We start from the raw sequence: 243,245 nt of genomic DNA on the forward strand, positions 1-243,245 counted from the left end.
TTAATTTCTGCAATATGTTATACAGTCATACCTCGGGTTACAGATGCTTCAGGTTGCGTTTTTTCAGGTTACGGACCCGCTGAAACCCGGAAGTACCGGAACAGGTTACTTCTGGGTTTTGGGGGTCGTGCATGCACAGAAGCGCCAAATTGCAACCCGCGCATGCGCAGGCCCGCCGCTGCAGGTTGCGAACGCGCATCCCGTATGGATCACATTCGCAACCCAAGCGTCCACTGTACACAGAACAGCCTCTGTAGACGGTTCAGAACTTTAACTGGTGCAGAATTCAGTGGCCAGGTTGTTCACCAGAGATTGCGTGCACACATTACACCGATCCTGGCCCAACTGTACTGGCTGCCAATTAGTTTCCAGACCCAATTCAAAGTGTGGGTTTTTACCTACAAAGCCTGAAACAGCTCAGAACCGCAATACTTCAAGGACCCCCTCTCTCCATTTGAACCTACCGGGACCTGAGATTATCATCCAAGGCCCTTCTTCACTTTGTCCACAAGAGGTCCAGGAGGTGGCAACATGAGAACGAGTCTTTTCTGCAGTGGCTCCCTGTTGGTGTAATGCACTCCCCAGGAAGGCTCAGCTGGCGCCTTCATTAGATGAAAACTTTCTTTTTTTAACCAGGCATTTGGCTGGTTAACATCCAACGCCCTTTGAAATGTGTTGACAGGATTATTGGTTTGTTTTTGTTTTTGTTTTTATTATGTATTTTGTCTTTTGTATATTGTTGGCAGGAGCTGGGACAGAGCAATGGGAGCTCACAACCATTCAGCGGATTTGAATCGCTGACCTTCCAATCAGCAAGCCCAAGAGACTCAGTGGTTTAGACCACAGCGCCACCCGCGTCCCTCTTACTGTAAGACCAGAGATGGAACCATAACTTGGAACCAGATACATGCTACTGCTTTCAAGATGTCATGGGCCGTATTATGGAAAAAGAGATAGCTTGGATAGATATGCAGTTGTTTCCAATGAAATTATGACTGAAAGGCTCTGAAAAATACAGTCATTGAAACTTATGTTATGTTCATACATGCTGGATACTTATAATTTTAGATTCACAATAGAAATGGGTACTCTTCAGAGGGAGTGTAACCCCATCAAGAGCAGACAACCTTGGTACCCTGACTAAGCATAATATGCCGATCACTTTAAGCCTGCAAAGTGATATATGAACAACTTAACTACAAATAAATTCATCTATATTCTTTATACATGATACGGAACATCACAAATTAGATACATTTATTATGTGAAGTGTATATCCCTCATAGGATGAAAATTGATACGCTATATATAAAAATTACATGAATATCTATACTAACACAATATGTATGTTGGCCCTTTGTATATTTCATATAGCTCTATCAATTATAACAACTGCCTGTTAAAGTACCAAAGCAGTTCACTGAGAATTTTACAATCGACTTTATGAACATTCAATATTCAACAGCAAAGCTTTGTTGTCAAAAACTAACAATCTCCTATTATGACAGATGCACTTGGAATTCCCTTCAAGGGTTATAGGTAAAAAAGTAAAGGACCCCTGGACAGTTAAGTCCAGTCAAAGGCAACTATGGGGTGCAGCACTCATCTCACTTTCAGGCCGAAGGAGCTGGCATTTGTCCACGGACAGCTTTCTGGGTCATGTGGCCAGCATGACTAAACTGCTTCTGGTGCAACGGAACACCATGATGGAAACCAAAGCGGATGGAAACGCTGTTTACCTTCCCGCTGCAGCCGTTCCTATTTATCTACTTGCACTGGTGTGCTTTTGAACTGCTAGGTTGGCAGCAGCTGGGACAGAGCAACAGGAGCTCACCCCGACGCAGGGATTCGAACCACTGACCTTCTGATCGGCAAGCCCAAGAGGCTCAATGGTTTCAACCACAGCGCCACCCACATCCTGCATCAAGGATTGTAACTACAGTTGCTCCCATGTTACCTGGGTGCCTTAATTCAACTGTATTTCTCAAGTTTCAAACTCTGAATATACTTGCTTTGGTGGATTCACTTCCTTAACTCTATTGGGGAGGGGGCTACCAAGAAACTGTTGTTTTTTTTAAGCTATCTAGATAGCAAGGAGCATATGCAATAAAGGCCACCCTTCTCACCTGTTTGGTTATCTCCATGTTTTCTCAGGTGCTCTTCAGGAACTCTTCCTGCCCCTCCTGAGGGAGAGCAGCAGTTAGCAAGGTTAGAGTTTCTCAAGATGTACTACAGCACTAGAATTTAAGATACTACAGCACCAATTTAAGATAGTTAGCCCACTTTAGAGAGTATAAAACTAATTATTGGTATTAATTTCCAACATATTTGGGTATCATAGGTCTCTTTTCATTCTGGGAAAGATTTGAATTCCAGAATTCATTCCATCTGTTAAAACTGCAAAAGGCAGCAGACTGGGAATTCCCCATTTTAAGTGCTTTGGTGCACTGGGGTTTGAGGTACCTAACCATGCCACTGCTGCTCCCACACCAAGATTGTATCAAATACTCTCTGCTTCTCAGTGAAAAATATGATGTAGAATATGCTATTCAAGACCTTTTCTTTCAAGCCTTTAATACAAATATGGAAACTACCACCAAAAGCAAGTAGACCCAGTTGCTGCTGTTTGATGAAACAAATATGCCTCCAAATATCAAAACAGCATTTTAAAAGATAGGTAACAGTTCAAATAATGAGAAGCAACAATAAAAAGGCACCCCACTGGACAAATTGCAGTAAAAAAGAGAATCTTTCAGAATTCATCTGTCTCTCCTTTTGGTAAAATGCTTACGCAACTCCGGAGCTTTTTGAAAAGGGTACGGTAACAATTGACAAATAAGTAGGAAAAGCTGGAGTACCTGGCAAGGCAAACTTGCTTCGGTAAAGCTTGCTCCTACAAGGTTCAGTATTGCCCTCAAATTATTACACTGGACACAGAGGTTGCCTAGAAAGGTTTTGTACTAGCCCTCAGCCAAGGTTTTAAAAGGTTTGTCTGAGATTGCATGTAATATGTCAGTTTAGCAATGGTCTTCTGGCAACCTCTATACCAAATCCAGCCTATGAAGCAATTTTATTTGGTCACCTTTTCATATTTTGATCAAGGTTTGGTAAACCATTTGCCTAGTTTCACTCATATAAAAAACAAAAACAAAACTAGAATTCAAGGTAAGATAGCATATACTCCTTTTGAGTGGTGTAATGTACACAGCTGTGCCAACTGTATGCCCTTGTAATAGTGAAGCCCTTGCTGGTAGATAGCACTAATTTTAATCTACAGCCAGACCACCCACGAGTATGTCAGCATATGGCAAAATATTACTTTCAACTCCAGAACTATCTGAAGACACAGATTCTATGGTTTGCTTGGTGTCTTCCAACTTTACTCCCTCAGTCATAAAATCCTAATGTGCCCACTTCCTAATGTGCCCACTTCCAGAAAGATATACTGTACTGTATATGATAGAACCAGTAGATCTAATCTCAACAGTTATTGCTTATTTGCTTAAATAACATGAGGCTTAGTCATAATACTGTATACACAGATGGTCTGAAAATGTGGTTTTCACTGCCATAAACACTATCAGAATAACCTGATCAGAATTCAAATATTACTGGAATATGTAATAGTATGCACACATCCCTTTTGCCATTTTAAGAACTGGGTATCAGAAAGACACAAAACTTTAGGTTTTATATTTATGAAGTTGTTACTTACCTGTGATAGGAATCAGCTTCCATTGCATTTCAGTTGATTCAACGTTGTATGAGCTGGAATGCTGTCTATGATAAGTATGTTCAATGGGTGTGCTAGGACATGGGCTACCACCTTCAAAGCTACTTACACTTCCAGTGCTTGTTTCCTAAACAAACACATAGTAGTCTCAATTGATAATTCTAACATGTTACCTTTTAGCCATTTCAATGTAAAAATATTTTAAGCGTCTCTATGAAAACAATTTTGCCTTTACATCAAAGCACTTGCTGTTTAACTACATTTAAAAAACATCCCCACAGCCCAATGCATGTTTACTCAGAAATCCCAGCATTTAACAAAGCTTATTCTTTAGGAAGCATTTGTCCCTAAAACAACTTAAGGAACAGTCAACCCCTTGAAATCCAGTTTAGTTAATGACAAATTCAGATTTCACACCAGTTAGATAGAACAAATTAATGTAACTCGTCTCTATTATCAACCAATATAGATCTAGATTATATTACATGTGAACAGTTGTGAACTTCCAGAACCCCTTTCTTCATGAAAGCAAAATAAAACTTCTGAAATAAAGGGAAAAGGCAAAAAGGCAAAAGAGACCAGAAAGACTGTTGCCATTACTGAAAACAAAAAAGTAGCAAAATTGAATCATAAATGCATACATTAAAAAAATGTAAACAAGCAAAACAAATAAATACGCAGATACTATGGTTGAAGGACCTTTAAAACTGGCCCATCAATAAGGTGTAATCAGTTACCATCTTTCTTTACTTAAAACTTGTAAATGGCTCATTGAGTTGGGTTATTGCTTAGTGGGTTTTATTATCACCCCTATTGTTTAAAATTGTTTTTAACTGCTTAACTCGAATGTTTTAAATTTGAGGTTTTGTTGCTTTTTAATTGAAGACGTGGGATGTGCCTGGGAAGAAAAGAGCTGAGGAGAGCCAATCACAGTGGCTCAGGGTAGGGGGAGGTAAAGTGTAGGAGATTAAGTTGACCGGGTAAGAGGCACACGGCATAGGCAGTTAGTGACTGTTGTGTGCCAAACCCCCTCTTTTAACCTGGGAAAGTGCAGTTGTCCTATCAGCCAGCCCTTGGGTCCGCGACTGCTGTTGCTGAATGCCAGGCCTCCCTCACTCAGTGGATTTCCAGGTGGTTCTGGAGGATTCCCAGATTATATGACTGGCATTCCTGTCAAAGCACTGGCTGACCTCTGGAACAACTGAATGGCTCAGGCTGTTGATATGAGCACCATCCCCTGCTTCATAGAGCCTGTTTGGCTCCTTGGAATACTCCAAAGCTTGGAGCGATCAAACAAGCTGGGAGATGGCTTAAACGTAAGAGAAAAACATGGGTTGAATGTAATCGAACACTGGTGAGGGCTCATAATAAAGCCTACCTAGGAGCAGTGAAGTCAGCAAAGGCGGCACACTTTGCTGCCTCCATCGCAACCTCACTGTGCCATTTGGTAGCTTTTCCAGGTAGCGTGGGGCCTCTTACAGTCTGGCCTGGAGGTGGTGGAACAGACAGTGGCTTGCTGTGACTTTGTTTGCACAGCATTTTGAGGACAAAATCACTTGCATCCACCAGGATCTTGACTCTATTACAGCAGATGAATCTCAAGGGGTTTCCAGAGCACTATCTAGTTCTCTTCTGTTGGATGAGTTTCAGTTAGTAAAGCTTGAGGACGTGGACAAGGTGCTTGGATTGATAAGGGTGACCAATTGCACTTTGAACACTCTTCCTTCTTGGCTGATAAAAACTAGCAGGGAAGTGATTAATGCCTCCTTGTAAGAGGGAGTGGAGTCCTGCTTGCTTGAAGGAGGTAGTGGTAAAACCACTCCTCAAGAAACCCTCTCTGGGTTCAGAAAATCTAAGTAACTACTGGCCAGCTGCCAATCTCCCCTTCTTGGACAAGGTTCTTGAGCAGGTGGCTGTGTACCAGGATCCAGGTGCTCTGGGAGGAAACCGATTTTCTAGATCCATTTCAATTGGGGTTTAAGCCCAGTTTTGGCACAGAAACTGTTTTGGTCACCTTGTATGATGATCTCTGTCAGGAGAGAGACAGGGGAAATGTGTTCCTCTTCTTAACTTCTCAGCGGCCTTCAATACCACTGACCATGACATCCTTCCCATAGTTGCTGTTCTGGTTAGGGGTAGGTGCCACTACTTTGTGTTGGTTCTGGTCCTTGGATGGTCGTTTCCAGAGGGTGATGTTTGGGGAATGCTTTTCAGCTCCAGAATGCTTCAATGCAGGATTCCTCAGGGCTCAATTTTATCCCCTGTGCTGTTTAACATCCATATGAAACCACCGAGTATCTGGAGTATGTTATCAGCACTATAAAAACTCTACTTCTCCTTTACATCTGCAGGTGTAGTAGTTGGTGTGCTGGATTGTTGTCTTGCCTCAGTAATGGACTGGATAAGAGTGAACAAACTGAAACTCAATCCCGATAAGACTGAAGTGGGTGGTTCCTTAGACTGGATGTATGGGAGCTTGCCTGCTCTTGATGGGGTTATACAGTCATACTTTGGGTTACAGCCGCTTCAGGTTGTGTTTTTTCGGGTTACGGACCGCCAAAACCCGGAAGTACTGGAACAGGTTACTTCCGGGTTTCAGCGGTCATGCATGTGCCCAAGCACTAAATCGCGCTTTGCGCATGCGCCAAATCGCAACCCATAAGTGCGCAGACGTGGCGCTGCGAGTTGCGAATGTGCATCCCGCACAGATCACGTTCACAACCCGAGCGTCCGCTGTACTTCCTCTGAAGGAGTGGGTACGTAGCTTAGGGGACTTTTGGATCCTTTGCTGCTATAGCCCTTCTGTAAGTCAACCTGTGTATGAAAGAGTAGGATAATTCCCTTCTAAGCTCTGCTTACTTATGAACCCAACCACCCCATACATGGGGACTCTCCTTCTCTTCCCTTTGCTGCCATAGCCAAACATCTCTGCCAAGAAGTCTATCTTCTTTCCCTTCCAGATTCCTAACCCAGCATGAAAAGTGTTATTATGGTCCTCAATAGTAGAGTCTGATGACATTTCCCACCAGAATGGGGAAGGAAATTTTATTAAACTTGTCACTGAGATCAAATTCCCTTCTCCATAAAAAAAGAACAGAGTGTGGGATAAATCCAGCCTCATATAACCAAGATGCTCAGTCTAATTAAAACATGAAGGGGTTAAAACCATAGCTGTTCTGCTAGGTTTGGTAAGTCATACCTGCTCACTTTGGGAGGAAGGGTAATCAAAACCTTTGTTGTCTCTTTTTCCACCATGTGAAATCGACCAGTAAGGATGTCCAAGCTGGGTGCTCCAAGCTTAGACTGTGTGACTTCAGCAAGCCACCTTTGTGTTTCTATACAAATAATTTCAAAACATTTACCAATTTTGAAACTAAGTTTAACTGCCTGTATTTTCTTGCTAATCTATGGAAAAGCACATGAAGCTGACCTTTGAAGAGTTTGTAGGTAATTCCTTTTTAACTTACCAAATATGTGGTCTTTTTCAATGCCAAGGGAAGTGGGAAACTTTGGGAACAACTTAGAAAGGATTATTTTAAAGGTCTATTTCCACACTTTATTTTGCTGCATGTTTTGTAATTGTAAATCTCTGATGGGGCTTAATCACCAAAGAGTGCTTGCTCCAAAACTGGATCTAGGCATCCAGGGAATTCTCATTTTACATACTATTTAACCAAATTACTAAAATCCCACACATATCAGCAAAAGAGTCACAGGGAGCATACATCTAGAATATTACTTATGCTGAATAGGGAAGGGGAGAGAACACACAGCATCTAGGTTGATGATTATTCTTCAGTCTCCAGTTAAAGCTGTTACTGCTTTTCCACCTCAAAGTATAAATTCAATGGACACAAATGCAGCTGTTCATTACAGCAGAACTTCTTCATGGCAAACTACCCTCAACCTTATACCATTCTTATTTCCTACCCCGCCCCCTGCTCCCACCACTACTATAATTCAGAACTGCATGAATAAGAGAATTTAGCATTGGTCTTGTTCAATCTACCCCTTTACTTTTCACTGTTTCAGGAGTTGGGCCACTGTAACAGTCAAACTGGAGATCCAGAAGCCACAAACACAAATGCTAAAAAGAACCCCTATTTTATATACACCAAATGCATACACTGAAATTTTAGAAGCAGTTTCTAATATTCTTAAAGAGATTCTTACTTTTAAATGTTGGGCATGATCAATGTCTACTTCACTAGCCGAAACATCAGAAGAATAAGGCAAGCATGATGCATTCACTTCCAACTTTGGGCTTTGAACATTTTCAACATGTGAAGCATTAAGAAAGTTCTTGATCTGTGGCAGAATTGAGTCGTATTCAACCTGTTGCTCTGAATAGCTTTCTGCTGAATCTTGCTTATTAATTATTGCTGAAATCCGCTTTAGGAAACCATATACGTCAGTACTGGGAGTATTAGCAACATTTTGCTGCCTCAAATCTGTATCATGTCCACCAAGGTCATGTATAATTGAAAGAAGCGATTCTGTTGCTCTGCCCCCTAGAAACCAAAGAAGGGGAATTGGGGAAAACATGAAGTTATGCTAAAAGTTATTTGCCATCCTTTAGTTAATTGACATAGCCAATACAAATAAATTAGTATTATTATTACAATTTATAAAATTTATAAACTGCTTGCTCAAAGAAAATGTATCTACAAGTAGTACACAGGTTCAATTCTATATAGAACAGGACTAAAATATGCAAAGCAATTAAAAAGAAGTATACATAAAACCCAAGACAGGAGTGCCTGGCGTGCTCTGGTCCATGGGGTCACGAAGAGTTGGACACGACTAAACGACTAAACAACAATACATAAAAACATTAATAAAACATTAATGCAAATGTAATGAAATCATGTGTCTGGATAGACCAGCTGAAACTAACAGTATAGTGAAGGTGCCTGCCTAATTTCAATACGCAGGCAGTTCCAGAGCACAGCCGCAGCCACACTAAAAGAACAACGTTTTCATAGACCAAAAGTACCTTACGAAAGCTCTTACCTTCATGCTGACAAATGTTTTCTGAGGACTCACTAGTTTTAAAATGTTTCTGTGGGCTCTCTATCTTAATTTGCAGTCTGCTTTCATTTCTGTTGTCTTCCGTGTCAGAGTCTCTATCTACATTTTTCTTGATAAACTGAATTAAGTTAAGCAACTTGTTGATACTTTCTGGATCATAATCCCCAGAGTCACCAGATTTTCTCTTGGCAACTACAGTTTCACATTTAGAACCATTTCTTTTCATAGCTTTTCTCTTTCTGTAGTCAGATTCCTCCTCTGTGGCTTCATAATCTGAAATAGGACTAAACTGCTGAGGCTTCCGATTTCCATCCATAATTTTTTTTGCTTTAGAAACAGACATCTGGTAGGTTTCTGAACCAAAAATGTAGTTGCGTAAGGCGCTTTCAATATTGGATTTGTTTTTTGGTGCAGGGTATAGGTGCTTTTTCTCATCCAAGATTGTGCTATAATTATATAAAATGAACTCTTTATTAAATTTACTGTTTCGCTTCAGATAGTCATTTATATGCTTTTCCACCGCAATATTTAAGTCTACTTTAGTGTCTTTACGAGAATGAATATAAGCATAATGTAGCGACTGAATAAATCTTGTAAATTCCGGCATGACCACATGGGCTTCTTGCGTTAATAACGTATTTGCACTTTTCTGTTCATTTTTTAGAACTGTGTTCAAAATAAAAGCAGAAAGACAATTGCAAGAGAGAAAAATCAGTCATTTAAGCAAGCAACACAACTATTAATACATATTTTAACTTATATCTCTCCCCCCCCCGAGGAGTTTAAAATAGTATATACAGTTCTCCTGCACCACTTTATCTTCAAAACTTGAGATAGATTAAACTGAATGATAGTGACAGACACAAGGTCTTGTAGTCCACTTCATGGCTGAGTAAAGGATCTGAACATTGCCCCCCCAAGGCCTAGCCATTAAACCACACTCACTTGGGGTTAAAAAGCAAATTCCAATTATATTATAAGACAGCAATTTGCATTAGCAGAGGACTATTAGAAATAATTTTTCTTCCCATATTTGTATCTAAGAATATCTCATGCTTTTGAGTATAACTTTTATGAGCTATCAGTTGTCTTCTTACAGCATTTCTAATGGCCAAGGGTGATGCAATTTGTAGTGACGCGACATATTTAGAGCTACAGGTTCCCTGCCTCTGTGAGTAAGCCAATGGTGAGTATGTATCAACTCTAAATGATTCTAAACAGGAAAATTCCATACAAGCTTTATGTAGTGCTTTTAATGATTATTTGTAATGTGTTGTATTGTCGTGGCAACCATATCCACCTTCCCAGCAATGAAAGCATCCTGCTCTTATCTAATGGACTATTCAAATTCCAGAAGCCACCTTCCTTCTCAGACTATCAGAAGTTCCTCCAACTTTTTTATTTAGTTTCTGCGCTTTTAGGCTGCCCAACAAAATGTTCTCTGGGTGGCTTACAACAAATAATTATTCTGTCTTCCATGCTTGGTATGTCATTGTATCTCTATACATCTGTTGTTTCAAGCACCTGAATACTCTTAGCCCCCTTCTGCTTCCACTTTCTAACACCGTATAATTCATAGGTAATTTGCTCTGTACTCTTCCTTGCTACCACAAACAGACAAGGAGCAATAAAGCATCAGCATTGCTCTATGGCAAGGTTCTCTGTATTCTACTAACATAGCTTAAGATGTGCTGCTTACCTGTAACAGTAGATCTTCAGGTGATCACTGGAGTAGGCACACATACAGGTTTTGTGCCTTTCCAGAGCTAATTTCAGATCTATAGCACTAAAGCTGCTGCTGCCACCGCGGGAGCAATAGAAGGCGATACATTTCTTGAGGCTGATCCACTGCCCCTGTGGAACCTGCCACCTGAGACAGTCGCCTCACCTTGCCTCATGAATGGGCCAGCCCTGCTATTACTGCATCAATAGTATTATAGCTAGAAACCTTTTAAGTAGAGATCTTTACCAGAACAATTAACTTGTACCGAACCTACTGACTTTATTTTTAAATAGAGAATTGTTTTTATTTTTGCATTTTTATATATGGAATTATTTTTAAAGGTTTTTACACTTTTCTTATTATATGGTTGCAGTGGGACTTAACACATTTAACAATTAATAAACTGGTACATTAAAGATTAAAACTTACCTGAAGTCACAACACCTCTAGGATTCCGAAATAGAAACAATGCCTGCAGAATGTGAGGCTTTCTGTTGTCTGAATTAAGAAAAAAAAGGCACACCGTAAAATAATGAAGCTGCTAATTAAAAGAAACAAATCGGAATTGCTGAAGAAGAAACAACTTGCATACCATATGGGGAAGCCATTTGATAAGAAGAAAGCAGCAAGAGGTATCCCCTGTCTATAAGTGGTTTTACAATAACCTGAAAAAAGAAGTTTACACAATTCACACAACATAAAAATGATGCCCCTAATTCTAAATGATGCATATTAAATTTGGAACACCCACTCTTGCATCCACGTCCAGCTTGAAGGCTTCCCACAGGCATCTCGTCAGCCATGTGGGAACAGGATGCTGAACGAGATGGGCCGTTGGCCTGATCCAACAAGCTCTTCTTAAATTCTTAAAGTGTGGAGCAAGACAGCAGGCACTTGTAAGCTCATGATGCATTTTCATAAAATATGAACTGACCAAATCATTCTCAGAACCTCTCTCAGTGGAATAACTATGCACACAGTAAAGTTATGAAAAGATGCTCTACTCACTAGTTTGTCTGTCTCTAGCTTTTGAAGTAAACCTTCCAAATTACTTCCTGTTCTAGTCTTTTCCACAACTTCATACAGACTGCAATACATTCCATTCCTGTACTCTGAAAATGTAAAAAGAAAAGCATCTATTAGCCCCTTCTGCCAAGAGACAAAGCAAGCAAATATCTGTCTGTATTGGCTTGGATTTTTAGTAACATAAGTGGAAGCTACCGTATATACTCGTGTATAATCTGACTTATTTTTTTATGCTGAAAAAGCCCCCCCTCGGCCTATAATTGAGTGAGGGTCCCACCCAAGCGAGCGGCGGAGGCTGTTGTCGGCGGAGGAGGAGGAACGAGCAGCCAGCCCGAAAGCAGCCCTTTCAGGCTGCTTGTTCTTCCTCCGCCGCTGCCGCCACCAGCCTTTGCCTCTTGGCAGCACCCTAGGTAGGCAGAGGGATGGGAGCGGCTGGGGGGGGGAGAGAAGCCCCCTCTGCCGTGTGTGCACATGCGCGCGCACACAAACGCACTCAGGCCCACCAGGAGGTTTGTGGTGTGGTGGACTGGCTTATACTTGAGTCAATACGTTTTCCCAGTTTTTTTGTGGTAAAATGAGGTGCCTCAGCTTATATTCGGGTCGGCTTATACTCAAGTATATACGGTATTTGGAATTCAGATCCCCTCCTTCCTTTGCACTCCCCAAAATACCTCTCAACTGGTAAGGTGATCCTTCTGAACAGCATAGGACTGCTATAGATTAAGCCAACTGCCCAAGTTAAACAAAACTGCATTGTATGAACTCTGTATGTTTGCACAAGGCAGCCCTGCATGATATGGGGGCAATCCCCTCCCAGTACCCCCACACACATTGTTTAGGAGGATCCCAGACTGCTCAGAGAGGGTTGGAGGGGATCATATGGGGGTGGGATGGGAAAGTCCTCTTGCATGTTATCTTCCTTCTGCTTGAACTACATAGGATCCAAGCCATTATATATTATTTAAACATACATGTCCAAACTGGTTTTCTATTTTAAAATAGTTCACGAAAGATGTAACAACGAGTAACAAAAACAACAGATAACTATAAAGTTTACTCCAAAATAAAGTTTTTTCTCATGTACATTAAAAAAAAATCAGTAAAAGAGCATACAAAACCACAAACCACTAAAATTATTTGTTAGGAAAAAGTTTCACCTGCAATCAAAATAAAAGAAATTTTGGTGTCATTCTCAAGCTGTTCAGAGATGGCATTCTATATTCAATGCATCACTCACAAGAGGGCATTCCATAAACAAGAGGTCCTTCTCCCAGACACCATTAACGCAATCTCTACTATGTAGAGATTGTGGCATAGATACCTAGAAGAGGGTCTCTGGATACTAATATGAAGGCCTGGGGGGAAAGCTAGAAAAAAATTGGGGCAGGGACACTTTCCCCCACCCCCACCCCCCCAAAAAAAAACCTTTCTTGCTTTTTTGCCAAAGGAAACCCTGGAAATATTGGGGAAGTTTGGATGATGAAATATTTTCTTTTAGAATGATTGTTAAACACCTTATTTAAGTCTTCATATATTTACACCCCCAAAATGATTTCTAAAACCTATGTTAACAGGAAGATTTTTCTGTAGGGCCATGTATAGTATGTATAGTAGCAAATCTTCACAAATCTCATCTTCACAATGAGGGCAAGCATGTCCTGTTGTACACTAAGTAAAACTCTCAGATAGAATAAGAAGATGCATTTCTGACTCTTGGCGGGTACTGCCACTGTTACAAGAGAAGGAAGAAGAATTCAGTGCCTTATTTGCTTGTGGGCTTCCTCTTGTTGGCATATTTGGTAGATTTGTTTCTATGCTTTTGACTAAGCCTCAAAGGACTTAAGAGAAAGTACAGTTTTTAGAAGTCCATAATAAATATGAAGTAGAAACGCCTCACAAAATTGTGGCAAGGCTCCCTAAAGAAAGCATACAGGTTTATCACTGTGCCTTGTATATATAGTTGTGCCTCACTTTACCTTATTGAGCCTAAAGTGCCTAATTCTAAAAAGCCAATCCTGTGCCTTTCTCTTAGCCTTATTGCTGTGTTAGCAGAAACATATATGCATTTAGCTGCATTTGCAATTTGCAAGGAAGACATCCATCATAGTCATGAGATGGTCTGAGACGGTCATCATAACCCCATGTTCAGTGAAACAGGATGTCCAAGTTGGGTGCTTTCCACATAGGACACAGGATGTCTGATAACAGGAGGGGTTTGGGGGGGCTTTGTCTGCCAAATGGGGATTTTTGCATTGCTCGCTGATAATAGTATATGAGTAATTACTAATATAATGAGCAATTATATGTAAAGCAGAAGCAATCTTTATATGGACATAGGAGGATATAGGAAGGGTGGTGTCCAAGCTTATTGATTTAATTTTGCTGCAGTTTATGAATATGTAATGCCTAAAGCTATCTGGAAAAAGGTATATAAGCCCAGAGCACAAATGATCAGGGTCCAGTCCTTGGGAGAGAACTCCACTGGACCTATAGCTGTCAGCAATAAATTTTACTTTCTATTTCTCCAATTGCTGCGTCTGTGGTCTTTGATCACACAATGAACTGGTATCTAGGTAACCTTTGCAACAAAATGAGACTAATTAAATTTCATGTAGTATTCATGGAGACTTCATTTCTTCTCCACACACACTGTTTTTTCTCTGCTTTTTTTTTTACAAAAATGAGCACTGTATGTCTGCTTCACACTGTGGCTGGAGAAGACACAATCATTCTCAGCATACATATTCATACATATAATGATGGTTTCTTCTGGTTTTACTGGTTTCTGCCTACTACTCATAAACTGGCAAAATGAAACAAGTAAGTTCCTTACACTTCATCTGTTTGTAACTCAATTTACAATTAAAATGCAAATTCAGCTTATAATTGTCTGAATGAGCTGTACTTTTAATACACCAAACTATACAGAATGCAAACCAAGTTATACAAAGCACATTTTATGTTCCTAAAGTAACAACAAAGTAACCTTTGATCTATGAAGGGCACTAAGAAAAGAGTTGGTGTTAAATATGTTCAGATGGTGTTATATACGTTCAAGCAAGTGTACTCAAATCAACAGTCTGCCTGCTGTATTCTGAGCTACTTAAAATTTATGAACCACCTTCAAACGCAGCGCTACAAGCAACACACTGCAGTAATCTAACCTGGATGTTACAAAAGCGCTGATAACTGCTTACAAGTAAAGGTTGGATCCAACAAAAAACAAAGCTGTATACAAGTGTAACCTAATCAAAAGTGAGCAAGACACAACTTTACACATCCGCTTAACCACCCACTAACAGTATATCCCATCTTGTCTAGATTGAGTTTCAGTATTAGCCCTCATCTACTCCATTAGACCCAAGGCACCAATTCAGCACTTCCACTGTCTTTGTGGATTTTGATGCTGAGGAGAAATAGAACAGGGTGCCACAAGGATACTAATGGCAACTGGCTGCGAACAACATCTGTCAGCAGATTCACAAAGACATTAAACAGCATGAAGATCATCTCCACCATCATTATCCGAAATATATATACCAGGAAGGAGCAGAACCAGCTCAAAATGGTGCCTCCCACGGACATTCCAGATGGACAATCCAAAAGCATAATTCAGAAGCATACTGTGACTGATGGTACTGAAGGAGCAAAAACCAAGAAATCCAGAATAACCAACAAGTCATACTCTCCTGTAGCTGTCACTTTGGTACCAGGGTGACCAACGCAGTTTCAATGACAAAACTGGTCCTGTATCCAGATTCAAAGAGGTCTTAAATACTCCGTTTCATCCAATAATCCCAAGATATTTGCTCCCAAAAGAGAGATTTGTGACCAGTCATAGTCAACTTGGGCTAAAACAGATTCTTAAGGAGTGCCTGCACAGCTGCATCCTCTAGGCAGATTTGACACAATGAGGCATGAATTATCTTCTGAACTGACCCAATCATCCATCAGAAGTTATCAACTGCAACAGGCACTGGTTGAGCAGAAACATGGCGGGCCTTATCCCATCAAAAACATTGGCAATATCTGGATGAATTTCAGGAATTGCAGCCTAAGATGCGGACAGACTTAGACTCTTACTTTCGTTACTTCTACAGCAGCTGTGGCATTCAACCCTCAAGTTGGATCAGATGTGAATGATAGCTCAGTCGGTAGAGCATGGGACTCTTAATGTCAGGATTGTAGGTTCTAGCCCCACACTGGGCAAAAGATTCCTGCGTTGCAAGGGGGTGGACTAGATGAATCTTGTGGTCCCTTCCAACCCTACAATTGTATGATTCTATGAATTCCAGCCAAGTGATTAGTAAATGCAACAGTGAGCTGTTAAGGGTTCTCTGATCTTCCTGCAAGCCCATAGAGAGACTCAGTACTACTTGAAATGGTTCTCTTGAACAATACTGTGTTGATGCAGTAGTGATGGTAATGTATTGCATCTTTGCCACCATCAATGCCACGGAGTGAACTCTAAAATGAGCTCTAGCCTTTGTTCAGTTGGGTGTATTCGCCACTTGTTTTCTAACAATCTACCCTACTGCTTTATCACCCTATGTTTGCCAGTGACTTGAGCAACAAAAAGTATGCAGAAAGACATCCATTAGGGACAATACTTATCTGGATAAATAATGTTTTCCTTTAATTAGAAGAGACTTTACCTTCCCGTTCTCCTGAATATATTTCTTTCTGCAACACACGTGGAAAGACGTGCTTTAAGTGTTCAATGTTCATAACCATGTCAACATCGAGCTTTTCAGGTCTAAAGATGAAAGAATAAAGAAATCTGAGGGGTTTTTTTATCTCAGCAGCAATTGGTCACATTTTTAGCTAAGGTTATAATTCTTACATCATTTTTTGAAGTAGTGTTGGAAGTGTGCATAGAAACACACTTTTTAGCAACAAAAAATCTGGCCACATCATTCATAGAACTGAAGTGTTCCCAGACCTTCAAGATCTGACATAATCTAGGCTAATAAATGAGGATTTCAGGTCTGTGTTTCAAAGTTTAATACTTACAGTTTGCAGGGAAGCAAAGGACGCATTTCTGATTTCAAAGCAGCATGGCATACAAGCGTCCCTCTGTTTAAAAGCTGCCCTTTCCATAAGGTGTAGCTTGCCTTATCTATGTGAAAAAAAGAATAATGTACTTTGTAATACTTCTTATAAAAATGGTGCTTTGAAGATATGAATTAAAATGGGATTCATTTATACCCAAAAACTTGTATTAGGAGATGGCTTTGCAGACATGATCAGAGAAGTTAAATTTTCTTGAGTAAGTTTCTTTTTAGATGTGGCAGAAGGATTTTCAAGTGTCCCTTCTCCAAAGTAATGATATGAAAAGTTAAAAGTGTCATTGGTAACATTAAGAAACTGACAGCTCAGCCTTGCATTTAATAACTCATCTGGTAACCATAAGCAACCTAGAATTTCATCCCAGCAAGTGAGTGGGCAGGAAGGGGAAGTGTTTCTATGTTTGCCACAGAGGAGAGAAAGCTCCTTCCTCCAGGCTAGTATGGAAATTCAGGAAACTACCCTTCTACTGGCCTTCTACCAAATGGGCTGGCAGAGGAGGAACACAGTTGAGGGGCTTATACAGAAAGGCTTCCTTTCCTCCGTGGCTTATATAGAAACTCAGAACTTTTGTAGACTTATTTACAAAGCTGGGAAAGTAATGGACTTCAAGAAGAGAAATCACTATTTCTGCATGTGACAACTCCCAGTCTAATATGGAATTTTATAGGTTCCCCTAAAATACCACAGCGGATTCCAGAACTGATGAACATTATATAGTCAAATCACACTGCTTGGGTGTCAGTGGATGAAAATAATGAAGATGAGAAATGTTATTTACCATAAAATTCCAATCCATTAGATGAAAGTATACCTCATCAAAGAGTATCAGTTGGGCTCTACTCCCATATGCCAAAGAGCAATAAAAAAGTTTTTTTTAAAAAAATGACCCTAGCATCAGTAGCATGCAGCAAACAGCATGGTGGCTGAGAACTACCTAATTGCTTAAAGGGGGGGGGTGATGTGAATAGTAAACTGAACAAAATAAAGATTGACAAGGTCATCCCCCTTTCCTTGCTATCTAATCCAAGCTCATGCCATGGTGTATGCAGGTTTAACTACTCTCCTTCCACTTAATGGAATGGCATCCAAGGTGCTTAAGAACAGTAGCTTTCCTGATTGGATTCTCTTTGTGGGAGAAGCCTAAGAGGATTTTCTACCTAAAGGCAGCTTTTCTTGAAGATGTCAACCTTCTTGTACTTTGTAAAAATATCCTTCAAAGTTCAGGTGTCTGTCTCGCAAATATCCACCAACATGTGCTATCTTTCACTGCTGCTGCCACAGTAGACTGGTCCAACCATGGTTTGGTTGACAAGACTGCTCCTCAGAGTTCCCTTGCATGCTGCAATTCACTTCCTGGTTCATTGTAACTGTAGCTTGCCATGACATCCGAATTGAGCAGTTCATATACACCACAAATCAGAACTGTACACCATAGCTTAACCACTGTGACTCTTCTCAGAAGTTTAGGATGCAGAATGAGCTTTATATTCTTCCCAGAGGTGGACTTTCATCAGAACTTCATGCACTAAATCACATACACAGCTGTCAAGGTACTTAGTTCTGAGGTATTTGGGTCTCCATCCAGCTTACATTTCTTTCTTTTTGGACTCCTGTTTATGAGCTGTTACTGACTGACAATGAGGCTCCCACTCAAAACAGACCGACATTTGTTATGAGGAGAGCCTTTTTTGAACCTGCAGTGGTCTGTCCTCCAAAGAGATGCTGCTAGATCCAAATACTTCTGGGCTGTTCTGACCTTCAATAAGGTCCTAAAATGGAAGAACCCACTGGAGTGGCCTGGAATGCTTTCAGACTCCGGTCATCAGGTACAAAGGAGGAACACGTATTCTGCTTCATTCATATTCTTCATTCTTGCTCATTGCAAGGCATTTTGCTCTTCTTGATCAATCCTGCTTCCACTGGAGGACCAAACAATTAGGACACTGAATGGAAAACAGACCTACATTTCAGGTCATAGTAATCTCACTACACCATAAATGGACACCTAGATTCCTCCTGACGGCATGCGCTGCCAAGGCTTAGGCGTCTAGCTACACGGGGTGGTATTCAACTACCGTGTCTTGTCAGTGCAAGGAGTTCCGCTTGTGTCCCTGTGCACATCCCACACACTCTCCAAATCTGCTTCAGATGGTTGGGGCAACCCCTAGATCAGGTTTAGGGAGAAGGCAGGGGGAACATTCCATTGCACAATACATCTTTGCATTGACAGAACAAGAGACGTAGTGCTTTGTTGGATTCCACCCATGGTTTCTCATGAGTTAGCTAGCAATGCTGCTTTGAGCACTCATGTTTTGGGCATCTTGCAACTCCTAGAAAGCCCAGAATATACCACTTTGCCCATAGGATAAAAGACCTGGAAAACAGTGAATGCTGAAAATGCTCTTAGTTCCCATATCAAGGCCAATAAAGAAACAAATCCTTTGGAATGGATGGCTCAGCAGTCAAGTGCTTAACAGGGGCCCTTTGACACCACCCAAGTACCGCCTGAAAGCAAAGGAACTCTAAAATACAGACCAAATGTAAGCTGACATTTGGCTCTGTTTTCTAATTTTCATCAAATCCAGGTGAGGTGGATGCTTTCCTAAAGGAGCCACTGAGATTAGAGCTACACTGGATGAATAAAAAAAAAAACTAAACCCAATCCAGGTAGAACACAATAAATGCTAGTAGAGGACTCAGTGGATCAGTTAGCCTGAGAAACACTAATATTTGAAAAGGATCACATACTTAGGAGCAGATTTATAAGCTGTGAGTGTTTCTAGACCCATTAACATTGCTCCTAGATTCTCAGATTGAAGATGGGGCTAGAAGGAAATTCTAAGAATGTCAGTTGGTCCAGCTTTGTCACTACAAGAAGCATGAATGCTTTTGGTGAGCTCCAAAGTAACCTACAGCTACAATCTCTATTATGGCCTGATGAAGAAGACTGGAAATACAGCTGGTAGAGAATACTACTCAACTGTTAACAGGTATGTGCAGGTAAGAACACATTACACCAAGTCTAGACACATCTGCATTGCTTACACTTTGTTCCCAAGCTTAATTTTAGGTCCCAGATTTTTTAGTTAAAGCCCTATACAAATCTAGGTCCCAGGGATCTCAGGGACTACTTTCTACTCAAGCTCCCCAGAGCCTTAAAATCTACCCAAAAGGCCCTGCTACAGTTTCCTTCCTTTAGATAGACAAGATTGTCATCTACCAGGGCCTGGCAATTGCACAGGAGTTGTGGAATGTATATATATGATCTTTCCTTATTTTCATTCACAGACAGGTGGAGACACTATTATGTCAGGCATTTTGAGATTAGTAGAGACTTCTTACCATTTTTAAACTGTTTTATTCAATTGTATTATTTGTTTTTATTTGTATTTTCACATTATTGTGAACTGCCTGTTTAAGCAACAGCAAAAACTAAGTGCACTTACTCAATAGAGAAAATCCACTCCTTTAGGAGTAAGGTTATAATTTAGTATATCTGCTAAGATATTTTGGTGGGGGGGGGTAGGGAAAGGCCATTAAACAGGAAGCTCTCATGTGATACATGTTAAAATTCCAGCAAGTGACCAACACTTTAAATTAAAAGCATATTAGCTAATGCAGTTTGTGCCACAGAGGGTTAAGGGCTAAGCTATAAGTAGTGACTGGAAAATATTATTCCTAGAAGGTGATCAATAGGACAAGTGCAGCATTTGGGAGCTGAACTGGCAGCTCATGAGATTATTCTTGGTTGGGCTGTATAAGATCCAAAAGCTGCTTAGGCAGCCAAACTGCAAAGGATGGAGTCTTAAAAGAACAGAAGGAAAGGGCCTTTTGGAGGAACTCCAAGTCTCCAGAAATTAGAATCCACTAGTAGACAAAAGCTGGAGGAGGCAAGCTACTTTGAGCATTTCAGACTCCATGAAATAACAGAAATATAAAGTACAGCTACCCTTGAGGGCAGACCAGCCTGGTATATCAGCTCTCTTTAAGCAGTAATTGGGAATCTCAGACCCAATTCCATTTCAGCAAGATGTATAGTAATGCTGTTGCAGAACACCTCTATAAAGGTATAGCTGAAGATATCACCTATAAAAGCACATGTGGAATAGTCAATATGATCTACTTTCTTGATCTACTATCTGCAGTTATTAGTATAAGGATACAGCTACAAGCTTTATGGTAAGAAGATTTTTATTCTATTTACCGTATAAGAATTACACACCTCAAAAAGGCACCCACCCCAAAAAGAGAGACTTCTACCAAGCAGGCTGGTGGAGGCAGAATGGAACACTTCCTTCTCTGCCCTCCATGCATTTGTTGAAGAAGAGACTTTCCTCCATGGCTAACACAAAAATCCAACTGGTCAACAGAAGAGAAATGGAACAATCTAGCTCTCCTCCATCACCATGCTCACTTGCCTCCATGGAATTCCTGGTCACCTATGACTATCAGGTAAGTTGTTAAATACAAGGCTGAGTTAGGTAGAAGTTATTGATACTAAAAGGAAGACAGTAGTTCATTTCATGAAGGCACTGTTTTGATTTTTAGTTTTCCATTACCCTAACAATACTCTATTTCAGTTTACTACTCAACATTTTCTTGTTTCACCATTTCTAACCTTACAATATTAGAAAAACCCCACAAAAGAGAACATTTTACAAATTATTTACATATATAAACACACAGCTGAGTTATGCAAATAAGCAAATTGATGCAGATAACTTAATCTGCATAAATTATTCTAATTTATTTACCAAATAATTTCATTTTTTTCAAAGCTAGGCATGTAACAGCCATGTTTGCACATAACAACAAAGTCAGGTTTCTGGCTTATTGTGATACATAGCATTAGTGAGACATATTCTGCTGCCCACTACCCAACTGCTGCTGCTTCACTTCTCCCCTGGTGCAAGCAAGATACAAACCGGGAAGCTTTGATTCCCCATTACATGCAAACAAGGTATTGTAATGTGCTGCTCCTTATCAAGACACAGGAACAAGTCAAACTTCATTGTTGTGGCTTGTTAGGGAGAAATTCACCAGGATCCCGTGTTCTGACTTAAGTGGAAGACAAGGCTTTCTGGCTTATTTATTCCACTTATTCCAAGAGAGAAGCTAAGCGGGAGCAATTGATACTCTTATATAGCTTGTTCACACTAAACTACTATAAAGCCAGAAACCTTGATGCTCAAGGTGTTACTTGTGGTCAACCCATGTGCTTTGAATTAGCCTCAAAGCAACACATCTTCTAGCACATCTAGGGACTTATATAAATCAAGACAGTTCTATTTAATAATTGAATTCTTACCAGTGCTTTTATCCACATTAGAAATCTTTGTTCTACAAGCAAAATACACACAGTTAAAATCAAAAAGCAGAAGTAGTGCTTTCCCTCACATCTAGTTTCCACCTTTATGTTCTTGAACATAGAACAGCCATGGGCCAAATACTTCTTTATCTACATTTTCTCTCTCTCTCTGGCTTTTAAAGCCAAGTGATTTTGGAGAAGGCATATATGTACACAATTTACATATCTGTTGCAGAATATAGGATTCTTGACAGTGCGATGTTACCCAGCTTGGACACAAAAGTCTCAGTTCTCCAGAACTGCAAAGCCACCATAGGGCAGAAATGCCCTGAAAGGATCCCGTGAGACCTTTTACCTGATACTACTGGCCTGCACAAGATAACACATCAATACGCCAGCAGTTTCAAAATATTAGATTGGTTCCTAGTAGACTGATCTTGATTAAAAGAAAGTTACACCACAAATTGATCCAAGCTCCCAACAGAAAACATGCTTCTGGTATTTTCAGGTCCTCTGGCAAGCGTGGCAAGCAACAAGCTTTCCTACCAACTTTTAAGCTGTGGAGGTGCTTCAAAGTACAACTGCTAGTATGATCCCCTCCACAAGTCCAAAGTTGGGAGGAAAGTGGGGAGCAATTGGCTGCTATGTGGCCAAGGCATCTGGAAAATCTTGATCAGGGCCAAACCAGCAAACTCCCCCTTTCCTGCTTCAGGACAATACAGTGGTGCCTCGCAATACGAAAAGAATCCGTTCCATGAGTCTCTTCGTCTTGCGTTTTTTTCCTCTTGCGAAGCAAGCCCATTAGCGGCTTAGCGCTATTAGCGGCTTAGTGGTCTTAGCGGATCAGCTGATAAGCGGCTTAGCTGTTAAGCGGCTTAGCGGATCAGCCAATAAGCGGTTTAGCGGATCAGCTGATAAGCGGCTTAGTGGATCAGCTGATAAGCGGCTTAGTGGATCAGCTGATAAGCGGCTTAGCGGATCAGCTGATAAGCGGCTTAGGGGCTTGGGAAAAAAGGGGGGGAGGAAAAAAACCCCGCAGGAACTCGCAAGACATTTTCGTCTTGCAAAGCAAGCCCACAGGAAATTCGTTTTGCGAAGCACCTCCAAAACGGAAAACCCTTTCGTCTAGCGGGTTTTCCGTCTTGCGAGGCATTCGTCTTGCGGGGCACCACTGTAAAGGACAGTAGGGGCTTCCTGGCTGCTGCTTCATGGCATCACTTTGAGCCCGGCTTCTTGACAATTACTGAAGCCAGCACACTTCCCACTGTCCTCTTGCAGACAAAGTAGGTGGGGAAGACTTATTCACCTGGGTCACTTTGCAGAGCATCAGATGAAATTGCAATGCTCTCTGCCTTTCAAACAGGTAACAGAGTGATTTCTTTGCTTTTGGGTGGAGGCGGTACCATCAAGTTGGTAGGAAGAACCTGGCAACTTATGTTTGGCTAGCAAGGCCTCCAAAAACTGGAGACCTCTAGATTTCCCCTACATTTATGTCATTATAAGCCTACTAGCATTTGCTGCCCAGTTATTTTTATGTAGTAGTTGTCACAATTCATAAGCCACACTTCAACTCGTATTCCATTTGTAACCTCAACTACAGTGCTACATTCTCATCACAACACAATTTTTAAAATAGCCAGTCACCTGCTTGCTATCGCAAGTAGCTACTCCAGTCAAAGCAGTTTAACAGTTCCTTAATATTTCACCAACTGCTTCTGACATTGAAGCCTTCTAACAATTTAACTGAACTACAGCAAGAGAACAAACCCTAATATATGGAAACTGTGTAAAACATCAATTAAGAATCTGTAGAGTCCACTGGACTTAGGCTGAAATAGAGGGCCTTGGCCAAATCTGCCCAGCGTTAAACGGTAATTTATAAGATTGTGATCTCTCTCATAGGGATGTTGGCAAAACACACTAATACTTTACAGTTTGAATCATAGACTTAGGTACTGCAGCTCACATAACTTGCCGTTTTCTAAGCCAAATAGACCCCACCAAGTTCTCAAAAAAACCTTCCAGAGGATACCAAGATTGGGATTGTCAGCCGCCTGACAAAGTACAGCACATGGCCACTCAGCTTTGCTTCACTTGGAGCAACAGTGGATAAACCAATTCAAACCAGAGGTCACGTTGACCAATGTCTTGGTGGTTGCATGCCAAAATGTGGGAGGCCAAAGTGTGAAAGTGGGAATGGTGAGGACTGCAGTTCTCAAGGAGTCACAAATAGTTTTAGACTGGTTAGTGTTCTAGAAGCTTATGTTTATTTTTTTCCACTCTCTGGTCTGCTACACTTTATGAAAATAACTTTTCAAGGAGTGTTTTAACTTGCTGGAATCTTGATGTTTGTTTTGCTTAACCCAACACACATTATTATTTACTTTCTTCCTTAAAAAGAAATGGCTTCCATTATTTTTGCACGAAAAGCTGTGCTCTCACCACTGTTAAGTGGGGACAAAATCTGCACCTTCATGACACAAAGTTCATCGGCATCTAAGCCAAGTCACCTCAGCAATAATGAACTGCAATCCCTTTATACTTTCTCACAGAAGTGAATGAGATGCATGGACTTGCTGGTGGCAGGGCAATTGTGAAGGAGTCCCTGGGGCTATTCTGTTTCCATAGACATACAGAATTCATTACTATGAAGCAGCATTTCAGTGCTTAAAGCCAAGCATGACCAAGAGGCATACTAACACGTGAAATTGCCTAGAAACTTTATTTTACCTGTAACAAAATAAGCACGAAATAAGCAAGCAAGTACTATTCTTATGTAACAGATTAGACACCAAGGCCAATATTTGAACCTAGGCACATGCATGTGCCACACTAGAAATCTCAAAAGGAACAAGATTGCTGCAGCCTCATGTTACATATAATATACTCAAGTGATTACTGAAATGCCAATTATTTGAAGCCCATTTACCCCCCCAAAAGGAAATTCACTTACAAATTGAAATCTGATGATCAAACTGTTAAAAATGAAATATGTGTCTACAGAATAGACATTATGGATGAAAGGGTGTTAAAAAAATATAGACCAGACCAATCATAAGTTAACATCCCATCGTATCTGCAAGAGACCAGCTCTGATTTTTCCTCTCCCTGCCTTGTTTCTACTCAGGCTGTAAGAACTAACAGGTAATTTTTAGAACTGGTGCCTGACTTGGCTTGTTTTTCTCTTCCCTTTTATCCGTTCTCCTTTTGTGTCATGTATTTTAGGTTGTAAGCCTGAGAACAAGGACTATTTTACTATCAAGCTCTTTACAGCTGACAAGCAGGATAAAAATACTACACTTTTTAAAAAAATAAAAAAACACCATTTGTACAGCTTGAGTAAGACACTACCATTTCCAATTCTTCATCAAAAGCTGCAACCATGTATCAAGACCAGCAAGTAGTAACAAAACGAAAATGTATACACTTTTAAGCATTAAAGCCTTTCACATTAGATACTACTTTTTAAGAAATGTGTGAAAACCCTTCTTACCTTGCTTGTGGCAAATACTTTAGTACCTTTTCATCACTGTGAGAAAATGATACAACAGCATATGGACACACATGCCTTGGTCTTGGTCTTGGTCTGATCTCATCAAAGTAATATTCATAGAAATAATACTGGAAACAAATTCAAAAGAAACTCAAGTTTGCATATTACTAATGCTAAGAGATGCTTCCTGAATTTATTTTATAGTAGATTTCAAACTCTTCATTTGAACTTTGTAATTAAACTAGTATAACGCTAGTAAATGCTGAAACTTATTAGCACCATGAACAAATTATTATAGTTGTGATTAAAACTCAACTTTCAAGACAAATCTCTACAAAACAAATTCAAAATGTTAGACAGCATTCGACCTGTAACAACCTGCATACTGGAAAGGATTATACTGGAGTTGTTTCATAAGAACTACAAACCTGACAGCAAGCACATAAATATTTGTATGCAGCTATGTTCGTACACCTGTCATTCTCTTACCTGTGTGAGCTCATATGCTCTGTAACGTAGGAAGGAACGGATTTTGTCTGCATTCTTCAAAACATGGCATTCATGCTTTGGTGTAGGGTCTAATCCACTTTTAACAGTTGAGTCAACTGATTTCACTGCTAGGTTACTGTATACTGCCTTCATTTTTCCCTAAAAGAGTCAGAAAAATCTCCATCAGGAAAATATAATGCACACAGCAAACATAAGAAGTCATACCATTTTATATTCAATGAATTCACATATAAAGCAGACAAATATTTATTGTTCACTCACTCCAGCTACTCTAAATGCTGGCAGTCTTTTGAAATATATGCAATTGCCATTAACTCCATCAACAAACCTGACAAACTTTTCAGTTCTGAAAATGACTTTTGCAACTGTTAGCAAATTTTAAAAATTTAAATACTGCAACATAAGGAGTGGCTCTGATTGATACAGAAAAATGCTCTATTTGAATTGCTTCATGTCGGGAAATTGCTGTATTAAGAAACATATTATTACATTTTATTTATTTCGTAAGATTTTTTCACTTGCCCACACTATAAGATCCCAGAGCAGGATACAGGAATAGAAAATACAAACATAAGCACAAATAAAACGATTACAATTATAAAATACATCCTTGGGAATGATTTAAGAAAGGGGCATACAATGTTAATGAACTGTGAGTGAATTGAAAAACAGCTTAAACTTACTTTTATTACTTTAAAAATAATAATATCACCCACTGCTTTAGCCTCCAGAGGATTGGCTTGCAATAAATCAGCATACCTAGAAAGATATACACCTGGAGAATGTGAAGAGAACAAATGTCAAGGTAAGGTTCAACATTTATGGTGTTTCCTAGTGATGCACAAGAGAATGCCTATTACTATAAAATGTATTTTCCAGATCTTATTTTAACTTTCCATTAAACTACTGAAACCATTTCTATCTGAAAGGACAAAACTAATGCACATCAAACAGACGTGCAAATATTTAACCATCTCTGATGATATATAACCTTAAAAAAGATTGAGAATTCTGTGTGGTCTACTGTTACAGCAAACACAAGGATAACCAAAAAGTAATCTTTATATTTTAGAAGCCCAACAAGAGTTTTAAAATTATATCTTCCTATATACATAGAAATGTAATGTTGTCATGTTGCCAAAAGGTGGCCACACCAGCTCTAGCATAACGAACAGCAGCCAGGTGAGAGAGTAAGTAGCCTTGCGAAGTACCTGCCCCCTTCTTTAAAAGAGATTGGGACAACCTCTAGGGGTGATAGACAAGGGGGAGGTCTAAGGATTTTACAATCCATAGCTGTAATAGAAAAAAAATAATGAAACAAAGTTGTACATCTTAAAAATTAAAATAATATTGGTTATTATAGGTTTTTCAGAAGGTGCAGACTTGTTTTAATATTTGAATTTGAAGTTATGAAAATTGGCTATCAGGAATAAAAGAAAAGAATTTACAGTCAGTAGAACATTAAATGCTGACATGTAAGGAAATAAGACCTAGCAAGAAAAATATTCCAAAAAATTAAAAATTGAGTATTATATACAAATATGAGTACATAAAATTAGGCTTAAATTATTTTAAAAATAATTATTCATTTCAGAAATATTTAAAATATTAGACATTTTAAAATGGTCTTGTTTCATTAATTTTTTCTATTACAGCTATGGATTGTAGGAAAGTTGCACAAAATGGCTGCCCAGTAAAACGTAAAATTTTCGTTACAAGGAATAAAAAAACCATAAATTTCATTCTTTGGCGAGAAAGAGCATGTCTTTGCAATAATTTTCAACATCAAAAACATTTGTTTACATCATGACCACACGCTGTAAATTCAGGTTTTCTAAACCTAGTTTTTCCACCAAAAAAAATTATAAAAAAAATTAGGCATTTATAAACTCTTTTGAGTGCTGGTGTATTTTTTCTGAAATCCTCATCATTTTATTGAGTCCTGTGTAAAATTTCAAGGAGAACTGATCATTGGTTATGGAGAGAAAAAACAAAATGTACACAAGGACATCGTGTGCTGAGGGTCTCAAGAGGGACAGACAACGCAGATTTAATGAAATTTTGAAGTGCTATAAAATTAAAACCGTTTGAGATAGAGGGGAAAAAATTAAGGGGGTTTCTTTCAACCATAAGGGAAGGGTGTACAGCAGGTTTCATCAAAATCTGAGATAGTGGCTGACAAAACTCTTGTTTGCATTGATTTGATGTGGAATGACCCTTATATTTATATTGAGATACTGGCTTGGATCTAGAGTTCCCAAGTGCCAATCTCTACATATGAGCTGTCCCCACTCATCAAAGCAGGAAACTATTTTTGCCCATTCCTTCAGTCCACTGTACTTCCTGAAGGGCTGGAGGACACTCCAAAACAGTGTGCAAAACTGCAGCATAGTTGTTGGGAGTTGAAGCTGGTGTGTACAGATTGAGGTCTGCTTGAATCAAAACTTTCCCCTTCACCCTGCTCTAGGGATTCTCCTCATACTCAAGAACAGATTTAGAGGGTACAAGGAGCATGTGGGACGAAGTTTTTTGTTGCACAGGTAGATCTCATTCCTTGTAAACAACTTTGTTGAATCCTGACCCATGAATCAACACTCATCTGAATCTCTCTACTATTCTTTAAGGCATACATTCCATGAAAATGAAAAATGCTATTTACCTAGGGAAGGGTTGCCAAGAACTGTTATCTTGGAATGGCCCACCTGCAAGCCATTTTCACATATGTTTTGCACCTAAAAATAAGCATTTAGTTAGCAATATTAGAGCACAGACTTGGCAATAAATATCAACAATCTTGTTCAAACTTCAATTAAATGCTAATCTTACTCTGTGCATTTTGATGGTGATGCTTCTGACACTGATTAGATTTGTGCAATGGCACATAATGTTCACAAACATTAAGTTTGTGCAATGGCACATAATGTTCACAAACATTCCAAATGCTCAGTGAGCAAAGGTATCAGGGCTTTCACTGTTTGCTGACAACCTCTGGATTGCGAAGTGCATAACAAAAAACCCTTATCCTGCTCTAAGATAGGAGTGGGATTTGTCTTCATCTTGCATAGAATCCCTCACCCTAGATCCAAACTTGGACACGGAGAGGGGAGCAGAGGATTGTTTCTGATCTCATGCTGTATTTCAAAGGTCAGTAAAGCGGTAAGACTCAAACTCTAGAAACCACATTTTTGGACTCTGATGATAGCAGGCAAATCTTTAACATACTAAAACAACAGAAGTTGTTAATAACACAGTTTTAAAAGTGGCATCCAGGTCAATTTAATTAGTAGCCAACAGTATAGTTTCCACAACAAAAACCTGTTGTACAACTAAAATATTTAGAAGAAAAAGCAGACAACTTTAAACTATATATAATTATACCTCTTCAATTATATATTTATACCTCCACCCACTATTTATAACACACACATATTTCCAAAATGTTATCTACATAATTACCTGACAATTATAGTATCAAAGCACTAAAGTTTAATTTAAATTCCACATCATAGAAGAATATTAAATAAATACATCTTTAAAATCTTTAGTGTTAACATTGTTAAAAAAATATTATATTATTCTCCACAGGGGAACATTTCTATGTTTGTCAATGTCATTAAAAAATTCATAAAATCACTAGAGCCAATTATTTCAGAAACTCTCCTATATTTTGTTAGCCTTCTCTTCCTTGTACAAACTTTTGTGAGTTTAATCATTTCTGCAACCTTCCATATCTTTTCCAGCCACTCTTGCCACAGGTGGAGAACTATTCATCCATTTCTGTGCCATCTGTGTTATTATCAAGCTTCACTCTCACTATTTTTTATCCTACCAAAATTGTCCTAAGATGGAAATGAACATTTTGATGAATCAATCAAGATATTTACAATCATTATACACCTTTAGGCATGAGGCAAAAATGTTCCTCTTTAACCATGCCTTTGGTTGACTGACATCCAATGGCCTTTAAAAATATGTTGGGGAAGGGAGGATTATGGGGTCATTTTTCTTTTAGTTTTTATTATTTTTGTTTTTAATATTGTGATTCTATCTTGTGAACTGCCCAGAAACCTGCAGGTATAGGGTGGTATACCAATGTAATAAATAATAGCAATAACAGTAATTTCACTCTCTCTATATGTAAACACACACACACAGAAATGCATACACACCACTTTACTTGGAAGGACTTTATCATTCAATCGTTCCACCAAATATCATACTATCATCTTTTGCTCTAAAGTATTAATCTTAACTATCCATATTCCACCCTCTCTAAAATGGTAATTTCCACTGCATAATCATCATTTAATTCATAGCCAAGCACAGCTTTCAAATACTCAGGTTTAGCTTACTCACTCTGCACACCACACTAGTCAACTATTTCTAGTAGCATTTTCCTATTATGAAGTAAACTAAAAATAACCTTCTACCATACTGTTCAATTGGTTGTACAGTCAATTGCTGGGAAACAATCAGCAGTATGACTTCTCAGGGGTAATCAATCTAGAACCTAAATCTAGGCAGCCTATTATGTGCATTTCACAATTCAACAGAAGCATAATAGCGTCAGCTGGAAGGTTTCCCCCACAAAATATGGGTTGTATCCAAGTAAGTCTCCCTGTCAGACTATGGAATTTCCCCTTCTTTTCCTCCCACTGCACACAGCCTCAGTCCTGTTCTGGGGATTCTCCAAACCCTCCAAAACATATCCTTGCCAGGAGACAGGGCACGTGCAGGGAGAGAAAAGAGGAGAAGTTCCATTGAGCAAGCAGACATCCTTGCATTATTAGGACAGTTGCACACTCTGTCTCCCTCAGCATCATTATGCTTCAATAGTTATTTTAAAGAAATAAAAAATCTTACCATGTCACGGTCAACCTTTAGAAATGCAAATGTTTCCTCTAGCTCTTTTTCTGATCTGCCATCCTGCTTCAATTCCCTTCGTTTCTCTATGAACTTTAAAAGACAAAATTCTAATAGCAACAGAAACTAGCATACATTATAATTTAATGACTTTGTATGATCTGTGATTTCAAAAATCTGAATTCTACAGAAAGGTAAACAAATTAACCAGAAAAGTCAAAATGTGAACTAAATACTGAATGCAGTCTATATATAAACTGTTTATTTATACATGGTAGAATGACAAGAGGCTGTGCAAAATACAGTAGGCAACCACAGATGTAACAGACATTAGGCTCACAAGTGTAAAGAAAACAGCTTGGATCCAAAGACTGCATGAGCACAAAGCCACTCATGCAACAGTTATATATTCTTATATAAATTTGTATGTTTTATCAATGTAAACTGCTTTGAAACTCTTTTAAAAGTCAAAAGGCAGGATCATAAATAAATTAAATATGTCTCTCCCCTTCTTGTCCCTCCCTCCCACAAAAGCTTCTTTGCAACTTAACTGAGTTTTGTTCGTATTAATATGAACACGTTTTTGTGTACTTCAGGTACTATTTCATGTATGAATATTTAGTACTCACCTCTTTTTCCAACAGTTCACTATGAACCAAACTGGCTTTTTTGTAGGTGAAATTGTCCTTTGAATGGTTTTCCATATATGATGAATGCAAAATGTTCACAATCTCTTGAAATTCACGAGATCCTGCTGTTACTGGCTGAAAAAGAGCTACAGAGAAAGAAAACAAGTATCTCAAAATCTGTGTGTCTTGCAATTAAATGCTACTGTGTTACTGCAGGCAATCGTCATTTTGCAAGGGGGTTCTGTTCCAGATCCCTGCATGTGTCAGCAAAGCACGCATAAGCCCACTCAGACCCACCCCTTTTCATGACATCTTTATGATGTTTTGGGACTACTTCCAGATTTGGCCACATGCACATGTGTGTGATTGCGTGTCATTCGGACACGCCCAAACTAGGAGTTGACTGTAGTTCATTTTATGAAACCATGCACATCTAAGAGTGGACAATTCTCTGTCAGAGTCTTTAAAGGTACAGAAAAGCATTAGAGCATAGGGCAGAGATAAAATCAAACAAATTCCTTTTTCTTTTGCACAGGATAAAGGTGCAAATTTAATAAGAAATTTTAGTTGCTCATTTTTTTAGAAGTTCCATTTTCCCAGGTCTAAATGGGTAGTTTGCATTGCCTACAGCTTTTCTTGAAAGACCACTTACAGAATACTTAACATTTCGTAAGTAGAATGCATTAACCATAGTAGAAGTTTCACATTCAGTGATAAACCTATAACATGAAAAACCTCTACCCAATTTTCAGCATTTGCCTCCTTTTCCAGTATCCCTCCATACTCCAATCCACATTATTCTTCCAAGGGCTGGGGAGGAAAAGACTGAAAGCTGAGAACTTATAAATTAAGGATTTCTTAGTCTTCCAACCACTATTTCTTAAGAGAATTTAAAACTTTGGGTGAAGATACCTGAATTAAAGGCACACATTTTTATTTTTTTTTTGCTCAGGAGTCTCTATTCCAGATGTTTTGAGACTACAATTCCCACCATCCCCGACCACTGGTCCTGTTAGCTAGGGATGATGGGAATTGTAGTCCCAAATATCTGCCCATGGGATTTGCAGATGGGCACTTGGAAGAACCCGCACTCATGTCCTGCTTGTGGGTTTTCCACAGATACCTGGTTGGTCACTGTGAGAACAGGATGTTGGATTAGATGGACCACTGGCCTGATTCATTTTGGTTCACCATGCACAGTACTGAGTTAACCAGGGCTTGTAGTTAAGCTATCTCCTCACCAACATCAAATTGTAGCCAGTGTTTGTTTTTGCCTACAGCCTGTACTTAATAAGCAGAGAACATAACCATGAGTCCCAGTTTGAATGATCTACTAAACCAAACTTTGGCTTAACTGAGTGTGGTGGAGCAATAAAAAGGATGTGGAGAAGAAAAGTGCCACATGATTATTATTTGGGGGGCGGGGAGGGCAGGATTGCTGAACGGGGAAATGACAAAAATGGCTTTCTTGACAATTCCACTAGCAGAAGCCTTACCACAGTTTGGATGCCTTGTTGGCTGCAACCCATTAGGAACTTGTAGCAGAAAGTGATGTGCTGGCTTTTATTTAAAACCAGAGTCTTTTTTTAAAAAAATTCAATCTTCGCTGAAACTGACTCCTTACAAAGGGAAGACAGGCACAATAGCAATGTAATGGAGCTTAGTGACTTTTTATATGGTTTTGATCTATATGAATGAATACAGAAAATAATGTGCCGTATGCACCAGAAAGACAACACACAGACCAGGAGTTACAGACCAGGTCTCAAGAAATGCAGACTACAACCAAGCAGAAAGAATAGGACCTGAATAGCAGATATAGAATTCTCCTGGATTCCATCAGGACTCTCCTACTTTTCAGTTCACCTATGTTTTATGCAAGAACCTTGCTTGTTATATTTCAGTTGGCCATATGAACCTTATTAGTACATAAGAAGCTTCCTTATACCAAGTCAAGCTCTTTGTTCATCTAACCCAGTATCATACGGCCTAGGACCCTCATACCTACGGGACCGCCTCTCCTGGTATGTCCCACAGAGAAATTTACAGTCTGCAAATAAAAACATCCTAAAGATCCCAGGCCACAGAGAGGTTAGGCTGGCCTCAACTAGAGCCAGGGCTTTCTCGGCCGGGGCTCCAATCTGGTGGAACGCTCTGTCACAAGAGACTAGGGCCCTGCGGGACCTGACATCTTTCCGCAGGGCCTGCAAGACAGAGCTGTTCCACCAGGCCTTTGGTCAGGGCGCAGCCTGACCCCCTCCTCTGGCAATCTGCACAGAATTTTGCTTGATGGTTGCCATTAATTTGATTTTAATTTTATAATGAATGTTTTTAGAATGTTGAACTATTTTGATTGTTGTTAGCCGCCCTGAGCCCAGCTTCGGCTGGGGAGGGCGGGATATAAATAAAATGTATTATTATTATTATTATTATTATTATTATTATTATTATTATTATTATTATTTGCTACTGACTAGCAGAACTGCTGTGCCTCAAAGCTACCTGACCCCCCCCCCCCGCCCAAAATACAACAACTTGTAAATTGAACCTGGAACTTTCTGCATACAAAGAAAAGTGCTCCATCACTGGGACGAATAGACTTCTGCTACAGTAGTTTCTATACTGAGACCAAGAGTTTTACTTTATCTGCAAGGTATGATAATACTATTCAAACCTTTTTATTTCCTTCACAGACAGTATTGCTAAGCTAGTTCCCAAACCTAGAAAAATTGCTGCAACCTCTTGACAAATCCTTCCTGCACATAGAATACTGCTAGAAGTGTATTAATAATTTGATTTCCTTAAAGTAGACAGCACAGAACTGCTAAAAGAGTTCCAACCGGGGGGGGGGGAGGAAATAGTTTTAAGTACCAAGTACTGGAAGATCTCAACCTCAGATTTGACCAAGAAATTTGAGATAGCACTTCTGAAAGAGTGGTCAATATATGAAACTTGGTAAAGGGTAATTATGTTAAAATGGTCTAATGTGTCAACTTTCAGATTAAGAAGGACCTCATATTTCAACTCTTTCATGGTCTGCTCTCTAGTTCATTCCTCGAGGGGGGAGATCTCTTTCAATTAGTGGTAAGAAAGTCTCCATGGAATTATGACTCGCCACAAATAATCTCGGGAAAAGGCTAATTACATAATCCTTCTATTAGTTCCTTCATTGCTTTGCTCTTTTTGAGTCAAATGTTTTCTACAATTCTCTGGACAGTATGGTTACCACAATATCATGTTCCACCTCTTGTTTATTAAGCCTATGCTGCTGTCTAAGACGACACCCAGAGCAGGAATTTCTTTTATTTTTCAGGTTAAATTAAGATTTTAAATTCTATCTTAATTAAGTTTGTGGAACACCATGGCTTCCAGTAGGTATATCAATATTGTGTTCACACATGATCAGGACTGAAATAACTGCACCTTATACACAGTAACTCTTCAGGTATCATGGACAGAAGAGCATAAGAGCGCTCAAGAGATCATTCAGAATTACTGGAGCAATGCAAAACAATCGAAATGATTTGCAAGAGGTTCCTTAAGAATTGTAACTGCACTAGGAAGTTCCAAAATGAGCAATAAATTCATGAGTAAATTTAGACAGAATTTACCATTGTGAGGCATGGAGTCAGTGTAGGACCATGGAGGCCAAAGTTCAAATTTCCACTGAGCTATGAAGTTCACTAGGTGACCATAGGCCATTCACTGTCTCAGCCTGCATCTCTTCTAACTTAACATTTTTGGTTCACACTGTATTCTAGAAATGCTCATAAGAACATCGGACACTGTTCACTGTCTTGGGTCTATGTAGTATTCTTTTGACCACAAGTTTAGACAAACCTAGGCCATGTGCCATCAAATAATTAGGAAAGTTATTCAACCTTCTAGGACTCCTGAGTCTTCTTCAACTGCAGACTATAGCTGTAACCTTCAGGAATGGGCCAAACCAACCTACCTTGAACTTCTTGTTACAAAATATGTTTTATTTTGCATTGCTCAAGTTAAACTCTTCTTGAAGGATGGAAAGTGTGAAGTACACTAATGGCAGCCTCTTGAAAAAGATTAAAGATTAAAAGAATGAGAGCATTTTTGAAGGAAATGATCCAAAGGAGGTTCATTAAGGAAAAGCTAGGTGAAGAGAAACAAAAAGGAAGCATTTTTGCCACAAAAGGCAAACGTTAAGATGCTGCATATTGTATACATAAGATCAGTCGAACCAAGGGGACTAGAGAAGCAGCAACAGCGCTACTTCGCCAGGGCGCGAGATGCTGGCATCCACTTCCCTCCTACAACGCGGGGGCGGTATACACGGCTTTCATCAGGGGCGGAAAAAGAGAACTTCGGTGAAGTGAGCGCCCCCCAAGGCGGCCTACCCCGCAGGAGGGATGATGCTCCTCTCTCCTCTGCTGCAGAGCGCGCAAAAGTCGGCGAGCCATTTTCCCGCACGCCCTTCCAGAGAACCATCTTCTCTGCGAGTTGGCGCGGATGATGCCCACAGCCCCCCCTTCGGCCAAAAAAACCCACCACACCTGTATCCAGCCTCTTCTAAAGCGGCCATCTCAAAACAAAACGAGTTGGGGGTTTTTTTTGGGGGGGGTATTTGTTTTCCAAACGCCTCTCTCTCCCCCCCATCCCCACCCCCCAGCTTCGGAAGGGGAAAATAAGGTTCTCCCATCCGTGCCAACCACCTTAAGCGCGGCTGCGAGAGGCTCCTCGCATTCAGCTGTGTGGCGAATGTGGCTACGTGGAGCGAGAAGCGGGAGAAGGGAGGAATTGGGGCTGAAGGGAGGGTTGCGGGGGGAGGGATGCGAGGGAACCACCTTTCTTTTCTTTGCTCTTCCTGGGGATCTGAAAGTTTTTCTTAAGGGGCATGTTGTCTTCGGGGGCTCTGAGGAGCCCATCGCTATACTGGGGCTGCTGCTCAGGGGCCTCGGGGCCGCTGCCCTTGCGGTGGTCCCCGCGCGGGGATCCCCTGCCCTCGCCGGCGGCCCCGAACGGCGGTTCCTCGTCGCTCCTGCTCCTCTCAGGGCGGCCGCCATTTTGTGTGGAGTTCTCCGCGTCGGCGGCTGCAGCTCGGTTCTCCCCGCCGGAGAGGCCGCTGCTGTTCTCCGCCCGCTGAGGCTGCTCTGGCACTCGCTCGCCGCCGCCGCTCATGGCCGCGGCCTCCGCCATGAAGCCGCCCGCACCGCTACACCGCGCTGGCGATCTTTGTCCCGCCAATGAGCCGCCCCTTCCTCAAAGCCATGCACGACTCCGCCGCCACTGCCGCCGCCCCCTCCCATACAAAGCACGGACACTCCTCCTTCCTCTCTCCCTCCCCTTCGTTCTAACATGGCGGTGGGGCGTCAGGAAAGAGGAGGAGCTTGTTCCCCTTCACTTGCAGCCAACCGGTGCACAGCGCCGCCGCTTATAAATGCGCGAGGGCCCGCCCTTGGGCTTGCTGCGAAAATGGCCGAAGGGCCTCCAGGAGTGCGTTGAGATGGAGCCCTCAGGCGTCTTTCGAGGCGCCCTTGCCTCAGCATTACATTCTGTAAGGTGCACAAGCAAAAACATGTATTCAATTTCTTCCCTTTCCCTCCTCTTACCAGCCGGAATATGGTGGCCTGGCCTTCCTTGGTGAGGAAGAACGGCGCCTTTTCCAGGGCTCCATGCTTTTAAAAGCAAGACTGCACCGCGCACAAAGTTGTCTTCCTCGCTATCCTGCACAGGACGGGACTCCCGCCGTCTTGCCCACTACTGTCGGATATGAAGCATCTTTCAATGAAGTTTTGCTTTTCTGTGCTTATTATTAAGAACTGTAACAGGAAATGTTGGTTGCATTTCGTTTTTTACTTCCACACAGCCCTTTTCCTGCAGAAGGGAAAAGGAAACGGGATATGCTCTTGCTCTGCTGGTTCAGCTCCCTAGCCTAGGGTAAAACATGTTTTCTCTTCAAGCAAATTGCTACAAACATAAAGCTTATAAAAATGCTCAGGAAAATCTGCTGCATTGCTTACAAAATGTCTCAAAAGTAGTTGTCCTCACACTTTTAGAATATGCCTCCCTTTGTATTTTTCCCCCATATAAAACTCAGTATTTCTTGAAATAATTATGGTAGGAGAATGGAATCAAAACATCCTAAAAACATAGCTTCAAATTTATATTTTTACAAATCAAGATGCACTGTTGAAAATATTTTAAAGATTTTTTTTTAATGTTTTGAGCTCTGATCCCCTGTCCCAGCAGACTTTTAGATACTACATATCTTACTTCGCAAAACATTGATTCAGAGTGCATTTTTTGTTCATTTCCACTTACTGAATTTCTAGTTCACAACATGCCTAAAGGTAATTATAATTACACTGCTCCCTCAGCACCTCTCCTGGCCCCAAACCAACAGTTAGGCCGGATGGTTGAAGGCAGGAGTCTTGTATGAAGGCAGGAGTCTTGTATGAAGTCCCTTGCACTTTTTACCCTAGTGAAGCTTTGTGTAACTTTATCCAAATCAGCTCGAGATTTCAAAGGGATTAGATTGTGCCTGCACCTTTGGACAATCAAAACGTAGTTGAACTGGTTATCATGCAAGACCTAAATCAAGAAGAAACAGCAATAGTATGTATCTCTGTGGGATCTCATTCCCTAACTCTTCAGAGAGGAAAATATATTTTTATGAACTTGCAGTTTGATGGCCACATAACTACCTTCCCCTTGCATTGCTTATCTGCCTTGGATAAAGGAATTAATGCCAGCTACTGTAGCCAAAAGTTGTTTCTAATAGATTTAATTGTGTACCATTCAGTTACTAAAAGTACAAAAGCCCTGTCAGGAAATAAAAAAAGACTGCTCTTCTGACACTATCATGACATGACATGGGAGAAATGAAAACATGTACTGTACACAGAAAATGATAAGAGCAACAGGGTAGAGTGATATTAACCTCCTATGGAATGTTTCATTTTATTTGCTAGCAGAATACCCTGCTATAAAAATGCACAAATTATACTGCAGACTCCTGACTGAGAAGATATACAGCATGTTTGGCCCAGCATAATTGATGGGATATGGTGGAAAGCAATGAACAGTTCAACCGTCCTCTGCATTTGTACTCATGAGAAGCTCATCTTCAGAGATACCTGACAGCTTTCTGATAGCATTCACATGTTACTATGCTGGTACTGTTTCGCAGAACCAGTTAAGAGATGAAAGGAAGGAGGTTGGCTGATTGATTGATTGATTGATTGAATTTAATTTATATACTACCCTATACCCAGAGGTCTCAGAGTGGTTCACAGGCTTGGCAAAGAAGAGTAACCTGCTGGCCTCCAATTCCTATCAGCCCTTTACAGCATAGTCAGTGATCAGGATGATAGTGTGATAGGAATTTGGAGGTCTTAGATATATGGAAATGTTCATAAATGTACTAACCAAGAATGTACATAGATCAGCACAGGAAGACCAACCTGGAACCATTTTGATTCCTAAACTGAGCAAATGTTTTCTCTGCAAGGTCAAAGTGGGAAACCTCCCCATTGTCTCTTTCCTCACAAATCCTGTCTTAAGGGCACATTTAAGATATGAATAGGGTGTGAGCCTGTGGCATGGCCCAGGAACTAAGTATTTATCATTACAAAAGACTGGCCAGGCTACCCAGGAAATCCAATCAAGTAACCTGCCAGACAGGAGACAGGAGAAAAACAACATTCAAACTTTCTGTTTTAGACCGCCTTTTTGTGATGTAGGTATGATGTATCTGAGGGGTGGTCTTAGGTTACACCCCTTCTGTGCTGTATGTATGATGTTTCTGGGGTGGTCTTGATCTACAGGGTGGCAATTTCAAAAGTCTTTATAAGGTCTTGCATGCCATTTTTCTGGGTTCCTTCCCTCTCCTGCAGGTGAGGGGAGCACCCTGTTGCAACAGATCAATAAAGATCAAGCTTACTAGCTGCTTTGCTTCTCAATATTCTCTGGTTGGCCTCTGTTATCTTCTCCTACCAATAGGGAACCTATGTAAGGACTCCATATGGGCTCTTGGATACCCTATAAGGGAAAAGGGCAATTTTTGTTTACAACAATAGGAGTTGTTTCAAGTACATCTTGTATTCTAATGTGAAGGAATGAACAGCTGAGAATACATGAAAGGAGTTAGGCTAGGCAGAGCAGTATCGTTGAATTTAACTTAGGGTTATATATTAATCATAGCTGATTAAGAATAGATTTTTGTTGTAGACAGGTAAAGAACAGAATAATTAATCAGAAATTAATTAAATCAGGCATTGAAGGATGGCAATGCCTGATCACATATTATAATGAGAAGGTTGAGGTAGGCTAGTCAAAAGAGCAGGGGGGCTAGTCTGACTGGCTGTAATTTTTATGGGAAAGTTGTTGGTTGTTTAAATATCATGTATGCCATCTTTGAAATGTATAAGAAACATTGCTTTGGATGTGGTTCTTTGCAGCCTCCTCCTTATTTTTTTCTTTGTCAATTGTTTTTATTGCCTTTCCATAATTTTTAACAAATTGTCACCAAATTAATGCAAATTCAATACAAATCTAAAAGCTGACTTCCCACCAACCCCAGATGTACCTTCTATTTTACTCCCTCCCTTGTTGCTCCCAATCAAATAACTTTTCCAACTATCATTTCAAAATACATTCATCCCTTCTCTCTACACATCACCTGTTCAATTACCAATTTCTGCTATGGCTTTTATACATTGTTATAACCTGTCCTCAAAATAACTGAGTAGAGTAAATCCTCTTTTATCTATAATAGTCATTCATCAATTTTCAAACATTTCCTTCTGATACATCTTGAGTAACACTTTGCCTAAGAAAAACAGATCTTGCTTCCTCCCATACAACATACACACATTCCTCCCTAACATTGCCTTGAGCATTGCTGTCTGACATCTGGCCCCTGTAATCAACAACTCAGCCACACTGGTGCATGCAGAGGGTGAAAATGAAACCCCTAGAATTTCTTGTAAAAATATATAATATACCCCCCAAAAAACACTACAATCTCCCACCCTTCACATTTTGCCAAATTTAATCCTCAATTTTACATACAACCATCTTATTAATAAACAAGCACAATCCATATCTATTCTTTTCTGTCTGAAAGTCTCAGAAGCCTTCAAGATTGTGTGCACTGTGGTCCATCCCGTCCCTTTCACTGTTCTTATTTCCAGCTTCAGGGGGGTAGGCTGATGTACCATAATCTCAACAAAATCCATATCTCCTCTCCTTCCTCCCCCCCTAAACTAATAAATCTTCCTGCAGTCCATCCTGCCAATCCACAGTTCCATTTCATCCAGCTCCACAGACTATTCTCTTCTGAGTGCTTAACATACAGTCAATCCAGTTGTTACCAATCTTTTCTTATTTACTATTTTTATTTCACAATACAAAGTTCCAAGGGGTGGTCAAAATCCCTCAAAAGTCCCTCAAGCTTGTTACGCTCCATCTTCTTTTAGGCAAAGTCCTTAGTTATGAAATAAATCCATTGTGAAGAGGTATCTTTAAAGTTCGCTGTTCCTGAAAACTTTGCATTCCATTGCTTAGGGGAGAATAGATAACACAGATCCCAGGGGAAAACACGACTTAAAATATTGCTTCCCCTCCGCTCCTTCCACCATTCCAGCAAAGCAGAAATTAGCGTCTTTCATTCTTTCCAAACCTTTCCACACATATGATTTTCTCCTTCAGCATAAATCAGGATCTTTTCAGGGGGTGCCTTTCCACTTGTGAATTATGTCCGAATTCAAAGGTATTCCACAGCTTACCAAGGGCTGTCCTTCGACAGAGTCATTGAGCTCAGCACCCTACTCACAAACCAAATAAAAGGCATTAATGGATGACCGCGGGTTGTGCCCTTTCGATACCCTCAAAAGGTATGGGGAGACATGACCCTTACCCCCCATTAATCTCCATCTGGAACCCCTCTTGGGCACCGAAGCATCCGAGAGGATGACTTGCCAGGTTTGCTGCAAAACAGGAAGTTTTATTTTTGAGGCTGTTCCTATGTGTATTTGTATTTCAATAAAGGCCTAGCTTTCTACTTGGAGACTGCATCCTTTTCTTTTTGGATTTCTGGGAGGGATACCTCCAGTCTTTTAAATTTCTCCAGCAAAAACATAGCATGTTGAGTCGCTCTCCTTGTAGCCACCGCTCTGATCCTACCCATATGGGTGTGAAGAGAACCACCTGTCTTGTCAAAGGCATGGGAGTTCTTTTTCTGGGATTCAAAAACAGCAGAAGACACACAAGTGGTTGAGAAGTCTTAGGATTTATTAGACAGCAGGCAGATTATACAAAAGAATATACCATACCAAGCTAGCAACACCTCTGTACAGCTGCTGGGAGCTCCAAAAATACAGCAGCGGGGTGGACCCCTCTGTGGCCACCAAGTGACAAGGCCTGCAGGTCTGTGCCCTTGTGTCTGAACCCTGGGGGCTTTTATAGACTTAATTGCCTGTTGCACAATGTGAAATTTGACTATATTGCCTACATCTGGGGTGGACCATGTGATTGGGGCTAGAGCTGCCAACAATAAGCCTCCAAGGTCATTGATCATAGGATCCTTCTCATGTAGTTGTTGTCTCTTGCAGGTGTTTAGGCTGGGTTCCTCCCAAGATGGTACAGCCATACACTATCTCTTGTAAAATTGTAGGTTGGCAAGTGAACAAGGTACACGAGTTTGCAAAATTAAGCTCTTTAACAAAAAACATAAGTTAACCGCTGCCCAAAAGAGCAGTGAAGGCCTTATATGGGTGGCATGGAGGACCAATTGTGACAGGCCACTAGGCCTCCTCGATATACAATATGTCTTCCAGTGTGTTTCCCACACACCACCAAAACTCCAAAACATGGTTAGAAAACAACCCAGAATTTGGGTTGTTGTGACATTAACCCAGGCTCTTGATTTGTTTCCATCAAATCATGTGTAGTAAACCCAAAACCAACTTTTGCTTCGGCTTGTAGGCTGTAGAGAAACAAACCAGAAGCCTGACTTATTGTTTCACAATAATCCAGACTTTGACTTTGTTCTTCTCCCACCTGACATATGAGTGGGGAAGCAGCAAAGCAAATGCCCACATTAAACCATAGTTTATTTTAAACTGTGGTTTAATGTTGTGTCCAGGAAAAGGCCAGGTGTGGATTCCATCCTGCATTACTGTTTGCAATAATTGAACTGGAGATGGCAATGGTTCTAAATTAAAATGACATTTAGACTTGTGGATGTGGTAGCATGGCAACAATTTTAAGTCAACAGGGCAGCAAAGAAACTGATCAAACATTTCTAAAACAAACTCATTGGTACATGTATTGACCCAACTCTGCACACCATTAGTTGCTCAGAATGCATCCAAAATGAAGAACCATAATATTTAAATTATAGTAATGTGAGTACATTAAATGGGAAATAGAACAATATTAGAGATACATCTCCAACCTGTTCATTGCATTTTCCGTAGGAAGATGATATTACAGCAGAGAAATCATTTGGCTTCACAGCTTTGAGAGACAAGCTAATAATTATTATTACTTACTAGTTAGAAATCTGAGGGGAGTCAATAATGCTTAAATAGGATAATCAGAGTTTATAGCACTAATTGACATACAAAACCATCTCTAGACATATTCATTACAGAAAGTGTGGTTCAATTATCTAGGACTGTGGCAATTTATGTTTTGGCTAATTAAGCTTTCTCCATGAGAATTTGACTCCAGCTTTCTTGGGAAGGTAGTCTAGAAATTACCTCTAAGGACTAAAGTAGATATAATGCCAGCAGTTCCATGTGCTGGATCTGTCCCAGTCACTTAGAAAGCAGGGGGTGTCAAGCAAAGGGTACCCACAGATGAGGAGTGCAGAACCTGCTTACTGTCATGCAGCTTCTCTCTCAGCTAAACCCTCTTCTGTTTCTGGAAATTGAGGATAAGATGTTCTGTGTTCCTCATCTGCATACTCCTTTTTTTCTGTCACATAATTGGCATTACTTTCTGTGGTGTAATAATCATCAAGATCAAGGGCTTCATAAATAAATGGTTTTATTTTTGTCTGGAAGCTTGCAAGTTGCCAGACACTGGCAAACTACATAAGGGTGCTGCTGCTGATGATGATGATGATGATTCCCTGTACATTTGACTGGGTCGCCCCAGTTATTATTATACCCTGTACATCATATATGCCTGGGATACATGATGTAGGGCTCACCTCGTTAGTACTGTAAGGTCTTGTGGCAAGGCAGTATAAAATGTAGCCACAGTACCTTTCAGCAGGAGTCTTACCACCCCACATTTCTGGAGTCCAGCCATCAACTGACACTAATGAACCAGCTTAAAATAATTGTAAAGTTTATTTTACAAAAGAAAAGCAGCATGTGGAAATATGTTGGTTCTTACACATAATTACAGTCATACCTCATGTTACGTTTGCTTCAGGTTGCGCGTTTTCAGGTTGCGTCCCGTGGTGACCCGGAAGTACCAGAAAGGGTTACTTCCAGGTTTCACCGCTCGCGCATGTGCAGATGCGCAAAATGACATCACGTGCATGCGCAGAAGCGGCAAATCGCGACACGTGCAGACGTGGGTTGCGTTCTGCTCATGTTGCAAACGGGCCTCCAGAACGGATCCCGTTCGCAACCAAAGGTACCACTGTATATCTTTCTAGCTTGCTAGAAAGGGTCAACCCCAACAGTACCTCAGAGTGTCCAGATAGTCTGGGTCCAGCTCTAACACCATCTTCAGTTCTTCCTTCTCCCCCCAAAGTGGCTTGCTGGTCCATTTAGAACCACAGCTTATTATCTACAGTACTTTGACCCTGCCTGTCTCCAGTAGGGGGAAATCATCCCTAACAAGAATGTCATCCACCCCACCGGGCAAATACTTCTTCACACTGCACATAGTTAAACTACGATATTCACAATCACAAGATACAGTGATGGTGACCAACTTGGGCGGCTTAAAAAAGCGATTAGCATTTTCCCCATGGGTTACTCTGTACGTGGTTATTAGTCACAAATTGTATGTCTTCTAACTGCTTACCTTCCCAAATGAGACAAAGTATGCATCTGCATACCAGTTGATAGGGATCACGTGTTAGAGAGTGTGGTTTCACATGTTTTGCTTGTGCTCTCCTTTCATAGGCATCTGGTTGGCCACAGTGAGAACAGAATGTTGGACACTATAGGCTTTTCAATGTACCGGTATTCTAATAACATTTTCTTCGTAGTTACATTTTACTTTTTCCCAGTTACATATTTCACTGTAAAATGGATACTTCAAATATTTGAGGGAGTGTGTGTGTAGAAAATCAGTGTAAAATGGATCTTTAGATTTTAATCATTGTGTATAGTTCAATTTGAACAGTAGTAGAATAAGCTACTAGTTTACATTAATATGTAACCCCGAAATTTTTGATTCCCTCCAGACTGATAGCAAATTTTTGTGCTTGTTTTGTGCCATTAAACATTCGGGGTAACATGTTAATAGTTGTCGTACAGTGGTACATTGGGTTACAAACACCTCGGGTTACAAACAGACTCGGGTTACAGACTCTGTTAACCCGGAAGTAGTACCTCGGGTTAAGAACTTTGCCCCAGGATGAGAACAGAAATTGCGTGCTGGTGGCGCAGCAGCAGTAGGAGGCCCCATTAGCTAAAGTGGTACCTCAGGTTAAGAATGGTTTCAGGTTAAGAATGGACCTCCGGAATGAATTAAGTTTGTAACCAGAGGTACCACTGTACTGGAGATCACTTACATTTTACCCAGCAGATGGCAGTAACAGTCTAACAACATCACTGTGTTCTCTACTGTGCTACTTTTAACAAAAAAAACCCCACATCATCTTGCCAGCTACTGAGGCTTATGCCAACAGAATTTCCTAGCACCATTCTTATACCCCATACTTTAACAGCTATTCTCCATGCCATGGAAGTAAGTGCTTGTGAAAGGTTATCTCAGTTTGCAAGTGAGTTTACTATTGTGTACAGGTGGCTACTGCTTAAGGAAAAAATGTTTTAACAGGCCCATGCCCCTCCAGCTCATTAAACTAGTGCCATGGTTCTTTGGGTCCTGGCATGTGTGATTTAAGGCCCCAGTTTATGAAGTCTTCATAGACTTTTGCTCTTCACCTTCTGGTTCAGGTATAGGCTGTGCTTCAAAGTGCCCTTTAATTAGTGTTTTTATACCCTGCTTTTCTATAAATGCTACATCCTGGAGCTGAGAATAAGGAAGCAGGCAAGAAGATGGCTTGAGCGCAGGTGAAGGAAATGCAACTCACAGTGAAACGCAACTTGTAGTGAATGCAATCAGACATTGCTATGTGCTGATGTTCAAGCCTATGGCGATGGAGGCCATTGTGTCCTTAAAAGGTAAAGGTAAAGGGACCCCTGACCATTAGGTCCAGTCGTGACCGACTCTGGGGTTGCGGCACTCATCTCGTTTTATTGGCTGAGGGAGCCGGCGTACAGCTTCCAGGTCATGTGGCCAGCATGACTAAGCCGCTTCTGGCGAACCAGAGCAGCACACGGAAACACCGTTTACCTTCCCACCGGAGCGGTACCTATTTATCTACTTGCACTTTGATGTGCTTTCGAACTGCTAGGTTGGCAGGAGCTGGGACCGAGCAATGGGAGCTCACCCCATCGCAGGGATTCGAACTGCCGACCTTCTGATCGGCAAGTCCTAGGCTCTGTGGTTTAACCCACAGCGCCACCCACATCCCTCTATTGTGTCCTTAGTTAGCTGTAAAGCAGACTTGTCCCAGGTAGCCACTGGCTTATTACATGCTGGTCCTAGAAAGGGAATAGAGCCATATAAGGCCCCTGTGACACATTTGCAAGGCATGTATCTGCCAGGATTTGGACTCTACCCTTGAAGCAGGAGATTGTGTCCAGGTGTCCAGAATATCTTAATTGTCCAGGCCCTATCAGAAAAGGTACATTCTTAGCTAATGCAATTCAAAACGCTGGATTTAACCTATAAGAACTTTTGCAGCTCAGGAGCCCAATATATTTTGGGTCGTCTCACCCAATATGAACCTACCTGGACCCTTGGGTCTTCATCAAGTTCTTCTCAGGGTGCTTTCTCTGAGGTTTGGAGTGTGGCAATAAGAGAGAGAGCATTTTCCATTGTGGCTCCCCATCTGTGGTATTCTCTCTCCAATGAGGCAGACCCCCCAAGTGTCCCTATTTTTCAGGGACATCCCTGATTTAGAGAAGCCATCCCGGTTTCTGATTTGATCCCGGAATGTCCTGTGTTTCCTTAAAATGTCCCAATTGTCATTGGAGAAATGTTGGAGGGTATGGAGTTATCCAACCCCCAAGCTGTCTGAAGGCAATCCTGTATAGGGAAGTTGTTTTAATGCTTATTGTTTTATTATGCTTTTGTATATGTTGTAAACTGCTTCGACTGATGGGGCAACCCAATAAGATGTGTGGGGTATAACAAGTCAAATTATCATTATAGAATGAGACGTCCCTATTTTCATTGGAAAAATGTTGGGGAGTACGAAGAGGTCCACATTATCTGGAGTAGATGGAATAAAGGGGCTTCACCAAGACCACAAGCAATATAAGGCAAGGGTTTGTTCTCAGCCCCAAGCTGTTAAATTAGCTGGTTGATTCCACATTCCCTAATGCGACAAAACACTCATTGTAGGGAAGGTGAGTTAAGTTAAATTCCTTCACAGATTCCACTCAGATAAATTCCAGTTCAACTGAATTATTCCCCAAATACTTTTCCCCCACACAGATGTTCTCATCCCTCAAAAAAGCACTTTAAACAGTTCTGATACCCTCTTTTATAAGTTGGTGGGGCCTAGTATTTTAACAGATTTCTCTTTGTAGGCTTTGAACAGCATGTATATGATAATAAAAATACTTTTAAAAATGTATGCTATTCATGGCATCACCAATGTGGTGGCGATGGGCACCACAGCAATCTCAGGTACATCCTTGGCACCCACAATGTTACCCTGCTCCCCCCATTTTTATTTTTCAGGTTTTTGTTGTTATTTGCCTGTGGTTTTCTTTGTGGGTTTGTCTAATTTTTAGTCTTTTTTGGGGGGTATGTGTTTTTTTTGGGGGGGAGGGGTTCTTGGAATCACCAGTTTTTCTTCAGTGGTCCCCATGGCGCTTTCTTAGATTTTTCAAACTGCACTGAGATCCAAAACGGTCGGGGAACCAGGCTGTGCTGCTACACTGAAAACTAAAAGGAAAGTGTTATAAAGTAATCCAGAGGAGCACATTTAGGGTGTCATAAGTCTTTAAATCCGTATTTCTGGTCTATCTAATTAAAGAGCAAGACCTCGCCGTGCACTAAAGCTGAAGAATACCGCACAAAGTATTTCTAATAGGAATACAATATGCATTGCTTTCTACTGGTAACTTTTCACATTACATCTGATACAGATAACTTATATTTTTTAAAATATATATATAGTTTGAAAAAGTCTATTCAATTTATTTGTATCTTAGTAACTTGCTATATTTGTTTTGATTACTAAAAGTATCCTCAGTTTAGCTATAAATGAATGTAAATATTGCTGAAAACAGATGTAAGAAATCACAGAAAGTTTTTAAAGTGAGGTTATCTAGCTTTGCATATTAAGCAACAATATATTTAAAAAATAGATAGTTCAGTGTAATTTATTTGAAATGCTTTGAGAACAGTGTAAGGCTATTATGCAAAAAAAGAGATTTAATCAAGACAGCAATTATTTTTAAGAAATGAAGACATTACACGGTATCTCCAACATTTTGGCAAGTATTTGTCATTTCAGTAGTTCACATCCTAATATACTTTCTACTTACTTCTATTTTGAAAAATACTTCCACTTACTCTGGATTGGCTAATACTCAACTTCCAAAATGAAGCAATTAAAATAAATTACAAGCCTGAAGTAGAAAACAACATATTTAAAACCTATACATACAGAAATATGTTCTATAGAGTAAAATTGACCATAATTTTGTTTGAAAAAATATAGGTATTAACCTGCTTTCTTATCGATTATCTCAGCACGATTCCTCTAACACAGCAGAACATATTTACAAATTAAAATTGACATCTTATTTACTCTTACAGATTTTCTGTAAACATGTAAAATGTCTGAAGTATGTATTTTGGCAATATCAATGCTTCTGCAGTGCTGAGGTTAGACTCTACACTGTGCAGAAAATGGAAATAGTGGTATCAGAGAACATTTCAGTGCACTAGGTTGCAAATTTCAGGACCCTTCTTTAGAAAGGGTCAAATTCAGCATTACAGTACTGTTCAACTTACATTTGAAATTAGAGTTTGATTCATAAGTAGAAATTTTATTGACATTTTACCTACTTTAAGGGTGCCAAGCTAGTTAAATGTAATTTTCAGACCAATAGGTTGAAAGAGTGGGTCAAACACTTTTTGAGGTGTGAGTTTCTAGAAATGCAGTAATAGTGAATGCTGTGTGCAGATGTCTTTAGAAACAAATATGCAGTGTGTGTGAGTGAGTGTGTGTGTGTGTGTGTGTGTGTGTGTGTGTGTGTTTGTAGCTGACTCCTGAATAAGCAAAATTCCTTTGGTCTGTTGCATCAGAAAAATGATTGCAAACCATAGTTATAAAATTAGAGTCACTCCTTACTTTAATCATAATTAAGCCAGAACAAAAAAATTCCTTCCAGTAGCACCTTAAAGACCAACTAAGTTACTTCTTGGTATCTGAAGAAGTGTGCATGCACACGAAAGCTCATACCAAGAACTAACTTAGTTGGTCTTTAAGGTGCTACTGGAATTTTTTTGTTTTGACTATGGCAGACCAACACGGCTACCTATCTGTAACCATAATTAAGCCAGAACACACCCAAATAACATGGAGGTTTATTCTCTGAACAGAGCCAATGAGAAATCGACATTTTTATTAGCATGTGGTGTAGTCCCAGTCCTAACTTTCTGTAAGCCTGTTACAGAAGTCTGGGGAGCCCACCTGGGCTTTGTTCTCAATTCTGACCTTGAGGATGACACTGAACAGGTTCCCCATACAGGTCTTTTAATAGAAGTGTCTGTATCTGTGACTCACATAAGAGAGCAGGCAGTGGATACTGGAGAAAAAATTGGGACGACAGAAGAAAGGCTTATTTTTGTAGACATCACAAAATGGCTATTAGGGCAGTATAACATTAGATACAGCTAAAATGTTAATATTTTAGAAGCACCATTTTGCATACAAGCTGCCTGGCTGTGCACATAGAAAGGGCTACATAAAACAAAACACAGCAATTTAAACAAAGTATTTTGATGTTTCAGCTTCTTTACTCTTTTAATGCTTTATTCTAAATGGGACAGTAGGTAAACTACCATCCAATTATCAGAAAACACCGTCATATAAACTGGAATTTTCATCTGAAGATTCAGTACTGGCACACAACTTACTTTCAAATGACCTTTTAGCTTGCATCTGTGAACTGAGAAAATACGTATTTTGCACTGGCCATAACTGTTAAATTAAGATGATGAAAGTCACCAATCAATGAGACTCTTAGTTTTAGTCTTTCAAGCTTTTTTGAAACCTACACACATCATTCACAAACAATTTCTGGATGTGATAGCTTTAAAATGCTTTGTTCATGTCCTTGTGTGTGGTTGCCTTGTGAGAGGTCAAAATAGGGCACTTTATAAAACAGAGATTCTTGGTATGTAATATGCATAAAAACAGTAGCTTAGAGGTCATATCTACCAGCAAGACATTGGAAATAATTGGTCAAGTAACCTCTCTCAGCCACAGAGACAGAATTATCACAGGATTATAGTTGCCATATCAAATTACGCACACCAGCAGTTACAGTACTATGGTTGAAAGGTACAAATATAATAGAGACTGAGTTGACATTGTGACAAAATTATTAAAAAGTGCTTTTTGTTCCATATGTGGAATGCAAATACTGTACAGGTAAGACACAGAAGACCACTATGCGGTTGTTGTCAGACATTACTTTCTATCTCTTTATCAGTCTGCCAAGGGTATGTCTGCTCCATGTGGTCACAGTCAATGCTGATTTCACTGATGTCCATACTACAGTCAGACCCACTGTCTGATTGGTCCATTTGCTCAAGCTTAGATTCCTGCCGGGGTATTCTGTTCCTGCTTGATGATGTACTCGATGATGTTAGTAAGGGGTCTTCGGAATCAAGTGTCCGGACTTCGCTTGATGCGCAAGAGACTGATTCTTTGGCTTGACGGATACAGTTGAGCCACTGCTGTTTGTTGAAGGTGTCATTTGCTTGCAGTGAGTGAGACTGGCTTTGAGATCCCTTTCTGAAGCTGACTCTAAAGAAGTTTTTAACTGAAATAAATGAGCCACATTAGTATATTCAATGCTTCTTGGAAGAGGACATTGTGTGTGTGTGGGGGGGGTGGTGGTTAATAGAAATACTTCTACATTAATGATATACCAGAAGAGCGTACAACTTGGATCCCACTAAGAGAAATGCAGCCCACCATCCATGTATGAAGTCTCCCACAAGATTCCTTCCACACAGTTTAGAAATTCCATGGAAGCAGAAGCAAAAGGAAATACAGCCATATCTTCTGTTGTGTTAGGTTCATGTGCATCTTTTAGGCTTGCGAATGCTGCAAACCCTGAAGTGTATACTTCCGGGATTCACCGCGCGCATGTGCGCAGAAGCGTTCTGCGCACTTTGCACATGCACAGAAGCACTCTATCATGCCATGCGCATGCACAGAAGTGGCGATGTAGTTACGGACTTTTCAGGGTGTGAACGGCACCCCAGAAGGGATCGAGTCTGTAACTAGAGGTACCATGGTAGTGTTTCAAGCCATGGGTGGACTACTATACAAAGTTTATGAGCTGGGCAGTCCCGCTTAAGAGAAAACATGTTTTGTGCTTTCTTCAGCTTGTTTTACTACAGACTCGACCTCTTTCCCCACCATTTTATTTTATTCTAACGAATGTCACACACAAAAATTCAGCAATGCTAACCATCCGTGGCAATCAGCAGCAGCCAGTCAGATGATGTAATGATTATAAGTACAAGCAACCACTTGTACTTATATCACAAAGAGGGGAATGACATTTGTGAGAATCATGCCACTGGTCTTCATGGTATTTTGTCAGTATCTGGGAATATGCACATTGCTGTCCTTGTTAATTGAGTGCTGCTGGACATGGTCATGGGGGGCTGTCCTTTCTTCCAATAGTGATGGCAGCCATTTACTCTTGCAAAACTCTTTCACCAACTCTCACTGGTGACGAATTTAGAGGAGTGCAACTGGTTTGTCCAAACTGGGCACTGAGCAGAGAGGGTGCCACAGAGGACACTTCAGCAATGACGAGCAACAAAAGGCAAGAGGTGGCAGTGGTGGGAGGTGCCAAATTCTGGTGTTGCACAGGGAGCCGCCAAAAATTTTAACGCTCAAAGTCTGTCACCACTGGTGAGAACAGATTGGAGCAGTAGGTTCTTAGCATTATCATTTAAAACCAACTCCTGCAAGAGTATCCAACGGAAAATATGAAGGTATCTTTTATCTTTCCTGTCATGTTTTGCTTTTGTAAGCTGACATACTACTTTTTGAAAATCTTGTTTCTTCTTTTTTTAAAAGCGAAAAATTAGTTTGCCTTTTTTATATGAATGAGACATGCTGGCTTATCCTTCCAGAAAAGATCTTGGAAGGATACTGTGGTGCATGACTATATTTCAATATTTTATAAAAGAGATATAATATAATGGATTCTTACTTCTCTCATTGTTGCTAAACGCACCACGTATGGATCCACCCAATCGCACCTCTCCATCTTGCAAGTCTTCTAGCACAAGATCCTTCACAGGGATGGGTTGCCGATACAATTGGTAACAGAGTTGTTCATTCTGTGTAACAGCTCGAGTAATTACCAGTACTTCTTGGAAGAGAAATACATGCAATTTCTGACAAAAAATAAAAAATAAAAAAAATTGTGAGTTGTCACTCATACATTATTTGCTTATCACTTCTCAAGGTTTTTTTTTATAAAAAAAAAACACCTAGCATCTAGTTAAATAATACTACCAAAGATGGGTGGAAATGGTCCAATGGCATGGTCTGAAGGCACATGATGCAACCACCCTGCTGAAGGTAAGGAGGTTTGAGTCTAGGCCACTGACTGTATGGGAATCCCACCAGGGAATTGGATATATGCTGTCTTAAGTTCCATGATGGAAGAAAGAACTAGCATATTTAAATCTTACCTAACAACAACAACAACAGTGTGCAAGGATGGCGTCTTACAAGCACTCTGAGAAATGTGTTCCACAGTTATGGCACAAATATGACAATGGTGTTAAAATTAGATAAAGATCAGTTTCTCTCTTACCCACAATGAGGAAGAGCTATTCTATTTTCCATCCTTATTCTAACCCCTGTTAAGGCTGCTTTATTTATTTTTTTACCCTAAATAAAAACCAGTTAGCATCTCTTTCTCACTTCTGAGACTTGATAATATTTCCCCTTGACAGTCATCCAAAAGCAAACCATTGCAACCTTACATTTAAAAAGAAGCAGTTCACTCTGATTATAAAAGAGAACAGTACTTAAGAAAGAGGTAAAACAATATTTTGTGTGTCCTAAAAATTCCTTACCGCTCCCCGGTTGTTCTTTAGTTCACCATGACAGCACACAACACGTGAATCATCTATCAAGGAGTCCTTTTGGCCTTCATCGAGATAGATTAGCCTCTCTTTGTAATACTGGCATTCAGATTCACCCGTCTTTTTGTTGATTTCTGCCACTATTCCTTGGACAATATTAATCTGGGGAGGGGGGGGATTGGTTACAAATAAGTCATAAATTGCCAAGCCAATTTTGAAAGCATTTCTTAATAGGTTTATAGCTGGAAAAACAAAATGGGTGGATGGACTTCTGTAATGAGCAAAAAGAGGCCATGTGAGTGTTTGGTACTTCAATATGGCGTTTCCATTTTAAGCATCAATCTGGCTCCAATGCATGTACAGGAATTCTATAAGCAAGAACATCTTCATTATGTCCTGTGAGCAGCTGTATGCTACATATATGTGAGAGGAAATCTGTCATGCAAACAGAACTCCTTTATTCAATTAATCTAAATAAAGAGTTTAAATCCCCATCGTTCCTTTCTGCTTACATATATACAGCAGGGCTTTGTATTTTGTATTCCTAGATAACTGCTACTTTTTTGCATGTTACAGAGCCCAAGCAGTTTAACAGTTTATACTCTCTCAAGTTTAAACAGCAATTTAGGATGCAGTATGTAATAGGAATGCGTTCTAAAATCTGAAGGCCAATGATGTGAAGTTTCTTCCTACAATTTCCTTGAATTAGAAAAAATATTAAACCTATTTTCCCCAAGCTTCTTGTTAAACTGAAGCTTTTTTTAAAAAAACAAAGTAAAACAGTTTTACAGGCTTTCTGAAAGATGCTCAAATTCAGGCTTCACCACATTTTCAAGAAGGAGCTCCAAATTTGTGTGGGAATAATGAGAACAGCTGTCTTGTGCCCTTGCTATTTGAACATGACAGATGAGTGGTACTGTTAAAACAATAATTTTTGGTGAATTTTGGAAAATTTAGGGGGGAAAGCTGCATTATGTCCATACTAGGCAACTAAAAGCCACAAAACATGTAAGGCTTTGGATATCACCAATGATTGCATGCAACAATATATTAAGCTATCAGCCTTGCATCAGGGAAGTGGCTACAGGGAGAAAGCAAATGACCCAGGATGTCCAAAGATGCAACCAGTACTTCCAGTAGCAGTTTGCATGAGTGTAATGGCACAAGTTGCAACTGGCACACTCACACAAATCACATCTAGCAAAGGAATGGCAGAATCCATATACACACCAGGGCAGTGGATACTTCCTCTGCAAAGTACATTCCAAGGACCACTTGAGCTACTCAGTGTAAAGCAATTTTAAAATACCCGAAGCCTAAAAAGTCACAGAAATCTAACAAGGGAAATATACACACATCTTTCTGAGAGAAGGTATGTGAATCTACTTCTAATGATTTGCCCTTTAGATAAGGTATTAATTAGTTTAAACACATACAGCTTCTTCGATGTGCTGTTGGTCTGGATGATCATTTGGCGTGTGTCGCAGAATCTCTCTAAGCAGCAGTGGGTACTTCACTAGACGGCTTCTTGGGATATCAAGGAAATTCCACAGGTCCAGTTTACGGCTGAAAGGTGACTCTAGACAACGCTGTAAGAAGTCTTGAACCCGATGATCCTGCTTCTTCTGGTCCAGCAAAGTTTTGGCAGCTACCTGGTTGCTACAGTAGCTATCATAGGAATTTAGACAAGGCAACTAAAGGAAAAATAAATATTTGGAATTATTATTATTATTATTATTATTATTATTATTATTATTATTATTATTATTACCCCACTCATCTGACTGAAAATAAAATTGATGATAAGTGCTACTACCAGACAATACTGGTTGGAAGCCTAATTTTGTCACTTATTACCATCTAGCAGTGAAATGTCACTGGGAATATTTCTTAGAAACTTACAATCCAATAAGCAGGTGTTTAGAATGAGTGCAACATCTGTTGAGCCAGTAAGACACAAAAATTCCATGTGGCATACTGGTATTACCTGCTAAGATGTTACACTTTGCCTAGGAACACCATATTGCCAGATGCACTCATTTATTTATGCTCCACTCTTTGAGAAAGTCCTACACAAAGCAGCTTATAATATTTTAAAATGCAAATCTGTTCCACGGAACCTTTAAAAACACATAGGCAGCACCAAGAGATGATAGCAGTCTCTGCAGGAATTGCATTCCATCACTGTGAAGTCGCTGCCCGGAAGGCCCTATTATGCATTCTTGCTAGTCTGGGGGAGAGCTATGATGCAGGCTCTCCAACTGATAGTAGCAATGGGTGGTTTCTACTATTGTATCAATACAGCCAACTCTTTTACGAAACAGATCACACCCTCTGATATTTGGATGAAGGGTGCTATATAAATTCAATAAATAAGAATAAACATATGGAAACTTTTACTGTTTGCCAATATGGGAATCTGGCTGTGGCATTCACAAAGTGAGTTGAAACTTGTCCAGTAGCAGCTGGCATGGTGGTTCACAACTGCTGTCCTGCCACTAGCATTGTACAGTTTATCTGGATAGGGGTCTGTCAGGACAACATAGAGGCCAGGTCAGGACTGTGCAGATGCGCTGGGGGAGCCAATCTGGTTCTTGTGCTGGTGCATCTGCGAAGCTCCAACTTCAACACTGTCCTGCCTCAGCCATATGCAGGTAAGCAGTAGTGGTGCAGGTATCAGGAGGGCAGCTGCATGGCTCTGCCCCACCACACTGGCCACTACTGATCTTGACTCCTACGTAACACAGAGTTAGTCCTCATACCCTTACCCTTCCTGCAGTGTTACTGCTTGGTACTAGTTCTCAGATCAAACATGGCTTAGATTAAAAATGAGGAAGCATATAAAAAGAAAACAAAATTAACCATTTGTGAAAGTTTTCCATACCCAGCCCACAAGGATGTGACCAACACAGTCTGTAGATCCATCAGGCTTCCTAATTTCTTTTAGCCGTCTAAGAAGATCTGATGTAAATACATGAAAAACATGAAAAGCTTAATTGGGGTGGGGTGGGGTCAGCTTGTAAAAGAATACTGAGGACTCTTCTATAGTAAAGTTCAACCTTGTCAAGTACTGTTTGAGAGCCTTTCACTGCTTTTGACCATCTGCCTGTTTATCACTATTTGCTTATAAAACTCCTGTCAAATGATGCAACACCCCTATTTTCACAAAGCCGTGAGCTATCCCATGAGAAAAAGGCTATGCACAAACTTGGGTGATACACCCTGCTTGTGTTCCTCTTTCAGTGCCAAACTATACAAGGCACGGGAGAACTGGGATTAGTTTCCCCCACATTTCTATTTTTAACAAAGAGGAACCGAGAACTCTGGTTTTGACGGAAGCAGTAGTGCTACAGAAAAGGAGAGGGTGTAACCATTCCTCACCACAACTGCTTTCCCAACCAAAATCCCACCCAAAGAAGCTGCTGGTAGGCTCACCTAGGGGGAAATACAGCTACCTGTATCATGCTGGTATTTATCCCCCATCCAGGGGGAGGAAAAATTAGGTCAGGACCTAAATTTTCATACAGACATGAATGCGTCAACCCTCTTCCCCAGCACAGGTGCTCCAAATCTGAATCAGAGCCCTTCCTTGTAATTGCTTTCAACTAAAAACAGTAATTTCAGGAGACTCAATGAATAGTTATATCTCATCTGTCTAGAAACATATGAATACCATCTGCTATCTACACACACACACACACACACACACACTCATGATTATACAAATCTTATTAAGAAGTTGAAATGCACAAATATTTACAATATGCCTCTTGAAAAACTATATTGGGTTGAAAAGTCCCTGTCCCCCCCAGCATTTAGACATCTACTTCCATCTATTTTTTTGTGACTTAACTTCTGCTGGGAACATTCAACTCTCGTAATGAAACTTTAACCGTGTAAATATAATTTCTGATAGCACCCAAACCGATTCCCAGATGTGTGTCAGTACTGACAATGAAAGTTGGAAACTGTGGAGTCAACAGACAGGAATGACAACTAATGACACTAATGCTTCTGTAGTGAAGGTAAAATAAAAAGTGCCCATTCCAATGTACATTTTTCCTCCATAGATAAATTTTGTAGAGGTTTTTTTCCAGTCTGCAGCCCAATATAATTCAACTGTTCCTCAAACAATGCTCCTCAAACTTATTTGGCTCTTAGCAACTGCATATAGAATAGAAAGAATTATACCTTCATGCAAAGGAATTAAAGAGTCCAGTGTCCCAAATATTTGGTTTAATTCTTGCTCTGACATTATGGAAAGTTTAAGCATTGGGTCATGGTAAGCCTGCACAAAGATAGAAAAATCATTTAATAAATACATATTTGAAATTCCATTATTGGTGATAGCATTTAAACTCTGGCTCTTGTGCCTTAAAGTTTTTATATATTTGAATTAATCTGTACACACAGATCATAGAAACTGCCTGTGAACAAATTCAATAGAGGCACACAATAATTAAGGGTATATAATACCTTCTTTGCTAACTTCAGGTCTTCTATCAAGTCTTCTTCTCCTTGTGAAAGTTCAAAAATTGCCTATAACAGAAGATATAACCTTGATAAATTTGCAGTTTCAAAATTTCTCAAATAACATTTTAAAACTATGGATAAATGGCAAGTCCTAATTGCCAAAGTGCCAAATGGGGTTGGGTGTAAACTCAATTAAGTTAGCATTTAAACCCAAATCATTCAAATTTGCACTTCCGGGGGGGTGGGGACACAACATAGCCACCCACTGAAATTTGTGCACATCTTAATTTTACAATACAGTTATCCAACCAGGCAATGTTTACAAAATATTATGCATATTAACATACAAAAATGCACTATATTTGGAGAAAGTGATTGCAAAATTCTGTGATTAATAAAAACTGCATGCAAAATTTCATTTATTAGTAAAAATCCACCCTAAATTGCTGAAGAATTTTTATGAGTTTTTAAAAAGAAATTTGCAAATTGCTGAAATGCAGAGAACTGAATTAAAATAATTAGAGACAGAGAAATGAAATTGTCAGATTCTTCCATTCCTAACTGTCAAAGCAAGAGAAGCTAAAAAATGAGACCAAGCTTTAAGTCTATTAAAATACTGTCCTTTATTTAATATCCTTCCCTTTGTGATGAAACTCATCCCTAAAATAATGGTGGAGAGCCTACTGGCGAAAGGTGGCATACAAAACTCAAACTCATAAATACAGTGGTATCTCTGGTTACAGACGCTTCAGGTTACAGACACTTCAGGTTACAGACTCTGCTAACCCAGAAATAGTACCTCGGGTTAAGAACAGAAAACGCGCAGCGGCGCTGCAGCGGGACCCCATTAGCTAAAGTGGTACCTCAGGTTAAAAACAGTTTCAGGTTAAGAACGAATTAAGTTCTTAACCCGAGGTACCACTGTAAATGGTGTTCCCAGGCAGACTCCAATCAGACACATACCAGACTGGCTTAGCTTCGGCAGACTGCTAAATCATGTGCCTTCAGACTATGCCCTGGGGCCTTTTAATAAAGGGTACTTGTATGATTCAGCATCCTATGCTAAGCTAGAACGGAATGCCATGCGATGCTGTGCATGGCATTTCCTCCATTTCTAAAATATTTTATTATGAATACTTTTTCCCCCAATGAAGATGTGAAGACAGTTAGCCCTACTTCCCTCAGCTTGAAAGAGCCAGTTATTAGCTTCTGCCTTGTCTCGCTTCAGGAATGCAAGAATGCATTGTGTTGTCTTCGAAGGCTGTGATGGCTGCTTTTAAAGCCTGGAGTGATTGCAAGGAGTGATTGTGCATTTCAGTGTTTTCATGTGTGCAAAGGAGATGGGTGGCGGCTAGTTCTGCCAAGGAGGGGAAAATGGGACTAAAAAGAAGTTTATACACAAACACGTGTATCTTCACTTGCATTCCTTAATGCCATTTCAGGCAAGTCCAAGGAGAATATAAGTAAGCAAACCTCTTGCCGCTTGATTTCTTTGGATGTCAGCACCTGATTGACACAAACATCAAAGGTCTCACTCCAAAGTTTACTGTCTCTTCGCTTGGTGCTAGCAGGGGGTACATTTCTAGTCCAGGGTCTTGAGGCAAGCAGATCTGGCCGACTGTCACTGCGAAAACTGATGGAACGCTGTGAAAAATAAAAATAAAATAGTTATTGCTTTGCTAGGGTTGATGGGAAGGTTAATTGTCATGTTGATGACAAAGTAAAACCGCTGTTTATTCACACAACACTGTTTAATATTTTGGAATGAGAACTGACGCAGCTGCATCAAAAAGGAGGAGTTAAGAGTTGTCTCCCATACTAGTTCTGCTCAAAAGAGATCCATTAAAAGTAATGGATTCAAGTTAGTAATGTCTATTGATTTCAATGGGTCTATTCTAAGTAGCAGTAGCACTGGAGACAACCTTGTATAAGAGAAATTGTTATCGAACAGAAATCAAACACTTGCCTTTACTTAAAGTGAAAATTATTAATAAAGTGCTTTTCATTACTTCCATATAGATGAGCAATATGCAAAAATAAATGCTTTACAAACAATTCCAGAAATAAGACATGTTGCATTCCTTGTGTTGAACCCTACTTAATTAATTAAAAAATCGGTTTTACCTGAAGCGTCTGACCAAATCGTTTCAAAGGAGTTGCTCGAACAGGAGGAATTAAACTTGCTAGTGATGTCACTCTAGAAAGAGGCCTGACCCGCTTATTACTGGGCTCCTGTAAATTTTAGACAAAATACTTACGTGTTAGAATCATAAAGCCAACACTGATTTCATAATACAAGTATAGAAGTTTCAATGTATTCCAGTCCCCAATGGGGGACCCTTTCAGGACTCCAATTAGCTTGTAGTATTGTTTAATTCTCGCAGAAGGTTTCAGGTGGGGATAAAGCAAAACCACCATCCCGAATACTTTCCACAGTGTGCCATATAGTGCTAACGGGTGCAAGTCCAAGTTTGGCTGTCAGCTTTTGGCCCCCAGGATGATTTAGAAAGGATAACACACAAATACAAAATTCAAGTACCCAAAAAAAAACAATCTTACAAAAATTTAAGATGAACAACCTTAATACAGTATTTCAAAAATTATTAAAAGCCAAATGCATTTATGTTCCTGCCCAAACGACAAAGAGCAGTCCCCAAAAAGATGTCAGAGAGAGCAAGATTAAATCTGAGCATGTTGTTGTTATTATCATTTCCGCTTTTCCATTTAAAACATGTAAAGTGTTACTGGTAGGAAGGCAATCAGACATGAAATTAAAACAAAAATGCTAAAGACAGCAGCAAGCAACAGATCAAAACAGAGAGAAGCCCAGAGGATCACCCTTGGGAGGGAATTCTACTATTTTGATGTCTCTGCCCAAAAAATTCCCCCCTCTCTCATGCTCACCTATCTGATCTGATGTAAAGACAAAACTTAGCAGGGTCTCAGCAGCCTATCTCAAAGGTTGTGCAGGTTCATGGTGGACTAGGTGATTTCTGAAGATTGCTATAAACTGTGGAGAGAGGTAAAAAACTGTCTGTTTTCCTTTACTATCTCCTGAGCTCTCCCCATATAGCACAGGGAAGGGGCTAACTGCATGCTGCACCTCTCTACCAGCCTTAACAGACACCTCCTGGGGTTCAATCCGTCGGGCTCTTGTGCTGACTAATACTTCCCCTATGACATTCCACCCCCAGCATCCTCAGCACTTCATGGGTCAACTGCCCTTGACAATTTCTGGAAGACGCTAAGCAAAAGATCTCATTAGGCCATTTGGGGATAAAAAAGTCCCCCACAACTCTTTTCTCATACCCCAAGTATGCAGAAATCACTACCTTCGTATGGTATTAGTAAGACTCGGCATAAGTACAACCAATTCTCATGTTTACAATTAAGATTATTTTGCTCAATGCACACAGCTGGCAAACATATGAAATATCAAAAGTACAAGAAGAAAAGGTTTTGGAGAGAGAAAGGATGCACAACAGACATATGTAACTTCACACACCTTAGGGTTGAATCCTGTGCATGTTTACTCTGAAGTAAGTCCCATTGTGTTCAATTGGGCTTATTCTCAGGTAAGTGTGCATGCAATTGAATTGCACTGTTAAAACATTCATGCAAATATATTTACCGGTAATCACTTTCCTGTCTCATCTTGCAATGCAAAAGGTTCAGCAGCTATGCTTGTTATCATGACCTTGCCACTGAAAGGCATAGATACAGTTTCAAAACAGAAGTCTTTAGCCTCAAATATTTCTTCCAGCTAAGAGTCAAATCATTATGCATTTCTGTGTTACCAGTTCTCCAGCAAGCAAAAATTAGAGAGTTTAATATTACAGTATTTGCGAAGGTCATTTGTACATTTGATTGTATGTATATCTCTCAAATTTATTACGCAATTATAAAACATCCACTATGTATTTAAAGAACTGAGTTTTTAACAAAACTCAGTAAGCATCTATCATCAAAGAGCAATTTAAGAACCAAGATATACAATTAACAACTCACTATTTAACCCCTTTTGTGTCAAGAAGCTCTGAAGGATTAATACTCTTGTTTCTGCACACACACAAATGTAAACAAAGGTATAAGAAGCAGGAAAAGCTATAGCAGTAAATATTTTTTGAAGTTTACGATTACCCTTGCTTTCCTAATCTCCATCCGACATTGAAGAGATCGTGGGCAGCACATGTAGAAGGCAAGACTTGACAGAAAAACCCAAATCTTCCAGGTGATGTGAAACCCATCAAAAATCACATTTCAGGAACATCCTAAGTCCATTCACCTCTCTTTTTCAGCCATGATCATGAAGTTTGCTTAAGCATCATATAATTCTAGTTTCGTAGAAAAAACAGTGGTGTAATAAACCAGGTCTGACTACAATCTTCCACATGCTAGCCATTCATATTAGCAATCATTTCTGGGGTTAGGGGTGGGGGGGGGGGAAGGAAATCAGAGCATTAGCAACTTCATTAATACTGATTAGAAATATCACTTCCATCAGCACAGCTACGGAGAGGAGAACTGGAAGCCAGCCACATATTTATTTCTCCACAAATAAAGCTGAAATCCAACAATATTCCTTAAAGCTTGGAAGAAATATATTTTAAAACCCCACACAAATAACTGATTCATCCACTTGGCAGTCCTGGTTGCAAACAAAAAATGCAGTCTGCCCTCAAATCTTCAGCAGAGGTGCATTCTGTATCCTTCGCCTTCATCAGCAGTCCCTTGGCTCAGCTTTTTTGTTAAGTACATTTATTTTTATGCCACTGCAGCACCACTGGAATACTGAACACACCAGAAAAGACATTCAGCATTCACTGTGATTCTCCTCTCAATGGCGCCTCAGCCATCAGCTGTTTCTTATTTAGCATGCCAGTGATGCTGTGCCAGAACAGAGAGACGCTTCACATCAATCACACTGCACTGCAGTCCCGGTGGGATAGAGCTATGCTACAGTGCACAGAGTTAAAAACACCCTACCTGGTTATATATTCCCTTTAGTTTCAATGGCTCTAGAATATAACAATATTTTTAAAAAACCTATACAGCTTGTTTCCACAATTAGATGTAGAAGTTGCTTGAGAGTTGCTGTCCTTAGACTACAATTGCTGGCAAAGTAAATGAGGAGTTCCAGGATGCTATAGTCACACACCCTTATTTCTCCTCATAAACAGTAAACGTCACTGAACGAACAACCTGCTCTTGTCCTTGAATAAAAGACGGAAACACGTGATATTGCAGGACACACTGACTTTCAGTGCTTCCCAAACTTTTGATTTGCCATGCACACATTGTGCCTTTGAGATGTTCACCCAGACCCTTGAGAGCTTCTTAGCCATAAGATAGCTTTCATGCAGCTGGGGGAAAGATAAAAACGACCCAATTATCTGAGCAGAGCAGGATCCCTTTGGCTTTTCTCACGGGATTGGCATTCCTGCTGCTGGCACATTGCCAGTTTTGGGACTGGGCTCTGGGAGTGTGGCTGAGTCAATCAATGCTTCTCCCAGCTGTATAGGGGCAATCACTCATAAATCAGCATCTCCCACACAGTTAGGAGAACGTCTAAAGAGCATTCAAATCAATAGGCTTAGAGTCAAGATAGGATATTATTAGGATAGAAAAACCATGTAAGCTGACTTTACTGGCTTTGACATCTGCACAGGAAGAAGGAGAAATGCATGTTCAGTCCCCCTTCTCTAGCAGCTATGGAACCAGATACCTTCAGAAAGGAAGATCTTTATTTCTCTAATGCAAGTGCTACATAGACTACAAAACTGAAATCTCTGCTGCTGCCTGGTTTTTGGAGGAGGCGCACAGAGGCAACTGAGCAGTCTGCTATCTGGGCAATATTGCACTGAATGAGAGATAGGGTCAGTATTTAGTTCGTTGTTTGTTAAAATAGCTTCATATCAATTAGAGTCCTTGAGTTGCTCTTAATTAGTCTCTAGCCAAGGTGTGAACACCTTTGCTTAAGGTAAAGACATACCTGTCGTGTCAACGCTCCCTGATGTGTACACAAACAGAAACCAAATTGATACTAATGAAGCCATTAGTGGTGATGTGAACAGCTGGGGGGAAAGTGCTATGAAATACTAGGTGGGGACCGTTTCACTGCACTCTAAGGTGATATTGTGAACACACAGGGTAGGCTCCCTATGCAGTTTAGAACCTTGGAGTCTACATAGAAAATATCCCTCCAACTTGAGAGCAATCTGGCTATGACATCTGTCACCTGATTGATCACCAGGGTTGAGGTCATGCGCTTTAATATTTTTAGATCTTTTATTGTAATTTTATTGATACATGATAAATTATGAATTACAATTTTGATATAAGCCACACTGGGAACGTTTTGGCCGTGGAAAGCGGCACATAAAACTTTGAAATAAACAAATACATTCCAACTGACCTCTATTTTTTTGCTCTAAGCAAGGAAACTACCACTATCAGCTTTGGAGCAAGCCGGAATTTTAAATTAGGCTAACCTATATTAAACTGATACATTATTAACTTAACCCAGCGAGAGCCTGCAAACGACAGGTCAGTCTGCTGATCAATAAAATGATTTTCTTGCATTCTCTGCATCACAGAATCCGCAAGCTGGGTAATTTGTGACTGAAATTAACAAATTCTAGTCTTGAAGAAACCTTTCATTAGAAAACTCTGCAATCAATCACAAAGGCTACTTCTGTATTAGGGTTTTTTGATAGCCATGCAGACTGATTCCCAGATTAGTTCCAGATACAAAAAGGGTGCTGCTAGTGAGGCCTGGAGTTGCTCATACATTGCAGAGCAAATGGTGAGTGCTGTCAGCTTTAACAATACAACTGAGCTTTTTGGGTGGGCTGGTGGGCTTATCCCACCCTTGGAAGATGGTCCAAACTATCAGTGGCCGGCTCCCCACCCCCCACCCTGGACCATCAAAACACCTGTTAAGGTCCTTTACTCACTGCTGTGTACTCTGGCCTGGAACCACTATGCTATACCAACTCTCCAGAAACGGAATGTATAAAGTAACTGGAAATATAGCAAATAAAGACAGTCACAGAAGAAGCAACAACAGCTAGCCCATGTATTTCATCACACTCCAAGAACCAAAAGTGTATCAACAATAAATAAAAGTTTGGTTGCATTTTTTTGAAGAGAAGATTGCAAGATTATTTACAGGGCAATGTAGCACTAATTAGGGCTAGAATGATATGTTCTGGAAAACAAATTAGTCTGCACTTAACACTGTAACAGAATACTCTACAAGGTGAAAGAGTATACTGTATAGTCTTAGTTTCAAATACAATCTGCCGGCCTCACAAATAAAACAAAACAGAACCATTTTGTTTCAGACACCTTATTCCTGGCACAGTTTCTATGCTCATTTACTTTCAAAGTTTCTAGTTTGGTCAACACTGTATTGGTATGTCAACATTTGTGATGGCAGAAAGCCTAAAAAAATATTATTTGTGTTAGTCTGCTACTGATTAAATTGGCACTAGATAAAATGGTTATAATAAAATAACCTCAAGTACTGAGCTTTAGTAGAAAACCACATTAGGAAAAAGCCTCACTCAACCTCCATTCCACAGGAAGTTATCAATATTTAGAACTAGACAGAGCTTTGCTATTTCTTTTAATTATGCAGGTTGGGAGGGGGTAATTTTGGAAATGTAACATGCGGGTGCAGTCTTAAAGAAACTTCATTGGGAGTAAATCTGAAATCTGAATTCACTGGAAGGTACTTCTAAATAAATACACATAGAAGCTGGTTACAAATAAAATATTTTGAACTCAGAAACGTCTCTGCCCCGAGTTGAAAATAATCTATTGAACAATGTCAAGCTAGCAAGGGTCAATATTTAGTTTAGACACACCCCAGGAAAACTGAGCCACTGATTTTGAAGGCTGTACTCCTGAAGGCTCTTTGGGTTACAAAAGCATCCTTCGTATATCTGCTTGTAGAAGTACCTTTTCTGTGGGATCAACAGGGTTATCTCCGTTTTTCAAAAAAATCATAAGTGGCCATTCTAGTATTGGTTGAATAACTGCAGTCTAGGGAAATAAGCACTCCTGGATAGTGCCTTTTATTTCATTGGTACACTCTGCATGAGGGACGTGGATGGCGCTGTGGGTTAAACCACAGAGCCTAGGACTTGCCGATCAGAAGGTCGGCGGTTCAAATCCCCGCAATGGGGTGAGCTCCCATTGTCCGGTCCCAGCTCCTGCCAACCTAGCAGTTCAAAAGCACATCAAAGTGCAAGTAGATAAATAGGTACCGCTCCAGCGGGAAGGTAAACGGTGTTTCTGTGTGCTGCTCTGGTTCGCCAGAAGTGGCATAGTCATGCTGGCCACATGACCCGGAAGCTGTACGCCGGCTCCCTCGGCCAATAAAGCGAGATGAGCGCCACAACCTCAGAATCAGTCACGACTGGACCTAATGGTCAGGGGTCCCTTTACCATTACACTCTGCATACTGGCATGGTGATGATCACCTTTGCTATAATTAGTATTAGTATATACAATATAATTAGTATTCAGTATAGAGAATTGGGTGCTGTTCATATTCCTGGAATGACCTGGGCATGACCTCAGATAATGAGCAAGAGTATGTGGCTAAAACACCTTTAGATTCCTGCCAGCATTGCTAATTCAAGCTCTTAATCAGTACATGTGGTTAATCTAAAATGCCAACCAGAGCTTTAAGCTGCACAGCACAGCAGAAATATCACAGAAATGTCAGCATCATTAGGCTGAACAGCATTATTTTATTTATTTATAAGATTTCTTACTTGCCCTACACCATAAGGGTCCAGGACAGGTTACAACAATATAACAATATATTAAAGTCAGTTAAAACAATTTACATCAAGAGAGTAGGTTGGATCCCAAAATTCAATTTAAAAATACAATAGTAAAATGAAAAAGTACTTTGCAACCAGAGTACGAATGAATTTTGACAAATATATTAATGTCTTCATTGAAATAATTTGGAGGGTAACATGCTTCAATTTTAGTTCTATTGTATATTATTTACTTAAAACACTTTTACACCACCCTTCATGCTATTCACTGCACATTCCATTCAACAGTACAGCTGATAGGGCTGTACAGATATTAGCCTGAATAAAATCTCTTTGTTATTTTCAAGTAAGAATAATCATTGTCTTTTGGGATCAGAGCCTCACTGTGGGCAGAGCAGAGGCAGTGATAGAGCTGCTGAATCCAAACCTAGCCCATTTCCCAGAGAGGTGCCCACAATTCACTCCTCTGAAGTGCCAGTGGCAACAGGGGAGAGGGGTTCTTGAATCCCACTTTTGAAATGCTCTTTACCAATATAGGAGTTGTGGGAGAGAAAATAGATCACTGTCACCCACATGTGTGGGGTAAATAACAACAACAACAAAATGGCTGGATATATGGATATAGGTTGTTAGACCTTTTTATCCTGCTTAGTTGCATACAGAACTCACCTTTTTCTACCACTCTTGCAATGAACAAGCCATACACTGTTAAGTAAATTTTAAAATGTTGTACTTACAAAATGTTCCAAAGGTCAGATTCATGCATTTATTCAAGCAGCAGCAAGGAAAACGCAGAATACTCTTGGGTAAAGAATACAGAAAGATAGCTTCAAACACGTACTATACTCTAAACTTGGAGCTTCCTTAGGCATTTCTTCCTTGGTCAGTTACATGACACAGAAAAAGGGAACAGGAAGAGAAGGCTTCACTTCTTCCCTCATGGAAAAGATGGGATGTGACCTAGCCAAGTTTAGGAACAGAACTCTCTTGTCTTAACCCCTCCCATGCACTAACTAGCACTCATGCATAGTTATGTTTCACTGCAATTTCCCACAGGAACAACAAACATTTCTTTTATCATTCTGAAATCAAGACAGATCTTGATTCATTTCAGTTGAAGTTCAGTTGATTTTTATCATTTTAAAAAAGTGTGAGTGTGTGTGTGTGTGTGAGAGAGAGAGAGAGAGAGAGAGAGAGAGAGAGAGATTAACTGTTCCTACTTGCAACACTGTTATAATGTTGTTTTTATATTCTTGTAAGTTTCTCTGAATATTATTTGTAATAGAAAAGCGACCTAGAAGCATTTAAAATTAGGTTTTAAATAAATAAATCCAATATTTTGCATTCTCTCTCACACATACTCTTCTTTTTTAAAGGGCTGCAGGAACATGTAGTTTAAACAAAATAATTCAGTTGTTTTAAAACTGTTATGGGTGGGATGGTAGGTGGAATGCATCACACATTCCAAGCACTGTCCAGCTGGTACCTACGATAGTCGCACCAAAACACACAAACTGCAACAAAATCCATTCTGGTTTACAGACATTATGCCCTTTACAAGCTACATTGTACTATGCTCACAAAGTGCTTAAAGGGAAAAGGATACAGATTAGGGTAAACAGGGATAAATCTAGCCCTCTGTGAGGCAGGTAAACAGGATACATAAGAGTTTCCTCGCCAGAAATTCATTTCATGTATTGCAACTAAACAGTTTCAGAAGGGCAAAAAAGAAGTGTGTGTGTACTGAAGGCAATGAGTTTTATGGTACTGATCCCCAGTTATTAAAAGGCTGTTCAAAAACACACCCCATCACCTATATAATTTTAGGAAAATTCCTTCCTGCATCTCAAGTCGCCTCAGAATATCTGCTATTGAGTCTTGATACAACAGGGTGAAGAGTAGATAAATAAGCACAGAGGAGACAAGGAAAGAAACAGGAGGAGAAGCTATAAATATTTCTTTTCTTTTCCTTTTCCTTCCTTTTCAAGAGATGCATGTTTGAAATATTAATTTTCAGTGAACAATGCTGATAAATAAACCTTTTAACAACAACATTGTTTATTGCTTCATGTGTATGTAGCTTTGACTTAAAAATGAAACTATTCAGCTGCCGCACATGAAATGACTTTCTGGGAAGGAAACTCTTTCTCATGTATCCTGTTTACCTGCTTCTCAGAGGGCTAGGTTTATCCATGTTTACCCAAACCTGCATCCTTTTCTCTTCAAGTACTTCATGAGCAAATGACAATGCAACATAAAAAGGGCCCAATGTATGTAAACCAGCGGCTCCTATATGAAGTCACCACATCAAGCAGCTTGCTAAAAATACTTTCAGAGAATCTCAGAGATACAGACTCCTCAGGAAGGAGAGCGTTCATCACTTCCGGATCCTTCACAGCTAGCTTGTCAAAGCACTCTGCACCTATAACTCCTTTAGGCTCACTTTGTTCTGTCCAGAAACCCTCCCAGCCCAGCTTCCATATGCTCTATTGGAGTAATGTTGTCTCAGTCTGCTTCACACTTGGAATCATTTAGCAAGCAGGAACACAGTGAGACGTACCAAAATTGTGAGATGGATCAGTGACAACAGGCCCCTTGTCCAGAGGCCAGAATGTATCTCTCAACTTTGCAGTGGTAGTGATGCTATGCAACTAGAGGCTGTCTATAACAGCTAGCCAGGAAAGTAAAGGCAGCTCTATCCAAAGTCCCTGCAGTCTCTGGTAGCTAGCTCTGAGAGGTCAGAGTGAAGAAACCTCTCACTGAGACAACTTCACCGGAAACAAGAGACATTTGGCTGGATTCAGCTCAGTACAGTGGTACCTCGGGTTAAGAACTTAATTCGTTCTGGAGGTCCGTTCTTAACCTGAAGCACCACTTTAGCTAATGGGGCCTCCTGCTGCCGCTGCTGCATGATTTCTGTTCTCATCCTGAAGCCAAGTTCTTAACCCGAGGTACTATTTCTGTGTTAGCAGAGTCTGTAACCTGAAGCGTCTGTAACCTTAGGTACCACTGTAATTGAGCTGGCGGGAGTCATTGCAATGAGTCCCACTAGCTTGACAGGGCTTCCCCCACTTCTTTGCCTTGAGCTCCTCAGTAGGCTTTGGATGGTTGTAAGACTCCCAAGAAGAGTACATGGAAGGGAGTAGCGGGGAGAATGTTCCATCAGGCAAGCAGAACTGCTTACGCTGATGCAGCAATCTCCTTAAAGTGCTGCTTTGAATTCCACCCGGTGATAGTCACCAACGTGGCTGGTTTTAAAAGAAGATTACACAAATTCATGGAGTATAGGGGTATTATGCTATTATTTATTTATTTATTAAAAACAAAACAAAACTCAAAGTGGTTTACAAAAAGATAAAAAATAGGAATCATGAAAAATTACAGCCATACTCTAACATACAAAACAGATTTAAGTTACCTCAGCTTTCTAAGCATGTGGGTAGGCTTGTCTAAACAAGAATGTTTTTAGCAGGCACCAAAAAGAGTGCAGTGAAGGTGCCTGCTTGATCTCAACAGACAGGAAGTTCCAAAGTGTAGATGCTGCCACACTAAATGATTGAGTTCTTACAAATGCAAAACAGGTATTATGTGGCACCTGTAGTAGTGCCAATTCTGCCAATTGAAGTGGTCAAGTGGGCATGTGTGGGGTAAGGCAATCTCATAAGTAAACTGGTCCCAAGTTGTTAACCCTGATAACTACGTGCTACCTCCCCTGTCAGAGGCAATGCCTCTGAATACCAGTTGCTGAAAACTGAAGGGAGGGAGGGTACTGTTGCACTCAGGCCCTGGCTGTCTGTTTTCCATAGTCATCTGGTTGGCCACTGTGAAAACAGGATGCTGAACTGGATGGGCTACTGGCCAGATGCAGCAGGTTCTTCTTACACGTGCAACTTAATAATTCTCAAACAGTATTTGAAAACTATTAGTCAGCTTGTATGTATCTTAGAGTTTTCTCTCTCTCATGTTTATTGTGGTATCTATTCTCAGATTACCATTTAGACAACTTCACACAACTACCACTAAAAGGTAAAACAGCAGCTCCCCTTAAGAGCATAAGAGCTGGAGCAGGCCAAGAGTCCATCTTTTCTAGCATCCTGTTCTTGCAGTGGCCAACCTGGTGCATATGGGCAGTATGGTGTAGTGTTTAGAGGGAAGCTCAGTGGGTGGCCTTGGGTCAGTCACCTTATTTCAGCTCACAGGATGGTTGTGAGGATGAAATGGGGAGGATGGAGAACCATGTTAACCACCTTAAGCTTCTTGTAGGGAAAGCCTGATAGAAACATTATAATAAATAAATCAAGACCACTTTGTTTACCTACATATGCATATCAATCCTTACTTAAAACAGGGTACTGTCAATAAGAGAAATATGTGAATTTGTTACTTTTAGTAGTACTTGGCCTCACTTGACTCCAATGATTGCCACTCCCTTAGGGCACAACACAGAATTATGGCTTACTAACATTATGAAACTAGATTATAATGCATCAAGTGGCTCTGTTTTTTAGTCTTTATCCCATTACATCATACAGTTCAAAGTTCTTAGTTTTTGCTGGATTAGCCAAAGCTAGAAATTGCTTTGTCCCATTTATTAGCTGGCAGCTTTTTACCACTACTTTGTCTGGTTTCTGTCTAGCAAAAGCAGCAATAATTTTGTAGTAGCTACTGCATAGATACTATTGGCACTACACAAAGAAACAGCCTTTTCTAGAACTTCAGATAAAGTTACTAACTAAATTAATAGCATTATATATGAAAAAGTTGCATGTCTGATTTCATCATTTGAAGATTGGTTTCCTGATTTCCAACAAATTACATGTGGTGTTTCCAGAAAAAAAGGAATGGATTTGCCAGTTTCTGAACACAAATATTGCCCCACATAATTTCTGGGCACATGGAAGAAAATCATAAACAACAAAATTGCCAACTGAAAATACTATGTTAAAAAATGACAGATCTGTTCCACGCAGATAGAAAGTCTAAAGAAGAAATGCATCTCTACTATATAACAAATGTCAGGCTCAAATGTCCTGCTGTCTGCACAACCAGTACAGGTTGCAGTCAGAGATAAAGGCTAACCCAAGTTGTGCAGCACCACAGCAGACTGGAGGCTGTACTGAAACTCGCAGTCCAATCTTCAGTACAGTGACCTAAGAGTCAGGTGACCTAAGCAGCCTATACGGTCTTATCTGGCCTTTATATAACTGCCCGCTCTGGCTGGCCTCCTCAGACAATGTAACTTGTCACTGCATGCTGGCTGAACTGCTAATGGGCTGAATTCCTGCCTTGAGCCCTGTTAGTTCTGGTTCGGAGGAACTAACTACCTGCCTGTCTGCAAGCCCTGACACTAGTAATTGCTCCCCCAACAGAACTTCCATTCTAGACCTCAGTTAATATAATAAAATATTATGTGGAGAATTATCATGCTAGTCGTCTTTTTATTTTCTCTCTCCTCCATTTTTAAATGCATCACACATTCCACAGACCAGGCTATGTCGAGAAGAGCCTCTCCCACTTTCCCCAGTAAGCCCCATCTACACATCATGTAACACCACATAAGTGGAAACCTAGGAAGAAGTAAGGACTGTGGGTTGTAGACAATGAAATCAATGGGCTCATGGAATGACTTCCACTCATGCAACAAACCCCACCTTCTCCTCCACCTGCATGCACCCTCAAATCTGCTCTAAATTCCCACTCTCTGGAGCAGATTTGGAGATAGTGGTGGAGAGGAAGAGAGGAAAGGAAAGGGAAGATCTACTGTCTGAGTAGAACTTGTTCTGCAAGCACAATTACTTCATGGGACACAACCCTGCATATGCTTGGCTTTGCCATACCAACATTCACCAAAAGCTCCACCAGGTTGAGTTTGTTATCTACAGCATCCATTCCACCAGGAGGGAAGGCTAGGACACTGCTGGGCTTCTCCACCTGCTCTGCTGAAAGATGAGCTCCAACAGGCTTCACCCACCCTCAGCTGTCATCTACAGAAGCCTTTTCAAGCAACAGAAGAGGGAGAGGAATGAGGCTGTAGGGGCTTCTCTACCCACTTTGCTATAATACCAGCAAATTTTGACACTGCCTCACCTTGAGATCTTTCAACTTCAGCTGGTTGTTAGAAGAATTCTGCAACTAAGAAACAGTGCTTAAATTTGCTCCCCCCTCCTATTTTTATTTTGTGTTGTGTCTTTGAGATTGTAAGCATGAGGGCAGGTGTTCTCTTATTACTGACATTTATAAACAAACTACAGCTTTCACACCACTCAATATATACACAAATACCTTGTAATAAAGTAAGTTTTTTTAAAAAAAGAATAATCCTGGTATTTACAAATATACACTCCATAGTACAAATTTGTATGAAGAAAGTAACATTTTTTCTTCCTTTTGTAAAATAATTTGATAACAAGATTCAAGAGAGGAATGAGCATATTAACTCCCAGTTTTGTTTTGTGTTTAAATACAAAGAGAATAACACCAAGCCTTTTACTTTACCAGTATTTGTTCAGTTAAGAAACTTGGTGCATATTACTAGCTGACAATGATCCCGGCCAGTTTCAGCTGCCTAAAGCTCACAAAGCAGCAAAGGGTTTTCAAGCTCAAGGATTGCTGATACTCAAAGCTGCTTTGATTAACCATCTAATATCACAAAATCATAGGTGAATGCACCCTCTGAGTGTAAGGTGAACTATACTGGTCTTAATGTCCCTATTAGCAACTTATTAGACAATATACGCATACCCTCCTGCTTCTCAAGAGTTCTGTTTTTAAAATAGCATTTTACTCCATGTTTTTCTATTTGCTTCTCTGCTGTGAAAAGATTTTCCGCTGTTGTGAAGAACTACTCAACTGGTCTTTTATCACTTCTACAGATTAGCAGAGCACTTTCTTCATCATCATAAATGTTTGTGTTTATATAACACTAAAACACATAAATCAGAGCTGCAGAGCTAATCTGCTAAAATAAATTTATTATCATAATCTGAATGAAATACTTTGATTATTACTATTCCATAATTTATGTTCTGGGAGGGGGGAATCAACTCTTACAGCTGATTTAAACAACCCATATAAAACCTTTTTTATACATCTCCAAGAAAGTAAATTGTGGAAACTTATTATATCATACAACTGCATACCTAAGACAGTTCAACAACACCTATTAAGATGAACTTCAAGTGCAAAGGATTGTGTGAAAGAGACAAGGGTGGCAAAATTCCTACAGTATTTGTTTACTAAACATTACATTTTTTCAAAAGGGTCTGCTATTTTTGTGATTTCTGGGCAGACAATGCAACTCTCTTGGTAGTTAAATCTCACTGATAACAATAGGCATATTTCTGAGTAAATATAGCTTTGACTAGGCAGCTAGTAAATTTTATATAGTTAACGGAAATAGCTAATGCTAAAATGCCCCATCACCACAAAAAGCATAGTCATGATGACCTAAATAGTCTCTGAAATAAATATTCATCAATTCATTAACTAGTTAGGATAGGTGATAGATCATAGATAGATAGTCCTTCACAGAAACTCTATTAAAAGGAGTCCAATTTTCTTTATAAAAAACAGAAAAGACCTCACATGGGTTCTAAATATTTTGTGTATTTGGTAAAGAGTTCAATTAAAGCAGTCAGTAACAGCCTCTGCCTGTTGACCACTTGTTCCTGATTCTATTTGTGAACCTGTGAAAATGAAAGTGTTTCAAATAGTCTTACTTAACAAATAAGCATTGAGAACCTAAAGGACTGTACCTGTGAATGCCAATGATTTATTTGAGCATGAAATCTGTTTTCCTATGAAATGCACAATCAACCTTAAAAGAAAACACTAATATATGCATTTCAGTGCATATCTCTCAATTACTTATTCCAGAAATGAATCTTATTTTTATCAAAGCACAGTGCTTTTTTCTATTTAAAAATGTTTAGGGGTACTCTCATTTTGACTCAAGGAAATCACCATTTTATAGTTCAAATCCAGAAAAATAAATATGTACAGTAAATGGACAAAAGTACAAAGATTCACAAAATGTTTAAGGGTATGTGTACCCCTGCGTACCCCCTTGAAACAAGCACCGTCAAAGCATATTCTGCTATCAAATTTATGCTGCTGTAGAGTATAAGCAAAGTTGTGCAGATCCTCTATGTGCAAAATGTGAGAGATCAGTACCGGAGATTCCAAGTTGTTATTCTGCCCCAGGTAAAACAGATTCTTTCAACTAGAAGAAAAACTGCAGTAAAGGCTCTCAAATATCTACCAATCATACCTCTGTTTCTCTTGTTGAGATGCTCGCTGTCTGTACTTCCAGTCCACAGTTTGCTCTTTTGACTGTGAGATAAAATGGATAATCCTTTGCCACCATTGTGGCTGAAGGAGCAGCAGTTTCGGATGTCACAGCTGATTCTGTTGGTCTACCAGCTATGACAGCAAAAGCAAGTCTTCCCTCTGCAGCGTCGTCTCTGGCACGCAGCTGCTGGGGAAATCAAAGTGTGCTCCTGCTGCTGCGCTAGGCTTCTGATAGCATTATCTAAGGCAGCTCTTGTGCTCCACTGAAACAGGAAGCAGAAAAGCTTTTGAGTATGTCAAGCAAGTGTAACTGAATATTGCTCATTACTGAGACCCGCCCACTGACAACAGGATGGGAGGAGGGTGGGCAAGATCAGTACAGACCAGAGGAACACAGCAAATGACTGAAAACTCACTTCAGAAACCAATGGGGAAACATCTGACTAAAGCTCGGGGTACTATTTTCAAAAGGGTGGAAGCAGGAAACAGTGTTCACAGTTCTTGCCTTTCCAAAAAAGTGCTCTTTGATTGCTGGCTCCTTGTCAGCAAAACTGGAAGATGCATTTGACATTGCCACATGAAAGAAAACCACACTTTTTAGCATTTTGCTTAGCTAGCTATATGAATCCGTCCCACATCCTTCATCACTACTGTGGCCTCCTTGCAAATTTTATGCTGGGGAGTTAATATTCCTTTTAAAGAAACATTCAGATATGGGTTTCCCCCACCTGAAATAGTATAATTCTATAAAAGCTGCACCAATTGCCTTTTGAGCACACAGTTCATCTTTTGTATATTAAGAGTGTAAGATGTGGATGATATTTATGAGTGTGTAGAGATATTAAACTTCATTACTTTTATGCCCGTTAAGAAACATCATTGTCTGAAGTGTACTTAACAAATTTGTGCTTTTCTAGAAAAAGCAGGTAAATGCTAACCTTTACTAAGTGCTTTGCTTTGAACTGTTATTATTAGTTTGCCTTTTTCAGCTCCTCCTAAGGGTGTAAGAAACAGGTTTTCCAAAATAGGGAAAAGAAGAATAAGTGTTGTGATGCCCTCTTAATGAAAGAGAAATAAGAGAACTTGACAACAGTAAGTGTCTGTGGTACAGAAAAAAGGAAACCGTGACTCAGAAGAAACAGAAAAAGGAAGGTTAATATTTAAAAATCACTTCCAGGGGAAGACAAATGCAACTTTCCATATATTACTTAATTAGAAAAACTGTCAGTGGTGCAAACATTTTAAAATCAGAACCAAATAACTGTTATAAAACTACATCTTTATGTTGCTTTTGCAGGCTCAAAAATAGTAGCTCCCCTTGAAACATTGTTTATTTTATTTATAAAAACATTATAAGTAACTATTCATTTTAAAAATCCCTATCACACCCTGGAAACAGTGTCAACTGGCTGGCTAAACCAAGTGAGGGTAGCTGATGGGTCTCCAGCCCTCAGGGAGTTAGAGACTTCCCCTGCATGTGACAACAGTCTCCACAGGATTGAGCCGACAAGATCAATAGTGGGTCAAATGGTCAAGATCTCAATCCTCTGCACGTGCTGTAGAGGGAAGTGAGGGGCAGATGGGGCTCATCAACCTGGGAAGGTAGCCCATCTAGGAGAAGGAAAACTGATTCTAAACATCCATTGCCTTGTGTGACATCTTCGGGAGAATAAAGTGCTAAGGAGTAAACCCTACACAAGACTAGAATAGAGTCCCTAAGATGGTTGGATAGCGTCTTGTATGCCTTTTTCCTTCAACTTCTGCATCCAAGCTGGTGCCAAACGTATTGCTCTGCTTTTCTTTGGATCACATCAGCGAGGCCGGTGTGTGTGGGGTTGTCATCTGGTTGGCCCACAGTGCCCAGGCTTGTGCCCTAGGAAAGCCACTTCAGTGCTGCTAATGCATCGGTTTGATTTTACCCCCCGAGGTCCCCTGAGAAACATAGCCACAGGCTACAGCCCTAAACAAACTTCCTAACAATTCAGTCCCACTAAACTAGGTGAGATTTACTTCCAAGATTTGCTGTTTAGGATCAGGCAGCACATGTTCAGTCACATAGCTCTTTCACTGGACAAATGTTTTGGGAAGCCAAAATCCATTGAGCTCAACTGCCTGCGCCAAATGAATTAAACACACTACAGACCAGAGAAAGGTCAGAGAGTGCTTATTTATCAGGTTTTGTAGCTCAAACCATAATCATGTCACCACATCAAGAGAGCGCCAAAATAACTTCTGACTTCTGAGAAACCCCCTTACGGGGAAAAAAACCCATGATGATTTCCCATCTCACTGCAAATATTCAAGTATTCCAAGCCATTACAAATTTCAAAAGAACTGAAGAGATTATAGAGATAGATACACCAAGTTTATGAATGAACCCACGCACCCCATTCAACGTTACTGAAAGTGCAATTATTTCTTTCCAAAGAACAGCACAGGCAGCCTGGGTCACAATCTGTTCACTTATACAAAATGGGTTATATAAAGTTCTGCACATTCTAACTAAAATGACCCCTCAATGCCATGGCAAAGGAGACCATTATAAGACTCCAGTGACCTATATGTTTCACTCCACCTTTTAGGGAGTGACACACGAGGGTATATGATAAAGGCAGTGAATTATAAGGTATATGTCAAATACATATTTGACATACATACATATATTTGACATATATACATATTTGACATACATACATATTTGCTGCCAAGGAGTGTGGTGGAGTCTCCTTCTTTGGAGGTCTTTAAGCAGAGGCTTGACAACCATATGTCAGGAGTGCTCTGATGGTGTTTCCTGCTTGGCAGGGGGTTGGACTCGAAGGCCCTTGTGGTCTCTTCCAACTCTATGATTCTATGATTCTATAATTCTATACATTTCGTGCAACAAAGAAAAATGGCAATGGACTAAACAACCTCATAACAAAATCTGAACAATTCAATAAAGACAGATTGCTGGGCTCCAGCCATGCTGGGCACAGGTCATGTTCCTAACCCTACTCATCTTGCAAAAATATGCCAAGGTAGGTATCTTTTTATTAATATAACAGAGTTAATAAAGCAATTCTGAAGGGAAAATAAGAAACTCCCTGTCTATAGATACCAGACAGACACCTTCACTTTACTCTTTTCAGTGCTTGCTTAATACATTTTTGTTTAGATAAGCTTATCCAGACACGTAGATACTGGTGTATTTCACTTTCTTTCACTGTTAATTTTGATTACTTCTAAATGTTTTCAGAGATTTTTATTGATAATTTCAGTATTTCCTGCAAATTCCTTAGAGGTATTTCTACCATCAAGTGGTGTATACATTTTGTTAACCAATTAATAAAGTAATACAAGTTCTACATTCAGAATTAATTTTTAGAGTAATACTTCTCCCTATCCAGAAAAATCTTTAACAGTACAGGATGAACAGAGTGATTTGGCAAAAAAACCCCACCATTTCAGTAAGACCAGGATTTTCAGGGAATCACAGAATATGTAGTACCCATTAAACAAACACAGGATATCCTATACTTAAAGCACCTCAAACATCTGCCCAGTGCCCCCTTTGCTCCCACATAGTTTTTGTAAATCTGCAAGGAAGGAAAATCTACACTTTCTCTGGACAGCTTATACCACCACTAAACTGCTTTTCTAGGTTTAAAAAAATCCTAACATAAAATCCTGGGCCTACCACCTTATAGCTCAAAACTCTTTCTTTCCTATGCAGTGCTACCTCGGGTAACATACGCTTCAGGTTACAGACACTTCAGGTTACAGACTCTGCTAACCCAGAAATAGTACCTCGGGATAAGAACTTTGCTTCAGGATGAGAACAGAAATCGTGTTCCGGTGGCGCAGCAGCAGCGGGAGACCCCATTAGCTAAAGTGGTGCTTCAGGTTAAGAATAGTGTCAGGTTAAGAATGGACCTCCAGAACGAATTACCGGTAAGTACTTAACCCGAGGTACCACTGTATTGAGCAGGCAGAGTATTCACCACTGTCTATTTTCTAACAGACATCTTTTTAGAAGAGAGCATTAAGCAAATCCCTTCTTAATTGGCCGAAATCTATAGACCTAACATTACCTGTCACTCATATTTAAAACTTTATTCTTAACCATTTCTGATTTGTTGGAAGAACCCAAATGCCCTGAGCTGGACCCAGTTGGATTTATTGCCCCGCCCATTTTGCTTTAAAATATTACTGTTCTCTGTGGCATGCAGGTGATTTCCTCCTTCCACCCCCGGTTCTGTTCTTATTTTACTCCTCCTCCCTTGAAGCCTAACAGCCAGGGTCTTCTAGCATGTCTGACTGTACAGCAATATAGACAGAATAGTATTTATTTATTTATTACATCAATATCCTCCATTTTACCTTCACAGCAGCCTTCTGGGATAGGTTAGACTGAGAGACAGTGACTGGCCCAACGACAACCAGTGACCTTCATGGCTAATCTGAAATTTGAATCCTGGTCTCCTGGCTCAGTTGTTCCCTTATTGAGCATAGATCCTTTCATAGTTTCCATAACCCCATAGTTGCTATGGTATTTCAGGGGAATGCAAACATGAGTAGCAGGAGGTGGAAAGGAACTGTACCCTACTGACATATTACGCTACATTCTGTAAAGAATGCATAGGTTTATACTTCATTGCCCTTTGTAATTGAAATTCACATGCTATATATATTTTCATTTGAAGATGCATTGTGAAATAACTTCCTTCTGGAGACTTACTTCTGTGTTTAGCATAAAGACAATACAGAACTGCTGGACCACACACAGTCTTGGATATTGTTTTAGGGTTGCCATATGTTGCAAAAACTGTTTTGTTTTGCAATTTTGCCAAAAAAGCTCCCCAACTTTTTTGTACCAACAAAAATTAGCATAAGACTACCTAATTGCAGTTATTTCAGGTTTGGCCTCCTTCATCTCACTGCTATAATGATTGATAACCCACTGAAAACATACGGTAATAGGCAACTTGAGGCTTCCCTTCCCACTTAACACTACAGCAATACAAACTACACTAAATGATGGTCCTTCTACATGGTGGTCCTTCACTAAGGAACTCAAAAGGTGTGGTGGGACAAGGCCAAATAGTCCCTTTAGAAGTAACCTTTTTAGTAAATAATTATCTACACAATATACTTTTTATTTGGAAATTGTTTTTTGCAAACTTTAATTCCAAAGTAAATTCCCAACCCAGTATTAAAATTTCCCCAAAGAGCACTTTCAAAAAAGAACTTTTTGAAAATTAACTGTACCCAACCAACTCAGCCGTTCATCATGTTTTATTCCAGATCATGACAACCAATTTTGGAACAATATGTAACAAAAACCACTTTCTAATGAGTCAGATTCATGTTGTTTCTGATCAAAAACTGATTTGCAAAAGAATCCTAAAGTGTATCAAGCAAAGCAATTTCCCAGCACTGGTAATTAGTATTTTGAGAAGAAAACAGAGGCACTACTGCTAAGCTACTACCTCTTCCTAAAACCCACAGCTATTCCCTGTATTTATACTAAAAACTATGTATAAATATACAGATTAAGTATCTGTGGACAAGCAAACAGTGTGAGCTGGCATCATTTTCCAAAAGCAGGTGTATATCACACCCATGACTGCATCTTGCCAGCTAGATGCAGAAACCTCACAACTTCTTCCTCTCTCATTGGCATCACAAGCCTCCCACAAGCAGGTGGGGTGTCCAGTAGCTAGTAGTCACCAACTATTAGCCACCAGCCATCAAAAGCAGTCAAGCTGAATGGAAATCTGGAGCAATAGTCATCTCCTGACTTTGCTTGGCCATAATGTTACTTATGGGTTGAATGAGATCCAGCTGCTCAGCTCTACCCCAGAGGACCTGCTGCCTAGCAACTGCATGCAAGGGAAGATCTCTTCCACCATCAGCTGAGCAAGTTCCAGCTGTTCAGCCCTACTCCCATGGATTTGGTGGGAGCTGCTGCTTTGTATGGTACCAGGAAAGGACAAGAATAATCCTGGTTCCATAGGGACACCATGCAATTAATCTTCCTCTACTAGATTAGGAAGTGATTTTATTTTAAGAATCTTTCATAAGCTGCTTTAACAGCCTCACAAAATTATAAGGTGGGATATAAGTATTTGAAATGCATACATACATATAAGATACTTGTCATATATAATTTAAAATATAATTTAAAATCAAAATGAATTAGCAAATGCAGACATTTAAAGATCTCAACTACAAGCTAGAAAAAGGAAATGAAAGGAGAACACCAACCTCCATATTGAGATATCCTATTGTGGTTCCATACATAGTATACTGAGAAATTCTTCCAACTTTGTTTTGGGGCACTCATTTTCATTGTGGATCAATAGCTTTCCAAAAGTTGGTTTCTTTATTGCCAAAATTGACCCTGTTAGCATAAAGCCCAGGTTAACATGTCATTCAAAACCTTGGCTTAGGGCCCTTACTGGGAAACCCAGCCAGATGGGGGAAGGTATAAATAAATTATTATTATTATTATTATTATTATTACTACTACTACTACTCTTATTAACTGAGGGTGCATTTTGCAACAAGTTATTGACACAGTAATAGTGAATTAGTGGTGGATTTATTCTGCTTTACTTTGTTCTGTGACCCCATAATATTCTGCTGAAATCATTCCCCCAAGTCCAGAGAACCCTGAATACAACAACAGGTTGCACTCCATCTCCTGCCCCAACTGATCAAAGCATAAGACACTGATATAATGAACTGTAATTGCAACAGACTATCACAATGCATATTTTGTTCTGGAAAGTGATTACAATAGGAACCAAGTGGCATACATTATGAAAATATATTGGTGTTTAATTGTGTAGGTGCTGTGGACCTCATGGTATCTGAATCTGCAAATCATTCATCTGTTTTTCTGATGTTACTGAAACAAAGAATACAAATAATTCATGTACCTAATGGTGAATCACATTTACATACCTAATGGCTCGGGATATAGCTATGTTTAATAATCTGCAAATTTTGTCAGGAAGATTGGAAATAGTTGTTTCTATAAAGCGTTGTCTACACAGTAAAATTACCATACAAATTAGGAGCCAGATTCCCACGCCAACTATAAGGGTCCCTCTAGCAAGCCGACTACAGCTGCCCAATGACCTATGCTGTAAAAAGAGCCAGGGGGTTGATCTTTTCCTACATCTTTTCCCCTCCACTAATGACATGATTGGCACCCCAGATGAGGTAGGCTCCAGGACAAATAGAGCAATACGTCTTTCCTTCAGAACTCAAGCAAGAGCCAATCAAGAAGAACTTCATGCACAGAGGAATTGCCCTTAGAGGTAGGACAGCTGGTCCGTCATGGTGTCTTGAGGCAGAAGGGTCTGCTGTAGCTCTGGTGATGCATCTAGTGGGAGCCAATACAGCTGTCGGGTTGTTGGGTTACAGACTCCGCTAACCCGGAAGTAGTACCTCAGGTTAAGAACTTTACCTCAGGATGAGAACAGAAATTGTGCACCGCTGGTACGGCAGCGGCAGGAGGCCCTATTAGCTAAAGTGGTACGTCAGGTTAAGAACAGTTTCAGGTTAAGAACAGACCTCTGAAGCGAATTAAGTTCGTAACCAGAGGTACCACTGTACTTACCTTGTGGATATAACAGGAACTATTTGTCTGTAATCTGGCAGCTTTAATTCACTCTGGAGAGGCAGACTTAATCTGCCTCTGTCAAAGGGTGGAGGGGGCAATCTCTAGTTTACCCCTAAGAATAAATGGGGAACACAGAGCTTCATTTTATTCAGAACAGCTTGGAATCTGAATTACAAATTGAAGCAGACAGAAAAGAGAGTGACTTAGAAACTATCAGAATTTTAAAAACACACATACAGAGATACAGATACAAATAAATAAATAAATAAATAAATAAATAAATAAATAAATAAATAAATATATGATGCATGACGTTTATGGCTATTGCATTTTATTCCATTCCTCCAGGTTCAACAGATCATCCAATTCATCTTGCATAATTTCTTGGGTCTCTTCTTTATCAATATTGCCTCTTAACTTGATGTTATCTATATTCCCCACACCCTGCCAATACTCTTCTACTCCACACTATCTTAAGAGCAATTTCTGAAAAGCTCCACCGTCTTACTCTTATTTTCAGTCATTACAAAATGGGAACAAACAGCTAATCTGTCACAACTTTTTACTAAAAGGAATGGAAATTTTTCTAATAAAAGCAGATGGAGAGTGCCCCATTTCAAAAGTACTGCCTGAGGCAAGATCAAGTCCAGTCTGCTATGCAGTGAAAGGGAAAGCCCCTTTTCAAAGAACATCCAAGGAAAAAGAAGTTCAAAAGGAGCAGAAAGAATTTTAAAAGCTTGTTTTCTTGTTTAGAAATTCATTTCTAAATAGTAGAAGCTAGGTACTCCCAAGCACTGGTGCTCACACTTTCTTTGAGAGCCAGTGTGGTGTAGTGGTTAAGAGCGGTAGTCTCTAATCTGGGGAACCGGGTTCGCGTCTCCGCTCCTCCACATGCAGCTGCTGGGTGACCTTGGGCCAGTCACACTTCTGTGAAGTCTCTCAGCCCCACTCACCTCACAGAGTGTTTGTTGTGGGGGAGGAAGGGAAAGGAGAATGTTAGCCGCTTTGAGACTCCTTAAAGGGAGTGAAAGGCGGGATATCAAATCCAAACTCTTCTTCTTCTTCTTCTATATTCTATATATAAAATCAAGTGCTAACAACAGAAGTCACAGTAAAGAGGTGGTAGGAACTTATTTGCTGGCTACTTTATGGAAATTACTCATCTCTTCCTTTTGTTTTCCTCTTCCTCTTCCTAGCCAAAGGAAACATCAATCCCCTGGATCATGTTTTAATTACATTAAAATTCATTACCTCATTCCACTATGTAACTGGTAAGAATGTAAGAATAGCCCTGCAGGATCCAGCCAATGACCCATCCAGTTCAATATCCTGTTCTTACAGTAACCAACCAGATGCCATACAATCATTTCGGTTCTTCTTTTCCAAACCTTTTCTAACTCTACAGTAGAATTTCTGAGATTCAGCAAGCAAAACTGAATGCAGTATTAAAACTACAGCTTCAACAAAAGATTTGTATAATGGCATGATGATACTTGGCAGTTCTTTTTTCAATCCCTTTCCCTTTTTCACAGCTACTGCACATTCCACACTTTATTATTTATTTCTAACATTCTTATTGGTTTTCTGTCCATATTTGAAAGTTCAAAGCAGAAAGTTATTGCATGCATAAATTAAGAGGGGGATGCAGCATGTAACCATCTAGGCATGTAATGCTACTTGCATCAGGGGAGGAGCAAGCAAGAGTAACTAGGCTATATGCATTAGCACATTGTTTGTGTACCCTATTGTACCCTATGACTTTTAACAATAATTTTATAGTTGGTTGATTTTTTTATTTGTTTTGTTTTAGAGCTTGTGGGCTGGATTTAACTACCCCATTCCATTAGCTGAAGCTGGCATGAGGACTCTTGTCAGTGCAATGGGCTCCCCCCCCCTTCTCCCTATGTACCTCCTCTAGATATACTCTGGAGGGTCAGGAGAACCACCAGAACACTGCTGGGGGTGGGGGCAGGGGTGGGAGAGACAGACAATGGTGTCTTATTCTGTTTTTATCTTCTATCTCATTTCACTGGCTTTATGCTGTGAAGAAGTCTATAAATATGTTAAATAAAAATAATATTGTGATTTTTGCTTTCTCATCTTCCTTCCCTAGTCGTTTTCTCCTCATTTATTCTTTTATTGTATCCTCAGTTTTATCTCTTATTCCTCTCTCTCCTATGTTCCTCAAGTACGGACCACACTCATGACATACCACTTGTCCCTTTACAACACTGCACAAAATTTGGCCCTTCCTTGCTCTCCTTAATTCCTCACACCAAGTCCTTCTCAGCTCCTAGATCCAAGTCCATTTCCTTGTCCTTACATTGAGCCTTCCAAGAACTTGGGTTCCCTTTCCTCTCTTTTACATTTAAGTTTATTATATCCAGATACAATGCTGCCCATGACTTTTATGCCACCAAGCTCATCTATCCAAAGATCTGTTCCCTGAAATTATGCCCACCTAAGAATTAGAGGCAATTCTAATTCTAGGAAAGGTGGCAGTGCTATCCATAATCTCCACTTTCCATTCTGTGGTTGGTTTCTGAAAAAAGCCTCTGTTCTTTGGGCTGAATAAATGGATCTTGGAAAGGGATTCTTGTTGCAACTACAGTACTAACTAAATTAACATTAATTGCTTCTTTTTTGTCATATCAGCGAAACCATGCTAAAAAAGAAGAAGACAGTACTACATGTTAAACCACAGATACGCCCTGACAATTATGTCAATTTTAGTTCAGTTCTCTGATGACAGTAGAGTTTGGCAGAAGAAAACAAATGCAAAACTGCATCAATGAAGCTTTCCCTCCTTGATAAATATGCAAGAATTATTATTGGTTTTGTCCAGTAGTTAACATACAATGGGGAGAAATAAAGAGGACTTTGTATAGTCTTGATCTATTTTCATATTTTCATGTGGATAATATGGTTCATGTTAAGTACTGAATTATCTGGCAGGCCTGACTCTGAAAAAGGAGAAACAAAACAAAACAAATAAAAATGAGAAAATTCCTTCTAGTAGCACCTTAGAGACCAAGTTATTGGTATGAGCTTTTGTGTGCATGCACCCTTCTTTTATTTTGTTTCGACTACGGCAGACCAACACGGCTACCTACCAGTAACTTTGAAAAAGGAGGTTATGTACAAAATTGATTAAAGCATTCTTGTTTCCATAAAAAATAAAAAGGTATTCCCTGTTTTTTGAATATACTAGATATTAGCTTCATGAAATGTTTACAAATGTCATATGCTTACATCGTACTGTATATCTAACCTTGCTGTTCCTTGAGTCAAACATTCCGCTCCTTAAAAGGCCAGGGATACATCTTTGTGCTCTTGTTGGGCTGTTTTGTTTAGTTTTTTTAAAAACAAACCTCTCAGGAAGAATACATTGGTTTAACACAGACACATGCAAAACAGTTCCTTCCTCCTCAAGCAGTTAAAACTGGCCTCAATTACAAAGTAGGAAATAACGAGAAGTTCCTGAAGGATAAGGAAAATGTGGCCTTTAGATTTAATTCAAAGGTGTTGCTTCTTCCTTTTGAATATAATTGTGTATATTTTATCTCCCCAAACTGGAAATTTAGGAATAGAAGAACTAATATCAGCATACACTATTCTCTCATTTCTTTTCGTATTTATTTAAATCGAAAATATCTAAGGTCAATAAAACCTTATCATAAATACAATAAAGTCTTACACAGTTTTTTCAGGCAAGATCCATTGGCTGACAAATACACAATTTTATCTAACCCCCAGCATTGTTGAGTATAGTAAAGTAATCAGTTGAAATGAGATGTAGTGGTAGAGGCTAAGTTGCTCTGCCAACACAATCATGAAGGAATCTAAAATTGTTCCTCCAGACCATTTGCAATCCCCATGTCTCCCTAAGGATACAAGACACCATGATAACAAGTATCTGCTATCTGCAGCTTTGCTATCTGTACCTGATGCATAGCCAGGATTCCTGTCTGTGCATTCTGTCCCAACACCTTGTGCAATAGTTGCTTGGAAAGATAGGAAATTTGGGGAGAAAATGAGTGACATAGAAAGGAAAAGGATAAAGCACTCCCATCCCTGTGACACACACACTTGTCTGCCCACTGTTTATTTCAGTCCAAGCAACTGATTTAAAACAACACAATGGAAATTTATGCATAACTCTGTAAAAGACGTGGCTTGGCTTTAAGTCTCCACTTGACACAAAGGGTTGCAGTACCCCACCGCCGGCGCCATGAAGCTGGTGAATAACCCACTGGGCTACTGCCACCTGGAATTTTGGGCTCATAGGGGATGTGGGCCTGAATGCTCAAGGAAACCAAACAGTATTGCTAACAGCCATCACAATCTCAACCCCAGCCCTCCACACCCACAGGACACGGGGTCTGGTAATCATTACATCAGCCTTGTCTGGATCAGATTCAATCAGTTTGCCTGTGTCCTTGGGTGTAGCATCAGTCATCCAGGCCGATAAAGTCTTGCAGGTCTAGGCTCTTTTAGTCTCATATTTATTTTCAATAGCTTGCCTAAAGCCATCTGATTCATGTGTCCATTCCAAGCAGCCTCAGCTGGGATCACTCGCTCTACAGAGTCAACATTTCAGCTAGTAATTCAACTGGAATGTCAGGGTCATGAATCCAGTCAGACCTACATACCCAGTGACTCATCGGAGAAGCCTCAACCTCTGCTGCTTTCCCCCTTGATCTGCTTTTAAAAGTCTGCACAAATTGCCTTCTGTTATAAAGTACTTGGCATGTACCTGCCATATTTTAAAGAATTATTACCTCCCTCATGCCAGACATCTCTGTCTTGTGCACCACATCATAGCTCTGTCAGCTCAGCAAACGTTTTGTTGAAAAAGACCATATTAGAATATCTTTGGGAAGGCAAGCCAGAAATGAAGCCATTTGTGTTCAGGATGCTGGTTTGATTTAATAACATTCTTCCATGCAAAGGTCTGTACAGAAATGTCTTGTTTCTTAATTATGCACTAACAGTCAAACACAGTCACACACATTGTGTGGATGGAGACTGAAAATGGAGAATGTGCACTTCCCTAAAATGAGGAAGGCAAGAAAGCAGCCAGCAATGTCAATATTCACCGATCTAAGCAAAATAGGCCTCTTAGAGTAGAACACAGACCCAACAGCAGCTTGGGAGCTGGACCCAACAAAACTATGAAAGAAATCTGCATGGGAGCAAAGTTGCACATCGGTGCCAAGTTAGTGCTGATCACTAACTACCTTCCTCCCAAAAGAACCAACCTTTCTTTGGGAGTGCAATATAAATTTAATTTAAATAAAACAATAAATATTTCAATGACAGACTGCTACCAGGCAGTCCCCCCTCTTCAATCCTAGCAGGTGGCCTGGGGCATGTAACTGCTCAGCAAGGCTCCCTAGTTGACTCCAAAATAGGGGAAGTGGTTGAACTGCCGGCATTTGGACCACGCAAGGTCAACCAAGTGCCAGCCAAAGCAATACAGTCAGAGAACCTACTTTAGACTAAGGAACCATTCTTTCAAGTTCTCCACTGTGGGGCAAATATCAGCACTACCTGTGATTCCTATACTGTATTCATCATCTTAACCACATTCAGTACAGTAGTTGAATCCATCCAGGTCGCTTGTGTCAGGCAAGTGTGGCAATGACTCCATATTCTGCTAGTTTGGACACTGGCCTTTCACATAGGTCCCCCACCTCAGGACAAGTATAGCCAACAGGATGACCTCCAGATGTTGCTGAAGTCCAACTCTGCCAAGCACAGAGGTCATTTAAAGGGTTAAGTTAAACCACCATATGCTTGAGAGGTTTTGACTGAACTTGATGCTGGACCTTCACTAAATGCTAAGGTGTATCTGTTTCCCTTATTTTTACCAAGGATTTTGCTCCCAGTTGAGCTTTTCAAGAGTCGCTTTACAAATGGATTTTGTATGCATTAGGATACCAGAAATCACTTCATTTAAAGATTAAGAAATCACTTTGGCACTGGAATCAATTAATACAGCACATTAATTCTCACTGATGAGTGATCTGGAGTGCTGATTGATGAAGGTATCTAGTTTTATTTACAAATTCCTGTGATAAAATAAAGTGAAGCATGTGTACACACAATGTGTTTATATTAGATGCATATTTTATCAGTTCTACTTCTATACACGAGTAAATCATACTAGTTATATATTATTTAGGGTATACAAAAACATATTCAATGCACATTGCCTCATGGGTATTAATAGAGTGCAATATTATATGTATCAACCTATATAATTATGATTCTATCATGCCGTAAAGTACAATAGAACCTTGGGTTGCGAATGTGATCCGTGTGGGAGGCACGTTCGCAACCCACAGCGTTCGCAATCCACAGTCTGCGCACGCACGAGTCACAATTCAACACTTTTGCGCATGAGCAAAGCGCCAAAACCTGAAAGTAACCCATTCCGGTACTTCAGGGTTCGGCATGGTGTGCAACCCAAAAACATGTAACCTGAAGTGTCTGTAACCTGAGGTACCGCTGTATAAGAATAAACGTGCTGCATGTCAGAAAGAAGACTAATTCATACTTAAGACTGCAGGGCTAGAAACCTAAGTGCAATTTTTAAAAACCTGGAATGGCTACCCTGCAATTGAATGTGTAGTCATTTGTTGCAGAAGCTTTCTTTTATTGTGTAAAGTGGTTCCTTCTTAGATTGGCTGTTTCATGACGGGCAGGAAAGATGACAATCAAACTGCCTTTAATCCTACATATGCCAGTTTAAATGCTGCACCTCTAATAAATCAGCTTAAATAACCCACCTATCTACAGGTGAGATGTGGTGAGTGGCAACTGGAGAGGTTTTTCAGTGGTGCCCTCTCGTCTCTGAAATGCCCCACCAAAAAGGGTTGTCTGGCATCTACATGCATGTCATTAAGGAGCAAGGTCATGGCCAGCCCAGCCATAAGGAGCTGAGGGGCAGCAGATCCCCTGTGCTTGTCGGCCACCACCTCCTCCTCCACTGTGTGCCCACCTGCTGCTGCTTGTCATGCACCTGTCACTGCCAGGTGGGCAGCAGAGGAGGAGGAAGTGGCCTCTAGCGGCCAAATGTTCTGGGCCAGCCCCATGCAAGGTGAAGATGCTTTTATTTCTCTAGTCTTTTGAAGAATTTATAGAATTCTTAGTTTTCTTTTGTACTTTTAAAAGCAGCTGAGATAACAGTTGCTGTTTCATGTGTTGGTGTCTGCTTCTTGTGGTTTAGTTTCAGTAGTTCTTATATTTTATTTATGTTGCGTTTCACACTGTTAGCTGCTCTAGCAAATTCTAGAGGCTGAATATGTGTGATCTATAAATATTGTATTTGTGTTTGTTACTTAAATTTGGAGAGGGAACCTAATACAGAGATGAAGACTGGAAGGAGTATCTTGGCATCGAACCACAAATCTGTCTAGGAGACACCTTCTAAGACTGGTATGAAAATTCTGCTCAGAAATAAACACACTGCATTAATACATTGCCAAGCAGGCGGCAGATCACACAAACTAAAATAGCAACACAGTTCAGCGCACAGCTGGAGAAGAGATGTGCAGGAGGGAAATACACTGCTCGATGGTGTAGTCATACAAAGGTAACAAATGAGACCCATTTACAGGAAAAGGAAGTTGCCTCTATTATAACCACTTGTTTTTTAAAGGAATTGTTGTTTTTAATTCAACCTGCTTCACACTCAGGATAAACCCTGCAAAATATATTTAATAAGCAGTAGCCATAACAGTCTTCCCTAATCTGATTCTTTCCAGATTGAACTACAATTCCCAGTAGCCATCGGCTGCAAGAACATATTGATTTAGACTATATAAATTACTAGATTCTGTCAGAGAAATCTCAGCCCTCATAGTAGTCAGGGAGCATGCATAAATTAGGATACATCTTGTCAGGAGCTGCTGGGGTTCATTTGATGCTGCCTCCCGGTTGGTCCTTCAGATTGGACTACTGGTGCTGGCCTACAGCTCCTGGCTGACCTGAGAATACTGTCTCTGGCCCAGTGCAGCATAAACTTCTGCATGAGTGCTAAGAAACCTCATTCTATGAGTTGTATCCAACTAAGTTATGTACAGAATGGACCCATTGAAATAAATGGATTTATGTAATCCATTCGTTGATTTCAATGGATCTACTTTGCAAATGATTTACTTGGATAAAAAAAAATCGTTTTAAAAACAGTTTGGGTAGTGGGTAAGGACTGGGATGGCAACATGCACCACAGCAACCTTCGAAAAAGTTCTTTAAAATGCACGTATCTAAGGGCAACATCTTATAGTATGCTTTGCATTCCAGTATAAAAACACAAACACAAAATGCATATTTTAAAATAATAAGAATAACAACTCAAAATAATTAATTTTAAAGTTAAAATGAGAGAGAATATTTAAGGAATGGAATTATAAACCTAATAAGCAAGCAAATTACAGCTTGCATATTACTGACTTCTTTCTATATATTCCTCTCTCATCACTTGCAACAAGGATTTTATAAAAGCAAATCACCAAATGTGATGATGCATATGCTCTGTCCTACGTTATTGTCTATAGCATTATCATGCAGGAAGCTGTTCTAATTTCTTAGCATTCAACTCTAAAATAAGCCACATGTCATATTTTCTTCAAACAAAAGCAGAAAAGTAGCAAAAAAGAGAAGACCAGTCATCTTAAATTTCTGACTTAACCCTTAAATAGCAAGTAGAGCAGAAGAAAAGTTATATCTGGTACAATTGTTTCATGCCAGTAAACAATAAAAGGAAAATCAGATCTTTCATTACCAGTTAATCAGAGTGTTACATAATGCCCCTGCAGCCACATGTGTAACCAACAAGGTTAAAAAGCTGAGATCCTGTTACATAGGGCCATCTGAAGAAGGAATTAAACTTTTTACAAAGTCAGTCATCTTTATACTTTGGGCACATATATGTTTAGACCAAGTACCCTGGGAATGCTCCATTCTCAACATCTTCTAAATCAGGTAGTCAATAATTTAGTAACTTCTTTTTAATGTCATGTTGGAAGCATATTCATTTCTTAATCATCAGATAATTTAACACTGCAACTTTCATTTTCTGCATAGATTCAAGAAAGCACATTAATAAAATGAACTGTGTGCCCAAGAAGTGCAAAACAGTCAGTTTAATTTAGTAGAAGATTCCTGATAACCAATGTTTGTCTAGCAAGAAGACCATTAAAAATAAAAGGGGGGGGGCAAGGATGTTAATCGGTAGAGTTTGACTAGGGAACTGGAAAATCATCCTGTTCCAATTACTCTTACAACTATAGAACTAATACTTCAAATTATAGCAGCGTTTACAAATACTGGTTTGATAACCAGTGGTTACTAGTTGTTCTCTAGTGTTCATATTGTTGTGCACACCCCAGTTTCCAAGCAGTGAGAGGTTTTAGGGGTGCCAAAGCATACATTTGGTTCCCCTAGAATAATGGCAGAATGGAGACTGTGATGTCTTTAAGAGCCTAAGAAGAGCCGGCTGGATTAGGCCAATGGCCAATCTAGTCCAACATCTTTTTCTCACAGTAGCTGAACAGTTGCCTGAGGAAAGCCCACAAGAAGGTTGCCAGAAACTGGTACAGTGGTACCTCGGGTTAGACGCTTCAGGTTACAGACTCCACTTACCCAGAAATAGTACCTTGTGTTAAGAACTTTGCTTCAGGATGAGAACAGAAATCGCATGGCGGCGGTGCAGCAGCAGCGGGAGGCCCCATTAGCTAAAGTGGTACCTCAGGTTAAGAACAGTTTCAGGTTAAAAACGAACGAATTAAGTTCTTAACCCAAGGTACCACTGTATTCTGAAGTATTGCTGCCCCCAACTGTGGAGGCAGAGCATATAGCCATTGATAGCCCTCTCAGTCGTGAATTTGTCTAATCCTCTTTTAAAGCCATCTAATAATAATAATAATAATAATAATAATAATAATAATAATAATAATAATAATAATAATAGTTTATACCCCGCCCCATCTGGCTGGGTGTCCCCAGCCACTCTGGGCGGCTTCCAACAAAACACTAAAATACAATAACCTATTATAAACATTAAAAGCTTCCCTAAACAGGGCTGCCTTCAGATGTCTTCTAAAGGTTTGGTAGTTATTTTTCTCTTTGACATCTGGTGGGAGGGCGTTCCACAGGTGGGTGCCACTACTGAGAAGGCCCTCTGTCTGGTTCCCTGTAACTTGGCTTCTCGCAGCGAGGGAACCGCTAGAAGGCCCTTGGCGCTGGACCTCAGTGTCCGGGCAGAACGATTGAGGTGGAGATGCTCCTTCAGGTATATTGGACCGAGGCCATTTAGGGCTTTAGGTTGATGGCCATCATTGTTTCCTGTGGGAGTGAGTTCCATAGTTTAGTGTTGTGTGAAGTAAACATGTTTGGGACTGAGCTACCAGCCTTACAGTAGGTACAGTCTACAGACCAAATGTTCTGTATAAAATAATTTGTGGTACTATATCTGGTCATGAATAACACACTATTGTACAACGAATTCAGTAAGCACCCATGAGGCACGTAGGCAAGAAAAATAACAGGAAGTATTAAAACAGAAGCCCATCAAAGCAGATCTAATAGAATAAATTCTGCTATGTCTATTGCCACAGGTAATACTGTTTACAGAGTTCAGTTCTGATGACTAAGGATTAACAGATCTAATTTAGACAATGGGAAGCTACACAGCTAAGCAGAGGTTATAGGCTGGGAGAAGAAAAACAGGCAGAAGGGGAAAATAGCTGTTGAATTATTTACTGGTATTCTTGCTCTTTGGTTGAAAGATTATTTTCTGCTTGTTTTGTGACAAGCAATCACTTGCAGCATTAGCTGGATATTAGAAACTGATGCCTGCCTACCTGAGCTTCCTTTCCAGGCACAAATGATTCCTTTAGTTGGTCATGCTTTGCGTTTAACACATTTTCTGCACATAACATACTGGTATTTATCTATCTGAAGAAGTGTCTCCACCCCCATCACTCTGCCTGGACACTGAGGTCCAGTGCCAAGGGCCTTCTGGTCGTTTCCTCACTGCAAGGTTACAGGGAACCAGGCAGAGGGCCTTCTCAGCAGTGGCGCCTGCCCTGTGGAATACCCTCCCATCAGATGTCAAACAGATAAACAACTATTTGACTTTTAGAAGACATCTGAAGACAGCCTTGTTTCAGGGAAGTTTTTAATGTTTGATGTTTTATTGTGTTTTTAATATTTTGTTGGAAGCCCCCAAAGTGGCTGGGGAGGCCTGGCTAGATGAGCGGGGTATAAGTAAGAAATTTGTTATTGTTATTATCTACTTCTAAAGCACTTCCAGATCCAAGTCCTCTGAATACTTAAAATTAGTGGCAGGTCCTGTCCACTGGCTTACAGCTCAAACAGGCAAAGACTGATAGGGACAGGACACAACAGAAAGGGAAATAAACAGGAAGGCAAAAATAATTATCAGGTAAAAACTAGGGCAAGAAAGTATATCTCAATTTGTTGAGTTGATAGATATAATTCTACTATCCATAGCTGAAGCCTGTGCTAGCTATATGGCAGTGCAGAAGAGTGCTTCCAGGGGTAGCACCCCAGCTTTTGAACTCTCTCCTTTCTGAGATGTGGCAGGAGCCCATTCTTTTAACCTTTCAATGCCAGTTGAAGACCTGGTTATTCACCAGGTCTTTGGTGCACTCTACTGGATTATCTTCCGCAGCCTTCATCATGCTCCCAACTGGTGGGATGTCCTCTTCTTCCCCTTTTCCATTCCTCCAAAGCATCACAGAGGAAGGAGTCAATAGTACATTTCTATTCCACAATGAACATACCGGCAATTCAATAGCTGTGCTGAACAGTTTCTGGAGAGACAGGGTACAGATGAGCAGAATATTCTCTCTTTTTTTTTAACAAAACTGTTCATAGAAGGGCTACAACCCAATTAAGACATTGCAATAGATCACATAAACTTTAAGTGATCCATTGATTAAATCTGCATATGGGTGAAAACAATACTTTGGAAACAAAAAGTGCACTTCCTTTGTTTTTAATGATGTACACATGTCATAGCAGATACCACTTAAGAAGAGGCACCTGTGTGAGAGAAAAGGGGGAATAAATATGGCATTTACCGTAGTTGTTATCAGCCACTTTTGCAGGCACTTGCATGTTAATAATGTGCTGCCCAATTAATCATGAACACTTAAAGTTTAAAAAATTGATTAATCTAACTGAACAACCAAACATTAAAGCCTTAGTTTCTAGTCAAAAGGTTACTGGGGGGAAAGAGTGGAGAACAACTAAGACTTGTTTCTGAGCAACTATGCATAGTATCAGACCCTTGAACTGGTTCCCTGCTTTGATCCTGCTTACAGCTGATGGCAAAACAGCAACTTCTCAGCAGTTTTAAAAGATCCTATTCTGCAAGTCACTATTTCCTCTCTAAAATCATTCCTTGCTCAAGCTTAAAGTGACAGAGCTACATACTTACATGTGATCCTGATGCAGCAGGCAAACTAGATAAGTGTATCAGTGATGAACACTATTGTCACCTACATGTTCTCCGTAGAAAGGGCTTACCAACTTTCATGGTGGTTGTAGATTCAGATCCTCCATACTTCAAAGGGGCCAGCTGCTATTATTCTAAGCAGGTTTATGTATCTTATTGATCTAATCCTCCACATTCAATATTATAATTTATATGCCAAATGGGTACCATTGCCTATTGGTACCATTTCTTCTTTTCTGTTACCATTAAAATTTCTCAAAATTTCCTCTTCTGTAGTCAATTGTTTTGTTACAGAAAATTGTTTTGTTACACACAGGGCATCATCTGTAATAGTCTGTGTCAGCAGGAGTTCAATAGCATCTGGTGTATTAGTAAACTATAAAGACTAAGAAAACATGAAATAGCGGAGACCGCATCATGCGGACAGTATGTTTTTTAGCTTTCATCCTTTCATCAGGGATAAAATCTATATAGTACATCATTTCCTAAACTATCCATATCAGCTGAGGCAGTTCCTGGAAGGATGTCTTTAGACATGGTGCAGGCAATTACCAAGATGTTTTGATCAACTTAGTAGAAATGCTTTGCAGATTGTACCACTCAAAACACAGTGGCTCTGATCCAGGCCTGTTTGGGAGATGTCAGTAGATGTGTCCATCAAATTCAGCGAATACAGTACCAAAATGCAGATCTGCACCAGTTACATACAGGGGTACCTCGGGTTACATACACTTCAGGTTACATACGCTTCAGGTTACAGATTCCACTAACCCAGAAATATTACCTCGGGTTAAGAACTTTGCTTCAGGATAGGAACAGAAATCGTGCTCCGGCGGCGTGGCAGCAGCAGGAGGCCCAATTAGCTATAGTGGTGCTTCAGGTTAAGAACATTTTCATGGCTAAGAACAGACCTCAAGAACGAATTAAGTTCTTAACCCGAGGTACCACTGTATACCTTCCTTACTGCATAAAGACAACTGAGCCTCAACACAATTACGATAGACCCTTAGTTGTACTCTTATAATAGAGCAAATACACAGCCACTGCTCTGCAAATTAAGAGACTAAACAGATTGTCTGTGTGTAACAGCTGCACTTCTGATTTGTTGATGATGAAGTATATTACCTGCCCTTTACCATCAGGTCCCAGGGCAGGTTGCAGCAATTTGAAATTCACTATTAAAAACAGTTAAAACTGTAAGAATAACACTGGGGCCTAATCTGAACAGTAGAGTGCTTGGTATCTGGTGGGTGGGGCCTGTGTGTTCTGCTCCAGAATCAGCCCCTCTCTTCAGTGTATGTTCAGTTAAGAATGTCAAGTAAAAGGGACCAACTGCCTCTTCTTGCTTCAGACTCTCCTCATGATGTTGCTGTATTGTATTTATCTTCTCTCAGACATTATGTTCTTTTCTTACAGTTTTCTCAGTTTATTATTAAAGCTTGTTTCCATTTACGTGAGCCACTTGTTTTTCTCAAAGAGAAGAAAACTCTGCTGGAAAATGGTGGGATATCCTAAACTTGGGTGAGTGAGGGGATATTCCCAGTTTGCCAGAAGGATAGATTTTGTTAATCACCTCCCACCTCCACAACAAAAACAGATTACAGCTACAAGACTATGGAGGGCCCTGAAAATATGAGGTGGGACTAGCAAGAGGGCCCCCTCAGCTGATTTTAACACAGGTGAGGGTTTGGAGAGAAGGGGATATCTGGAGCCAACATTATTTAGAGCTTGACAACTTTAAAATTAAATAATTGACAACTTTAAAATAATCCAAACCTCAACTCCAGCACATATCACATTTTAGCTTCTCCCTGTTTACTCTCTTGATGAAACAGTCACTCTACAATGATTTCCAGCAACATGACACCACTGGTTTGCATGAAATGGTAAGCTAAAATATGGCTTACTGGGAATATGCAACTTGTGGACTCCCAGAAATGAGTTCACAGCCATAGCTCAGTGCGGGGAAGAGCAAAGCCAATGTTTAGTTCATCAGGTTTTCTGAACCCAGAATCATGGTTAAGCTCTCTCCTTATTAATCTCAGCTTAACCACAAGCCTGTGTTCAGATGTCACACTAAGCCATGCATGGGGTACCTTTGCCTCACAAGCCTAATTATGCACATTGTGGGTCCCAATTTGGGCTATGGCTTTTGCCAAACCAAAACCACCTGCCCCATGCAGGTGAAGATACAAGTGCCAACGCATAGTTGGAAGCCTGAAAGTGTGCTCCTGGCTGTAGCAAGGAAGGCTTGCTGTACTGCCAGTCAGCTAACAGGTGATGGCTGCAAGGTTGCTGGAATCAGCTACTGAGTTCAACATGGAGTTTGAAATTTGTGCTGATCAGCTAAACTGGGCTTGGATTTTCCAAACAGTGGCCAGATCCAATTCCCCACTCCTATGCTAAACTGAAGCATGGCATAGCTTAACATGACAGCCAAAAAAGATACAAAAAAGCAGCTTCAGCTCCTCTCTGGGAGCCTGCACCTTCATATGGTCCTGGTTAAGTCATAGTTTGGGCTTACAGTGTCATGTGAACCATATCTGAAGTAGACCACTGGATGAAGGATGTTACAAAATCACGTACTATGAAAAATGGTTCAGAGATTAAACATCAGATTTTTAATCTCTTAACCTGCTTTTCTGTGCCATCATATATTAAAGAGTTAAATTTCTGTAAACATTAGACAATATTATATTTTTGCAAAACTAGTTGCCATCAAAATAGCTTTTGAGATGTTTACCTTTCTCCCATTTTAGTCACCAAATCTGCCATTACAGTCCCAAAAGCTAACACACAATTACATTACTATCTCTCTGAATAATTTAAATTCAAAATTAAGAGCATATCAGTTGTCTTATAAAAGAAAAACTGCAGTTAATAACATTGAGGCGGATTGTCCATAGAATAATTACAAACAGATTAGATATGTTGACTTTATTATCAAATCTGATTCTACATACATATTGGCCTACTCTGACAAAAAACAGTGACACATACATAATTCATGAATAGAATATATATATTAACCAAGGTTTAAGTACACTCTACTACTAAGGTGTAACAGTATTAAATTTAAATCAAACTAAAAAAGGCTGCAACAATATTTTTAATTATCTCAAGTCCATAATTGGTGAAGAAGCTAATCCCTTCTGATCTTTCTAATATAAGATTGCCATAACTTGACACAAGTTTTTATTACGCTTAATTAGTTCAGAATTTTTAGCAATATTGACTTTCACACACAAGCACCAAGTTCAAATTCAGTTGTTAAAGCTATCAAAATCCATGGAGAATACAAACTCTGAACCATACCATGCGTGAAATGCATGTGAACTAGAATGATTACATATTCAGAATTCATAATAAGAAAACTAATAAAACTTCTAATTAGACTAACATCACCTTACCAGATCATAATAAAACCTTAAAGGCGTTGACGGCACAGAGTCTGCTACAACATAATAGTCATTTATGTTCCAGTCCTAAATCTTGTGGCGCCGTAAATATATGCGTAGTGTAGAGTTTGTCAGCAGACAACAACATTACACAGTCACTGAAGACAGATACCATCAGAAAATCACTGGTCATCAGGACAGATCAAAGCATCAGGCTACTGCTGCGGAGGTACACTTTGCCTGTTTTACAGCACCTGAGTTTTATTCTTAATACTTGTTTTAACGAGACAGCATCATATCTCCCAAGGTGATTTCTGACACATTCAAGTAAGAAGCCATCAATTCAAGTGCATATCTCAAGGTCTCAAATAAAACTTGCCAAATGAGCTAAAGACCACAATTCCGATCAATTGTATTTGTGATGGGACGATGAGCTGCTTGTGCGTAAAATGCAAGTCCCTCAGAGTTTGATCAGGCTTTCAAACCTCTGCCTGTGACGGAGCCCCTCCAGCATGGCTGCGTCAATCACTAGTAGAATCCGAAAGTGGCTGCTTTCGGAAACGTTTCCAACATAAAAGCTCCTTAACGGAAACACGTCGTCTGGCCTCTCGGCGTGACAGTTTCCGTCGAGGTGTGGGTGTCCCTATAGGAGGTCCTGAGACCTCCCCACTGGTTTCGCTTGAAGCGTCTCTGAGCCATCCCTCCGACTCACTTTCCCTTGGAGTTCTTGCTCGCCCTCTACTGGTTCCCTCTTCCGCTGCTACTGCTCTCTCACCCTCAGTGAGCCTTTGCGCCTCCGGCGCTTTAGATGTCAGTTCCCTGACATCCACCTCCCCTCCAGGGCCCCCTTCACCCCCTCCCGTCTCCTCTCCTACTGGCGGTGAGGAGGTAAAACCCTTGAAAGAACCTCCCTCATCTTCCGACGTCGCAAACACTTCCTTCCACTTGTTGCTGTTCCTACTCTCTAGGTACTCTTCGTCATCAGAGTCCACTCCCTCTTCCAACTCCGACTCCGCGAACCCTTCCATTTCCTCTTCCTCATCGGTGGTGCCGAAATACTCCCTCCTAAACCTTGCTATCGGCTGAGGTTTCCTCGGGAACCTTTGATGGAACGTTTCTGTTAAAACCTCGTCATTGACTTCCTGCGCACTTACCCAGGTGTTTTCTGACTCCGGTTCCCCTTCCCACGCCACTAAATACTCCACCTGATTTCCCTTCCACCTGGAATCGAGGATTTCCGCTACATGGTTGCGGCGTTCCCTCTCTTCCAAGGCTGGTCCCCTGACGTGCTCCCCTTCACCTCCTCCCCTGTATGGTGACAGTAACGACCTGTGGAACACTGGGTGCAATTTCATGTGATTGGGTAATCGGAGTTTGAAAGCTACCGGGTTGACCTGCTGAATCACCTCAAAGGGTCCCAATCTTCTGGGCCTCAGTTTCTTACAACCCCCTTTGAACGGCAACCCTTGGGTTGACAACCACACTTGATCCCCCACCCTTATGGTTTCACCTTCCCTTCTGTTCTTGTCTGCCTGCTTCTTATATTGTGCCTTAGCCCTTTCTAAGTTGAGCTGGAGCTGCTGATGGATGGCTTCCATCTCTTCTACAAAATGTTCAGCCGCTGGGACGCTCCATCTCTCCCCTCCTTCCCCTGGAAATGCCCTGGGGTGACACCCGTAATTAGCCAAAAAGGGACTCATCCCTGTGGACACATTCTCCGCATTATTGTAGGCAAATTCTGCCAACGCCAACTTTTCGACCCAATCGTTCTCTCTGTCATTGAAATAACACCTAAGATATTGTTGAAGAATGCCATTTGCCCTTTCCGCCTGCCCGTTGGTTTCAGGGTGCCGGGCAGTTGAAAAATTGACTTCCACGTGTAACAAGCTCATGAGCTTCCTCCAGAACCTGGAAGTAAATTGTTTGCCTCGATCTGAGATCACCCTCGAGGGAGCCCCGTGCAACCTAAAGATATGTTCCACAAACAACTTCGCCGTTTCTTCCGCTGTGACTGCATGTGAGCATGCTACAAAGTGGCACATCTTAGTTAACAGGTCTACTACTACCATGATGGCTGTTTTCCCCTTGGACCTTGGCAGATCCGTCATAAAATCTATTGATATCGCTTCCCAAGGCCGTTCTGGTGTGGGTAAAGGTTCTAATAACCCTGCCGGCGCCCTTCTTTCCCCTTTGGCTCGCTGACATTGGTCACACCCTCTTACATACTCCCTTACATCTTCCCTCACCTTAGGCCACCAAAATTCCCTGGTAACCAACCACATGGTCTTGTGTTGCCCAAAATGTCCCGCCGTGGGGCTATCATGCAACTGCTTGAGTACTCTCCCCCTCAATTCACCTTCGGGTATATACAGTGCCCCTTTGTAATACAATGCCCCATTTCTTTCCTCAAAACCTCCGGGGCTCTCGCCCTCCCCCCTGAGACCTCTGAGCTTATCCTGGGCATATTCATCATTTTCCGTTTCCTCCACCAGTTCTCGTTGCCCCACCATCGCCGCCCCACACACCCAGCGGTCCTCCGGGATGACATGTCTCTCTTCGATCACCCCCTCCCCTTCCCAATATTCTGGTTTGCGTGAGAGCGCGTCCGCCCTGACGTTTTCTGGGCCTGGCACATAACAAATCTCAAAGTTAAATTTGGAGAATTCCTGTGCCCATCTCACTTGTCGTTGGTTGAGCACTCGAGCTGTTCTCCAATACTCTAAATTTTTGTGGTCGGTGCACACTTGCACCTTGTGTTGTGCCCCAATTAATAAATGTCTCCACCTCCGGAATGCTTCGTGAATGGCAAGTAGTTCCCTGTCATACACCGTGTAATTCCTCTCGGACTTATTCAGCTTCCGCGAGAAGAAGGCACACGGTCTCCACTCCGACGCACTCCTCCCCGGTTGAAGAAGGACCGCCCCTACCGCCCGGTCGGATGCATCTGTTTCCACTCTCATGGGTTTTCGTAAATCCACATGCAGAAGTTGTTCTTCCGAGGCGAAAGCCCTTTTCAGTTCTTCAAAGGCTCGATCCGCCTCTGCCGTCCAAACAAATTTCTTCTTGCTGCTGAGACAGTCGGTGATGGGCGCCGTCAAGTGGGCAAAGTTCTTGATGAACTTCCGATAAAAGTTCCCAAATCCCAAGAATCTTTGCACGTCCTTCTTGGTCTTCGGTGTCTTCCATTCCAGTACCGCTTGGACCTTGCCTGGATCCATGGCCAATCCCTTGTCTGACAAGCGGTACCCCAGGAATTCCACCTCCTTGGTATGAAACTGGCACTTCTCCAGTTTCACCCACAGCTGGTTGGCTTGCAGCCTGCCCAACACTTCTCGAACGTCCCTCACATGCTGTTCCTCATTTTCCGAATACACCAACACGTCGTCTAAAAAGGCCACACAATTCTTGTAGAGCAAAGGTCCCAGAACGTGGTTTATAAAAGCTTGAAAACACGCGGAGCCCCCTTGTAGACCGAAGGGCATAACGAGGTATTCAAAGGCTCCCAACGGGGTAAACATGGTGGTCTTCCATTCATCTCCCTTCCTTATGCGTATCAAATTGTACGCCCCCCGCAGGTCCAGTTTTGTAAAAATCTTTCCCTTCCTTACTCTGGTCAAAATGTCATCAATTCGGGGCATAGGGAAAGCCAGGGGCTCCGACACTGCATTGAGGGCCCTGAAGTCACACACCAGTCTCGGTTTGTCTGTGTTCTTTTTGTCCACAAAGAACACTGGGCTGCCCCCCACCGCTCGGGACTCTCTGATGAAACCTCGCTTCAAGTTTTTGTCAATGAACTCCCTCAGCTCCTGCATCTCCCTGTCTGACATGGCGTACAGCTTGCCTACTGGGAGTTGGGCCCCTGGGAGTAGGTTGATTTGACAGTCAAAGGGTCTATGCGGTGGCAGTTTGTCTGCTTCCCTTTCGCTGAATACGTTGCTCAGATCTGCGTATTGCGGGGGCACCTTCCCTTTGTCCATCACTTCCATCCCCGCTAGGGTGACTCTGTCTCCTCCCGAAACCTTCCCCTCCTTGCAGTGTTCTAGGCAATGCGCTGACCCAAAGGAGACCACCCTCTGATGCCAGCCCACTAGCGGATCGTGTAGCGCCAGCCAGCTCATCCCCAAAATGATGGGCGCTCCTCCCAGGATGGCCACATTAAACGCTATCTGTTCGGTGTGCCTTGCCACTCTCATTATCATCGGGACAGTCTGTTGGCTAACTTCTCCCCCCAACAGCTCTCTGCCGTCAATCGTAGTCACCTGCAAGGGGTTACTTAAAGGGATAGTCTGTATCTGGTGCTCAGCTGCAAACTCCTTACTCATGAAATTACAGGAGCTGCCTGAATCCAAAAGCGCCTTGACCTTTAGTGGGTGTCCGTTTGGCAGTTCTAGTAACACCTCTATCACTAAAGCGGGTCTGGGGGGTTCTGGCATGGGCACTTTCATTGCTCTTTGGCCTGGCTGCTGTGCCCCAACGGTGGCAGCCAGGCGTTGGCTTTTACTTGCTCCTTGCCTTCCTCTTCCTTTCCCCCAACAGCTCCTGCCATCCCTTGCCATTCCTTTCTTTGTGGGCAAACTCTGGCAAAGTGCCCTGGCTGTTGGCAGAGATAACATCTCTTGGCGCTCTTTCCCTCCTTTTTCCGCCCTTCACTGGGATTTGAAACTGCGCGCGCCCGCGCTGTTCCAACTTCCATCGGCTCTGCCGGCGGGAAAGGTGGCTCTGGAATGTCTGGAATGCGGAACTCCCTCCAACGGTCTCCTTTCCCTTCCCGCTTTTCCATAGCCCTCGCCTCCTGGCGCGCTCCTATGGCCAGCGCAGATTTGGTTAACTGGTCCATAGACTCCGCCCTGGGGCCCCGGGAAAGCTCATCTTTGACGGTTGAAGAAAGCCCCTCTTCGAAAAGCATTTGGATGGGCTCCGCCGATAGGTCCCACCCCAATTTGTGAATCAACATGGTAAATTCAGTCCAGTACTCACGGACAGATCTGCTTCCTTGCTGGCAAGCCATTAACTGCCTTCGCACCACCCCCTGCTCAATATCGCTGGAAAACATCAGGTCCATGGCACGAAAAAACTTCCTCGTGTCCTTTAAGATCTCATTATTCGCTGCCATCAGGGGTCTAACCCAATCTTTCGCCCCGGATTCGAGATGGCCAATCACATACGCCACTCGCGATTCCTCATCGGGGAAGTCATCAAACTGCAAGTTTAGAGCGTATTGCATCTCTGTTCTAAAGGCATGATAGTTCCTGGGATCCCCCCCGAATTTCTGCACCAATCCTGGCACCTTTCTGGCGAGCGGGGTGGTTTTCTCCTTTCCCTTTTCTGCATCCTGAGCCCTCCTCTCCTCAAGCCTCGCCGTTTGCAGCGCCAACTGGATCTCCAACGCCCTGTACCTTTCTTCCAGGCTTGGACCTCCTCCAGCTGCTCCTGCTTCCCCGGTTCCGGCTGGATTGCTCATGATGCTTCTCCCTGCACAAGCTGGCTTTCGGAGACTTTCGGATTGCTGTGATGGGACGATGAGCTGCTTGTGCGTAAAATGCAAGTCCCTCAGAGTTTGATCAGGCTTTCAAACCTCTGCCTGTGACGGAGCCCCTCCAGCATGGCTGCGTCAATCACTAGTAGAATCCGAAAGTGGCTGCTTTCGGAAACGTTTCCAACATAAAAGCTCCTTAACGGAAACACGTCGTCTGGCCTCTCGGCGTGACAGTTTCCGTCGAGGTGTGGGTGTCCCTATAGGAGGTCCTGAGACCTCCCCACTGGTTTCGCTTGAAGCGTCTCTGAGCCATCCCTCCGACTCACTTTCCCTTGGAGTTCTTGCTCGCCCTCTACTGGTTCCCTCTTCCGCTGCTACTGCTCTCTCACCCTCAGTGAGCCTTTGCGCCTCCGGCGCTTTAGATGTCAGTTCCCTGACAGTATTAATAAAAAAAAAGACATTCTACACAAAACCATTGATGTCTTTATGCCAAGTATCTCTATTGTTCTGAACCAGCAGAAACATAAGAAAAGCTTCAGCACTTCCTGTGAAAGATGGACAGGAAACTATCCCTTCATGACAGACTATTATGAAAAAAGTAGACAGTCTGGCACAGCTAAGATGTATTGTATGGTACAATACTATTTTTATACATGGACATGAAGTGTGGACAGATATATATACTAACTGGAAATGGGTGAAATATGGTGCTATTCACTGTATGGATAAAGCTATAAAGATGTTAATAATGCCATATTTTAAAAGCAAAATCTTTCTTTACCGGACTAATGTATTCAATATTTCAGTTTATCTTCCTCTTTGATAGAATGGCTGCAATGTAAACCAAGGATTTTAAAGTTTGCGGCTCTAGCCTACTAGATGTTAAACCACACAAGCAACTTTAGGAAGAATGAAATGAAAGCTAAACTACTCAGACAAATGTTATGTAAGCAATTCTAGCTTAACTGTTAGCCAATGATCTATAAAAACTAGAGTAAGGAAGGTGGATGCTAATAACCAATCTGTCTACCCTTTATTTAGCCTTGAATAAAATCCAAAATGGTTCATTAATTGTTATATATGGATTTTCATACCCCGTCAACAAAATGCTTAGTTTATTTATTTAGCTAGTTGTACCAGCCTATGCCTCAGATCTATAACCTAAGTAGGCTGCAATCCTAAACATGTCTACTCAGAAGTAAGCCCAACTGAGGTCAATGGGACTTACTTCTTAATAAGTGACATTAGGATTGCAGAATTAAGAAAATTTAGTTCCATTGAAGAACATGGAACCAAATAATTTTAGCTTAACAGGATAGTGGTCTGAACCAAAACATCACATTTTGCAGAGTTATAATAGTTGTCTTCTGGTCCCACCAGTGCTGTGTAGACAGGCTTTATGCTCATACATGTCCTCCCCCACTTTCCTCACATGTGCTAGTTCCTTCCCAATTTAGCTGCACAGAAACAACCAGTAATGTTACCCCTGACCTAACATGTTTTAGGATCTATGTAGCCATTATAATACAAAACAATTCAAACACATTTCAGTTAACTGTTTAATTACTGAAAACAGTTGCTATAAACTACACATCCACTTGCCATCTAGGAATTATGTTCTGAGCGGTACAGACCGCTGTAGAGAGCTGACGGGGAAGTGCTGTTATCAGCATCAAACAGATGCTAACAACAAGAAGCTAAAATTGTTTAAGCAAGTAACAACTGACAACCCTTTCTACACACACGTGCACATACAAGTTTTTCTAGCATATGTGCCGAACATGAAGAGGTAGGTATGGAGGAGAAAATGCGACAAGCATTAATGATCAATTTCTCAGTTCTTTAATTAGCCCATCATTAATCTCACTATGGTGGACACAGCAGTGTTACTGGAAACAGGGCAGCTGAGTTTCTCTTATTAAAATGGCATTATGTTTATGAAAGGATTAAACTGAAGTGTCCTCATCTCCCGGTCATGTATTCAGTGACATCTGGGAAGTGTGCATTACAGAAAGAGAACACACATTTATTATGCTGCAAAGTGTGGCTTATAAATTTGTATACATATTGTATATAAGATGGGTATACACTTACTAATGACTGTGTTTAATGATAAGATTAAAAACAGTTAAATTAAATCTTAAGTATTCAAAAGGCTGTTTCAAGGGAACCATACGAAGGTCTCTGAATGCATCACACATGATGGATGCACCAATACAGAAGTTTGTTTTTTAATTAGAGAATAAATTACGTACATACATATATAAAGACTAAAGATAGAGACATTATGTTTTGGTTTTTTTAAAAAATTATTTTTATTAACAGACCAATCAAATCACATTAATTCCAAATTACAAAGCCAAATTTTAAATTTTTGTTGGGGGTAGCCATATTTCAAGTTCCAAAAGGGATCCAATCATCTTGTTGCTGCTGCTTTGATGTCCACAAATCTGTCCAAATGATGTTCACAATTCTAACCAATCCTTCCTTGTTGTTTTCCACTTCTCTTCTTGTTGTTTTCATATATTTTTCCTTTTTCTTTGTGACCTCTGATAGTCTCCACAAGCGAGTTGAAACCAATTGTAGTCCTGTGTGGGTTTTTCCATTCAACCAAGGGTCATATTCAGACGGGTGCCGCTTTTCATCACTTCCATAAATAAACACACTCTTGCCGTCTACTCGTTAATCTTCACAGGTCTGTCACTCCCTTTCTCAGTCTTCTGAGGAGGTTCTGACAGAAATCCCATATAAAAACAGATCCATAGCTTCCTCCTCCTCAGTCATCAGTCTTTCGACAGAACCTGCCAACATGGCAATTCCCTTTTTATTGCTGTGCCATTCCAAAAGCCCTTATTCTTTTCCGGATCTCCATACGCCAAACTTTTGGTTGATAATTCATTTTCACACAGTTTTTAATCGTCCCGCTTAGGTCAGTTATGTGATGGTTCTTTTTGGGGAGGGGTTCTTGGGTAATCACACAGAAGAAAATAAAAAAGTCCCCCCCCATCCAGTCCCATTCCGACATACCAGCCCTTTGATGTTCTTCTTCATGATGAATTCCTGTTAAATCCAACCCGTCGCTCTTACTTCACAGAGGTCACTTCAATTAGCAGTCTTAACTCCCGTTCTTCACTTGAAATATGTGCATTTGTTTCTTCTCTAATTGTTTAATTCGAGCTCCTTCAGCCAGTTCGTGCGATCAGAGACAGCGTCTGGGAGAGCCGGCTCCCATGGGGGCTGTGTGCCTAGTGCCTTCACCCCCTTCTTTCGAACTCGGGGGTGATTTATGGCAACCGCAGGCAAGGCAGTGTTTCCCCATTCCCTGGGGTAAACAAGGGAGGCTGCATACTCCCATATCAGCCTCTTAATTACCCCGTGTGAGCCAGAGAGGTGGTATTGTCGACCATCTTCCAATGCGCCCCTGGTGGCCCCCCAAAGATAGAAACATTATGATCCTTTATAGCAGCCTTCCCCAGTTTGGTGCCATCCATATATTCTGGACTACAGCAGATACCACTGGATGTATTATGTCCGAATCAGTCCATAGTATTAAAAGTGCCACTTTTAATATAAGTCTTCATTAGGGATTCAAGAAAGGTATTAGGATGGAATTAGTTTCCAAGTGCATTTTACAACACCAGTATAACTCATAATCAAGTAAAGTCATCAGCCCTAATGAGCATGGTCTGATCTGGGCTTTTCTTAAATTTGATTTTGTTCTGGCTTGGCACTCTGAGCAGTAGCTGTAATTTCTCAAAATGCCACCAGACCTACCATCACTTGGGAAATCTGAAAGGCATAATCACCCAGCATTGCTCTGAGCACTGCCACTGCAGTTAGGTGAACTGACCAAGGACCACTGACAAAAGGAGTAGACCCATCCCAAGGACACTTTGCTTAGGGTCTCCATTAACCTGGAGTTGGCTTCAATTAAAACAAGCACACACAGCAGGAAGAAAATTAAAAGGTCACAAAGGTTTACAGATTCTGCCGGAACAGAAGGCCTGCATCTTGCTGCTGGAAAGTACATGGAACATGTTCAATTTTCAACCAAAGCAGGTAGGCATCAGAGGAAGGCAGGCACATTTTTTTAGAGCAGTAATACTGCTTTGGAAGCACCCTTATTGCATTAAGTGTAATGTTAGAAGGCATCTTGGTGATGATCCAGTCCACCTCCTGCTCATGGCAAAATGCATTCCTGATAGGTGGTTTGTCAAGTAAATGTTTCCAGTGAAAGAGAGTCTACCCCTCACCCAAAGCCATCATGTTCCACTGCTGAACAGATTTTACATTAGAATATTTATCCTAACATTCAGCTGAAATCTGCTTCACTGTAATTTCCACCTACAGGTTCTGGTCTTGCCCTCTTAATAAATAAGGAAAAAGTTTGCTCCATCTTCTGTCTGACAGCCCCTTCAGGTATTTGAAGATTGCTACTATATCTTCCTTTACTCTTCTCCAGGCTAAACACGCCCAGCTTTTCAAGTATTCATTGTAAGACTTGGTTTCCAAATCCCTCACTATCCCAGTCTGCCTCTTCTGAGTTTGGATGCTATGCCCAGCGATATTTAAAAGACACCTGAAAGTAAATACTGCTGAGGTCCTCATCCTGTCTGGGTAGAAGGAAAGGCAGAGTGTGCACATCCAAGGCTCACGCAGGTTTATTCCAGCTCATATACATCATTCTTAGCCATGGTTTAAGTTTATTGTTTATACATTTGAGAACATTGTTAATCTGCCCTTCATCAACACACAATCCTTAAATAGGGTAATAGTAAAATAAATTTAAAACATTAAGAGCAATTTCACTGAATTCAAATCACGAGGCATATAAAAACCAACACACACAGCAGCAACCAATTAACAACAATTGAAACAAAATCAAATAAAAAGACACTTTCTATTCAACAAATACATGTGCAAACAATTGTATTTTCAGCTGGCAATGCAGCTTGGTGGTTTAACATGAACATGTGAACATGACCACTGGATGTATTATGTCCGAATCAGTCCATAGTATTAAAAGTGCCACTTTTAATATAAGTCTTCATTAGGGATTCAAGAAAGGTATTAGGATGGAATTAGTTTCCAAGTGCATTTTACAACACCAGTGTAACTCATAATCAAGTAAAGTCACAGCACAGGAATATATTTCTGCATGGCTTGATGTTTTGGGGTTGCATGCAGAAATTTAAGCTGTAATATTAATTTATCAGCAGGAGTTCATGCAACAATGTTCTATTCCACTTGCACTATCTTCCTGGACCTAAAACTTGTTTCCTTCAATTACACATGCTTCAAAAATAGTAAGTTTTAAGTTTGTCAGCAATATTTCAACATGCAGAGCAGACGGTATTTTTATGACAGAAGCAAACAGTTTGGCCCCCAAATAGTCAATGTTATTCCACTCTAGAAAACCACACTGGACACATTACATTTCAGAAAAGAATTACTCACACTTGAGTCAAAGCTGCAGACACTGATTACATCTTCGCTCTGGGCGCTCTGCTTGCGTTTCTTCTATTAAAGAAAAAGAAAAAGAAGGGCTCATATCTTAGCAAAAGACCAGCAAACAAAATATTTCTTACATGTTTATTTTTCAACTTATATCATTATAATACAACTAAAACATTTTTCAAGTGTTTACATGGCCACAGTATCATATGAGAGTTGGACTGCATACCCAGCAGTCTAGACACCTGAAGTTTCAGGGTGACCGTGTAACAACCTTTGTTTTTTCAACAGATGCTGAATGAATGAATGCATAGTGGCAGCCCCCTGGCACCTTACCCTCTTTGAGTGAATGCCAACCAGCCAGCAGAGCATTTAGCTACTGCTAACTGAAGCACTGCTGTCGGGAATGGGCATGAAATCAACTCACACAAGGTCACCAACACAACAATCCCAAAGATACCTACACATAAATGGGAAAGGCCAACTTTGTACTGCACGCAGATAGCTAATACAGGGTTTCTCCAGCATAACCTGAAACTCCAGCACCAGAAACAAACATTCTACATCAAAAACATTTAGCCCTGAATGTACTTTTTAAAGGCTATCCAGAAGTGGTTTTTTTAAAAAAAACTGAAATCCTCACTGATAAGCACAGCTTCTTTGAGGTTTGTTTCTTTCAAAGAGACAACTCCAGGCACAGGTACATTTGTATACAACTTATCAAGCTGTCACAATTGGCAACTTAAATACTTCCTGGTAGAAAAGATATGCAGAAGATAGTCTATAGTGTAGACTAGAAAGCTCTCTCTTTCATGAAAATGTTAACTGTTGCCTGTCCTTAAAAGATACCATTTCACATATAACACTGGAAAGGGTGAAAGCACAGGGGACATTCTAGAAAATTTGAGTTTGGGGCTTAGAAATAATAATAAAGTATGTATGAAAAGCAAATGGCAAACCTGAAATGACATTACAGGATGGGGGTCAGGGTATGCTTCCTATCCTGCTGTGTTTGAAGATAGGTAGAAGCTATTCACTAATTCACTCTTCTCACCTTTTTAATCACATTGCCCTGCATCTCTTGCATGCATACACTTCTACATATGTGTCCTCCAACCTCAATAACACAAAGTCAAAAGCACCTCTTATATTTGTACATTTCCATGTAATTCTTTTCCACACATCTCTGGAAAACCTGGAAAGAGCTACCAAAAGCGTAGCCCAGAGAAAAAAGGTTGAGAAGCACTGCTCTAACTAAATAAATCAAAAAGTAAATTCAACCTGTAATTATTGATTGAACAAATTAACCTTTTAACATACCAAACATTAAAATTTAATGGCATACCAACTTACACATAATGCATTCTCACACTGGGCATACCTTTTTGCTAAAAGATTAGACAAAAACATGCCCCTGCCCTGATTGGCTTTTTGGGCAAGGCCTGCTCAAAACGGAGGCCCCAGCATGTTTGGAGCTCCCATAGTTGCGTTGGGAGATGGCTGCCTCCCAGGACCAGCCGCAGAGTGCGGGAAGTGCCACCCTACCGGAGCCCCAGGTGAGCAGATATTCTCGCACTGGGCATCTTATACAACTACAGTATACCTTTTCACTTAAAGATTAGGCCCATTTAATGCAAATCACATTTTAATTGGTCATTTCAAATTGCAAAAAACGAACAGGTCACTTGCGGAATGAAAACACTCACATATATTTTATGTGTGGCATCTTACCCATTCACAAACAATACCACTGTTAGCCACTAAAATAAGTTAATATGAATTTTAGAACATTAATTCCATTTATTTTTTCTTTACTTCATTTGTCATTAAAAGGAGAATTATAACTTTGCCCTACCAAGAGAAATATTGGTAGAAAAGATGTTTTCCAAATGGAAAATCACAGCCTACTTATTAGATTGCTGTGGCAGGTAAGTAAACCCATGAGATTAGTCTATTTTTGAAAGAACCACTAATCCTAGGCTATTGTATCAAGTAATCAAATTTCCCATTTGGCATCTGTGATTTTTATTTCAAAGCAGAAACCTGAGTAAGACATTAATAATAAAAGGCAGGACATTTTTAAATCTTGCACCAAGGTTCAACCTGCTTACAATTCCACAAAGAAAACTGGCATCAAGTTGTGTAACAGGAGATCACATCAACTGCTGTGGCTTATTTCAGAAAACTCTTTTTAATAGGCTTCATTTTGCTACCTATTGCAGGGAAAGACACATTACCGGTAATAGTTCTTTAAGTAACCTTGCAAATGATAAGAAGGTTAATCTATTCCTGACAGTTTTATATCCAATTTACATTGGATCTCAAATAGCAGAATGAGAACCACAGGTGTGAGGTCCGTTGAGCTTGTGTTCTACAAGTACCACACTTTATACCAAATACACCAATTTAGCTAACTATATAACTGTGGATAATTATAACCTGTGAAAATAGAGAGTTAAAAAAGAATGAACAGAAGCAGGGATTGGAGCAGATTGCTCTGTCCTGTCAATTCAGTGGATGTGTTTTGATGTATTACAAGTGGTATATTCAGTTCCACTGTGAAACTGAGGATGACTTCATGTCAGCTTTTCTGTTCGAGGTGGACTTTGGCATCTACATCCAAACATTATGTTACTTTCAACAAATGTGGCATTGTAGCTGAACGTATGCTTAATTTCAGTGTATAATTTTATGCAGCACATTGTGCCAGGAAACTGGTGCCAAACTATTGTCTTGTCTTTATGCTTTAGGAGGCCCCAGTTGCTTTTTGTTCATGTTGGCAAGCTTGCCATGGCAGTAGGGAACAAAGTCTCCTGTTACCTTTGTTGCTACCATAGAACAGAGTAAGGGCCTCAAAATATCACAAGACTAAGAACTGGGAGATTCTGCTGTTGTTGTTTTGCACTTTGTTGAATAGAGACACACAGATGTGCACAAATATTCTAATGCACATCTGTGCAGAAGGATACATCAAAATAACTAGCTTGCTTTCAGGCAGTGCTAATTATTTCAGTGCTAGTTTACATATATACATCAGCTCTCATACCGAATACTTTGACCCCACCTTTTACCATTTGTTGGTTTTTTTCTATCCATCTGTACATACAGCCACTCTTGCAAGAGGCAAGGTTTTCTTAACAGGAGTGATGGTTCTTGGAAACTTTACTTCTTTAACACAGTTCTTGCTCTGCCTCACAAACTGTGCTTACAGCAAACAGAATTCTATTTCTACAGACTATAGAGAAAAGGAAGGAGTAGAAACCCCACTTTCTTTCTTTCTTTCTTTTTTTTTAAAAATATTTTTTTTATTAAGGATTTTCTTGTTTTACAGAAGTGTAGTGCCTCGTATTTTTTTCTTCTTCTTCCATGTAACGAACCCCACTTGCTTTCACTTTTCATAATATTCAGTGGGAGATACATAAAAATATATCCCCTTAGACCTTTCCCTGTATCACTGCCAAACCATTCCCCTTAAAGAACAATACTATACAGTTTCAACACCTGCCAACTGAGGATAACACTCCATGCATCTGATAAAGTGGGCTCTGGTCCCTGAAATCTCATGCCAAAACATATTTGGTAAGTCTTATGGCATATTCAAGAGTCTTTTATGACAAGAGATGTATAGGTGAGTGAACTTGCATGATTGGAGGATAGGTAATACCATTTAGCCTGTGATTAGCTTGGTAAAAGAGTGGAAGGGAAGAGTCCTCTGCTTTGAGCCTATTTACCATTCTATAATTCAGTCTACATCACAGGAAACTCAACTGTCTTTATGACAGAGGTTTGCATTTCCTCTCTGAGTGTTATGCATAAATCCTCTTTCATCAGTAGCTTTAAACCGGTGATAATGATAACCTAGACTTCCTTTTCCAATGTCTCATTTTAATTCTTGTAACTAAAGCCCCACTCTTTAATATAATTACTGTAGATATCTCTTTCTCATCTCCAGTTAAGATAACTGGTAAGAAGAGTAACTCTTCTGCAGCAAGACATTACTACCCTTGTTGATCTTTGATTTGATAAGAAAATTTAGTGGCTCTGTAATGAGTATTTATCAGGCAGGAATTATGCAAAAACTTACAAAAACATGATTTATTCACACACACACTGAAATAATAAGCACTTCATATAAAGTTATTTTGATATAATGTTTGATCTACATATAATATAATAGCTGGTCACCTGAACAATAGGCTGTTGATCCCATTTCTACAGTGGCAGTATAGCCTCCCCTCTGCCATGAACCTCCTGGAATACAAGGATATCATGCGGTTGGAATATAGAGCACCCTCATTAATGCCTGCTTGAACCATTATTTTTCATTTAAAATCTTTCTGTACCAACAGAAAAACTGGTACTAAGCCCATGACCTGTTGGAGTTTGGTAACTATATTGCAGTAGTGTGCAAAAAGTAATAGTATGGTAAGATTGCTGGTTGAAGGGATAAAAGAAACTTAAGGTGTATTACTCATAGCAAACAGAGCCAGTCTAAGTATAGGTTTTGCATTTAGCCAAGTTGGAGCCAAGAAGTCAACACTAGGACATGCTAGCTCATACTAATACTGAACTTGGAGAAGAAGTAGGAAGGAAGTAAAGTCAGAGATCTATGGCAGGTGTTGGGGAAAAGATGTTTAGGGTTCCATCTGCCAGCCTCCTTAGGTGTGACCTAGCTCAGAGTCTGTCAGGTATAACCCCTGGATTACATAAACACAGTTTTCTAGTGTTCACTACAGAAAGGCAGGAAAAATCAATACTTCTGCAATACTAACAGCATGCAGATGGCAAAGATTATTCAGTTTTGGAATGACAAGAATAAGCACTTGTTTTAAGATGCATTGAATGTTTTCTAAAAAGGAAATATATACATTTTGACAATAAATAAATCACTGATTCATCATGAAAAGGACTCATGCAAATATAGCCATTTGTTGTTATGGATCAATGTTTTAGAAATTGCTTTAATCTTCAGTTTAGTACTAAATCTTAACGAATTAACTAACAAGTTTCACTTTACTAACTACTGACATATGTTCAGTTACAGATAGGTAGCCGTGTTGGTCTGCCATAGTCAAAACAAAAAAAAAATCCTTCCAGTAGCACCTTAAAGACCAACTAAGTTAGTTCTTGGTATGAGCTTTCGTGTGCATGCACACTTCTTCAGATACACTGAAACAGAAGTTTCCAGACCCTTCTATATAGTGAGAAGGTGGGGAGGGGTATTACTCAGAAGGGTGGTGGGAATGGGTGATTGGCAGATAATCACCCATTCCCACCACCCTTCTGAGTAATACCCCTCCCCACCTTCTCACTATATAGAAGGGTCTGGAAACTTCTGTTTCAGTGTATCTGAAGAAGTGTGCATGCACACGAAAGCTCATACCAAGAACTAACTTAGTTGGTCTTTAAGGTGCTACTGGAAGGGAAAAAAATTTTGTACTGACATATGGTTCACTTTCATAGAACATTTAAACTATTCTGGGAGAGGTTTGAGGAACTTTTCTGACTATTTTTGTAACTGAATACTCTATGACAGTAAGTAATCTAAGACTTTCTTTCTCTTGTTGTCAGCAAGACATTTATAGCAGTAAAGCCACAAAATTAGTAAACACTGTTTCTTTTAAAGACAGAAAATCTAATACTAAGCAACCATTGACAGCATTTTAATTTCTTGAATGGCTTTATCTATGATTTCTATAATCTCTAAGAGGAGACATACTATATTTTCATACTATTCTGAAATCTAAGCTTAAGAATCTATGACTAATGTCTTTATGACAAAAACTTAACCATTGTATAATATGAGTGCTGTAATAAACTTTCCATAATAAGTTATCAGGAAACTTGCCTCTAAAAAGAAGTTTACTCAGAAACATCAGGAATTTGAAAAAAGTAGCTAGCCAGTTTAGCTGTTAGGAACGCAAGTAAAAACAAGTGAAAATTTCATTTGATTTATGTATTTAGATTTAACTTTTAACTGGCTTTTCAGCCCATGGAAGCCAAAGTGGCTTCCAAACAGAACATAAATAAGACAACAATTTCTAAAAACTGCAGTCAGAATAATTATGTTTAAAAATTTAACTCATATAATTAAGGGCAGCAACAGCTCACTATGATCAATCAACTCCATAAGCACAAAAAGGAAGCTATTTAGTAACCACCTCAAAAATCGATGGCCTGTCAGTCTCATTAGGAAGGGTTAAGAACTTAACAGAGGGTGTGGTGAACAACAGCATGTTATTATTCAAATAGATGTTTCACATGTATTGTACTTGCATATAATGAGAGACAAAAAAATAATAATACTTGACACATTATGGACTGGCAACACTGTCAGGGACTACACAATGTGACCTCATTGTTGTTACCTTAAATTTTTTTATTATCATCCAGTTAATGAAAGCACACTGTGACTCTGCGGAGGGCTGCAGTAGCTGAAGCACCACAGGAGTAAAAATTGTCCTCTGTGTTAACTACTGTGGATCCTACTTTTAACAAGTCTGGCTCTATTTTTATGAAAAAATATATATACTTTTTTAATTAAAAAAGGCACCACACAAAACATTCAACAAAAGACACCCCCCCCCCGAACTTACCTGAGGATGCACAAAAAAGCAGCACCAGCCCATGAGGTACTGTACGCATACACCACATCTACACTTCACAGGTGCACAATTCACAGTGTAACCTTCACAGCCATCTGTACCTCGCACCAAGGCCCCACATTTCCCCTTTAGTTTCTTTCAGCAGCAACTCCATGACAGGAAGTGGCGATGAGCCACTTGTTAGAAGTGAAAGATTGAGAGATGCACAGCTATCTATATCTTGCAAGTTTTTCATTTGCTGTATTTGCTTAACATATCTGACTATACCAAGTGACTTCAGAAAAGCAGTAGCTAATGAAATTCTGGCAAGAAACTGCCTGCATCTTTTTTCTTTCTCACAGAAAACATAGGCAATTGCTGCCCCTGCCTCTAATTGTAACACACTCCTAAAAAGAGACTCAACAAGACATTCTAAACTGACTCATAACACTCTGCCCAAATGTTCCATTTCTGGAAACAACCTAAGTAGAAGCTAGTCTCAGTGGAATCTTCATGACAGCTCTTTTAAATTGTTCATGTTCTCATTAAAATCATTTTCGTTAACCTTTTTGTGTTTTGAATATCCACAACTGCCAGTATCAATTAAATAGGCAACTCAGCTTTTTAAAAGTCAAGTTTTCCTGGAAACATTTAGTTTCTTTATGCGATTTCCTGGTAGTGAGTGATTTCCTGCATGCATTTAATCCTGGTTTCAAACTCTTTTTACGAGCTGATTAAATGTAAACAGAGAAAAGAGTAAAAGATCATATTTTGTATCCTTCACCAACTACCATTAAACATTTAAATATTAGCATATTTGAATTTTTGCTAGCTGAGTAACCAGCAATGTATTCCTAGTGTTCTCAAATGTTTAGATGCTGGTGTTTTTCCTCAGAATAGTAGCATGGGTGGGAGGTTACATTCATCTTCCACACCTGCTCTGATTTATTTAACTATCAGCCCCCTAGCTGATCCTATTTGCATTGCAAAAAGCCTACATGTTAAATGCAAAGATTAAATTAAATGTTACAGACGCTTCAGGTTACAGACTCCGCTAACCCATAAATGGTACCTCAGATTAAGAACTTTGCTTCAGGATGAGAACAGAAACCGCGGCGCAACGGCGCGGCAGCAGCAGGAGGCCCCATTAGCTAAAGTGGTACCTCAGGTTAAGAACAGTTTCAGGTTAAGAACGGACCTCCAGAACAAATTAAGTTCTTAACCCGAGGTACCACTGTACTCCACAGCTCATGCCTCTTTAGGTACAGCCTTTCAACAATTATTCTTCCCCAGTTATCTAATCCTTTCTTTTTCTTTTTTTGAAAAACTCATGATGCCCAACAATCATTTGTCATAAAGTGACTAGGTGATGCTCTAGAGAAGTGTTTGCTTTAACAAAAGTGGCAAGTTTGCCTAAAGTAAAGCCCACAGAGAAAGAGCATGGCCTAAACTGAACCAACTCTGTAGTCCTATGCCCACTTATATTTGAGTTGGCCCCACTGAATTCAGTAGAATTTACTTCTGAGCAGACATATATAGGATTGTGTTCTAAATTAAACAGAACTATCTGCTGTATAGAGAAGACATATTTCACATTTTATTTTTCTGCTCAGAGCCCTATCTAATACTCTGATGCCCTCCACCATGCAGAACATCACTATGGATGCATCGGTGTGGCAAAAGTAATATCTGAGTTGGTTACTCTGCTGAGGGGTGCCATTTCCTGGTTACAATTTGTTCAAGAAAAGCAGGCAAAAAATAAGCTGGTACATTCATGTGAACTTCTGCTAGGAAGCAGCATGAATCCATGTGGCCATGCTTGGTCAGGCATTTCTTCCTTCACATGGGTCTTCTATAAAGTCAGAGTGGTAGGCTTAGAGCCTTATAATATACTGCCATAGGGCTTTCCAAGCATCACACAGGTAGATGCAACATCAGGAAATATGTCCACATAACAACAACACCCTTCCCTTCAAACCATCTTTATTCTAGAATATGTCGGAATGGTTTCGGATTGTGTCCCAGATTTCAGAATTAGCAGCTGCTAACATAGTGACTGCATTCACATTCATGCTGAAGCCACATGAAGAGCCACAGTGAACTTCAGTCTCACATATTTTGTGTACTTTAATTGTACTTTAATTGTGGATATTTATATTTTCGTGGGTTTGTGAAACTTGGTTTTTGTATTTCTGTAAATCACTTAGAAACCTATTTTGGCATTAAGTGTATATAAATTAGTAAATAATAATAATCCTCAATATGCCACCCTGAGCTCCTTGGAGGAAGGGTGGAACATAAATGTGTTAAATAAAACGAATAGCTGGATCAAATAACTGAGAGGTGCTGTGACGTTGTAAGAAACAACACACACTTGCAAGATCAGGAGCTCCAACATGGTGCATTAGAATGTGCATCACATAGAAAAATTCCAGGACTCCTCTGCATTGTTCAGTTGTGTACAGGATAAACCTGAAGTTTTAAAAAGTGTTTAAAAAGTCACTAACCCCAAATTGCCCTGATAGGTTTTGAAGCACATGTCCTTCAATCACAGATTGATCTGAACATCCAGTGTGCTACAAATTGTAAACAAAAAGGGTGGGGGCAGTGGCAGGGAGGAGGCATAAAACTTACTGCCCATTTCTCAGTGAGTAGAACTGAAAAGAGGTCAAGTTCATCTGTTGCTCACAAAGAACCGGCAACAGGACAACACAGCAACACCCTGTCCCAGACTATAATTAACAATGGGAAATCTGTAATGTAACAGCATGGGCACTTCATTTCAGAGGGTGGGTAACAACTCAATTTATCTTTTGTATCACATGCTGCTTGTAAATTTTAGTATCTTTTGTTTGCAGGACAGCAGGGAGGTGACAGGTTTATAGCAATGCTGAGCATTTTTACTTTTTACAACAAGCCACACCTATGAGCAGTCTAGTTGAAATGTTTTAAAGGTATCCAATGAATATTAATAGGATATTTTAGAAGCATTGCTTAACTTTGTTTTAATCTGCCTTATCTTCAGAAGACTGTGCTGGTTGGTAGCTACACTTAAGAACAGTAAGTTAAAACCCATCACAAAGGTAATGTACTGTATCAAGCATCCAAGTTGTTTATCCCCCCACTATTAAGACCTGTACAGTATAGTAATAGACACTATTCTGTAATAGAATATACTATACAGTAGAATATACTATACAGTATGCAATAACAGAAAACTTTCCATGTCTTACAGTAAATGCAGGTTTGTTTGTTTTTCATTTTTAAGAAACCATGGGGTCACTCAGAGGAGAAGATGGTGAAATGCAAACAGGGGACACAGAAAGGGCTGAACTCCTCAATGCCTTCTTTGCCTCAGTCTTCTCTGGTAAAGAAAACAATGCCCGACCTGAAGAATTTGGAGCAAATGATTCAGCAGAGGAAACACAGCCCAGAATAACTAAGGAGATAGTACAAGAATACTTGGCTAGTCTAGATGTATTCAAGTCTCCAGGGCCAGATGAACTGCATCCAAGAGTATTAAAAGAACTGGCAGATGTGATCTCAGAACCACTAGCAGTCATCTTTGAGAATTCCTGGAGAACAGGCTAAGTCCCGGCAGACTGGAGGAGGGCAAATGTTGTCCCTATTTTCAAAAAGGAGAAAAGAGAGGACCCAAATAATTACCGCCCAGTCAGTCTGACATCAATACCAGGGAAGATTCTGGAGCAGATCATTAAGCAAACAGTCTGTGAGCGCCTAGAAAGGAATGCTGTGATCACCAATAGTCAGCATGGATTTCTGAAAAATAAGTCATGTCAAACGAACCTGATCTCGTTTTTTGACAGAATTACAAGCCTGGTAGATGAAGGGAACGCAGTGGATGTAGCCTACCTTGATTTCAGCAAGGCATTTGACAAGGTGCCCCATGATATTCTTGTAAAGAAGCTGGTAAAATGCGGTCTTGACTATGCTACCACTCAGTGGATTTGTAACTGGCTGACTGACCGAACCCAAAGGGCGCTCATCAATGGTTCCTCTTCATCCTGGAGAAGAGTGACTAGTGGGGTGCCACAGGGTTCTGTCTTGGGCCCGGTCTTATTCAACATCTTTATCAACGACTTGGATGATGGACTCAAGGGCATCCTGATCAAATTTGCAGATGACACCAAACTGGGAGGGGTGGCTAACACCCCAGAGGACAGGATCACACTTCAAAATGACCTTGACAGATTAGAGAACTGGGCCAAAACAAACAAGATGAATTTTAACAGGGAGAAATGTAAAGTATTGCACTTGGGCAAAAAAAATGAGAGGCACAAATACAAGATGGGTGACACCTGGCTTGAGAGCAGTACATGTGAAAAGGATCTAGGAGTCTTGGTTGACCACAAACTTGACATGAGCCAACAGTGTGACGCAGCAGCTAAAAAAGCCAATGCAATTCTGGGCTGCATCAATAGGAGTATAGCATCTAGATCAAGGGAAGTAATAGTGCCACTGTATTCTGCTCTGGTCAGACCTCACCTGGAGTACTGTGTCCAGTTCTGGGCACCACAGTTCAAGAAGGACACTGACAAACTGGAACGTGTCCAGAGGAGGGCAACCAAAATGGTCAAAGGCCTGGAAACGATGCCTTATGAGGAACGGCTAAGGGAGCTGGGCATGTTTAGCCTGGAGAAGACGAGGTTAAGGGGTGATATGATAGCCATGTTCAAATATATAAAAGGATGTCACATAGAGGAGGGAGAAAGGTTGTTTTCTGCTGCTCCAGAGAAGCGGACACGGAGCAATGGTTCCAAACTACAAGAAAGAAGATTCCACCTAAACATTAGGAAGAACTTCCTGACAGTAAGAGAGTGGAATTTGCTGCCAAGGAGCGTGGTGGAGTCTCCTTCTTTGGAGGTCTTTAAGCAGAGGCTTGACAACCATATGTCAGGAGTGCTCTGATGGTGTTTCCTGCTTGGCAGGGGGTTGGACTCGATGGCCCTTCCAACTCTATGATTCTATGATTCTAAGAAAAATAAAATACTTCACACTTATATAGTGTTCAAATGTTCCTACATTTTCTCAGTAAGTCCTACCACACAGCCCTTTAAAAGTTATATGTAGTATCCTCATATTGCAAATGAGAGATTGAGAAAATAACATAGTGGTTTGCCTCGGTTACTGAGTACATACACGGCTGACAGGATATTTGAAAAGAGGATTGTTAGCCAACAACTTACTGCCATACCCCAGAATGGGTGGGAGGATTAATTGATCATTAACTCTAGAACTATCTAAGGGATGGCTACACCCTGGATACACAATTTTTAGCCTTCTGTCTGAAAAGGTTTTTAAAATAATCAATTGAAATCCCATTAATCATTAAACTCATCTCATGTAAAAGGCAGACAGAAATTGTGCTCTTAAAATTTTAAATTCAAAAACATATATACCATTGGAAATTGCACTCAAACCTAGCTAGTTTTTAATGTGTAGCCCAGGAATGGGGAACCTGTGGCCCTCCAGATGTTGTAAAATTCCAACTTCTAGCAGTCCAAGCCAGAAAGCACCAAAGTCAGGGATGATATGAGTGTTGAGAGTCCAACAGTATCTGTTTGCTGACAATTCTGTAAAGTCTGCAGTATCTGAAATTTTTTTTAATTAGCACCTAAGCTTGAAGTTCATAAGAGGAGTCACTGAAAAGCAATCTTGTTTTTGCTTGCTATGAAAGCTATCCTAAATACCATCTTTGTACCTGTCAATACTTTCTACTACTGCTTTCTTCTTTGTTAAGAGAGAGAGAGAGCTATAACTGTACATTACCAGTATACCTCTGAACAACAACTGCTGGGGAATGGGGGTGGGAGATGGATACTGCAGCTGGCCGCTATGGGATAAGAATGCTGGACTAGATTGGCCTTTGATCTAATCCATGAGGAGTCTCTTTATCTTCTTAATAGTGTGGTGTACAGAAACATTAGTCTTGCTCCTTTCTTTAGTACATCCAATCAGATGGCCCTCATCCACACAGGGCTCAACATCTCTTCATAGAAAAAAAAAGATCTGCTATCTCTGAACTAAATAACACTTTGTAGACAGAACCTAAAACACACACATGAAATGCTATAACCTACAATATCCACATTTATACTCTGGAGTTACTGGCCATAGCAGGAGCACATTGTAACATAGAACAGTGATGGCACGTCTGTATATTCCTGTTAACAGTAGGAAGAACTTCCAGAAGCTAAGAGCTTTCAACAGTGGAATAGATGGCCTTGGAAGGTGGAAGGGCTCTTTTCCTTGGAGGTGTTTAAATAAAGGTTGCATGGCCATCTGCCAAGGATTCTTTAGCTGTGATTCCTGCATTGCAGAGGGTTGGACTAAATTAACCTTGGGGAAAGTGGAAGTACTGCCAGTGGAATCCCCAGCAGTGGCAGCCCAAGGAAAGCCCCCAAACAGGGCACTGGAGGACAGGGAAGAAGCTGAGCTGTCAGGATCCTGACCTGACCCCACTACCAGCCTGGAGCTGCGATAGCACTTTATCCCCTGCAGCTTCTTACTTGAGCCATATGAGGGGCAGGGCTGTGGATACAGAAGCGACCCTGCTGCTCCATTATGCCTCACTGCTTCCCAGACAGGCTTTGGAATATCCTGTCAGGTATTAAAAGCAGGCTGAATAAAGAAAGCTTTTAAAGACACATTGCAGTGCTTAAGGCGGGGTTAGTATGATAATTTTGCAATGATTCTGTGACCAGGGGCGTACTAAGTGGGGGGTGGAGGGGGAGAACTGCCCCAGGTGCCACTTGGGGAGGTGACAAGATGGCCCCTGCCTCCCCCCAGCTGTAGAGCGGCCGAGGGTGTGTGCAGTCAGTATGTACATGCGCATCCCGTACAGACGCCGTGCAACCGGCAGCCCGTATGGACGGCCATACGAACAGGATGCCGCGCATGCACAGTCTGAATGGATGCCGTGCATGCGTCACCAGGCGGTTCGCCCTGCCCCTTGGAATCCCGCCCCGGGTGCCAGAGAGGGTTCCTCTGCCACTGTCTGTGACATCTACTTGAGTCCTGCATTTGGACTATTTAATAAAGAGGTTTCTGACAGAATTGTGTCAAACGGTTCACAATAACTTGGCAGTTGCAAATGGTTTGGATTAATTAATTACAACATTTTTGTTTAAATAAAAATGTACGCATGATTAATCAAGAAGCAGAATTTATTTCGTTTAGCTATTGAATTCTGCTTAAGAGTGGGTTTCTGTTTAATTTTTATATGCTGATATTATTATTCTATACTATTCTAATGATTGTTGAATGTTACTTTATTTGATGTAGATTGCTTATTTTAAAGCTATGTTTTATTATCACATTTTGGAATTGCATTAGATTGTTATAAGGTGTACATTCTTTGTTTCTTCAGCTTGTAAACCACCTTGAGTATTGTAAGACAGAAAGACGGTATACAAATTAAAAGTGATGATACTTTGTGAAACACCGTGCACGTTGATGTCACTGTGTAAATCCATCAACCTAAAAAACAACAACAAACTAACAAACAAACAAGAAATATTGCAAGAAAACATAAGATTTCCCTAAAATAAGCAGCAAAGTCTTTCCGAAAACTGCATTTAACATAATCAATGTAATAATTTGGGGGGGGGGGAGTTGCTTAGCTGTCACTTTTTTATTATGGGCAACACTGAATTTAACAGAGATTAACAATATACTGCATTATGTATAGTACACACACAGATAGATTAACCAGTGTTTTTGAATTTTGTCTGGAATTGGCTACGACCATCTGTTAAACAAACACCACACAATGAGTTTCTGATAGCATCTCTTTCTTCTTGCCAAAATAAACTCTCTTGTTCCAGCAGAAATCAATCTTTTGATTGTAGTTAACAATAGTTCCAGTGGTCTGTTCGTATAAACAAAACCAGTAATGTGTAAAAACATTTAGGATCCTTCCACAGAATGCATGCAGCTCACATGAAGGACAAAATTACTAACGGCAAAAGACAGTGTTAAGTGTCACCCATGTGCTACAACCAACCTGACAAACACCCTGCAAATGTGATTTAGGTTGATATGCAAGCTGAGGAGCTTTAGGATTTGGCAGACATCATCTCACCAGCATGCACTGAGCTGCACCTCTGCTATTAAAAATATGCCAGTATAAAATCATTGCTATGCCAATGGAATACTACACAACCACAGAGAGGCCAAAATGAAGCAGCACCAAGAGGCAGATCAGGGGAGAGAAGTGTACTTATGCCATACCCTATGGCTCCCTCAGACCTGGCTCTCTGCTGTTATGCCAAATAAATAAATCATGACCCATCTCCTACTGCTTAGGATCCAACTTATCAGCTTTGAAGTTATAGCTTATTAATGGAGGATATATATAGGTACATTAAGGCTTATTCAAATATTATTTTTTTCAGATAAAGCAGTTTCTGCAGGAGACATATGTGGCTGTTTAGGTTGAGCAAAGTATTTTACGAACCATACTCACGGGTAATGGGGAAGGACCCCTGGACAGTTAAGTCCAGTCAAATTCAACTATGAGGTGGGGTGCTCATCTCCGCTTTCAGGCTAAGGGAGCTGGTGTTTGTCCGCAGACAGCTTTTAGAGCAGCCAGCACGACTAAACCATGGAAACACCGTTTACTTTCCTGCCATAGTGGTACCTATTTATCTACTTGCGCTGGTATGTTTGCGAACTGCTAGGTTGGCAGGAGCTGGGACAAAGCAACCCCGGCGCGCTGACCTTACAGTCAGCAAGCCCAAGAGGCTTGGTGGTTTAGACACAGTGCCACCAGCCAGTCATCCACACATTGATAAATGTAGGACTTTTTTGTGTAAATACTATCTTAGAGTGGGGACTTCAACAACATTTAGGAAGTAAACTATCTAAAAATAAATTTGTTTAACAAATCAATGGGAATCCAAAGTTGGCCTTCAGCTCATGCAGATTTTTTTTGTCAATAACCTGGTAAAATTATTACTCCTTCAACAGAGGTGGCCACATCTGCAACTTAAATAAATGCTTCTGCAAAACAGCCCAAAACACTAGAAAGGAAATGAAAGAGGAGGAGGATATAAAATAAAACCCAGCTTCAATAAAGTACATCCAGTCTTCAGCGAACTGCAAAAATACAAACCAATTAAAATCTTGCAAGTTTTGATTTTTTTTTTTAAACTTACTTAAATGTCATTAATACTTATAATTAAAGATCCAGCCACATTAGCTTGTGAATGGTTTCAGGGTGGACACAGAAGTTAGAGCTACTGGTCTACAAGAATCTACTGTACTTGAGTACTGTAGTTGCTATTGTTTCCCCCCTGTTATTATGTTATTTATTTTGTGTTTTCATTTTGTATTTATATATTATAAACCGCAATGTGACCTTCAGATGAAGGGCCATACATAAATTAAATAAGTAATAGTTACTATTTTAATCCACCTGATATTATCATCTACCTCACATTTATCCAATTGGCTAAGCAAAACATCTTGGGTCACTTTATCACAGGGTTTAGTGAAATCAAGAAATAATTTTTCTGCAACATTCACACAATTCGCTACTAAACTATTAATCTGATACAAAAATAGAAGCAAAGCATCTTTGGAGGGGGACCCCAGAAAGTGGGGACCCCAGAAAAACAACTCCAGGCTGAAGAGGTTAAACTGACCGGATCATCCTACATTGTCACTAGCCGACACTAACATCAATACATTCAAGACAGGAAATATCTATTGCAAAAATAAACTGCAATATTTTTAAAAATCTCTTAACAGTAGTACCTTTTCCTAAATCTAGGGAATAAAGGTAGAATAGATGTTCAAAGGTGAAGCAATCTTCAAATATCTCTCTTTGTGACAGATTAAATAACTAAAAACAAGTATCAATTCATCTAATGCTTCACATATGGCGAAAATCCAATGATGGCGTACTCAAGGTGTTTTGAAATCCGTAAAGTGAAAAAATGGCTAAATGTTTGAATCCAACATAGCATGAACTTTCTGCCAGTGCAAGTATTTCTGCCACCCCCTGGGGTCACTGTCCTAGGGATAACTCCTGTAACAAAGGGCACTGGTCACTTGCCCCTCTATCATGGCTGAGCAGGCCAGGGACGTAGCTCTCAAGTTACTCAAATCTGCAGGATAAAGTTTAGGATTTCTACCAGGAGGGTGGAAGAACCCTGTGACAGTTTACAGCTGAAATGACTCATCTTCCTTTGCCCTATCCTCCATCCAGATGGGCAAAAGGTTTTACGAGAGTTCAGTGACATACCAACCAGGCAAAAGTACTTGGGTTGCAAAGAGTTCTGAGGGTCAGATAGAGAAGACCACATCTAGCCCCTGGGCCTGGGGCTACAACACACCATAAAAAGACTTGTTGTTTTGTTACTAAAGTGCAGTGAGCAAACTCCTTGTGCTGTCACCAGTAAAAACTAACCTCTTTTACTTTCTTTAAACAAGTAAGAACTTGACTCATTTAATAGTCCAGTTTATTTTAGTTGTCCTCACTTTACCCATACCTACGGGATCTTTAATCAATTCTCTGCAGCTGGATGAAGGATTTATGAATTTCCATAAAACAGAAAGAGAATAATGAGTACAAAAAACTAAAAGGAATGTTGGTGCCAAATGTGGTAGAACTGTTGACAGAAAGTTGGCTCTCAGGTTATTACCCAGATCTCACTACACCAAGTCAAATCCAAGCAGGTGAGCTGCATTACTGATGAATGGTTTTTTGTTTTGTTCCAAACTTTTCCTAAGGAGTCAGGAACATTTCAAAATGATGGGTTCTATGGTGTTTGTGCACAAACAGAATGGACTTCCATCCTCACAACAGAATTTCCCCTTCCTCTCTTCACCCCTGCAGCCAAACGTGCTCCGAAAATCTGTTCTGAAGAACTAGGAAAATTTCCAGAGCAGATTGAGGGGGCCGCACGGAGGAGGAGAGGAAGGGAAGGGGAAATCCCACTGTGTAAACAGAAGTCTACTTGCACAATGTTGGATTTTGCCCAATCTAGGGAATTGGAAATTACAACACAACCACTCTGCAGTATATCACTGCAGAAATAATATTTCTTTTGTAGCATATCCATACAGAGGGTTTAGATGATCATATCTTTTGCTTCAAAGGTATGATCAACCCTTTTGCCTGCAGACACACCCTCTGTTCACATAAGAGAGTAAACAAGCTGAGCAACCATGGTTAGCCAGGTTATTAAACCAACTTTAAACCATGGTTTAATATCTTGGCTTGTTCCAAAGCTGTTAACCATAGCTTCATAGCTTGACTGCTAGCTTATACAAGGAGAGTTATGAAGGGCCTGTGGATAAAAGGCGTTTTTATATCTCTGCTTCATAAGGCAGGCAACTGAAAATCAGGTTTATTACAAAAAAAAAAATTCTTAAAGACAATCAGAATCTTTAGCATGCAAAAAAATATGGCTTTGTAGAAACATTTTAAAAGGTTGACAATTTAATTCTGTAGAAAAAGCATATTCTGGTACTTTCAAAATTGCATACAGCATTACACAATAAACAGCAAACACCTGGCATGAATATATTGAATGCTAAAGTAGTCCTTTACTAACATTTTATCTTTGGGCAACATATCTCAATGGGGCATATAAATTGTCAATTGTATTTTGCTTTGTTAGATGTGTTTAGGTGTCATTCAACACCTGTGGAATAAAAAAAAGCATAGATGAATATTTCTTTATTTTATTTAACAAGGTTTATGCGGTGATTAATCATCAAAACTTCTAAGCAGTTTACATACAATATTATAAAATATATGTTAAAAATATAGATAAAATCAAATGATAAAAACAAGTTGACCTAATAATTTTAAAATATGAGTAAAAGCAGCAACTATAAAAATATACAGAATAAAATAAAATTACATATTAAAATACGTCTAATCAAAATTAGATGTCTGGGTGCTCATACCAAAACAAGAATGGTTTTAGCAGGCACGGAAAACAATACAGCAAAGGTGCCTGTCAAATGTCAATGGGCAGAGTTCCAGAGTATGTCCTACCACACCGAAGGATCATTTCCTTGCAAGTGTGGAAAAAACATTATGTAGCACTTGTAAAAATGCCAGTTCCTCAGATCAAAGGGGTCAAGTGGACATATTTTGAGTGAAGCAATGCTTCCAAATAAAGTGGTCCCAAACTGTTGGGGGCTTTTTATACTAATAGTAAAACCTTGAATTTGGTCTGGCAACAAACTGGCAACCCTTGCAGATATTTTAACACCCCTGTCAGCTGTGATCCAGTAGCACTCTGCACTAATGGCAGTTTCCAGATCCAGAACAAGGAAAGCCCCACATAGAGTGTGTAGCAGTAATCCAATCTTGAAATCACCAGTGCCTAAACTACTGTGGACAAATTATCCCAGTCTGAAGTTGACAGAAGACACTCCTAGCCACTGAGGCTAGCTGGGCTTCCAGCAATGAAGCTGGATATAGAAGCATCCCCAGCCTGTGTTCCTACTCCTTCAAGATGCATTCCTACCCAGGACAGGCAATTGGCCAATTTCATGGATATGGGAACCACTGACAGCACCTCTGTCTTGCCAGGATTCAGCTGAAGCTTACTTGCCACTATCTATACCCTGGTCCAGGGCATAGCACAACCTCTCCCAATTCAGATGTTACGGACATCGCCTAATGAACACTCCCAACAGCTTCATATAGATATCAAATAATGTCTGGCATAAAATAGGACATCTCCCAATGCTGCTCTCTGGATTCTGCCACAAGGACAGGAACTGATGTAGCATAGTTTCCCCAATTCTCTTCCCATGGAACCAGTCAATGAGATACCATGGCCAATGGTATTGAAAGCTGCAAGGAGACAGAGAAGCAGGAGCAAAGTTGCATCCTATTGTCCTGCTCTCAATAAAGGTCATTCATCAAAGTGACCAAGTCAAGCTAGGACCCTGATTGGAATGGGTCTAGATAATTCATGTAGACCAAGAATGCCTACAGAAGATGATAAATTCCTTTATTCTCTGATAATTTGTTAACATTAAAAAAAATCTGCCAGTGTAAATATAACCTCTTATGAAAGTGCCATACAGTACACAATAATTTATTGGCTCCCTGACAAAAGTACAAGTTAAGCAATTGTTTCTGAAGTTGTATCTTCAGGGGCATTTAAAGGTCTGACTCTGCATAATATTGATTACTTCATTATACCTCAGTTTGCATTGTAAATTACACTCTGGTGGGTGGAAATAAGAGTGTAAGAAAGGAAAATACAAACACAAATCAATCATCTAAAACAAAATCCCTTACCCCTCTGAAATTCCAGCCTTTGGTGGAAGTAAACAAGGAAAAGTTGTTCTGCTGCTGCTGTTTAGGCCTGCAAGGTGAAACAAAAGAAAGCATTTGTTTCCTGCATTTTTAGCTGTCAAGAGTCCCTTATCAAAATGGACTGGAGAACACCACCTCAGTGCTTTTTCCCAGGCATGATTTGCAATGGAACAGTAAACCTTGGTTTAGCATTATAAGAATGAGTATATCAAAAGCTTCCACTTCTGTTTTAGAGTAGCTGCAGCATCCTGTGTCATCCAAATCAGGTCAAAGTGTGGTTAAGATTAACCTCAATTAGTTGAAACAAGCCAAGTTCAGGTGGGTGGGGTAGAAATAAAATAAATTAAAAATTATTATTATTAACTACGGTTTGAAGTTGGATTGTTTTAACTAACCATATTTATGATTGATCACATTTGTACAGAATCAGACAACACATTAATCTGTAGGTAATCTAAAGCAGAAAGGGATTTGTTTGCTTGCTTGCCACCCACTTGACTGGGTTGCCCCAGCCTCTCTGGGCGGCTCCCAACAAAAATAGTAAAAACACGATAAAACATCAAACATTAAAAACTTCCCTGAACGGGGCTGCCTTCAAATGTCTTTTAAAAATCACATAGCTGTTTATCTGTTTGACATCTGAGGGCGTTCCACAGGGAGGGTATAACTACCAAAAAGGTCCTCTGCATGGTTCCCTGTAACCTCAACTCTCATAATGAAGGAATCACCAGAAGGCCCTCGGAGCTAGATCTCAGTGTCTGGGCTGGATGGAGGTGGAAACGTTCCAAACTCTTTCTCGCAGCCACATTGAAGAAGGAAGGGTATGTGTGCAAGTCAGAGGCTCTCCAAAGCTCACTGAACAATGGTTTAGCAACAGAACCAGTCCTCTCTTACATGAACTCTTTTCGTCTCCTATTACCTTCTTTTAACTAAATGTACTTCTGAGATATTTCCTTTTCATTACGGTAAAATGGTTTAATATGAATGTGTAGGCTACCAATGGCTGCTAGCCATGATGGCTATGTTCTATCTCCACTGTATACCTCTGAATACCAGTGGTTTAAAATTGCAAGAATTCTACTTCGAAGAAATTAAATACAGTCGTCTTTTGGTTTTCAAACAGCTTAGTTCTCAAACGTTTTGGCTCCCGAATGCTGCAAACCCGGAAGTGACTGCTCCGGTTTGTGAACTATTTTTGGAAGCCAAATGTCCGACAGGGCTTTCAGGGCTTCCGATTGGCTACAGGAGCTTCCTTCAGCCAATCAGAAGCCACGCTTTGGTTTCCAAACATTTCTGTTCGACTTCCAAGGTATGACTGTACTTGGAGGATGGAATGGAAAGGAAACAGGCCATCTGGGCCCTTCACATATGAAATTGAGCTGTGCATTCTTCCAAACATCTGAGTCAAAAGCTTGGAGTTTTTCAGTGGGACATGTAATTGTTTATAAGTTATCTTCACGAACTAATTAAGCCTGAAAAAAATATGCAAGCTACGTTTTCTAGGCTGTATGGAAATAGCCAGAGATATATTTCTAGAGATCAGTCTTACTACTCTGATTTCTATTTTTGCCAGTTTTAACACACTACATTTCCTTTGATGTTTCAGTCAGAGCAAACCACTTCACTGATCATGAGATGGTTGTCTTCTGCTGTTACTGTGTTTGCACTGTCTAAACCGCCTTCACAGGAAATGGAAACAATCTTAACACCACATTGACAGACCACAATTACTAATTAACAAAGTGTTGAAGCCTGTGAAATCAACCTGTGTCCCACTGGGCTGGAGGGGCGGGGGCAGGGAATGATTAACTTATTGTGGTCTATAACATGTGGAGGAAAAAGAAACACTTATACTTGGGGGGCTTGTTTTCCTACTACAGCCAATTCTCTTGTTATCAGCATGAATCAAGAGGACACAACTCCAATTAACTTCTAGAATTACCAGCATCTAGCACTCCTTTTCCTTAGACAACTCCCAAGAGCCGACCATGTACTTTTGCAATGTAAACTTGACCTAAAACAACCTGTCAAACTTTCTTTTAATTTGGCACATTCTGTAAAGAAAATAATCAAATTTACTCTTTTAGGAAACAGATAAAAAAGGATCTGAACAAATACATACTTTGACCACACTTCTGGTTTATTTATTGTCATAATTCTGGCATTCATATTAGTGTATATTGTGCAATTATGGGCACATGCAGACTTGGTAACCTAGTCAAGTGCTCATCTAGTGAGAGCACCCCGAAAGGTACGATTTGTTGGCTAGTTTAGGAACACACTAGAGTCATCTCATAGTTTCCAAATGACTATGAGTCAAACTGATCTTGTAGTTTGCAACACCTTGCACTTGGGTATGTGGAGGAGGGAAGAATTACACATCATTTAGATCTACTATCTAAAAGCAATTTAAGTGCTTCCATTCAAGAGAGATAGAACAATCATATTTCCAAGAATGTCAATTTCATAGAATTATGTGGATTTTATTTTGTTTTGAAGCAAGAAACATGATATTGAGGTTTTACGGGGGGGGGGGATAAAGTCCAACTGAATTATTTTAATCAGTGGATGGGTACACAGGTGGGGGTGGGCATGGAAATCATAATCAGTACACTCTGTATTCTTGAGTCACCCTGGATTTGAAGTGACTCATAGTTATTAGTAGCACGCACACACACAAAAAAGATAAATACAGTATCTAATGGGATACTGAGAAGATCAAATCCATCCGGCAGGCAATCAGACCCTGGCGGCGCAGGAAGGGGTGGGTGGTGGGTGCCGGCTGCCCCGGGTGTCATCACTGAGGGAGGTGACCACGGGCCTGGCCAGCAGCGCGGCCAAGCCACACGTCTCTCCTGGGGAGTGACGCGGTGGCTCGGGCACCTGCAGGCTCCATGCTGCCCTAAACAGCAATGTGGGGCTTGCGGACTCCGTGGAGGTTCCATGCAATGTGCTCTGCATTGGCTTTCCCCACCCCTGAGTGCAGGGCATTTGCGCAACCCCGGACAGCTATGCTGCTGTCAGGCCCAGGGACTTCCTGACCTTGATCATCCTTCAACGGCATACACTCATATTCTGATTATCCAATCCATAAAAGGTAGCTCTGTTTTACCAAGGTTAACCACGAATACCAGGAATGAATCTCCCCTCTGACTTAAACTCAGCCTCCTTCTGAAACTGACATTGATTCAGGGCTCAGTCTTGTACCAACTGGGAAGTTTGGCAAAGCATTAATTTACTGGTACTAGGAGCTGTCCACCTCACTTTGGGAATCTTTGTCCAAGAAGTTTGGGGACATTAAATTCTAGTCAGGACAGACAACACCTGTGAAAGTTTTGATATCAGCTTTTGATATCAGTTTTTATATCAGCAGGCAAAAAAACAACAGCAGGCAAAAGGGATGGGTAGAATCAGTCTGTATTCACTCTGACATTCAGAGACCTGTGCTGAACAGGAAGAAACAACTAGTTCATTTCTCCACTCATTTTTCCAATCTGATCATTCAACAATTACCAAAAATGGACCTCTTAGCTGAGCCCACTTTAAGCTCCAACTGTGGGGTGCCTACCCTGCATTATGAGGGCCACATGTACTGCCTTTCACCTTCATGCCAGTGCTAAGCAAGGAAAATAGCTCTAATTTTTACTATCACAGAGTTAATCCAAATAGCCTAGCCATTTCAGATACTTAGGCGGTACGGCTTACCTAGAGCCTGGTATTTTTCTTTGTAATGTTTTCTTAATACTGGATTTAAAAACTAATGTTTAGGCTTAGATTTCACTCGAGAGCTTTCTGGCAAAATATTCTGCATATACATTTAATTTTCATTTCCTGGTAAAACAGACACTATGAATACTTGCTCCATTATCTCTGCAGGGTCATTTTATTAACCTAATGAAAGATCTAACAAAACAAAAATGTTTTCAAGCTATTGGTTGTCACAGTTGGGTTCCTGTAGGAATATTTCTTGCATCAGTATTGTCATGGCAATTTCTACAGAGAAAGCTACTGAATACACCCGAGTAATACCTGCTGAAATTCCCTGGGAAGCTTCTTCATTCAGAATGTCAGCTAAGAGAAGAACACACACAAGCCTCATCAAAATCTACATTGCATGATTTTTAGAATATAATTGCTATTTTCTGAAACATGTTATTTTCATACCCTATAGTCAATAGTCAAGAATGATGGGAGATGTACCGTAGTTCAGCAACATCTGAAGGCCCACAGGTCCCCACCCCTGCCCTAGAGTGTATTAGATTGGGGGGGGGTGCGGAAGGACATTTCTTAATGCTTCTCCATGCAAACAAAGAAAAAAGAAAAAGAAACCACATAAAAAAACTAGCAAGTCGGAAAGATAGCTCTATTAAGCCCTTTCTCCCAGGTATGGTAGTTTTCTATACAGAGGGATTTTTATTTTATTTTAATTGTTTTGTCAGGAGGAGCATTCAGTCCCACAAACTCCACACCAGCTCTGTAAAATGACACAGCCCAGATAATCATATTCAAAGTATGTACACATTAGTTTGAAATGCAGCAGGGTGTTTCAAGTCACATTTGTACTTGCCATACACACTAGACATAGGATGGGGGTATCTTCACCTGATGCACATTACCTGATGGGTTTCCCTGCACCTGCAAACGCTGCACTACTCCTGCGCAAGGAAGATGTCACATGTGCATGTGCAATGGCTATCTCAACTGTACATACCTCAGCTTAACCACGACTTGAATTTTCCAATCGGATGGCAGCTGATTTGAGGCGTCTTTATCAAGAAGCTACAGGATAAGTATGGATTGTGATTAATGTCAAACACCCGTGGTGGGAGCGCAGTGGAGCTGAAGTAAACAGTAATGCGTACATACTTCCCCAATGACAACCAAACAAAATGTGACATGGGGGATCTGGACGACTTCTTTCTGAGCACAAAAGCAGTTATAGACAGGCCCAAACTGGATTGGGGCCACAGTGCTGGGGTGCAGAAAAGCCTTCCCTCTGCACTAATGGAATATGTATCTATATATCTACATCTATCTATCTACCAATCTACCTATCTATCTATATATATCACATACACACACACCTCCCACCACAGCTAAAAGCTGCTGAGGGCAGGGAGGAAACTATGCAGCAGGTGAAGTCAACCTCCACTCAGCAGAGTAGCCTCAAACCAATTTACCACCCCCATCGTTGCTTTAGAGCAAAGGAAAATGTCTAGTGTTCTAGTTTTCCTAGAATGAAAAGTGTTCAGACTAAAACACAGAGTTGATACAATCACTCCAAAACAGATTAAAGCACAATGACTTACTTGTATTTCTACAGTGTAGCAGTAGCTCACAAGTCTGCAAAACCCAACATTAGATAATTCCTTGTAACATGTGGAAACTATTTACATCAGACGTAATCATTTACTGCTATTTATGCCAGAGTATGTTTGAAATTACATGGTGGTTTATTTTGTATTTTTCATCCATGTTTTCACTATCCCCCATCATGCATGTGCACATGTAAACACACACACACACACACACACACACACACACACACACACACACCATACTATGTCTTTCCTCCTATGTTTTTCCTGTGACTTCTCCCGTTTTTAGCTATACATTTAAATACATTCCTGTTTTGGTTTGCTCACCCTTCCTAACACTGAACAGCTAGCCATGTAGTATTTCTCTTTAAAATATACACAGTCAGGAGCAAGAGGAGATCTTTATTTTTGTTTTTTAATAACTTGCTTTCTTCAATCTTAAAATGGAAAAAGGATCGTGCTTTTGAAAACAAACATTCAGTTTAGAGGACAATTTGTTTTGCAGACATTAAAGCAAGTTCGCCTTCTCTCAAAAATATAATCCAGAATGTGAACATGAAAGAACAATGTTTTCACTTGCGCTTGGTTGTTAAAATCTGAGTCATGCAGTAGAAGGAAAGTAAACAAAGAATATGAATTTGACAGTGGATGATGAGGGGAGGAACAGAATCCAGCATAATTTACACAGTTCACTCTGTAGAGTTGGCTATAACGGGAATCCTAGCACTGTACTATTATCAATAACTAGCAGTGACAGGAACACAAACTAGCATGCATATCATGAATCAGTTTTAATTCTGCTTATCTTGGAAACACAGAGTGCCCAGGAATTTCTGTTTTATTGCAAATGTATGCATGTAGTGATAGTAATAGGGACGCAGGTGGCGCTGTGGGTTAAAGCCTCAGCGCCTAGGACTTGCCGATCGAAAGGTCGGCGGTTCGAATCCCTGCGGCGGGGTGCGCTCCCGCTGCTCGGTCCCAGCGCCTGCCAACCTAGCAGTTCGAAAGCACCTCCGGGTGCAAGTAGATAAATAGGGACCGCTTTCCAGCGGGAAGGTAAACGCCGTTTCCGTGTGCGGCTCTGGCTCGCCAGAGCAGCGATGTCACGCTGGCCACGTGACCCGGAAGTGTCTTCGGACAGCGCTGGCCCCTGGCCTCTTAAGTGAGATGGGCACACAACCCCAGAGTCTGTCAAGACTGGCCCGTATGGGCAGGGGTACCTTTACCTTTACCTTTATGCATGTAGTGAACTTTCCAGAATTCTTCAACCAATCTTTAAAAAAAAACTTGCCATTTTACATAGTGTGATTCTAGGCTATCAGCTCAGCCCTGAGCTGGTCGAGTTGCATTTTGTGCAGTGTCATTCATTCATAAACAAAATAACTCTTTGATAAACAAATGAAATACAGGCGTTGCTCAATTACACTGGGATTACATTTGTGGACTCCATGCACATACGTGAAAAGTGGGGAGGAGGGTGCTGTTGAGAGAGACTGGGAAGCGTCTCTTTCTTGGCAGATCCCGTTCATCCCACCCAAGCCCAGAAATGGAAAGAAGACAAAGTTCCTACTAGAGAGGAGTGGCAAACCAAGCTGATGGACTATGCCAAGATGGCAAAACTGACTGGAAAACTCAGAAACCAAGAGGATAAAAACTTTATAAAAGAATGGGAAACATTAGCAGGATTTTGATTTCACTTGTGGTGTAACAATTACCATGGATAATATAAAAGTTGGAAAATCAAAGAATATGCTGTATTAAATGTTTAAAATTGGACCCGATGTAGGGGATGAAGGGAAGTCCTGGGATTCGGAGGAATCTCTGTACATGGATATATATTTGGATTCTTTTCTACAACTTTGTATTTGTAAAACCAAATAAAAATGATTTTTTTTAAAAAGGAAGTTGCTGGATACAACTTAATTTTACTTAGTTTCTCCCCCACCCCAATAAAATTACTGCCTGATTGTGGGGTGGGAAGGAAGAGGGTGATGATGATCAGAAGGCAGAGGGACTCTCAAGTCCTGCCCCAGGAACAAAACTGACATGAATGAACAAAGGGCAGGCAGGCAGGCTGAGACATGGAGCACCGCCCCCACACCCCATGCAATGGCTTTGCTGGCAGGAAGAAGGAAGCCAAGGAGGGTGAATGAGTGAGGGGTGGCGCCGCTGCCCCCCGCTCTTCAGCTCTCTACCACTCTTTTTGTGCTGTTTCTCTACCATTTCCTGGTTCAAATTATATATTTATTTCATGGCAATGCACACTAACACTGTTGCAAGCAAATGCAATGCGTGTAAGTGGAGGATACCTGTATAGTGCACTGTAGCTATAATCCTAAACACAGGAGGTTAAGCTTGATTGGAATCCAAGAGTTTCACTTACAAGTAAATGTGTTCAGAATCAGGATGCAAGATATAAGAGTAATATTCACTGCAGAGTATCAGTGCCAAGCAAAAACTGAATATTTATTCATTGGACGAAGATCATCATACTTTTGGCTTCACAGAATGCTATAACAGACCACCCAAATGGACATTTATTTGATATAAAATGTCTATTGCTGTCACTATCACATCATCTGAAAATTAGCACTTAATACCCATAAGCGACCAAAGAAATTACTACATCCATGCTAAAGTTTAAATGACTCCCCTAAATACCCCAGGGGAAGAATAAAGGAAATATGCTGCTGAAGATGAGAAGCCATCTTTCAATATTTATTAGAAAACAAGTAAATATAGTCAGGCCTCCTTAGATAGTACTAAGCAAGGGAAGCATGAACTCTGGGTATACATACAAAATCACTTAGTTGCCCCTTAACACATAAATACATAAAAGTGTACACCTTAAAAAATAGGGTAGAGGTAAAGATCCTGACCATTAGGTCCAGTCGTGGCCGACTCTGGGGTTGCGGCGCTCATCTCGCTTCACTGGCCGAGGGAGCCGGTGTATAGCTTCCGGGTCATGTGGCCAGCATGACTAAGCCGCTTCTGCCGAACCAGAGCAGCGCACGGAAACGCTGTTTACCTTCCTGCCAGAGCGGTACCTATTTATCTACTTGCACTTTGACGTGCTTTCGAACTGCTAGTTTGGCAGGAGCAGGGACCAAGCAACGGGAGTTCACCCAGTGAACTAATAGCAAACATCTTGGATAAATTCATATAAATGTTGAATTAAGCAAATATACAAATATACTGTTTATCAATGAAGTTGTGTTTTCTGAGATACAGTTTTAATTTAAGATGAAAATAAAGCCCATACAAAACATTAATCCACCTTTATGGCAATTGTTGAAATGATAGGAGAAAAACAAATAGCTATTCTTGGTGAAGTCTGCCCCCTGCTGTTCAGTGTTGTTAAATCCCCATTATAGAAAGAATGTAGAACAGCACCACTTTACACAGGAATCAGATAAGAATGGTCTCCCTTGAAGAAATGTTTCACATCTGAACACACTGTGCAACAACAGCTTAATCAAAAAACTCTGTTTGTTTAGAATAGGGACAAATGTAAGGTTCTAGCTTGAAAAAAAAAGTTATTAATGATGTAAGTGGGAGTGGGAGATGTGAGGAAGTCCAAAGAAGTTATGGAACATTGTTAAGATAAAAGTAATGTTGTTTATTATTTTTGTATTTCTTTTATAAAAAACCTTAATAAATATCTTTTAAAAAAAACAAATGTAAGGTTCTACACTTAGGAAGAACCAGATGCACAAATAGAAGATGGGGAGCACCCAAATTGCCAGTGGTACATGTGAAAAGGATCTAGGGATCTTAGTAAATGACAAGCTTAACATGAGTCAACAGTGTGGTGCAGCAACAAAAAAAGTTAATGCTATTCTAGGCTACATCAACATAAGTACAGTGTCCAAATAAGTAACAGTACCACTCTATTCTGCCTTGGTCAGACCACACCTGGAGTACTGTGTCCAGTTCTGGGAAGCAAAATTTAAGAAGGACAAGCTGGAATGTGTGCAGAAGAGGGAAACCAAGATGATCAAGTGTCTGGAAACCAAGCCTTATGAGGAATGGTTGAGGGAATTGGGTATGTCTAGCCTGGTAAAGAGGAGACTTCAGAAATATGATAGACATCTTCAAATATCTAAAAGGCTGTCAAATGGAGGATGGAACAACCTTGTTTTGCTCCAGAGGCAAGGACCCAAACTAACTGATTAAACTTACAAGATAGATTTCAACTAAACATCACTAAGTACTTTGATGATAAAAGCTGTTTGACCATGGAACAGACAGGAGGTGGTGGACTTTCCTTCCTTGGAGGTTTTTAAGCAGAGATTGGATGACTATCTGTCATGTATGATTTAGTTGAGATTCCTGCACTGCAGGGGGTTGGACTAGATGACCACTCAAAGTCCTTTTCAACTCTACAATTCTGTGTTTCTATGAAATCTAGTGTCTATAAATATTAAGCACAACTCTGGTGGAGAGGAAAATCCTGAAAAGTGTTTCAAAACAATTTTTGAATGAATCTTCTAGACATAACATAAATTAAATATATGATCCCGTTCAAACTCTTGATGTGGATCACAATTCAGCATCTCTGCAACATACAAGGAAGTTTTCTTTGAGAAGCAAAACACTATTTCTAGCCAATGAAGCATTTCTGAGTACGCAAAGCATCTTTCTTTTCACAGAACAGAAAACCACAAATATGTGTTGTCAGGGTTTCAGGGAGAGAAGGGGAGATGGGGGAGGAGACAGAGAGCGAGGGGGAAGAATCCCAGAGAGACGAGGAGGAGGATGACAATGACCAAAGGTCGTCCGTGAATCTGTCCAGTGAGTCAGAGGACTCCCAAAAGGGAGCCCCCCTGGTCAGACCAAGGGGACCCCAAGGGGGAAGCAATCAGGAGCAGGGGAGCGAGAGGAGAGCCCCCAGTGAGAGTGGGAGATCGGAGCCGGTTTCTCCGCCGGAACGGAGTGAAGGGGGTGGAATTACCAGTGTGTCAGAGGGAGCAGAGCAAGAAGGAGACAGGGGGAGGAGATCGGAGCAGGACGCTCTGCCGGAAGGGGCAGAGAGTAGCACCGGGAGCAGTGTAGCGGTCGAGAGAAAGGTCAGGAGCAACGTACGCGCGCCAAGTTCAAATGTGGAGGCGCGCGGAAGTGAGGAGAGCCCTGGGGAGGAGCCCGGCCCCAAAGCAAGAAGGAGGGGGGCAGAGGCGTCAGAGGATTCAGCCTCGGGCGAGTCCCGGCGGGGGGGAACCCAGGGGGGCAGAAAGACCCTGCGGAAAAGGAAGGAGAGGAAGAGGTGGTCCAGCACAAGCCTCTTAAACTGGTGTAGGGGCGGTACGGATTCAGAGGGGACTTCAGCGATCTAATGTTACAGACGTGGAGCCACGGAGATGGAATGTAAAAGGAGCAATGATCTTCAATAAAGACTTTTGTAAATAAACTGGATTGGACTTGGGTCTCTTGTGAGCTGGGACCAACGGGTGGCTCTGACAGTAAGTCCCCTCTCTTGAACGCAAAAATTTTTTTTTGCAAAGCTCACCAACGGTAGCAGCCATGAGTACGGAGGAACAGCTGCTAACGCTGAGGAATCAGGTTACCGAACTCACAGCTGCAGTCATTGCATCTCAGAAGAAGAATGACGAACTGGAGAAGGCTTGCCAGGACCTGCGAACAAGGTGGGAGCATGCAAGCGGGGCAGGGGTCCCGGGATCCAGATCGGAGGGAGTTGGACTTGGACGGCGGGGGGGCACCCTAGTTACCCACTTCGATGGCAACCTGCAAAACTACCCTAACTTCAGGGCAGATGTCGTGTATGCACTGCATTTGCTTCGCAATGATTTTAAAGATGAGGAGGAGAGAGTGGGGTTTATAATTTCGCATTTGCATGGAGAGGCTAGAGCTTGGTTGCGCAATTTGTGGCGCGAAGATGGTCCTGCCCGCCGCAATTCTGATGAATTTATTAAAGCGATGGATGCTTGTTTCCAGTCATCTGTGGATGTGGATATTGCTCGTAGACAGATGCACGGACTGCGGCAAGGCAAAGCCACTGTACGTCAATATCATTCCAGATTCTTCGCATTATTAACTGCGTTGGGCTGGGAGAAGGACAGTAAACCAGTAAGAGATCTGTTCTGGGAAGGTCTTAGCCCCCCCATCAAGGATGAGATTGCCAGGGGAGATAGACCCCAGACCCTAGAAGACGTGGTGCAGAGGGCTCTTGCGATCGGAATACGACACGAGGGACGCCCTTGGCACGATGGGGAGGGACCCCAGGCGCGTGCACCAGCGAGAACGCCCTCTTTTGTCCCCAGGGACTTCAGCCAGACGCACCCCTCGCCCTTGGGGAGGCAGGGAGAAGAGCCGATGGAAATTGGTGGTGCTAGGGCTCAGACACCATCCACAGCCCCTGTTTCCGGTGCAGTGAAGGCGAAGCCTCCTAGAGGGACCAGGAAATGTTACATCTGTGACAGTGCACAGCATATGGCGAAAGAGTGCCCCCAGAGGCTCCAAAAACACACTGCAGCTCTAGCAACAGTGGCAGCGGAAGTGGTGCAAAGAGAGCAGCCTCAGGGAAACGACAATGCCTGGCTGGAAGCGGAGCTACTGGGGCTCAGCCAGGCGAATCTGTAGAGCAGTCCCCAGCACCCTTGCAACGCACAGACCCTTTACCACCCAAGCCAGCAGTGCAACTCACTGCAACCCTTCAGCTGCCGAATGGACACTCCCTGGAAGTTCCCATCACGATTGATTCAGGGAGCAATGCGGATTTTGTGGGAATGCAATTTGTCAAGCAGCATCGCATAGCGCTCCTGCCTGCAACGACGCTCTGAACGTAGTCACGGTGGACGGCAGGAAATTGCTGGGAGGGCAAGTTGTGCAGCAGATGCCTCCCATGGTGATGCAGATTGGAAATCATCGAGAAGTAATTAGCTTCAATGTCACCCACCTGTCAGACACGCCCATCGTATTGGGCATGAGTTGGCTGGAGAGGCATAGTCCCGCTGTAGCGTGGTACCAGTGGCAAATCACCTTCTGCTCATCGTACTGTGCTCAGCATTGCATCCAGACCAATCAGGAGGAGGGGGCCGAGCAGCAGCTGCAACTTGGCATGGTGCAGGCAGTGCCTCGCAAGTACGAAGGATTCTTGGAGGTTTTCTGCGAGAAAGAAGCTGACAAGTTGCCGCCTCACAGGCCTTACGATTGTGCGATCGACCTGGTGCCGGGGGCGCAACTGCCAACTGCAAAGCTGTATTCCATGTCTGAGGACGAGATGCAAGAGCTCAGAGAGTTCATAGAGCATAATCTGAAGCGCGGTTTCATCCGGGAATCCAAAGCAGTGGGAGGCAGTCCTGTTTTCTTTGTGAAGAAGAAAGGCACGCCCCAAAAAAGACTCATTGTGGACTATAGATTCATAAACAGACTGACTAAGCCCAAGGCCTTTCCCATGCCCAAGATTGACGACCTCCTAGCGACCGTTAGGAAGGGTAAGATCTTCACCAAGTTGGATTTGCGTGGAGCGTACAACCTCATCCGCATCCGGAAGGGCGATGAGTGGAAGACTGCCATGTTCACGCCTCTGGGCACGTATGAATACAGAGTTATGCCGTTTGGTCTCCAAAATGGCAGCCACGTTTTCCAAGCCTTTATGCATCACGTGCTGGCAGGACTCCTCTACAAGAAGTGTGTGTGTTTTCTCGACGACATCCTGATCTTCTCGGAATCGCCGGAAGCTCACGAGAAGGACGTAAAGGAGGTCCTGCAGAGGTTGCGGGAGCACAGGCTTTACGCCAAGTTGGAGAAGTGCCAGTTTGATGTAACAGAGGTGGATTTCCTCGGCTACAAACTGTCCGACGAGGGGCTGGCCATGGACAGCGTCAAGGTCTGAGCGGTGTTGGACTTGAAGAGCCCACGCAATCAGAAGGAAGTCCAGAGATTCATCGGATTTGCCAATTTTTATCGCAAATTCATCAGAGGTTTTGCAAAGGAGACGGCAGCAATCACGGACACCCTCAGTTCCAAGAAGAAGAAGTTCGCTTGGACGGAACAGGCAGAGCGCTCTTTTCGGAAGCTTAAAAGCCTCTTCGCCTCCGAGGAGCAGCTACTGCACGTGAATCCCGGCAGGCCCATGCGGGTAGAAACCGACGCGTCAGACAGAGCGGTTGGAGCCGTCCTTCTGCAGGAGGATCCGCAAGGGAATTGGAGGCCTGGCGCCTTCTACTCCCGGAAGCTCAGCAAGACGGAGCAGAACTACACCATATGGGACAGGGAGCTGTTGGCCATTCACGCAGCTTTCAAAGCGTGGCGACACTTCCTCATAGGAGCCAAGCACACAGTGCAGGTGCGCACGGATCACAAGAACTTAGAGTATTGGCGAACAGCGAAGCTGCAGAGCCAAAGACACATGCGCTGGGCAGAATTCTTCGCGGATTTCGACTTCAGAATAGAATACATCCCGGGGGATTCCAATGTTATAGCCGATGCGCTCTCCAGGAAACCACAATATCTTGAGGAGACGGCACCAGTAGCAGCGAAGCACATTTTCGCACCGCAGGCGTGGGCGTGCGCTGCCATCGCAGTCGACCTGGACGCGGTGCGACGCACGTTGCAAGTGGATCAATTTGCACAATCCAAGATGGAGGAGCTGCGCAGGGGGTCGCAGAGAGACAATGAGTTCCAGTTGCGAGACGGGCTCTTGACTCGCAAGGGTGCCCTCTACGTGCCAAGCGACGAGCTTCGCGCAAAGGTTCTGCAGCAGTTGCACGACGCCCCCAGTGCGGGCCACTTCGGCAAGGAGAAGACAATAGAATTAGTGGCCAGGGACTTTTGGTGGCCCCAGATGCGGGGTGAGGTGGCGGATTACGTCGCCAGGTGTGACACCTGTCAGAGGTCCAAACCAGTACACCAGAAGCCAGCGGGATTGCTGGAACCACTGGAGACGCCGCAGCAGCCGTGGGAGAGGGTAGCCCTGGATTTTGTTACTGATCTGCCCAGCTCCAGGGGCAAGACGGCGGTACTGGTGGTGAAGGAATGGGTTTCCCAAACCCCAAAACTGACTGTGCAGGCAGTTTTTAAACTGCACCAAAATCCCCATTTCTCCTTAGCTAAAATGCATAAACTTCAGCCGTTGAGCAAATGCAAAACAAGAACACAGCTCTCTCCCTTATCAGTTTGACGGCAAGACTGGCCTTGACTCTACCAGTAGAACAGACACAGACATATCTTATGTTCTGAACACAAATGATGCAGAGACCCAAGTCTGGGACTAACGCCAGAGCATGTTCTCGGAAGTAGTGACCTCTTGCTCCAAGATAGGAGTAGGAACAGGAATATCCTTTTATGGTCAGAAGTACAGGAAGGAAGATCCCTTTATGGTTGAGAGTACCAGAGCAGGAACATATGTGATGTCAACCTGTGTACGTACGCCGACGTGGTTGGGCTCCTAGGGGAGGTGTGAGAGGGTGCCTGGAGGATATATAAACTGCATGAAACCTGTCATTTCTTTGTACTTGCTGTGGACTCACCACGCAAGTGCCTTCTGCTATCCGGAGAGCAGAATAAACTCTTTCTTTGAAACAACCTCGGTGTCATTTTGACTTCCTTCCTCCTGTCCCGGAGCAACGCAGACCCAATCGGTGAACTCTAATAAGGCTACATTTCTTGGTGCGTTGGCCGGGAATCCGTGTTCTCTGAGGACAAGGACGAAGGACCGGGGCGTCACTGCTCAGCGAACAGCTCGGTCGGTGTTGGTGGCTCCAAGCGCGCACCCTACATTTTCTAGGGGGAGCCCCCCACCCCGTACCTGAGTGGAGACGCAGCAGAGACGGAAGAAAGACAGCAGCTGCATGGGAGAAGGGTACCCAGGGGAAAGGTAGGCTCCACAGCTTGTTTTGTGGGAGTCAGGGGTTTGATCAGCCCCGCCCAGTAGGAGCAGTAAAGTGCCGCTGGGTTTAGCCAGTAGAGAGCAGTAGTGTGCCGCTGGTTTGCCGGTAGAAGAGCAGTAAAGTGCCACCGGTCTTGGGAAGTTTGTGGGTAAAGGGGAGTGGGGAGGTGCATGGGGTTTGTATGTGTATGGGGTTTGTATGTATGTGTATTTATTTGTGTATGGGGACACTCCAGTGAATGTTTTGAGTGGATGAGACGTTGAGGCTCAGAGCCACTGACGAAGCGAAGTGTGGTCCTTGTAAGGTGCGGTTCCTAGCGATGCGAGTCCGTCTAGGCCAATGACAGGACGCGGAGAAAGGTGACTGAGTGGGAAACAACGTTAGGTGGACGGAGTGTCCCAGAGGTTAAGGGAAAGAAAAAGAAAAAAAAGAAAAGAAAGGAAAAGTAAACCGACCCCCTAGCAGTCTTTGTTCTTTTTGGACAATTGGAAATGTCAAGCTACAGTTGAAAAAAAAAACCCCTTTAAGCTCCTTTCTGTATTCTGGCAGTAACCAGCATAGGTGCATCCAGTTGGCTTGTATTGTATTGCCAACACGTGGGGTCCGGGGAAAAAGGGGGTATGTGCTCTGCAGAGGCAGGAATAGAACCCTGCATGAAGGGGTTCTCAGTTCTGCCACATCTACTGTGCTGCGTCTTAGGGGGTTGGGAAACAGACCTTAAAACACCTAGAATCTTGCAGAGTACAAGTATTTTAATAAAAAGGGTAGGATTATTTGGTCTTTAACATTAAAAGTGACATGAGTTGTTAATGAGGTCAAATTTTATATTTTCATGATAAAGGTGGGAAGGTTTCAATTACTAATATAATCATGTACTGGTTTCAGAATTTGAATGTCATCAGTTCACTGTGCTTTGAGCTACCTGGTATCTTAATGTTTTTGTTAATAAGTTTGTTTCTTATTGACTCTGTTGCATAAGGTACCCTGGGTGATTTAGAAACCACTTGTTAAATATTGATCAAAAGTAAAAGTGTACAAATGTATGGAAAAAGGTACTGTTGTCAAAAGGGATGGGGTTTTAACCCCCCCATCCCATGTTCAGACAGATGAGAAGAAAAGTGAGAGGGTTACAGGGGACAAAGCAGTAAATCATCCCCCTTGCAGTGTCTCTGTTTTTTAACACAGAAACAAAGATGCTATGCAGCCCTTGGTGGAGTCTGGAAACCAGGTTAAAATGGGGACAGAGAACACTAAGGAAAATTACAAATTACCAAATATTGCATAGCAATATTTAAATTCAACCAAAATTGATTTTTGCACTACCTTTATGTTTTTGAAATGCGTATAATACTTTTATTTGTAAAAGGGATGAACAATTGTATGAAGGTGAAGTAGTGGTCTGTCGGAGAAGGCTCTTCTTTTGAAGAGAGATGTTTGCAGAAGGTGAAGTAGTGGTCTGGGCTGGAGAAGGTAGAGGGAAGTAGAAAAGGTGAGAGGTAGAGGGTAGAGAAGTGAGGATGTTGGAACAGGAGAAAGGTTGGGTAATGGGTTGTAAAGACAATTGAGTGTTTTATGCTGATTGGTATCACTGAAATTAATATATTCATATGCTATTATTGAGAGTAATTAATACAGCTAATTATATGAGCAATAATATGCTATTATTGAGAAAGTAAATTCTTTTTATTCAGAGAGAATTTACTAAATATAGTAAAAGCCGAATAGTTAGAGGCTGTGTGACCAGCAACACACCTTAGTCACAGTCCTACATGGATATGTGGAGTGATCCACACTAAGATTCTTGGTTGAGGTTTTCATGAGTAAAACCAGCTTTTAAAGAATTCTGAATTAAGAACTAAGAATATGGAACAGCCCTCTTTTTGACTGGCTGGACAGCTAACCATCCATAAATTAACAGCAAGAGTAGGGACCTGGAATGTTGTTTGTGCTTTTTTTTAGTATGTCCCTCCCATGAAAGATACTCCTTGGACATCTATTAATTGAAAATTGAGATGGCTCTGAGTGTACATGCCAGGAGAAGTCTTAGGCAAAATAATTTTTATTTCCCTGTTCACATTTGGCTGTGGAAAGTGTTCCAAAACAAACATCTTATATGATGAGTAGGAGATACTGAAGCTCTTCGTGTTGATTGAACCTCCAAAGTTGTCAAATGCATTAGTGACAGCAGAATTAAGTTGTTGATAGACAAATACCTCGATGCTTATTGATACAGTTACCCAGTAGGTGATTCCTCCTAGGTTTCCCTTGGGTGAAAGGCAATATTGAACAAAGTTACCTTATGTATGGTTCCTTTGAAGGAAAAGTGATTTTTAATGTTTGCATGCAAATTGATGTATTAAAGTAAATGGAGAAAGTATGTACAATGAACTAATCACTGGTATGCTACTGAACCATGGTGAATAATTGGAAGAGGAAGAATTTTGTGTTCTGATTGTAACTGCACTTTTCCAGAACCATTTCTATCTGAAGTATGTAAGGTGTAAATGAACTTTTATATGAATGTATCAAAAGACTTTCAAGTTTATATTTGCGACCACCCAGGGGGAAAAGATATGAATTATCTGGGCATTAATTTTGAAATTTCCGAGTAATATCTGCCAGTTTCTGACGCCTGGTGGGGATTATATGCAACTCCAAGACATATGTTCTCTTGGAAAATTGTGCCTTTTATTGTTTAATAATATACAATCTTGCAGCAAGTGCAGAGAAGGTGGAACTTGGGTCTTCAAACCAAAATGCTAAGTAAAACAGGATGATGTGAACACTGGCCGAACTGAATTCATGAATGTGTGAATCCATGTAGGAAGAGTGTTGGGGTGAATAGCAAGTGTGTATTGAGAAACTGGGACTTAATTCATAAAGCAAATAACACCAAGCAAGAGGCCCCACTGCCTGTATTCGTTTGTTTGTGGTTTGTGACTTTCTTTGTGGTTTCAAATATGGAAGTTATCAGGCACTTCTTATCAGGGCTGCTTGTATGCTGTCATAGCCTTCTATGTGGTGTTCTCTAAAATGTTCCTAGTGCTCTAGGTCAGATATTTAGTTTCACATTATGAAAAGGAACAAGCAGGAACCTTTCCCCTAAACAGTGTCTTGGTACCTGCTCTCTCAACCCCCCCCCATCTGCTCTACATGGGATTGAATTAAATAGATATGCCAAAAAAAAAAGGTGGTGTTAAAGAGTTGAGCTGCACTCTGTCTCCTTCTGTGTGTAATATACAGATGCAGAAATGAGTTTATATTTAGTCAGCATGAGTTGCTTATTCCTCCTGTTTAATAGGAATACCCTTTCTGACTGTCATCAGATGTTTTCTTATAAGAAAATTGAGCCATACAGCAGGTGGAACTTAACCTATTGCTGTACCCTAATCAATTAAGTACATGAATATGTATATCAAGGATTTAATTATTTGCAGATAAATAATATATAATAATAGGGAAAACTGGGAAGGACTGTCCTACAGTTTATTCAAAAGTTCAATCAACTTTCAAATGCAGCCCAACAGAACACCCTTTCGCAGTAAATATTCTGCAGAAAGAATTTAAAACAGAAGCATATCTTAAAAGGCAAAGGAAGGGTAATCACGGTAATATGCTACCTTCCAAGAGGATCTCATTCTTTTGTGATTTAATTTCTGCTTGCAATTTGTGTGTATATGCTACAATCACATTTAACCCTGGAGAAGAGAGCCAGCATCTGGTACGCTTTTTTGTGTTTTTAAGCTTTCTGTTTGTGTGAATGATTTCAGATGCCAGATAACCTGTGCTACCTTGTTAATGTACTTCATCTTTGTGTCAGTGTCACACACAAACGAGAGAGAGAGAGAGAGAGAGAGAGAGAGAGAGAAGGGGAAAAAAAATAATGATGTTGGGATTGAATAATTTAGAAAGGACTTAAGAAAAGGAGGTGAAGTAGACAAAAGGACAGTACAAAAGGGTGTTTCAGTATATAAGATCATATAGCGATAAAGTGGGCGTAGCGCCATTGGTCCTGAGGGCAGCAGAGTACAGGGATGGGAATTGGCCGAAGAAACAGAAGGCATTAATGAGGTAATGGGGCCCTTTGGATGTCCAGCAGTCCTTTGTTGGGCTCAAATTGTCGTTTTTGTGTGTGTGTTGAATATATGCTATATGGTGATTTGTGGACCTAGTAGGTATCTAAAGCCATTTGCACATGGCAAAATATGTTTTTATCCAGGTAATTTTATCAAGGTAATTGTTAGACCCTGTTGATGACCAACCCATAGCCTATTTGTCTGAAAAATTAACCACTACGGAACAAGGTTTGCCTCCCTGCATGTGAGCAGTAGTGGCGGCTGCCACTGACTAAAAGAGAACTGACAGGTTCACCTTTGGACAAGAAACTACGTGCGTCACTCCTCATGCTGTGCCAGCATTGGTGGACATGAAAGGAACTTATTTTTCTATCCCAAGCAGAGATGATGAAGCGCCTAGCAGCTGACTTATATTGCCCATGCACCCACGGTTGCAGCTGCGAATTACTGAGACTCTTAACCTGGTTACCTATGGGAGAGGATGGGCCTCCAACACCTGACTGCATATATTACAGCAGGCCTGATTTGAAGGATGAAGCAAACCCCAGGCAGTATGAGATTGGACTGCTGCGATCGATCTACACCAACCCCTTCGACTCACCATCTCTCAGTGGCCTACAGACATCGCCTCATGCTTCTCCTCACCGCATCGGCTCGGCGCCCACCAAACGACAACCTTGCTGGTGCCACCCCGGGAAACTGGCATCTCTACGCACGGCAAGAGAAAATTCCAGTGTGGACTAAAAGAGGACATTTTCTTTTCTTTCCCCTTGAATGAATATGTAGCTTTGTATATTGCTTTGTGGGAGGTACCCCAGGTATTAGAAGAAGGAAGGTATTAGGAAATAGATATATATCCCTGTGCCCAAATGATGCAAGTAGGGCTGGGGGGGGGCATGGTTTTAGCCGGGATGGTAGTCTTCTGATTTCTGGCCATCGCCGCACCCACACCACTTAAGGTAACCCAGAGGCTAATGAGAGAATGGGGTGCCCGCAACACGCAGAAATGGAAGCCTATTCTGCAAAACCGAACCAATTGCACGGTCTGCACCTGGAACCTCTCGCACTCTGTGACCTACAGATGCTTTGGGAGGAGTACCCCTCCTCCCTGTGCCTTGGAATGAGTCCTCAGTTACGGCCCTGATTTTGGGTTCCGCCGGATTTTGGGCTGTGTTAAATTTGACAGAAGGAGCCTGTGGCTTTAACACTTCTGACCATGGTGTAGCTATTTGACACCTGGCAACAGAAAGAGAGAAAGTAGCCCATGTTCCTGTCCCAACCTGGAAAGGATGGGACATGTCTTGGTTGACTAAGTGGCTTCCAAACCTTGGGTGGCTTAGAGGACTTGTAATGATGTTAACAGACTAATATTGCTTCTTTTCTGCTCCTGTATACCCTGCTTAACGCAATGCCTGCAAAATATGATGCATAAAATGATGTTATGAATGATTCGGCCCCAGATTACAGCACTGACATGAGAATACCAGCCAGTACCTTGGGACGAGCCGAAAGGCTGTCCAAAAGAAGAGTAGGGAATGAAGGAATGGGTTTCCCAAACCCCAAAACTGACTGTGCAGGCAGTTTTTAAACTGCACCAAAATCCCCATTTCTCCTTAGCTAAAATGCATAAACTTCAGCCGTTGAGCAAATGCAAAACAAGAACACAGCTCTCTCCCTTATCAGTTTGACGGCAAGACTGGCCTTGACTCTACCAGTAGAACAGACACAGACATATCTTATGTTCTGAACACAAATGATGCAGAGACCCAAGTCTGGGACTAACGCCAGAGCATGTTCTCGGAAGTAGTGACCTCTTGCTCCAAGATAGGAGTAGGAACAGGAATATCCTTTTATGGTCAGAAGTACAGGAAGGAAGATCCCTTTATGGTTGAGAGTACCAGAGCAGGAACATATGTGATGTCAACCTGTGTACGTACGCCGACGTGGTTGGGCTCCTAGGGGAGGTGTGAGAGGGTGCCTGGAGGATATATAAACTGCATGAAACCTGTCATTTCTTTGTACTTGCTGTGGACTCACCACGCAAGTGCCTTCTGCTATCCGGAGAGCAGAATAAACTCTTTCTTTGAAACAACCTTGGTGTCATTTTGACTTCCTTCCTCCTGTCCCGGAGCAACGCAGACCCAATCGGTGAACTCTAATAAGGCTACAGTGGTTGTGGACTTGTTCACCAAGATGGCGCACTTCATTCCTTGTGCCAAGGTGGCGACGGCAGAACAGACCGCCAAACTCTTCATCGACCACGTGTTGAGTGCATGGGCTACCGCAGTCCGTCCTGTCCGACAGGGGGCGCCAATTTGTTTCCAACTTCTGGCAGAAGCCTCTAGGTATCCTGCACGTCAAGATCGACCTAGCGTCGGCGAGACATCCACAGACCAACGGCCAAGCAGAGAGGGTCAACGCGATCATGCAGCAGTACCTGAGATGTTACGCCAATCAGCGACCCGCAGCGTGGGTGGACTACCTGCCGATGGCTGAGTTTGCCTACAACAACACAAAGCACGCATCGACAGGGGTGACGCCGTTCTTCGCGAACAATGGCCGTCATCCCAGAACCTTTCCGAGGCTTATAGCACCAGGAGAGGGGGTGCCACAAGAGGCCGACCAGTTCGCAGCAGAGTTGCAGGAAGTGCACGAGGAACTGCGGAGACATTTGGAGCTAGCCAAACAAGCTTATAAGGTGCAGGCGGACAAACACAGAAGAGCGGGAGAAGACATCCAGGTGGGGGACTGGGTATGGTTAGCGGCCCAAGCGATGCCAGCCAAATCGTTAGCCAAAAAGAAGCTAGGACACAGGCAGCTGGGGCCATACCAAGTTGAGGCTAGGATCAATCCTGTAGCATTTCGCCTGGCTCTCCCAGAAGGCTCCAGAGTGCACCCGGTCTTTCATAGGTCGGTGCTCACTCCCTACAAAGCCCCACACAGGTTTCAGGAGTCAGAAACAGTACCAGACCCACGCAGAGAGTCGCCCAAGAGGGGGGGGTCACCTAGGACCGAACCGCTCAACGAGGTCACAGAGATCCTGGACTCGAGATGGGGGGCAGAGGGAGTAGAATACTTTCTCGCCAGAGAAGGTGCCCCAGCCAGTGCCAATAGTTGGGTGCCAGACTACGCCTTAGACGAACCTATTCTAAAAGACGAGTTCCATGCCCTTTTCCCACATAGACCCATGCCAGCCGAGTACTTTGATGACTGGCTCTTTACGCCCACAGTTTCAGACAGCACTTTCAGGGGTTTTTCTTCCGCCGAGGAAGGAACGCCAGAATCAAGCCCGCCCAGGGGATCGTGCTCGGGGGTGGACACGGAAACCCCTTATTGGTGGGAGGAGCAACCAGAGGAGGAATGGCGTAAGATGTGGATGATGGGGCCTTGGCGGGCAGCACCAGAGGAAGTAGCAATGGAAGAAAAGACTGAGACTGCGCTGGCTGAAGAACCCGAGTTCGAACACACATACACAGAACTGCCAGCAGAGAACATGGACGTAGACGACCTGTATCCTGAATCTAACCCCGAAGAGCCGCAGCTCCCACGACCTGCACCTGACAGGCGGGAGGGGGGAAGGGGGGGCTTCGAGGGGGGGATGGATGTCAGGGTTTCAGGGAGAGAAGGGGAGATGGGGGAGGAGACAGAGAGCGAGGGGGAAGAATCCCAGAGAGACGAGGAGGAGGATGACAATGACCAAAGGTCGTCCGTGAGTCTGTCCAGTGAGTCAGAGGACTCCCAAAAGGGAGCCCCCCTGGTCAGACCAAGGGGACCCCAAGGGGGAAGCAATCAGGAGCAGGGGAGCGAGAGGAGAGCCCCCAGTGAGAGTGGGAGATCGGAGCCGGTTTCTCCGCCGGAACGGAGTGAAGGGGGTGGAGTTACCAGTGTGTCAGAGGGAGCAGAGCAAGAAGGAGACAGGGGGAGGAGATCGGAGCAGGACGCTCTGCCGGAAGGGGCTGTGATGGCCTGGGATTCCGAGTCTGAGAGCGATCCGGAGGAACCCCAGCCGGCACAGGAGTCCCCGCCTCCAGGGCCGGCTGAACTGGGGCAAGGCCTAGTTGCTGAGGAAACTCAAGAGCAGGCACCAGGTGAAATCATTCAGGCCCCAGAGGTGCTAGAAGACTCAGTGGCTACAGGTGAGCCTCCTCCAGGACCCAGTAACCCTTCGGCCTCTCCTGATCTGCAGAGGCTTAGGGCAGAGAGGCGAAGGGAACTGGTGTCTCCCAGGAGGAGTGCTCGCCTTAAGGCCAAGAGAGGCGGGGCTTCTGGGGGCCGGGACCGCCCCCGGCCTTAGAAGAAGATAAAGGTCAGGTAGCCCAGTCTCAGGTTGCGGGAGCAACGTCGTTGTGAAGTATCTGCTTTACCCAGTCCTTGTTTGACACTCCCAGTGTGCCTATTCCTCGCCTGGATTCCTGCTTCTGCCTTACCAGTGTTCCTGCTTCCCCGCCTGGATTCCTGCTTCTGCCTTACCAGTGTTCCTGCTTCCCCGCCTGGATTCCTGCTTCTGCCTTACCAGTGTTCCTGCTTCCCCACCTGGACTCCTGCTTCTGCCCTACCTCCGTTCCTGCTGACCTGCCCGGCATCCTGTTGATCTTGGCCTACGGTAATAATACCTCATCCCCCCTGGGACCAGCACAGTTTGCTCCCGCCACACCCGCACTCCCTCTTTGTTGGGGTGCGTTCGGGAAGATTCAGAGGCCATGGCTGACCAAGCGGCTACATTGTTGGCAATAGCCCAGGAGAACCAGGCCTTGACGCACACCGTGCAGCAGCTCAGTAACGTGGTTGCGGCACTACAGCAGCGTTTGGACGCCCTACCGGCTCCTGGGGCCGACGCCCCGGCTTCTGGCAAGTACCCAGTGGCCTTGCCTGAGAAGTTTGATGGGGCTCCGGCCAGCTTTCCCATGTTCCTTGCCCAGGCCAAGCTGTATATTCAGGGGCGCGCCCGGAACTTCCCCGACGACCGCACCAAGGTGCATTTTTTGATTAGTTTGTTAAAGGACCAGGCGGCCAAGTGGGCGTTGCCGCTGCTCAGGCAAGACTCCCCCTTGCTGGCAGACTACGGGGGGTTTTGCAATCTGTTGGAGGCCGCGTTCGGCAACCCTTTGAAGGGGAGTCAAGCCAACCGGGCGATTCGGCGGTTGAGACAGGGCAAGTCCAAGGTGGCCGCATACACCACAGAATTCCGGCTGCTGGCACAGGACTTGACCTGGAACGACTCTGCTCTTCGGGACCAGTATCTCGAGGGGCTTTCAGATGAGATACTGGACCAGCTGGCCACAATGGAACGCCCCACCACGCTAGACGCTCTTATTCAGCGGAGTCTACAGATAGACGATCGGCTAGAGGACCGGCGTCAGGCTCGGGGCCGCCGGCACCTCCAGTTCTCGGCCCCGGGGTCCACCAGCAGCCCCACAGGCCCAGCTGAGTCATTGGAGGAACCCATGCAGCTTGGGGCAGTGCGGCCACGCCTCTCCCCCGCAGAGAAGTCGCGGCGTCGGGAGGGGAATCTATGTCTCTATTGTGGCGGAAGCGGACACTATGCACGATCCTGTCCTGAGAAACCGCCAACCCCAGTAGCTGATGGCCCTGGCTCCCTGGGGTCCCAAACAGCACAGAATGGGACCGCACCAATCGAATTACAACACCTTATGGTTCCGGTACATCTATACCCTCCAGGAGGGCCATGGATTCTTACCCATGCCCTGGTGGATTCAGGGGCAACCCGCTCTTATATGGACGCTGCTTTTGCTGCCCAGCATCGGGTGCCACTTCGGAACAAGCCAGAACCGGTACAGGTGGAGGCAATCGACGGACGGCCACTGCGTTCGGGCGCCGTCACTCGAGAGACCCAGCCCCTGGTCCTGTGCCTCCAGCAGCACCGTGAGATGCGAACTCTGGATATTGCCTCCATGCCCCGGTTCCCCCTGGTGCTTGGGATGGACTGGCTAGAGGATCACAATGTGCAGATTGATTGGGTCAAACGGACTGTACACTTCCCAGACCCCAGTTCGTCTGCTGAGACTGAGATGCTAGCAGCTGCGCCCACTGAGGAGGCTGCTGCAACGCTCCCCGCGGAGTACCGGGACTATCACGACGTGTTCGAGGAACGGGGGGCAGACCAGCTGCCGCCGCATCGGTCCTTTGACTGCAGCATAGACCTCCAGCCCGGAGCGCCTCTACCGGTGAGTCGCTTATACTCGTTAACAGAGCCAGAGCGCGAGGCTTTGCAGGACTTCTTGCGCAAGAACCTGGAGCGAGGGTTCATTAGACCTTCTACCTCGCCCACTGCTGCGCCAGTGCTCTTTGTTAAAAAGAAATGTGGGGAGCTCCGCCTTTGCCATGATTACCGGGCCCTGAACAAGATTACCATCCCGGACCGGTACCCCTTGCCCCTTATTTCGGAGTTACTGGAGCGGGTGCAAGGGGCGCAGGTGTTCACCAAGCTAGACCTCCGGGGAGCCTACAATTTGATTCGGATCCGCGCCGGGGATGAGTGGAAGACAGCATTCGGGACCCGGTACGGACAGTTTGAATACCTGGTTATGCCCTTTGGTTTGTGCAACGCGCCTGCTGTGTTTCAATGGTACATCAACCACGTATTTCAGGACTTGCTAGACAAGTACGTGGTGGTGTACTTGGATGACATTCTGGTTTACTCTTGTGACCCGGCGTGCCACGAGGGCCATGTCCGGACCGTGCTGCAGCGCTTGCGCGAGCATCGTCTGTATGCAAAGCTCAGCAAGTGCGAGTTCCATCAGCAGTCAGTGGACTTCCTGGGTCATCGACTCTCACCAGGTGGGGTGCAGATGGATCCTGGGAAGGTGGCAGCGGTTCGAGAATGGGCGGCACCTCGGAACTGCAAGGACCTACAGCGTTTCCTGGGGTTCGCCAACTATTACCGGACCTTCATTGCGGATTATGCTCACCGCACCACCCCGTTGACCCGGCTTCTGCGCCCCAAGACGCCGTTTTCCTGGGACAAGGAGGCGGAGGAGGCATTTCAAGGGTTGAAGGCCTGTTTCCAGAGAGCGCCAATCTTGCAGCATCCGGATCCTTCTCGACCCTTTGTGGTAGAGACTGACGCCTCCAGTACGGCTCTCGGTGCCGTCTTGTCTCAGCAGCACGAACCGGAAGCGCCACTCTTACCCTGCGCCTTCTATTCCCGCCAGCTCCTTCCAGCGGAGCGTAACTATACCGTGTGGGAGCGGGAACTGCTGGCCATCAAGGTGGCCTTTGAGGTTTGGCGCCACCATCTTGAAGGAGCAAGACACCCGGTGGAGGTGAGAACCGACCACCGGAACCTGGAATACCTCCAGACCACCCGCAAGCTGAACCAAAGGCAGATCCGGTGGGCGTTGTTCTTTTCCCGGTTCCAGTTCCGGATCCGCTACATCCCTAGCTCCCAAAACCAGAAGGCGGATGCCCTGTCCCGGAAACCGGAAGACAACGCAGACACGGTTCAGCAAGCAGCACCCACCACGATCCTACCACCAGCTGCATTCCTGGCCACCCAGGAGGTTGAGCCACTGCAGGCTCGGGTGCGGGAACAGCAACGGGTCGACGCTTGGGCCCAGGAACGACTCCGGGAACTGGCCGAAGGATCATGCCCTCAGTATCCAGGGCTGGTTTCGCATCAGGGTCTTCTGCTGCACCACGGGCGCCTGTACATCCCACCAGGGCCGCTGCGGGCTGAGGTTCTCCGGATGACCCATGACGCTCCAGCGGCGGGGCACTTTGGGCGGTATCGGACCACCCATCTGGTAAGCCGTGAGTTTTGGTGGCCCCGCTTGAAGGCTGACGTGGCTCGCTACGTCGCTGGTTGTGACGTCTGCAGGCGGGCCAAGGGGCCTACCGGGCGACCCCCCGGCCTTCTTCAGCCGTTGCCGGTTCCACCACGTCCTTGGCACACAGTTTCTCTAGACTTTGTAGTGGAGTTACCCCCGTCTCGTGGCTGCACCTGCCTTCTAGTTTTCTCCGACCACTTCACGAAGATGGTGCACTGTGCCCCCTGCCCATCCATACCCTCAGCTAAGGAAACCGCGCAGCTGTACCTTCAGCATGTCTTCCGCCTGCATGGCCTACCTGAGCGTGTAGTATCCGACCGCGGCGTTCAGTTCACGTCCCGGTTTGGCGTGCTTTGCACCAGGCCCTCGGAACAGAGGTCTGTCTCTCATCTGCTTACCACCCACAGACTGATGGCCAGACAGAACGGGCGAACGCGGTACTGGAACAGTACCTCCGGTGTTACTGCAGCTACCAGCAGGACGACTGGGTCGACCACCTAGCATTGGCGGAGTTCGCTTATAATAACGCGGTGAATGCGTCCACCCAGCAGACCCCGTTCCAAGCCAGTTATGGCCTTCACCCACGGTTGTTTCCGGATGTGCTGCCGGCATCTGCGGTCCCTGCGGTGACAGAGTGGCTTCAGGAGCTCCAGTCCCAGCAACAGCTGTTGATGGAGCAGCTGCGCCAGGCCAAGGAGGCGTACAAGGTCCAGGCCGACCGCCACCGCCAGGTGGGGCCGGAACTTCACGTCGGTGACTTGGTATGGCTTTCCACTCGCCACCTCCACCCTTCTCGACCTTCGCGGAAGCTGGACGCCCGGTTCACCGGCCCGTTCCCTATTGTGGACCAGGTCTCGCCTGTGGCATTCCGTCTCCAGTTGCCAGCAAACCTGAAGGTTCACCCGGTATTCCACAGGTCCCTTCTGAGTCCGGTGGCCCCACCCGACGAGTTCCACCCAGACCGTCCCCGACCGCAGCCAGTTTTGGTGCAGGGAGAGCCAGAGTACGAGGTGGAACGCATTCTGGACTCCCGATACCGCAGGGGAAGGCTGCAGTATCTCATTGACTGGAAGGGGTATGGGCCAGAGGACCGCTCCTGGGAACCAGCGGTCAACGTCCACGCACCTGCCTGCATCCGGGAGTTTCATGCAGCGTACCCCAGCAAGCCGGGTCCGGGCCCTCAAGTGAGGGGGGGGCCTGGGAGGGGGGATGGTGTGATGGCCTGGGATTCCGAGTCTGAGAGCGATCCGGAGGAACCCCAGCCGGCACAGGAGTCCCCGCCTCCAGGGCCGGCTGAACTGGGGCAAGGCCTAGTTGCTGAGGAAACTCAAGAGCAGGCACCAGGTGAAATCATTCAGGCCCCAGAGGTGCTAGAAGACTCAGTGGCTACAGGTGAGCCTCCTCCAGGACCCAGTAACCCTTCGGCCTCTCCTGATCTGCAGAGGCTTAGGGCAGAGAGGCGAAGGGAACTGGTGTCTCCCAGGAGGAGTGCTCGCCTTAAGGCCAAGAGAGGCGGGGCTTCTGGGGGCCGGGACCGCCCCCGGCCTTAGAAGAAGATAAAGGTCAGGTAGCCCAGTCTCAGGTTGCGGGAGCAACGTCGTTGTGAAGTATCTGCTTTACCCAGTCCTTGTTTGGCACTCCCAGTGTGCCTATTCCTCGCCTGGATTCCTGCTTCTGCCTTACCAGTGTTCCTGCTTCCCCGCCTGGATTCCTGCTTCTGCCTTACCAGTGTTCCTGCTTCCCCGCCTGGATTCCTGCTTCTGCCTTACCAGTGTTCCTGCTTCCCCACCTGGACTCCTGCTTCTGCCCTACCTCCGTTCCTGCTGACCTGCCCAGCTCCCTGTTGATCTTGGCCTACGGTAATAATACCTCATCCCCCCTGGGACCAGCACAGGGGCAGAGAGTAGCACCGGGAGCAGTGTAGCGGTCGAGAGAAAGGTCAGGAGCAACGTACGCGCGCCAAGTTCAAATGTGGAGGCGCGCGGAAGTGAGGAGGGCCCTGGGGAGGAGCCCGGCCCCAAAGCAAGAAGGAGGGGGGCAGAGGCGTCAGAGGATTCAGCCTCGGGCGAGTCCCGGCGGGGGGGAACCCAGGGGGGCAGAAAGACCCTGCGGAAAAGGAAGGAGAGGAAGAGGTGGTCCAGCACAAGCCTCTTAAACTGGTGTAGGGGCGGTACGGATTCAGAGGGGACTTCAGCGATCTAATGTTACAGACGTGGAGCCACGGAGATGGAATGTAAAAGGAGCAATGATCTTCAATAAAGACTTTTGTAAATAAACTGGATTGGACTTGGGTCTCTTGTGAGCTGGGACCAACGGGTGGCTCTGACATGTGTGTTTTGGAACAATCCAGACTAATTCTCTATCTCAGAATACTTTTTTTGAGGGTGGGGGGTTGAGAAGACTTTGATCCTAGTTACTATTCTCTGCACCTGAATATCTACAACCATACAAGACAATGTCAATTTAGTCAGTCACATCCATTGCTTCCCCACATTTCCCCAAAAACATTTTTTGATGTTAGAGTCAAGCTCATTGTTAAAACTATACAAACAAATGCATTGAACAATGCACTTCATCAATGTAATACAAGTTATATTTTACCACCTTTTTGCAAGACCACCTCTAAATATTCCTTGATGTATACTTAAATAACCACTGTCATTATCTAATGGCTGTAGGCCAATTTGATGTTAAAGGCAGAAGGGAAAGCACAGATAAGGAGTTGGAAAGTGTTACCAACCACTCCATCCACACTTGTCTGAAGCTCTGCTCCATAGCCATACTGGAGGTAGAAAGGAATAGCACAGGGAGGGCTCACAACAGCCCTTGTGCTGTGGTTCCATGGGTGAATGGGACAGGTGAGTTGAACAGCCCACCTATCAATCATGTGATGTCATAATGATGCAGTGTGGTTGACAGATGGGTTGCCCCACTCACCTGTCAAAACTGGCCCATGTGGTTTGCTACCCCCGACATAGTGTCCGTGTCTGCCCTGTCCCACTATCAATCTGCTGTTAGCTAGCTGGCCTATATTTAAATCATGGGTGGCCAATCTCTGACCCTCCTGCCCCAGACTAGAACTCCCATCATCCCTGACTAGTGGCCAGACTGGCCAGGGCTGATGGGAATTGGAGCCCAACAACATCTGTAGGGCCACAGGTTAGCTATTCCTGTAACATCACCCATCCTCATTCTGCAGTCCTATCCTTAGATGAGGGTTGGATGATCTAAGTTCCAACCTTACTATTTTATGAAACATGACTGAGGCCACATCTCAAGATGCCTCCTAGGCAGAGTCAGCTGACAAATTATTTGATAAACAATCCAACAAGGGGAGACAAAGTAGAAAAGGATGAGTTAAGCTGCACCAGACATCTTTTTAAATGTAATGGCTATACTATTACTTCTGCCAAGAATTTCCCAAAAGTTGTTCTGTGGAATATTGTTTCTCTTGCACTTCTGCAAATATTTGGCAATTCCTGATGGAAATGGCAACTCCCTTACTTGGTTTCAGTGTTTTTGTGCAATACTTTAAAATCCACATAGCTAAAAACTGTGCCACAACAAAAAGAGGAAGTAGAGAGAGCCAGAACAGAAAGCAAACTGAATTCTCAATCAATGTTTCACCGCAGTGAAGCTATTAACTTTGGAACTGATCTTTTGAAGTGTCAAAAACATGTAAATTTATATACTGTGTGCAGCACTTTGCTCAAATTAGGGAACATAAAGTACATGTTAAGCAGCTTCCCCATACCAGGCTACGGCTTTATACTATACCAGGGGTCTGCAACCCGCGGCTCCAGAGCCGCATGTGGCTATTTTACACCTTTGCCGTGGCTCCGGGGCGAATCCTAGCGAGGGGAGGAGGCGCATTGTGCACCCCGACACTCTCTACTGTGGCGGGCGCTGTACTGGCTGTGACGTCGCATGGGGGTGGTGCACGCGTTAGTCACGCACCGTCCCGACGTCACCTTCCTGTCCGCCCGCCCGCTACACTGTAAGGGTCATGTACGCTGGTCACTGCATTGAAAGGGGGCATGTACGCTGGTCACTGTTTTGAAGGGGAGTGAAGAACACACGCACACAAAAAGGTAACTTGTTAATTTAACGTTTATTTCTATGAGGAGGAGTAATTCTGAGGGGTCAAACAAAGAAATAATAAAAAAGTGACAAAAAAGTAACTGCATCAAACATCAGAGGTAATGAGCGAATGTCAAATAAACTGCTTTCTGTGAATCTTTATCCCCATGATGTTTTTATCGTGTTAGTCTGTTCTGAGTATTTTTCCACTTAAGCCTGAAGTTCATGTGAATTTTTATTTGCTTCTGGAACCTCTTTTCCTTTTGTCATAAGGCCTATTTTTCTGAGAGCATATATAAGAGACTGAGATCACCTTCTGGACTGCCATCATGTTAACCATTAAAAAACAATGTTTTGCAGTCATTTCTGGGCGTGCAGTACCAGAACTGTTACGCTATGTGACTCATGTTCTCCAAGTGAATCCTCAACTTAACAGGCTCTTTGCCCATTTTCTTGCAACAACAGCTTCCAAGAGCTTTAGAATCCCATGCAATTGTTTCTATTATAAGAACTTAAATCTACTGCTGTTAGGGACACAACATGTACAGCAAGGTATTAAATGTGAACTTATTCCACAGTGTTCCAGAACAGAAGATTTTTAATTTGCTGAACATTACTGCTTTGCTATACAGTACTTAATGTAACATCCATAAGGCATGAAAAGATTACTCTCTCATTACTTCTTCATTATAAGCTTCAGAAATCACACACACAAATCAACATCAATTGAGGAGAGTTAAATATGAAATCAATCAGCACAACACAATATCACTTGAGAATATGATAGTGGCAGAGAAAGAAAAATCCTGCCATTAATGGTTTGGTGGCCATCCAAACAAACCTTGTTGATTTGAGCATGAAAGTGTTAAACAGGAGTTTAAATGTCTGTAGTCCTCCAGTGATTGCTGGACTGCAACTCCCATCTTGTTCATGCTGGTAGGAGAAATCTAAGTGGGGGTCCCCAAAGATCTGTATTGAGACCTGTGTTTTTTAACTTCTACTTGTGGTTATTTATTAATTTATAAATCAACTCTTACATACTGTACCTCTCAACATAATTTACAAACAAGCCATAAAAACTGCTTAAAATACTTTTTAAAAAGAACAAAAAATTACTTGTTATGTGTTCATTTAATGTGTTTGAGAAATGGATCTTAGAAGTGTACTGGATAATGCATAGTGGAGAAAACTATGGCTTAGTTTTTTTTTAGATCCATCTCCACAAATATCTAAGAAAACTCCTGGTTCATGACTCGAGTCTGTCTTGCACATGTAAACAGAGTCAGTTCCATGTGGAATACTATCATCTTGTAAATGGGACAAAAACTAAACAGACTGGAATTCTGCCTTTGCTCACTAGAAAATGTGGGATAATACAGTTAGAAATGATACAAATTCAAGGCCAATGGGGGGGGTACATTAAAAATAGCTTTTCATCTCTAAACCAGTTCTGTAATCAGCTATTACATACAGAATGCAAGAATTTAATCTCTCTCCTTCCAAATTCTAGGTCCACAATGTGTTCTCAAAACATAAAAAGTAACAGAATGAAGGGTTCCAGTTTTCCTGAAAAGTAGTAGTGGGCAAATACAGTAGATAATCACCCTGTCTAGCACTGCTTCAAATGAAGTAGAGGGGAATTAAAAAGGTACAGCTTTAGTCACCCTTCTGCCCTATTAGGATTTGACCCTTGCTTGTGGAAACTCGCTACAGCTGCACTCCTAATCCTATCTTGCTCTAATACATGATAAACAGAAAATCAGTGATGACATGAATAACATACCTGGCAGTCACTGAAAGCTTGAATATCACTCAAGTCACTCCAATTTGTACGGACTTCTGCAGTTTGTCCAAGAAAACTTATTTCCCAATACTGAAGAGGGGCTCTACATGTGTTCTATGCTCCATTGAGATTGGGATCCCCCCACTTATGCAGCGGTTACGTTCCAGGCCCTCACGCAGATAAGTAAAATCACGTAAAGTAGGAGGCACCCACCAAAAAGCCTCTAAATACCTATTTTCCCCTCCCTCTCTCTCTCTAATTCAAATCAAAATATCGAGAGTTGAAACTCTGGGACCAGCTGGAGACTTGAGGATGTGCAGAAAAGAGGTTGCTGCTGCTGCTGTGATACCCCATGCACCAGGTGTTAGGCAGGGAGGCTGAGCAGCCTAAACAAAGCCCCACTGCACCTCCAATCTCTTTGGGACTTCCTCTGCCCTCACTGACATCCTCTTTGGGCTCTGGGGAGGGTCTCACCACAAGCCATGAGGACTATCCAGCTCTCCCCCAGCATTTCCTGGTATGAATCTATCTATCTATCATCCAGTGTTTCCCAACCTTTTTTGGGAAAAGGCACACTTGTTTGATGAAAAAAATCTCGAGGCACACCACCATTACAGCCCCGTGACGTCAGCACGCAGCGTCACGCCAGGAGGGATGCACGAAAGTGTAACTTTCAATTTTTTTCCCTCCCCCTTGCCGGGGAACCTCCAAGCTTTAGGGGGGGGGAGGAGGCAGCAAAGCGAGGGACTGAGGGACTCCTCCAACGACAAGGGTTGGGGAAGAAGAGAAAGTTATAGTTGTTTTTTAAAAAGTGATAATTTCATTGTTCTGTTTTTTTGTAAACCGCTTTGAAGGGTTCCTTCTCGGCACGCCCCCCCCACCCGACAATCAAGCAGCGTATCAATTCCATGAAGCACCAAATGCAGGCGCGTCTCAACTCACGTCTCGGAAGTGGGCGAGGCCGTGCTCGCCCAGGGCGCGGAGACACTCGTAGGCCGAGCCCGCCTGGAGGAAGAGCTGCGCCAGGCACATCGCCTCGCTGCGGAAGAGGGAGCCCATGGCGGAGGGCGCCCAGGCCGGGCCTGAGGAGGCGCAGCGGCGGGAGCGGCAGAGGCGGCGTCACCGCTCTCCTCGGCGCCGCCTCCGCTCCGCCGTCGCCGCTGCTGCCGTCCCGCTGCGGAGGCGGCTCCGGGGACTGGCGGGTCCCCCGCTGCCCGGTGCCATGGAGAGGAGGCAGGCGAGGGAGACGGAGACCCGAGTGGCCCCAAGTCCCGCGGCTTCCGGCTTTTCCTCGCAAGTCCAGGCGCCGCCGAGAGAGAAGGGGCGGGGAAAGCCTAGAGCGGCCAACCGCACGCTCACCTCGGAAGTTCCGGTCAATAAGACAGCGCCATTGGCCCGGGCGCTCTGCCCCTCGGCACCTCTATGGCTGGCCCGAATACCGAGCGAGAAGCGGTTTCGTCTCTGTGGTAGGGAGGAGCAAAGAAGGGCCCAGCCAGGCGGGCCGAACGAAAGCGAGCCCAGAGTTCCTGTGCTTCCCTGGTGGGGCCGGCCATTGCCTTTCCCTTGGGCAGGGCGAGGGAATTCCCAGGCTGCAGCCTCTCGCGCTGGTGCCTCAAAGGCCTTTGCCTTTCCCGTGTCACATGTGGAAAAGGGGGCTGGATCCAGTGACGCAACTCGGAAAACTGTTAGGGAAGCCAGAGCAGGAAAGTGAGTGGGAGGCGGCGGCGCCGCTTTAACCCACGTTTCCTTTTTGAAAGAGAAACCAGTGTTTCCCAACCTTTTTTGGACTCGCTCACGGCACACCAGGCAACAGCTCGCGGCACATTAGTGTGCCGCGGAACACCGGTTGGGAAACACTGATCTATCTATCTATCTATCTATCTATCTAATGAGTAGAATGCCTGTATAACATGCTCAGAAGGCTCACTGCAGGGAGTGACTGGCCTTGTATAAAGTTGCTACACAGACAAAAGTCCTCTTGGAATACAGCTTAAAGAGGAATAAATGATTGCATGCACCAGGCTTATATTATGCTAACAGAAAACTAGCAAGGGGGGTGGGGACTTCTATCCCAGTCCAGTCCCTGCTATAGTAGTTTCCTATATGCAGGATGGGAACCCCCTCCCATTGTGTATCTGAAATGTGACATACAAACACATCATCAGCACATCTGAAATGGCCTGAATCCATTGTACCCCTACAAGACCCTCTGATGTGTAGAAACTAGCCTAGGGTTACTAAACTGAAGGCACAAATGTAAATATTGTATTCTTTCCATTCAAAATGAAGGCTGCATATCACGTTCTTCCTTTGTCCTCCTTATTTCAAAACTACAATATCCATTTGCCTCATGTGTATTCTTTCTCTCATGAGAAATGCAACAATCCAAGAAAAAATGTTGCCTTACCATGCTGTGTTTTCTTCCGCCTCTCTTTGGGCACACTGGCTTATCACTGTAGGGCTGTTTATAAGAATGGCAGGTCTACTAGTGTTCATTGCCCTTAAAGAAAATACAAGCCTGGATTGAGCAATTAAAGAAAACAATTTACACATGTACACTTCCACATATCGATGAAATTTTTACTATTGTCTCCTCGGTGCAAGTGAACAAGATTGCTTTCGCTATTAGTAGCAGTTAGAAGGTAGGCCATGAATTGCCACAAATAAGGTAGAACTAAGAGCACCCCTGTCCAGATACATTTTCTTTCTTCTCCATTTGCTAGCAGTCTGGCAAGCATCAGAGTCAACTACAGTGGGGGGTGGGTTCTGAAGCTGGTGGACACTTACTTCTGCATACTTCATTTTAAAGCCACTTCAAAGAAACACACACACACACAGCATTGCAATGACATTACTGTCAATGCTATGTGATACTGTTCTATCCTCCCCCATATTCTTAATTAAGCTTCTGAACTCTGGCAGCAACTCAGCAGCAACAAGGAGCAAAGAACAATGCAAAAGATGCAAAACAACAAATCTGATATCCATTAATGTTTGTTGCAATTGTAAGCCCCCAACAGAGGAATCTGATTTTTCTACTATGCAAAAAGTTGGGCTAAGGTATATTTGTCATGAATGATTGAGGTGAAGATAAAGGAAATGAGAAACAAGCAGAGTTTTAGTTGTATGATAAATAAGTCAACTGAATGTTAGGCCTTGTTTTGTCAACTATCCCCTCCTCAAAACAGCTAACACAATTTGCCTTTTGTTTTTATCTCTGAGTGTGTGCCAAGACAGTTGGTGTCAGTAGGATTATGCCCACAGGCTATGCAAAGCAGAAGTGCTTGAAAAGCAGCATTCAGAGCTAGCTCATTACTATAATATAATATTCAATTTCTACCATTAAGTTTTAGCACTGTAAATGTGACAGCAATATTCACCCTCCTTACAAGGTCTTTCAAATAAAATTGCAAGTAGATTTAGAAGCTACCATAAAATATTACCGACCACAATTACTGCCAAACTACAATGAATGAGGGCTCCAATACAAAGGTGGCTTGTTGGTTATGAATAAAGCCTGAACTCAGCCCAGGCAATTTCCACAGCCCACCAAGAGACACACAAGTTACAATGCAAACTAGAAGTTTCTTTCAAGAGAATCACAGTCAAAGACAGAATTTGCCAATAAGTTGCATCAGCAAAGAAAAGTTGCCACTTCTTTATTGACTCTGCTCCTTTGCTTTTCCTGGAATAATACTTTCTTAAGTGCTTTCAGAATAAAACGAAATAGCATAACAAATGAAAATAGAGACAGGCCCATCCCCTGACCTATAATCAAATGCATATACTTTAATAATAATAGTAAAAGCAAAGGTACATGGAAGAACCTTATTTAACAAGTTATATTTAAAAACAAAAACATACCTTTAAACCCTACTGGAAAATCAAAACTGAGGATTATGTTCTAGTATCAGGAGATGATGCACTCCAAAGATAAGGAATATCACAAGGAAAAAATAAGAAGAAAAGCATACTATAAGGCAAAAAGAGACAGGGAATATAAAGTGACCAGATAAATAAGAAGAATGTTTATAATAAAGATAAATAAGCTAGCAAAAATGATGTCTACATGGAAACTAAGCCCAATTCAGGAAAAAAGAGGAGAGACCTGGATAAAAATTAGACCTAATAAAAACCAATGTGAGCAGCAAAATTTAAGAAAGGAAAGCAGCTGAAGATAAGAAATGATAAGCCTATATAAAAGGGCACTGCAATAATGAAGTGCAGACAGTGGGTGATAATCAACCAGTCTGTCTTTTATTTTCAACTAATACCCCCAAAGCTCAAAGATATGCAAGAGTGAGAAGTGAAAAGGAAAAGAAAAGGATGAAAAGAAACATCAGAATTAAACTTCCAAACAAATGGGGATTTCTTTACACAACTCCCCCACAAAAATAAAAGGTTAAAAGAGACAGAAGTGGAAGTATGATGTCATAAGAAATTTCAGTTTTGTATAAATTTCATTTTTAAAAAGACATCCATGAGAACACAACTACAAGGCAAGCAAGTATATTAGAAAAAGGCAGTGATGTCAAGAATGGAAAGATACAGTCGTGTGCTATCAGAAAAAAATGAAGCCAAAATATTGTAGAAAGCAAAATAAATTAATAAGGAATGCTATAAACTGAATACAAAAATAAACAACACCCTAGGACGCCCATAACAGAAATAGTGAAAGAAGAAGAGAAACAAGACACAGAGCAGAAAACCTGCAGAGGGGTTAACAATGTCAAGTGGCAACCCTAAACACTACAGCCCAGTGTCTTGTGCTAGTGAATTAAACACCATGCATCTAGAAAAGATTATGAGGAAAGCCATTAACTGTATTTTCCACAAAATGTTAAGGCACAGCTATTTTTCATGCAAGTATTCCATTGATACTAACAGATTCCATCATTAGCACTGAACCAGCTGTTTCCTGACCTGCTTGGCCCTTATGCACACATTCCCTTTTGTTAAAACGTCTGTTCTTCCAAAGCCTTCCAAAGCCCAGAAGTAAGTAGCCCAGAAGGTTCTACAGAAGGTTCATAAACAGAAAGGACCTCTCTGTGTTTGGGGACCCTCCTTTATAGGGCCTCTGATAACACAGAGGGTTCTGCGTCCATTAAAGTGAACATGAGTAAAAGACCCCTGCAGGCATTCCTCATGCCATGTAGGGAGGATCGGGGGCTAAGCATACAGGGAAATACATGCAAGAAGATAGGGCAGGAGTGTTGGTGAGAGCAGATATGGGTGACATGCAGGAAGCTATGTGGTGGGGGGGGGGAGATGGAGGTGAAGTCCAATTATGCAAGTGGAAATCCAATGCACAATTCATCAGCAATTGATGTAACTAAGTATGTTTGTATTTTACTCACTTTGTACAAGAAACTTACTCTAGTTCCAAATAAAGCACATATACATCTCATTGCTTGACTAGTTATTTTGTTTATATTATTCTGGAAAACAGAAGGGAAAAATACAACCACAGAATCAAATGATGGGCTACACCCAAGTAATATATGGCATCTGCTTTGAAGCCACTTGCAAAAATAATTTCATGAACATGTCCCAGCAGGTATAGATTAGTCAGCACACCAACATCATCTGCAGTAACACCACCAAATACATCCTCAGACTCTGGCTTTCCTCCTTATGTATGTATGCAAACACACATCTGAACACACAAGCATGTGATAAATAGGAGGGTCCTGGCTGTTGGTGACTTATGTGTAGTTAAACCTAACAGGCTAAGAATCTGCAAGGAGAGTTCTTGATTGTCAATTGTACTTTAGGAATACAGCACTGAAAATTGATATTTTAAATGGAAACTTTTGCTATTGCGGACAGAGGGATATACAGTACACTTTTTTGTGGGGAGGAAGGGGATTCCATTTCATTCCCCCCCCCCTTCCTGAAGTACCTATGTGGTCTCCTCTTTAATGTAACACAATTGTAGGGAATATTATTAAAAACTTCAATAGCTGAAACGAAAATTTTACAGTGCAATCACATGTCTACTCAGAAAAAGTCATTGGGTTCAATGGTGCTTATTCAATGGTAAGCAGATATAGAACTGCATCCTAAGGATTTCTGCCCAATTATTTTCCACATAAAAAAAGGTAATGCACAGTATCCCTCATACTTAAAACAAAATTCATCATACCAGCTGGATGCAGCAGTATCTAAACAAAAAAGTGAAGACGTACCAAGTATGGATATCCCATTGCTTTAAACCCTTAAAAGTCAATAAATGATATATAGGTCCCCAATTCTACATCATTGTATGTTAGCTAAATACTTTTAGATTTGCAGGACTGATCTTTTAGGTCTGCTTCTTGCAACATCAATACTACTAGGAATAAATAGCCCTAAAAACAAAATCAACCATCCTCAATAAGTTTTCCCAAAGATAACAACTTACTAATCAAGTGTTCTGACCAACTTAGTGGTCTTTTCCCAACATCAATATATTTAAACAAGCACTTTACAGAAGCCTAGACATTCAAACTACATGTTACATGCTCAGATCCTGTTAAAAATGATGTACAAAATGATAAAATGCAAGGTAGAGAATAGTGGCTGCATGTGCCAAAGTTTGATCAAGATATCTTCTTGATCTCAAAACGTTTAGGACTTTCAAGTCCAAACCAGTACATTGAGTTCTGCCTAAACAGTGGGTGGGAGCACAGATGAGATGTGCTTTCTGCCATGTAGCCAACTGCAGTTGACAACCTAGTTACTCTATTCTAGATCAACTTAAGTTTCTGAATACACTTCAAAGGCTGAATACACCATGTAGAGTACATTACAATAATACAGTCCAGAAGCTATCAGGCCATGTATCAAAATGATCAAAAATACAAGATTTGTTTTAGGTTTAGTATGTTGTGTGAGCCAGGTCTCTGCCCTGAAAGACAAATGTAATAATGTTTAAAACCCCTCATGTGAGTGACAGATACATAAACTATACTAATTGGAAGCTGTTTCAAAACTCCAACCACAAAAAAGTCACATTTCTCTTAGGAAAACTGCCCTTCTTTTCTAAGTAATTATCTCTCTATTGGCCCTAATCCAACATGGAGAGTGTTGAAACTTCCAAAACTACGGTATATACTCTCAAAGAGTCAAAGGACTATCTGTGATGATATAATATAGATAAATGCTTGCAGAATAGGGTAATGAGACTTTGCAGTAGAAGCTTACTGGGTATTCATAACTCACAACAAGCCACCACACTTGGGTCTGTCATGCACAATTGTACAAATGCATTCAAAAGAAGAATAAAGTTGAAGCAAGACATCAGCTATCAGTTTAGATAGTCAAGACATCAACCCTCTTGCCAAGACTGCACCTAAACCTAGGACTTTTGGAAGCGACGAGGTGGTGCCAGAGTACTATTAAATCCTCTACTTTTATATAAAATCTGGTGATGTATTATAGCACATTAAAAACTAACAGATGAACAAAGCAATCCAGACTATAAGAATCCAGTGTAAATTACCCTGGGGTAAATTATATTAGTGCAACTTATCCCAATTTAGCAGCTGGGATACTTTGTGAATAATGGCAGGATATCAATTTAATAAATAATTATTTTAAAATGATCTAAGCCTGGCAGAGGGAAAACAAGCGTTTAAACAGAGTTTGACTTACACCACCCTTTCTGCCAGTGTAAATTCTGCTAGGTTGCTAGGTTACGTGGCCAAGCTTAATTGAGTTTGGAATAGGAGTAAGTGCTCCTATACCCTGTACCAACCCTGCCAAGGCTTCAGGTGAGCCACGATGGTGGAGTTGAGGTGTCCAGCTGATGAGCGACAACCAGAGATCCACCTATTCCAAATTCCACTCATCCGGGCAGATCTTGGTTTTGGATTTCTCCCTTACTGTGGCATAAGCTTTTCTGGACTAGAATCCACTTCAATCATTTACGCAAAGTGCTGCCAAAAGACAGGAAATGCAATAGGCATCACCTGTGTGACATTTCTGTGCAAACCTGAAGAAGTATATAAGACTGTTCACCATTATTATTATTATTATTATTATTATTATTATTATTATTATTATTTATATTTATGAATACCCTTCTTTGACCAGAGCCCAGGGCAATACACAAACAAAGGATTAGCAACATGATAACAGCATTACAATTACAAAGTTAAAATATTCATAAGGTAACAGTAACCATGTAAGATGGGAAAAGCCTGGGTAAACAGAAACATCTTTAGTTGATGTTTTTAGAATCCCTACAGCAAAGGGAAAAGATGGAACTCCAGAGTGAGACGGTTCAAGAATTGAGGCCCCACTACAGAGGTCTTCTTCAAGTCCCCTCATCACAACAAATCCTCATAAGGATAACAAGCAATGCCCCGTCTGCCAATCTTAAGGATAAAGTCAGTTGGTATTCACAACAACAGTAACTGGTGATGCCTGGAACTGGTGAGGGGAACACTTTAGGCATCTGAGGCTGGCTCTGTTCCATGAAACCTTATGCTACCATAAACCTGCTATTCTTGAAGGTGTCATAAAACCTTTTAGGTTTTTTGTTTTGTTTTTTAACCTGGCATGCATTTCTTCTAGGCATACTGGTTTCTAAGCTATAATAAAAGAAGCAGCTAGACACTTCAGGTCACCATTATGAAGCTCCTACTATGTTCTCCCAAGTGAGTCCTGCAACAAATTGTTTCAATATATCCTCCTCACCTCAACAGAAACACCCATGTTCAGGGTGCCAGACAGCCAAGGAACCACTTCCTACACCAGAATACTGTAAGATTTAAAGGGCTCCTGAAGCTCACTAAGCATGTTCAGTCCTCATTGGGCTATTTTCTTCCCCTCTTTAGGTTTTCTTAAAAACATGTTTTGCATTTCTGCATTTCTCAGCATGTACTTGAGCATGTTAGTACTTTGTTTCTCTGGGCCTAACTACACATTAAATTAAATGTGGAGTGTGCAGAATCATCAGTGTTTCTCAGCAAGATTAATACTAAGCACTGGGGTGATTTTCAATGGCACCAATAGGAGCTTTTTTCTAAGGTAAATGTTGAAGGGGAGGTTATTTTCCTAGTGATTATGGCTGTTGAGGGCTTAAACTTTGCAGTCCTGATTAAAACAGGGGAGGTCCGGATATAGTCGAAGTTCAACTATTTTAGTGTATGTGCTGTCCCAGAGTCTCACTGCACTCAAGATTTAGATCCTCCCTTTAATATTTGCATATATTAGCAACAACAGATAGGAATATTGAAACATATTATTTCAGTATTCAAGACATGGCAGTTCAGTTCAGAAGTCTTGAACCAAGACATGTCACTACAGATCCACTTTATTAGATAATAAGATGCTCATAAACAAAATATAGCAAGTATATGTCTGCCACACCTATCATAAGTCACTACAGCTTGTGTCATCTTAAAAAGATGACAGAGCTGTATCATTTAAGTATCGATGTAAACTTTCAATCTGCTTTCAAGTGAAAGAGCATGCCAATACAAACTAACTTGCAGGAACAGTCTCCTTGATTTCACCATCTGAAGGTCCAAGTTCTATTCTTCCGATATAAGACAAGGTACCATAAATCAATTGAGTCTTTAGGAAGTGTGAAATGTACTTTACTGTCACTTTTCAAATATTTCTAAGGCAGGTTAAGAAAAATGCTTAATTAAACAAGTTCTTTTGAAAGTCAGATAGCAAGCCAATTTGGGTCTTATTTTTTTAAAGAGAGTGTCATAGAATTGTAGAGCTGAAATTTTATACCATTTAATTTTAAAAACCACTAACATAAAAGATATATTACTTTAAGGCTGCCTCTGATGCAGGGATGGGGAACCTCTTGCCCTTCGGATGCTGTTAAGCTTCAGTTCCCATCAGTCCTAGCCAGTATGGCCAAAGGTCATGGATGATGGGAGTTGCAGTCCAACAGATTACCCATCTCTGCTCTAAAGACTACTTCACACTATGCATTCCGCAGCTGTGATGTTGCATGAACTAAGTACATGCAAATCTGAAGCCTTGTTACTTGTTCTGGGAACCACAATTGTTGACTTGAAGCTCTGCACCTATACCACAACGTAGCCTATCAACATGTCAACATGTCTGTCAGTCTGTCATATTCATGCTGTCATAATGAACATGGAACTGGATCACATGAAGACATTCTTCATGTCAACCCTATTTCCTCTCATTCCTGTACTAAGCATTCAGCCATGCCATTACTGAAGTTCTTTTTGTTGTTGTTTTTATTTGACATGCTTAGCTAGTGCAAAATAGTAGAAGAGCAAGTGGACAATCCTTGGAGATTTTCAAACAGAGGCTGGATGGCCATCTCTCATGTGTGACAGTTGCGATTCCTGCGTTGCAGAGGGTTGGACTAGATGACCCTCAGGGGTCCCTTCCAACTCTACAGTTCTATAACTCATCAAGGAACAAACGAGAGGATAAACTAGGCAAACCTGCAAACAGGAGCGCCTGTTAAAAATAAACTCATCTGATTTACTGCGAGAGCCTTCGTGGACAACAGCCTACTTTTATCAGAAAAGGGAGGAAAGGACGCTTCTTATCATCCTACAGCTAGTGACTAATGGGGATAACTCGTCAGAAATTTGCCGGCACTCGGAGCAGTTCCTGATGGAGGTGCCCACCCCCCTCCAAGCAGGAAGATGCCCAGCTCTGTCACTTAGCCAAACCGTTTGGCGATCGCCAAATACTATATAGCCTCCCTCTCTTCAGCCCACAATGGGCGTTTTCTGCATTCACAATAAAAAAGCTAGAGAGTTTGGGGGGGGGGAGGAGGAGCTCCCCTTGCCAGTGTGAATCTTTTAAACCTTCCGTCCTCGGCACATGATTGGGGGTTTCCGAGAACACGACGTCGCCTCGGGTGGGGGGGGGCGCCGCTTCTGGAAACGCTCTGGGCGGGTTGCTGCTTTTGTTTTGGTCTTTCCAGTGCCAGCGAAGTTCCCTCAGCTCAAGCTGAGCAAAAACAACAAAAAACCCTGATCCCTTTTTTTTTTTTTTTTTGAGTTTCCACTTGACAGGCGGCGTCCCCGCCCCGCCCTCGAAGCCCAAAGCTCTGCTCTCTCTCTCTCGGTTCCAATAAACTTCTGCGAAGGAACCGTCTCCCCGACCCCGCACAGCCTGTTGCTTCTGGCAGGCGGCGCACGTCCCTTACCTGGCGCTTGGCGGCTCCTCTTCGTCAGCGCCCTGCATGGGAAGCTCCGGAGGAGGGGAGGCGGGAGCTACCGGCAGACCGACCTGGCAACTGAGGCGCGGGGCCGCCGCTTCCCCACCAGCTCGGAAAGAAAGGAGAAGCGGGTCTGTCAGTCAGGCCCCGACCCGGTGGGCGGGAGTTGCTAATGGGAAAGCGAGGAGGCGGCAGGAGCGGCTTCCAGCTCCCTGTCAGGCAGCCCCGCGGAGCGGGGGGTGAGGGGGACTCCTGACAGGGCGGCCGCAAAAATAGAGAGAGAAGGGGGGAAATGAAAATAAATCTGCTAACTTCACCCGCCGCCGCCGCGGCTCCCTCAGTTCACACACGAGGCCCCGCCCCCTTGGCTCGGCTCCTGGCGCGCAGCACCCGCCTCAGTTTTGAAACAGCCGCGACGGCGGCCACGAGCAGAAACGCTCGCTTCTTCGCCTCATGCCTCTTAAGCGCGCTAACCGCGAATCGCTCGAGGTTAGAGCGTTCAGACGTGACGGTCAGTGCTTTACCCCCCCCCCCAGCCGCTGTTGTTGGGGCCTGCATTCCGCTCTCTTTTGGCCTCAGCATTGCGTCGGTTCGGTCAACCGAAAAGGTTTTCCCCTCTCGGGAAGAGTTCCTCGTGGGGGTAACGGTAATATCCCTCCGTGTCGGAGTTGGGTTTCTGGAAAAGGGGACGGTTCCCGCGAACACGGAAGTCGCGCCTTGAGCTTCCCAGAGCCCTTCTGCCTCGTCTCAAAATGGGGCGAGTGGGGGTCGCCGTCTTATTTATTAGTGCCAGGGGGAAATATGCCCTGAAGCTGAGGTCTTTTGGTGTGTTTCTAACCTCTGCTTGTCTTAAAAGTTCCGTGGTTTTTAATAAGGCTGGAGCAGAGGTTATGGAAGCAAGTGAGAGCAATGCTCACGAAAGCAGGGATTTCTCCAAGCTGTATTCCAGAAGGTGTTAAAAGCGGGTCAGTATGAAAAGTACGCTCCTTTCCTCCCACAGAGATGCACTGTTAAGGGCAAAACTACACGACTGGAGAAAGTGCAATGTGCCAGCCTACCTTTGAAAGGGAGATCTGATTCAAACATGCCCAAACTTGAGAGACAGATGCAGCAGGAAGTTTAAAAGGCTCAGCCCTGTTGACACCACACACTTGCTACGAATTATTCTACTATATTTACAAAGCTAAATGGTTAATAGTTTTGCCTCGTTGCATATTTCAGTCCTTTCTTTGTACTTTCAAGTGGTGGCTGCATGTGCTGTGTTAAGGCATGCCAAGAAATAAATTGACTTGCATGCACTTATCTGCATAACGAAAAGCTTTTCAAAGTGTGTCAGCCATGCACTCTCTCCCTCACCACTACTCCACCCATTGGCTAAACTGCAGCGATGTCATGGAAGGTTTGTGAACATTTCAATTGTTCAGGATGAAGTTGTTAGCATTAGAATGCTGACAGTGCAGCTTCTGTAAGGAAATAAAGCTTCAGGAAATAAGAAGGTTAGGCAAGCAAATTTTGAAAGCTGGGAATTATAAACCAGGAAACAAGAGCAAGTAGGCTGAATAGAATTGGCTGAATTTTCCACATTGAACCATCTGGTCAACTTTTTTTCTGCCCGTTACTGGAACAAGCAGCCTTGTCCCATAATTCTTTCCTTATAGATTCACTTAATGCAGTAAGACTTCCAGGTAAACTTTTATTTAACTGATGCAAAAGCAATGCCTAGGGTGGCTTACAATGTTTAAAGTTACAATTTCATAAAAATAACAGTTTAAAACAACCAAGGATACTGGCTCAACAGTTAAAACCAAGCATAGAAACTAATAATAATAATAATAATAATAATAATAATAATAATAATAATTTATTTATACCCCGCCCATCTGGGTGAGTTTCCCCAGCCACTCTGGGGGGCTCCCAACAGAATATTAAACAGAATAAAACATCAAACATTAAAAACTTCCCTAAAAAGCGAATTCTCTGCCACACAACAAAGTCTGCTGAAATTCGAAGGTTTTTAGTAAACAGTGAGATACAGAGCAGGAGAAAGCTAACCTTGGTAAAATATGTTCCATATTCTAGGCATGGCAACTAAGAAAGCCCTCACAGTAGGATTGGGCGATAAATCTGCCTTACATTTTTTTAAAAAAAATAAAAACGGATCAAAAGCTAGTATGTACTATGTTTACCCCATTTTTAGTTGAAATCAAAGACATCAACATTTACTGTCCCTGAAAGGTTTATATAAAACACTTAGCATTTGTATAGGTCTTAAGGTAATTTAAATATGTTAATATTTCTCCATAATCCTTAAAGCAAGGCATGGTCTGGATATGTGTGATGGTGCAATCTTGCTAAAGCTAGTAAGTGTAATTCTGATCAGATGGGGAATTGACTAGGAGTCTTAGGGATAGTGCCTTTGAAGACTGTGGAAGACAGGTAGGATAAACATGTAATTTGACAGAGCTAGTCTGCTTTAAGGTAGTCTGCTTGGTCATGGGACCGAGACGGCTCTGGTTGCCCTAACAGATGATCTTCGTAGACAGCTGGATCGAGGCGGGTCGGGGCTGCTGATTCTACTAGATTTGTCAGCAGCTTTTGACATGGTCGATCACGAACTTCTGGACCACCGCCTTGCCGACGTGGGGACCCAGGGCACAGTCCTTCAATGGCTGCGATCGTTTCTCTCTGGTCGGGGACAGAGGGTGGCGCTTGGGCGGGAATTGTCATCGCGCCACTCCTTGGTGTGTGGAGTGCCTCAGGGTGCGATTCTCTCCCCGATGCTTTTTAACATCTTTATGCGCCCCCTCGCCCAGCTTGTCCGGAGTTTTGGGCTGGGCTGCCATCAGTATGCTGATGACACCCAACTCTTATCTGTTGATGGATGGCCATCCTGACTCAGCCCCAGACACACTGATCAGATGCTTGGAAGCTGTGGCTGGATGGTTACGTGGGAGCCGGTTGAAGTTAAATCCTTCGAAGACAGAGGTCCTCTGGCTGGGATGGGATGATATGGGACTGAGGGGGCAACTCCCATCTCTTGCGGGGGTGCAATTAGTGCCAGCACCGTCCGTTAAGAGTTTGGGTGTAATCTTCGATACCTCCCTCTCCATGGAGGCGCAGATTGCAGCTATTACAAAGGCGGCATTTTTTCATCTCCGCCAAGCTAAGCAGTTGGCTCCTTACCTCTCTCGCCCTGACCTAGCTACTGTGATCCACGCGACGGTCACCTCCAGACTGGATTATTGTAACTCGCTCTACGTGGGGCTGCCCTTGAGACTGACCCAAAAACTCCAGCGGGTGCAGAATGCCGCAGCAAGACTCCTGACGGGGTCTTCGCTGCGAGATCACATTCATCCGGTGCTATACCAGCTGCACTGGCTCCCAGTGGAGTACAGGATCAGGTTTAAGGTGCTGGTTTTAACCTTCAAAGCCCTATACGGCCTAGGACCCTCGTACCTACGGGACCGCCTGGTATGCCCCACAGAGGAACTTACGGTCTTTAAACAAAAACACCTTGAAGGTCCCAGGCCACAGAGAGGTTAGGCTGGCCTCAACTAGAGCCAGGGCTTTTTCGGCTGCGGCTCCAACCTGGTGGAATGCTCTGTCACAAGAGACAAGGGCCCTGCAGGACTTGACATCTTTCCGTAGGGCCTGCAAGACAGAGCTGTTCCACCAGGCCTTTGGTTAGGGCGCAGCCTGACTCCCTCCTTGGCAACCTTTACAAAACTTTATGGTTGCCATCAATCTTGATTTTAATTAATTTTTATAATGTTTTTATAATGTTGCACTATTTTGGTGTTGTTAGCCGCCCTGAGCCCGGCTTCGGCTGGGGAGGGCGGGATATAAATAAAATTTATTATTATTATTATTATTAGTTAATGCCATCACCCTCATATTGCAGAGGTAACAGTGGCTTGAGTTAGACCACAATAAGAATCGCCAAACTAATACTTTGTTGACTTGCCCTAACTTTACTCAGACTCTTGCTAAATTCAGTGAGAGTTATGACTGCAGCCTTAGCTGTCACACTATACTGACTTAGTCTTTATTTCCAAAATGTTCTATCCTTAAAGCTACGTATTTATTTATTCAGCAGTTTTATCTTGCTCCTTAACAATAAATCCTCTGGGCAGGGTACAAATTAGAAATATAACCTAAAATGAAAACACCAGCTAAAACATCATTATCCTTAGAATAAATCAGCATAAAACCAGTAGTGCCCACGGTCTAAAAAGTACTCAGACATGTTTTTTAAATGGAAAAGTCTGGGTTTAGAAGTTAAAAAGTAAATGACTGAAATCCCTCAATAACTGCTTTGGTGATTGCCCATAATCATAAGTTCAGCAGTAAGGGGGAGATCTAGGAAAAGGTTGAGAGCTATATTTTTGGAAGTTCTGCTGAATGGACAATCCTAAAAGAATCCCTGGAGGACTGAAGAGAGTTTTAAGGTTAACTAGGAAGATAGAGGTCTCTGGTAGTTATGATTGTTGCTCCTATTTAAAATATATGTTTATAAGCCACCATTACGTACCATGCAGAGAATTAGGATAGAAATAATAATTTATTAAGTAAACAGTTCTTCACACAGCCACAAGTGCAATGCAACATTCAGAAATGCATTATGAATACAATAGACAGTTCATTCTTTATGGTTTCAGTTCAACACTTGCTTCATCTCCACCCCTAATTACTGTGCAGTATACAAGCGTTACCCTAAATATACACTGTGGCTTCCTTTTAAACCAACTCCTCCTGCAACACCTTGGCATGTTTGCAAAGACTATAATAACAAGCAGCCAGCTTCCTTCTTTCATGACTAATGTGGTTTTACTGGAACATTCACAGGTTCTCAAAAGTGCAATCCTAAATATATTGTTACAAAAGTTGGGTGCCTGTCCTTTTCTCTGCCAAGTGGTGGCAAGAGCCCATGGGGTCCCAGGCACACACACAGGGTCTGTGTCCCTTTGGAGAATAGAAGGCATGGCAGAGACTGTCATGCTTTAAGAAATATGATTTATTCACCTATTTACACCTTCAGTCTGCATGAAGGGAGTCCAGATCTTACGGCTTATACATTTCCAGAAGCGGCAGTGCAGGCAACCTTCAGTCTGCCTCCCTCAAAGATGGATCCTAGCTCCTCTCCTTTCTTCCTCTCAGAAACCCCTTGCCTTCCCCCAGAGCTGTTACCCTGGCAACCTCCCAAATCCCCAGTCTCTGTTCACACCTGGGGGAAGAAGTTAATGGCCCTCTATTGTTTCTCTGGCTCAGCCTGGTTGGTTTGCTGGCACAAGCCAACCCAGGAATTCCCTGTCTAGCACAACTCTACAGTTTATGTTTTAATCCATATCCCAATTAATCCAAATCCTAGCATTATTCATTCCTAGGGTTTAGGGGAACACCCCCCATCTATAACAATATTAACTTTGAATAAATCCCATTGCTCTGTAGGAGAATATCTGCTTTGCATACAGGTTCCAACCCTGCCCCTGTAGACAGACATATCTCAAGTCACTTGGCTGCTAAAAGCATTGTCAGCTTGCTCTGAACAGGGTAGCAGTTTTCTAAGTCAAAAGATGGGAGGCAAATATCCTGAGCAACATGGTGGGAAGACCACTCCCCTTCCCAGGGAGGTGGAGTTGTGGGCGGGCATCCGTGACCTTCCTGTGCATCATCGAGACTCTAAGCTGCGTCATGCCCTCTGGCTGACCAATCAGGTGATCCAGGGGGCGTGACCGCTGCAGGCAGTTAGGCATTGGGTAAGCCTGGTTCATGGAAAGGGGAGGTTATTGCCTCCAACTGCCTCTCCTCGTTAAGGGTATCCCAATAAAGGGATCTGGGGGTGTGGATCCTGTCTGAAGCCTGGGTGTGGGCCAGGGCCATGCCACAACCTCATCGGGGACCCTGGGGGATGCTCTTAATTTATTTATATCAAACGGCTCCCCCTATCGGTGGTTGACCCTTAAGAGACTTCCTGCAGTTGACCTATAAGACTTCCTGCGGGCATGCAGGAGTCAGGATATAATTGGTTTCACCGAATGTCTAATCCAAACCACTCACATCTGTAACCAATAAAGCTGTGGCCTTATTTATCCCATTAGGTAAAGTTACCCCTGACCATTAGGTCCAGTCACGGACAACTCTGTGATTGCGGCGCTCATCTAGCTTTACTGTAGCCAGCACAACTAAGCCGCTTCTGGCAAACCAGAGCAGCGCATGGAAATGCTGTTTACCTTCCTGCTGGAGTGGTACCTATTTATCTACTTACACTTTGACGTGCTTTTGAACTGCTAGGTGGGCAGGTGTTGGGACCGAGCAACGGGAGCTTACCCCGTCGCGGGGATTTGAACCGCCAATGGCAAGCCCTAGGCTCTGTGGTTTAACCCACAGCGCCACCCGCATCCCATATAGCCCATTAACTCAAAATATTTGTGTCCGTGTGTTTATTATCTAAGTGGAATGGTGGGCCCCTGGGCCTTGCCAGGCAGGTTACTTAATCAGAAAGCAATGCAAGACAGAGGATACCCAAGGTCTGTCCAGTTTTAGTTCTAATTTTAATTCATTAACAAATATCCATCCCATTACTTTTCTCTTGCCCTATCTTCCATCCTAACTCCAACATACTTCCATTTTGCACTGTAGGCTTTCAAAGTATAGGACTATAATACATGTGGGAGGGAGAGACTTGGCTCACCCCAATACACACAGTTTTCAGCCCAGGGTGGAAGGAGGCCAGGACACTGGAGCAGACCCGAGACTGGATTTAAAACACACACCCTGTTAGTCACAGACACCAAAAAGCAGCTCCACTTACGTTTGTTCAGAAGGCTTGGTGAAAATGCCTGAAGAGCAGCTCAAAGACCACATTCAGTATTGCTTTCCAACACCAAAGAGAAGCTGGCTTGCAACATCTACCGTATTTTTCCAAAAATGAAGGGGAAATGTGTGTGCGTCCTATGGGGCGAATGCAGGCTTTCGCTGAAGCCTGGAGAGCAAGAGGGGTTGGTGCGCACCGATGCACCGGCTTCTCGCTCTCCAGGCTTCAGGAAGCTATCCGCAAGCCTTGGGAGCCCGCAGGAGTTCCCACGGCTTGCGGAGAGCTACCTGCATCCCTGCGGATAGCAGTCTGTTCTGGGGGCTGGGGTCGGGGGAAGCCCCAGCCCTGCGCCTGGGGGGGGGAAATAATTTTTTTTCTTTATTCCCCCCCCAAAAAAACCTAGGTGCGCCCTATGGGCCAGTGCGCCCTATGGGGCGAAAAATACGGTATATGAAAACAAAGAAATAAACAGCCAGCCACCATTCCAGCCCCTAAGTCAATAGACCAAACCTCATTGTTGTTAATAAGAATAAAGCAAACCCCTAATAGTTTAGTTCATTCATGTTTTGACGGCGTGCCATCATAATAGTTGTCTCAAACTTTTCGGGATGCAGTAGACTTTACATTAACTTCATTCTGATTCACTGTTGGATAGTAAAAAAACCCTGGGCTTTTGGACATCTGGAAAATGGAGCTTTTGGCACAAAGAAAGGTATGTGAAGCAGCTTGTTATTCACATTGCCCAGGAGACAGCCTAAACTCTTTCTAACAGGTACAGGTTAAACTCATACTGCAGCAAGTCATTCTGTACACCAGGGGCAACCATTGTGTTGTTTGACTGCAACTCCCATGATCCTTTATGAGTGATCATGCTGGCTGGGAATGAAGGGAGCTGTAGTTCAATAATATCTGGAGGTCATCATGTTGGCTATCCCCGATGTAGACCGTTAGCAACAAGCAACCCAGTTGAATCAGGATGGAAGGGAGAGAGAGAGAGATCGCATACAATAGCACATTTTCATGAGTGAGTTGACAGATTTTGTAGTGTAGCATATTAGATACTTTCAAATATAATAACATAAGAGAAGCCTATTGCATCACTCTGTTCTCACAGTGGCCAACCAGATACCTATGGGAAGCCCAGAAGGAGGAGATGAGCACGAGTGGAAAGTCCAGCAACTGGTAGTCAAAAGCATTACTGCTTCCAATCGCAGAGGCAGAACAAGGCCATTGTGGCTAGTAGCTGCTGATAAGCTTTACCTCCATGATGGGCTTTTCCTCCATTAATTTGTCCAGAAGCCTAAGTCACCCTCCTGGTCTTTGTGTGCAGCCTCCCAGCCAGCACACATGCAGTTCTCTCCGCTTCCTGCTGCTTCATCCCAGAACCCTTGCCAAATGCAACCCCCACTGCCGTTTACATCACCCTCACCCCCGGCAATCTCCGTTTCAAATGCCTCCTGCAAAAGGAGTTTGTGGCTGAAGTAAGATCTGGTCTGACCTTTCTTACAGTTCCCCCTATTAGTTGTTACTTGTCATCCCCTCCTTCTAGTTGATTTTTCTCAGCTGAGGTGCAGGCGAACCATCAGACAGGATTCTCCACTTGAACAACTTGCTATTTGTTTTGCCTCTCTGTTCAGCAGCAACCAGGTTGCCGAGACCAGATCTGCCACTGGTTGTTGAGTTTTGGCTTGGTGTATGGGCTCTGCATGTCAAAACCCAGCACCTTTAGTTGTGCATAAAACACACATGTCTGCAGTGTGCCAGTAAGCAGACATATTACAAGTCATAAATAGTCTACTAAGTGAAGTTTTGCCAAGGTCCCAGGGTATATAGTTTGAAAGCTCATGAAGTCACTACCTTGCTGAAGCTAAGCAGATCTGGTTCTGGGTCGGTGCCTGGAAGGATGACTGTCCGCAAACCACATGTATACCACCTTGGATTCCATAGTGGGAGAAAGGTTGGACAGAAATGTAAGAAAAAAAAATGAAAAATGACTTATCACCTTGTTTGCTGCAGTATGTTTTGTCACCCACTTGGAACAAAACTTGAATTGGGCTTGCCTTAGTAATTATTAGTATAAATACAGAAAGCATTTATTAAGCTCTTCAACATTTTCTCCCGTTTTACTTGCACAAGTTTCATTTCCACAAGTGCCAAGGAAATAATGTTTATAAACAGAATGTATTTTATTTATGTCATATCAAGGAGATACAACAATATGCAACTTAAACACTGTTGTAATGCTAAAAAAAGGATCAAATAATTTAAAAAATACACATGCATATAAAATCTAATATAAAAATGCAAGAAACACAAGATGAACTTTATGACATTTTATTCTGGTGTTAATCTCTAAAATATAGCAACATAAAAACTAAATTTATCCAAATATCAGCTACCGTCAAGAGCTTATATTCATGTACATAAACATGAAAACTGCTACATTTACTGAACTGTTGACACATGTAGATACATCTTGCAGTTTTCAATTTACACACAAAATAAGAATTATAAACATTAACAATTATTGTAACTCTGCATTTATGTAATCTAAAAACAAAACCCAGAACACATAAGGGATTATGTTACCATTTGACAAACTTCAGTCTGTAGCAACAACACAACAAAAAATAGTAACCTATCCCCTAAAATGTACATTAACATTTTTGGCATACAAGAGTTTTTGTTGCAAACCTTACTGGGTTGGAGTGGGAGCACATGTTTAACATGCTCCTCTTGAAGTTAAAAGTGCCTGACTGACTCATACCCAATGGTCACATCTGCACAACCTGGAATACGCTTGAGCTAGCCTTGGACTTGTGCACTTCTAACTCCTATGTTCTTGTCTCAGAGAGCCACGAGAAGTTTGGAAGTGTTTTTTCTGCTTTTAGTTAGCTATAGTTTGTTATATTGTCTGGACCAACAAACTGTAGTTAACATTAACTCTGCTATACAGTCGTATCTTCAAAGTTGAACAGAATCCATTTCGGAAGTCTGTTTGACTACCAAAACGTTTGGAAACCAAAGCGTGGCTTCTGGTTGGCTGCAGGAAGCTCCCAAAAGAACTTCAGGCTTTCAAAAGAATGTTCGAAAACTGGAACACTCACTTCTGGGTTTCAATCATTTGGGAGCTGAAACATTCAACTCCCAAGGCATTTGGGAGCCGAGGTACAACTGTACTTAAAAGCCAACTCCAAACTGCTGCTTCTGAAGGCCTTTTTTAAAAATAACCATAGATTAATGTTAACCGTTAACCGTAGTCTGTTGGTCCTGAGAACATGACAAACTAAAAGCAGGAGTCAAAGCTTCAAGTTCCTCCTTCCAACAATGCAAAAAGGTGTGTATGTGCAAGCCTGAAGCTCACATGGGTTCATTCTAGTTCACACACACTGTGATAAGTCATGGTTTAGTGTGTGGGGGGTGGACCAGCTCTTTTGTTTTCTGTGCTGAGTAGTCAACTTTTGGCATAATCCACCACGAGTTCCTCTAGTGCAAATCACATTGGAATTAGAATTTACAAAGGCCCACAAGTTTTAATGAACCTTGCACAAGATTCATTCCAAGTAAATTTGTTCTTTGTCAAAAGTTCACCAGTCAAATTTCCTTGGGTACGATTTCAATTTTGAGATGAATAATTACGAGTAAAAGGGCAAAACTCAACTAAAGGCATGGATAAATATTTTGTAGGAGAACTTCATCTCTTGGGGAAATAATCTTGGGCTTTTCATGGTCTGCCTTTTGCTTGCTGGGACTTTTTTTAAAAAAACAAACAAACCACCAATTTAGTAAGTGAGAAGTTAGCCAGAGTGGAACGACTTGCTTTGAAGAATCAACAAGCAAAAGTACATCCCACTAAAGTCAGAGAAGCTTCTTCCCATGGGAAAGCCAAAGCATATGGAGAAAGCGGATGGGAAGAAAATAAATCCTTGAATTGATTTGCTTTGCCCCTGAGCTTGCTCTTTGCTACCTGTGGGTAACTGCCCTGACAGCCACCATCCAAAACAGAATAGAGAATGCACCATTTTGCACTGAAGTTATGTCTAGTATGCACATACATTACATTAAAGGCAATTAGCCTTCGTCTCAAATGTGTTTGCTCCACAGTCTGCAAACCTTTTCTTTTTTCAGTCCTACTGCTGTTTTAAATCAGCAGAGAAAATAAATTAGGGTTGTCATACGTCCGGAATTTCCCAGACATATCCGGAATACTAGAGCCGGAAGCAGTGTTCAGGCAGAAATCTCAAAACTGTCCGGGGAAATCTGGACGTATGGCAAGCCATGTCTGCATTGTCGTTTTTGGCAATTTCCCTTAAAAAAACTCCATTTTCTTTCACTGTTTGAAATATGGCAAGCCTGAAATAAGTTGCTATTTAGTTTTTGTTTACTTCCCATGGCAAAGGCAGGCAACTTCCTATCATACAGCATGAGGGAGTGGGATGGTTTACCTACTGATGAGACCCATTTCCATTCATTCCATTCAAAACAATTGTCTAACAAAAGGGCTTCTTTTCTGGCCACTGACGCTAGATGAAAATGAACAAAAGCAGTTGTTGGGAGAGATTTTATTTTGGAAAAGAGAAGCTTGGAGAAGAGAGACATTAAATCCCCACATGCTTCCCTCCACAAACACTGATCTCAAGGCTCCATGGGAGAGAGAGAAAGGCGCTGGGTGGGGGTTACAATGGGAAAGTAGTTGGCTGCAAAAGAGTTAAGCACCCACCCCCTAAAAGTACTATAAAAAATAAAGTATATTATCATGCCTTGACATAAGAACTTGCAGGAAGAGTTCACTGGTTATCTATAGTACCACTGTTGCAATTTCTTTCCTACCTTTTTTCTACCTATTTTTATGGCTGTTCATTGTCCCTAAGTAAGAAGTTATCTACTTTGGGTTACGGGGAAATAATTGGTTGTTGTTATCAATCACTTGTGTCAGAATAAAAGAACTGCACAAAAGAGGAATGGCAAGCTGGCTGCGATATCACCTTTTTCACACTGCTGGTTCTGGAAAAAATGATTTAGAACAAACAAAGCAGCAGAAGAGAACTCTGAAGTCTGGAGAAAGATCAAAGCAGTTATAGACAATGCCTAGGCATTTACCTCTTGCTCTTTCAGGCTTATAAACATATAAAAAAAAATTACCACCTGAAAATACACAAGCCAACCGCATCAAATTGAGAATATTTATCCTTCAAGTGTCTGAAAACTTGACATCTGTAAGGAAAAACTGCCAAATCTGTGACTGAATTGAAAATCTGAATAATTCAAATAATTAATTTGGGGCAAGTGTTAGTAACTTGTTGCTGAACTACAATTCCATTCATCCCTGACAATTGGCCATCCTAGCTGGGGCTGTTGTAGTCTAACAACATGGGGGGGAGGAGTTCTCTACTTAACTATATATGGCATTTTCTGAACCCTTTTCCCAATTCACACTCCCCTCTCTCCAAGTGGAGCTTGCTTCTGATCTTGGAGCCAACTGGGGGGGGGGGGAGTATTTTGAGAGGAACAGCATGTGCAGAGGCAACAGTAATTGCTGAGAAGAAAGCACCCTCTTTGTATCTGTTCGCAGGCACCCAATGTTCTAGCTGCTGCATCATCTAGTTGGACCTTCCATTCAAAAATTTTATTATGTGTTTTGCTATCCTAGTTTGCCAAGTTTGCCACTTGTCTTTAAATTTAAAAAAAATCACTGAACACATTTTACTTTGAAATTAAGGGAAAGCTGCCAGACAGAAGTGTCTTGATTGCTGTGGAACGAAAAGTATTATGGGGCAATTGCTGTATGAACTTTCAAGTAATCAGGATACACAGGCTAGCTTTCCAGCTGGTCAGCACACAAATAGAAAGGAGCAGGCAATAGAATATCAACCATGGCAGGCAGTGCAAAGTTTTTTTAAAAAAATTAGCATAGTTACCTTGGGCAGAAATACCATTATTTACGGCAGTGATTCTTCAGCAAAATATCCTCTCATGTTTAAACCATTCAATAAAGTTTTCATTTCAGAATAACATCAACAGAGTTGCTTACTAAATTTGATGTCGTTATTGCAATTAAACACTAACCTACCTTAGACTAAAACAGTTTTAGGGCAATTGTGATCAATACATTTAATACAATTTGCAAAAGTGGTGTCTCAATGGACTTTACTTAATGATTCCAAAGACTCTGAATATTAAATTTGCATGTACATCTAGATTTTTTCCATACATTTGACTTTTATGCACTTGTATTTTTTGTTGTTGTGCTGCTGCACAACTTGTTTAAAAAAATGTATATGCTTAATACATTTGCGTCTTATAAAAAATACCAAACAAATGGGGAAAATAATGTATATATGCATGAACAATTATAGAGTATATGTAACAAATCCATGGCACCAGTGTAAAATGAAGGTCATAACTTCATTAAGATTTTCTGGGATTTTTAGTATGATGTTAAGGACACTTTGTCAGTTGTATAAAGCAAAGGTTCGGCTTTATAACAATTGCTTATAGTTCCCCCCTTTTTCAAAACCTAATGGTTTTACTGGACTATACATAGCATTTTAGTGTTTACAGGTTCAGCTAAGAACATTTGCAGAGATTCAATTTTCCCTAAACAACAAATAATTAATCCTAAAATGAAAGTCTGAAGAGAACTAGTAAACATAATTGAGTTTAAATGTAAACTATTCTCAAATTGAAATGGCAAAATAAAGATTAACATAAATATGTCCACAGGTTAACATAAGACACACAAAAATGTGACATGTTTTAATTTTCTATCAAAACACAATGGGGCAGATAAACATGAATGAAAAAAATGAGAGATTTCCTTTTTTTTTAATAAAGTCTATCCTTTATAGAACTAGTCTTTGGTATTTTAACACTGAATTCTGCCCTTCCATCCACCAATTCCTGCTGCAGACTTATTATTGTAGAAAGTACTTTAGTATTTAAGAGCCAGAAGCGAGTGCCAGACATTACTGACAACTCATTTTGTACTTCAAAATATATATTTCAGAAAGTAGACATGTTCAGTTTCTGTATATCTAACTTGATCATGAGTCTGGTTCTACGAATAACTTTTTTAATAAAAAAAAATCTTAGCTGTTACAGTATCAAAGCAGAAAATACTTTATTTTATTTTTTTAAAAAGAACTATGTATAAAAATATACTGGCCATAAACTCTCCTGGGGAGCAACAGATAATCTGCTAGGAAAGTGTATTTTCCTTCAAGTAAGTCAAGTGGCTGTGATAACGCAGAGATTAATGCATACACAGAGGCTGTCGATGATAAAGTGGCAATGCGTAACAATCTTGCAGTGTGTTATAAAGGTGCGATCGCCTGCAGTTCTTCAGTGCGGATATGGCAGTGAAGTTCTGCTTTACATATTCCAGGCACTAAGGATTTGGTGGCAGCAAGCAAAGGAGGTTCTTCTTCTCCTGCAACGAAAAATGTAGAAAATGTCCAGCTATCCAATTAGTTTCAACTTCATTTCAAAATACAGTAAAATACAACATGTAGAAAACATGCAAACAAGCTCTGAATCCCAAAACAATTCCAGGAAAAGAAAGGGAGGCAGGAAAAGACCAGACTTTCCCTGATCCTTCTTTCCCCTGCCCTGTGATCTACCACCAACTGCCCCGTGGGAAGGATCCTAATGGCTTTTTCTATTTTGAATGCTGTATCCAGTTCTGTACATGTGGATTTCCATTTGTGCAACAAGACTTCCCCTTTTTCTCCCCACACACTCTCAGAATCTGTTCTGGAAGATACTTCTGACTCTTTGCAGAAGGGGTTGCGTAGGAGAGGAAAGGAGGAAATTTAGGATAATGTGTAAAAATGGAGAGGTGGGGTCTGAGCTTTGGAGGGATAAATAACATAAGACAAAAGGAGAAGTAGCATACAAAACTTATTCAAAGCTGTCTGTAGACCAAAGCTGTGAAAAGTCTAGTTCTGCGTAAAAAATCACAGGGATCAGTTCTGTTAGGTGAAAAAACCAATAACAAGATTAATCTGTGAAAAGCTCAGCACAGAAAAGCCTAACCCGGTGTAAATTTTAAGCAAGAATGAAGTCTAAAAGAAAGAAACAGCCACACCCAACTTATATGGGGTGGGGGCAGAGTTGAAGTAAATATGGAATTCAGTGGAGAATTTAAAGTTTATTTTCGGTCCCTAGCATCCCAAAACCTCCTGCTACTTGCTGATGTTTTTCTAATTACTGCATAGAATCATACAAGTTGGAAGGGACCCTGATAATCATCTGGTCCAACCCCCTGCAATGCAGGAATATACAGCTGTCCCTTACAGCTGTTGTCCCAATACGTGGTGTTGTCAGCACCATGCCCTAACCAACTGAACTATCCTGCTAATTCTTCATTGCTCACAACTAAAATTTGGTGCTGTATTGTTGAACAGCAGATGAAGCGGGAACATTATTCTACTCAAATGTCCAGTTATATAAATGTTTAGACTGTAACTTGAGTGTAGTTCACTCTCTGTTCCATCTTACCCAGTCCTGATGATGAGGAGACGCTCTCTGCAATGGAACAGGTTTCAATTTGGTCTGCTATGAGTCCTTCCATTAAAGGGAGTGATAATTCAGATGAAGGAACAGAAGAATCATAAATCCCAGAGTCCCTGGGCATATCTGGGAGATTGGCAGCCTTTACGACATGTAGCAATGGCTGAAGAATGCAGCTACTATTCTGAATGTCCTGAGAGTCTCTGTCCTCGCCAAGATTAAAATGTTGCATCACACAATGAGAGTCTGAATTCAAAGGTAGAACAATATTTGCATCTGCTTTCAGGAAGAAATCCCTATCAGTCACTTGTTTACCGACTAAGTCATTTAGTACCAATCCAGAGTCGAATTTCTCCATCACTGGCTCTTGGTAATGTAAAGGAGGTGGGCGGAAGGGAACAAACTGCTTTTCAAACCAGTCTGGCTCCTGGTCAATATACTGGTGCATGTTGCAAATGGCGACATAAAGAGACCGCCCAGATTTGCTCCTGAAATAATTCCTTTTGCTGATGTGTACCGGATACAATTCTGAATCATGAAGGCTAAGGTCTCTGGACTGTAAATGGGAGTAAAGCTGAGGCAGGTTATCCATGAGTTTGTACTTTGTAGTTAAATCCAGAATACCAGGAACATCACCCTCACAGGAGTAATCAAAGTAGACAGCAATGAACTTGCAGAGGTCATGTGAGTTCTGTTTTGCATGGCGCAGCTTCTCTGCTATTATAGCTACAGCGACCAGAAACAGTTCTCCCTTTGCAACATCCTTTTCCTTGGGTCCCTTATGCTTCCAGTTCTTTTTCTCCACAAAGTATTTCATTCCTTTGGAACACACAATGATAATATACTGGGACTCGTTGATTTTTCGATGAAGCCACTCTTTTTGCCCTTCTTTACAAATCCTCAGATCTTCCCATAAGTCTAAAGAAACCTAGAATAAATATTATTAAAACCATCATCTAATGGACTGACATTTACTAAATATGTATTAGTTATGCTCAGTAACTTGTACGTGGCTTTATGCACAGACCTTCATAAGTAGGGATGGAGAATTTGTGGATCTCAAGATGCTGCTGGACTACAACTTCCATCATCCCTGACCGTTGGACATGCTGCGTAGGGCTGATGGGAGTTGTAGTCCAACGGCATATGGAGGGCTACAGGTTCTCCATCACTGCATTATAGGTTTGTCTAAGAAGTTCATACTTTGAGATTATTATTTTTTGAAAGGTAATAATTTCAAGATAATAGGTGTGTATGTATGCATGTGAACGTACACTGCACATACAATCCAGTTTATTATGCATGGTGTAGTGGTTATGAGCGGTAGTTTCGTAATCTGGGGAACTGGGTTCGCATTAATCCTCCACATGCAGCTGCTGGGTGACCTTGGGCCAGTCACACTTCTTTGAAGTCTCTCAGTCCCACTCAGAGTGTTAGTTGTGGGGGAGGAAGGGAAAGGAGAATGTTAGCCGCTTTGAGACTCCTTCGGGTAGTGATAAAGCGGGATATCAAATCCAATTTTTTTAAAAAAAAAATTTGCAAGGTTGGTTTACTTTCCTCAATCCTACATTATAACCCCCACCCAAGAATATAGATGTTTAGTTACACAAAAAGCAGCAGCTTAATTACAGAAGCCACTGTAATACACACTTGGAGCTTCATGACAGTAAGTGCATATGTCAAAGGTATTTGTGTTGAACTGTCCCCAATACTGACGTGAAATTTTCATGCACACAAGATCTGATGGATGGGGCTAAGGTACTTGAGCATTAATTTGTATCTTTAAAAAAAATTGGTACCCTTTCTAAATAAATATGGTTTGTATCCAACCAAGTCATACCCAGAGCAGACTAGTTAAATAAATGGATATTGAATTCAGTGGGTCTACTCTGGGTATGATTTAGCCCTCCTGAAAAGAAACTAAAGCAGAATACAGGCAATGACTTTTACAAAGATTTGACCACTAGAGGTCAGACATGCTGTATAAATCTCTATGCAAAAAATAAATCAGCATTTAAATTCATACAAACACCAATTAATTTAAACCTCACAGAGACAGGATTAACACTGAACAAAGACAACTCTAAATGACTCCTGCAGGCTAATTCCACCCCCTCACTTTTTGCCAAATCTAGCTATTTAAAGTACAAATTTTTGAATATTAAAAGAGTGAGAGAGAAAAACAGAATTATGGGGTTGGAAGAGAGCCTAAGGGTCATCTAGTCCAGGGGTCAGCAAACTTTTTCAGGAAGGGGCCAGTCCACTGTCCCTCAAACCTTGTGGGGGGCCGGACCCACCCTCTCCCAAAAGCACCCTCCCCTCATGAAAGGACCCCTGCCGCCGCCACTCATGCCACCACCACCTCGTCTTCAGCAGTGTCGGCGGCATCCTCTGTCTTGGCGGGGTGCAGAGCCCAGCCCACTAGCCTGGGCAGTGGAGGCAGCCTCTGCACCGCTGCTGCTTTTTCCCTCTCAGCTCTTCCTGCTCGGCCAGTTCTGGGTGCCACCCCTTCCTTCCCGTTGAGCAGGAGGAAGTGGCTGAGCAGGAAGAGCCAAGTGGGAGGAAGCGGCGTCGGTGTGGAGGCAGCGCCAGCATCACCACCCGCCCAGAGGCATCAGCGGCTTCTGATTGGCTGCAGGAGCTTCCTGCAGCCAATCAGAAGCCGCGTCATGTCACAGAAGTCATTCCCCACACAGCAAGGCCTCCGTGCTGCGCCGGTTTAGCACGGGGACTGACAAAGGTGGCAGGGTCCGCATAGTTCGCGTGCCTTAGTTTACCGACCCCTGATCTAGTCCAACCCTTACAATGAAGACTGCCTGAACCAATAGTATATTAAGAGATAGGATTAGGATTCCAGGGCTTTATGGAACCAACATTTCATCAGTATTTTTTTTTCCTTTTTTAAAAAAATTCCATGGTCCACCAATAATCGTTTCATGACTAGGCAACTTCTAGAATCAGCCATTATGAGGCTCATGCTATTTGCATGACACGTTACAGGCTCACACAAGTAAATGCAAAGCACTGGCAGCAGCTACAAAGAGTTTACCTCACAACCACAGAAATCCTGGAGGAAATAGGCAAAACACTGGATGACATTAATGTGCTTCTGACAATCTTTATTGGAATAGCAGATGAACACTTTGGGCCGAGGTCGTTGCCTTTCCACATGGAGGGCAGCAGAATAGGTTGAAGATTCTGAACTCTCCTCATCTAAATGGGAATAGATATTTTCTAAATTGAAACAAAAAGTAAAGGATTTTACTAGCTACATACATACAGGTGCTGCCATTTTTTCCCTGCTTCAGCTTCAAACTTTAGCAGTTTATACATTTGTCTTAATTTCCCAAAATATTCCATTTTCCCTTCCAACTACTTAAAACCAAACCCTCTTCAGCCATTTGACATAGTTGGAAGTCCTTACTGCTTGCCTGTTAAATGAATGTTCACTGACTGTGCCACTGGAGAGCTGCTAATGGAAACATTTGGGTCTAACAGACATGCACAAACAACTCTCTGCAGGTGCAGATTACTGTCATCCTCTACATGCTACAGCTGATTAGGGTTGGCCCTGTCATTAGACACCGTGAGGCAGCTTTCAGGCTGTTTTGAAAAGGCATTTGCTGTTCCACCTCAGGCAACAAGACACCATGGGCTAGCCCTGTAGCCCATATAGCGCAAATGCAGAGTCTCATCCTAAACATTAGAAAAGTACCACCACTGTGTCAAGCAGCAAAGTCCAAAAAAATTAACTTTAGCAATGTAAGCAATTTAACTCTGGGCACAACCTGCAGAAGGGCTCTGGTGATGGTGCAACCCTAGCTTTTCCCAGCCTCCAACCCAAGGACTAAAGCCAGGGGTCGGTAACCAGCCCACAAGCCGTACCCAAACTGAGCCACCCGCTAAGCGAGTCTCTGCACACTGTGCTAAACTGGCACAGCGTGGCATGGGGACTTGCTTTCGTGGTGCTGGAAATCGCATCTGTGCAGACACCAACGCCGGAAATTGCATCTGCACAGACGCAGACACCAGAAATCGCGTCTGCGCAGACGCAGGAAATCATGGGCGCACACGCTCACGAAGGGATCTCCACTGGAATGAACCAGCCCAGGCAAGGTAAACCTTGTTGACCCCTGGACTAAGCCTAGGCAAACCTCAGCCATTGCTGAGGGACCTAGGCAGATGTCTGGGAAATCCCGGACATGTCCTCTTTTTGGGGGCCAACATGCCCATTTAGGGGAAATTTTAACATTTTAAAGGAACTGTTTTGGTTTGGGGGGGGGATTTATTTATTTGCTTGTTTATTTGGCTTGGGCACAGGCTGCTTTGCATACTGCTGCTGCTGCTAGCCGAAGCCGGAGGGAAAAGCACAGGGGCATGGCAGTAGCCCCTTGTGCCCCTTTCTCTGGCTCGGGCAGGCAGTGGCTCGGGCTATCCTCTTTTACTCTTCAAGATATGGCAACCCTAAAGGGACCACATGACCCAGGAACTACATACCAAACTACAAGTACTGCTAAGATTGACTGGAGGAGTTGCAGGAGATATGGTGCACCTCTGGATAAAGGTCACAGCAGTGTCACCCTTTGCTGAATGGAAATTTCACCACCCAAAGATAAGGCTAGGGTTTGCAGAGCAAGTTAATCTCAATGTAGGGTTACAGTTAGGCTGGAGATTCCAGCAGCAAAACAGGGCTGAAGGAGAATCACAGACTTGCAGAGTTGGAAGGGACCACGAGGGTCATCTATTTTATTTATTATATTTATTAAATTTGTATACTGCCCTATATCCGTAAGTGTCGGGGCAGTTCAACCACCCGCAATGCAAGAATATTTCACCCACTTTGGGGCTCAAACCCTGAAATTAAGAGTCACATGCTCCACCTACAAAGCTATCCAGAGCACTTCTAACAACAGAATCCAGCTTTAGAAACAAATATAATAGTAATAATAATTAATAATAATAATAATAATAATAATTTATTATTTATACCCCGCTGGGTATAAATAATGGTTTCCCCAGCCACTCTGGGTGGCTTCCAATGTTTCCTTCCAATGCTAGCACTGCTATAGATATTTCCCTCTTATAATTCATCATATGGAAAAATACATACCTTGCTGCTTTTTGCGGCACATCACTGTGAAAAGTGTTGCAAATGCAGAGACGACAACCAATGGAACTGTAATGGCTATTGCTCTTATCGGCCCGGCCCATGGGGAATGCACTTTGAAAAGTAGAGGAAGACCACTAAATTAGCTCTTCTCAAATTGTGATATTCTTAACGATCTCCTCTTCCTACTGCCATTGCTGGCAAGCCTACATTAACTAAATGGCTTCTTCTTTTTTTCAATACTGCTATATTAAATCATATATTTGCAGTATGTTGTTTGTTTCTATTAAGTCCACTGTAGTGCCTGCATCACAAATAGAGGGCCACTCTCCCATCTCTATGTAATTGGTATGTGGGAGCGCTATTGCAAAAATTCCTCCACCCTATATACCTTTCCATCAATTATCACAATTATAGAATTCACCATCAATCCAGGGAAACTAGCACACAGTAGAGGGTGATAAACCAGTGGTAGCCAACAGGGTGCCCTCTGGATGTTGTTAGATTAGACTGCACTACAACTCCCATCATCCCAATTACTTGCCTATGGCTGATGGGAACTGGAGTTCAGCAACTTCTGGAGGGCATCATAATGGCTGTCCTTGCTGTACAAACTCTGCCTTGTAGAACAACCCAACCTCAAACATGCTTCGCACTATTTAACATTGTGTGGATAAGCCATTACACAGGGTACAGCACTGATGAGAGAGGAAGGGCCTCTGCCCTCTTCTTGTGATGTAATGCAGAGGTTCCCAAGCTGTGGTCTGCAGACCACCTCAAGCTTTATTCAGGTGGTCTGAGGCATGTCTGTGAAAAACACAATCTGAATTCTATGGAATTCAAACTGTTAATACATTATAAGAAATAAAGGAAGCAGCAAAATACAATATAAGAAATAAAAAGAAGCAATTACAATAAAATTAAACATCATATAGCTTTTAAGCACAGCACATTACAACTGCTGCAACAGGCAGAATAATCATTAAGTGGTCCACCTCAGCAATTTTCAAGTGATCTATGGAGAAAGACCACAGCTGCAAGAACTTCCAGAGCAAAGGGTCAGTGTAGAGCTGGCCCATAACTTTTAACCTTAACTGGGAGTTAACTGGAGATTAAGAATTATTCTTCGGATGGAAATGGCAAATTAACATCTCTTTAAAGTAGAAATATATCATACCTGGTTTTAATGCATAATGCATTGTTTTCCTTGTTGTATTGGTATCGTCAACCAGCTTTTAAAAAAAGGGAGGGAGGAGAAAGAAATTTTAAATGCTTTATAACAATATCTATTTTTAGAGATACGACAAATCACTGCTAAGTACCCATGAGTCAAGAAAAAAGTGATGTTACTGGTAAAATAAGAATTGTGTACACTTTTTATTCATTTGATGAATAAAAGTGATGACTTGCCTGTGTGAATGAGTCCTTTAGCCTCAAATACAGAAGCTTAGTATTGCCTCAAAATCAATGCTTTTTAATAGAATTGATTTCACAGAATCAACTGTGAAGCACCCAGTAAACAAAGAGCAACCACACTCTGAAAACATGAATGAACCAGTCTGGTTTTTTTTTTAAAAAAAAACAACAACACAAATTAGAGCTATTAAATTAATTAGACATGTTTAAAAAAACAAACAAAAAAATTCAAACATGTTGAAGAGTCTCTCCAAGCCGCAAATAATGTTAGTGTTAATAAGATAAGAATCAAGGTTTAAAACTCTTCTTTGGATCAAGAGTTACAAAGATGGCTTGATTTCAAGCTACCACCCCTATTTTTTATTTGCAAATAAGCAACCTTTTCACCATGGCAGTAATGTAATGTAGCATTGTCTAACTACATTCCCAGCTTCAAAGGAGATGCAGAATGCTGACACCTTTAATTTTGAAGGAGAACAATTTCTGTGAGCCCCAACTTCTCAGACTACAAATAATTGCATTACCTCTATTATATAATCTCCCGGTGAGACATTCTGAAGAATACAGCTTGTGACATCTGTATTTTTTTCCTACGGAGATATGAAATAAATTGTTTTCTTGTAAGTCATTTGTATGCATTTGAATGCTAAGCAGAAGGTGCACTCCCATTAAAAAGTAGTCAATTTGGAAATTCATACTGCATCTGAAAATCATCCAGTACAAATAATGGCAAACACAGAACAATGTTATTAAGCCCAAAGACTTTGGAGTCATTGATCAAATGAATGAATGAATGAATGAATATTTATTATCTTTACCCCACCCATCTGGCTTAATGTCTTACCCAACCACTTAATGTCTTACATTAAAAAATCAGAGCCCATGACCTAAAATCCAATAGTGAACACAGGGCTGTGTTCCTTCCCAGAGTCAAATGAGAACTCGGCTGCACTCACAGACTGGCTCAGCTGGTTCAGAGCCAAGTGTATCAGACTGCCCAAGGGAGCAGCTTCCAAAGACAAATACATATGATTGAAAGCAATCAGTATTTAACCCAAGGAAATTAGAATTGCAGTTCTTGTGGCCTTTGGTGAAAACCTTACATTAGCATTCAGTTTAAAGATGCACAACTTTAAACGACCCTTAGCCCAGATACATTGCTTACTGTTCCCAGGTTGCAAAAAACCCCAAAACAAAACTCCCTATCCCCACCCCCAAAATGCAGGAGCACTTGTAAAATTTAAACCCAACTTTCACTCTCAAAAAAATAGCATGCATGTATACTGATATATGATCAAAACACTGTGGTGCATGTCTGTGCTATCAAGTACTTTGCATGCTGCAGTACTAAAGTCTAAAAACTGTATTATCCTGTTCTATGTGGATCAATCCAATGTGAATAGAAATAACTGCTAAGATCCCATTGTTGTGGCACAGAATGATTGAAAGAGATCTAAGTTTTGCACTGTGGGCATGATCCAGGCAATATTGAGCACTTTCAAATCCCATTGATTTCAATGGATAAGTCGGGCACCCAGTGAAATCTATCCTATTGAAAAACCACGACATTCAAAAATGTTTTAACTTTGGTGGGAGTGTTCCCAATGGGTTTTCCTAGTTAGAAATTCCTAGGAGCAACGTAGCATATTCTCCACTCAGCTGTAATAATCAGTGAACCTCATCCCAGAAAGTTCACTTTAAGTACACTGATGAGGACAGCAACCCCACACTCATATTACATCACAATCAGAGATACACTGGCAGCAGGTCTGCTATATCCAGAACACAGTCTGGAAGGGAGCAAGCAATTTGGAAAACAGAGGGGCGAAATGACAGATGCATGAACAGTTCCTGGAAATTCTACCACTCTTCCCTAATCAGAGGCCATGCTGATGATGATGTCAAATGATGTCCACAAACAGAGGGAACCAATCCACACAGGCCAGCACTTTTAGAGAGAAGTATGGCACCAGATCTAGGACTGGCAAGCTGTTTTGCTATTGAAATGGGTGCCCATAACTCTGCCCTTGTTCATCCACTCCACAGTGTGCTGGGTGCATAGATTCTGTGTGCCTGTTGAGATGCAGCATGTTTTTCATTTCATCAGCATAGTGGAGCTTCTGCTGAATCCTACTGCTCTTCCGCCAATGTTAACTCCTATACACTCATACCTTTGTTTTCAAACAGTTTAGTTCTCAAACGTTTTGGCTCCCAAATGCTGCAAACCTAGAAGTGACTATTCCGGTTTGTGAACTATTTTTGGAAGCCGAACATCCGACAAGGCTTCCATGGCCTCTGATTGGCTGCAGGAGCTTTCTGTAGCCATTCACTTTGGTTTCTGAATGTTTTGGAAGTCGAATGGACTTCCGGAACAGATTCCGTTTGACTTCCAAGGTACGACTGGATTTAGGAACCGTGCCCTAAATCTGCTGGAAATTAGGTCCGCCAGCACAGAGCTGTTAACATTTAACTATCAGTTATTTGCTAAAAAGCATTGGGCACCACTAAACTACAATCAATCAACTTGTGCGATACATTTTAACATAGATGAGCCCCAGCACATTGGACCCTGTTTCATGCAGTAAAATTTTGTCTGGTCTGTTGGAATGCTAAAACAAAACAGACCATGTGACATATCCCTATCAACCAGTACGGAAGATTTTTATTTGTTCTGCTCAAAAAGGAAACTGTCCAAAGAATCTCTTTCAAAAACCTGTCCCTACAGGAATTTTACGCTTAGCAGTTTCATGTACAGAGCATTGTGAACCATGTTATAAATCATGCTCAGCCAACCTGTTTGCAAGTCTTCTGTTTGAAGTGTCCTTCGTTTTTAAGTTTGTAGTGCAGATAATAATATCTGAATCCAAAATTATGCGGTGCATGGTCAAAAGACACATGCATATTAAAGCCTTGCTGGGTAACGTTCAGATTCCTTGGCTTCCAGACTATCAAGAAAGAGATATTTAAACATTAATTACTATTTTAGGAAAAACTCTTAATTATACAATCTTCATTTAACGAATGCTGAGCAAATATTTCCACTTACAAGGTTTGCAGGCTAGGTTTTCTGGCTGCAGTAGCAATTCACAGGCTAGCAAGGGGAAAAAACAATAATGGATTCTTTAAAACTCAGGTTTTACAAGTAAGTATACATCCTTCCTTTCATCCAGGTTGGGTTATAAAATGGTATATTATATCACGGGCTTCAGAATGTCGAAGAATTATTTATCTGTTACCTGCCTAGAGTCCTTGGAATAAGGCAGGTCAAGGATTCCAACTAATAGCTTACACAAATATAGCAGTTTTCCATAAATTTGCTGGGCATCATATAAAAAGCAGGACCTACTTTACACCAGCAAGTCATGTGACCCTCACTAAGTGAAAAAGAGGAAAAACAGAACCCAGGGTCTCTTAACAATTGCTTAGTTGTAGCATCAAGCAATTATAGCATCAAGCTTTGAAAAAGTCAGATAATCAGGTTACTCATAGGATGGCTGAAATTGTCATTTGAATCTTATCCTGATAGGTGACAAGCAGAGGCACAACCTTATAATTCTATTTTACCTTCCTAAAAGAAATCATGGGGAGATGGGGGGGGAGGGCCAGAGCAATCTGAATGCCATTAAATGAACTTATTATTAATGTATCAAAACATTTCTTAACACTTCCTGTACTGTTGACTGTGATTCCCATTCCCATCTTTCTTTCCAAGGCCTCCAAATTTATTTGAAGTAGATTTTAGCTGGAAGTGGAAACTTCGGCGTTTCAAGTTGCTACCTGCTTTCCTTAAGACACAAGACACAGGTACCTTTAAAAGCAGAAAGCTGCAATTGCCAATGCACTTACGCCGAGTTCTGAAGAAAAATGGGTGGTAGTTGCTTTCGTTCTTAATGGATGGGAAAGGGACAACCTTCACAAAGTAGTCAGTTTCAAATTTCAGATTGAGAAAAGACTGAGACTCCACTCCCTGCAAATGGTTGGGGGAGGGGGGGGAGAGAAAGAGAAGACAGAAATTAAAGCCAGCCAGTAACGTATTTTAAAGCTTGCTGCATGGTCACTTGAGTGCAAGTAGGTTTATTTGCCATCTTTCTTCTTTGCAAGTGCTTTGAAGCACATGGGAACCAAAAGGGGACTAGACTCCTTACTTTTTCAAATGACTTAATTAACTACTCTCTTAAGGAGGGCACAGGCGGGTTCATGATTTTACAGAAACTAGTGCTGGTGGGAGTCAGGAGTTTGTAAAAGCCTCTCTCTCATAAAGTGCTGGTTCTTGGTATAAACACAAGCTAGAAGTCTCTTGGCTTGTCCCATAATATTCTGATCAGAATCAAACACCCCCCCGCCCCCCGCAAAGTAGTCATACACTTTCCTTCTGGCACTTCATAGAACTATTTCCTTGCTGCAAAGAGGTAAGCAGGGGAATTTTCAAAGAGTAGTATGCTCTGCTCTGATAAAAACAGAGAAAATGTGTTCTAATAATCAAGGTCACGTGTACCAAGAAGCTCCACTAACTTCAAATAGGTTTCTCATAGAATAATAGTTCTGGATTTTTTATCTGAATTATTCAACACTTTCTAAAAAATACTATTTCCTTAAAATATACTACTTACAGTCCACTTATAACTTGAATTCAGCTGCTTTGGGTCTTTTAAGACCAACTGTTGACATTGTCTTCCCTCTGATTTTAACTCTTCAAGTATTACTCGAAATCCCTTCAGAAATTCAATACCTGCATACATTTAAACAAAAATCAAATACATATTTAAAGGCTGGATGTGTATGTGTGTTTTATATACAATGGATATATATTCATCAGCTGGTTCCTCCCATGTGAACTTCCCCTCCAAAAAAACTTTGTACAGTGGTACGTTGGGTTAAGTACTTAATATGTTCTGGAGGTCTGGTCTTAACCTGAAACTGTTCTTAACCTGAAGCACCACTTTAGCTAATGGGGCCTTGTGCTGCTGCCATGCCGCCGGAGCACGATTTCTGTTTGCATCCTGAAGCAAAGTTCTTAACCTGAAGCACTATTTCTGGGTTAGCGGAGTATGTAACCTGAAGCGTATGTAACCTGAAGTGTATGTAACCCGAGGTATCACTGTACTATTAATGGTGCATCATATGAAAAAGCCACACTACAGTGGTTCCCATAGCGTTGAGCTAATGCTGGAAGAGGCTCTGTGATATTAAAATGCCTGGTGCCAACATGCAACTAACCGTATTTTTCTCTTTTAATGCAGCATGTGTAGCACAGAATAGCACATGTAGCCCCTCTATCTTACTTTTAAAAAATTGCTAGATGATGAGCACAAGCTGCACTTACATCCTGCTCAGAGACAGGCAGCCACAAAAGTTGTCTGACCTTGGCACACAGCCAAGGCATTTGGATGCCAGGCCTGTGTCCCTGAGCATGTGCTGAGGAGCACTTGAGAGCATCTCTCATGAACAGCAAACAGTGCCTTCAAAGTACAATTCAACTTGAAAGAGCCCCAGGCCTCAAGCTTGGGGATAGGAAGAAAGTCCAAAACACCCACTGAATTTCAGAAGTGTTCAAAGTGGCTACAGTTCTGAAAACAACTGAAAACGTCAGATGAAATCTGGTTTGGATGAGGACCGTGTTAAAAATGGTTACAAGGCTCAGAAACAAGGGTGGGTTTTGTCTTTTTGTTTTTAAGACAAGGTGCTTTGCCTAACTGGCCTACAAACTATCTTGTAAATCACACACACTTCAGAAGAAAGGCTAAGTTTGCCATCTACAGTGCTTATACCATTCACGAACAAAACAGATTCTTGGTAAGAGGTTGGGGTGAAAAGCGAATCTAAGCACAGCGCCTGATAACTGTGTGTGTTTATAAAGACTGGGGGACACTCCCATAGCCCAAAAGTACTTAAACCAAAACTGGATTACCATAGTTTAACTCTGGATATTTGTTGAGTTTGAATGCAGGTTTCGAAACACACACACACACACACACACACACACACACAAATATCTTATTTCAGGGCTCTAAATGATCTTGCAATGGGAAATACAAATGAGCCACCCACTGTGTTCTTAATATTTAGAGGAACAAAAGCAGTGTTTGTGCTAACATATAGACCATGAAAGAGAAGAGTTAACGGGCTCCCTGTTACCTGAGATCCTTCAACTACAGTTCTCTCTTGATGCTTTCAGAAGGATTAACCTCTGATCATTACAAGAGAAAGCACCAAGCTTTGTATCCCGTGGAGATTGGATGCAGCCAAACCTGCAGCTGCAGATTACCAATTCAGTAACTCTGCACTCTTCGAAGCATTGAGTATCACTTCCACATTCCTCTCTCTATCTGCTCATTGTTTTCAATTCAAAATTCATCAGCGGTAAGCTGCATGTTATCAAGCTTTAGACATTTTTCTATTTCCACAAAATATATTTACCAATTCTTCAGCAAAGTACATTTCTATAATCAGTTCATGACCTCAGCCCTTTTGAAAGGCTAACAGATTTAAACACACACTGAAAGACACAATTGTTCTGTAAGGTGTATCCCTGCATTGAATTTTGTTTATAAATGCTGTTTATACTTTCCTTACTTTATTCTTGGAAGGTACAAGAATTCACTAAAATCTATTTCCAATTAAGCATGTCTCAAATCACAATTGTAAATGGAAAGCAGGAGAGGCACAAACAATCTAACCTAGAGGGGGATGAATCAAAATATGCACCTTTAAGAACCAGTGATTTTAATGGGAGAGGGCTAAACATGCACCCAAACATTCAAACCTAATCTGCACTGAAACTGATTTTCAAAGGACTTCTTAAAGATTTAGCAATTGTACATAACTTGCCATTTTTTTAAAATGGCGAGAGTACCATTTCAAACATTGCAAATAAGTGTCCTTCACTCTAGAGTGCTTAGTTTAGCTTACTTGGGCAGCCTGCAGCTCTTTTCCTAACAAATTTTCTCAAGTTTCTAGCCCAAATTTTAGGGGGAGATTTGAGAAGAACTGGATGGTGACAATAACAATTCTACTTGGAGCATCCATGAACTAAATGCTACTACAAAGGGCACATGAGCACAATTTCTTTTTTATTCTATTTTTATTCTACTTACCAATGGGATTTGCTGTCCACAGTATTGTCACGGCAACTTGATCAGAGCATGCATACTGGCTAATAGTGATGTTCTGTACATCACCAATTACATGCTTTCCCAGTGAGCTCAAATAAGGAGTACAGTCTAAAGAAAGAACAATCGGGTGAAATACATTTAATCCAGGCCTTACGCAAAGACACATTCATGACCTTAGCCAATATACTTTTTGAAAAAAAGTTCTGCAGAAGATGTTCCTGCTATCTATCAAGCCTCATAATTCTGTTCTCTGGATGACTGCTCTGAGATATAACACCATGATATAGCTATAAATTAGTGAAAGCTCCTATTCTGCTGCACAATTCAAATGAAGGACAGCAAGAGCTTCCTATTAGCAAAAATATAAACCTGTCTTTTAATAGGAAGTTTTGAGCAAGAGCTTCCTGCAACATCTGGATCAAATTAATAGCTAGCTTTCCATTTTTGGATTCCTGTTGCTAAGGCTTTATGCTCAAAAATGACAATCTTATTCCATTACTTTTGATTTCTTTTCAGAAGAACAAAGAACAGATTTCGGGTAAATAAATCTTTTGTACTTGACAGAAAATAGCTTTTAAGAATACAGACTATGGAAAGGTGGAAAAAAGGTATCCATGGTCCACATTAGAAATAAACCATTAATGACAAAATTTTATGTACTATGAGATAGGGTCCAATGTTAACAAGGAAACACAATTCAGCAAGAATTAACATTGTAAATTATTCACTTTTATGGGGTTAAACGTGGGTGGATCATAGCCTAGCTCTCTAGTCTCTGTTATTTCCTCATGGTGATGAAGGCTGTAGTTGTTATGAAATACCCTGTATGGAGCAACTACAATAGTGAGAGTATGCAAGAATGGCTTTCTTGGACTTCCTTTCTTCCAAAACCCAACCAAAGAGCCAGTAAAAACCAGTATCATCTCTGCCTTATTTGGATAAGCATGCCATAGCATGTAAGTAGCTTAAAGCCCTTTAATTCTCTTCTCTGTGAACAAGTGTGTTGCTGCAGTTAGAGCACCATCCCTAGTGAGATTCAGCAGGCTTCTTTCCATTCTAGATGAGCAACGTAAGACAATTCTTATTCAAACAGGTATCCCTCAGTTACCAGAGCTCTCTGAATTTTACTGTTTTGTTTATTTGTTCTGGTGAGGTTGCTTTTTATTGATTTATCGTTTTAATCGTCTTTGTTGTTACAAACTGTGTTTGTACACTGCTTTGAATGCTTTGTTTTGCAGAAAGGTGGATTATAAATGACATGAAATAAATGGCTGGGGAGGCAAGTTTTGGGTAGACACACATATTATGCATACATCCTTTTTTATGTTGTTACCTGTAACAGGCCTACATTAGATGCATTAACCTCTGGCCCTCCAAATGTTGCAGGAATATAACTCCAATAATGAGATCATTGACAAAGCTGGCTAAGGCTGATGCTCGACAACATCTGAGAGATTAGCCACTCTGCTCTAAATAATTAGATTAACTAAATAAAATGTGCTAATTCAACAATTCTCTATTATCACTGTTGATTTTTTTTTAAGAAATAGATTACTCCAATACATGGTGTTAAAAACTAATTTAATACATTAACAAATGAAATGAGTAAACGTGTTTCCAGTGGAAACAGGAAGGAGAACTTACTGTCATACTTAAAGGTGATATTAAGTAACCCGGGATTCTTTCCAATTGGCGATAAAGCCTACAGAGAAACAAGAGAAAAGTTTGTTGTACACTAATTACTTTGAATTTGAAGATAACTTGGACTCAGCTCACACATGAATTCATTTGGCTCTTCCATCTCTGATGACTTTAGCTGAACGTTAATTGCCTCCATTGGAAAGCATTGTGCTTCAAGTGATCTTTTGTTAGGAGTACCTGTCCAGATCAGAAGTCAGGAAGAAACCAAGTAAAAGTATGAAATCCATACAACTGTGATAGCTCTTTAATGCATTTAGGTTGCACACATAGAATCAAGAACATGTGAAAAATTAGCTCTACACACACACACACACACACACTTATTCTTCAGGTAAATAAACTAATGCTTGCATAGAACAAGCTTAACTGAGATTAAAGTAATGTTGTGATAGCATAACTTGGGAATGAGGCACACCAGCACTTGAAGACTCTTCAGTAAAGAAAACTGCATTTTCAGACATCTGAATTTGCAACCTCCACAGAATATCTACCCTTGTTCCAACACTTTGTACATCTTGTACTACCACTATAAATTGATACTCAAGAATGAATAATGAAAATAATAGCTATATTATCTAACTACAGTTGACTATTTCCTTTCTTTCACAAAGCTTTTGCAAAACCTGCCTGGGCAGTTTCTTTAAACCACCCCTCAGCACTATTCTTGGCCTCTATAATTGTGGTAGGAAAACCAAGCACGGTTTTCTATTCTCTCAGTACAATCAATGGATTAAATTCATTCCCTACCTCCTACAGAGTTGCAACACAAGTGAATTTAGGTTAGGAACTCCAGGCTAAAAGTTTGTTTTTCACTTTAAGAGGCTTTTCATCCTGTGGGAATGTATTGGAGAACTGTTCTGAGTGATCCTGCATTTCAGCTTCCAGCCATTCCACGTTAAAATTTAAATCAGCTGCTGATCAGACATTCACTGTTTATAAAGAACTAATACCTTACACCAATTATGACTATTTACTGGGTTGGGATTTTACTGTTCAAGCATTGCTTTAAGATGCCAGATACTCTTACCAGCTCAGAGGAAAACTGTTATCCATTTTAACAGGATACCAATTTTAAAAGCATTCCATATTTTCTAAAGCCATGTGGTGCGAGTAATGGTTAGAGCGTCAGACTAGGACCTGAGAGACCCCACTAAAGTCCCAACTCAGCTATCAAGCTCACTGGATGACCTTGGGCCAGTCACTTTGGTTAGGCCTCTCAGCCTAACCTACCTAACAGGGTTGTTGTGGGGGGCTAAATGAAAAGGAGGAGAACTATGTACACCACCTCCAGCTCCCCTGAGAAAAAGGTGGGATAAAAAGGCAATGAATAAAATAAAATGAATAAAACATGGAAAATCAAACTTCTGGCAGTATTAGGTTGCGAATGAATACTAATTGTGCTCACAAAACATGTAGAGGAATCCCAATGAGATACAATTATTATTTATTACTCAGCAGTCCTCTGTAAGTTCCTCCTAAGGGATGTATGCTAATAGGTGTATGGTTACAAAGCAGAGAAGGAGAAACTTTTCTAGTCTGAGAGCCACATCCACTCAAATGTACAGTGGTACCTCAGGTTAAGAACTTAATTCGTTCTGGAGGTCCGTTCTTAACCTGAAACTGTTCTTAACCTGAGGTACCACTTTAGCTAACGGGGCCTCCTGCTGCTGCTGTGCCGCTGGAGCACTGTTCTCATCCTGAAGCAAAGTTCTTAACCTGAGGCACTATTTAGCAGAGAAAGGAAATTCCGACTAAACATCAGGAGGAACTTTCTGGCAGTGAGAGCAGTTTAATAGCGGAACAGACTCCCTTGGGAGGTTATGGACTCTCCTTCATTGGAAGTGGTGTTACTACTACAGTTTGAAGTTTAATTTGTCTGCCCCCAAATCATGAACGAAGTACAAGACATTAGCAACAACAGAACAGTACTGTTGTTAACTAGGACCACTTTTTGTGGGAAACCAAGTTATTGAACTTATCCTTCCTTCCCAGCAGATGGTTGATGCTGCTGCAGTTGGTGTTCCTGATGCAGTGTTCTACAATTTGCTTACAGTAAAGAAGAAATATACAGTGGTACCTCGGGTTAAGTACTTAATTCGTTCTGGAGGTCCGTTCTTAACCTGAAACTGTTCTTAACCTGAAGCACCACTTTAGCTAATGGGGCCTCCTCCTGCTGCCGCCGCACCGCCAGAGCACGGTTTCTGTTCTCATCCTGAAGCAAAGTTCTTAACCTGAGGCACTATTTCTGGGTTAGCAGAGTCTGTAACCTGAAGCATCTGTAACCCGAGGTACCACTGATGCAGTGTTCTACAATTTGCTTACAGTAAAGAAGAAATATACAGTGGTACCTCGGGTTAAGTACTTAATTCGTTCTGGAGGTCCGTTCTTAACCTGAAACTGTTCTTAACCTGAAGCACCACTTTAGCTAATGGGGCCTCCTCCTGCTGTGCCGCACCGCCAGAGCACGGTTTCTGTTCTCATCCTGAAGCAAAGTTCTTAACCTGAGGCACTATTTCTGGGTTAGCAGAGTCTGTAACCTGAAGCATCTGTAACCCGAGGTACCACTGCAATCTTCCGGAGCCATATGTCAGTGGTGGACAGAGCAAGGGGTGGAACTCTTACCGACTACATTCCAGCAGCCAAACAGGAGTCAGCAAGCAAGAGGAATGCATAGTCACGCTATCTCTTCCTCAGGCTCCATTCAGTCCTCTTCTTATAAAGCAGGAGCAACAAGCTAGGCAAGGCACAGTGTGGGTTTCAGCAGCCGTGCGAAACATATTGGTCTTGCTTTGGGGACAACTGTGTCTCTACTGTCTTAGCAACAGAAGCACAAGTTTTACAGTGGAACCTTGGTTCTTGAACAAACGCTTTGGTACTCGAACATTTGGGCTTCTGAACGCCAAAAACCCAGAAATAAGTGTTGCGCTTTTTGAATGTTTTTCGGAAACCCAAATGTCTGATGCGGTTGTTGGCTACTGTTTCCAGAGTACCTGTGCCAATCGGAAGCCGCGCCTTGGTTTTCGAACGTTTTGGAAGTCGAACGGACTTCCAGAACGGAGTACAGTCATACCTCGGGTTAAATACGCTTCGAGTTGAGCACATTCGAGTTGCGCTCCTCAGCAACCTGGAAGTAACAGAGCGCGTTACTTCCGGGTTTCGCCGCTTGTGCATGCGCAGACACTCAAAATGACGTCATGCGTATGCGCAGAAGCAGCGAAAAGCGACGTGCGCAGACGCGCCGTTGCTAGTTACGTTTACCTCTAGATGCGAACGGGGCTCCGGAACGGATCCCGTTTGTATCTAGAGGTACCACTGTACATTCGAGAACCAAGGTTCCACTGTAGTATCAAGTGGTTCCAATGCAGAGTGCAGTATAACCAGCTATTTGCATCTTGGGCTGCTAGGGCTGTCATCCAGGCTGGATGCTTCAACAGCCAGCCGACAAGTGTGTCTTTCCAGTGCAAGGGATTAGGCCACCTGCCATATAATTTCTATACTACATGTGATGGCCCACAGGCAAAAAAGCATTTCCACCCCTGGTCTATCCTGATGGTACAGTGGCTCTCTCGAATCTCTCTCAGTCTCGCTACCTAAAAAACCTTATACAGTCATACCTCGGGATGAATACGCTTCGGGTTAGCTGAATTCGGGTTGCGCTCCGTGGCGACCCAGAAGTAATGGAGCGCGTTACTTCCAGGTTTCGCCGTGCGCACATGCGCAGACCGTCAAAATGACGTCATGCGCAGAAGCGCTGAAATGTGACCCACGCGGACACGGGTTACATTCGCTTTGGGATGCAAACGGGGCTCCGGAATGGATCCCGTTCGCATCCCGAGGTACCACTGTAACAAGAGACAGAACCTGGGGTGAAAAACACATACTTCACCACTCAGCTATGGCCTATCCCCCAGTCCTTCATAGGGGTTTAAGCAACTGCAAAACCATGGTGTGTCTCGATTAGACACGCTCCTGCAAATTTGCAGGAGGCCATGTTTGGTAACAGTGCTGCACTAAACAAAAGGATTCTGTATCTTCAGAAGCATGTATAAACCTGCAGTCTTGCTCACCAACTTTAAAAGTCAAAAGCAGGTGTAGGGAAGGGAAAACAATGCATCCGGCTGTAATTAGCATCTGAGTCAAATCTCTTTTAAGGAGATGTAAACTGCTACTTAAAGGATCAAAACAGATACTGTTTAGTGCTTTCAGAGTGCACCTTGTAATCTGGCTACCCTGTCTAGTTGCCTTTTCATTTGCTTATCTTATCTTTAGGTTTGAGCATATCAAGTTTAAAAAGGTTTCCTGAAACAGGAAGGAGGCAAAATTACCTCCCAGTAGTCTCTTCTGTTGTCGCTAAATTATGCCTTGTTAGAAGCAGATGAAAACCTTTTCAGTCATTTACTACTAAACAAGAACATAGGCCAGCCACAAAAAGGGTGGGGGAAATGTTTTTACTATAGTGGGTTTGTTGTTGGCCTATGGTAAACTCATCCACTTTACGTTAGGAGTGCTTGCCACAGAGAACATAGGCCATAGTGGTCAGGAAGGTGAGCTATACTGCAACACTGAATACTATTTGGTGTCAGGAGCAATGCCCATTCTCACAATCCCCTCTATACATGACAATGCAGCATTGAGTCAACATGTGCAGCTTATCAAAGATCCTCTTTGTCAGCCTCCTCAGGTTAAAGTATTCTGCATTCATAACTGCCTCAGCACATGGCTCCTGTGAGGGTCTGGCCCCGCCAGGCAGCAGTGTGAAGAAGTGATTTTGCTTCAGGAGGCACTCTGAGGAGAATTCTCGGTCTCTGAATGGTGCATCAAGGCTTCTTTAATGCGTTGGGCTGAGCAGGGTGTGGGTGTTTTAAAACCACAACAGCTATACACCAGGCCAAGCAGAGTCAGAAGAACTGAGCTTTCAAAATGTGCTACCACCGGTACTTAGGTAGCACTGTGCTATCCATTTCACTTCTGTTGGTTTCTGTATTGTTTTTCTGCCTTTAACTTCCTGCCCCAGGCGATTCAGAACTTTAAAATACCAAAGGATGACAAAAGAGAACATTTAAACACCAAGTGCACAAAATAGAGCAGGTAGTAATTAAAATAAATCAAAAGCCTAGCAGAAAAGCCTGTGCATACACCAAGCACTGAAAGCACCTGGCTTCCTGCAAATAGTCCTGGGAACTGCAGTTTGCCCCACAGAGCTACAATTTTCAGAAATCTTAAACTGCAGTTCCCAGGATTGTTTGGGAGCAGTCATGTTTTTCGTTAGGTCCTAGCCCTAAAAAGCAGCTTATCAAAATTAAATGTTTTGAAAATATTTATTGGTTACAGTTATATCCCACAATCTCTACAAGAAGTTCAAGCTGGTGTCTATGGTCCTCCCCTTTCTGATTTTATGCTTGCAATAACCCTGGAGGTAGGTTAGGCTGAGAGACAGTGAGTGGCCCAAAATCATGAATGACTAGTAAGGGCTGAGTTTGTTTACCCCTACGTTTTCAATCTGGATATGAATGCCTCTTTATAGTACATTAATGGCTAGTGTTTTGCAATATACTGAGAACTTTATAAATGCTATACCATTTGTCCCAACTCTCTTCTAAATGACTTCAGCTACTTTAGTTAGCTATTATTCCCAAATTGTAAGTACAGGATTCTATCTCAACCCTTTTCATAACTTTGTTGAGTTGATGGAAGAAAGGTGGAAGATAAACGAAAGAAAATAAGTACATTTTCAAAAGTATTCCAACATGAAAGCATAAGTGAAGTATTGTTGTGAGTCATTCGAACAGGACCTGCTGCCAGAAGTCCTAAGAACAACAATTGCAATTTATTTGCAAATGAGGCCTACTTGAAATGTTGCTATTTTAGTTTAAAAAAATTTTGTATTCAGGATGAAAGTGCCAGGTATATACTATTTGGCCCCAAGCTTCTGCAACGCAGCCAGAGGCCTAACTAATGAATAAGGACCTTAAATTGGCCAATGGCTAAACTAATAAGTGCCTATCTGTTATGGTCATTTCCTTTATAAGCTTTGAACTTGAAAGCATACTACTTTGCTCCCCAAGCATATGAGTTTAATAAAACACCTACAGACACATGGGCTTGAAATTCAAACTACCACGCAGTTACACTATTTAATTAGCTTGCAATTAAGACTTGTTTCAGGTATATCTTACTTTAACTATAAATGTAAATGTATTGCCTCGGGACTGCACAGCCTGTCAATTAGCCACTAACATTAGTTGAACTTATGGGCAGCTTTTAATTTGTTCCGATTATTGCTGAAAAGCAAGTCTCTCTTGCCTGGGGCTTTTGCTATAAAAATCCTTTGGTCTACACACCAGAACTGAGAGGTAACACACACACAAAAAATGAATTGACCCCAAGTTTCATTGAGTGGGAAACAATCCTCTGAGTTTTAGGAGTATGCTAGCTTAACAGAAGTTGAAATACTAGCTACAAAAGCTTGCAAACAACAATGCACTTGACAGTCTATAAAGCAGAATGATAAATGATAGTGTTATGTAAACAGTGTGAAGAAATTACTTGTAAAGGCTAATAAACGGATATAATCAGTAACTGGTACACAAAACAGGTCAATTTCATGAAGGCCAATCCATGCAGATTCAAAACGCAAACGATTAAAATCAGGCAGCAGAACCTATGGTACAAATTGTACCTTACTGTGAAGCCACAAAGAGTTGTATAATTTTGCCAAATATCAAATTCAACAACAACAACAAAAAACACCATCAAGAGAGTGTACCTTTCTGTAACACAGCTAAATTGACTCTGTCCATTTTTATGGGGCACAAAACAATAGGGTTTTTTGTATTAAATGAACACATTGTTGCTTTTTTAATTGTTTTGTTTTATACTGTGTACTTTTTCCTGGAAGTCTCCTTGATCTTTTTCAAACAAGTCATCTGAGAAATATTAAGAGCAATAATAATATTAACCAGGTCTTATATCTCATCAATATATGCATGTATGGTTGTAAACTAGCCATAGTTCACTGAACCATAATTTTGTAAACATTCAGTTCCTCCATGATAATATGACAGCAACAATCGCAGATAACAATGGCTCTCAAACAGGGTTGCGTTATTGCCCCAACTCTATTCATTATTTTCATTGCCATGATCCTACACTTTGTCGAAGGGAAACTCCCCACCGGAGTAGAAATCATATATCAAACAGATGGAAAGCTCTTCAATCTGAGCAGGCTGAAAGCAAAGAGTAAGGTTACCGTAACTTCCGTCATAGAGCTTCAGTATGCTGATGACAACGTAGTGTGCACACGCTCAGAGGATGACCTCCAAACCATCCTAAATATCTTTGCAGAAGCTTACAAAAAGCTTGGCCTATCATTCAACATCCAAAAAAACAAACTGCTGCACCAACAAGTACAAATAACCCCTCTGCAGCGCCACAAATCCAACTCAATGGTGTAATGTTGGAAAATGTTGATCACTTCTCCTACCTAGGCAGTTATCTTTCCACAAGGCCCAACATTGATGCCGAAATCCAGCATCGCCTGAGCTCTGCGATTTAAGAGGTGCTGGATCAGTATTAATAATTTATCTAGGCTTGCTAACCTCTAAGCCAGTGAATCATGCACAAAACCAAGTTTCAGTCACCTGAGAAAGGCAAAGATCCTTAAGCATAAACCATTTCAGGGCCCACAACAGGAAATCCCTGACTTTGTTCACTGAACTTACTCTCTAGAGCAGCTACTGACTCAGAAACAAAGTGAAGAAACATGGGAAAGGAGTTAAGTTGGCTACAGCCTAAGGAATTATTCACATTCCAGCTTCTCGATTTGAATGCCAAATGAAATTATACAGCATTTTTTCAATAAAAGGTGTTGCTTATGGCTTCTCATATTCTTTCATTCCAGGAGGGAATTTATCTAAAGCAGCTTAATTCAGGTCCCCTTTCTAACCAATATGTAGTGAGTCAGTGAATTACTAATAGTTCCTACCTTTATCAATCAGGAAAAAGAATTGATTAGTTTATGTGATCAATGTTTTCCTAAGGCCCAATATCAGAAGATATCTGTGTTATTTTGTACTTTCAGATTTGCCACAAATGGTATCCCATGTCGCTAAAGGAGCCCAAAGCTGCAGTTCTACACTTCAGATGTTATACTTCCCATAATATATGTGTGTGTGTGTGATTTCTTTTTCAGATTAGGGTAACAATGAAAGAACAATAGTCCAACAACAAACAACCATCCAAAGAAAACTCAACAATAGATTGAGGTTTATCACAATGAAGCGTATTTTGACTGTACAAGATGGACTCTTCAAAAAGAAAAGGTGTAAACTCTAGACCCATTCCAATATTACAAATCCATCCCATGTAAAGTCACAAAAATTAAATAATGTGGAGAGACAGGCACAAAGACATGCCATCAGTTTTAACGTCCTTATTAAACACATAGATCTGTGTCTGCACTAATTATAGATTGGGTCTTGGAGGTAGGAAATCACTACCCCGCAAAGCATAGCCTGTGCACTAGACCAAGACAGCAATCACAATTTATCCTTCATATGTTGTTAATTAGCATGCATATGTTCCTAATTTCATGCTCCCACAAGGCAAACTGAAGGAAACAATTGGTTTTGAGCTTGAACACAAAGAAAGAAATAATCAATATTACTTGCAAGCGCTATTTAATAAACTGAAGGCTTTATTATTCAAACTGTCAAACTCTATGAAGATAGCTCAGGTTGCTGAAATATTTGATAGAAATGTTTATATAAATTAATGTTAAATGCTGTATTTTGGCTAGAGTAGTGCCTAAAAAAAAGGAATGCCAGACTAACCTCCTAACACACACACACATATATACTTCATCTAAGTTGTAGCCACTTTCTTCCTTTCAATGTATCGCCACCCTCACTTTACTCAAACTTCTGCCATTGTTTTAAACTATCACTTCTCCTGTTGTAGCGTCTACCCCACCCTGACTTCATGTAAAACTGGGATTGTGATATGGCACTACAATGTGGGCTGCATGCAATGACATTCTTACATTTTTATCATATGGAAAGATATTGAAGTTTTATCTGTGATACTCTATTTCTTATTAAATCAGAAGTAATCAATCACTTAATGTTGCAACTATCAAGTAAAGGACATGCATGTGCGCGAAACAGGTTTTACCCACTCTTCTGCAGCAGGCCTATGATAGTCGCTGTGCAATACACACATTTTCTGGTCACACAGACTTTTAAAGATTATTTTTAAATTATTAAATAAAGGCTATTATCCACACACACACAAAGAGAAAAATGCCTGTAATTATCAATTTAGTGTATATATATGTGTGTGTGTGTGTGTGTGTGTGTGTGTGTGTGTGTGTGTGTGTATATGAACAAGGTGAGAATGTAGTGCTTGAGCCCTGAAATGATAGAATGGGATGCACCACTTCCAACTGCAAGTCAGGGGTGATGGTGGCTTATTTTAATGCCCCCTACAAGTAGAAAGCTGGCATAGACATCAGAGAGCAGGTTCACAATCTACTACTACTTTCCAAGTGAAGAGGGGGCATTCAAAAATGACATCTCAAAATGCAAGTAATGGAAAAGAGGTGCACATTTGCACAGTATAATTAACTCAAGAATTAAGCAACAAAGGATTTTGGGGGTTTCTTTGCAAATGAAAATTGTGTAAATTGTAGATTCTGTAAGAATGGAACACCTGGATCATGAAAAAGAATACCTCCTTTGACACTGCATTCTACTTCAGTCTTCCTCCAAATAGCTAAGGAAGTTTATTTAGTTTTTTTGCCCCGCTCATAAAAAGTCTCATTTTCTGCGAATGGCATGGAAACTTTGAATTCAATCCAGACTATATGGGTTTTCTGCCATTTTATCCTCACAACAATCACTTCATGGATCCAATGAAGCAGACCCAAGTTCATGAAAGCTTATGCCATAATAAATGATTTTAAGTCTTAAAGGAACCACAGGGCTGATTCCCCCCCCCCCCCGTGAGGCAGAGTAGACTGAAAAGTGGTTGACACAAGGTTGCTTCATAGCTGTGTAAGGTTTTGACACCTGCTATTCAAACAGCATCTTAAAAAGCAGAGAGACCACCTTGCTGACAAAGGTCCGTATAGTTAAAGCTATGGTTTTCCCAGTAGTGATGTATGGAAGTGAGAGATGGACCATAAAGAAGGCTGATCGTCAAAGAATGGATGCTTTTGAATTATGGTGCTGGAGGAGACTCTTAAGTTCCATGGACTGCAAGAAGATCAAACCTATCCATTCTGAAGGAAATCAGCCCTGAGTGCTCACTGGAAGGACAGATCATGAAGCTGAGGCTCCAATACTTGGGCCACCTCATGAGAAGAGAAGACTCCCTGGAAAAGAGCCTGATGTTGGGAAAGATGGAGGGCACAAGGAGAAGGGGACGACAGAGGACGAGATGGTTGGACAGTGTTCTCGAAACTACAAACATGAATTTGACCAAACTGCGGGAGGCAGTGGAAGACAGGAGTGCCTGGCGTGCTCTGGTCCATGGGGTCACAAAGAGTCGGACACAACTTAACAACTAAACAACAACAACACTCAAACAGCACCCAGTACTACAGTACACTAACTCATGAGAGCTGAAGTCACAATTACTACTCAGTACAGCATCCTTCGCCAACCTGGTAGCCTCTGCACACTATAGAGTTTGAAAAGAGCCACCATCAGCCCCAGGCAGCATAGGTTGGGCAAGGCTGCAATACACACAATACATCTCACCTCTTCCTCCTACCCACAAAGCATACTGTGTCAAAAACCAGCTATTTCAGTTTCTTCTGAATTTAAGAAAAAAATAGGGATAAATATTATAGGTGTTGAACAATTTGTCCTTTTCTGCTAATACACTATTTTGTCTGTTATATCTATTAGTTTCTTCCTTTGGAATGGGAAAAAACCCTTTGTTCTCATGTTAACACAGTTAATGTTTTGACTTCCTGAGAGCACAATACAACCTTCCAGGGAGTAATCTTGATGGCGACCTGATCTAGTCACTAGATACTTCCTTTTCTTTCACAATGCCAGACGCTACACATTTGAGTCCTCCTTCCAAATTCTCTTGGAGATTACAGGGATTTCTCCCGCCTGCCCCCTCCTCTCCAATCACAATAACTCAGAGCAATGAGCTTAATAGTTAAGGCAGGTAAATAAGGAGCATTTATTTATCTATGTAAAATAATTTATATTGGCTTTCATAGAAGTCACAATGTAGTTCAATAAAACTTTCAGAATAGAATAAATGCAGCAGTCAGGATAAACTCCACACACTGGTATTAATCACCAACAAAGAAAAAGTAAACTTTTAAGCAAGTGCCAAGAACCAAGAGCAGTAGGGATTTATCTTATCTCATATATCTAATAGGGGGCTTTTAGAAGTAACAGGACAGAAAATCCTCCTGGCTGGCACAAGTTGGACTCAAGCAGAAGAGCCTCACTGGAAGATCGGAGTGAGCAGGTAGATAGATGATAAAATGTGTTAATAACCAGTGTGGTTGGCCACCTAGACCTCCAGCATTAATAGTGGATCAAGGCATACCTCACACTATGCACCTTTTCCTTTGGGTGGTGACAATCCCATTAAAACCACCTAATTCCAAGAGACAGGAGCCACCCACCCACCGACAAGGAAACTGTCTTATCAAGACTTTGCCTCTGCTTACTGGACAGCACCCAGTCAACTATTAAGGACTTGCAGAGCCACACTTGATTTAGATGTAAGAGAGGAATAAAGTTGGGCTCCAAACCTCTTGATCGGGGTAGGCAACCTAAGCCCCGGAAGCCGGATGCGGCCCAATCGCCTTCTCAATCCAGCCAGTGGCCAGTCCAGGAATCAGCGTGTTTTTACATGACTAGAATGTGCTTTTATTTAAAATGAATCTCTGGGTTATTTGTGGGGCATAGGAATTCGTTCATTCCCCCCCCCCCCCAAAAAAAATAGTCTGGCCCACCACATGGTCTGAGGGATGGTGGACAGGCCCACGGCTGAAAAAGGTTGCTGACTCCTGCTCTTCATGACTGCCCCTGACAGTTTTGTACCTATGTTGAACACCACTGGAGACAAGATAGAGCCTTGCATCATCCTACAGCATAACTGCCAGGGAGCTGAAGTATTTACTCTCTAGACCTGGCCCTGAAGGTAAGAGCAGAACCACTGCAAAACACTGTGTCCAACTTTAAACTCATTCCATTGCGAGACTAAAGGCAGGTGGCACGCCAGCAGCAGCCCCAAACATTTTCTTTGTCCCAACACCAAATGTATGTCATCAAAGCCCAACCCCCATGAGCAAGGGGTATTTCAGCAAGGGAAATAGAAAATTTGAGTATCATTGCAACACCCTACCCTTCAGTCACCTGCTTTTTATTTTAAGGCCTTTCTCCTTCATCAGCATGGTTATAAGGAGGAGATCAGAAGCATTTGCTTTCATTTTCAGGTAACTGGCCATGGTTAGTGATCCTGGGTTGTTTTTAATACACTGTTGTTAACACTAACTACAGTTCCTGGGGCTTGATCCTAACGGCAAGCAGCTGCTAGTTGAAAAAGGAGGTGCGTATTCTCTTTATAACTGCACCAAAAGGAGGAAAGAGTAAGAGTCCTGTACATAACACAGAACTATTGTTAAGTGCTAACAGAGCCGCTGAATTAGGCAACAGAAATGTTTTCAAATAATTTGGCAGGATCATTAGGCAAAATTGTGACCGAGAAGATTAAGTTTATAACTGAATGCCAAATAATTCTTTTCTCTAAACACATTGCATCTTTTGTCTTTTAATCCCTTTCCTTCCAACTTCCAACTTTTTTTAAAACTGAAAAAATACATTTGTTAAGAAGTCTTCTAACTAAAAAGTATGAGCAGAATAAAGCCCATTGATTTTATTTCAGTAGGGGAATGCTTCACCCGTTAAACTCAACAAATTTAAAAATGATTAACTCTGGCTGGATTGTGCCTTACGTATGTAATGCACGTACAATGTCTGGCAATGAAATAATTACACAAGTTATACGTATCCACGGGGGCTGTGAGTACATTTTCCTCAAGCAACAGCTTACCATGACACATAGCAAGGCTTTTTTCAAGGGTAACTCACCAAAACACAGTTCCAGCACCTCTCAGGTGTGTGCCTTTGCCATTAAGAGAAAGAGGGAGGCGTTCATGGTGAGTTCCGGAACCTCTGCTACATAGCATACCATGGAAATGGAGAGCACTTTCAAAAGTAGTCCATGAGATGACTGCTGCTCAAACTTACAATTCCTAGAGGTCAAGCCTTGGATCTGCCCAAGGTAGCGCTTTGGATCCCAACCTATATATTTTAGGTAACAGGAAAATATTTGTTTTGCTTTTTTTCAGTGGCCTCTTCCTGTGCAAAGGTACTGTTTTCCAAGGAGATAAAGCAGACTTCCTAAACCTTGGCCCTCCAGATGTTTTTGGCCAACAACTCCCATGAGCCCTAAGCTAGCAGGACCAGTGGTCAGGGATGATGGGAATTGTAGTCTCAAAACATCTGGAGGGCCAAGGCTGAGGAAGCCTGAGATAAATTGATGCACTGCACTAAGAAAAAAGTCCATTTTCAGTTTAAATGCAGTGTTTTAGACTTCTAAAAACCTACACAAAAGGAGGTGGAAAATTCATGCAACTGGATCTAGGTCGGCTCATTGTGTGTAAACATTTCTAATTTTTGAGCATACCTGTTGGTGTAAGTTGTCAGAGCCACTCTTTATTGAGCTATGCATAGGAAAAGGTATATTGTAAAGGTTTTTGGAATCCTTACCCAGGCAGACTGCATCAGAATAAAAGAGCAGCAATTACCCCTACTGTGCTTCAGCTAGTTAGCAGGTGTTGGTTTCCAAATAAGAACGGAACGCTAAAACCCTGCTGATACAAAGAGACAGGTATGGCCCATTTAGATTCCTCTGTGATTTAAGACCAAACAGAGCATATAGTGAGATATTGGGTGTCTAAGGAAAGAAATATGGGAAAGGACCAAATACGAACTATGAAAAGTCTCATTTTTGTAGAGAAATAGATGTGTCCGTATTTTTTTAAGAGATCCCTGGTAAAAGTTATGTTTTACAGTCATATTGCTAAAATATGGGACAGGACTGTTCCTGTGATAACTAGATGGTATACTCTATCAAAGCAACAAGGCCAAGCGTGTTTCCAGTCCCATTGTTCCACCTTTTATGGAAACCTAGGGACAGTTCTTGCACTTCTTGAGTGGTATTGTTGCTTGCCCTAATAACAATTCAGTATGCCCCATGCACATGGCTGCTGTATTTGAAACACAGCCAGAACTGCTTAGAGAAGTGGTAAACATGCTACTAAAGCAATTGAACTGACCTAGCAGTTGTGTGACAGCATGAATGAGTCTCCAACATGCTGTAACAAGCAGGGCTTGAATTCCTCGATAAATGCATGTTGAGCAATTCAATATTTATTTTATTTAATCTGTAAAATAAGCAAAACAAAGTTTTTTAAAAACTGCACTTTCAGTATTTAAGGTTTTTAAACCTCCTTGTTGCTTATTGCTGAGCTTCTTGTGCTAGATTAAATACAAACATCTTTGTAGCAGGGTAACTGGGGAAGCAAAGGCTCATAATTAGCCAGTCATTAACAGCCCTATCTTAATCACACTGTTGGCAGGTTCTGCCTCACAGTGGCTTATCTAAGGACAGCATGATTTTAAAAAGCACAAGGTACCACCTGCAACAGAAGGTTAAGCCCAAGGGTCACCAAAGCAGTGCCCATGTAGCAAATTCTATTGTAGCTAATAAATGCAAGCCCAGCTGCAGCACAGAGGGTAATTTCAGGGGGACACAGCTACAGAGGGATCGCTCTCCGGTTATGACCTCCCTGGTAGCAAAAATGCTCCTCGCCAGTCCACACTTAAAGCTTGCTTCAAGCCTAATTTCAGCAAGCAGGGGTGGGGGAAACAAGACCCTGGGGGGAAAACAAAAGCCTAACTGATTGCATGGGGGAAGCGGGTGTGCATGCATGTATTTGTGGTTGCCATGCATGTTGTTGTGGGGTGTGTGTGTGTGTGTTCAGGATAGCTTCTCCAGTTTGCAAGAGTGCCCATGGACCCGAAAAGAGTGGCAATAGCTTAGCCTACACAGCATGTGCCCTCTGAAACCTTCCATTAAACTTGGAAATTAGCAGAGCTCCGCTTGCCAAAATGACAACAGTATACTTGTTTTTTCAAGTAGAGACGTTCTGAACAGGCTTGGACTGCCACATTTTTATTGTTATGCAAGTCGCTTGCTAGGAGACGTCCAAGCCGATATGTCACTTTCAACTAAAGCAAGCAAAGTGATGGTAGAAGTCTTCTGAGCTAACATGCATACCATAAAAGCTGTACTGTCTTGACAGCAGGAGTATAGTTTGTGGGGGAGAGCAGGAAAAAACCAGGACTTGCATGATTGAAATCAGAAATGAAATGAGAGGCTCTTTTCTACACTATCCCAAGAAAAACAAGGTTTACTATTTTGCACCAGTAGTAATTTAGATATAAGGTGTAGAAACATCTCCATTGTTCCAAGCAAGTTGTTAACAATGCAACCTATGCAAGGCTCATCAACCTCAGTGTAGTTTACTCCCAAGTAAGAGTGTAAAGGAATGCAGCTCAAAACATTTTTCTCCTAGCAGTCTTTGCAGAGAAATGATAAATAATTTCAATATTGACAGTTCCGCTTACTATCCACTTAGGTATAAACGTAGGTTAGAGGAGCACAGGAAGTGTGGCATGCAGCCTCCGTCTCTAAAACCTTAGCAAGCACCTGGAGATGGGCCAACAGATGGTTTCAATAGATTCCTCAGGAATGGGAGAAAATGAAGTATGCACATTTCAGGAGCGGGGGGGGGGGGTGCTGAATGCAAATTCCATCATTAGTTTTCTTAATACTTATACCATACTAAGAAGTTGGAAGAGATTTCAGGGGAAGGAATGCAAAGGATCAAAAAGAAACACACACACTGCAACTGTGTGCTTTGTGTCTTCAAATTTACACACACACACACACACACATACATATATATATATATATATATATATATGGTTTTGGTGTCCTCGGGTGTCTTCCCGTGTAAAAGTTGGGGTGTCTAGGCGACGTTTCGACGAGGTCTCACTCGTCATCTTCAGGCTGGTGCTTTCGGCTTCTTGTTACTGGAACAGAGCAGGATCTCAGTGTTTGAGTTCCTATAAATACTGTTGAGGGGGTGTGGTGTATAGCCTCCAATGTTCTGGGCAGAGAGGAAGTTCCCAGGCTAGTGTGCCTTTTCTTCAAAAGGAACAAAAGAAGAAAAGGCACACTAGCCTGGGAACTTCCTCTCTGCCCAGAACATTGGAGGCTATACACCACACCCCCTCAACAGTATTTATAGGAACTCAAACACTGAGATCCTGCTCTGTTCCAGTAACAAGAAGCCGAAAGCACCAGCCTGAAGATGACGAGTGAGACCTCGTCGAAACGTCGCCTAGACACCCCAACTTTTACACGGGAAGACACCCGAGGACACCAAAACCTGCATTCCTGTACCCGTGAAAATCTACGAAAGCATATATATATATATATATATATATATATATATATATATATATATTCCCTGTCCCACCGCTGCAGAAATATCCCCACTGGCTAGAAACAAAAGTCTCCTTTTCATGCAAGGAAAACTGGGAAGTACAGGAATATCCGAAGGTGAAAAGACAAACTTCCAGTCAATTCCCTCTGTATTCCTAACTCACTCGTTCCCTGGGATATAAGAACAAAGGAAATTATTCCAAGATCACAAGATTCTGCAGTGAAAATGTTAACCTGGACATCTGAACTTATCATTTTAAGAGGAAAGAGGAAGTACTGAAATTTTAAAAGATCTAATTTAAGCAAAGCTGTGTTGAGCATCACCATTTGAGATGCAACAGACAGCCATGCCCAATACAAATGCATTCAATGTACTCCACTGATGTAATGAAATCGTGTGTGTGTGTGTGTGTGTGTGTGTGTGTGTGAGAATGTACCACAGAGTGGACAGTTGTGAGTTAGCTACGTAGATGCAAAAAACCCTTCCCTATATTCAATAACATAAGCTAGGAATAATCCGCCCAGCCAAGTCTGGGTTGAAACACAAGACATTAGGAAGTTGCCTTCAACCACATCAGGATACTTGTTCACCAAGCCTATTTCTACTTACTCTGACTAGCAATGGCTCTTCAGAGTTTTAGGAGGAGGTCCTTCCCACCACCAGTTACCTACTCTTTTTAACTGGAGATGCCAGGGATCAAACCTGAAATCTTCTGTGTGTAGAGCATGTGCTCTCTAACTCTACTGCAGCACTTCCACCCACCCACTCCCTGCCCATATCTGGATGAGAAAAAGAACAGAAAATGAATTTCATAGTTCTAACAAAGAAGCTTTAGTAATTCACTTATCTGTATGATAAGGAGTTAAACTGGGAGTCAGCAAGTAAAAGCAACTGTAGTTTGCTATGCACACACAGATGAAAACTTGTTTTCTCCAAGCATTTCTAAGTTATGTTGTTTTTTTCTGTTGTATGATTGTAGCTGCCTCTAAATTGTATATGATGAAGGTTTGGTTTTATTGTTTTATGTTATTTTAACAGGCTCATTATATACCAACCTGGTATCCAAAAGGATGAGAGCCAAACTAAAAATATTTTAATACACGCCAACTTGTAAGATTGTCTTTTATCACCCAAATTTGGGACTGTCTGGCCAAATGCTATGTTCCACATCAGAGTCTCTTCCAATCCCCACTACCACTTGAAAATAAGTGGCATGTCCATTTACGGAATGCCCATCCCAGGAAAGCTCACCAATTGTGTCATTATTTAGGTACCCATTGGGGACATTTTAATTAGGCTTTATTTGCTCCAGTATACTTTTATGCTAAACTGTTATGCTGCCTTTTTCAGTTCTGCTTGTTGAGTTTGTGTGTTTACTTTTTAATTGTGCACAACACTCTGATGGGCAGCCTGAACATATTAATGAAATGCATCTCGTATATATTGGCTTGTGTAAGACAATCATGCATCGTAAACTAGGGGACAGCTCTCTTCTGAAGCAACTATGGCAGTTAAAACATATAGGGAAAATCCCTATCAATAGATGCCAAACAAGGACACCAGGCCTGATGAATTCTGTATTTAAAGACATTCTGATTGTGGTACTTAAGTTTGCTTTCCTTGGGCAAAGGGCAGCTTTGGGACAAGGAAGGTGTGGAATTAAGAGTGGCAAAATAGCACGGGGGGGGGGGGTTAAAACTACCCTCCACCCAGTGCCTCTGCCTCAGTCTGAATCAGCCTCCACCCTGTTGCCTTCAACATCAATTTTCAAAGTGTCCTTGTTCAAAGTACTACCCAGTCACAAGAGGGAGTATCAATTAGCAGGTTTGGGAGAACCTCAGGTTCTGCAGGAGAGCAAAAAGCTGGCTGCACCATGTGACAGCGCGACGGCACTTTTCCCCTTGGTGCCGTTGGGCCCGCCCTCACTTAAATATAGTGCACCCACCTCACAGAACACCAATTCCACGAATTCCTACAAACTACCCCAGATTATCTTGTGAGGGACTTGTGTGAGTGAAAACTTAACAATTTGGAGTCTCAGGCAGGATTTGATCAAATAAACAAAGATTTTATTAAACAAAGGAAGTTTATGACACAAAGTGGGTAAAACATAAGATACTTCAGATTATAATGTTATTTCACTTCAGTTCTTTCTCAGTTGTTGTACAGCTGTTGCTGCTTAATACTTTGGTTCTTAAAGAAGGTGGTACTTCCTGTCAGTTACACACCCCTTCGACCAGTCATCAGGGATGATGGGAATTGTAGTTCCAAAACATCTGGAGGGCCGAGTTTGCCTATGCCTCCCTTAGACCAGTGTTTCCCAACCTTGGGTCTCCAGCTGTTTTTGGACTACAACTCCCATCATACTTAGCGAGCAAGACCAGCAGTTAGGGATGATGGGAAGTGTAGTCCAAAAACAGCTAGAGACCAAAGGTTGGGAAACACTGCTAGACAACCCTACTCCTGAGGTACTCCAAGTAACAGACCCAAGAGATCACCACACCCCTCTGAACTGGTTTGGGAATCTTCTCTTTTTTGTAGAAGAATCTCTCCCCTCCTGACTGGAATGAGACCTAAGTAGACTGTATTCTCACATTGTCTACTTCTCCTGGCTCAGCCTCCCAGTTAATTCCTGGCCTATTACTCTTACAGGACACCGCACACCGTCCTTCACACTAAGCTCAGAGACTCCTTTCTCTAGCTTGTGATATATTCCTCAGAGTGGATGTTTCTACCCAGAACCAACTCTCTCCTCTCATTCCCTCTCTCCCAACTTCTATCCCAACCAAAAAAACCTCCCTCTCAAAATCCTCTCCTTTTCAGCTCCCCCTCCTGGACCACGTTCGTTAACCGTTTGCTGGCAGGGGAAAAGAAAACACTTGGTGACCCAACTTGCCCAGCAAAACAAACTTTTCTGTCACACACCACTGAACAGGAAAGCCCCACATGGCAGCATTTTGAATATTTTAAAACAAAACAAATCTATCCTGATAGTATCTTCCCACCCCCCCCCCCACCGCACTTCTGGGCAGTCATATCAACATCAAAAAGAGTTCTTGCCCCATGACAATAGGTCTGTAGGGCAGGGAAGGTCCAAATCCCACTGTCCTCTCAAAACCGTAATGTCAGGTCAAACAACAGAATCAACTATTTTTGTAATTCCCAATTACTGGCCAAGATCAAGAAGGCAAAACATTTTCTGTATTCATCTCAGTTAAGGCTCTCCAAGGTCTCAGGAGGACTTTCCTGACCCTATTACTCAAGATTGCTTTAACTGGCGATGTCACAGAATGGCCCCAGGACCTTTTGCCTTCAAAGGCTAAGGCACCTTATTAAACCTGATTTGTGTTTCTAAATTCTGCATTGTGACTGCATTTAGTTTCCATGCAAATGGCTGTCATTCACACAGATTTTGCACTTGGCATCCAGGGCAACGTGGAGGGAGTGAGGGGTGGAAGCAGTTTGCAGTTAAAACAGCATGCCAAGTACACAGCAATGGCTACACAGGAGCAACTCCTCAAGCTTCTCCATTGAGGAAGTAGCTGATTACAAAAGCAGCCCTTTAAAACTACGGAGTGCTTTGGCTATGGTTCACAAGCTTATCTTCTTGCTAACCTCCTGGGAATGCCCAATTGTTTATCTGGAAATACATACTATTCTCTCTGCCAATGGGGGAAAAACATATTTCTAGCGCTCAGTACTGCAGACAGAACACACATAATATGTACAGAAATATTCGCTTCTGTTAAAAGCACAGAGGGGGGAAGAAAACACCCTAATGTTGTTTGAAAAGTGATAACATGCATTTAATCAACTAAAATGCCTTCATTACACACTATTCAGTGACTTTGCTGAAATTAGACACTTTTGCCCTAGACCATAAAAGATTGTAGTGATTTGAAATGGAAATATTTCCTGTCCACTCACTGCCAGGTTTGTTCCCAGAGTGATATAACAGATGACATCCAGTACAATAAATTCTTTTATTAACCATACATTTGAGACTGCTTTAGGGATTTAGAGTGTTCAGTTTCATGCTGAAAAAATGTAATGTTATCCATAGACTGTCAATGTGTGCAACAAAAACAGAGGCACAGGTTTCTCTACTTTGATCAATGGGGAAAGAGAATAAGAGAGATGTCTTAAACAGACCCACAACTTGAATTCAAAAAATTAAATTCAAAAGCCCTTGATATTATTTGAGCCATTTGGCAATAATAAAAGTTCCATGTAACTAGATTAGAACAAATTTGGGCAGAAGGTGAGTTTCAGTCTACAGCAGAAAATTTAAGAGCATCAAGACTGTTTTCTTTTTAAAACAAATCAAAGTTGTTATTCTTGTCAATTACCCTCCTGGTTTCCTTTTACCAGAAATACATTGTCATACTCACTAAAATTAGGAATTTTGCAAATAATTAATTTATATTTAATTACGATCTGTGCATAAAACCTCCTGTTAATACAGTGGTACCTCAATTTAGTAATTTAATCTGTTCCGGAAGTCTGTTCTTAAACCAAAACCGTTCTTAAAGCAAGGCACACTTTCCCCAATGAGGCCTCCCACTGGCGGTGCCCACCGTTCGGCTTCCATTCTTAGACCGAGGTAAAGTTTGCAAACCAGGACACAACTTCCAGTTTCGCAGAGTTTGTAAACCGAATATTGTGTAAACAGGGCTGTTCTTAAACCAAGGTACCACTATAATTCTAACTATAAAAAAACCTTTCATCCAGACCTTGCTATTTGCAAGTAGCAAATGAAAATAAAGAAATGCGAGAGCTAGGAAAATTGGAAGCCATGGCCATAGAATTTACAGGATGAAGTGCTTCCAACTTTGTTAACTGGTGCTTTGCCATTAACATGAGGTTACAAGCTTCACCCATACTGATGGGACAACATGTACCAGAATGTGACATGAACAGGACTAACTTCCAAATGCTCCAGTGGTACCCATTTACAAGGCAGAGCCTCAATTCTCTGGCACTGGTCTTAAGTAATTAACTGCAGATTTTAGCCTTATTTTGACAGGGGAAAGAAGGTGAGGGTTTAGCACACACTAGATTTGCTGTTCTTTAGAATTTCAACTTCCTCCTCTATTTCTCTAAAAGTAAAACCTTTTGACTGACACCACAGGTGCAGCAACTCTAGTGCACAAAACACTAAGGCCAGGTTTGCACATCATGCGAAGCTGAACCATGGCTTATAGCACAAGCATGCAAACACTGTGTCCCCACAGAGAGACTGCAGCTACTGTACTCCTCCCATAAGTCTTCCTGTTGCTGTGCTGCCATGAGTTAAGCGATGGCTTGGCCTAGTGTGTCACTTGAACATGGTTTCTCTTGCTCCAAACAAACCATGAATTGCAAACAACATTTGTGAGCAGTGGAATGAGTATTTTCCTTTCATTCTTCAGGTTGCAGTCCCAAATCCAGAATAAGAAATTTTTAATCTCTTTGTCATTCTGTCTTCTGTAATGACACATGAAAAGCCTCTCTGTGGCAAGGTGAACGAAGGGTGCTAAAAGGTGGCCCAATCTCTAATGTTAACCCATCCCGCAGGTTACTGATATAAGGAACAAACAGCCAGGGGTCAGGTCACAGAAGGATTCCTCTAGCAATACAGTAAGGGTCAAATGTTTCATAAGGCAATGCAGAGCCAAGACAATATGGGACACTCTTGCTAGTCCCAGGCACTCCATCATTCTATCTGGATTTAGGCCTGAAAAACCAAGGAAAGTTGCGGGTGCATGTAAGGTAAGCTGTAAACAAGCACAATTTATGACACTGCACAACATCAGTGCTCATCACAGGGCAAGTCAGCAATGGCATCAGTATTATTTTCCTATTTTCCTGTTTTGTAGAACTTGAGCAACAAGAGACAGCCTTAACTCTGATTTTAAACCAGCAGATTTTTAAAGCACTGAATAGAAACACTAACCTATCACAAAAATACGTTGCATACAGCAAAATTCTGAAAGGAAAAGGAAAACAAGGAACACACACATGTCCAATATCACAAAGGTGGAATGAACATAGTTATTCATACCTATTAAAACTGTTGGATAATACAGGGGTTTTAGCCTTTCATTCAGTTTGCGGCTTTGATTCTTGCATTTACTGCTAACAGCCATAAAGAGAAAGTTCTGTCTTTGCAGCTCATTCTTTAGCAAACTGAATGTTCCATTTAAAAACTCTGCATGACATTTCACAGCTAGTGGTCCTTACTCAAAAAGTCAATGGCATGATTAGTGAATTAATCTTAGAAATGCAACTATTTGGAGATACCTAAGCTGTACCCTCTGGTATTATCCTGAACTTATGAATAAAAGATAGGAGGGTTTTTGTTTCTGCTGTTGTTCTGCAACACCACACATTAAGAGCTTGTCACCTGTTAAGGGACAGAGTTTACTGACACTTTAACCTCTTTTTTGTGAGTTACACTTTATTTTGGTCAGGAGTTGGAGTATAAGTGTAATGACGGCTAAGTAATTACAGAACATTAACTCCTCAGGCATAAACCCAGGATCATATTAATGGAGAGAAATGTGTGACAAAGTTTCTTTACACACACATATATAATTGAATGTATTATTGCACTACTAACTGACAAGGTTTATGTTGTACTTTTGCAACTCTGTACTATAGGTCTAAAAATTGCTATGATTTCCTTGGTTGTGACAAATGCACCAGTGCATTTTGGGGCTGCAAAACAAAAACAAAAGAGTGTTGGTATTTTGGAATGCCCCTAACTCCACATCAATAGCATACCAGACACAAGAGTATTTGTTACAGGATACTGTGTTGATGGAGATGCTACATTTAAGATGAGATGCAAAGCAAATATTCTTACTTGCCATTATTAAAGGTTCTTTGGATGTTTCTGCAACTTTAGCAGACCTTGCTGAGTTTTCACTTGCAAAATGAACCTGGAGTCTAATGAAATTCCCACTGGACTGGTGATGCATCCTTTATTTCCAATTAAAATAATTCATGTACCACTAGAATGCATTATTTGCAACACATTGTGCATGGTGGCATTTATTAAGTGGTTGAAAGTTTTCCTGATTGCAAAAAATAACATGCATTCTAACCAACAAACACTGGATTTCATGGCAGGAAGAACCACAAAGAGACCTGTAGTACAGTGGTACTTCGGGTTATATACGCTTCAGGTTACGTACGCTTCAGGTTACAGACTTCGCTAACCCAGAAATAGTGCTTCAGGTTAAGAACTTTGCTTCAGGATGAGAACAGAAATCGTGCTCCGGCGGTGCGGCGGCAGCAGGAGGCCCCATTAGCTAAAGTGGTGCTTCAGGTTAAGAACGGACCTCCGGAACGAATTAAGTACTTAACCCGAGGTACCACTGTATCTTAAAGACTAACAGATTTATTATGACATAAAGTTTGTGGACTAGAGCTTATAGCGTTTATGCCACAATAAATCTGCCAGTCTTTGAAGCTGCCACAGTCTTCTTCGTTGTTTTTGCTGCTGCAGACTAACTTAGCTACCTGTCTGAAAATGCTAGGAAGATGGGACCACAGGAATTGTATCATGAGAAATGATATTGAAGAAAGCTATGCTAGATGGCACAGTGAACATCAGTTAAACTTAGGTGGCATGCAAACACACCTGCAAAAACAGCTTGAGCACTGTGGTCTAAATGCAGCATCTACATCCCCTGTCACATACTACCCCTTCTCTAATAACCCCTTCTCCCATATACACCAAGCAGCACTATTTTAAAATTTCACCTCTACAATTAGGCAGCCTTCAGGTGGACATAAGCAGTGGCCAAGCTATTCCAATCCACATACGGCCTTGGCTGTCACACTAGACAAAGCTGTAATCCTAGATGCAGAGGTCACTTGGACTTCTAATGACAAAGATGCATACCTGCTCTTTCAGAGAAATGAGAATGGGAACCACCTGCCCACAAACAGAGCCTATGTCTCAGCCTTCAAACTCAGTTTGCTAGTTGCTCATCCAGTCCACCACTGCATTCAGACTCTGGTCCAGGGCTTGCACAGCTATTATGGAGTTATGGAGAAGTAGAGGTGCATGTCACTGGCACACTGGTGACACCATGCTCCAAATTTCCAAATGATCATTCCCAATGGCTTTTTGCAGATGTTAATTTTTTTTGGGGGGGGGAGTCTGTGTGTGTGTATGCTACTTCCCACCTACCCCAATCTTCTCAGACCAGCTTATTCCATGCTTAATATGGCACAAGGTCTATTATTACTTTCTATCATTTATATCCTACCTTTCTTCAATAATGGAACACTATAATGTCATGTTTGGGCAGACAAGAGACGGGGAACTTGGTTGCAAAGTCAGCCCCTGCTGAAAGCAGCCTTGAAATCTCCACCCATCAATCACTGTTGATCAGCAGGGGCACAAAGCATAGGACAGAGCTCTCTGCAAGTGCTGTGTGGTGCTTTGAAGTCTCAACTATCATCGCCTGATGTCACTGTGATGTTAGGTAATTGACAGGTGAGTTGCCTCACCCACCTGTCAGGTTTGGCCTGTGAGGTATAGGGCAGATTCCTCACCCTGGTCTACACTGACTGGCAGTAGCTCTTCAGAGTTTCTAGCAGGCGTAATGACATCAAGGTTCAAGTCCACTGAACCCGCAGGGGCCACATGTTATGTGTGGACAAAAGTGGGTGCACCCTCTCACACTCTTTCATGCACTTTCTCACATGCATACAAGCACATACAAGCTCACAGCTCTACTCCTCAACTGATCCACACAGATCAGCAAAGGAGGAGGTTTAATCCCCTTTTTAAATCAAATGATTGCTTGGATTACTGGGAAGGGGACAATTTGCCATCTCCATTAGGGCACAGAACTCTACCTACCTCAATGCTGTGTCTATGTTTTTCTTTTTGCGGCTAACAAAATTGGTGGGAGGCTTAGGGTCCAGAACAGGCCCTAAAGTGGGGAATACCCACCCTCTTTTAGAGTATTTCCAGAATGTGCTCAGGCTTAAACTCTTACAACCCTGTAGCAGGAGGTATTTCCATATTTGGAAGACATCCATCATGAGCACCACTCTTTATGCAAATTCCTGGCTGAACCAGAAACCCAGATGGTATCATTAAGTAGATGCCCTCGGTGGATTTCAAAGAGCATAACTGGGCACACAAGGAAAAACACACTATGCATAGAAGGTATCAACCCTTATTTCAGTCTTGCCTAAGACCAATTATAGCTTGGACATTCGTAGGTGAATCACTATATTGACTATTTTATCATCAAACGTCTTAAGGGGGGGGGCTTTTTAAAAAAACTAAACTGTCTGCTACATAAATTATCAAACCAGTATAGTTTAGTAATCCTTTGGGATTAAAGTATTAGAAATTAGGGAGTTTAACAGTAAGATCCAGCATTTCAGAAGAGTACTATTAATTAGAACTCACAGCTTGAGTGGAGCACATTTTAGAAGGAATTCTTATGAGGATCACCTTGAAAGCGTTTGATGCTGAAGAAACACCATAACTTTTTTTCTTCACACAAAAGCAGCCATCAGCAGAGCACAACCAGATGTTACCTTCTCTTAGTTTCTGTAAACCTCCATGACCTCCTTCAAATTAAAAAAAGGCAATAGCATTTTTTTAAACCCGCAGGAGCTATCATTAGTGAAGCATTGTAAGGATTTTCATTAATTCATAGCCAGCCAACCAGGAATTTTCCCACAGCTACATACAAAAAAGTCAGGGAAGTCACTGAGTGCTTGGCTGGATCTGAATATGGTCAGGAGCAAGATCAGAAATATCTAGTCCCTCCCACTGGAGACAGAGAAGGGTTAGAAATTAAAACCTAAGACTGCCTGCTAAGATAATATGCTCTACCAAGTTTTGCTCCACCACTGAGCCCATTCATGGCAAACTACTCAATATACTTTTCATACTATTTAGAAGAGGCAAGAGAGTGTTCAATGCTTAAAATATATCTTTAAAATGAGAACAAAACCATGCAAAGGTAATTAAATACCATTTTGTGTCTCAAACCCTGCTTACTAGAGATGAGTACTTGTTAGTCCACTTAATGGCAAAGTATTTTATAATGGGCATGTATGTGCAGAGGAGACTAAATTAACTGTGACACAAATTGCAAATTTTTTTTAAAGCCTTTCAGTAAATGTATAATTTTAAAAGAGAACCTACAGTTCACAGCTTTTTTTATTACTAGAAACAGAAGTAAGGTGCAGAAGAGCAAAGTTAATTCAGAAAAATTAAATCTAAACAGATTACTGGGCAAGTATTTGTTTTAACTGAAAACACTTTACAATCCTATAAGCACAGAATTAACTTATCTGTGCTTTTTACTGTTTGATGCTGGCTCCTCCTTGTAATCAAGGTGCAGAGATGTGTGGGCATGTTCACCTACAAGGAAAAGTAATAAGAAAGACTGAAACTGTACTTTTCACTATTAACTCTTGTAGGCAGAATGCTGGGCAGAGTGAAAGAGTTATTAGTGAAAATACAACCAACTGCAGTCTACAAGTGCAATTTAAAGGTCTAAACGCTTAGAAAAAAAGGAATCTGGGCAGGAAATGCCTGTCTCCAATACTACAGGAGGAAAACCTGGATAATACATTTAGGGGTTTAAGCAAGTCGCAGTCTATGCTTTCCACTGCTTCAGGCATTGTAAGTTTCTGTGTGCATCACCAGCATACAGCTATACAAGTGAAGCCTCCTGCCCAGTCATTTGTGCTTTATGTGCACATGTCAAGGAAGGGTCTGACCTACAAAGAGTGAAAATCAGGAATGGGGCTACTCAGCTCAACCCCTGCTCCTTACTCCCATACTGTTATGTAAAGGGAACAAATAATGCCTGCATTGGGCTAATAATGTGTTGTAGAAGTGGCTTTCATAGCTCTGTCACACTTGCCCATCAGACGTATGCCAATGGGTTGTGCAGAAATACCACTACATATATAAACCTGGATTCCCTGTCAGTTTTGATATAGGGAGATGAATAGCCTTCCCATTGGAAGTGCAAAAACTGCTGCAAATATTTGCCTTTATTATTGTTCTGCTATCTGTCTCTCATCATCAGAGTGGCCAGACAGTCCAAAAGGTCTTCGTTGAATGCGCTACTCACTGCTCTTGGGTGCTCTGCTCACTGCTCTGATCCTAAGTTGATGGCTAAGTGGTTTTCATGCTGTCTGAGCTATTCATATGCTATTCTCATTACTGTCTGCTCTATTCATATGCTGCAGAAGGGAAGGACCTAGGGAAAAGGTTAGGCAAAGAGACCTGGACCAAACAGAAGCCTGAAGCAGAAGACACAAATAATGAGAAAGTGCCTAGGAAGAGAGGATTGGAAAATGGGGGACAACATTGGTCTAGCTTTGAGGGCTGGCATGAAGAGCACTTTGAACCCTTGAACTGTGCAATAAAAATGGTAAATATAAATAGGTGGTGATTTTTACAAATTACAATGACATGCAGGGCAATTTACAGTACATCTGAATGTTAAAATATCCTTACACATAATTATTTTCCAGCTCCTGGCCCTTACTATCTACTCAAAATCCATATATCTCAGTATACTTGCCCTTACCCCATTCAACAGAGTTTGTGGTAGCCTAGAAAACAGCCTAAAACTATTCTACCACTGCTTTGGCTACCATCCCACAATTCAGCTTCCTGTCCTTAGCCTGGACAGGAAGTAAGTAACAGTTGTGGCAGTAGCAATGACAATACTTAACATTGGCATATCGCTTCCATGTATCTGAAAGTACATTTATCTGTTTGTAATCCTTACAACAACCCTATAAAGGAAGTCAGTATTATTTCCCATATTACTGATACTAGGACTGAGAATGATAGAGGCAGGCTCAATACAAACTTACACTTTGTAAGTTCATGGCTGAAGCCAGATGTGAACCAGTCACTTATCCTTCACACCACACTAGGCAAAAAGCTTGCAACAACCTAGTCAACGGTTTACTAAACTGTAGGGGCGGGGGGAATCCACCCCAAACCTAGAAGGGACAAGATTTTATTTATTGCATTTAGATCCCACTTTTTTTCTCTTGAGCTAAGGAGCTCAAGGTGGCATACCTGTATCTCCCACACCTAATTTAATCCCCCGACCACCTTGTGAGGTAGGCTAGGCTGAGAATCAGGGACTTGCTGGAACCCATGGGAGGGGACAGTGCTCTTGTGTTCATGCTCTGCTTGCTGGTTTCTCACAGGCATTTGATTGGCCGCTGTGAGAACCAGGTGCTGGACTGGGTGGCTATTGGCTATTTGCCTCCCACAGGCTATTCTTATGTTCTTATGACTGGCCCAAGGTCACCCAGTGAGCTTCATGGCTGAGTGGGGATTTGAACTGTGGTCTGAGGTCTTAGTTCAACACTTCACCACACTGGCTCCCTCAAGGGAAAAGGACAACAATATAGCTCCACTCCCATCAGAAGTCATAATTACAATATTCAAAATGAAGTTTGGATATTAAAAGATTGTTGCACACAAAAAACTAGAAGACATATCTGGGCTTGCAAATTCTTCATTTATTTTCTTGAAAAACTGTTATCCCTTTTACCCCTGAAGAAATTCAAAATTGTTTACAGGAACATACAAACAATAAAACCAAAATAAATTTATTAATTACCCATTAGAAAATAGTATCATTTTTAAAAAAAGAGCAAAAGCAAGAGGAAGAACAAGAGAGCTCAACAACTACTTTGCCTCTGTCTTCATGGAAAAGGAAAGCAGTGTCCAACTGGAAGATAACAGAATAAACAATGCCAGGAGGGATACCAAAGACAGAAAAAGAGGTAGTAAGGGAACACTTGGCTACTTTATATGAATTCATATCTCCAGGGCTTGATGAGCTGCATCTAAGGGTACTAAAGGATTTTGCGGATGTAATCTCAGAGCCTCTTTCTATAATCTTTGAGAATTCCTCAAAAACAGGTGAGGGCCCTGTGGACTGGAGGCAGTCAAATGTTGTCCCCATCTTCAAAGGCATCTGAAGGCAGCCCTGTTTAGGGAAGCTTTTAATGTTTGACAGACTATTGTATTTTAATATTTTGTTGGAAGCCACCCAGAGTGGCTGGGGAAACCCAGCCAGATGGGCGGGGTATAAATAAATTATTATTGTTGTTGTTGTTGTTGTTGTTATTGAAAAAAGACCCAGGTGACTACCAACTGGTCACCTTGACATTGATACAAGGAAAGGTCGTAGAACACATAAGAAAACACTTAGAAAAAGATACTGTGATTACTAACACTTCATGGATGAGACCAATAGCGGATCCAACAATCAAGAAGGCAATTTCTGCACCTGCCATAGAGAGGCAGATGGGGTTCATCAACCTGGGAAGGTGAGCCATCTAGGAGAAGGAAAACTCTTATCCTAAACCTCCACTGGCTTGCAGGATATCTTCAGGAGAAGAAAAAGCTAAGAAGTAAACCCTACCCAAATCTGGAGTAGAATCCCTAAGATGATTGGATGGCACCTTATGGAGGGAATTTTGTATGCTTACCCTGGTAAAGAGGAGACTGAGAGGAGATATAATAGTCATCTTCAAATACCAAAAGGGTTGTCACATGGAAGATGGAGCAAGCTTGGTTTCTCCTGCTGTGGAGGCTAGGATGCGAACCAATTGATTCAACGTACAAGAAAGGAAATTCTGACAAAACATCAGTAGGAACTTTCTGGCAGTGAGAGCTGTTTAACAGCGGAACAGACTCCCTTGGAAGGTTATGGACTCTCCTTCATTGGAAGTGGTGTTACTATTACAGTTTGAAGTTTAATTTGTCTGCCCCCAAATCATGAACCAAGCACAAGACATTAGCAACAACAGAACAGTACCGTTATTAACTAGGACCACTTTTTGTGGGATACCAAGTTATTGAACTTATCCTTCCTTCCCAGCAGATTGTTGACACTGCCGCAGCTGGTGTTCTTGATGCAGTGTTCTACAAGAAGAAATATATGTGCATCCATGGGCGCTATATCCCCAGATGCAGTAAACATTAAACCATGTGATAGTAGAAATCTGTTTGCATGGCTTAAACCCCTAATTAGATGGCTTTAGATCCATTTCAGTCAGGGTTCCGTCCTGGTTTTAGGACAGAGACGGCTCTGGTCGCCCTAACAGATGATCTCCGTAGACAACTGGATCGAGGCAAGTCAGGACTGCTGATTATCTTAGATTTGTCAGCAGCCTTCGACATGGTCAATCATGATCTTCTGGACCACCGCCTCGCCGGCGTGAGGATACAGGGCATAGCCCATATATGGCTGTGCTCTTTTATCTCTGGTCAGGGACAGAGGGTGGCGCTAGGGAGGGAGATGTCGTCGTGCCACTCCTTGGTGTGTGGAGTGCCGCAGGGCGCAATCCTGTCCCCGATGCTTTTTAACATCTTTATGTGCCCCCTTGACCAGATTGTCCGGAGCTTTGGGCTGGGTTGTCACCAATATGCTGATGACACTCAGCTTTATCTGCTGATGGATGGCCGTACCGACGCGGCCCCAGACACACTGACCAAATATTTGGAAGCTGTGGCTGGATGGTTTCGTGGGAGCCGATTGAAACTAAATCCTTCGAAGACAGAGGTCCTCTGGCTGGGTGAGGATGGTATGGGGATGAGGAACCAACTCCCTTCTCTTGCGGGGGCCCAATTAGTGCCATTGCCTTCCATTAAGAGTTTGGGTTCAATCCTTGATGCCTCCCTTTCCATGGAGGCGCAGGTTACAGCAACAGCCAAGGCGACATTTTTCCACCTTCGCCGCATCAAGCAGTTGGTCCCTTACCTTTCCCACCCCGACCTGGCCACAGTGATCCATGTGACGGTCACCTCCAGACGGGATTATTGTAACTCACTCTACATGGGGCTGCCCTTGAGACTGACCCAGAAACTCCAGCGGGTGCAGAATGCTGCAGCAAGGCTCCTCATGGGGTCTCTGCCATGGGAGCATATTCACCCGGTGCTTTTCCAGCTGCACTGGCTCCCGGTGGAGTACAGGGTCAGATTTAAGGTGCTGGTTTTGACCTTTAAAGCCCTTCACAGCCTAGGACCCTCGTACCTACGGGACCGCCTCTCCTGGTATGCCCCACGGAGGACCTTAAGGTCCATAAATAGCAACACTCTAGAGGTCCCAGGCCCTAAGGAAGTTAGATTAGCCTCAACCAGAGCCAGGGCCTTTTCAACACTGGCTCCAGCCTGGTGGAACGCTCTGTCTCATGAGACCAGGGCCCTGTGGGATCTGATTTCTTTCTGCAGGGCCTGTAAGACAGAGTTGTTCCGCCTGGCCTTTGGCTTAGAATCAATTTGATTCCCTCCCTGTTCTTTCTTTTTTCCTTTCTCCTCCTGTGAAGAGGCTGAATCTTAATGTTTTGATGTTGTTTTTAAGTTGTATTTTAATCAGCTTGTTTTTATTATTGGTTGTTAGCCGCCCTGAGCCCGGTCTTGGCTGGGGAGGGTGGGGTATAAATAAAATTTATTATTATTATTATTAATTAGTTAATAGCATTAGTGAATATTATAATTATTAGGAGCTCTCAAAATTTCACAAAAGACATTTTTACCTAGAAACTAAAAAAATTGAGTTTATTTCCAGAGAGAGGATACACTAAAAAGTGATACAACTGATAAAATAATACACAACACTTCTTTTATTCTTCCAACTACAACATAATTGGTTGTATCCAATGCTGCCATTCCATTGTACAACAGACTTACCCTTGGATATTCTCCTTTCTGTTTTCTGCAGCGCCCTCGCACGTGCTCAAAATCTGCGCCAGAGAATGAAGGGGCCCTCTGGAGCAGTTTTTGAGGTGCATGTGGAGAGGAGAGGAAGGGGAAGCCCACTGCGTGAGCAGAACTCTACTAACACAGCACTGGATACAACTCACTAGTACAGTATTAGTTTAAAGGTCTTCATGCCTATTACCCTTTGTACTTGACATAAATCAGACCAAAAAGTACATTATTTTTAGTTTTCAAATCCAGAAGAATTATTTTAGTCAATCACGAGTGATGTTTTACTCTTTAGTCATATTTATTATATCATAGTAAAATGTCCCAGTCATTGGCAAGCACTCCTTTTACAATTTATTTATTTGAATGTTTATGATCTGCACTTCTATTAAAAAAATAAATCAAGGCAGCTTACAACATTTAAAAAAAAATCAACCACTAAATATCTATAAAACATAATGAAAGAAATAGATAGATAGACAGATAGATACTGGTTTGTTAAGAATAAGAATTTGTATTTTAAGAACAAAATGGGCAAGTTCACATCATGGCTCAGTCCTAACCTATCATCTTTTAGACTAAGCTGCTGGAAACAGCAGCTAATCTTTATTAAATACAACATGCTTACTTAGAAGTAAGTCTCACCAAATTCAAGGAGGGGGCTTGTTATTTCTTAAATATGCATAGGCACACTTTCTAAAATCCCACTGACCTCAGTCATTCACCACCACATCAAAAAATGTTGTCGTCTCACTCTCCCCCCCCCCCCCCCGCATAAGATATTCTGCCCTTAGGTATTATAGTAAGTTATGCACAACATTAATTTTTATAACTAGAAATTTGAAAAACATGCTTATTATGATGTCAAATTAATGGTGCTCTCACACTCTGAATGCTACTTGCTATTCCATAATTAGCCTACAAATATTTATACTCTTATTAAATTTTACCATCTGTGACGTTTCCCAGAGCACTCTGTGGAACTTAACTTCTGAATAAACAAACTTAAGGTTGAATTACAAGCTACCAACAGATAATCGACTAAAGAAATATCACAATCCTCAGCCTGAGAACATTTGTGCAATTCAATGAGCCTATTTTTGTTTTCCCTTCTTAAGAAGGCAGAAAAAAATTTGTACCCATCTTTCATTTCTGCGATAACTCATTATAAATAAGCTACACTAAGAATATCTGTCTGAATGGGATGCAATTACTTCAGGGCTTGTGCCTTTTCAATCAGTCAGTGTCCCTGCAGTGTTTAGAGTGGCAGAGGGGAAGTGGCCTGTGGTTAAACAGAGGAAATACCAAGGAATTTTAATAGAGCAAATAGTCTTTTTACTTCCTACAGGGTAGCACTTCAAAGGCAGCCTTGCCCCAGAGCAGACAATGTGTTACAGGGGCCATCAGTCATTTAATAGTATGTCAAGTCTATTCAAAACTTACATACAGCCCAAGATACACAAACAGGACAATGGGTCTTATCCAGCAGCTAATGCTTGGGAAAAGCTCTCTGTGTGTAGTCCCTAAAACTTTCCCCCCCAGAATAAAAACTGCAGGATCCTGGTCTGTATACATTTTACATTATCTGAGACAAATGTATTCCAATAAGTGATTGGCATACAGATTAAAGATCCCAGTGCTTAAAAGCAAATTACAACCTTAAGTTTGTTCTAACAGTACAAAACGTGTCAGGTTTTCCCCCACACCGTATCATAAATCTACAAAAGGCTGCATTAAAAAAAATAAGGTTTAAATGAATGTTTTTTTTCTTGCCTCAGTTTTATCAGAAAATTCACTTCCTGTCAGATCACTGAATATCCATTACAAACAAACCAAAATCAGTCAAGCATTATGGCCTTTAAAAAGCTAGTGCTGTTGACCTACAGAACCAGATGTATGTGCAGCTTTAAAATATGCAAATCAAATATCACTTTTGTTATGTGAAACACTAAACCGAAGCAGCAGCTGAATGCATTTCCCTACAGGACCTATCAGTTAACAAAATCCAAGATGCAAATAATATACCCTACTGGAGAGTTAAGTTCTTTGCAAACGTTTAGCTTCTTTTGTACTCCCTCTCCCCCCCCCCCGCTTTTAAAGTATTTTTTGTGGACACTTGCCCTTTCCTGTACAACTACTCCCTACAAATTCTACCAGTTTTTGGTTTTTTGTTGTGGTTGCTGTTAACTTTTCCCCTCACTCAATGTTATGATCTGAATCCAAGGAAATCTCTGTGACAGTCTAACAAAAACGGGGAGGCAATGAAAGTCACTCATGCCCTTCGACAAGCGTTCATCTGGAATCTTTAATAAGGCTGAAAATGGAATGGGGGGGAGAGAAAAATCCCCCCAAAGCGTTGCAGAAGTCTTTTTTCTTTCTTTCCATAAATAAAACAACAAATCACACTCAGGAAACCCATGGGGGTGGGGGTGGGAGAGAAAACTTCGCAAGCAAAAGCTGCTAACAGGGACAAAAGGTAAAGCCCTAAAACACTCTTTTATCACCTTACAAGCACACCCATTCCCCCGCTTCCCCTTCGGTCTAATGACTAGGCCTGTAGCCAAACCAGCCTCCGATCATTAAAATAACAAAGCCCAAGCGATCGCCTTTTATCCCTTCTCTCCCAGGGCAGGTCTAGTTAAGGAGGGGGGAGGAAGGCGGAGGGGATAAAAGACCTGTTGAGTGACTTCCCACTTGTTGGCTTCTCCCCTCGGCCGCCCTCCCTCCTCCCCCGAGTTCCTTTGGTGAGAAAATCCAGCCAACCTCCGCCGCCACCGAGCCATCCCCGAAAGTTGCAGAAATGCCAACGCTTCAAAGCGACGGCCGCATAAGAAGAGGGGGCGAGAGAGAGAGAAGTGTGTGTGTGTGTGTGTGTGTGTGTGTGTGTGTGTGTGTGTGTGAGAGAGAGAGAGAGAGAGAGAGAGAGAGAGAGAGAGAGAGAGAGAGAGAGAGTACTCAGTGGCACAGAAAGAGAGAGGGTTGGAGCTGCTGCCCCCGTTGCAGAAATGTCTCCCGCTGCCCTTAGCGGCGAGGTTGCACTGCACGCTGCTGCCCGTGCAACAGCCCGGACGCGCCACCTGCAAGCTCGTCGGCACGCGGAGCTCCAGGGCTTCTTCCCTCGCCCACCCCGCTAGGCACCCGCTTCCTGACAGACCTCTGGGCACCTCTCCCCCCAAGTTCTGCTAACTCGTGCAAGAAGGGAGAGGAAGCAAAGGGAGCCCCCGGGGAAAAGCCTGCTCAAGTCACCTCACCGCCGACGCGTAAAAAAGAAGCCAAACACAAAAGAGTCTTTCTTCCTTTCGTTTGTTCTTTCTTTCTTTCTCTCTCTTACCTTCCAGCCACAAGCATCTCCCGCTGGCCCCTTCCTGCCCCCGCTGCCGCTGGTCCCTCCCGCGGACACGGCCAGCCTCGGGCCGTCGAAGCAGGCAGTGAGGGAGAAGAAGAAGGAGCAGAACTTCAGCCAAGGTGCCATCGTCTGCCTTGCAGCTGCAGCAGCGCCCGGAGCCCCGAATGAGTTGCTCCACAGGCAACTTCAGGTTGGAGAAGGCAAAGGAGCGGAGGGGAGGGAAAGGGGAATGGCGCGCATGCGCGCAGCAAGGCACCGAGACATATGTCTATACAGTTAGCGCTCTCTCTCTCTCTTTTCTCCTTTGCCCCCACCCCTACCTTGCCAAGGATACGATGGGGGGAAGGGGGAGGGGCTGGACAACCACTACCATGTGTCTAGGTGCAGAGGTCAACTGTCCGCCCCTTTCTCTCTCTGTGTGTGTTTCCCCCACCCCGGCCTTCTAGGGCTTTATTATTTAATTTGCAACATCTGAGATGCAGTAAAATGAAGTGAGACCGTTTCTTTCCTTCCTCTGCCCTTGCATCAAAGGGAGAAGGGGAAGCTGTTCAAGAAGAAAAGAAAAGAAGCCCCCCCTCAAAAAACAAAAAACCAACCCAGAAAGTTGAAAAGAGTGGGAGGTTTGGATCTTGACAAAGAACACTAAATAATTCACTCCTGGGGTGTTTACACGTCCAGAAGTAGAAGCGCTCATAATCCGCAAATAGGGAGTTTGGAGTGAATAGCAAAAGTAGTAGAAATGCTTGTTTCCCTCTCTTTCATTGCTTACCATGGAACTGGAAGAAGAGTCATCCGACTTGATAAGCGCATGTCCTTGGAAGGATTCCAGGGTTTCCCTATTAAAAGGAATTTCACAAAGTCCAGGGTTTGCTGGTGGAGGCAGTTAGGTTTAGATGCTGATGTACCCTCATAGGTATTTACACACACACATCGATATTGCAACCCCTTCAAATGATGAAAGGGGGGACTTCAAAAATACCCTCACTTCAGGCATATAAGGTTTGTTACACTGAGACACAGTGCCCAATATCACATATTAAGCTTCACATTTGAGTAGGGTTGAGTCTCCTATTTCGACACAGTAGCCACTATAAACCACCGGTTTCCCATGAGGTATGTGCTGGCAGATAATCACTGGCAACTGTACCTTTGGGCTAGCAGGACATTCCTATAAAAACTTCAGCCCTACTGAATCAGATCAAGGTCTGGCTAGCTTAGAGCAGCATCCTGTTTTCCACAGTGGTCAGTCAGGTAGGAAGGTAGGCAGCTGCCTTATCCCAGCTCAGACCACAAGCCCATCTAGTTCAGCCTTTCTCAACCTAGAGTCCTTAGATGTTGTTGAGCTACAACTCCTATCATCCCTGACCACTGACCATGCTTTCTAGGAATGATGGGAGTTATAGTCCAACAACATATGGGAACCCAAGGTTGAGAAAGGCTGGTCTACATTGAGTTACAATGGCTCTCCAGGGTTTCAGGCAGGAGTTGTGGCAACAATAGCTCAGCCATGCAGTGTGTGAATAAATACTATTGTTTGTCTCTCCTGAACATGCTACCCTTCAGCTTCATCGAATGACACCAGATATCCTTTCTCCACACTATGCATAAGTTTATACAGCTTTATCATGCCCCTCTGACTCAGATTTTTTTCCAAGCAAAAAAGCCCCAAATATCATAACCTTTTCTCATAGGGGAGTTGTTCCAGCCCCTTGATCCTTTCCATTGCCAATTTTTGTAGCTTTTCCAGCTCTACAATATCCTTAAGGATTGGCGATGAGGACAGGACACAGTATTCCAGAAGTGGTAAGATCTTATATTTCTATTAAAAACATTATCACATTGACAGATTTATCTTCAGTCGCTAACATTTTAATTCAGTGTTGGCCCCAAGATCCGTTCTCCTGGTTAGAACTGCCAGTTCAGATCCCATTATGTGAGCTTGAGACTGAACCACAATTGCCATTTGAATGCCCATTTACCAAGACTGAGGAGATCCTTGTGGATACTCTTTACATCTCTCCATTGCAGCAGCAGTCCAATTATTCCTCCTCTCTGCTTCCTGCCTCTAATACCTACCTTACCGCTGCTTGTCATCCATGCCGGCACCTCCTGTATATTGCAGTACATTAGCCCTACTGAGACATTAACTGGTGTGATGGATAGACATGTGTTCAAAGCGCTTGTGGGACTACATCTTTAGCCCTGGCCCCTTCATTGCATGGCCATAGGCCATTTGTTCAGTGTAATACTCTCTCCTTTGGATGCCTCCCTGATCTCATTCTCCATTACAGGATCTCCCTTGGTTAAGGGGCAATGGTACAGTCTCCAATGCTAAATTACTTTCATAGCCTGGTATTGCTAACCACAGCAATCCCATGGAGGAAGATCTGCCCCTTCTGAGACTTATCTACCGGTAGTTTGTTTGACTCTGTGTTCTCTTTGATTTATTCAATATAATTTTAGCAACAAAGCAATGTTTGTGTCTCATCTGGAAGAAATCAGTGATATATCACTAGGAAGTTGATCACTTAGAAGGCAGCTAGAATCTGAGGACACTAACAGTATAATCCTACACATGTCTATCATAAATAGTAAGTCCTATTAAGTTCAGTGAGGTTACTCCCAGGTAAGTAGATAAAGGATTGCAGTCTGAGTCATACAAGACACTTCAAACTCAAGAGACAAACTCAAGAGACATTCAAACTCAAGAGACATTGCAATTCTGCATGGGAACAGACTCTTCTTACCTGTGTACCATTTGTATGAATTTATGGCTGAGACATAAATGATTCATTTTGCATTTGTAAGAACTCAATCGTTTAGTGTGGCAGCACCTGCACTTTGGAACCCTCTGCCTATTGAAATCAAGCAGGCTGCTTCACTGTATTCTTTTCAGGTCCTGTTAAGAATAGAGAAGCCTACCCAGATGCTTAGAAAGTTGAGGTAATTTTATCCGTTTTAGTATTTTAACTTTTGTATGTTTTAAAGTAGGGTTGTTAATTCTTCTCAGTTTTATTTTTACCATTTTGTAAACAACTTTGAGGGTGTTGTTGTTGTTGTTGTTGTTGCCCCAAGTGAGTGAGCATAAGGTCCAGTTATGCTTTTTAAGAGTCTCGTTAAAAGGGTTTGTCTTACCACCCAGATAGGCAGGAAGACACAAATTGTAGTGGAGAGGCAAAGACACTTAATAGGTGAGAACTGGTTTCAATATACATTCCAGGAACAAACAACCTGAGATTCCGGGAGGCTGAACTTTTGACCCTAGGATGCTAAGATGGTTACAGATTCAATTCACAAAACAGACATGTTCTAGTATTTTGTCACAGTTACACATTCCAGCTCTTAAAATTTATCACATTCTATTGTACAACCACAACTTGTGAATACATGATACAATATAACTAGCCCTTTAATATTTTTGCTTCCTACCCAATCCTTAAAGCCCATCGCTTCGAGGTACTGTAAAGGCAAAATAAAGCAATAAGGCAAATACTATTAAATGCCTTAGCACAATGTTGGGGTTTCAAATCCAGTTTTCTCTTCCTTCACAACAGCTTCTTGTTGCCGAATAAATATGAATACCTTTGACTTGGAGCCCACTCAAAAGTCATGGCTATCAGCATAATGCGTTCTGCAGATGGTTTTAGTTGCCATTCTCCTCCTTGCTGCAAGCTAAAAACTTTCTCAAGCTTCTTCAGCAGCTGCTCCCAGATGGAGGAGACATGTGGAGTATGACAGTCCCCCTAAGGAAATGGGCAAAATCTCAAAATAAGAACAGTAAAATAAGCAGTTTTGCAGAGTGATCAGAGGTTTCCCACCAATCTTTCTATCACTTGTGGGAGGGGGGATCTTCCTGAGATTTTAGTACACATATATTACACCCAAACTCACATGTCTGGCACTGGCATAAAAGAATGCCATAAATCCCTCCCTGCAGGGAATACCACTTTGCTGTGCTCTTGGCTGTAAAA

General features: G+C 41.9%; 3 protein-coding genes and 3 long non-coding RNA genes across 22 annotated transcripts in view; 3 read left to right on the top strand and 3 right to left on the bottom strand.

Annotated features, from left to right (window-relative positions):
* TASOR (transcription activation suppressor) overlaps positions 1 to 36,710 on the bottom strand; it is a 71,296-nt gene extending 34,586 nt beyond the window's left edge. For 2 of the 7 annotated variants that reach the window (XR_014165502.1, XR_014165503.1), the window contains exons 1-17: positions 36,207 to 36,709; positions 31,387 to 31,532; positions 30,758 to 30,850; positions 28,554 to 28,626; positions 26,578 to 26,669; positions 25,874 to 26,032; positions 25,385 to 25,512; positions 21,892 to 21,923; positions 16,527 to 16,632; positions 16,169 to 16,269; positions 11,496 to 11,599; positions 11,080 to 11,152; positions 10,917 to 10,985; positions 8,747 to 9,430; positions 7,907 to 8,244; positions 3,716 to 3,860; positions 2,127 to 2,183 (exon numbers count right to left, since the gene is read on the bottom strand). Coding sequence is in view for 4 of the 7 variants with exons in the window: in XM_081899984.1 (XP_081756110.1) it covers positions 2,127 to 2,183; positions 3,716 to 3,860; positions 7,907 to 8,244; positions 8,747 to 9,430; positions 10,917 to 10,985; positions 11,080 to 11,152; positions 11,496 to 11,599; positions 16,169 to 16,269; positions 16,527 to 16,632; positions 21,892 to 21,923; positions 25,385 to 25,512; positions 25,874 to 26,032; positions 26,578 to 26,669; positions 28,554 to 28,626; positions 30,758 to 30,850; positions 31,387 to 31,532; positions 36,207 to 36,558 (2,752 nt within the window). In the remaining 3 variants the exon portion in view is untranslated. Of the gene's footprint in view, positions 1 to 2,126; positions 2,184 to 3,715; positions 3,861 to 7,906; positions 8,245 to 8,746; positions 9,431 to 10,916; positions 10,986 to 11,079; positions 11,153 to 11,495; positions 11,600 to 16,168; positions 16,270 to 16,526; positions 16,633 to 21,891; positions 21,924 to 25,384; positions 25,513 to 25,873; positions 26,033 to 26,577; positions 26,670 to 28,553; positions 28,627 to 30,757; positions 30,851 to 31,386; positions 31,533 to 36,206 lie in introns of all 7 variants that reach the window. The other 5 variants (XR_014165504.1, XM_081899984.1, XM_081899981.1 and 2 more) reach the window with 5 other exon arrangements.
* Positions 17,543 to 25,352, top strand: LOC309363655. The gene is made up of 3 exons (XR_014165518.1): positions 17,543 to 19,583; positions 22,127 to 22,389; positions 25,117 to 25,352. It is a non-coding gene; the product is annotated as an uncharacterized lncRNA (long non-coding RNA).
* Positions 36,711 to 48,001: 11,291 nt separating the features above from the next.
* ARHGEF3 (Rho guanine nucleotide exchange factor 3) lies at positions 48,002 to 173,043 on the bottom strand. Of its 10 annotated transcripts, XM_081899996.1 has the most exons (14): positions 172,920 to 173,043; positions 164,184 to 164,276; positions 128,867 to 128,933; positions 108,989 to 109,051; positions 59,590 to 59,697; positions 58,939 to 59,109; positions 57,469 to 57,531; positions 57,184 to 57,280; positions 55,877 to 55,953; positions 54,429 to 54,686; positions 52,984 to 53,154; positions 52,107 to 52,293; positions 49,182 to 50,693; positions 48,002 to 48,989 (listed from the first exon to the last, which is right to left on the bottom strand). In XM_081899996.1, exons 1-13 carry the CDS (start codon positions 172,955 to 172,957, stop codon positions 50,332 to 50,334), a joined length of 1,755 nt encoding a protein of 584 aa, XP_081756122.1. In that variant the 5' UTR covers positions 172,958 to 173,043; the 3' UTR covers positions 48,002 to 48,989; positions 49,182 to 50,331. The 10 variants fall into 10 exon arrangements, with proteins under 10 accessions (XP_081756122.1, XP_081756126.1, XP_081756124.1 ...); XM_081900000.1 differs by lacking the exon at positions 164,184 to 164,276 and having other exon boundaries at positions 172,920 to 173,041; XM_081899998.1 differs by lacking the exons at positions 164,184 to 164,276; positions 172,920 to 173,043 and adding an exon at positions 158,650 to 158,771.
* A 27-nt stretch (positions 173,044 to 173,070) lies between these two features.
* On the top strand, positions 173,071 to 174,258 carry LOC309363657. Its single transcript, XR_014165520.1, has 2 exons — positions 173,071 to 173,170; positions 173,788 to 174,258. It is a non-coding gene; the product is annotated as an uncharacterized lncRNA (long non-coding RNA).
* Positions 174,259 to 180,106: 5,848 nt separating this feature from the next.
* On the top strand, positions 180,107 to 185,757 carry LOC309363654. Its single transcript, XR_014165517.1, has 2 exons — positions 180,107 to 180,457; positions 185,318 to 185,757. It is a non-coding gene; the product is annotated as an uncharacterized lncRNA (long non-coding RNA).
* Positions 185,758 to 186,840: 1,083 nt separating this feature from the next.
* On the bottom strand, positions 186,841 to 239,553 carry IL17RD (interleukin 17 receptor D). 2 transcript variants are annotated; one of them, XM_081899994.1, is made up of 13 exons: positions 239,260 to 239,553; positions 203,536 to 203,593; positions 201,874 to 201,999; positions 199,390 to 199,508; positions 198,626 to 198,746; positions 197,826 to 197,870; positions 197,573 to 197,724; positions 195,304 to 195,369; positions 194,541 to 194,595; positions 193,367 to 193,477; positions 191,306 to 191,469; positions 188,245 to 189,184; positions 186,841 to 187,174 (listed from the first exon to the last, which is right to left on the bottom strand). In XM_081899994.1, the coding sequence occupies exons 1-13, from the start codon at positions 239,398 to 239,400 to the stop codon at positions 187,059 to 187,061; spliced, it is 2,214 nt and encodes a 737-aa protein (XP_081756120.1). In that variant the 5' UTR covers positions 239,401 to 239,553; the 3' UTR covers positions 186,841 to 187,058. The 2 variants fall into 2 exon arrangements, with proteins under 2 accessions (XP_081756120.1, XP_081756119.1); XM_081899993.1 differs by having other exon boundaries at positions 191,306 to 191,490.
* Positions 239,554 to 243,245: the final 3,692 nt, after the last annotated feature.

This window comes from Podarcis melisellensis (assembly GCF_964234715.1).
Source record: "Podarcis melisellensis genome assembly, chromosome: 2".
In the NCBI taxonomy this organism is placed as follows: Eukaryota; Metazoa; Chordata; class Lepidosauria; order Squamata; family Lacertidae; genus Podarcis; species Podarcis melisellensis.

Excerpts from the sequence above, each read along its gene's own strand:
- ARHGEF3 (XM_081899996.1), bottom strand. The coding sequence starts at position 172,957 with ATGCAGGGCGCTGACGAAGAGGAGCCGCCAAGCGCCAG. Across the intron at positions 59,698-108,988 it reads TCTGCAGCTTTGACTCAAGT|GAGCCCAGTAATAAGCGGGT; the intron begins GTGAGTAATTCT and ends TAAAATTTACAG. Across the intron at positions 55,954-57,183 it reads TTTAATTCCTTTGCATGAAG|ATCTTCTTAGACGGCTAAAA; the intron begins GTATAATTCTTT and ends TATTTACATCAG.
- IL17RD (XM_081899993.1), bottom strand. The coding sequence starts at position 239,400 with ATGGCACCTTGGCTGAAGTTCTGCTCCTTCTTCTTCTCCCTCACTGCC. Across the intron at positions 191,491-193,366 it reads GTGCCGCAAAAAGCAGCAAG|AAAATATCTATTCCCATTTA; the intron begins GTATGTATTTTT and ends GTTTCAATTTAG. Across the intron at positions 187,175-188,244 it reads CTCCTCATCATCAGGACTGG|GAGAAGAAGAACCTCCTTTG; the intron begins GTAAGATGGAAC and ends TTTTCGTTGCAG.